Raw genomic sequence first — 259,054 nt, forward strand, 5'->3', positions numbered from 1 at the left:
ATTAGGGACATTGTCTCCACCTCCAAACTGGCAAGTCATTTCAACATTTTAAACAAGTGGTGGGTCTATGACCCACAAATTTTCATTTTGGTAAGATGGTCCTGATGGCATGATAGGAAAAGGACTGGTGATGGAGCAAACGTAGAATTCCAAATCTAGTAGACTGATAGATTTTTGTAATAAGATCAACAAATGTTAGCTTGGATTAGGATAGTGGCAATAGTGAAGGGTTGATATTTAATAGAGAATATTTAAAAGATAAAATTAAAGCAACAGAGATAACTGAAGGTTTGTATATAGGGAATGAGAGAAAAGGGTGGTGAATTATTTGCCAGGATTCTGACTTAAGAAACTGGTTAAATAAGTGATCATTTGAGATAGAGAAAAAAATCATTTGATGTTGACCAGGTTTGGGAGTAAAGGGTGAGTTCCATTTTGGCTATGTGGTACCTTGAGGCAATTTTATCCTTATAAACAATTTTATCCGTATATAACTCTAGTTAGGTAAGTAACTAGAGTAGTGGAAGAAATTTTTGAAGCTCTAGTATATTGAAGGTAAAATTTTCGGGCTCAGTGGAGGTGTATATTACACAGATATTTGGCTAAGCTCCAAAGAGGATTGAACTAAAGATTAGCATTTGGCTGGTTCAAATTTTTATGGAAAGTAAATACAAAGATGATAGAGAATGAGACTGCATAGTGAAGAACAGAGTGGGAAGGAAGTCTAGGACTGAGCCCTAGAGGGCTGGGATTTAGGATGAGACAACTACAGAAACTGATGCACAGCCAGTGGGAGAACTAGGAGAGGGCCCCTGAGAAACTATATTTAAGTATATACTTAAATCATCTTTTGGCCATGAAATTAACTTGGAATGATATATAATACAACTTAATTTCTGCTTCTATCTCCTTCTACCAACCTACTATAGTATTTTTCTAATTTAATCACCATCAATGATCACCCAAATTGGAAACATCATCTTTGAATTTTCTTATCCTCCAAGCCAGTTGCTCTCACAAAGCTCATCAAAACCTTGCCTCAAATAGTGTGGTCTTGTCTTACTACCATGTCTTGAAAGAATCTCCTGGACAGCAACTTATGTTCCCGTCGCATACAAGAGTAAAGCCCAAAACATCCATGGTGGAGTACCAGGCTTTGGACACGGAAAGCACAGTAACAGCCAGAAAAAAGGGGGAAAAAAGTTTTAAGCATATAAATGCTTCCCTACAAACTCATTTCAAATTGAGCCAAGCAGTTAACTGTCCCCCACCCCCAGGATTCCAATAATTGCTTCATAAAATTTAATTATGCAAATTGCAATTACCTATATGCCTCCCTCTAAATCTGCATTGTCCAGGATGGTTTCCCCTGGCTGTATGTAGCTATTAATAACTTTAAATATGACTAGTCCCAACTGGGATGTTAAAATGTAAAATACCCCCTGGATTTCAAAAACAAGCATGCAAGTAAGAATGTAAAATCTCTACTAAGAATACTGATTACCTAACAATTATTTTAGACATACTAAATGAATCCATACTAAATGAATCAAAATTAGTTTCCTGTTTAAAATTAGCTATAAAAATTCTTTAAATTACTAAATGAGTACAGGATGGACCATATCATTCATCGTGTATGGCCAGCTCCTAAAATACCACAGAAAAACACAGGAAGCAGTTCAATGTGTGCTTTTCATATCCACACTGCATTACAGGCCCCCAATCATTCTTTTTTCCCCCAAAAACACTCTTAATGAAACAGATTTCAGAAGGTACAGCTCACCAGGAAAATGTGAATTTGGGATGACTCCAAAGTGAAAAACCATGGTGTTATTTCCTCAGAAACTTGACTTTGTTGCTGAAGCATTAAGAGCCATCTCTCCCCAAAATAATTGTGCTCTGGGAAAACCAAACATTTACCAAAACACATTAAGCAGTCTTCCCTTGTGCTACTACATTGTGGAGATGTTTTTCAAAGGATTTTTCCAGTGAAAGCTAAAAATTATGAATTTGTTGTAATGAAAGCAAATGAAGTACAAGTTCTGTAGTCCCCTCCTTCCACCAGAACTATGCCCTAAATTTAATCAATTTAGTGACAAAGTTGTTTTCTGTTTTAGTACTTCAGGTTAGACAATTCAAAAGGGATAATGAGGAAAGGGCATACAAAGAACTTGTTATAAGGCACTTTATTAAAATAAAAGTGCTTACATCCCTTTAATGTATTAATCTATTTCCTGAATAACATAATGGAATATTTAACAAATACTGTACACCAGTTCTGTCCCTTATAATAGTAGGAAAACAGTATTATTTTACTAAGTTTTTTCACTCCTCCCAACTTCCTTTTACATTTTTGCTCACCATGGTATTGCCTATAGCATAATTCTTAAAAAAAAAAAAAACAACGGAATTTCTAGCCAGTGTCTTCCACTAGAAATTGCAAAATGCTACAGAAACCATAAGACAAATTCAAATAAGAATTCCAGGTAACTTAAATTAACACGAGTTTTGAGAAAACCATTTTTATTATCATCACCACCCAGCCTATTTGTGCTGGATTATGTACCAAATGGCCAGATCTTCTAAAGAACATCTACATAACATTTCTTTCATGTTTCAAGAGATGAAAATAACTGTACAAGGTTAAGTACAAAAGTACACAAGACAGTGGACACCAAAAATCCATGTATGAGATTTTATCCCATCTGCAGCTTTTATATATTTGAAAAGTAGAATTCATTAACTAAAAAATATTGTCCTTCTATAGTCCTGTCAAGTTTAATGGAAGCGGGTTTAACCTGATTACAACACTAACACCAGTATCACTGATCTGATATTTACAAAAAATCATATTTTTCAATAAATTAAAGTCAATGCAACACCCATGCAAGCTAGAATGCCAGCTGTTTGGTGAACAAGGACCTGACATCAGAACCAGAAGTCTATAAAAGTCCCAAGTATAAAGTGTGATTTTCTTCAAACTGTGTCCATTCCTCGCATCGATGATGTAAAACCCAATCCCATTCCTCTTTGTGTGTGGGTTTGTGATCTTGCCATTTCATACTGAGCGTCTAGATTTCTGAATACTTCTTCCTGCTGTTTCAATGTCTTGTAACTTTCTTCATCAACGGAGCTACATCCAGCTTCATCTTCACTCTAAATAACAGACACAAAATATACTATTAAAATGAATTCACTTAGGAATAAAAAGTGCTTCTCTCCCTTAAGAAGTACTACTACATCACATTTTTGCAGTACATATTTGACCTCACTTAGCTTCCATTCATTCATTCAGCACCTATGGAATTCAAGGCAATGTTCATTCTAGGTACTGGGATAGAGCAGGACATAACAAAAATCATTCAGTGGGCCCAAGAAAGAACATGTAGAACAGGCCAGGGACTTCCCTGGGGGTGCAGTGGTTAAGAATCCACGTGCCAATGCAGGGGACAAGGGTTCAAGCCCTGGTCTGGGAAGATCCCACATGCCATGGAGCAACTGAGCCCGTGCGACACGACTACTGAAGCCCACGCTCCACAACGAGAAGCCACTGCAATGAGAAGCCTGCATCCCGCTGCGAAGAGTAGCCCCCGCTCGTGGCAACTAGAGAAAGCCCGCGTGCAGCAATGAAGACCCAATGCAGCCAAAAATAAATAAAGCATCTAGGGAAAAGTGAAGGAGAAAATGGGGATGGAGTTTAAACCAAATATCCCTTCAATGAAAAACCAACTCCCTTAGTAATAACCAATATCTGAACATTTGTCGACCTTACCAGGTTGTTGTGTAAAACCTAAAACCTTCCTTGGGACTTCCCTGGTAGTCCAGTGGCTAAGACTCTGTGCTCCCAATGCAGGGGACCTGGGTTCAGCCCCCTGGTCAGGGAACTAAATCCCACATGCTGCAGCTAAGAGTTCGCATGCCGCAACTAAAAGATCCCGCTTGCTGCAACTAAGACCTGGCACAGCCAAATTAATTATTTTTTTAAAAACCCACAAAAAAACTCAAACAAAACACTTCCTTGAAAAAAATTAAGAAAGTCCAACCCCATACCAAGTATAGTTAACCTTAAATGGGCATTTTTTCTTTTTATACATCTTTATTGGAGTATAACTGCTTTACGATGTTGTGTTAGTTTCTGCTGTATAACAAAGTGAATCATCCATATGCATACATATATCCCCATATCCCCTCCTTCCTGAGCCTCCCTCCCACCCTCCCTATCCCACTCCTCTAGGGCATCACAAAGCACCAAACTTATCTACCTGTGCTTTGCAGCAGCTTCTCACTAGCCATCCATTTTACATATGGTAGTGTATGTATGTTAATGCCACTCTCTCACTACGTCCCAGCCTCCCCTACCCCCACCCACCCCATGTCCTCAAGTCCGTTTGCAACGTCTACATCTTTATTCCTGCCCTACCACTAGGTTCATCAGTACCAATTTTTAGATTTCATATATATGCGTTAGCATATGGTATTTTTCTTTTTCTGACTTACTTCACTCTGTATGACACACTCTAGTTCCATCCACCTCACTACAAATAACTGTTTCATTCCCTTTTATGGCTGAGTAATATTCCATTTAAATGGGCAATTTAATTAATTAATTTTTGGGGGGGCATGTTGGGTCACTGTTACTGCATGCAGGGTAGCAGCGAGCGGGGGCTACTCTTCTTTGTGGTGCGCAGGCTTCTCTTGTTGTGGAGCACAGTGCGTGGGCTTCAGTAGTTGTGGCACACGGGCTTAGTTGCTCTGCGGCATGTGGGATCTTCCTGGACCAGGGATTGAACCCCTGTCCCCTGCATTGGTAGGCAGATTCTTATCCATTGTGCTACCAGGGAAGCCCTAAACGGGCATTTTTAAAAGCAAATTAATTCCTTTTTACAATTTTTTTTTTTAAATTTACTAAGAAAAGCTTATGATTTTGAACAAGGTTTGCTTAAGGCATAAACACGCAGTAACAATCAACAACTGTTTTATTTCTTATGTTTTGGCCATGCTGCACAGCATGTGGGATCTTTGTTCCCCGACCAGGGATTGAACCCACATCCCCTACAATGGAAGTGTGGGGTCTTAACCACTGGAGCTTCAGGGAAGTCCCTCAACAAATGTTTTAATCAAATTTAACAATTTGGGGCTTCCCTGGTGGCGCAGTGGTTGAGAATCTGCCTAATGCAGGGGACACGGGTTCAAGCCCTGGTCCGGGAGGATCCCACATGCTGTGGAGCAACTAGGCCCGTGAGCCACAACTACTGAGCCTGCGCGTCTGGAGCCTGTGCTCCGCAATGAGAGGCCGCGACAGTGAGAGGCCCGCGCACCGCGATGAAGAGTCGCCCCCACTTGCCACAACCAGAGAAAGCCCTCGCACAGAAATGAAGACCCAACACAGCAAAAACAAATAAATAAATAAACTCCTACCCCCAACATCTCCTTAAAAAAAAAATTTTTTTTAACAATTTGTATTGTTGACTAGTGATAATTTATTGGTTAATTCTGTGAAGTTAATGTAGAGAACACAAATGAAAGAGCACTAGAAAGTACCCAGAGATGACACATCACTGAAATAATGTTTAAGTTGAGAACCAAGTTACCCTAAAAATATAAAATAACATAAACTTTATTACAAAGTGTATAACTCACCTTAATACCCATTAATTTCCTAAATTTGACATTTTGGTCCTTGTTTCCGAAATTCAATTTCTCCCATATTTCAGCAGACTGGGATTTGTCCTGTTAAAAAAACAATGAATTTTTAGCATATGTAAAATTTAAATACCTTGTATTATGATACTAGATCTTCCCATAATATAGTCTTAGTAGAAAAACAATAGCATTTATGGCATTCCACCAATGGAATTTATAATCACCTTAATAATATGAAAAAAAAATCTAAGCTAAGGAACCAACTCTTTCCCCTTAATAAATGTAGGGCAATATTGGTTTTCTCTGAAAGCCTGACTTAGATCGTGCATTTTCCCCCCCAGAATTAATAATTGCAGCAAATTAAATTATTCCAGTCAGGCTCTCAGAAGAAAGATAAACCCAAACTAATCTTTTCCAATCCAAGTTTGTTTTTCTAAGCTGAGGAATCAATGACAAAAAAGGAGAATAAGAGAACTTACTCCTTCTTTCTTGCCTTGCCAAAGCATTTTCCTTTTTTTCTCTTGTTCAGCAAATTTCATTGGATTCACAGCTGCTGGGTTGTAATAGCTAGGTACAGCTATTCCGGTCTCTGCCAAAGCTTTAGCCTGCAAGGCTGCCATCTGAGCTGCCATAGCTATCTGAGGAGTTACTTGTGTTCCTGATGCCAATAGGGCAGCAACATTGAGAACAGAACCTCCGGTAGCTGCAGCTGCTGAAGAGGAAATAAGTATGGATTTTAACCAAAACAAACCTCCTAATTTACAGTAATACATTATTTATATATAAGAGCTACTAATCTGCAAAAAAGCAGAATATTTTCACCAAATAGAAAATGACTGTGTTAAGCTTATAAAGCAATAACATTTTAGCAAATATTAATGTATTCATCACTAGACATTTCTGTATATGATCCCTTATATATACTTAAAGTTCACTTACTTCTGAGGATAAAGGGAATCCTGCAAATAGGATAAAGGTGTATGATTTCAATGGAAATGAACTAGTGACTGTCGCTAAACTTTTAATACATTGACTTTTCTTTGTATGGTTCTTTATAGCTCACAAAACAATCTCACAACATCTAATCTGAAACTCACAAGAAACATTTAAAACTATTTAACAGGTATTATACACACTTATCATACTAGGCCCAAGTCCTATAAAAGTTAAGTGCCAGGTCTGTTACTTCTACCTTCCAGATTACATTTCATACAGGATCTCTCTGATCACCTTTAAATCATCCACAGGCAGTGTGTCTGTGTTATGCCTAAAACTTGATTTTTAATAGTAAGACATAATACATACTCCAGTTCATCATCTTTAATAAACTGCATTTCCAAAATCATAACTAAAAGACATATGCAGTGATGGCTAAACTGCTACATGAACAAGAATAGTCACTATTCACTTTTCAAAATTATCTACATTGACCAAATCAGAAATACAGTGCAAAAAAAGTTTTATGAGGTACAAAAGTAACACTAAAAATAACATGTTCCCAATTCAATTAGTAATTTACAGCATACTGATCTACAGCATACTGACGGGTAGAAGGGATCACACATGATTCTCTTCCTATTACTTTTCCTGAACTTTTCAAATGTTCTATAAATACTGCCATACTTCCATAATAAAGAAAACAAAAATTACCTGCAGCTATTTCCTGTTGTTTTTGTTTTTCAACCATTTCCTTTTCTCGCTGTTCCTGTAATTTCTTTGCCCTTTCCAACCTGTCAAAGACAATTTAAATAAATAAAAATATCAATATATAAAGCCAACATTTATCTCTTTATGTATACATATGTAGGCATAAAACACTTTATATAGAATTTTAAATAAATTTAATACCTTCCCCAAATTGATATCTGCATGTGGGAAAAAAAGCAATCATTCTTAAGATGGTATCAGTCACAATTAGATAATATTTCACTACTGGTTTAAAACATTTTTAATTTCACTGAATAGCCAACAACTCTAGTAGCTTTTATATACAGTTCCCACAGTCATTAAAATGGTTATGAGATAAAAGTTATTCAATCTTCATCAGTGCTGGTTACAGGAGAAGGATAAAATTAAATCTTGCAAATTGAGACATTGAGAAAACATATTGAAAGCTGAGTAAATCTTAGGGTACATGCAATAATTTATAGAACTACCTAAATGCTTCTTAAGGGAGGCCGATACAGGATTAAGGCCAATCAAAGCATGCAAATGATTTTTATATAAACAGACTTTATTAGTCTCTAAATCAGTGAAAATTAAAAAGCCAAAAATAAAATTTAAAAAAGGGCAAGCAAACCCTGCCATTCTCTATAATCTAATAAAACGGGGGGAAAAAACCTAAATATTAGAAAATTACTATTAGGAGGTAAAGAAATTATTAGCAAAGGAACTGAAAACGTGAAACACAAATTCATCCCCAAAAACGAATTCTGATTCACACTGAATTCACCACTGAATACACACACTAAACAAAATGTGCTGTCAAGTAGGTATCTATCTGGTATATCACAAATGGTAAGTAATGTTATCTTCACAGTGAGTTCCTGAAAGAGAAAGCCCTTTTCTTCCAAAGATTTCTTGATTTACCAATCATAAGTTAAACACCACCCTCTCCCTCCTCTATAGTATAAAGGGGCAAGGATTGGGGAAAAAGTTTCTTGGGGGAGGGGAGCAGTGGGCACTACAGGTAAAATACAGTAGTAGAAAATTGACATTTGCTTTAACAATTGTCATAATTCACATAAAAGGATAACAATCTATAATTTTGTTCCCTTCTATTGAGCACACATGAAAGAAAGACAAGTAGTACAGCCTTGAATTTGTCCTAATCAGAAAGAAGTTTCTGATTAGGATTAATGTTAAAACATAGGTTCATAAATAAAAGTATTTCCAAAGCAGTTTTAAAAATTGTCATCTGAAAATCACTAAGTAGACTAAATTAAAGTTTTAGATGCTAGTTATAGATTCAACTTTAGTATAATCCAAAATTTTAAATACAATAAACTTAAGAGTAAACAAGAATAAACTTTAGGGCTTAAAAAAATTCATGATCAAAGTTAATGGACCATTCTTTATAAATTAGTTCAGATATTGTAGAAAATTATTTCCTAATTCTGTTGATTTTAGTTTCAGTAAGAAAGTAACTGACAGCTACTGGCTGTATATTTTAAGTGGCCACTGCAGGTTTGGAATCAATACCATTCACTAAGGTGAATGGAATGGAGAAGGGGTGAGCTCACACCTTTGCTGCTGCTGCTGTTCAGCTGGAGTTTCTGCCAGGCTGGGTTCACAGGGCAGCAGCCCATCAGGTTACATTGTGATAACTGTATTTTTGTAATGAAAAAAAAATACAAACTCAATTTCATAAAAAAAAAAAAATCAAAATCAAAAGATTTTAGTTTTTTAGAATATGGGAAAACCTGCAAACAAGGGCTTGGATTTTACTTTACTTCTTGCCTCTATGAGGCAGTTCTTTCAATGGTTTTGCAGATTTCGGTTAGACAGCCCTGCTGTGTGTGGTCCCACAATCACCCATCTTTGAAACATTAGAAAATTTAAAAATACAATGATCTTCCTATGCTATCACAGCAGTAAAAACTTTAAGATCAAATGAACTGGCTTATTATTCGCCACCTTCAAAATAGGAAAACTACTGACAGAATTCTACTTATTGTTTCAGAGACTTTTCTTAAGGAAGAACAAAGAAGGTAAAGACAAAGCAGTTTTAGATGCAAAATTAACAGTTATTAGATCACATTTAAGATTTTTTAAAAAGTTCCAATGGCCAACTGAAAATATTCGAGTCTAGACTTGAGAAAAATGAATTAGTTAATCATGAAGAAAAAAGAGAAACTGTTGAAGAAATACTCTTTCCAGTTGTGCAAATAAGCAAATTAAAGATGGGAATTAACAAACCACTTAATACAGTTCTGTATCACAAAACTGCCACAGTAGTTATGGCTAGATTTAATTATTTGAATTATCCTCTGAAAGCATTCATTTGGTCCACACAATTGAATATCTACCTCAAGATGAAAAGGAGAAAAAAATGTATTGAATAAAAAATATACACACCTCCTAGCTAAAGCTTCTTGTGCATCCATTGCTGTGTTTCTGCCTCGGAAAGGAGGTGGGCTAGGAGTTCGGCTTAAACTTCTGCTAAATCTTCTCGGTTTTTCAATTCTCTTCTTTCTATCTCTTTAATAAATCATATTTTACATGTCTCAGTATGGCCAAGTAATAATTATTTTATTGAATCAAAATAAATTACAGTTACATAGTTCAATAAAAATTAAACTGGTCTAGGAAATATATTTTGAACCCCTTCCATTCCACCTCTGTTGTACACCTTCCATAGGCACACCAAGTTCCTTGTATATAAGACTAGTTTCTATAAATTCACTTAACCATCCCTGTTTCAGATGGACATTTAGGTTGTTTCCAATCTTTTGCTATTACACCCAATGTTGCAAACGCTAGACTTGTACGTTAGTCATTTTACACTTGTGTAAGTCAATAGGTAGGATAAATTCCTACTAGTGGGATTGATAAGTTAAATGGTCCTAGTATTCTAATGTACAATGAATTAACTTGTAAATGTTTTCAAAAATATAAATCACGAAAACAAAATTAGAATTAAAAATAGTCATTGATTAGAATAAAAGGTATCAGTGGTTAAAACTAGAAATGCCATAAATAATGACCTGAATTGCCCAAATGGTGATTAAAAAAAAACAAAAACAGGGCTTTCCTGGTGGCGCAGCGGTTGGGAGTCCGCCTGCCGATGCAGGGGACACGGGTTCGTGCCCCGGTCCCGGAAGATCCGACATGCCGCAGAGCGGCTGGGTCCATGAGCCATGGCCGCTAAGCCTGCGCGTCCGGAGCCTGTGCTCCGCAACGGGAGAGGCCACAACACTGAGAGGCCCGCGTACCGCAAAAAAACACAAAAACCAAAAACCAAAAAACAATGGTAATTAATGGTGAAATTACCATTTACTTTAGATTGACTATATCGCCTAACTGGTAAAGTTCAATTTAGGCAACTATTACACACTAAAACCAATGATTAAAAACTGAAAAAATGATCAAACAAGTGACAAACCAAGTTATTATAAGCCAAAGTACACTTTTACCCATATTTCATTCTTTTAGACTATTTGACTTAATGAACAATAAATTAACAAAGAAGCTTTCACATTAACTTTATTACCAGTATCTGTGAATACAGATATAACACACTATTAGTAACTAATATTAGTAGAGAATAAACATATTCTCTGAATATTTATAATTAAATGCTCTTTATTGTATTTCCCGCCTAAACAAATCAAAATTTCCTTCCAATCAAGACAAGTGTGAATTTATAAGCTCATCTTTCTGAGTATCTGAGAGAGTATAACCAGTACGGTGGATTAAGCACACGTACTGACTTTGCTTTCAGATGCATTTGGAACCAGGTCCCAGCTTTACTATTTAAGAACTGTATGATGTTGGGCTTCTTGAGCAAGTTACTTAACCTTTCTAAGCCTGACTGAACAGACCCTGTGAGGGGTCTGTTTGATTTTATTCAAGATGATGAATACCTACCGACTTCTACTCCTTGTCCTACTCCTGCTTCTACTCCTATGTCTGTGTCTTGATCTTGAGCGGGAACGAGATCGGATCCGACGTTTTCTCTCCCTGCTTCTGGATCGTGATTTCTTCCTCTCTCTGCTTCTGGATCTTGACTTTTTCCGCTCCCTACTCCTGGATCTTGACTTCTTCCGCTCTCTGCTCCTACTACGATGACGCCTGAAATTCAAGTACATAAATTTGTAGTTACTTACAGGGAACACAATAAACTGGTAATGTCAAAAAAGCAATGTTTCCTACCCCAATTTAAGATTCTGTTTAATAGCCTGAAGTCTACTGCTGAACCAAACTATTTCTAAGAGTAACAATCAAGTTATTCTACTACTGAAAATTTTTGACCAAATCTGATACCACACACATATTCCCCACAGAAATCCGCAAAGTATGTTGCGGACACTGGTTTCCTAAAACACAACAAAAAAGCCACAAAAATTTGAACCATGACCCATTTCTCAAAAATCTTTTAACCCATACCTAAATAAAACCTAGACTAGAGTTCAGCAGCAAACGAATCCTGCACCAGCAATGTAAAAGGATTATGATATTGGCAAACTATATAAACATAATTCAGCAAAAATTTTTTCACTGTGACAGACAACTCAGAAAGTTAAAAATACCAATTTTCTAGCTAAGATTTTTTTGGGTGTTGCTCCATTAATGCAAACCTTTATGTAACTTAGGAATTCTTTAGAAGGCATTAACTTAGGAAAAACTACTTACCTTTCACGAGACCTAGACCTTGAATGACTTCTGCCTCTTGATGACTTTCTTTCTTTGCGTTTGTGTCTGTCCTCACCATTTTCAGATGAATTTAGCCGCTCTCTTCCTTTATCAGAAGAATGCTCTTTGTCATTATGTTCCTCAGACTTGTGTTTCTTAGAGGATTTATCTTTGGATTCATGTCTTCTTGCCTGTTTTAAGAAGAAGTTGGTTCTTTCAGGAAAATAGTGCAACAAAGAGAGTTAGTATGGGTATCAGTAGCAAAAATGTTGTGATGCAACATTAGTAACCTTAGGAGTGTGTGGCAAATTTAAAAAAAGATCTAGTTTCACATCACCCAAATGTTGCAGATGTATATTACTAATTTTACTTTTTCTTTATAAACCCCCCCAAATGCAGTTTCCACCCCCAAATACTTTCAATACCACAATCAAAACAATAACTTTCAATGTCAATAATATCGAAAAACCACTATTTCAGAAAAAGAGGAATCCCTGATGTTTCTTTTATCTAAGAGGGAAGTACACATGTATCAAAGTTTTTTCAATTTTCCAACAAACCTTTTAGAGAAACAGACACGTATATACAACAACTTCTAAATCCAGAGTACATAATATTAAGTTTTAAAAGTTAACAATAACGAAGATAAGGACACAAAGAAATGCACCAGAAAAATGCATTTCCAATTAGGTAACTAAGTAAAATTAATCTAAGTATTAATATCTTCTAGCAACTTCAAATTACTTTACACGAAGTTAAGTGTCCTTTTTATAGCTATACTGCCACATCCTTTCTTAAAGACGGCTCTTGATTTTTCTCCCAATCCTAAACTGTGAAGCAATCACTTTTCATCTTGCAATATCCCAACAGGCTTGGAGTTCTATTACACTTCATGTACCTAGGGTAGAAAATGGCAACCATATCTGTTTTAATTTTTATGAAATCAAACTAGGTGTAACACAATTAATCCCTCTACCATTATATAATACATACTTCGCCCATATTCTGAACGATTATAAAAACCAAGGCTTTTGCTTTCACAACATATGCATTCAGAGACTGAGCTAAATTAATTGTATGATCAAGTCTCCATCCTACACTCACATACTGAATTAGGAAGTGCTAAACATTTGATTTCCCCCCATTAAGATTTGTCAAATCCATCTTGTAGCTAAAGCTTAAAATCCTGGACATTTCAGAATCACAATTTTAAAGCTGGAAGGAAACTCAGATCTTCTAATTCCCCCTACTTTATATATGACTAAATTAAGATCTAAAGTCACAAAGCTACATATTAGGAGAGTTGAACCCAGACCCCATATTCTTCTGACACCCAGGGCACCGTTTTCCACCACAACAGGACTTAACTCATGCTTCCCAGAATAGACCTTAGCACATATTTCCTTCCGCTCAAGATTAACTTTTCTTAAAAACAAAAAGCTTAGTCAAACATTTTAGAACATGCATGGTGATACATCAGAAAAGGATCATAGTCTGTAATTTATTATTTTGCAGAAAAGTAAGAGACCTGGAGACACAGCTAAATTTTAGTTTCAATGCCAGTTCTCCATATGAGCTTATAAAAGACTATTTCCTTGATTTTGCCATATGGTGGCAAACTGGAAAATCTTTAAGTGGTTATTAAGCTTGCAAAAGTTTCAGTTTATTTCAAACCAGCTTTCCAAACATAACATTACTATTATTATTTTTTAAAAAAACCATTAAAACCCTTAACTGATTTAAGATATACTTAAGGGAAATAGGAGTTTGAATGACTAATAGTTACCTTATCATGAAGTAGGCTTATTATTTTGCTATCTGAGTCTGCAGCGTCTTCAGTTCAGTCTCTTCGCGCATTAGCACGCTGAGTATGATTTATTATAGAAATGTTATCATGTGAGCTAAACAAAATAGTCATTTTCACAAAAACTCTCCTAAATTAAAATTTAACAGAGCTTCCATTAGGGGAAGAGGTGAAGTCCCTGCCCACAGTGGTTTAAGGAGTCCCTTGCCCAGCCCCCATGAGACTCTTCTCCTCCCTTTTTGGCTTCTACTTCTGCTCTTCCTTTGTTGGCTCATTCCTTGTCTTCTCAGGTGGGCAAGTTAACTCCTCTGCAATACAGCTGCTGCCTTTCTTTATCCTCAAGTTTTGTGTCACCGCCATCTTTCCAGCAGTCCCTCACTGACACTTTTATTTCAAAATTCAATACTATTCTTAGGGAATCAAACTAGTTTACTAATGAAAAGGACTCTCATTATCTTCCATAAAGAAAAAGTAGCCCATAGATATCTAAAAGTATTGCTACTTAAAGATGATTGCGATTTAAAAGTCCTGAGCAGTTGTCAGGCATGAAGAGACTCGGGACCTCAGATTAATGGAAGCTCTGTGTGACAGGCCTAAAAAACCAGTTATATTCTTCATATGAAATTTTTATTGTGAATATTTTCACAACATAACATTAATAGTTTTTGAATGAACTTTTCATATAAACATCTATCTTCTTGAAAAATGATGAATCCAAATCATGCTTATTTTATAACTGAATTAAACCTTTTAAATTTCAAGTTTTGGTACTTACCTTGACAGTATCATATATTCACACAAACATTTCTACCAGATACTTTACAAGTATTCTAAAGTGCCTATTCACTACAAAGTGTTAATTACCTCTTTGCTTCTGCTCCGGCTCCTGTGTTTTCTTCCTTCATTATCTGTGAACACACAAAAATTCACCATAAATAATGGTACAGAAACACCTCAAACACAAATTCCAAAACTCATACAAAGAACATTTCTGGCCACTTGCCTAACTAATCTATTTACTAGTCAAACTCTAAAGACTATTTTTTTATGGCAGGGGTGGGATTATTCTACTACAGTAATACTTCATGTATCTGAAATAAATCAAGCAATCTGAGCAAACCAGAATATAATCAAATAAGTAAGCAAAAAAAGTTCCACAAGTCCATGTTCCATGACATATGACAAACAGAGTTTGTCTTTCAGGTGGTCACAGATTCTTTTTTTTTTGCGGTACGCGGGCCTCTCACTGTTGTGGCCTCTCCCGTTGCGGAGCACAGGCTCCAGACGCACAGGCTCCGCGGCACGAAGGATCCTCCCGGACCGGGGCATGAACCTGTGTCCCCTGCATCGGCAGGCAGACTCTCAACCACTGCGCCAACCAGGGAAGCCCCTATCACAGATTCTCTATATTTTACAAAACATTCTGTCCAGTTCATCTTGCTTCCTATTACATAGCAAACTTATAAAGGGTCTTAATAGAGGAAAACAATTAAGAACAAAAGGAGCAAAGAATGCAAGAGAAAACAAACAGGTTGAATTATATTTGGAGTCTTTTAAGTAGTCAAAAAGATGTTACAGTTTAGAAAAATTCCCATTAAAAAGTAGTTATGATACTGTACAGTTTCAAACATATACATAAAAATTACACTTGAACCATTTTGTAGATGGACTATCTGTGGGTGCAACGGATAAATAACCAGAGTCCAGGTCTTGAAACTTTTTAACTCATTTCTATTCTATCTCTCTTTTAACTACTTAAGTATTGATTCATTAGCAATACATCATGCTTTCTATGCCACATCAGTCTAGTTAAAAAAAATGCTCTAAATAAAGAGCATTTCAAAACACTAAAAACTATTGCTTTCAGAAATATTTTAACATTAAAAAGAAAACCAAGGTTAAAAATGTTCTTGTGGGCTTCCCTGGTGGCCCAGTGGTTGAGAGTCCGCCTGCCGATGCAGGGGACACGGGTTCGTGCCCTGGTTCGGGAGGATCCCACATGCTGCGGAGCAGCTGGGCCCATGAGCCATGGCCGCTAAGCCTGCGCATCTGGAGCCTATGCTCCGCAATGGGAGAGGCCACAACAGTGAGAGGCCCACGTGGTGCAAAAAAAAAAAAAAAAAAAAAAAAAAAAAAAGCTCTTGTAACTTACATCAAAGATGTTAAGTAAGTTCAGAATATACCACTGCCCAGACTACATCTTTCAAAATATTGTTTTGCCTATGTTGAAAGGATAAAATTTGAACATCTGAGGGATAACAGTTATTGTGACACAAATTTAAGCATACATTCTGTCTTTGACAAGTTATAAAATTCCTGTATTAGGACATTTGTATTCCTCATAATTGAAAAATGCTCCAGAAAATTCCCAATGCACTTTTCACTATCCATTTCTCAATGGGAAGAACACATATTAATTACATCAGTAAACTTATGTCTTACACATACCTGACTTTCGTTTTCTTTCTCTTGACCTTGATCGTGATCTTGAATAATGATGTTTTGAGGCTCTGGGAGAAACAGATACATCGGACTGCTCTTTTTTCTTATCTCTATCTGGGGATGTCTTTTCTGGGGCTAGTCCATCTCGTTCTGTATCACTAGCCTAAAAGTTTAAAGAAAAATGGTTATAAATTCTTAACTGCACTTAAAATGTTTCCAATTACTTAAAAGAGTGAGAAGGGAGGAAAGATAGTTATCCTTGAGTTTTACAAAATTAAAAAATAAAGAAAGTCAAGAAATCAGAAGAACTGATTTTCAAGTAGCTAAATATGCTTTGTACTTGCTAAGTAGGCCTGAATAAATTGAAATAACAATAAATAAACTGACTAACCCAATACCAGAGACACATGTAACTGAATGGATACATCTTTATTTTTTTTAATCATTATTTGTATAACTTTCAAAACATTGGGGGAAGGGGAAAATAGGGCTTCAAGTATCTCCATTAAGTATTCAAGCAGAGAAAATAGTCCATTTTAGATCTATGAATTCATTTAGTTGACTTTACCAATACTTGTATTTTAAATTAGCATAAAGAGGCATTTAAAAATGAGCTGTTAAAGGTTAAAAAGACCTAAGACTGTAAAATCTTAAAAAGCAAAGAGAATGCTTCTAGAATATTATTAAAAAAAAAAAAAAAACAACAGAAAATTAACTTACCTATCTGAGAACCCAATCTTAATTTCATTAACCCTCTTTAATGAAAGCCCCTTGGCACAGTGCTGCTGCAAAATATGGTCTGCCTCTCCTCACATATGCTCTGGGCTATGGAAACATTAAGTTGTTTCTGCTTTAAAGCATTTTATAAGTTATCACAATATAAATTTAAAAAAATTAAAATAGTCAAGAGTACACACTCTTTCCCAAAGACCTGATTTACCTAGGAGAGTAGGTTCCTTCATTAAATTGATTTAAATGAGTCATAGAGGGACTTACCTGGTGGTGCGGTGGTTAAGAATCTGCCTGCCAAAGCAGGGGACATGGGTTCGAGCCCTGGTCCAGGAAGATCAAACATGCAACGGAACAACTAAGCCCGTGCACCACAACTACTAAGCCTGTGCTCTACAGCCCGTGAGTCACAACTACTGAGCCCGCGTGCCTAAATCCAGTGCTCCGGAACAAGAGAACCCACCGCAATGAGAAGCCTGCGCACTGCAACGAAGAGTAGCCCCCACTCTGCGCAACTAGAGAAAGCCCTTGCGCAGCACCAAAGACCCGAAGCATCAATCAATCAATCAATGATAAGTTTATTAAAAAAAAAAAAAGAGTCATAGAAAAAAAGCTTCAAGGAGAAACTAAAACCTAAATGTTCTCCTGAGTGAAATTCTGATAAAAGGCAGGGAAAACAGTTTCCGTAATATGTGGAAGGTGGACGTTGGCAACCCATCTAACCAGAGAGGAAATACAAAAATAGTCAATACCCCCAGGGAGTTGATTACTTACCACATGAGTTAGCAAAGTATCACCCTTGAGCTAAGAATGACTTTTACATTTTTAAAAGGGTTGTTAAAACAAGCAAGCAAGGAATGTGACAGAGACTGTATGTTGCACATGGTCCACAATGCCTAAAATATCTACTAACTTGCTCTTTACAGAAAAAAGATCTGGATTGGGTAAATAGTGAATATACTATACATTTTCAGCAGGAGAAATAATCACATGATAATGAACTTCTTCCTTTAGGAAGATTAGTCCAGAAAACAAACACCAAGTAAACTAAATGGGGAGTACTTTAACAAATGAAGTGTGAGACGTCACATTATTTTAACAACTATTTTCTGATGGTCAAAAATGCACCTAACTCGATGTTAGACTTTAGGAATAAAATAATAAATTAAAAGGAAAGGATTTACAGGTTAGTTAGGATGAAAGACATATTATAGGATGAAACACCTAATTACTGGGGAGGCCCATTCCAGCACACATGCTTCTCTATGTATGGGTGATCTCTGGAATCATAAAATTTTTGTGCAGAAAGGCTCTCATCTCTTAGAATCAAGCTCAACTTTCTCATTTCACAGATGAGATCCAGCAACATTAGCTGACTCACGTAAGATGGTACTCTCTTTGCTGTCTAATATTATAATACATGACACTATATCACACAACTAAAGATGATTCTGATTTTCACAACTGACATTGGTCATTTTCTTTTACTCTTGTTCTCATCACTATTCTTTTTTCTTTTGGGGCCTCACTGTGCGGCACGTGGATCTTAGTTCCCCGACCATGGATGCAGCCCGTGCCCCCTGCAATGGAAGCGTGGAGTCTTAACCACTGGACCACCAGGGAAGTCCTCATCACTATTCTTTTTTTTTTTAATTTAATTTTTTTATACAGCAGATTATTAGTTATCCATTTTATACATCTTAGTGTATGTATGTCAATCCCCTCATCACTATTCTTAAGGATTATTTCTGACAGGTCTGTGATGTGCTGTGTTGGTAAACTTACACTTAGTAAAATGCCCTTAAGGGAAGGCACTCTGTAAAACGGGCTAATAACTCACACAGAACAGCCATTTTCATCTGTAAAACACACTACAGGACAAAAACAAAAACCATCGTATCACTAAACAGATGTGAATAATAGGGGGCCACTTAGCTCACCCGAAGCTTTTATTTCCTTGAGAATATATTATAGTAGAATAACAAAAATATCCAAATAAAATCGAGTATTAAAACTTCTCTGAAAATATCTAAGATTTCAATTTAGTACGGACCTATGTGTAAATCTTAAATGCTAACTGCAAAAAGGCCCTTCACTCTACCATTTTCTCTATTAGAAAAACACCACGGTTTCTTAAAATTCACTTCTTTAAAACCCCAATGGCACTCAAGACATAGTATAAGAATTTTTTCCAGTGCAAAGACGGCACATTGGACTTAATACTAGGCCACATCTCGAGGGGATCGTCTTTTTATTGAACAAGGCGCTGCAGAAACGAAGGTCTGAATTTTTTTTTGAATATTTGAGCCCAAGTAAAATAATACTGTTCTTTCAAGTAGATTAAGAAGCCCAAAGCACTAGTTAAACAAAAAAATGTTTAAATAGATTATGTGCCCAACTGTTTGAACAAGGATTCCAAATCGGTTATCAAAAACCCGGTTCTAAATCAAATCAATTAGGTATGGGGGCGCGGGTGGGAGGGGCAGACAATTTCTACTTCCAGATACCCCAATGATCGGATGAGTACGAGTTTTTCGTTATTCTTAACAGTCCTATTTATTTTAGTCCTATTTATCTTCGAAAACGAGAAAACACAACTTTTTAGTCAATGGAAAAGAATGCAAAATGTTTGCATTTTTCTTGTGACCGGATAAGTAAAATGAAGTAATCACACAATAATGCGATCCATCAGGATTGGGCATCTTATAACCAAAGCAGGCTTAATTTCTCAGAAAACGTAATTTAAGAACTGTAGCTTTCATTTAAAATTTAACGGGCCTATGAAGGGCTCTTAAATTTAAAGTAACAATGCCAATGTTAGGGCTTTGATTATGTTTCTCGAAACCTTCAAAATGATTACATCAGGAGCCACTTCGGAAACGGAGCCAGTCAGAATTCGTAGCTCCAAAGACTTCTCATTAAGTCGAATTTTTACTCCCTTCGAGAAACACGTTCCCTAGATGCTTACTAAGGAATAAACTAAGGTTTACACGGACGTTCACCCTAACCGAAATTATGCAGCTAGAATCATCTCACTGAGCGTAGGCAAAATAATCGCTACAAGACCGCTTGCTCTCTTCTCACGTTCTACCTCTTACAGGCACCTCCTTTTTGACCCCATACTTTTCAGAGACGACCCCTGATCCCTTTTCTCTCTTCCCCAGCCCTTTCCCACCGCGAACATAAATGCCCAAGCCCTAACGAAACTCAATATTAATCACCAACCAGGGTGAGTAAGCAAAACTGGAGTCAGTTCTGTGGGACAAAAGGAACATAAAACTGGGAAAGACACGAGGAAAGTTCTGGAAGAAAAGACACTCCCTGCGGCTCCCCACCCCCATCGACACCGCCTTCTTTCCCCCTCCCTACGGCAGCCATGATGGCGGGCGCAGAAGAAGGCCGCGGCGCCATCTTGTCCACACACTAGCCCCGACAACAGCTCTGGGAGCCGTTCATCCCTTCTTTGCAGAGCAGCAAAAAAATATGCCTGACTTTAAACTCAGATTCGGCACCTACCGCCATAGTCCAGAGTCCTGGCCGCTACGGCGGCACCTCCACTTGCCGCTCTCCACAGTACCGGCCGCCTAAACGCTTCGCAACACTGAAATCGCTCCCGCGAGAGACCCGGATGGCACAAAAGGGCTAAGACCCGGCGCGTCGCACAGCTTGCTGGGAGGAAAAGGGGTGGTGATAAGAGTTTCTGTAGCAACGCGGTTCGACGGTGATTGGTTGTTCTTTGGAAGGGGGGTTGTGAGGTCGGGGAGGGGGGCGGGGCCTAGAACACACCCTAGAATGCGCAGCCTGGATATCGGAATGGGTGGAATTTAGGGTGGGGCGACTTCGTATTTCGATTCTAAAGCAATCTTGGCCTCCGCTGGCCGCCGTAAAAGGGGTTGGGCTTGGTGTTCTCCCGCCAATTTAAATTTGTGGCATAGACCCTAAAGAGATTGGGAACGTCTGTTGGAGCTCGGAAGGTGGGGGGGACGATACTCTTGAGTGCTCCTCTTTAGTTTCTTCAATTACAGGTGAGGAGGGTGAGCCGCGCTGTTGTAGGGAGCTGGGGGTGGATTCAGGTCGAAGTAGCAGAGGCCTCAGCTCAGTTCGATGTGTTTTCCCCTCAAGACGCTGGCGGGAGAGAGGTTGGAGTCGGTTCTTGCTGGCCCCGGTGTCCAGCTGAGAGCATATACGCGTGGAGGCCTAACTGAAACTGTTTCATTTCGTTTAATTCGTTAATCTGTTCACCCGGCACCCAGAGGAATCTCAAATCGTTAATCACATCATGTCACTGGTCTGCTTAGTATCTTTCCCTCCCTAGCACTGAGGATGAAACTCAATCTTGTAATCAAGGATTCATTGGCTCCACCTGTTCGTTTAACGCCTGCACTTTTCCATTCTTGCTGTGTCCGGGCAGCAGCCCCAAACTCATTCCACCCTCTGAGCCTTTGGTACTCGGCCTGCATCTTTGTCCCCACGAGCTTTACATAGTCGGCTTCTTGATATTCGGGTCTCAGCTCAGATGTCATCTCTTTCACTTCTCAAACAGGTCTCTCTTATGCGCCCCTCCCCCCATTCATTTGAGCACTATTTGTAATTCTGCGTTTACTTAGTTTTTCGTAGGGAGGCAGTATACCAGTTAATAACTGGCATGAATTTGAGTCTTGTCTAGCTACATCATTAACTCGCTTGAGGTGACCTTGGCCGTTTACTTAGTCCCTGACTCATGTTTCTCAGCTGTAAAATGGGTTGTTGTGCAGATTAAATGAGTGATGCATTCAAACTATCTTGCCTACTCAATACCGTCTTTATTTTATTTTTCTCCTTCGTACGAGAATATAAATTTCATAATGACAAAGACCTTTTCTGTCTTCTTCACAGCTGTATTCCCAGCTCCTAGAACAGTGCCTGACACGTAGTAGGCATTCAGTAAACGTTTGTCAAATGAGTGAGTGTGACAGATCTGGGAGGCTGATGATATTTCTCTATTTTTACAGATATGGGACTCTGAGCCCCATAAAAGTATTCACTCCAACCTGTCTTAATCTCCTCCCAACTCCCACCCAAACACAGCCACTAAAATCGTGTATTCTAACATACTCTGTTTTTGTGCCCTCGCTTACACTCCTAGTAAGAACTCTTTTCCTATATTAAAAAGCTCCTATGGAAAAAAAAAAAAAAGTTTAAAAAAAAAAGCTCCTGTGACCTTAAATTTCTAACCCAAATGTTACCTGCTTCCACGAATAACAGTAGTGAATTAGATAACACTTAAATTGAGTGCTTGCCATGAATGAAGCATTGTTTTGTGAATGTTTGAAACTCATACTGACCTTTCCAGCTACGTACAACTGTATTCCTATTTTATAGACAAGAACTGAGGAACAGAAAGGTTAAGTTACTTGCTTAAGGACAGCAGCTTAGTAAATGTGAAAGAACACCAAGTCAAAAATCATTTCTTCCCTGTACTATACCTTCCAAAGATTTAAAAACATATTTCTGCGAGCACTTACCAAAACAACTGTAATTATTTGGTTATTGTTCCCCACTAGTCTTGATCCAAGGATTGTTTTTCATTTTCGTATTCTATGCCTACCCATATCCAATGAAATGAGTTATATAAGTCCTTGCTGATGAGATAGTTAAGTGACTCAAAAGGTTACAAATATACTCTTTGGTCCAGTCAGAAACCTAGTGCAATTTTTTCTTCCTCTCCTTAACATTTTCATTTATTGAATAACAATACTGGAAACATGAATGGTCATTTTTTTTTTAAGTTCATCTGGAACCTTACCATTCTAAGATATCCCAGACAGTTTGACTTCAGAGCCTTCACTATTTATTGCTATATTGGTTAAAGGTTTTTTCCAAATGAAAACTTGTTATAATTTCAGCTAGGCACAGAAAATACTAGTAGCTCTAGGACAGATTGGTAAGATTGGAATTGTTTCCTTGTGTCCCTAAACAAATATATTCTTCTCTAGTGATAACCATAGCTCTAGTTCCATGTATCTTATTGATCCAAAGTGTCTAGTGACTACAGAAATAACACAAAGAGAGAGAAGTCTTTACTTGTTGATGTGTGTGTGTGTGTGTATATGTATATTTGGGGTGGGGGATAAAGCATTTTCATTTCCCAAGGAACGGGAGTCTATGCAACAATAAAATTTGGCCTAATTTTACATATTGTCACAGGGAAGGCAGTGGTTCCTGTCTCAGGAAAACAATCTCAGAAACATGTGGAATGATATTGAGCTGCTAACAAATGATGATACAGGAAGTGGGTACCTAAGTGTTGGTTCAAGAAGAGAACATGGAACTGCTTTATATCAAGTAGATTTACTAGCGAAGATCTCCTCCGAAAAGGTAATGGTTATGACGTGGACTGTTTTCATTCACAAAATTTTTACTGAGTGTTTAGTAAGACTAGTAGCCACGTGGTAAATGTTTTATAAATGAGTATAGTCCTTTCTCAGGGAATCAAAGTTCAGTATCCGATCACTGGAAATTTCCATCTGAATTCCCCCTGCATCACCTTATGGTCAGTATTCCAAACCTGAATTTTTCATAGCTCCTCCTGACATTTTAGACATACAGATGTATATAAAATGATACAAAGAATATCCACCACCAGTTTAGGAAGTAAAACATTACCAATAGAATCGAAGCAAGGCCCTGGAGGCCGTTCCTGATCCCGGGCTCTTCTCATACTCCACCCCTGAGTTAAGCACTCTACTGAGGTTGAGATTATCCTTTCCATGAATTTCTTTCTGTATTTTGACTTTCTTCTTTTAATAACTATTCCACCATTCTCACACCAGGCTTGAAACCTTATTCTCTGCCTTTTACGGAAAATATTGCTCTTAGTTTTTGGTTTTTTTGCCGGTACGCGGGCCTCTCACTGTTGTGGCCTCTCCCGTTGCGGACCACAGGCTCCGGACGTGCAGGCTCAGCGGCCATGGCTCACGCGCCCAGCCACTCCGCGGCATGTGGGATCTTCCCGGACTGGGGCAGGAACCCGTGTCCCCTGCATCGGCAGGCGGACTCTCAACCACTGCGCCACCAGGGAAGCCCTGCCCTTAGTTTTTTATCTTTGATTTGCTTTCTTAGTAATTTGCTTTTGTTAAAATTTTGATGGTCGTGGTAAACAAAAGTTTCTTTTAGAGAAAGTGCAAATGAGCTTCTGTCACAGTATTATAGCCCAGGATTCCTCTACTTCCCATAGTTAGTTAATGTAATGTTTAATTCTCTAATTAAGAAAAAAAAGTGTAAAAGAAAGGAGAAGAGACCAGACAAGATTTGTATTTTCTAGGACTAGAAAGGCAGGGCCTCCTCTGGGGAACCTTATTCACAAATGGCCTCAAGTGTAGGCTTTTGAGTTTTCTTCAAATGAGCATTCAGAGACTAATAGGGATTTTTAAAAAAATCATTCTTTATTCAGCTTGTATCCTGTTGTCAGCCTTTATTGCTTTGTGGCATTTAAAAGCCACAGGATTTATAATTTTTATGAGTAATACAGATAAATTATGTTCTTTGGCATTAAATTGTTTATTTGTTAAGGCAAAAGTGTAAAGAATACCATAAGTTCTGTAATGAGAAAGTGGTATTTCTTTATTTTTTTAATATTACCAGCAGCCTTAAAAGATGGAAGTGGCCCAGGCCACTTGATCTCTGAGGGCTACTGTTGAAAAATAATAGTGTGTATTGAGCTTTGAATTCAGTTAACAACTAAAATTCCATTTGTTATTAGCTTGGGGCATTACTTGTAGCAAATGCTATGTTCACAACCCATGCTAGGCCCTTGGTAAGGTAACATTATCTCTTCTCTTTAGGATCTTTCCTTAAAGTTAGGCAGACAGGACACAAGCAATAAAAGGTATCTATCTAGATGTGCAAGTCAGTATATGAGAACTACCAAATGAATGGTACAGACAGTAAATGCAGTAGGAATTCAGAGGATGGAGAGCTCACTGTGGGTTGGGACAATTTAAGGAGCATTTCATAAACTAGCACCTGACTTGGGCCTTAAGAAAAAACAGGGAAAATGAAAGCACAGCTTACCAAAATATGTGGAATGCAGCAAAAGTAGTGCTTAGAGGGAAATTGAATGCATATATTAGAAAAGAAGAAAGATCTAAAATCAATAATCTAAATTTCAAGTTAGGAAACCTGAAAAAGAAGCTGGACTTCCGTGGTGGTCCAGTGGTTAAGACTCCATGCTTCCAATTCAGGGGGCACGGGTTCGATCCCTGGTCAGGGAACTAGATCCAACATGCCGCAACTAAGACCCACTGCAGCCAAATAAATAAATAAATAAAATATTTTTTAAAAGAAAGAAAGAAATAACAAGAGAGCAAAAATTAATGAAATTGGAAATAAGAAATCAGTGGAGAAAATCAATGAAACCGAAAGCTGGTTCTTTGAAAACATGAATAAAATCTATAAGCCACCAGCCAGGATAACTAAGAAAAAAGAGGGAAGACATAAATTACTAATATCAGGAATAAAAGAGGGGGCATCACCACAGATTCTGTGGACATTAAAAGGATAATCAAGGAATATTATGAACATCTCTATGCCCACAAATTTGATAGCCTAATGAACTGGACCAAGTCCTTGAAAAACACAATCTGCTAAAACTCACACAAGGAGTAAACAACCTGTTTGATCAAACAATACTGTTTGATTCCAACTCTATAACATTCTGGAAAATGAAAAGACAGTGAAAAAAAGATCAGCGGTTGCCAGGGTTTGGGGGTTGGAGTGAAGGTTGAGTAGGCAGAGCCCAGAGGATTTTCGGGTAGAGAAAATATTCTGTATGAGACCATAATGCTAGATGTGTGTACCACAGAATGTACAACACCGAGAGTGAACTGTAATGTAAACCGTGGACTTTGGGTGATTATAATGTGTCAGTGTAGGTTCATCAGTTGCAACAAATGTATTATCTGGTGAGGAACATTGACAATGTGGGAGGCTATGCATGTGTGGAACACGGAGCTATGTGGGACATCTTTATAGTTCCCCTTCAATTTTGCTATGAACGTAAAACTGCTCTTAAAAATTAAAGTCTTGGGGCTTCCCTGGTGGCGCAGTGGTTGAGAGTCCGCCTGCCAATGCGGAGGACTCGGGTTCGTGCCCCGGCCCGGGAAGATCCCACATGCTGCGGAGCGGCTGGGCCCGTGAGCCATGGCCGCTGAGCCTGAGCGTACGGAGCCTGTGCTCTGCAAGGGGTGAGGCCACAGCAGTGAGAGGCTCGCGTACCGCAAAAAAAAAAAAAAAAAAAAAAAAAAAAAATTAAAGTCTTGGGAATTCCCTGGTGGTCCAGTGGTGAGGACTCTGCACTCTCACTGCCAAGGGCCCGGGTTCAATCCTCGGCTGGGAAATTAAAATCCCACAAGCCTCCCGGCACGGCCAAAAAAAATCTTAAAGAGAAGAGGGGGAAGAGCAGTCCAGGCAGAGAAAACAGCCTGGGTAGACCCCTAGGACGTGTAGCACAGTTTCTTCTTTGTGACACTTTGGTGTAACTTTTCACTAGTTGAAGAAGCAAGTTAAGAGTATAAGTGGGATCAGGGGCTTCCCTGGTGGCGCAGTGGTTAAGAATCCCCCTGCCAATGCAGGAGATACGGGTTCAAGCCCAGATCTGGGAAGATCCCACATGCTGCAGAGCAACTAAGCTCGTGTGCCACAATTACTGAGCCTGCGCTCTAGAGCCCGCAAGCCACAACTGCTGAGCCTGCATGCCACAACTATGGAAGCCCGCACGCCTAGAGCCCGTGCTCTGCAACAAGAGAAGTCACCTCATTGAGAAGCCCGCGCACCACAACAAAGAGTAGCCCCTGCTTGCTGCAACTAGAGAAAGCCTGCATGCAGCAACGAAGACCCAATGTAGCCATAAATAAATAAATAAATGAAATTTATTAAAAAAAAAAGTATAAGAGGGATCAGAATGTAGTTTTCAAAAGTTACACCTGCAGAAGGTGACCATTGAAACAGGTATAAAATGAGTTGATTGGCTTAGTTTGTCAGAGAAGATTAAGAGTAGTTAACATTTATCCCAGCATATGCTACAGGCAAGGTTCCCTTCTAAGCCCTTTACATGAATTAATTCATTGAATCTCCATACCAGCCAGCATCGTAGGCATTATTATTATTATTCCAGCTTTACCAGAGAGTCAGTTGAGGCCTTTGCTTGAGATTATTCAGCTAGTAAGTGACAGCCTTCTCAACTACTGAGCTATCTGACGGCTTCAAGATTATGTGTGGAGGGCTCCCCTGGTGGCGCAGTGGTTAAGCACCCACTTGCCAATGCAGGGGACACGGGTTCAAGCCTTGGTCCAGGAAGATCCCACATGTGGAGCAAGTAAGCCTGTGCACCACAACTGCTGAACCTGTGCTCTGGAACCCGCGAGCTGCAACTAATGAGCCCGTGTGCCACAACTACTGAAGCCCATGTACCTAGAGCCTGTGCTTAACAAGAGAAGCCACCGCAATGAGAAGCCCTTGCACCGCAACAAAGAGCAGCCGCCACTCACCACAACTAGAGAAAGCCCGTACACGGCAACAAAGACCCAGTGCAACTAAAAATTAATTAATTAATTAATTTTTAAAAAAGATTATGTGTGGGAAGCGCTAATCAATAGAAGCTACAAACAGGAGACTCATATTTGGCTTGCATTGTGTTTTTTAAAATGTTGACTTAGTTGCCAATATTTAAAAATTAGAATATTTCACACAAAGATCCAGATTTTCTTGGTAAATTGGAAGCTGTGGCCATGCCAGGATCGCATTTCCACAGGGCATTCATCTGGCTGACTCTGTTCTCTTTAGTTTATGTGGGGCCTCGTGCCCTCCAGTTCACAGTCCCCCTCCCTGTTGTTTCCCAGACCCTGAGACTTTATGCCAGTATTGGTTCATTCATTTACGTTAATGCCTGCTGGCTTCTCCAGGCATAAGCTCGGCCCTTAGGAAACAAAGACTTGTACTTTCGAATCCTTTGCCCTGTTCTAGCAACCCTGGACTATTTCCCTGTTCTAGGCTCTGAATGGATTCAAGATATATCATACAAAGAAAAGCTTGACTCATTAGATATATGGGCTAAAGAAAGAAGGCCTATCAGGTGAAGTTTTAAACTTGGGTGATTGTGACTATGGTGATACTATTGATAGGTATTGTTAAACATGTATAAAAATGTTTTATTTTAGTTCTGCTTTTCCCTCCCACAGGCCTCATTAAATCCAAAACTACAAGCATGCAGCTTAAGTGATGGGTTTATTATTGTAGCGGACCAATCAGTGATACTGTTGGACAGTATTTGTAGATTGCTTCAATTGCATCTTATATTTGGTAAGTCTAATGTAATGCAGTAAAATAAATTGGAAGTCAACTATATCTTGCTACCAATTTCTACAGTATTGCCTTTTCTTTACTCCATTATTTATAAGACTCAAAATTACACTAATTTCAAGAAATTAATCTTGAGTGCCTTGTGCTGAGTACCAGACGGAACAGGTACTGAAGATGATCCCTTCTCTCAATAAGTCTAAGGAAAAACATACATGGAAAGCAACAATTTATTTGCGTGGTTTTTGTGTTAGAATACTGTAGAAAACAGTTGAGCCCAATTATGTTTAAGTTCCTGAATCTTGTACATAATTTCAATACCATCAACAGATAACTTGAATACTTTTAGCACTATAAAAAGTTTTTTAAAAGTACTTATGAATTAATTCTTTATTGAGTTAAAGGGCTTTAAGTGTGTATATGGAAGTGTGGACTTCAGAGTAAATTAAGGGACAGACAAGTCTGATTATGCTGGAAAATAGGAGATAGTATTATGAATTTTTTTCTGAAATTTTGAGAGAAAGATGGTTATTGAAGTGTTTGCGTAAGAACAGCTGAAAATTAATTAATTAATTATTTTTAAAAAGAACGTAGATGAAAAGGAATTAGAAGGTATGCACATAAGAACAAAATCTTGATTACAGTTTGCAGGAGAGAAACCCATATTTTGTGGAATCTTAACGCATCTACCCTGATGGGTCCCCAAGATTCACAGTTTCACCAATTAAAAGTGAGGCTGTGTTTTACATATAATACTTTTTTTTAAATAAATTTGTTTGTTTGTTTATTTTTGGCTGCGTTGGGTCTTTGTTGCTGTGCGTGGGCTTTCTCTAGTTGCAGCGAGCGGGGGCTACTCTTCGTTGCGGTGCGCAGGCTTCTCATTGCAGTGGCTTCTCTTGTTGCAGAGCATGGGCTCTAGGCACGTGGGCTTCAGTAGTTGCAGCACGTGGGCTTCTGTAGTTGTGGCTCATGCGCTGTAGAGCACAGGCTTAGTAGTTGTGGCGCATGGGCTTAGTTACTCCACGGCATGTGGGATCTTCCCAGAGCAGGGATCAAACCCGTTGTCCCCTGCATTGGCAGGCGGATTCTTAACTACTGTGCCACCAGGGAAGTCCCTACATATAATACTTTTGTATAAAGATATTGCTGCTGAATAATTTTAGTTATAAGCAATTTATATGTTACTGCTTTTATCTCTTAGTCCTTCCCTCCTGATCTCCATGTCATTCCCCCTGGCCTTCTTGCTGTGTGCAAGCAATAACTTCCTTACCTCCTTCAAGTCTTTGTTCAAATCTCACCTTATCAAAGGGGGCTCTCCTGAGCACTCCACCTGATACTGCATGGCTCTTCTGAGTTCTCTTTCGCTGCTCTACTTTTTCTTTTTTCCAGAGAATGTATCACCTTTGTGTATGTCATACAATTTGATTACTATGCTGACTGTTTATCATCTATTTCTGCCTTAGAATTTGAGCTCTATGAAGATGGGACTCTTGTTATTATTCTCAGATATATGCCAAAGACCTAGAACAGTGCTTAGCATATACTAAGTGCTCAGCAAATATTTGTTGACAAAGAGTCAGTAGCATTCGTTTTTATATTAGTCACTACTTTCATGAAATATTTAAAAGAAGCTTAAAAGAGTTGACTTTTAATAACAAAATTTGCAATATTTTGTGTTGAAAATAAACATTTTCAGAGGAAGCTTGTAACTTTGACTTGAAATTTTCAGATACTGAAGTGGATGTGGTTGGCCTATGTCAAGAAGGAAAGTTTCTTCTGGTTGGGGAGAGAAGTGGCAACTTACATCTTATTCATGTAACATCAAAGCAAACATTACTCACCAATGTAAGACCTTGTTATGTTTTTCATCTTCATTATCTAAATTCTAAATTATCTTTTAGAAAGCTAAAGCTCTAGCAAAGCATTACTTGATTTGTGGCCTAAATTAAAATAATAATGTTTCTTTACATTGAATTTAAGAATCATACCTTAGAACTGTCTGAAAAAATAGTGCACAACCTAAAAGTTGAGAATTATGTTTTATTGGGCGGACTTTCTGAGAACTTCAAGCCCAGGAGGCAGCCTCTCAGATGCTCTGAGGGACAGCTCTGAAGAGATGTGAGGGAGGAGCCAGGATACATAGGAGTTTTGCAAGGGAGACCAGGTAGTCAGAACATCAAAAGATTACTGTTAAAGAAAAGCAGGTATATCGGGTTAATAAATTTAGCGTTTTCTATGTATGGAAGATGCAAGAGTCTGGGCTCATTGAAATTATTCCTTTGATATACACCTTTGCTGTCTTAGGGCCAGTATCCTGTGCTTTTCCATCCTGAGTCCCCTCAGGATGCACAGTTGGGAGTTGCTGCAATGGCTGATGGCTTGACAGTGGGCAGCCTGTTTATCTGCATCCTGAGTTCCCTCTTGGCTTGATGGTCGCAGCATCCTTTGTTTGCTAATATGGCAGGCAACATTTTTCGTCCACAAAACATATGAAATAAATGCAAAATTGAAAAAGTATGGGTTGAAGATAGTATACTTGTCCAAAACAGTTCTGTATTGAAAATAAACATTTTTGCAGGAAGCTTGTAAATAGTTTTCCATTTGAAAACTAAAATGTTTGGAGTATAGGCAGAATTACTGCTAATGATAATTGATATCCCTAGAGTTTAAAGAATATAATCCTTGACTGTAATTTTCTGGGTTTAATCTTATCATTTGAAATTACTTTGCAATTAGGCTTTTGTTCAGAAAGCTAATGATGAAAATCAGTGTACTTACCGGAATCTTGTTATTGAGAAAGATAGTTCAAATGAAGGTAAGTGCTTTTAATTTCTTTTTTTAATGTCTTCTTATTAATACCCAGTCAAAAAATCAGATTTATAGTTAATATATTATGTAAATTAATTGGTGTTACCTACACAATGTTAAACTTTCTAGGGATGCAATTAATATTATTTTAAAAAACAAGTTTTCGATTTTAGCTCTTTTCAGAGGCTTAAATGTACTCTTCTTAAGTATAATATCCTAAACTTTTTACAGTTTTGAGAGTTCTATAGATTATCAGGGAGACATAATATTCTTTTAATATGTTCTTATGGGTTTCAGTGTATTTATCATATTTCTTTTTAACAAATGTTAACTGGTCCTTAATTTATTTTGATATATCTGAGTTTCTTTTTTTCTGGCAAATGAAATTTGGTTTATAGAAGTTTCAAAGCAGTTAACATTGTTTTTGCAAATAACTTACCAATTCTTTGTAAATAAGCTTTGTATTGTTACTGTGTTATTTTATTATTAGACTTTAAATGAGCAAATGGACATACTTTTAAGCTAGATCCAGACCCTGGTTTAAATTTTATATCATGTGCCTTTTAAAGAAGCTGGCTTGATTTTATTTTAATAGGTACCTATTATATGCTGCTTCTTACAAACAATGGATTTTTTTGTATTACAAACCTTCAGCTTGTAAAAATTCAACAAGGTAAGTAATGTATTATTTTCTTATTACTGATTTGCAGCAATATTTCTTATTAGTTTTCCAGGTAAATTTTAAAATAGACTCTTTAAGAATATTTTAGTTTAACTATATTCTGTGATATTGGGTATACTTTAAAGTATTCATAATATACTTATTCTCCACAGTTAGGGCTACAACAGAATCTGAAGACATATTTATTTATAGTCTTCAAGGACTTTACAACTTAGTTGGGGAGACAGGAGTTACGCTAGCATAGTAATAAATACTTTTTGATGGAATGAATGAACCTGGAAACTGAAATGATTTTGTAAGTGTTAACAATACAAGGCAATAATCTAGAGTGTGTGCTAAGTGAGTCGTGTGGACCATACATCCCTCTGAGCTGGCAGAGATTGAGGAATTGATTCCGGGCACGTATTCAACAAATTTTTATTTTTTTATTATTTTTTTTTTTTGCGGTACGCGGGCCTCTCGCTGTTGTGGCCTCTCCTGTTGCGGAGCACAGGCTCCAGATGCGCAGGCTCAGCGGCCATGGCTCACGGGCCCAGCCACTCCTCGGCATGTGGGATCTTCCCGGACCGGGGCACGAACCCGTGTCCCCTGCATCAGCAGGCGGACTCTCAACCACTGTGCCACCAGGGAAGCCCCAACAAATACTTTTTAAAGATCTACTCTGTGCTAAGAATGTGCCAAGTTCTGGGGATACAACGAGATTTAAGATACAAGGTTCTCTGTAGTTTAATGAAGGAGCCAGACAAGTGAAACAGCTCTTACAAAAGGGAGTGCAAAGTGATGAAGACTTTCACAGGTAAGACTTCAGAGCTTGAATAGGAGAGTTGGAGCAGGGAGAAGACCATCTTAGTAGGAAGAACCTTTTAAGGGAAGGTGTGGACAGACACTGTAGGGACCGTAAGGCAGCCTGGCTGGTGCCCTGAGTATGACATGTCATCACAGTTTATTTCATTGGTCAAGGGCAAAACTGAAAAGTCACCAGCACCTTATGAATTTCTGACCAGTGTTCCTCTTACTAGATTATATGTAATTTAACCTTGACACAAAAGGGAAGATTCATACGTATTTTATAGGTTATAGTGTAAATTTAGCCTACTTTCTCTTTTTCATGCAGCGATTGAAAAGGTAGACTTCCATACGGCAAAAAAGGTAAGAAGACAAAACCACATTGTCTTCTTGAAACTTAGATTTAATGTCAGTTTAGGAAAGTGTTTCTGCATAATTGTCTAATGGTTGATATTTTGGGAATTAGCATGATAAAACATTTTAATAACATTCCTATTTTAAAAAATACATTTATAGCTATTGATTTAAACTGATTTTTTATCAGTCTTTCCAAGGAATTTGGACTATGGAGCATAACATTCTTATTTTTTAAATCTTGCAGTTACAAGGACAAATCAAGTCCAGTTTTATTTCTACTGAAAATTGTCATACCCTTGGTTGTCTCAATCTTGTGGCTGGTGATTTAGCAAGCGAAATCCCTGTGATAATTGGGGTAATTCTCTTTTTTTAATAAAATTTTGGGCTTTTTTTCTGAAATGTTTCTTCATTAAAACATAGTTTTGGTAAAGTTACGTATTAATTTGTACTGTATAACAGAAACAGGGAAATTATAAAATGAAGGTCATAAAATTAACTCAACAAGTATAACTGAGTCTCTATGTTGGAAAAAATATTGCATCTTTATTTTCACTAATCTCTACCTGACATTTAGCATGTCTTTCAATTATGAGTGTAGGCAAAAACAACAGCAGCAAACAAAACATCTAATATTATATTCAAGGAGTAGGCAGAAATTCTATATTGAATTATATTATTATAGCATTTACAACATCTTTACTTGCCAAATTTATATAATATGTTAAGAAGCAGTCACTTTTCCCCGTTTTGTGTATCTAGTTCAGTATTTCATCAGGGTTTCAAATAATTTGAAACGAATACTTATGAATTATTTTCAAATATTAGTAGTTATTTTCATGAAAATACTTCATCAAAGGTTATCTTTAGCTTGTAATGCTGGAGGAGGTCTTGAAGCTTACCTGATGTCTCTAGAGTGAGTTGCCTGAATATGCCTCCTCCTTATTAAATGTTCATGTGATAACAGTGTACAGCAGGAGTTTGCTGTTTTTTCCATTCTGTTCTGTTGAAAACAAACTAAGAGAGGAACTAGATGATAAGAGCTAGCTGGGCTTGAATATATAAATATATTTTGAAATTAGTCACATGTACAACTTAGATGTTTCTACTTGGAGGAGAATTCAGATCTAGACCCAAGTTTGTAATTGACATACTCTTTTCACTTCTGTAGGGAACTGGTAATTGTGCATTCTCAAAATGGGAACCAGATTCTTCTAGGAAAGGGATGACCGTTAAGAGTGTTATTGATGCAGAGATTATTGAAGGTAAAATCAGTTAACGAAACTATTTTTGCTACTTGTGAGTTGTCGTTTTCATGCCAGTACACTAAGTCTGGCATATGAGCCGTTTTACCAAACCTTGGAAACAAGCCAGCTTAGTCTGATGATTGTCCGTGTATTTGGCTTCTTAACATGTTGCAATTGTTACTCTTCATTTTGGGAGGTTTTATGTTTTAGTGATCCTACAAAAAAGTAGAGAAACAGGAATAAATGGGAATGGGAACTTCTTTTTTAAGTGTAGTTCTGCCTTTCCATAAATATGTTAGTTTACTATTTTAAATATGGCTATATGTAACCCAGAAACATAGTCCTTACACACCTTGTTTTCTCTTTTGTAGGTGCAAAGAAGTTCCAGCTGATAGACAATCTACTTTTTGTTCTTGATACCAACGTATGTTTCTGATACTTCCCCTTAAGTATTTTCACTTGGTGTTATGTTTAACAACAGAAATTTTGTCGAACTTAACAAAGACAAGGACTTTAGCCAGGGTAGATTACTACCTTGTGTAATGTGCTTTATTTCAGTTACGTATCAAAAGATAGATTCCAAAATGTAAATTTTTAGTCGTTAAGAGGACGTATCAATGAAATGTCTCTTTTGCAGAACGTGCTGAGCTTATGGGATATTTACACCCTAACTCCCATATGGAACTGGCCCTCCCTTCACATAGAAGACTTTCTTCTCACCACAGAAGCAGATTCACCTTCATCAGTCACGTGGTACATTATGACGCTCAGATTGATTTCCCTTCTGTTAGAACCAGGTTTCTTGCCTGGTTCTGTTCAGATCATTTCTTATGTGTTACATTCTAGATAACACTGTGAACAGACTGACAGGGTAAAGACCATTTCATTGTTAGCCAAATTCATTGAGAACAAATAGGCAACACAAAAACCTCCATGTGAATGTGTTAGAAAGAGTGTGAGTCTGGGCCATAAACATTCAGAAGTCAAGTTCAGTCAAGTTCTGTGTGAATTAATTTTAACTTTTATACAAGGATATCACTTTGACTTAGCTTATGTCTAGCAGTTGGCTTCTTTGATTCACTTAAACCTTCTTTTCTCTTTCAGGCAAGGGATTACAAATCTCAAGTTAGTAGCTCTGACAACTACTACTAATAAGAAGGTATTGGAAAATTTATATCACATTTGTCTATATTATGTGTTAGAAATAGCATTAACATAAGAGTACTAGTTGTTAAGTAGTACTCACAGCATATTAGCTCTTAGTTCACACAGGTACTTGACAGATCAGAAATAACCCTGCAGAGCTCTTTTTTCTCATTTAAAAAAAAAGGTATAAATCTCAGCTTCACATTTTAATTGGAGCATTTCAGCAATAAAAATGTCTATAAGAAAATGTTTATTATAGTGATACTTAATGTAGTTCTGGCACTGAGGAATTATATTTGCCTTAAAAACAAATTGTAGAATGGACTCCAGGTACGTGGATTTTCATTTAACAGATTTAAAAGGTAGGATAGAACATAATTTTCTATGTAACATTTAAATAATACAGTAACAGATTTACTTATTTTTTGCACTTAACTTCGTATCAAGTGTTTTAATCTATGCCCTGGATTGTGAAGTGCTGTCTTGTGCTCATAGGTTTATATTGACCTAAGACATTAATTGCTGTCCTATTTTTCTTAGATGAGAAACCTCATGGTCTATTCATTACCTATGATGGAAATACTATATTCTTTGGAAGTATCTAGTGTTTCTTCTCTGGTCCAAACAGGAATTAGCTCAGTAAGTTGATGTGTATTTTGAACTAATATATTTTTTTATAATTGAAAAAAAAAAAAGAATAACTAAGCTAAGCATGAGTGGAGCCTAGTGGAATACCTGGATAGATCTCAGGTAAACCATATTTATTGTTAGCAGAGGTCCTCGAATATATTTACAGGAGGTCAGTCTTCATTTAAAAAGAAGGAAATTAATCAAATAAAACATCAGTCAATTGCACATTCAATTTTCTTGTCTCCACAGGAAATACAGATGATTGTTAATTTGGGGGAGGTTATTGCTTGCTTTTTTGGGTTTTTTTTGGCCGCTTTGGGTCTTCGTTGCCGCGCGGGCTTTCTCTAGTTGCTGCGAGCGGGGGCTACTCTTCGTTGCAGCGCGCGGGCTTCTCGTTGCGGTGGCTTCTCTTGTTGCAGAGCACAGGCTCTAGACACATGGGCTTCGGTAGTTGCAGCACTCAGGCTCAGTAGTTGCAGCACACAGGCCCTAGAGCGCGCAGCTTCAGTAGTTGCAGTGTGGGCTATAGGGCACACAGGCTTCAGTAGTTGTGGCTCGTGGGCTGTAGAGCACAGGCTCAATAGTTGTGGCGCACGGGCTAAGTTGCTTCGCGGCATGTAGGATCTTTCCAGACTAAGTATCGAACCCCTGTCCCCTGCATTGGCAGGCGGATTTTTTTTTTTTTAAATTTATTTTCGGCTGCGTTGGGTCTTCGTTGCTGCGCGCAGGCTTTCTCCATTTGTGGTGAGCGGGGACTACTCCTTGCTGCAATGCATGAACTTCTCCTTGCGGTGGCTTCTCTTGTTTAGAGCTCGGGCTCTAGGCACGTGGGCTTCAGTAGTTGAGGCACATGGGCTCTAGAGCGCAGGCTCAGTAGTTGTGGCACACAGGCTTAGTTACTCCGCAGCATGTGGGATCTTCCCAGACCAGGGCTTGAACCTGTGTCCCCTGCATTTGTAGGTGGATTCTCAACCACTGCGCCACCAGGGAAGCCCCTGTTTTATCTCTTTTTATATACACACATTGTATTTTTCCAAACCATTTGGAAATTACGTGCAGACATCATGACCTCTCACTCCTAATTTCAGCGGGTATCTCCTAAGAATGAGGCCTACAAAATTTAACATTAATGCAATACTATTATGAAATATGCCATCCAAATTCAAATTTTACCAATTGTGCCAATTACTTGAGAACTTTTTTTTGTTCCTGACCCAGGATTCAATCAAACATCACGAATTGAATTTTGTTGTCGTGGTCACGTGGTAGTCTACTTTAATCTCTAAAACTTCCCTAGTCTGTTTTTGTCTTTTCGGATATTGACATTTTTCGAGTCCTAGCCAGTTGTGTGGCAGACTGTCCCTGTATTTGGATCTGTGTCTCGTCATGATTAGATTCGTGCTAAGATTTTTGGCAAGCATCTTGCATAAGTGATACTGTGTCCTAACTGCATCACATTAAAGGACTTATGTCCATTTGTCCTGTTATTGATGCTGTTAAATTTGACCACTTGGTTAAAGCAGTTCTGCCATATTTCTCCATTGTAAAGGTACATTTTCCCCTGTATAATTAGTAAGTAATTTCCGTGGTGTTATTTTGAGACTATGGGAATATCCTTTTCCTCACCAGTTTTTCCCAGTAACTTTAGAATCTATTGATGGATAATTTCTGCCTAAACCAGTTGTTACTCTAGTAACTATAAAGTGAATTAATTCTGTATTTCAATTTTAAACATGTTTTTTGCTATTGTAGGATACCATATACCTTCTGGAAGGAATTTGCAAAAATGATCCAAAGTAAGTCCTGTTTTGTTTATCAGATAAGTTGTTAAATAATAGCAAAGTTAAAATTTACTTACTGATGTTAAATGACAAATGTCAATATTAAAATTTTTCTCAGACTATCTGAAGACTCAGTCTCTGTTTTAGTACTCAGATGTCTTACAGAAGCTTTGCCAGAAAACAGGTAACTACTTGTGTTTTGTTTTGTTTTGTTTTATAATTTATTTTATCTATTTTTGGCTGCACTGGGTTTTCGTTGCTGTGCACGGGCTTTCTCTAGTTGCGGAGAGCAGGGGCTACTCTTCATTGAGGTGCGTGGGCTTCTCACTGCGGTGGCTTCTCTTGTTGTTGAGCACGGGCTCTAGAGCGCAGGCTCAGTAGTTGTGGCGCACGGGCTTAGTTGCTCTGTGGCATGTGGGATCTTCCTGGACCAGGGCTCGAACCTGTGTCCCCTGCATTGACAGGCGGATTCTTGACCACTGCGCCACCAGGGAAGCCCTCTTGTGTTCTTCTAAGCCTTACTCCTTGATGAAAAGCTTGAATTCCCTGATTAATAAAAATTTTACTGAAATTTCTTTCAATTTATCAGATTGAGTCGGTTACTTCACAAACACAGATTTGCTGAAGCCGAGAGCTTTGCCATTCAGTTTGGACTAGATGTTGAGGTAATTATTCATGTATTCATTCATTCATTGAAAGCATTTCTTCATGTGCTAGAGGCTGTGGAGACAAATATGTAAGACATAATGGGAATTTAGTGTGATCAGGCCTATAATTAAGATACGACCAAAGTAAAGTAGGGATTCAAAGGAGATATTGACCCTTAAAGTAGGGTGGGAAGACTTCGTGCAGGAGGTGATTTTATGTCAGATCTTGAAAATGTTCCAGATAGTCCTGGACGAGGAAGGGAATTCTAGGTGTTAAGACACATGAAGAAAGTGAGGGAGGCTTACGGTGCTTCCAGGAGCTCCTAGTAATTAGATAGAACTAGGGTGTAGGTTATATGTACATAGAAGGGAAAGGAGGTGGTGGGAAATGAGAGGGTCAGAGCCTGGAGGGCTTTGTATGCACTGCAAAGGATTTAGATCTTATTCTGCAGGTGACGGGGAGCTACTGAGATTTTTAAGCTGGAGAATGTCTTGATTAGGTTTTCATTTTGTAAACATGGGAAATTGTTTGAAAAGGGGTAAATCTAGAGATGCAAAGACCAGTTAAAAAACTGACCCAATGCAGTGAGGTGGAGACACACAGGAGGGAAGGTCTGATGAGAGAGGTGTATAGGAGGTAGAAGTAGTGGGGCTCAGCGATCAAACATAGTGGGAGGTACAAATGTCAGGAGCAGACTAGCAGGACTCTGGCTCAGCGTACTGCAAGTAAGTCCCTTACATATAAACGAGTTCCATTCCAAGAGCACATTCATAAATCCAGTTTGTTCAGAAGTCCAACAAAGTTAGCCTAGGTACCCAACTAACACAGTCGGCTACATAATACTCTACTGTAATAGGTTTATAATACTTTTCACACAAATAATACATATAAAACAAACACGCACAAGAAATAAAACATTTTTAATCTTACAGTACCGTACCTTGAAAAATACAGCAGTACAGTACAAGAGCTGGTGCTTCTTAGCAGTTCCAGGTACATCACGGCTGCTTTTACGCTTGCTTCTGGACATCCTGGGCTTGAAATAAAGATACAGTACTACTGTACTCTATACAGCACTGTACAGTAAAGTACACAAAAGCACAGCCACTTGTACAGGATGCACGCATGTGACAATGTACACCAGACACGTGAACTAGCTTACGTGATTGGACATGTGAACGCACGTTCACGTGTTGGAAAGTTCACAACTTGAAGATTCGTATGTAGGGGACTTACTGTAGTTGGAATGTGATGGCATTACTTAAAATGAGGAATATGTGTGGAAGAACAGGTTGGGGTAAAATATGAAGGGTTCTGCTTTATAAAAATTGCATGTAAGGGATCTTATAAAATGAGGCTGTCTGATAGGAAGTTGGAGAGTGATCTGAGCTGAATCTAGACATAGGTAACACTGGAGGAATGGCTCAGACCACTCAAGGAGAATGTGTGGAGTAAGAAGAGATCTGAGGATGAGCTACAGGGGCACCAGCACACAGGGGATAGAGAAAGAAGGGCTATAAACATATCTGGGAAGAAAACCACACAAATGTATGATTAAAGAAGCCAAGAGAGACTTCCCTGGCAGTCCAGTGGTTAGGACTCCTTGCTTTCACTGCTGAGGGCATGGGTTCAATCCCTGGTTGGGGAACTAAGATCCCACAAGGCGTGAGGTGTGACCAAAAAACAAACAAACAGTTTAGTGGGGAGTGATCAGCAGTTGTAAATACTACCAATAAAATCAGGTATAAAAACTGAAAGTTGTCTGTTGGATTTGGTGATTAGGAATTCATTGATATCCCTTGAAACGTCCTGGGAAGTAATGAAGGATGAAGCCTGATGGTAGTGAAGAACTAACATTTGCTAAGTGGGTGGTGGGTACCCATGTGTTTGTTGTTTTAAGAAGGTAGCATTTTATATTATGTAACAATCTAAATGGGAAAAGAATTTGAAAGAGAATAGGTACCTGTATATGCATAACTGAATCACTTTGCTATACACCTGAAGGTAACACAACATTGTTAATCAACTATACTCCAATATAAAATAAAAAGTTTAAAGAAAGTAGCATTTTAAAACATGCAAAACAATTTTGTATATTTAGAAATGTATATGAGTAAAGCAGTATATGAATTAATGGGATAACAAGCACCAAAATCAGAATAATGGATACTTCTGGTTCAGGGAAGGAGAATGATTTATTTGGAAGAAGAGAAAGTAATATTAAAGTATAATATAAATATTATAGATTATATTAATATTAAATATATAAATTATATTATTAAATATATTATTTATTATAAATTTTTATAATATAATGTAAAATTATTTATTATAAATATTAATATAAGCTATATTATTAAAAATTTTTTAAATTTAGGTGATAAGTACGTGAGTATTTGTTATATTATTACCTTTTTGAATATCTGAAAGTTTCATAATAACTAATTTTTAAAAAGAGCAAATGAAGCAAAAAAATCAAAACCAGTGAAAGATGTTTTCAGGGAGTGGAGACACAGAACTAGAGAAACTGCTCTTTCGTATCACTTTTAGCTTTCGGAGCCAGAGAGCCCATGTTAAAGTTGGTATTTTGTTTATAAAAAAGGAACCTGAAATTTTGACTTTGTCTAACTCAAGCTGTTTCCAGCTGCTAAAGAACCTTTGATAGACTGGGAATTCCCTGGTGGCACAGTGGTTAAGAATCTGTGTGCCTCGGGGAGATCAGCTCGGTGCTTTGTGACCACCTGGTGGGGTGGGATAAGGGAGGGTGGGAGGGAGACGCAAGAGGGAGGGGATATGGGGATATATGTATATGTATGGCTGATTCACTTTGTTATAAAGCAGAAACTAACACACCATCGTGGGGCAATTATACTCCAATAAAGACGTTTAAAAAATAAATAAATAAAAATAAAATAAAATAAAATGGTATGCCTCACTAACCTGAGTTAAACTATATCAATTTAGCAAATCACTTAGCAAAGAAGTAGTGAGAACCTTGAATAAATTAATTAATTAAAATTTAGAAAAAAGAACCTTTGATAAACTTAGAAAAGTAGACGTGAAACATAATTGTGTGGTATTCTTCTAAAAACCAGCTCCATTCACTTTTTTTAATATACCAGTATTAATTTCCTGTTTCTTTAAAAAAAATTAATTTATTTTTATTTTTGGCTGCATTGGGTCTTCGTTGCTGCGCACGGGCTTTCTCTAGTTGTGGTGAGCGGGGGCTACTCTTCGATGCGGTGCGTGGGCTTCTCATTGTGGTGGCTTCTCTTGTTGTGGAGCACGAGCTCTAGGCGCACGGGCTTCAGTAGTTGTGGCACGCGGGCTCAGTAGTTGTGGCTCATGGGCTGTAGAGCGCAGGCTCAGTAGTTGTGGCGCATGGACTTTGTTGTTCTGCAGCATGTGGGATCTTCCCCGGCCAGGGATCAAATCCACGTCCCCTGCATTGGCAGGCGGATTCTTAACCACTGCGCCACCAGGGAAGCCCTCCATTCACTTTTGAACAGCAAAATTTCAGACACATTACTTACCCTCTCTTAAGCTTCAGTTTTCTTGATTGTAAAACAGGGATCTTAGTATTTACCCCATAGGGTTTTGAGGAGGTGCAAATGCTTACTTAGGTTTTTATGAGAGTTAACTGAGATAATTTACATAAAGCTCTTAGTACACTGCTGGTCACATCTAGTGAGGACTCAGTAGAAATGGTTTCCGTAACACTTTGTAATCTGGGTTACCTTTCTGTTATCTAAGTGTTACCTTCTTTAATGCTTATTCTTGAACTACATGAATATTTACATTTTTTATTTAGCATACAGTGTAAGATTTCATCCACAGGCATTATTTTGCTTCAAGTTTCTTGATGTTGCATGTTTATATTACAGCTTGTTTACAAAGTAAAATCAAATGATATATTGGAGAAACTAGCTTTGAGTTCTCTGAACACCAGTGAGCAGACTGAATGGCAAAAACTTGTAGATGAAGCTAAGGAAAATCTGCATAAAATCCAGGTATGTTTTCCCTGTTGTATACTAGAATATCCAGATCGATGGATTGATCAGTATTACGTTGCCTTACCATGTCTGGCATTTATGAAACAGGACGATGAATTTGTGGTGAATTACTGCTTGGAGGCTCAATGGATAACCTATGAAACAACCCAGGAAATGCTAAATTATGCCAAAACCAGGGTAAGTGTTTCTGACCTTTGTGCATGTTAGTTTGTCTTATGCAAAAGAAGTATTTTGCAAAAAACTGAATGATTTCTCCCATAGACCTTTTTTAAAGTGCATTTTTTTTTGCTCTTCCAAATGATGCCATTTTTGCTATAGGTTGTTCCCCTCACTCACCTGTAAATGAATACCATTGCTAGTTATATTCCTTAAAATCAAGGTGTAACAGATGGGCAAAATGTGAGCTGTTTTCATAAAATGCATTATTTTTAAGATATGTAACTTCTTTATTGTTCATTGTTCATCTCAGAGTTGAGTGCAATTTAATTTTTAAAGATGATTTTTTCCTTTAATTCACAGGAAATCCATCTTCTTTCACGAAAAACCTAGTATAGCCGATATTCTAACCGTGTTTCTTATTCACCTTAGCTTTTGAAGAAAGAAGATAAAGCTGTTCCTATCTATTCTGATGGCTTAAAAGAGGTAATTACATTGGGTTTATAGGTTAATTTGGGAGTGAATATACTGTTACAATATACTTTTGAATTCAAGATAGGTCTATATTTTTTCAAGAGCAAGTTATTTTAATACGTTTTTTCCTTATTGCAAAATGGGAATAATAATAGTACTTATGGGTTATTTTGAGGTCAAATGAAATATTTCCTATAAATCATTTTGCGTAGTGCCTGCTATTTCAAATAATTGTAAACTGATGATAGCTATGATGGTGCCAAAAATATGTGTGTGTGCACATGTACATACAGATCTTCCTCAGCTTATGATGGGGTTACATCCTGACCAACCCATTGTTAAGTTGAAAATACCGCAAGTCAAAAATTCACTCAAGGTGGGATGGTGGTGGTGGGATGAATTGGGAGACTGGGATTGACATGTATACACTAATATGTATAAACTAGATAACTAATAAGAACCTGCTCTATAAAAAATAAATTTAAAAAATAAAATTAAAAAGATAAGCTACAAGGATATATTGTACAACACAGGGAATATAGCCAATATCTTATAGTAACCATAATTGGAGTATAACCTCTAAAAATTGTGAATCACTATATTGTACATCAACTATACTTCAATAAAAAAGGTTTTTTTTAAAAAAATGCACATAATACACCTAACCTACTGAACATGATAGCTTGGCCTCACCTACTTTAAATGTGCTCAGAGCACTTATATTAGCCTAGAGTTGGGCAAAGTCATCTGACTCAAAGCCTGTTTGAGCTATTACAAATAGCTCATGTAATTTATTGAATACTGTACTGAAAGTGAAAAAACGAAATGGTTGTAAGTATATCGGTTGTTTGTGATTATGTACCTGACTGGGAGCTGCGGCTCCTTTCTGCCGCCAGCATCACAAGGGAGAATCATCCTATATATTATTGCTAATCCAGGAAAAGATCAAAATTCTAAGTATGGTTTCTACTGAATGCGTTTTGCCTTTCCACCATCATAAAGTCGAAAAATCTTAAGTTGAACCGTTGCATGTCAGGGACCATCTATATATTTTTTAACTCTTATCTCAAAGTAAATGTTTAGTATAATCCAGCTAGGTTTTACCATAAGGGCATATTTATAAATCAGTGGGAAAACTAATTGATTTCGAAAGGCACCTACAATTAATGTACAAATACCTTCCTCTTCTTTGCAGGTTTATTGCATTGAGTGTGATTGGAAATATTTCCGTTATTTCAAGTTTTTTTGTTTTGTGCTAAGTAAAGGCAGTCATATTTATGGGAATTGACTTGTCATATGGGGTAAAATGAGAATATGTACAAGACTTCTGAAACAGAAAGCCTAATTTTTGGTGTTTTTTATTTTAATGTTATTGCACACAACATTCAGACTGTCAAGTTATTTCTTTTTAGGTACTAAGGGCTCATGCAAAGTTGACTACTTTTTATGGAGCATTTGGACCAGAAAAATTCAGGTATGTGCATTCCCCATTTTGAATTCTGGATTATGAATTAGATTTAAGTTTGGAATGTTATAAAAGACATAGCATTGCTTTGAGTGAATTTGTGTTTCTGGGGGGTTCAGTGATGGACAATGTTATCTTTCCTGCTAAGCTTTAGGCACTTCCTACATCATCGGTTGGAATTGATACATTTGGAAGGCAGATTTAAATAAACATACCTTTTGCCTTAACAGTCCACTTCTGGAAATTAATCCTGTTAGATATACTAACATGTGCACCAAGAATATCGTTATTGACAAATATGAGATTTAGTTACCTTAAAGCTAAGACAAATTTATTTATCATGATAAACTAACAATGAAGGAAGCTTTATTTTTTCTCCTTATAGCTATTCAGTTATCCCAATACTATCATTAAACATTCTATCTTTTCACTGCTCATTGAAATGTTACCTTAATCACATGCTGAAATTCTCACGTGTATTTAAGTTTCTGCAGTATAATTGTATTTGCTTGATCTCATCTCTCTATTCATTCACCAGTATCATAGTTTTAATTAATGTAGCTTTAAAGTGTCCTATTAAGTGGTAGACTAGTTCTACTATACTTTTCTTATTTTTCAGAATTTGGGCAGCTACTCTTTTCTGTATGACACTTGGAGTCAGAATCAGCTTATCCAGTTTTTTAAAAATCTTACTTTTATTGGATTTTTTATTATTTATTTTTATTGGGAATGTGCTGAACCTAAAATCAGTTTGGGGAGAATCAGTATCTTTACAAGATCAAGTCTTCATATCACTATTTAAGGGCAGTATGTGTCTTCCTACTTATTCTATCCTTTTTTTTATATTCCTGAGTGGTATCTACTCAGTTGTCTTCATATAGATTTTTTACATTTTTTTGTTAATTTTGTCTTTCTTGCTACTTTTATAAGTGGGACTTTTCTCCATTGTATTTTCAAAAGGATATAGAAGCTATTGATTTTTTTTAAATTACTTTTAAACCAGCTACCTTATTGAATTCCTTTTTCACTTGTAGTAATATTTCAATTGGTCTTGTTTTTTCCAAGTATATAATTATATATGCAAATAATTATAATTTTGCTTCATTTTTTTCCTCATTATTTTTTCCTTGCCTAATTTCATTGACTGGTACTTGTAGAACGTTTTTGTTTTGTTTTTTTTTTGATGTAGACCTTTTTTTTTTTAAGTCTTTATTGAATTTGTTACAATATTGCTTCTGTTTTATGTTTTGGTTTTTTGCCCATGAGGCATGTGGGATCTTAGCTCCCGGACCAGGGATCGAACCCACACCCCATGCATTGGAAGGTGAAGTCTTAACCACTGGACCGCCAGGGAAGTCCCATGTAGAACATTATTAAATAATGGTGGTAAATAGACATCTTTCTCTTGTTCCTGATATTAGTGAAAATGCTTATTTTATCATTTAAGCATGGTACAGGCTTATAGGGTTTTGTCTTTTTATCATTTTAAGGAAGTATTCATCATCTATTTCTGAGCTTTAACTAGGACTGGGTAACCACTATAGCTTTGTTGGTTATAGCAAAAGACTGGAAGTAACCCTAATGTTCAACTGTGGGTGTCTAGTTAAATTATAGTAAAGCCATGCCATGGAATAATATGTAGTCCTTAAAAAGAATAATATCTATATGTGCTCATTGGTACAAGCTGCCAAGATAATATAAAATGAATTTTTTTAAGTACAAATAGTATACATAAAAAATTCTCATTCATTTTAAAGTTAAAAATGGTTGCTTGTATATGTAATGATTATCTCAGGAAGGACCTACAAGGGGAGCTATAACTTCTGGGGAAGATACAGGAGTTCTATAGGTCTGGGATAAGAAGGATACTTACTTTTCACTGTATAATCTTTTGATTCTTTTTTTAACTCTGAGGAAAAAAAACCTAATTAAAATGCATAATGATATCTACTTGTAACATATAACCTTAATATATATTTTTTGACTACTAACTTCTTTCCTCTCTTTGACTTTGCAGGGGTAGTTCTTGGATTGAATTTCTGAATAATGAAGATGACCTTAAGGATATTTTTTTACAGCTAAGAGAAGGAAACCTTGTTTGTGCACAGTACCTTTGGCTGAGACATCGGGTAATTTGTTTTGCATTTTTTTCTTAATGGCTTTATAGCTCCTGTGAGAGGTGATTGAATCAGTGTTGGAAACTAATAGGGTGGCAGGAGTGACTGGGCAATGGGGTGTTTTCAGACGGTTTGATAAAATATGACCTGTCCCAGAGAAAACTATCCTCTGATGATGTTAACTCAGAGGAAATATTATACATAAAATATAAACTTATGTTATCTCATCATTCAGAGTCTAGTTAGCTCCTAAACTTAGGTCAAGAGGTAACATTTTATTAAGCGGTTTATTGATGGGCTTTCTTAGGTAGGAATGGTGGAGAGGGTAGTCCTGTTGCAGCTCAGATTGTGGAAAAGGATTGCCATTATAATTGCTGCTCCGGATCTCCTTAATGTTGATATAGAATATTAGGTCCAAAGCTCAGTATCTGGGTGTGATGCTATTAAAGACACATGCTTGTTAGGGTTTGTACTGTCACCTCCAGTTAAATTTTCCTTAGAATGCCATCTCTGCCTGTTCCTCTGCCTCTAATTTATTAGCTAGTACTCACTGCCATGAGGTTTCACAGAATTTGTGGCTACCAACTTGAATCATTTGCACAGAGTAAATCACCTTTAAGGGTCGTTACATCAGTAAAATTTTTTTTTAATAAATTTATTTTATTTTTTTTTTATTTATTATTTTTGGCTATGTTGGGTCTTCGTCACTGCGCGCAGGCTTTCTCTAGTTGCGGCGAGCCGGGGCTACTCTTCGTCGTGGTGCACGGGCTTCTCTTGTTGCGGAGCACGGGCTCTGGAGCACACGGGCTTCAGTAGATGTGGTGCGTAGGCTCAGTAGTTGTGGTTCGTGGGCTCTAGAGTGCAGGCTCAGTAGTTGTGGCACACGGGCTTAGTTGCTCCAAGGCACGTGGGATCTTCCCGGACCAGGGCTCGAACCCCTGTCTCCTGCATTGGCAGGCGGATTCTTAACCACTGCACCACCAGGGAAACACAGTAAAGTATTTCTTGAAATGACTTTCTAATAGGTCTTTACCTCTTGGGAGGCTATCGGTTTAAATTTGTTGGATAAATCTTAGTTTCTCACTCTGTACGATTTAGGCAAACTTTGAAAGCAGATTTGATGTGAAAATGCTTGAGAACTTGCTCAACTCAATTTCTACACCAGTCTCTTTGCAAAAGCTTTGTCCATGGCTTAAAAATGATGTGATCCCATTTGTGAGAAGGACTGTACCTGAAGGACAGGTAAGTTGCCTTCAGTGTTTTCACTCTTGATGATTCTATTTTTTACATTATATCATTGAAGATTAAGTCGTGCTAACACCAGTTAGTTCATTTTAGTGTCTTGAAAGACTACGATGGAGGTTTTAAATTATTTCAGTGATTATTTATTCATATCAATACTTTTTATGATATATCTATTTCAGAAAGTTCTTGCAAAATGGTTGGAACAAGCAGCCAGGAACCTTGAACTAACTGATAAGGTAATACCAGTATAATTAGCACTGAAAAGGCATTTCCAGTACTCCCCATGGCATAAAACATTATTTTTAATGGTCTCTAATATTTTTTTAAAGGCAAACTGGCCAGAAAATGGGCTTCAACTGGCAGAGGTATTTTTTACAGCAGAAAAACCAGATGAGTTAGGATTGGCATCCTCTTGGCACTGGAGTTCCTTGGTATGATATGAAAAACAAATTTTTAGTAATAAAACATTTAATTTATATTGAAGGGTTTGTCTATGTGTATTTAGACACATATTCACTTCTTAAATATTCTTTTTGTATGTTCTTCTGTTGTGTACTTTTAAAATCCACAAAAAGGAAAAGTAGGTTTTTTTCTTCCTTATGTTTCTGTTACAACTTGAACCTGTCTTAATGCACAGTTTTTCTCTATTGAGCCAACCAAAAGGGAAACAATATATAAACATACTCCTAAGTAGTCTAATTGGGATTTTATGCATTAGTAACATTCTAATTGGGATTTTATGCATTAGTAACATTAGTAATTTTATGCATTAGTAAAAAGGGCAAAACTTAATAACATATTAAGATTAGTTTTCAAAGGCTGTATCAATCAGGTTTACTTCTTTTATTTAAAGTAGTAAACTACTTCTAGTTTTGATTGCATTTCTTTGGCATTCCAATAGTCATAATGGCTTAAGTACCAAAGAATTTTTTTTTTTTTTTTTTTTTTTTTGCCGTACGCGGGCCTCTCACTGTTGTGGCCCCTCCCGTCGCGGAGCACAGGCTCCGGACGTGCAGGCTCAGCGGCCATGGCTCACGGGCGCAGCCGCTCCGCGGCATGTGGGATCTTCCTGGACCGGGGCATGAACCTGTGTCCCCTGCATCGGCAGGCGGACTCTCAACCACTGCGCCACCAGGGAAGCCCCTCAAAGAATTTTTTAAAAGATCAAATTGAAAAAAATCTGGGACTTTCTGACTGACTGAATAAAATAGCAATGCTAGAAAGAGAACTAAGATCAGGAATATTGATGTTACATATGATGTTAATTTGAGATTAATGAACTGAATTTATTATTTGGCTTCTAAATTTCTTAAGTTCATTTATTTTTCCCTTCATATTGCTAAAAACCAGAAAGCATTCATTATATTGAAAAAAAATGCATTCTTATGTTTTGAAAAAGTTTGTTGGGGTACCATAATTTAGTTTATAAACTAACATGTTGAGACATCTCAGTATAACCTCAACTCTGAAGTTTAAAGTACTTAAGGACTGGAAGGTATGACCTTTTGTAACATCATACATACATTATGAAATTACATTTATTCCTTAAGTTTCTGGAGCCCAAAAATAAATAATAAATTTCCCCCTGCTTTCTGATATAGCAGATTCTTGTTATTAATTATACTTACTGATTATGTGCTGTTAAGAATAAGATGGGAATTTTTTCTGTAAGTTTCAAGCAGTATATTGATGTTATATAATCAATACATGTTATAATGTACAATGTATATTGATCATTTTATATGTTTTTCCACAGAAGAGCTTTTCCTCTTGCTATAAAACACTACTTTGTCTTTTCCCTAGTTGCCTTTTATCAATTGAAAATTCTGTTCCTTGTATATAACTTTAGGAAATGTCATCACTTTGTATCTGGTCATGATCTATATGGATGGAACACTGAGGATTATCTAAATGATGTTTGTGTACCTAAGTATATTGGGGTTCTGAAAAAATATTACACTAATATTAATAGTTTTTTCTATTTTTTTAAGAAAGAAAATTTCTTTTAGATTTCTATTGGATTCTGATCTGTTAATTTGTACTAGTTAATTTTGCTTAAACGTCTACAAAACTTAAAGGCATAAGTTGCAGTTTCCTCTTATTTGTATTTCCCTCTCACACTTTTATTCCATATCCTTAACAACTTCAACACTTTTGTTTTATAAGGATCATCAAAACATGGAGGAAGTTTGTCAGTTAAGGACTTTGGTAAATAACCTACGAGAGTTAATCACACTGCATAGGAAATACAACTGCAAATTGGCCCTTTCTGATTTTGAGAAGGTAGAAGTCTAGATTTATCAGAATTATTACTATTTTATCATAGCCAGCACAGCTAGAGTTTGCATTTATGCTGTCTTTATTTCAACATCCAGGAGGATACAACCACCATTGTATTCCGAATGTTTGATAAAGTGCTGGCCCCCGAGCTTATCCCTTCCATCTTCGAGAAGTTTATAAGAGTTTACGTGAGGGAACATGACTTACAGGAGGAGGAACTTCTCCTTCTGTACATAGAGGTAACTTCTTCTTTAGCTCTAGTCTTTTTTTCTGGATCTGTGCAGTGCATCATTGTATTAAATGTTTAACTCTTTACGGAATGTCATGCTTTACCATCAGGATTGACGCAGCATATTGTATTGGTTAAGAATGTGGGTTAACTCTGCTGCTAACTGACTGGTCGCCTTGAGCACAGTGAGATAATGTTAGGACTTTCTCCAAATGGTTGTTGTGAAATAATAGGAGCATGAACAAAGTTTTCTGTACCATGTAAATAAAACTGAAGGCCAAGGTTTTGGCAATTTTGCACTTGCTGACCATTGTTCAGCATTCATGGCTAAGTAGAAGTTTTTGGTTTTTTACGCATCCATAAAAGCTATTTATCTATGTTTATATATGTGTGGGGTGGTGTTTTAGTGAGAGTTTTAAATTAAGAAAAATGTTTATCCCATTTTAGGATTTATTGAAGAGATGTAGCTCAAAGTTCACCTCACTCTTTGATACAGCATGGGAAGCAAAAGCTATAGCAGTAATAGGATGTTTATCTGACACAGATGTAAGTAAATAGTGATCATATAGATTTTCCTTTTGAGCACTGCATCCTTTCTTAAAACTTTTCTTCTGGTCACAAAAGCAATATATATTTGTTAGGGAGAATTTGTGTAATAGGAAAAACAATAAAAAGAAAATAAAAACCACTCAATCCTTTTTTCTTATGAAAATAAAAAGTCTTCTCATTCCCACCCCCAGAAAAACCCACATGGACAGTTGGATGCATATATTTTCAGGCATTTCTATGGTCTTACAAACATAGAGACATTTTAAAATATGTTTATCATATGCCTTTATTTTGACTTCACACTGTTATTAGTCACCATTGTAAAATGTGAATAAAACCATGGAGAATATTTTTAAACACAGAGTCTATAGAAAGTTAATAGAGCTATATGATTTAACTTTCAGCAGAGAAAATACTCTTCTGAATTTTTCTAAATAATAAAATTGCCCTTTATGTGTGAATATTGGAAGACATATGCTTTTGCAGTCAGAAGATGAAATATTCTCAAGCTTCTATCCAATAGATGCAAGATCCCTGCTGTAGATCAGGCTGTGTCATTAATTTGCATGAAAAGTAAATCCGAGGGCTATTCACTGTCAGTGTGTGTGTCTTTATAGCTCATATTTGATGCTGTGCTCAAGATAATGTATGCAGCAGTGGTCCCCTGGAGTGCAGCTGTGGAGCAGCTGGTGAAACAGCACTTGGAGATGGACCATCCCAAGTAAGCTTACAGTGTACCAAACAGCTTTTTTGCTGTTGGATAGACTTCATGTTTTGAGTTGAAATTCATATATGTTTTTCTATCCTTTACTGTGTCCCTTAGTATTTCATAAAAAAAGACAGTTGATGTTAATATCAATAAATTTACTTTTAGAGTCAAGTTATTACAGGAAAGTTACAAACTAATGGAGATGAAGAAACTTTTACGAGGCTATGGAATAAGGGAGGTGAATCTCTTAAGCAAGGAAATAATGGTAAGTACAATAATTGAATCTTTTAACGCCTTTGCTCCACTTCCAGAGCAACATGGGAAATTTAACCAGATTTTATATTCTTTAAGATTAATAGAGCTAGGTTCTTCACCGCTTCCCTTTTGTTAGATAGAATGTTAAGAGAGTGTTTGATTGGTTGTTAGAGTAGTAAAGACAACAGACAGTAAATTAAGAAGCTGAAGGAATATATTATACCATCATGTTGTACGCCTTAAATATATGTAATTTTTATTTGTCAATTAAACCTCAGTAAAGCTAAGGGGAAAAAAAGAAGGGTGAAAGGACTGTCATTAAATTCAGAATACAAATCATGTTTTAATTTTTCATACAGTTTAGAGTTTGCTGCATTGTTTTAATTATATGAACAAATGATTTCTGGGCTCTCTGTGAGATTTCATAACAAAGAAATGTGTATTGTCTCTATTTCAGAGGGTGGTAAGATACATTCTCAAACAAGATGTCCCATCTTCTTTAGAAGATTCTTTAAAGGTGGCCGAAGCATATATGTTGCCTAAAGACGAAATCTACAGTCTAAGGATTATTGACCTGATTGATAGAGAAAAGGTGTGAAAGTTTTATATCGTACTTTTATATGGTTGGTTTGTTTTGAGTTTTTAAAGATTTAACTATCAAATTATCCAAACAGACAAGCACAAAATAAAGTTATACCAACATTAGACGTTAGATTGGCCTATATGTATAGTTTTGTTTTAAGTATTTTGTGAATACCTAATGAGCTTTCATAGTCTTTGGTAGTTAACAAAACTCAGACTCATGTTTTACATATGTGTAGGACCCTTTGTTTCCAGAATAGGAGGTGGGTTTTCTTTTTGTGTTTTTAAGTGTCTTTATATAATTCTAAAACTACAGGCATACCTAAGAATTACAAAATACAAAAGGTAGTATTTTAATTTACTTTTTCTGTTTGCTGTCATCCAAAACAGAATTTTCAGATTTTTAAACCATGGAACCATAATGTCTTTTTCAAAATGATGTCTTTTCATCTTTAAATAGAAAAGTAAGAGGTAAATCCAAATCATCCTTTGCAGGCAACAGCTGTTTTTTCTTCCTTTCAAACTCTGTTTACAGGGTGAAGACTGTATCCTTCTGTTGAGGTCTTTGCCTCCTGCTGAAGCTCAGAAAACTGCAGGAAGAGTAATCATATGGGCACGACTGGCATTACAGGAAGAACCAGATAATTCTAATGAGGTGAGATTTTCACTAAATAAAATGCAGATAAATCCAATTTTTATGGATATTTATCAACAGGATAGAAAAGACAGACTTACAAATATGAGTATTTGCTCTTCTCACTGCTAGAATGGCCTAATTTTTATTTATTTATTTATTTTTTCGGTACATGGGCCTCTCACCGTTGTGGCCTCTCCCGTTGCGGAGCACAGGCTCCGGACAGGCAGGCTCAGCGGCCATGGCTCACCGGCCTAGCCGCTCCGCGGCATGTGGGATCTTCCCAAACCGGGGCACGAACCCGTGTCCCCTGCATCTGCAGGCGGACTCTCAACCACTGCGCCACCAGGGAAGCCCATAGAATGGCCTAATATTAAAATTCCCATTTACTATATAGGAAATTTACCATATAGAAAAACAAACAAATACAGCTGCTTTGGAGCAGTGGCTTTGAGCCCACACTGAATAATCTAGGATCTGCAGATCAAAAGGATTAACTGAAGTATCTGTTATACATAAAGAATTTTCCGTAATGCCTTGAAGTATAAACAGTGTTTTGCATTGTATGAGACATAGTCATTACTCTTGAGTAATGTCAGCCACAGAACCAAAGTAAATCTAATCTGAGAACAGAACGTTGAAACTTAGAAACGGTTTCCAGAGAGCCAATTCACGGTAGAGAGATAAGGGACCGAAAACCTAGTTTATCCAGGGTAGTTGAGTTTTTTAAACCTTTGAAGATACTTACCTCCCAGCCTCTCTCAGTGGTGCATTTCAATCATTTTTTACCTTTAGGGAAATGATTTTTTTTTTTTTAACACCTAAAATTTATTATCCTCTTATTGTCCACTAGGCATTAGGTTAAATACTTCACATAGATTGTCCATTTCTTCCTCACAATAAAACTGTGAACAAAATTGTGAAGGAGACCCTATTGTTAGCTCATTTTGATTGAGTTTAGAAACTAAAATTTTAAAATTAGTGGCTTTCCCAAGGGTATTTGGAAAGTGGCAGAGTCTCATTTCATACTGTCTGTGTTCTCAACCACCAGCTTCAACTGCAGCCCGTAGTCAAAATGTTTGAGTACCTTGTACGGACCTGGCCCTTGCTAAGCATTTTACACATACCATGTCTTTCAATTAAAGCTTTTCTCTCTTTGGTTTTTCTTATCTTTAAAAAAAAAAAAAAAAAGGTTTTTTTTAGTCTTAAGGATGATTCTTTCTTAGACTTCTGATTTCTATACTAAACAAGTTCAGTTCTCTTTAACTTTTCCAGAGATCCTTTCCAGATTTTTTCTCAAATAATAAGTAAAAGCTGTTAAAAAAAAAAAAACAAAACCCACATGCCTGTTAATTATAGTGTATCTGAAAGGTGATTTGGGAGATTTGCATATTCTATAGTATTTCTAAATCATATATCCAAGAGTCCATATGGGTATTTTTCATGTTTAGCTTATATATTATTCAATTATGATCTATTCTTTGGCTGCCCAACTCCCTGTAACACAGACCTCTCAACTCTTAAGCCATATCTATTGTTTATTCTGATTCTGTGCTTTTTATTTATTTGTCTATATATGCACTACATATACAATGGCAAATACAAGAAAGGGACTTCATTTTGCATTTTTCTTTTTAGGACAAGGCCTGGAGACTGTCTGTAGCGAAGACATCAGTAGACATTCTTAAATTACTGTGTGACATTCAGAAAGGTAGTTTCCATCTCTGTTCGCTCCTCTTGGTTTAGTTCTAAAGCTGATCCTTTTCAGAAGAGGGCATCAGTGACATCTCCCATCCTGACCCACAGTTTTCCTGCCTCTGATTGTCTTTTTTGATCTCACACACTTTACTTCATGAAAAGGCTTTCTTGCCTTATTCTTTTGATTAGTAGTGTAAGAGCAGAAGCATATAAGATCAACTCATCATTTGTGCATATGCTTCAGTGACTGTTTAATGCTGGACTAGATTTCTTTGGTGCCTTGCACTTTTTACTCACATTGCTCACTTATCACTTGGTTATGATTGGGAAAAAACCCATTTAACCTTGAATTTAAAACAATTAACAAAGTAATTCTCTTGGGGGGAAAAAAATCTGGAATTTATTTCAAAAAAATTGCCATTTTATAACCAACAAACTTCTCTTTTCAACCTTCAGAAAGAATAATTAGATTTCTTTTTGTACTTAAATTGTCTTCTATCAGAATCTGAAAAGAACTACTGAAGGCTTGAGAAAAACAAAGCGAATTAAAATTTTAGCTTTTAAAAATTCTGATAATATCAGAATTTGGATGTATGCTATAACTTTTTTTTTTTTTTTTTTTTTTGCTATAACTTTTAAAAATTTAATTACAGACAATCTGCAGAAGAAGGATGAATGGGAAGAAACCTTGAAACAATTTAAAACTGTTGCTAGCTTACAGGTAAAGATGTTAAGCCGTGTTGAACATTATTACTTGACTCATCAGTGCATTTGACATAGATCAGTTCCTCCTTCTTAAAACCTTCTGCACTAGCCTTCAGAGGCTTCAGATATACTGGTTTTTCCTCTTTCTGTCTCTCTTTTTTAAAGCAGCTTTAATGTAATATAATTCACATACCATACATTTCATCTATTTGAAGTGTGTATAATTCAGTGGTTTTGGGTGTATTGCATTATTGATTGTTTAAGTCGTGGTAAAGTACATACAATGTAAAATTTGCCATTTTAACCATTTTTGTATTTATAATTCAGTGGTATTGACTCCATTCACAGTGCAGTACAACCATCACCATCACTAGTATCTACTTTTCATCCCTTCAGGCAGAAACTTTGCACCTGTTAAGCAATAACTCCCCATTCTTCTCTCCCCGCAGCCACTCGTAACCTCTAATCTACTTTTTATCTCTATGAATTTTCCTATTTCATAAATTTCATATAAAGTGGAATCATAAAACATTTGTCCTTTTGTGTCTAGCTTTTTTTACTTAGTATAATGTTCATCCATGTTGTAGGATGTATAGAACTTCCTTCCTGTCTCTGGCTGAATAATATTCCACTGTTTGGCTCTACCACATTTTTGTTTATTTATCTCTTGATGGACACTTGGGTTGTTTCCACTTTGGGGCTACTGTGAATAATGCTGCATTGAACATGGATGTACAAATATCTGTTAACTTCCTGCTTTCAATTCCTTTGGGTATATACCCAGGAGAAGAATTGCTGAGTCATATGGTAATTCTATGTTTAACTTTTTAAGGAACTGTTCTCTGTTTTTTAATTGTGTTCTAGTTTATGCCTTTTTAAAAAACCATTTTGGTTTACGGTATCTTTATAGATTATTTATTTAACTCTGGTGGCCCGGAATGATGGCTAACAGTAGCTGTCATTTACTCAGTACTTACCATGTACTAGACATGGGGCTTTGCATGTGTTATTTGTCACCGTAGATCCCCAGGGAGGGTACTGTTATAATTCTCCTTTACAGATGAGGAAACCGAGGCACCACAGTGTCTCAAAATATTGCAAAAGACAGCAAATTGTCTATAGAAACTGGCCCAAAAGATTACTGTCTACTTCATAATGTCTTAATTTTTTTTTTCTATATAGTTTCATTCTAGGCAGTTCACTTTTTCTTGAAAATTAATTTCTGTTAACTTTGAACTGATTAACTGTCTTCAGATTTGAAATTTGAAATTAATTATTTTATTTTGGCTCTAGGGCCTTCCTAACATGAAAAGATTTTATAAATAGAAGGGCTGTCAGGGCTAACTGATAAGTTTCATCAAATAGGATATTGGGTAGATGTGAGGATCTCTTTGTGAAAACTTGAAATTAACACACCGGCAGATTTAACTCGCAACTGTATTATCTCAAAGTGTGTAAAGAAGAAATAATTTATCACAGTTTATTGTACTGATGTTTCTCAAAGTATGGCCCATGGACTCCCAAGGGTCTCTTGAGACCCTTTCAGGGAGTCCATGAGATTAAAACTCTATTTATAGCAAAAATAAGAAATTGTTCTTTCCATCCATATTCTCGCATGAGAGTATACTGGGTTTTCAGAGGCTTCATGATGTGGTAATATCATCGCTCTAAAGGCGGATGGTATGTGCACTTTTATATGCTCTTGTATTTTAAACTTTTCTGTTTAATTTCTGATATGGTAAATATTGATAGATATCTCCTTAAAAAGTTTTTTGGGGTCCTCTATAATTTTTAAGAGTGTAAAGAGGTGCTACAACCCAAAAGTTTGTGATCTTCTGTGTTAAACAATAGATGTCTTCGTGTGAAGCACCCAGGCGTCAGCATAAGTTAACTTCTCCGTGGTCTTCTTAAATTTGAAAATTACAGGTACTTTAAAGCAATGGTTTAGATCTTAGCAAAGTCATGTTTAGTTATGGTGCTACCATTTATGGAACAATCCTTGTGCCAGGTCTAGTGGGAGAGGCCAGGGATGCTGCTAAACATCCTCCTGTGCAAAGGCAGCCCCTGCGGCACAGAATCATCTGGCAGATTGGGAAACTCTGGACTGAAGTGTGGCATCAAAGAAGAAGGTCTCACTCACTCCCACCACCTCTTGGTGTCCTTCCCTGGGCTTCAGCAGGATCCTTTTATTGGGTTGGAAAAATTAATTCTAGGTCTGGTGTTAGCAGCTAACCAGAAGTTATTACAGAAAAGAGCAAAACTGGCTTCTTCAAGCTACCAGGGTAGAATCGCACAAACCTAATACTTAATCCCTCCCTCCTTCTGTTCAGGGTTAGGGTTAGGGTTAGGGTTAGGATTAGGGCAGAATTACCACAACAGAATTACCAAACCCAAAGACGTCAGCAGTGCCAAAGTTGAGAAAGCCCTGGGTTAAGTGATATTTTCCCCTTTTCCAACCTTTATATAATAAGTTACTTTTGAAATATAGAGTCTTAAATTCTTAATTTACAAGGGAGAGAGAGAGAGGTAAAATAGAGGTTCGAGACACACCAATGGTTTTCAACCGCAGATGAACTGGACAGACGTGGAGCTTTGTCTTGCTTGCCTTGCTACAGGAGAACTCTGAGGTCTTTCTTTCATTTGAAGATTACAGCAATAGTTCCCTGGTAGCAGAGCTCCGGGAACAGCACATTAAAGCTCAGCAAGTTGCACAGGCTAAACACAAACCCTGGAGGCCAGCAGAGCCTGCGGCTGCTGAGGAGGAGAGACTGAGCGCCGAGTCCAAGCTGCACCGACAGGTGCTGGCCCTGCAGGTGTCCCGGCAAGAGCTGGAGGCCAAGATGATCTTGAGGGCCTTGAACGACGGGAATGTGGAAGGGGCGCTGAGAAAATGCAGGTGAGTTCCGGGTCCCCAAATCACGCAGCTCATCAGAAAGGAGCACTGGTTTCATTTACTTCTTTTTTTTGTAATTTTTTTTTTTTTTTTTTTGCGGTATGCGGACCTCTCCCTGTTGTGGCCTTTCCCATTGCGGAGCACAGGCTCCGGACACGCAGGCTCAGCGGCCATGGCTCACGGGCCCAGCCGCTCCACTGCATGTGGGATCTTCCCGGACCGGGACACAAACCTGTGTCCCCTGCATCGGCAGGCGGACTCTCAACCACTGTGCCACCAGGGAAGCCCTTCATTTACTTCTTTGGTGACGAGGGAAGGGATGGTGACCCTTTCACTTCCACAGACGTGATTCTTGGTTTCTCACCCTGAGAGCCTGTTTTGGATGCCTGGGTCAGAAAGTGGTGGCGTAGGGACTTGTGGTTAAGAATCTGCCTGCCAACGCAGGGGACACAGGTTCGAGCCCTGGTCCGGGAGGATCCCACATGCCATGGAGAGACTAAGCCCGTGCGCCACAACTACTGAGCCTGTGCTCTAAAGCCCACGTGCCACAACTACTGAAGCCTGCGCACCTAGAGCCCGTGCTTGACAAGAGAAGCCACTGCGATGAGAAGCCCGTGCACCGCAACAAAGAGTAGCCCCCGCTCACTGCAACTAAAGAAAGCCCACGCGCAGCAACGAAGACCCAACACAGCCAAAACTAAATAAATAAAATAAATAAATTTATTTAAAAGAAAGAAAGTGGTGGCGTAGAAGAAGTGTGACTAACCGTGTGTAGTTAGGTAACCAAACCATTGAGTTTAGGTCACCTTGCAGTGCAACAGTTAGTGGTATCCCAAGCAAGTTGAAAAATGAAGCACACTGAAAACATTTAAAGACATTGTAAATGTTGTTAGTGGTTTTATATATATATATATTTTTTTTTTTTTTTTTTTTTTTTTTTTGTGGTACGTAGGCGTCTCACTATTGTGGCCTCTCCCGTTGCGGAGCACAGGCTCCGGATGCACAGGCTCAGCGGCCATGGCTCACGGGCCCAGCTGCTCCGCGGCATGTGGGATCTTCCCGGACCAGGGCACAGATCCGTGTCCCCTGCATCGACAGGCAGACTCTCAACCACTGCGCCACCAGGGAAGCCCCAGTGGTTATATATTAATCCAAGAAAGGCAAATACATCTGCTTTCCATACGAGTGCTCTAACTTCTGACACTTCTTTCTTCCAAAGAGACTTGTTTAAGTATCACTGCAACACCAACACTGGGAAATTGCTGTTCCTGACGTGTCAGAAGCTTTGTCAGATGTTGGCTAATGGCTTTCCAATGGCAATCCCTGAGGGACTAAATCTTCCTTCTGAGATACATGATCTAGCATGCCAGGCTGCCACCATCTGCAGTCCAGGTGACAAGATTTATAATCTATGTGGTTTTATATTCTCTGCTTCATTTCGTACTTGTCTAATGCTGTCTCCTTACAGTTGGACACTGAGGTAGAGAGAGAAACAATCATTATCCCTCTTTCACAAAGGGGACACTTATAATTGAATCTCTATGAGGGTTACTATTTTAAAGTATTTCCAGAATTAACAATGTCATTTCTGACTGTTGACAATATTCACTTTCAGAAGATTGTGAAATTCCTTGCCTCCCCATATCTGATCTTACTTTCTAGTCAAGCTTAAGAAAAATGTTGACCTATATTATTTAGGGTAGTCAAAGCTATGTGGAAACCTTTCTCTCTGCTTTGTGGCCTACCTTAGAATTTTGAATGGTAATTATTCAAAGGTTGTTTATGTTGTTCTAAACACATGAAATACTAGTTTAATGATTTTTTTCTCCATTTTCTTTCAGATTTTTTGCTAGATGCCTTAGAACTCTGTAAATATACTTTAATGGCAGTAGAGCTTTCCAGACAGTGCCAAATGGATGACTGCGGAATTCTCATGAAAGTAAATTGCTTTGAATTTCTTTTCCTTAAACAAAACCCCTATCCAATCCATTACACACCACTTTTAAATCACTTGCAGTTTATAAAAATACTGAATCTACCTCTCATATTTTCTTACTCTAGACCAGAGAACTACTTAAGGGCATGAGACCACTTCTCTTTTCTAGTAATATTTATTGGCTTTAATTGCACTATCTTTTGAAACATTGGGCTTCAAACAAGGCATCTCTGGACATTGTCCAGAGTAACAGTTTGGTGTTTTTTTTTTTTTTTGGCCATGTGGCTTGCAGGATCTTCCCCTACCAGGGATCAAACCTGGCCCCCGCAGTGAAAGTGCCAAATCCTAACCAGTGGACCACCGGGGAATTCCCTGAGTAACAATTTAACTTAAAGCGGCATTATTTTAAGCCATAGACCAGAAGAAACAGACTACATGGTTGTATTTGACCATCAACATTGTGTTTGGCTCTGATAGATCTGATTCTGGATTCTGCTTGGTGAAGAAGGAATCTGTGTCCTGGAGTGTCCTTATCTGTGTCTTTTCTGTATGACTTGATATTTAGACTTCCTTTGGAACTCATAAAGATCCATATGAGGAGTGGTCTTACTGTGACTTCTTCAGTGAAGATGGGATAGTTCTCGAGTCACAGATGGTGCTCCCTGTCATCTATGAATTGATTTCATCACTTGTGCCTCTGGCTGGTAAATCTCATTTGTGTCATCTTTTTTCTGTGTACTTCTGCTTCATGCAAGTTTAAATGGTAGAGGTTTGGAAGTGAAACTTACACATAGTAACGTGGATGAATCTTGTAGGCATAATGCTGAACAAATGAAGTGAGGAACAAAAGAATATGTATTGTATGATTTCATTTATGTAAAGTACAAGGACGGGCTATAAGGAGGCCATGCTATTGGAAGTCGAGGTAGTGTTTACCCTTGGAGGGTAGACTGGAAGTGGGCAAGAGGACGGTTTCTGGATGCTAGTAGTGTTCTGCATCTTGGTCTGGATGTACACTTATCTGTACATCCAGACCTGAAAAGGTTTTGTTTTTTTTTAAGTAACAGGTTGCTTTAGAACATTATTTGATACGAGCACAATATTAAAGTATCTCTGGGACTATGTGCTCTAAAAGAGAGTTATTTTACTTATTGTTATTGAATTTATTCTCTTTTGTAGAAAGCAAGAGATATCCCTTCGATTCTACAAGTTTACCATACTGCTCCATCAGTGAAGGTATTTGACATCAGAAACGTATAACCATTGAATTACAATTTTGTAAATAGGCCAACATAGAAATTTCTTGAAATCCTGAATATGAATCTGATGTAATGTCCTTAATATAGTTTCTTAATTATTACTGTTACATTGTTACTCTTCCAAACTGTCAGGAAAATGGGTCATTTGGCTTATAGTGTTAACTTTTATGAATCTGTTCATAAATTTGGTCTTCCAAGTAGAGAAATGGTTTTCTTCAGCTAATGATTTAAGCATCTCAAAATAGGCAAGTTACAATCAAAGTACCTCAGTATCCATGTACCTAGCTATTTTCTGGTTTAGATCAAGCCTCATGTTAACTCTTTTATTTACTAACTTTGAGGATAAATTCTATGACCATTACCTGCATTGAAGAAGTAGACCATCCCTGAAAACAATTTCCAAATATGGTATTTCTTTGTTTAAAAAAACTCTAAATATTAAAATACTTGTACTCGAGTAAAATACTTTTATCATTTCACAGGAGACAGCCTTATGTTACCTATTATCAATTCCATCTCTGCCTTGCTTCAGAACCTTCAGGAATCTAGCCAATGGGAGCTGGCCCTAAAATTTGTAGTTGGTTCATTTGGTACCTGTCTTCAGCACTCTGTGTCAAACTTCATGAATGCCAGTTTGAGTGACAAGGTACAGTTTCGAGAACAACTACTTTCACTTTGCGCAAATACAGGTACAAAAGCACTGCCAGGGCTTCCCTGGTGGCACAGTGGTTGAGAGTCCGCCTGCCGATGCAGGGGACATGGGTTCATGCCCCGGTCTGGGAAGATCCCACATGCCGCGGAGCGGTTGGGCCTGTGAGCCATGGCCCCTGAGCTTGCGCGTCCGGAGCCTGTGCTCCACAACGGAAGAGGCCACAACAGTGAGAGGCCCGCGTACCGCAAAAAAAAAAAAAGCACTGCCAAACAAAGGAATTTGGAACCCACATTTTCCTATTTGGCTTTGTAGTAAGGAAATTGATAATTTCTCAGATTTAGGAAACGTCTGTTGAACATCTACAAAGTCAGGTATAGTTCAAGGTGCTTGCACACATTTTTTTTTTTTAATTATTTTTTTATTTTATTTTATTTTACTGTATTTCTTAATTTTGGCTGCGCTGGGTCTTCGTTGCTATGTGTGGGCTTTCTCTAGTTGCGGTGAGGGGGGGCTACTCTTTGTTGCGGTGCGTGGGCTTCTCATTGTGGTGGCTTCTCTTGTTGTGGAACATAGGCTCTGGGTGTGTGGTCTTCAGTAGTTGTGGCACGCGGGCTCAGTAGTTGTGGCATGCGAGCTCTAGAGCGCAGGCTCAGTAGTTGTGGCGCACGGGCTTAGTTGCTCCGTGGCATGTGGGATCTTTCCGGACCAGGGCTCGAACCCGTGTCCCCTGCATTGGCAGGCGGATTCTTAACCACTGCGCCACCAGGGAAGCCCTTGCACACGTTTTCATACCTAATCTTTACAACAAACCTGAGAGACTCCACTTTGCAAACGAAGAAACTCAGATTCAGGGAGTTAAAGTAAATAATCTGAGGCTTTTGGTTGCAGTGTTAAGTCCTCTTACTCCAAGCCCAGTGACCACATTGGTTCAATCTGCTATCGATCTGCTATTTGTTTTACTGTGGCCCAAATTATAATTATTACCCGACGGCGTCATTAAAAAGATTCTAGAAGACAAACTATCTGTTGATAACTTGCTGATGAAGCTGGTCTTGTATTCATTTCTACTACTCTCTTCATATTTACTAAATGCCAATATTTTTAAAAATCAGCTTTATTGAAGTATAGCTTTCAAAATTAAAATGCACGTATTTTAAGTATATCAACCAATGTATTCACCTTGTCACCAACACCATAATCAAGGTACAGGGTATTTTATAAGGTTCCTTTTTGCCCTTTCTCAGTCAATTCCCCTGCAAGCCCCAGCTTTCTGTCATTATAGATTAAATGACAATACTTTTTGCATATAATGCTGATTTTTCAATGTTCCTTAATATTTAAGAAAAGTTTTCAAAACTATGCATAGACGTGGACCTGAGAATTCTTTTCTTCTTTTCTAAAAGTTGTGTGGAGAGGCCACATTAGTTAAATCCAAGCATGTTGTTATGGAATTGAAAGAGAAAGCCATTATGTTTATCAGGGGAAACGCCGCAACCCTTTTGTACAAAGTGAGTATTAGTTTGTGGTAAGCTCTTCTCTCTCTCTCTCTCTCTCTCTCTCTCTCTCCCTCCCTCCCCCTCCCCTCTCTCCTGCTTCTGATTTTTCATTGAGGGTAAGAGTGAGGAGGGGGAGGGGATGTTGGGGACTTGAAAAGAAGTAATACAAAGAAGGTAAGGGTTCTGTGTCATACAGAACTTGTTAGAGTTTCTTTCCTTAAATTTATAATAGTGATAAAAGACATTAAAACTAAGCAAACAAGTTGGAACTATTTTACTATAAATAACTTTTCATGAAATGCTTGTTCTTTCGTAGGGCCTAAAACTAAATTTAATGACAAATCAGCCTTTAGAGACTGAATTCTGTTTTGACTGTGAGGAATTTGCTTCTCTGGATGCTTTCTTCCCACAGGTATTTAATTGTCGCCTGGTGGACCTCAACTTGGCATTGGGGTACTGCACTCTCTTACCACAAAAAGAAGTCTTTGAAAATATATGGAAGCTCATAGATAAAGCATGGCAGAATTACGACAAAATATTGGTATGACCTAAGGAAGCACACCTTCAGTTCTTGAAATATTGAAGATTTAGGGGAAGAAGTAAAATTGGCTTTGCCACCAGATCTTAAAGATTTAGCAAAAGAAACGTCAAGCTAACACACATGGTTTCTACCAGCTTTTCCTTAACTGACAACACACCTGGGAATGTATATGCAGGTCCTAAGCGTTGCTCAACCCAGAGGATTACATTTTTTATTTCTTAAATCTGTATTCAGCCAGAGAACCTCACTGCTTATGCTTACTCTAGTGTACCGGAAATCTTAGACCCATGAGCCAGTTCTTCTTTGTAGGACAAGTTTAACAGATGCAAAACTTGTCTTTGATATTGTTTGTTTCAAAATTTGCCCTTTGTGGGCATTTTATGTGCAGGATAGCTCAAATTTGACCTTTTCTTTTTTTTTTTTTTTTTTTTTTTTTTGTGGTACGCGGGCCTCTCACTGCTGTGGCCTCTTCCGTTGCGGAGCACAGGCTCTGGACGCGCAGGCTCAGCGGCCATGGCTCATGGGCCCAGCCGCTCCGCGGCATGTGGGATCTTCCCGGACCAGGGCACGAACCCGCGTCCCCTGCATCGGCAGGCGGACTCTCAACCACTGCGCCACCAGGGAAGCCCTGACCTTTTCTTATGAAAGAAATCCAGACTAAATTTATGGCATCACACTAAAAGCCGAATTACCTAAGTATTATATTAATACAAGTAATGACGGTATATGAAGCAACATGTAACATTCCAGCTGTTATCATAAAGGAAGATTATGGTTTTTATTGTTGGGTTTCGCATAAAAGGTATTAGAACATTTTCTATTTGCAATTCAATTTTAATTCTATTTTAATTTTTTAGGCAATATCTCTGGTGGGCTCTCAGCTGGCCAGTCTCTATCAAGAAATAGAAATGGAGCTTAAGTTCTGTGAACTCAGTACTGATTCCCGGTGGGGCATTCGTCTTAGTAAACTTGGTGTGAGTATTCTTCAAGTGCCATGAAGTTTCATCTATTTCCAGTTGGAAAATTTAAAACAAAGAACTCATTATCCTTTACTTTTGGAGAGGTTATATATAAACTGACTTGTAAGTTTTAGTTAGTTATTACACACATTGGTGCTTTCAAAGAAATAAGGACCTTTTGCCTCATTTTCTTTTTGTATATTTTTAAAGAAATTAGAAGAGGCTTGACATTTCATCTGCTTAGCTTCTCATTATAGGAATGTATCTAGTATTAATTAACATTTAAGATATTCCAGGCCTACCCTTTAGCCTCATACTTTTTTATGTGCTGTTTGTTTAAAGAGAATATTAAAATGTATATACATTGTACTAAGCTTCAGCAACTCCTACCAGGGAGAAGTAAGTGGCCCTTATTTTTCACTTTGCAAAAACAAACCAACAAAATCCTGTTTTCTTTACTATGAATGTAACATTTTATTTTATTTGCAGATAGTTGACATATCAGGAATGTAACCATTGTAGAAATGGTATATGTTTTGACGCCTCATTCCTATGCAGTAATGGGACTGTTTGTTGCTAACTACCAAACTTTACTGAAGAGCCAGGGGTTAGTGTGACTAAGAGAGATTTTGGACCTCTAGCCAAATATACCTGAAATTTCAGAGTGATGGTCGAGTTGGGTAGTATGATAAAAATAAAAGTTGAAGAAGCTATAGAAAAATGTTTCTCTAAAAAAATCGATAGTAAAAGGGCAGGTCACAACAGTGCCCTTTGTCTGATACATTTCAGTTTAGCAGGGTTTTTGTTTTGCTCTTTTTATTTCTAGATTTCTTTCCAGCCAGTTTTTAGGCAACATTTTCTCACCAAGAAAGACCTCATTAAAGCTCTTGTGGAGAATATAGCTATGGATACAAGCCTCATTCTGGAATATTGCAGGTAATTCTTTAAATTTCATTGGTATTTTTGCTGTTAGCTTAACAAACCGGTAATGCTAATGTGAGAACACAGTGATAACAGTGATTATTACATGTGGCCCATGTCTGATGTTTTCTTTTGCTCAACCTCAAACTGAATAAGTCCGAACCAGATTAAATTTTCTTCTGATATCACCTTTTTAATTCACTCTGGTGTTTCCTCAACTTGCCTCATGATAAGCATCACGTGGGGCACTTGATTAAAAATACAGATTCCTGGGTCCCTCTATTGGTTCTGACTCGGCAGGTCTGGGCTGAGGCCCAGGAAACTGGTCTTAATAGAAGCTCCAGACGATTCACATGATAAGGGAAGTTTGGGAATATTCTGAGCAAGTAAACTTCTAAATCAGGTCAAGTTAGGAGCAAGTTGATCTTAAATTAAAAATTGGTGAAAAGTATGATTTAGGGAGAATTTTTTTTTAATAACTTTAAAAAACAGACCAAATGTTATTTATAGATACAGCTTACTGTGATGAGGAGGATCAAATGATTTATAATTTATATCTCAGTTGTTTTTATCTGATAAATTTAGATATTAAATTTGCTGGCCCATTATTAGTTTCAAAGTGGTTTCCCACACATCATCACGTTTACTTTTTATTGTATATTATAACCAATTTATGTATGAGAAAACAAACCCATATTAGGTGCCCTGCTCAAGGTCAGATAATAAGTACTGCTCCTAAAATACCAAGGGTGCTGTAATCCTTATCCAGTTTGTGACAGATGGGTGGAATCTCAGTTCTCGATAATGAGGCCGCTTAGTGCATTTCCTCACCAGACAGGGATCTAGTTCTTTGTCCTTGTGGATGGTGGGGAGTCATGTCCCTGGCTGTCACCATCCTGAACCTGCAAGTCAGGGACCATAGGCTGCTCATAGCTCTAACTAGCTGTGACCTACCTGCACTCTGATATAACAAAACCATGCCATTCTTCAGTTTGGAGCGCTACAGATCCAGAATGAGGCACGCACACTCCGTCTTCTTTATTAATTTGAACTCCTGGTAGATTTTTGTCTGTTGTTTTATGGCGTGACCCCTTTTGTGAAATTGAAATAGCTATAATTATGTCAGGCTCATTTCACAATCGTTGTGCTTACATATGGCATTGCAGATTTTTACTTGTGTGATAGTGACCTTCTTGCCTCAGGCAGTCCCACTGAATAAATTTAGGTGACCTTTACAATTTCAGGGAATGACTTTAAAATTATTGTATGTAAAGCTCTTCTTGAGATTTCAGTTATTCTGTATAACAGATTAAACTATCCCTATCTTATTAATAGGGCTTAGAAGGCATTTCAGTTGTCGATTTGTCTATACTAACCTGACTCTTAATTTTTAAATGTACTACTTTTTCCAATTCAGGTGGAACATATTAAAATCAAAGTCCCACATAATTCCATCCATCAGGGATAACCACTGTTAAGAGTTTGGCCTATATTGTTCTTTTTTTTTTTCCCTTATGCATTTACTAACATGCATTTTTAAAAGTTTATGAAAAATAGAATTGTACATTATCTTATAGCATGTATCCTTCACTTAACAAAATAATGTCTTCTCAGATTAGGACATATAGCTCTTCCTCATATCTGTTGAATCCTATGGTATTCCTTTGAATAAGTTATTTAACCAGCCTCCTATTGATGAGTATTTGTTTCCAATTTTTAAATATTACAAGCAGTTGTTACAGGACATCCTATATGTGTATCTTTGCTACTTTTGTGAAGTGTATGAAAGTGGAATTTCTCTATTAAAGGACATAAATATATATTTTCAACTTTATTACAAATTTCCCTCCAAGATTGTGCCAGTTTATATGCCCACCAAGAATATCTGATTTTTTTTTTTTATCTGATATTTTTAAAAGCAAGAATTAACTTTGAAAACAAGTAGATGGTCTGGTTATGACACTTGACAATGGAAGGGTTAGATTTCAGTGGTGGGAGCTCATACCTAAGTTTTCTGTGAGAAACTGTAGAAATGCATGCATTTTGGGACATTCATGTGTAATTGAATATTTATTTCAGCACATTTCAGTTGGACTCGGATGCAGCTCTTCAGCTGTTCATTGAAACACTCCTCCACAACACTAATGCCAGCCAGAGCCAGGGAGACACAAGCACGGAATCCACAAAGGAGCAGCGTTCCAAACTCCTGGCCAAAGCCATCGAAATGGTTCCTTTACTGACAAGCACAAAAGATTTGGTCATCAGTCTTAGTGGAATACTGCATAAGGTAGATGAATGGTGAAATGAATGCATTGGGTCGTTTCAAGCATCCCTCCTACCCTTAATTAATCAGATATCTATAGTAACAAATTGAAAATGTAAGTCCTATATTTTTTGTAAACTATTAATTTTCAAAAAACTTTAAATTTCTGTATTTTTATTATACTTTAATACAGCACGTTTCCTGTCTTTTTTTCCTTCAAAATAAAAATAGCCCTTTTCCCCAGATTTTTTAAAATAGCACACATTCTTTGAAAAAGATCAAACTAGAGAGAAAGGTATAAATCAAAAAGTGAAATTTCCCTACAGCCCCACTCCCACAGATTAAAATGTTAATAATTTGGTAAATATCTTAGACTAAATATACTATCCTGTCACTCTCTTTTTTCATTTAACATATTGTCGTTACATGTCAATGCATAGATGTCTCTCTCATTTTTGACAGATACATATTTATTATTCCACTGTGTGGATGAAACATCCTGTATTTAACCAGGCCTTTTTGAAGGGACATTTAAATTTTTTGTAAATTTCATTATTATAAGTTGTTAAAATGAATATCTTCATACACACGTTTGCCCTCTTTGATTTTTTTTTTTTTTTTTTTTTTTTTTTTTGCGGTACGCGGGCCTCTCACTGTTGTGGCCTTCTCCCGTTGTGGGGCACAGGCTCCGGACGCGCAGGCTCAGCGGCCATGGCTCACAGGCCCAGCCGCTCCGCGACACGTGGGATCTTCCCAGACCGGGGCACGAACCCGTGTCCCCCGCATCGGCAGGCGGACTCTCAACCACTGCGCCACCAGGGAAGCCCTGATTATTTTTTAGGAGATCTTCTGAGAATTGGAACTTTTAGGTCAAGGGGTAGTTTGATGGGGGAGTGAAGGTGGATAGAAGGGGAAATAAAATTATAAGACTAAAATTATAATACTTCAGTTTTATGTTTCGCTTGTAATTCAGCCAAAAATTATATAGACGTGCTCAAAATTTCTAGGTACTAAAGAGATCATCTTTCCACTTTGTTCAATGTTATTATTCACGTGAATTTAGTTGGCATTTAAAATTTTTTTTTTAAAAGTAATGGTGTGTGGGCAGAAACAGAACAAAGAGAATATTTCCTTTCTTTTTATAAACATATATAGATGCCACCCAGCTATTTCTTGTATCTTAATATATGGTTATAGCTGGAATGAAATCCTTTGAAAAAGTTTTGCTTGGAGGCCCACACTTTTAGTTATGTCATTTCCAAGAAAAGGTCAAATTTCTCCTGTTCTAATTTTCCCATCATAAATGGAAGAAAGAATTTTAATTTAAAAACCTTATAAAATTATTCGGACTTCCCTGGTGGCGCAGTGGTTAAGAATCTGCCTGCCAATGCTGGTGACATGGGTTCGAGCCCTGGTCTGGGAAGATCCCACATGCCGCAGAGCAACTAAGCCCGTGCACCACAACTACTGAGTCTGTGCTCTAGAGCCCACGAGCCACAACTTCTGAGCCCACGTGCCACAACTACTGAAGCCTGCGCGCCTAGAGCCCATGCTCTGCAACAAGCGAAACCACCACGATGAGAAGCCCCCGCACCGCAAGGAAGAGTAGCCCCTGCTCGCCACAACTAGAGAAAGCCCGTGCATAGCAACGAAGACCCAACACAGCCAAAATTAAATTTTAAAGTCTTATAAAATTTTAATATGTTTATCTTTCTAGGTTTTTAGTACCTTAAGAACATTTCTCTGTATTGAAATGACATTGCCTCATACAGGTTTCTTAAAAAACAGCTTTTGAGACATTCTAAAGATGTATGTTTATTCTAATAGTTAATTATAGAGATGAGAAAAATGTTAGTTCATTTTTTTTTTTTTTGTTAGTTCATTTTTTAAAGAATAATCTAACTTAATATTATAGTGCACTGAGCTGTTATATTTGTAATCTCTGCTGATGAACATAACTGCATAAAACCATCAACCAGCCTGGCAACGTCTTCTCCAGTTTTGACATATCTTTGTTTTTATACAGTTGGATCCCTATGACTATGAGATGATTGAAGTCGTCCTGAAAGTCATAGAAAGAGCTGATGAAAAGATAACTAACATTAATATTAATCAGGTATAACAAATATATTATAGATTTTAAAATTATGTTTTTATTTGGACCATTTAAAAAAATTACTGTTATCTAGTGTCTTTCTGGACTGTCCTCTGAGCTCCCTTTAAACTGTAGTTTTTACTCTATTTCCTTTTCTTTAAAAGGGATACAGAAGTAGAAAGAGTTTTTGTGCTCTCCATGTTTTATCTTAATCCAGTTTTTGCTCTACTGAGGCAATTTAAATCTGGCCAAGAGTACAAAGTCACGAAAAGACTGATTTAGAAGAATTAAGGCAAAAATATTTGTCATCTGGCAAAAAAAAAAAAAAAAAATCAAAGCATGTAAGACCCGGAGTCAAATTTAGCTTTCTATATTAGTAGGTAGGTCCTGGACTAAATTCTATTTTAGTACTCAGTAACTTCCTAGTGTTTTACAAATATGGTCATAGGGGCTTACATATATTTTTTAATTAGATTTTAAAAATTAAAAGAAAATGGGTTGATTCAAAAAGTTATATAAGCCCTAGGGACTTCCCTGGCGGTCCAGTGGTTAGGATGTGTCTCTTTCATTGCCGAGGGCCTGGGTTCAATCCCTGATCAGGGAATTAAGATTGCCCACATGCAAGTCGTGTGGCACGGCCAAAAAAAAAAAAAAAGTTGTACAGGCCCCCAGAATATAAGATGTAAACTTAAGAGAGAACATAGAGGATTAATTTTAGATCTACTGCCTATGTGTTTAAAGTGAAATCAAGTATTTTTGAGGTATATCTAAAACTATTTGAAGAGAGTAGAGAACTTCCAAACTCTGGTTTATAAAACATCCCACCAACAACAGGGTTTCTCCTAGTATAATTTCTTTAATGATCACAAAAGTTATGGTTTAGAAGAATAGCATAATAGTTTTGAAGGTAAAACTACGAAAGGTTTTGATCATCTTTATGAATATGAGACTGTCCCAGGAATGGAACCCTATGATAGTATAGAATTAGATGATTTTAAAACGCTTAATGATGGGTTTAACCTCACAGGAAAATACTTTTTTAATTTAATGTAGGCATTGAGTCTTCTGAAACATTTGAAGTCATACAGAAGAATTTCTCCTCCAGTGGACCTAGAATATCAGTATATGTTGGAGCACGTAATAACTTTGCCATCAGCTGCCCAAACTAGACTGCCTTTTCACCTAATATTCTTCGGCACAGCACAGAGCTTCTGGAAAATTCTCTGTATGTTCATTAACTTCTTATGAATTGTACCGAATAGCCAAAACCCTTTTCTTAGGTAAATCATACTATCTTTGTTTCCTTTCTAGCTACGGAACTCAGTGAAGAATCCTTCCCAACATTGCTCTTAATTTCTAAGTTAATGAAGGTAATGGGTTAAAACTCATAAAAGTCGTATCTTTATTCTGTAATTCATTCAGACCCTGTGTAGAAAGATTTTATGCTGTTTTCAGCATTTAAAGGTGAGCACGTAAGTCAGCGTTAATTTTTCCTGTCTTTGAAGTTCTCTTTGGACACTCTGTACGTGTCTACAGCCAAACACGTTTTTGAAAAAAAACTGAAGCCTAAGCTCCTGCAGTTAACACAAGCTAAATCCTCGACACTGATTAACAAGGAGATAACTAAGATCACTCAAACCATCGAATCCTACTTGTTATCTATCGTTAACCCGGAGTGGGCTGTAGCCATTGCCATCAGTCTAGCCCAGGATGTCCCAGAAGGTATGGATTCTTCCTTTAATTGGGCTTAAAATGGTCAGCTGTGTTGTTTTTGGAACTTGTAAAAAAATGTACTCCTTTCTCATCTTTAAGGAGAAACAGTATGATAGCTTAGAAATGTATGTGCCCCCTCTCCTCACTTGCGGCACTGCTGTACATTAAAGAGGAACCAAGCAAGACACCATGCTGCTTGCCCAGGGCGCAGAGACATAGGCATTGCTCAGCTTGAATATAGATTAATACTTCCTCATATCCAATCATACATACTTTCAGTAATGAATCCTTAGACATTGTTGCATGATCAAAAAAATACACAAACACAGGCACTTATTGCCATGTTTTTGGTTGTAACAAAAGTTGAAAATAACTGGGCTTCCCTGGTGGCACAGTGGTTGAGAGTCCGCCTGCCGATGCAGGGGACGTGGGTTCGTGCCCCGGTCCGGGAAGATCCCACATGCCGCGGAGCTGCTGCGCCCGAGAGCCATGGCCGCTGAGCCTGCGCATCCGGAGCCTGTGCTCCGCAACGGCAGAGGCCACAACAGTGAGAGGCCTGCGTACCGCAAAAAAAAAAGAAAATAACTGATTTTTTTTAATGCTCATTTGTCAGGAACTGGTTCAAAAAATAGTGTATTCATAGAATGGAATTCTATGTAGTTGATTTGGAAATATATGCAAGATATATATTAAGTGAGAACAGCAAACTGTACTACATGTATGATCTTATCCCATTTTAATGTGCTTGAGCACATGTGCGTGCATACACAAACACACATACACAGAAAACTTCTGGAGGAATGTAAGGATCTAGGGGATAGGAATAGAAACTGAAGGCCTCTGTGGACTTGCACTTCCTACTTTGTATCCTCTGGCCTGTTTAAATTGTTTTTTACTATGAGTATGCTTCCTGTCATTGTTTTTAAAAACTGGCTAATTTGACTGAAATACGTTGTCTTGAAAGGACTACGATTTGCTTATAAATCTTTTATCTCTCTAGGTTCCTTCAAGATGTCCAGTTTGAAATTCTGCCTGTATTTAGCTGAGAGGTGGCTTCAGAATATCCCATCTCAGGTGTGTCTGAACTGTAAGATTGAAGGCTCCTCTTTTTTTTTTTTTTAATGAAAGGGTAGCTGATTTACAATATTATATTAGTTCCAGGTGTACAACATAGTGATTCAAAATTTTTATAGATTATACTTCATTTATAGTTATTATAAAATATTGGCTATACTCCGTGTGCTGTAAAATATATCCTTGCAGCTTGTTTATTTTATACATAGTAGTTTGTACTTATTCCCCTACCCCTATATTGCCCCTCTCTCCTTCCCTCTCCCCACTGGTAACCACTAGTTTCTTCTCTATCTGTGAGTCTGTTTTGTTATATGCATCCGTTTGTTTTATTTTTTAGATTCCACATGTAAGTGGTAACACACAGTGTTTGTCTTTCTCTGTCTGACTTATTTCACTAAGCATAATACATACCCTACAGGTCTATCCATGTTGTTGCAAATGGCAAAATTTCATTCTTTCTCATAACTGAGTAATATTCCTTTATGTATATGTATATACCGTATCATTCATCTGTCGATGGACACTTAAGTTGCTTGCATATCTTGGCTACTGTAAGTAGTGCAGCTATGAACATTGGGGTACAGGCTCTGCTTTCTTTTTTTTTTTTTTTTTTTTTTTTTTTTTTTGCAGTACGCGGGCCTCTCACTATTGTGGCCTCTCCCGTTGCGGAGCGCAGGCTCAGTGGCCATGGCTCATGGGCCCAGCTGCTCCGTGGCATGTGGGATCTTCCCGGACCAGGGCACGAACCCACGTCCCCTGCATAGGCAGGCGAACTCTGAACCACTGTGCCGCCAGGGAAGCCCTCTTTTTAATTTAAATTGTGCTCCCCTAGCATCCCTTCTCATCCTGCCCCGGTGATAGGTGTTTTCAAGGGTTGGATGCCTAAACTGGAAAAAGAAGATGAGGCTTGGTGTAGACACTTAAAGGTGTAACTAAGGCAGAGAGGGACCTTGACTGATAAAGCTGGATTCTTAGGCTCACTTGCGATTTAGAAAACAAGAGTTTCTTTTTGCTTGGAATTTTTTTAAAAGGATGAAACACGTGAAAAAGCTGAAGCTCTGTTGAAGAAGCTTCATATTCAGTACCGGCGATCAGGCACGGAAGCTGTGCTCATAGCCCACAAGCTGAACACTGCAGAGTATTTAAGAATGATCGGAAAACCAGCACATCTCATTGTCAGTCTGTACGAACATCCCAGCATAAATCAAAGAATTCAGAATTCATCTGGCAAAGATTATCCTGGTGAGGGCAAAACCCTTTTTATCTTTGTGTCCAAGGAGACCTATCCTTTTGATTCCCAGGTATCTTGCATTGAAAACCTGAGGTTTTCTTTCTTTAATTCTTTGCCTTTAATATCTTAGATATTCACGCGGCTGCCAAAGAAATAGCTGAAGTCAATGAAATTAATTTGGAGAAAGTCTGGGACATGTTGTTGGAAAAATGGCTGTGCCCGTCTGCGAAACCTGGTGAAGTAAGTGCTTGTTCTGAGCATGTCTGTTGTTGAGTATGAGCTGATGGCTTCTTCTCAAAGGCTAATTATTTGTCTTGCAATGATACGACTTCTAATTAGCACGGAATGTTAGAAGGAGCATTTGAGCATTTTAATGCCTTCTGTTGTACGATGAGTTTCAGTGGGGTTGTTTACATTTTCTTTTCCTTTAAATGTTGTTTTGCTGCTATTCTACCTTTTTTTTTTTTAACTTGGCAATGTTTTTTTTATTGAAGTATAGTTGATACATTCTACCTTTTAATTGATGAATTAAATTAATTTCAGATGAATTCTTGTATAAAAGAAGTGGCCTATTCTTAGACTCAGATTCATGTGATTATTTTATTTTTTTATTTTGAAATAATTTTAAAGGTACAGAAAAGTTGCAAGAATAGTATAAAAGAATTCCCTGTATACCCTTCGCCCAGATCTATCAGTTTTTAACATTTTGCCACATCTGCTTCATCACTCTCCCTATAATATATTTACACATAACATTTTTCTGAACCATTTGAGGGTAAATTACATGTGTCATGCCCCTTTACCCCTTAAGAATTAAGTTTGTAGTTCGAAGAAAAGGATTTTCTCTTAACCACAGTATAATTATCAAAATCAGATAATTTAGTTTTGATACAATATTGGTAAAATACATATATATATTATGTATACCTGAATTTATGGTCCATGTTACAGTTTAACCAGTTGTGCCAATAATGTTCCTTACAGCAGTTTTCTCCTCTGGGACCAGAATCTAATCCAGGATTATGTGTTGCATTTATTTGTCATGTCTCTAATCTCTTTTACTCTAGAACAGCTCCATAACTTTTCTGTCTTTCATGACACTGACATTTTTGAACAGTTTAGGCCCGTTATTTTGCCCCTCAACTTGGGCTTGTCTGTGTCCTCATGATAAGATTGGAGTTACGCATTTTGGATAGATTATTACCTGAGTGATTGTGTGTCTTGCCCAGGGTCTGACATCTGGGGGCACACGATGTCTCTTTGCCCTAATAGGGATGTTAATTTAGCTAATTTGGTTATGCTGTTGTCCATTTCTGTACCACATAATTACTACGTTTCCTTTTATAATTATTAGGGGAGATGTTCTGAGACAGTGAAATATTCTGTTCTTCAGATTCCCCCCTGCACCACACATGTGCCTTGATTTAGACTCTACTGATGATTCTTACCTGAATCTGTTTTATCTGTGACGGGACCTGGACATTTTTGAAGAGTGCAGGCCATTTGGTTTATAAAATGTCTCGTTCTGGGTTTACTGATGTTTCTCATGATTAGATTCAGGTTATGGATTCTTAGCAGCCGTACTCTACAGGGGATGTGTTCTCTTCAGATATGAGAACACATAGCATCAGTTTTTTAGAAATAATATTAACATCTAAATTTATGATGGGATTCGGTGATCCAAATGCAGAATCTTCGGAATTGTTTCTTCTGAGTTTTCAGGCAGAATTTAATGAGGGAGATTCTATAATTCCTCTATCCACCTAGGCAGATATCCTTGGGGAAAAAAATCCATTTTTAAACAAATAGTATAACTAACATGACATTAGATTTTCAACTAGTGGTTTTTATATTACTTGGCGTTCACTTTAACAAATATTTTTTGAGTATTTACCAAGAGCAAGGACTGTGTATCAGTGGAAACAGAGGACTTAGAAGCATATCCAGGCCACGTAGAATCTGTGTTTGACTCAAACCCACATGTTTTAACTTATGCATAAACCTGGAGCACTAAACTGAAAGCCCCTTGAGACCAGGAACTGTGTTTATACATATAGCACCTAATACATTTCTTTGTAAGTCCCCATAAATATATACTGGATTAAGGCATAAAATTCATGGAGTCCTTTCTTTTTAAAAATTACCCAATGAGGGGCTTCCCTGGTGGCGCGGTGGTTGGGAGTCCGCCTGCCAATGCAGTGGACAGGGGTTCGTGCCCCGGTCCGGGAAGATCCCACATGCCGCGGAGCGGCTGGGCCGCTGAGCCTGCGCGTCCGGAGCCTGTGCTCCGCAGCGGGAGAGGCCACAACAGTGAGAGGCCCACGTACCTCAAAAAAAAAAAAAAAAAAAAAAAATTACCCAATGAATGTAAGCTCCAGGAGGACAGGAATATTTGTTTTATTCACTCAGGCAAATGCCTGGTGCATGTTAAGTGCTCAGTACATATTTGTTGACTGAATGAATGTGAGTAATCCCATTTTTTAAGGCAAGAATCTTCTCATAAAGTAATGAATTACACTGTAATTCCCTGTCTGTAAATAAAAATTTTTTTATAAATTTTTTTTTTTTTTTGCTGTCATCAAACATGGAGGTGCTGGGAGTTGAATCCAGGGCCTCATGTATGCTCAGCGTACACTCTACCACTGAGCTACACCTCCTCCTCTAAATATAATTTTGTATATTGGGTTTTTTTCATCTAATAGACTTTCATAAGCTTATACAGTCAACCAACTTTCTTCAATTTTTAACTTTTTTTCTTTCACTTTTTCAAAGACACCATCAGAATTATTTGAACTTCAGGAAGATGAAGCACTACGAAGGTATTCTTCCTGTACTTATGTTTGTCTACATCCTGTCGCCTAGTAGGAATCTTACCAATGAATGTGTTAGACATTGGACTTTCTTGGTACAACTTGGATCAGAACCTCTGAGAAGAATCAGTTCATTGATATATGGCTGTGAGTGTGTTAAGTATCTCCAGTGGAATAAATAAAAAACAACCAAGATCCAGAGTTTCTGAACCCTCAGTGAGTTCCTACTAGAACACCTTTAGCAGAGAATGTACATTGAGCAAAGGAAAACTCTTCTGTAGCTAGGACTCTGCCCCAGACCCCTGTGTATTCTCTCTCCCTGGGGAGCTAGGCTGGTTCAGATATAGGCCACCAGGATTTCTTTTTCCCTTCTAACCTAAGACTGAGACTTAGAAAGGCACATTGGTATTGCGTACTGTGCTAAGTCTGACTAGTCATGGCTTGCTCTCTTGAGAAGACTATATCTGTGCTCAAATCAGAAAATGTGGTAATCTATTAATGATGCTTGGCATAGGCATGGGAAAGGGAGTGGTAGCATGTATCCCAGCTTTTTGCCATTCTGGTCTGGACCCAAGTAGCTCAGCTCACTCATGAAGCCCTACACCCTACATTGGCCCTGGAGATCTGATGGTGAGAGAGGATGTGGAAAGATAAACACTGGAAAAGAATTTTTCCTGGTTTTGGGAGAACTGGCCTAGTATCCTCTTCATGCCCTTCTTTCCTCTGGTCACCCCTTTGTCCTTGCTTAGTCCTTTAAGGGCAGAGACACCTTTGTCTAAGCAAGAGGTAGCTCCTGGAGCATCTGACTGAACCAGCCACCTGGACAGGCTTAGAGGGAAACAGTTCAGAGAGAGAGAGAGAGGGAGAGAGAGAGAGAGAGAGATAGAGAGAGAGAGAGAACCCCAAGAAGGAGATCCCAAAGGGTACTTCATGCCAATTTCATAACTTCCTGCCTTTTCCCACTGGAATCTCCACCCCGCTCCCCTTCCAGTACACCTGATTGTCTTGCCCTTCTCTGGAGGGGGCCAGTCAGCCCTGAGTCCAGAGGTTAAAACGTGCCACTAACAAGGTCCTGTGAACTAAACCTGAAGTTTCCATGTGTAGTGTTCAATGTACTTTGCAGCTATGGTTAGTATGATTTGTATTAATTCCTTAACTAGAAAGAATATACGTTTTGGGAGGTTGACTAGCCATTTCATAGAGAGGACTGACGCTTGACATTTATTGTCTTTATTATCTTCTTTAGCTGTGAAGGAACTCAAGAAAAAATTAAGCACCCTTTAAAGGAGATAGCCCTTCAGGGCTGTATTTGGGATGTCTAATGACTTTTTCTATGGAGAGTAAAACAGGTCTCTTGTTTTGCTAATCTCTCACTAAGTTAAAGTCTAAATGTAATTAACAATTTTTTTTCAGAGTCCTGTATCTCCTTCTGTCTCGTCCGGTTGATTATAGTTCAAGAATGCTGTTCATTTTTGCAACATCAGCTACAACTGTAAGCTCTACGAACTTAGTCAAAGCTCATCTTTACATCTAAGCTTAACATTTTTTCCTGCATATTTACCATTTACAAGTGATTAAGATAATGCTCACTTCTGTACTTACTCAAAGTACGTCTTACTCTACAGATGAGGATTGTAGTATCTGCTGAGCTCCGTTTAGTGCTGGCTTCTGAAACATCCTGCTTGGCAAACTGAGTGGTGCAGCTGTTGACAATTCCCATGGGTTATCCACAGTCACTGTTTTAATGCCCTGGTCCAGCTACATCCCTAATACCAGAGGCCCCAACGAGCCAGCCTGAGAGAAGTCTTCACCCTGGTCTCCAGTCCCTGCCTGAGCTGTCACACCCCTTCCCCACTAAACTCTAGGGATAACTTTCCCTTATCCCTAAAGGCAACTCGATCTCTAGCCTTCAGGCTTTTACATATAGAAATGTTCTCTGAGGCAGTTGGAGCAGAGGGAGAGTAAAGGTGTAGATAGAAGGAAGAATGGGGAAAAGGCTGAGATGCTGATTGTATGTCTTTGACCGCAAGGGGGGAAAAATCCCTTCTTGCATATTAGTTTATCTGATAGTCATTCTTTCAAGTAAAAATGGTGTTGCATGAAAAGTGCCTGGTTCAGCTCACAGCTCAGTCATACAAGGGCTTTTCCCTGAAAAAACCCATTGCCTCGCGGTGTGCTTTACGAGTACTTCCTGTTTAGTCATGTAGAACATTAATGAATATGTTTTGATTAATTAATAGTAACACATATTCAAGTGTGAACTCATAGTACTATATTCAGGAGTTGAGGTTTAATAAAATTAATCCTTATTGCTTCAAGAACCTTCTTAAGTGGACGTGTCTTGTTTGCAATACTGCAAACGTGAAGAATGTGGTGGCTGCCACAGCAGTTGGGTGTTCCTACCGTTCGCCCACCAGTGCTTTTGCACCATCAGTGCAAATATTAACACAGTGTAAAAGGCAGGTATACCATTATAGTATTATTACAAAAGTGGTTCTAACTATTTTCCTTCTCAAAGAGTGTAAGAAACCCTCCAACCCCCATGCAGGGGTCCATGGAACACACTTTAAGAACCACTGACTCCCTAAGGGCAGACATAGACTTTAATGTTTTAAAAACTGATGTGGCTCATGTTACCTAGATGGAAACTCAGTTATCCAACTACAACACACGGCACAGCTCTACAAACCTCTTTTGGTCTTACAGACGTTAGGTGTGCACCAGCTCACTTTCGCCCACAGAACGCGAGCCCTGCAGTGTCTCCTCTATTTGGCTGACAAGGAAACTGTAGAATCTCTCTTCAAAAAACCCATTGAAGAAGTGAAGTAAGTGGAAGTTTAAAAATCGTATTAATAGAAAACAGATTCTTTGGAAGCATAACTTTTAAGCCCCATAGTTCAGAAGAGCGCGTTAGAGGGGCCATGTCAACGTGGTTCTGTTGCCTCGGGTGTCCTTGACGTTCTGGCAAAGGGGAAACAGGCCTTTAAGAACATCTTGTTTCCCTCGAGTCTTTGAGACATTTAGAAACTGAGTGTTTTCTTCATCTTGCTCAGATTGATTTCTTTTTATATATATATAAATTAATTTTATTTATTTATTTTTGGCTGCATTGGGTCTTTGTTGCTGTGCACGGGCTTTCTCTAGTTGCAGCGAGCGAAGGCTACTCTTCGTTGCAGTGTGCAGGCTTCTCATTGCAGTGGCTTCTCTTATTGTGGAGCATGGGCTCTAGGTGCGTGGACTTCAGTAGTTATGGCTCACAGGCTCAGTAGTTGTGGCACATAGGCTTTGTTGCTCCGCGGCATGTGGAATCTTCCCAGATCAGGGCTCAAACCTGTGTGCCCTGGATTGGCAGGCAGATTCTTAACCACTGCGCCACCAGGGAAGCCCCTCAAATTGATTTCTTTCTAATATTCCATGACTATATTTAGAAGCTTAAAATAGACATTTAACAACAAACTGTCCGATATTTCCAAGGGAAATTATTTTAAATGTAAATATGGTCAGTGAGGATGATTCCCATACATGCCTCTGTTTTCCAGATCTTATTTGAAATGTATAACTTTTCTGGCATCATTTGAGGCTCTGAATATCCCCATCACCTATGAATTATTTTGCAACAGTCCTAAAGAAGGAATGATTAAAGGTCTATGGAAAAACCACAGCCACGAATCCATGGTATGTACACAGAGTCATCCGGCAGTGGGGCCTCCATCTTCTCAGATGCTCTTTTGTTCACGCAGCTGCCTGCCACCACTCAGAGTTCTGAAAGACAGAACCAGAGAACTCTTGGTTCCTGAACAGGTCTACTGCTCTGAGGGCTTCCTGACTTTCCTATCCTGGCAGGTGACAAGGCAACTTGGAAGTCCCCTTACCTCTCTCCCTGAAAGCCTAAGGCCTGAAGCCATCCCACCTACCCGAGGGAACACTTTTATAATCCCTCCCCAAGTCCTGCCTGTCCTCATCTAGACAGACTTCCCTGTGTAAGGAGTATTGTTTCTCTTCCTTCTAGTTACTGGTGGGAATGTAGTCTCTGAGGCAGTTGGAGCCCAGGGCGGGAAGGGTATGAGGCCAACAGGCAAACTGTTCTAGGACAGATGAAACAAAGCGGGGAGGAAGGGGAGTCTGAGATGCTGTGAGTCCATAACAGCAAGAAAGAAAAAGAATATTTTTTTTTTCTTTCCCTAGAGAGATGAGGGCCTTCACTGAAATTAGGCAATAGACACACTTAGACTATAAGCATGTTTTGTCTTTAGCTGCCCTACCTTTTCCAAAGGTGGTTTGATTTACTGGTGTCTTGAAACAGTATGAATTTTTTTTTTTTGTCTGCTTCAGGCTGTAAGGTTGGTGACTGAGCTTTGTTTAGAATATAAAATCTATGACCTGCAGCTTTGGAATGGACTCTTGCAAAAGCTTCTTGGCTTCAGAATGGTAAGTAAGACTCAGTGCCCTAGACTGCAGTATATTTTAAAGATTTTGCACAGCATCTCCTAAACATTTTGCACTGATACTTGTTATTGAACAGATGGATGCTGAAAACATTCACTCTCACTGGCTTCATGCCCAACTTAAAGAACTTGGCGTTAGGCCAGAGAAAGTGCAAACTCAAAACTGACATAAATTTCATTGGAAACAAATGGAAGTTTCCCTGGCCTCTTTTGATGTTTGTGAATTTGTAAGTGACCTTCTCTGGTGGTCCTCATGGAAGATAAATTTTACTGATATTCTTGTGAAAGTTTAATTTTCACATTGGAATTTTCTGTTTGGGTGGTCTTCAGAACTTTTGTGTTTTATTTTTTCAGATTCCTTATCTAAGGAAGGTTTTAACAGCCATTTCTAGCATCTATTCTTTATGGCAGGTATGTAGTTTTCTAAAGTAAATTTTACAGAATTTAATCTTTATACTCACCGGCTAGTGCTGGATACACTGGATTAAGTAGTCAGCTCCTCAGTGAAGCTGTTCCATTAAAGTGGTGCCTGGACCCAGAAAACCCAGCTTGGACATTGTCTCATCCACGACATCACTTCTCGCAGTTCTTCAGGCCTCAGGAATCACATCTTCATTTATGCCTTCAAAACACTTTGGCTCAACTATAACACTGGTCACGGTATAATTTATTTAAATCACACATTCGACTGCCCCTCTTGGACTTTGAGGACCCTTAAAGTCAAAGACCATGTCTTATTCATCTTTTCTAAATTTCATGTGTTGTTCACACACATTTTATATATATATATATATATATATATATATAATAGAAATATATAATTTATTCTTAGTTTAATAAATTAGACCATATGCTGAGTAAAACATGAAAATTTTTCTTTACCATTTCCCTTCATAATTATCTCCCCCAAAGTGACTACTGTTGACAATTTCCTATGTTTTCTTCTAGAGCTTTCCTATTATATACAAGCAGGGGTGTGGGCGCATATATGTGTGGGTGTGGGTGTTGTGTGTGTATGTATTCATTTTGGTACATATAAATGCAATCACATTCTAGACAAAGTGTTTTTTTCCACATAACAATGTATCTTGGAGATTGTTTCACAACAGCACGTATAGATCTTTTTTTTTTTTTGATATAATTCACACATAAAATTTACCCTTTTAAAGTGTACAGTTAGGTGGCTTTTAGTATATTCACAAAGTGTGTTACCAACACCACTATCTAATTCTAGAACATTTTCTTCACCCTGAAAATATACCCCATATCCATCACGGATCATTAATTCCTTCTTCCCCCCTCCCTCTAGCCGCTGGTAACCACTAGTCTACTTACTGTCTCTGTGGATTTATCTCTTCTGGGCATTTCATATCAATGGAGTCATACAATATGTGGCCTTTGTGCTTCTTTCACTTACCATAATGTTTTCAAGGTTCAGCTATTATCGCATGTATCATACCTTTTTTTTTTTTTTTAAATAAATTTATTTATTTTTGGCTTCATTGGGTCTTTGTTGCTTCACACGGGCTTTCTCTAGTTGCAACGAGCTGGGGCTACTCTTTGTTGTGGTGCGTGGGCTTCTCATTGCAGTGGCTTCTCTTGCTGCGGAGTACAGGCTCTAGGCACGCGAGCTTCAGTAGTTGTGGCACACTGGCTCAGTAGTTGTGGCTCGCGGGCTCTAGAGCATGGGCTCAGTAATTGTGGTGCACAGGCTTAGGTGCTCCGCGGCATGTGGGATCTTCCCAGACCAGGGCTCCAACCCATGTCCCCTGAATTGGCAGGCAGATTCTCAACCACTGAGCCACCAAGGAAGTCCCATATCTTTCCTTTTTATTGCTGAATAATGTTTCATCGTATGGATAGACCACATTTTATTTATCCATTCATCAGTTGATGGATATTTGGGTTGGTTCCACTTTTTGATTATTATGAATAATGCTGCTCTGTGAACATTGGTGTATAAAAAACATATGTTTTCGTTTCTTTTGAGTGTGTACCTAGGAGTGGAATTATTGGGTCTTACAATAACTATGTTTAATCTTTTGAGGTATTTCTTTTTTTTTTTTTTTTTTTTTTTTGGCACGCGGGCCTCTCACTGCTGTGGCCTCTCCCGTTGTGGAGCACAGGCTCCGGATGCGTAGGCTCAGCGGCCATGGCTCACGGGGCCCAGCTGCTCCACAGCATGTGGGATCTTCCCGGCCCGGGGCATGAACCTGTGTCCCCTGCATCGGCAGGCGGACTCCCAACCACTGCGCCACCAGGGAAGCCCTATTTCATGATTTTTAACTCTTAATTGTTCTCCAAAATGTGGAATAAAATGTATCATAAGTTATTTAACCACTCCTCCTGTTGATGGAAATTTATGTGTTGCCTTATTCATTTTTTGAAATTCCTTCTCTCCTTCCGCCTTTCCTATGGTCCTAGCACAATGTCTGGCACATACATAGACTTAGTATAAATTTTGTTTTCTGAATTGAGTTCTGACACTTTTTTCCCAAATGCAACAATAGTGAATCGTGGAAGGATACATGGACCCCAATGTTCATAGCAACACTATATATTTACAGTAGCAAAGATACAGAAGCAATCTAAATGCCCATCAACAGATGAGTGGATAAAGAAGCTGTGGTGTAGATAGATAGATACAATGGAATACTACCCAGCCATAAAAAAAAGAATACAATTTTGCTATTTGCAGTAACATGCTTAATGAAGTAAATCAGATAGAGAAAGACAAATACTGTAAGATATCACTTATATGCGGAATCTAAACAAATAATACAAATGAGTGTGTATGTAAAACAGAAACAGACTCAGAGAAAACAAACAAGTGGTTACCAGAGGGAAGCGGGGAGTGGCAAATTAGGGATATGGGATGAAGAGATACAAACTGCTACATATGAAACAGATAAGCAACAAGGATATAGTATATAGCACAAGGAATTATAGCCATTATCTTATAATAACTTTTAGTGGAGTATAATCTGTAAAAATACTGAATCACTTGCATATAATATTGTAAATCAACTATACTTCCATTTTTTCAAATATAAATGAATAAGATATTTTGCAGAGCAAAATTAATAATAATGAATCAGCCAGGATTATATGTTAATATCCTGAAATATACAGTTATGAAGGAAAATTCTCCTAAAATCTTAATGATCTAGAACTGGGAGATATCAACTTATAATTTTGGTCTTAACATCAAGAATATAAGCTCTAAGTGTATATAGTTCTGTGACTGCAAAATAAAGAGAGGTTCATAAGATCCCAGACATGAATTCTTTAATAAAGTTGTTTCCGCAGGTTCCCTACTTCAGCAGAGCCTGGCAGCGCGTGGTTCAGATACCGCTACTTTCAGGTATCTTTCTCTCCCCTCTCCCCGACACACTGACAGTAGCCTTTTATAGTTATGCATATAGACACATTATTGTTGCTTTTAATTTTCAGCCTCTTGTCCTTTAAGCCCCAGTCAGCTGTCAGATTGTTGTGAGAGTCTCATCGCTGTCCTAGAGTAAGTAAAATATTTGTTTTCCTACCCCCCAAAATCAGATTTGTTGCTTATAAAATTCCTTTCTAATCAACGTTCCTATGAGTAATTCCTTTTTGGGGGGAAGTTAAGCATACCACTTGATTTGAAAATAAAATATCTCTATTATCTTTACAATGTCTACTTTCCACATGCAGGGCAACTAGTGAACTTATATTCAACCTGCATTCCCTAAACTTTGTACCCAGTTTTAATGTGAGTATAGAGCACCTTTTATGACTACCGTAATCATACAGTGTTGTCTCATGGATTTTGAGTCTTCTAAGTATTCGTCTTTAGCCATGTATAGACTTTCAGCCACAATTATAGCTGCAGTCAGGAGTCTGTGTTCCTGTAGATCAAGTCTTTTATTTCACGAAGGATGTCATAAAAGGCTCAAACTACTCATTACTAGGCATACGTTATGCACCAGCATTTTAATGTTTAAAATTACTGAAACCGTAAACAGGTAACCACTGTGGAAAACTAGGAAGGCCAGTATAATCTAGTGAATATGACAGGTTATTAACTAATTACCGTGCTCTCTTGAAGATGTCCAGTTTCAGATGATCTTGACCTGATCAGAGTGGCCAGGCAGTATGTCCAGTTAGAGCTTCCGGCTTTTGCATTAGCCTGTCTAATGCTCATGCCCCACTCGGAAAAAAGGCACCAGGAAATAAAGGTATTTTGCAAATTGTTCCTCCGGGGCTGTCAAGGGTGTGGAAGGTCTCATGCTGCATGTCCCCTGCAAAAGGTTCCACTTTCTTTTCACCAAACCTGTAAAGCATGAGTGGGGGTGGAAGGTTTGTGTGGGGGTCTGGTGGGAGGCAAGACTGAGAGACAGATGAAGGTTTGTCTGAGGGATGCCCGAAGAGGAGTTTGCACCTTATTCTTTATCAGTGGGGAACAGTGAATTTTCCTGCCAGAATAAAGTGAAATGATCAGGCAGTATTTTTGAGGGAATAATCCACCTGGGCCTGATCAGAGGAGAGAGGGGGCAAGAAGTGAAACTCTTGGGAATCATTGCATTTGAATAGGAATTATCCAACAATCTTGTGGCTAGGCAGGGGAAGCCTGAGGGGATAAGTACCCAAAGCAGGGTGGTGGCAACGAAAATGAGCTAGGTGGGAAAGATGCAGCTTTACTTGGTGATTAGATGTGGGAGATAAAAGAGTAGAGTCAGGTTGTGTGTGGGTGTCTTAACAAAGGCACCACGAGCATTCTGAGGATAGAACTTTTAAAAATAACTCCCATCCCCTTTATACTATAGAATAAATAGAACAAAGCATTTGGAAATGTTTTACAATTATTTCCCCACGGGTAGAGAAGGCAGTACATAGAGATCTATATAAATGAGCACACATAATTTTTATTTCTCACTTGCTCTGTTCGTTGCATTTTTTCAGAGCCATCTGTGCCCGTCTTTGACTTTGTTCCTTTTTGACTTCTTAAACTCATCCATTGATGCTTTTCAGAGTTTTAGTATTTAAATAGATTCCTTTTGGCACTTAGAATGACAAAATGCTTATTAAGCAACTCTTTGCTGTTGGAATAGTTATTTGTAAAATGCTTTTTTCCCTTATTTCAATAATTTTGTTGTTGTTGATAGAGGTGGTTTTTTTCCTGTAGTAGATATGCTTTGTGATATTTCAAATTTAAAAATGAAAACCTTCCAGGTTTGACAGAAATTAGTAGTAATTATACTTTTCCATTAATTATGTGTTGATTTTTTTTCTCTAGAATTTCCTGGGCTCCTGTGACCCTCAGATCATTTTACAGCAGTTAGAGGAACATATGAATACTGGCCAGCTGGCAGGGTTTTCACATCAAGTAAGAGGCAATTTCCTCTCCCTTTTGTTATGAAAAACTTGATATTAGAAGGTAATAAATTTTCCCCAAACCAAGATTAAGCTGAAAACCTACCATCTCGATCTGTTTGTTAATATATACAATTATTTGGCTTTCATTAAAGCCTCATTAAATTTTTAAAAGGCAGGGACCCTGGCTGTCTTGTTTATTTAGTGCTCTACTCAGTGGAAAATCTGTAGCCTTCAATACTTGTCATTGTGAACAGTTTTCCTTGCAAAAAGTCCCAAAGTGCTTAACAACAACTTTTTATTTATTCACTGTATACTGAAATGGACTAAAGCAGTCCCCCCTGCCCACCCCCTCAAAGAGGAGGCTTAGTCAGGATGCGATGATAATTTAACTCCTAATTGTCAGAAATGTTTTGGTATTGAATAAGATGACATGGCATCTAACACATTTTGCGTGCGATGATACCTGTCATTCTACAGGTTAGAAGTCTGGTCCTGAATAATATCATAGATAAGAAGGAGTTTGGGATTTTGGCAAAGACAAAATACTTCCCAGTGTTGAAATCACACATGATGAATACCAACAACGTCGCTGAACTAGTAAACTATTTGGCAAATGAGTTAAGGTAAGTTAATAAAATTTTTTAAAAAACAACTTAACGTAAAATTTCCTTAAAATTTATCTTTATTTTGGAGGAAAATATCAAATAATCATAAAACTATTTGATTGTAATTAAAGGCTCCAAATAATTAAGCTGTAGCATCACTACGTTACACATACCTTGCTACTAACACATACTAAGAGGTTAGTTGTCTTGTAATCCAATCTCTTGGAACATGAACTTGGAATCAGACAATTAATCAAGCTGCCTAACCTCCCAAAATAGTCCTGCTCTAAAACCCTACATGACAACTTTACTCCTTAGACACTTGACCAAAGAATCAATAGCTATATGTAACATAATTTTTGCTAAGCTTGGTTATCTAATTTTCCAGCACCCACAAGTTTAGAAATAGTAAGCTTCGGGCTTCCCTGGTGGCGCAGTGGTTGAGAGTCCGCCTGCCAATGCAGGGGACGTGGGTTCGTGCCCCGGTCCGGGAAGATCCCACATGCCGCAGAGCGGCTGGGCCCATGAACCATGGCCGCTGAGCCTGCGCGTCCGGAGCCTGTGCTCTGCAACGGGAGAGGCCACAACAGCGAGAGGCCCGCATACCACAAAAAAAAAAAAGAAATAGTAAGCTTCTTGGCATAGGGTTCGGAGGGGATTTGGAAAGTAAAAAGAAGGGAGAAATGGGCTGGCACAGAAGAAAGGGAAAGCTTAGTCAGGATTGAAATGTTTCTGGGTCCATCCCTACATTTGGTCTAACTGTGCTGATCCCTGGAGGTGTCACTTTCTCAGTGCCATGCCATGGATTTCTTTCGCTTGTTTACCACTTGTGATCCAACCATAATTACAGGTTGTCATTTATGAACAAGTAGTATTTTTTGAGGTAAAATTGATATATATAATCAACTCACATACTTCAAGTATGCCACTTGATAAATTTTGATATGTGTATACACCTGTGAAGCCATCACCACAGTGGACAGGGCAAACGTATTTATCACTCCCACATTTTCCTCATGCCCCTCTTCTTGTTGATTCCATAGTTTAGATGAAGCTTCCATCTTTATAACTGAATATTACAAGCATTGTGGGAAACCTGTGCCACCAGGAGCCACTCCCTGTGAAACTCTGAAGGTAAATCTGGCCCAGAGTTACTGGGTTCTAACCTGACACGATTTTTATTTCTAGGGTCTTAAAATTGAGCCAACCTGTTCTGGAGATAAATGTATTTTTATGCGTGACTGCATGTATTTTTATATTTCACTTTTTGTATGAGAGAGTCCCAGACCAGGAATCAAGAGGCCTAGGTTACACTCTCGGGTTTATTTATTTAATTTTTTGGCCGCACCGTGCGGCTTGAGGGATCTTAGTTCCCCAACCAGGGATTGAACCCTGGCCCACGGCAGTGAAAGGGCAGAGTCCTAACCACTGGACCGCCAGGGAACTCCCCGACAAACTAAATTTTACAGGGCATTGATTAATGTTGTGCTGGAGTATTCATTGCTTTTATTACTACTTCTTTAATTAGCTAAGACATATACGTTCACTATAGAAAAACAAAAGGAAATCTGGAAGAGCGGAACTTCCCTGGTGGTCCAGCGGTTGAGAATCTGCCTTCCAATGCAGGGGATGCCAGTTGGATCCCTGGTTGGGGAACTAAGATCCCACATACCACAGGGCAACTAAGGCCACACCACAGCTATGGAGCCTGTGCACTCTGCAGCTTGCGTGCCACTACAGGGAAGCCTGTGCGCCATGACGAAAGATCCTGCATGCCACAACTAAGGCCCAATGCAGCCAAATAAATAAATAGTTAGATAGATAGATAGATAGTTTTTTTTAAAAAAAGAAATCTGGAAGAGCAAAAATAATAATAACAAGAAAACTGATAACTTGAAATCTCAGAAACCAGAGATAGGATCATTGTTAACAATTTGGTGTATGTTCTTCCAAATGTTTTTGTGTATAAAATATGCACGTAAATCACTTTTATTCCTGTTCTGAACTTAAATATAAGGTAAAAATTTTAATTTTGATCACGTTTTGGTAATTTCATTGGATGTAATTAAGTTATTAGCGGTTTTTTTCTTCCCCTGGTCCAGATCAGTCACATTAAAATAAGCCTGCATTTTGTTAACATCCATCAATAACTTCCCTTCTCCACTTCCAGTCTGTTGTGCTCAATGGCATAAGATTACTTTTTTCAAAAAGGGAGAATATTGATTCAGGAGACAGATTTGTGGCCCTTAAAATGTATCTGTTTTTCTCCAATCATATCTGTCTAAAATGCAAAATAATCTCATACGTAGATTTTTAGCAATATAGTTAAGGGCTTAAGTTCTATAGTTTATCAAACCATTTTCTATTTAAAAAACTAAGTGACACTCATAAAAATGCTTCTGTGTTTCTTCCCATTTAGGTGTTTCTTAATGGATCATAGTAAATCATCAAAACTTTTTTCAAGAAGAATAAGAGGAAGTTTGGAATCTGTTATCAAATGACCCTATTTATTACTACAGTTTTTAAATTGTGCATTCTGTGTACAGTAGCTATTGTCAGATGTTCCTCGAGAAGTAATAACTAAGATGCTTAATAATAGCATAACTGTCTCATAAAGAACTCATGTTACAAATTAATAAATATTTTCTTTGCCAGTTACGTGTATAACTTGTAAAGACTATTAGTTTTTTGCACTCTGTATGAAGGAAAGTTTTTTGCTCCCCCCATAAGAAAAGCAACTACTTATATCCTGTTTCTTCCATCTATATAAATAAGAATGTCAGTCTTTTTAACGTCATTCTAGTAAATATGCATATAATCTTTGCTGCAGAGCGTATCCGTCAGTGGCCAGCCAGAAATACAGAAACCACTCTAGCTAGTTGAAGCAGAGAAGGACTGAGTGTCAGGAATTGGTTACAAAGCTGTCAAGAGGACTGAAAGGCAAAAGGGAGATGAAGAGGGGGCGCTGGAGAAACTAAAGGGAAGGGGCTGTTCGCCTAACATCAGAAGCTGCTTTGAGACTTCCCTGGTGGTCCAGTGGTAAAGAATCCACCTTCCAATGCAGAGGACGCAGGTTCGATCCCTGGTCAGGGGACTAAGATCCCACATGCCGCAGGGCAACTAAGCCTGCGTGCCGCAACTACAGAGCCTGAGTGCCACAACTACAGAGCCCATGTGCTCTGGATCCTGTGTGCCAAAACTAGAGAAGAGAAAACCCGCACGCCACAATTAGAAGCCCGCGAGCTGCAGCAAAGAGCCAGCACACTGCAACAAAAAGATCCCGCACGCCTCAACGAAGATCCTGTGTGCCGCAACTAAGACCTGACGCGGCCAAAAATAAAAATTAAATTAAATAAACAATTAATTAATTTGAAAAAGAGAAAAGGAAGCTGCTTTGCCTTGGAGCTCGGGCGCTGCTGTTCCGGAGGCTGAGCCTCCTCCCGCCGGCACTGCTGCCCACGCAGCGCTTGGTCACCCTTGGCTATAGTGCTGCCGCCTCCAGAAGGGAAAAGAGGCAGCGTGTTGCTTTCTCCAGCCTCCTGATTCTCGTGCCAGTGCCAAGAAATAGCAGGAATGAACAGAAGCCATCTGGCAAGGGGTCCGGGAGACACAGTCTGCAGGCTGTAAGCCTCCGGCAGGACAGGGCAGGATGGAAGCTGGCCTGCAAGGGCGGCGTGGAGTTGAGAGCCTGCAGCCGGGACCCAGCACACAGAAACGTCACTCACACCTCTATCCTGCCTGTGTAGTCTTTTGCTCTACGTGTGAATAAACTGAATTTGATAATACTAGAATTTGTTTGCCTTTGCCTGTTGAGAAAAATATTATTTCTGTACAGGAAACAATGTAATATGACTAAAAACATGGGTTTTGGATGAAAAGCAAGTCTGGGTTTGACCTCTGGCTCTATCACCTACTAGCTGTGTGATCCTGGACAAGTTATATAACGTCTCAAAGCCTTAATCCCCTCGTTTGTAAACCTGCTACTTGCAGTAGGTTTAGATGTTCATCCACTTGCTCTCTTCTGGAAATTTACATCAATATTTTCCACAAACCTTTTTCCTTATTTGGAGTTATTTCCTTAAGATACATTCCCAGGAGCAGATTCACCAGATCAAAGGGAATAAAGGTTTTTTGTTTTTTTTTTTTGACCATGCCAAGTGGCTTGCGGGCTCTTAGTTCCCTAACCTGTGATTGAACCCGTGCCCCCTGCAGTGGAAGCTCAGAGCCCTAACCACTGGACTGCCAGGGAACTCTCAGAAGGACATTTTAAAGACTGGATGCAAATTGCCAAACTGCATGCATTTCAAAAGGTCTTCTTCACAAAAGCCTATTCCTACCAGAAACATGAATGTCTGCTTTACTGTATCCTCCCCAACATTGGGTGATCATACTCTTTTTTTTTTTTTTTTTTTTCATTTATTTACTTTTGGCTGCGTTGGGTCTTCGTTGCTGCGCGCAGGCTTTCTCTAGTTGCGGCGAGCAGGGGCTACTCTTCGTTGGAGTGCATGGGCTTCTCATTGTGGTGATTTCTCTTCTTGCAGAGCACAGGCATGGGCTTCAGCAGTTGTGGCGCACGGGCTTAGTTGCTCTGCGGCATGTGGGATCTTCCCGGACCAGGGATCGAACCCGTGTCCCCTGCATTGGCAGGTGGATTCTTCTTAACCACTGCATCACCAGGGAAGTCCTGGCAATCATACTTTTTAAAACTTTTTGCTAATTTGATAGGTGAAAATAGTGTCTCAGTATTTACATTTGTATTTCTTTAATATCTATGTGATTGAACCTTAAGAAAACTGTAATTATAAGCCTGAGATCACGAGTAGAGCCTGTGATGGTATTCTTGGGCATAAATGTGCAAGGAATGAAAGGGTCAAGTGGTGGCACTAGAACGTAACAAATGGAAATGAACGTTCCGGCTTCATGGACTCAAGCTGCGCTAAAAAAGGAGTTCTTTCCCAGTCTTAACTGGTTTCATTGTTCAGAATAAAGCTCTGGATGTTAACTAGATTTATTGTGGTGACCATTTCATTGTATATACAAATACTGACTCATTATGTTGTACACCTGAAACTAATGTTATATGTCAATTATCCCTCAAAATAAAATAATTCTACATTAGGAAAATTTATCAAATAAATTGGTGGAAGATTAACAGACATGCACAGTTCTGATAGGTAACGGGCTAGCTTTTGATATGCCAAAGAAGTAGCTTTATGGAATATAAATATATTTGAATTTAAGTTCAGATACATAATTAGCCAGGATACTTTTTGTTGTTATATTTATTATATTTTTATTAGCCATGATCGTTTTTATCTTTCCACTCTTTTTTTTTTTGTGGTACGTGGGCCTCTCACTGCTGTGGCCTCTCCCATTGTGGAGCACAGGCTCCGGACGCGCCGGCTCAGCGGCCATGGCTCATGGGCCCAGCCGCTCCACGGCATGTGGGATCCTCCCCGAGCGGGAAACGAACCCGTGTCCCCTGCATTGGCAGGCAGACTCCCAACCACTGCGCCACCAGGGGAGCCCTATCTTTCCACTCTTGTCTCCATACTCCGTCCCCTTCCCTAAGTATATTCTTTTTTTTTTTTTCCTAAGTATATTCTTAAAACATAAGCCCGATCTCATCTTGTCCTGCGTCACACTTTTTACTGGCTCACCTTTGTCACTTAACATAAAATCCAAGTCACCAACTGAGGCACACTGGCACCTTTGCTCAAATTAGAAACAAAGATCTTGATGAAATAAAAGTTCACATTATAGGACTTCCCTGGCAGTCCAGTGCTTAAGACTCCACGCTTCCACTGCATGGGGCGCAGGTTCGATTCCTGGTCGGGGAACTAAGATCCCACGTGCAGCGCGGCATGGCCAAAAAAAAGAAAATTTTGCATTTTAAGACAAGAAAAACTTAAAACTTTTTCTCTGCTTGTTTTGGCCTCTTTAGTGTGCATTGTGCGTCTGCATTATGCACAACCAGACCTCCCCTGTGGCAGAAATACCTGTACAACCATAAAGCTCAATTTCTTTTCTTCTAGCACCAGCCATGTAACTCCTTAGAACAGGGGTCCCCAAGCCCTGGGCCGTGGACCGATAGCGGCCCACAGCCTGTTAGGAACAGGGCTGCACGGCAGGAGGTGAGTGGCAGACGAGCGAGTGAAGCTTCATCTGCCTCTCCCCATCGCTCACATTACCTCCTGAACCATCCCCCCCCATCCGTAGAAAAATTGTCTTCCACAAAACCAGCCCTTGGTGTCACAAAGGTTGGGGACCACTGCCTTAGAAGATGCCATTCCTTTCGCAATTCTATAACGGGTCACAATGAGCTACCACTCGCCTTACCAATATATTGGTTCCCTTATAAAGATTGGTGCAGGGACTTCCCTGGTGGTCCAGTTAACAATCTGCCTTCCGATGCAGGGGACGCAGGTTCGATCCCTGGTAGGGGAACTAAAATACCACATGCCTCAGGGCTTGTGTGCTGCACCTAGAGATCCCTTGTGCTGCAACTAAGACCCGATGCAGCCAAATAAATAAATATTTTTTAAAAAGAAAAAAGAAGGTTGGTGCAGAACACACTGGTCAGACAACCTGGGGAGATACTGGGCTGCACGTAATGGAAGCTCTTAGCTAAAATACTTATGATTACTAGTGTTACTAGCTATATTTCTTTCTCTTTTTTTCCCTTAATCTTTTATTTACTACTTATTTATTTATTTATTTATTGGTTGTGCTGGGTCTTCATTGCTGCGCACGGGCTTTCTCTAGTTGTGGCGAGCAGGGGCTACTCTTCATTGCGATGCGTGGGCTTTTCACTGCGGTGGCTTCTCTTGTTGTGGAGCACGGGCTCTAGGCGCACGGGCTTCAGTAGTTGCGGCACGTGGGCGCAGTAGTTGCAGCATGTGGGCTCGATAGTTGTGGCTCACGGACTCTAGAGCGCAGGCTCAGTAGTTGTGGCGCACGGGCTTAGTTGCTCCGTGGCATGTGGGATCTTCCCGGACCAGGGCTCGAACCCGTGTCCCCTGCATTGGCAGGCGGGTTCTTAACCACTGCACCACCAAGGAAGCCCTAGCTATATTTCTTGTATTCTGCCTATTTCACAAGATTATTGTTTCTTGCAATACCGAATGTGTGACTGGACCTCAGATAAAATTAATGATTACCGGGCTTCCCTGGTGGCACAGTGGCTGACAGTCCACCTGCCGATGCAGGGGACACGGGTTCGTGCCCCGGTCTGGGAGGATCCCACATGCCGCAGAGCGGCTGAGCCTGTGAGCCATGGCCGCTGAGCCTGCGCATCCGGAGCCTGTGCTCCTCAACGGGAGAGGCCACGGCAATGAGTGGCCCACGTACTGCAAAAAAAAAAAAAAAAATGAGTACCAGGGCCTCCCTTGTGGCACAGTGGTTGAGAATCTGCCTTCCAATGCAGGGGACATGGGTTCGATCCCTGGTCCGGGAAGACCCCACATGCCAGGGAGCAACTGAGCCCGTGTGCCACAACTACTGAGCTTGTGCTCTAGAGCCCAAGAGCCACAAATACTGAAACCCACGTGCCGCAACTACTGAAGCTCACACGCCTAGAGCCCGTGTTCTGCAACAAGAGAAGCCACCACAATGAGAAGCCCACACACTGCAACGAAGAGCAGCCCCCGTTTGCTGCAACTAGAGAAAGCCTACACGCAGCAACGAAGACCCAATGTGCCAAAAATAAATAAAAAATAAAATAAATAATTTTTTTTTAATTGATGACTAGATGACTTGAAATGATCAAAAATATAGTTCTATAAGATCAATAATTGTAATAGTGTAACTCTAGATATGGGAAGAAGCAACAAGAAGGAACCATTTCCTGGACTATAACAGACCAGTAAGACAGGTGGTCCAGAGGCCTTCGGTTAACAGTTAACAGAGCCTAGGCCAGTAATAGCACACTGAGTGGCCCATCAACAAAATCCCCACCTGACCTGGGAATGCACATTCCTAGTGCCATGGGACAAATTGGTCACGAAATGCCTCCCAAACCTTGGTTGCAATTAAGACTGAAAGGAAGGGGTTGTAAAATAAAGAATGTTGCCCACCATCCGGTTCTACGGGAATCTAGTCATTAGTTGCTGTAGTCACTGACCTACAACACCTCCTGAAGGGATGGGGATGAGTCACTTTGTGCTCTGGGAAAACTGGCAGAACTGGTCCCCAAATATTTTCAGGAGAGGATTTTGTGAACCCAGTTTCTTGCCTCTTCCCATACTTAGAAAAGCACTAAAACCACTAAGATGTCTCTCCCTGGTGAGTAGCAGCAACCTTCTATCAAGATGTGTGCTGATTGCACGCACCCTTCACCAAAATCACACCTATACTAACCTCCCCCCTTGCCTCTTGGGAGCAGTCCTCAGAGCTCTCTGAGACACTCTCCCGACTTATAATCCTCAGATTGACTCAAGTAAAATTTTTCATTTCTTTTTTAGATTGACTATTGATTAATTTTTTTTGTCAACACTCTCTAGGAAGATTTTCTATAAAAGTGTTCTCCTCTCGGTACATCTAGCCAAAAAAGGCAACCCCTGTGGAGGGTCACATTTTTTTTTTTTTTTTCGATACGTGGGCTTCTCACTGTTGTAGCCTCTCCTGTTGCGGAACACAGGCTCCGGGCATGCAGGCTCAGCGGCCATGGCTCACGGGCCCAGCCTCTCCGCGGCATGTGGCATCTTCCCGGACCAGGGCACGAACCCGTGTCCCCTGCATCGGCATGCAGACTCAACCACTGCGCCACCAGGGAAGCCCAAGGGTCACATTTTTTAAAGCACAGGATTTAAAAGGTGGATCTGTTATAGCTCAGTGCTACCTGCCCATCCATACCATGGCTTAAAATTGGATCCAGCCCACCTACCTTTCTGGCTTCAGTTCCTACCACTCTCCCCTTTTCTCTGGCCAGTGTCTCCCCATCCCAGTCACTTGCTAGGGCATGAACGTATGTACTTCCTTCACAAAACTGTTCAAAATTATCTTTGTCACCTTCTTTATTGATTGTCTCACCATTCATTATTTTGTCCCCATACCTTAGAGCCATGCCTCATGTAGTAGGCTCTTAATATATATGTATGAGATAAATGAATTTTGGCTACCCATTTTTCAGGGTAAATTTCCTTCCTCGAATGTTTCATGGTCACATGAACTAATGAAGGAACCTCATTACACATAACCAAAAAAAAAGGGAGGAATTTAGCAACAATTAAATAAGTAAAGATATTACATTTAATTTTCATGACTCATGCACAGTCTTTCATCATCTCTGACTTTCCATGAGGTGGCTCAATGGCCATTCCTTTGACTACTTGGAGTAGAGAATTTAATTAGTGAGGCGCTGCTTGCCCTTCCCGAGGATGGAAAAGGTGGTCTGACAACATGTAGGATATTCAGTCTTCTTTCTTCTGTTTCTTCTGGGGCCCAGAAATTTGGAATCTACTTGCTGTGCTTATGTAAACACATTGGATCCCTCCCTTGGGTAGTTTTTGACAAGTTTTCTTTAAGTAAGAGAATAAGACAAAATAGTTTTGGTGATCACATCCATCCAGGGGGGAGTAGCTAAGCAAGCATACATAGGTGCTTAAGATAACCAACGTGTTCCTTTTTTGTTGAATGTTGGTGCCCTAGGTATAATAGACTACTGCTCCCCCACCAAAGTTTTTTATTGCATGTCCTTCAGTAAAAAATTCTGAATATATACTCCCAATGTGTATTCTTTTAGTAGAGATTTTGAAAAGAAGAAATAGGAACTATATTCAATATCTTGTAATAACCTACAATGGAAAAGAAGCTGTACACCTGAAATTAACACAGTATTATAAATCAAATATAGTTAAGTTTTTAAAAAGAGGAAATAAAAAATAGAGATGCTAATACTTTCTTCCTATATCCATTGGATTGTCCTGTGCACACCATTTTGGAAACTACTAGGATAGACGACTTTACTTTGCAATACTATTTTTGATTGATTGATTGATTGATTGATTGATTTTGGTTGTGCGGGGTCCCAGTTGCAGCACGCAGGATCCTAGTTGTGGTATTTGGGATAAAGTTCTCTGACCAGGGATCGAACCTGGGCCGTCTGCATTGGGAGCGCAGAGTCTCACCCACTGGACCACCCGGGAAGTCCCTACTTTGCAATACTCTTAATACTGAGGTATAATTTACATCCAATAAAAGCACATAAATCTTAAGTTCAGGGGCTTCTCTGGTGGTGCAGTGGTTAAGAACCTGCCTGCCAATGCAGGGCACACGGGTTCGAGCCCTGGTCCGGGAAGATCCCACATGCCGCAGAGCAACTAAGCCCGCGTGCCACAACTACTGAAGCCCGCATGCCTAGAGCCTGTGCTCCGCAACAAGAGAAGCCACCACAATGAGAAGCCCGTGCAACGCAACCAAGAGTAGCCCCCTCTCACCACAACTAGAGAAAGCCTGCATGCAGCAATGAAGACCCAATGCAGCCAAAAATAAATAAATAAATTTATTTAAAAAAAAAAAAAATATATATATATATATATTGCCAAACAATCTTGCCACAGTGGTTGTACCGTCTACACTCCCACCAGCGAGAGAGAGATTGTTCCACATCCTTGACAACACTTGGAATCATCAGTCATTTTAATTTAATTTTATTATTTTTTAAATTTATTTTTATTTTTTAAAATGTTTATTGGAGTACAGTTGATTTACAGTGTTGTGTTAGTTTCAGGTGTACAGCAAAGTGATTCAATTATACATATACATATATTGATTCTTTTTCAGATTCTTTTCTCATATAGGTTATCACAGAATATTGAGTATAATTCCCTGAGCTATACAGGAGGTCCTTATTGGTTATCTATCATATATAATAGTGTACGTATGTTAATCTCAAGCTCCTGATTTATCCCTCCCATCCATGTTTCCCCTTTGGTAATCATAAGTTTTCTTTTGATATCTGTAAGTCTGTTTCTGTTTTATAAATAAGCTCATTTGTATCATTGTTTAAAAAATTAGATTAGGGGCTTCCCTGGTGACGCAGTGCTTGAGGGTCCGCCTGCCAATGCAGTGGACACGGGTTCGTGCCCTGGTCCGGGAAGATCCCACATGCCGCGGAGCGGCTGGGCCTGTGAGCCATGGCCACTGAGCCTGTGCGTCCAGAGCCTGCGCTCTGCAACGGGAGAGGCCACAACAGTGAAAGGCCCACGTACCACAAAAAAAAAAAAAAAAAAAAGATTCCACATATGAGTGATACCATATATTTGTCTTTGTCTGACACTTCATTTAGTATGATAATCACTAGGTCCATCCATGTTGCTGCAAATGGCATTATTTCATTCTTTTTTTATGGCTGAGTAATATTCCATGGTATATATGTACCACATCTTCTTTATCCATTCCTCTGTAGATGGACATTTAGGTTGCTTCCATGTGTTGGCTGTTGTAAATAGTGCTGCAATGAACACTGGGGTGCATGTATATCAGCCCTTTTAATTTTAGCCATCCTAGTGGGAGACCTTACAATACTCTTGATGAAGGGGAAAAAATGCCAGGACAAACATCTTGTCTTCCATTCTGGCTTATCTCCCCTCCCTTTTCCACTTGAGATTTGTGGATGAGTTAAATCCACAGTGTATCTGCATATCTCAGAGTCGAGTGGCCGTCACACTATATGATCTTAACCAAGATGCACAACAAGATTCTAAATCTTAACTCACAACAGCTAAGTCTTACCATAAACTTTACAAATGATTAGAGAGCTACAAAGTGGGGTTTTTTATCTTTCTGGCACTCTTTTTTTTTTTTTTTTTTTCTGGCACTCTTTACATATTCAAAAGCAATCAGAAAACAAGAACTTGTGCTTCTAGAACAACCAAGGCTGAATGTTTTCTAAAGGAAATAAAGAAATTTCTAGAGCAATTTCTCTTTTTGAACTCTCCTTCCAACATCCATAAGACCAAAGAATACAACCTCTAAACTGACTTTCCCTTGGTAAGTAATCCTACAGCTTAAACAAAAAAAGGTTTTATTGAGATATAGTTCACACACCATAAAATTCACATATTTAAAGTATACTATTCAATAATTTTGAGAATATTCACAAATATAAATTTATTTATTTATTTAATTTTGGCTGCCTCGGGTCTTTGTTGCTGCACGTGGGCTTTCTCTAGTTATGGCGAGTGGGGTTTACTCTTTGTTGTGGTGCGTGGGCTTCTCATTGCAGTGGCTTCTCTTGTTGCAGAGCAGGGGCTCTAGCGCGCAGGCTTCAGTAGTTGTGGCACGTGGGCTCTAGAGTGCAGGCTCAGTAGTTGTGGCGCACGGGCTTAGTTGCTCTGCAGCATGTGGGATCTTCCTAGACCAGGGCTCGAGCCCGTGTCCCCTGCATTGGCAGGTGGATTCTTAACCACTGCACCACCAGGGAAGTCCCCACAGTCAATTTTAGAACATTTCCATCACCTCTAAAAGAAACCCCATACCTTTCAGCTATCATCCCCCTATTCCCCCTCCCAAACCCCACCCGCCCACAAGCAACCACTAATATACTCTCTGTCTCTATGGAATTGCCTATTCTGGACATTTCCTGTAAATGGAATTATACAGTATGTGGTCTTTAGTGACCATGAGGTTCATCCATGTTGTGGCATGTATCAGTACTTCATTCCTTTTCATGGTGGAATAATATTCCATGGCATAGATAGACCACATTTTGCTTATCCATTGATGGAAATTTGTGCTGTTTCCACCTTTTGGCTATTATAATTAATATTGTTATGCCCTATAGCTTTTTTGTGTGTGGTACGCAGGCCTCTCACTGCTGTGGCCTCTCCCGTTGCAGAGCACAGGCTCCAGACGGGCAGGCTCAGCGGCCATGGCTCACGGGCCCAGCTGCTCAGTGGCATGTGGGATCTTCCTGGACCGGGGCACGAACCCATGTACCCTACATCGGCAGGCGGACTCTCAACGCACTGCGCCACCAGGGAAGCCCTGTCGTATAGCTTTTTAACCACCTTGATACTTTGAGGGGTTTTTATTATTTTCTATATGTATACATATTGGCTTACTCATTCTTAAGATATCAGTTAAGACTCTATGATCAGATTTTTTCCACTCCCTGTCTTGTCTCTGGGAGCAATTCTCTGCACACACCATATGCTGTTTCAAGTCTTTGCTCCCATTCTCTCTTTGCCTAGTTAACTCCCACTCATTCTTTATTACATGACATTTACTCAGTATCCAAGTTCCTTGAATTACTTAAGAGAATATCTTATTTATATGACTATGCATGTACATATGAAGTGTTAAGATAGTCCTTGCATTCAAAGAAATAATATAATGAATCAGGAGAAATGGCATGATCTCAAAACCAGGATTCTTGTCAACTTATTTTTTCCAGTGTTCTTTATATAGACTAGATTTTTTAAGTCTGAAAGGATGTTACTCATAACCCATACTATATTTCATACCTCAAAAGAAGAAGTGGTAATTTACAAACTTTCTTCCTCTTCTTCCCACCCCATAATATCACATGCCCTGTAGTTGATGATGTTTTTGATCACGTGGAGCCAGAATATCTAGGAAAACTTTTGTCATCAAATGATATGAATGCATATGCTGGTGTTTCAATCTCTTTCTTTCTAAGATGACTCTTAACCAACCACAGTATACAACACTGATTGTAATAGTTGAATCATTCATAAGTTTGCCATGTTAAAATAAGAATTCTGGGGCTTCCCTGGTGGTGCAGTGGTTGAGAATCCACCTGCCAAAGCAGGGCACACGGGTTCGAGCCCTGGTCTGGGAAGATCCCACATGCCATGGAGCAACTGGGCCCGTGAGCCACAACCACTGAGCCTGCGCATCTGGAGCCTGTGCTTCGCAACGAGAGAGGCCACGACAGTGAGAGGCCTGCGCACCGTGATGAAGAGTGGCCCCCGCTTGCCACAACTAGAGAAAGCCCTTGCACAGAAATGAAGACTCAACACAGCCATAAATTAATTAATTAATTAATTATTAAAAATGTTAATGTAGACATAAATGAAACAGTTGATAAATTGCACTTCACCAAAATTAAAAAATAACAATAAGAAGAAGAATTCTGAGGAATTCCCTGGCGGTCCAGTGGTTAAGACTCCACACTCTCACTGACAAGGGCCTGGGTTCAATCCCTGGTCAGGGAACTAAAATCCCACAAGCCGTGCAGCGTGGCCAAAAAGAAAAAAGAAAAAAAGAATTCTGCATTCTGCATGCTGATATATTAGTGGGTGACCTTTTCTCAGAAAGTTCCATGCTTTTGGTTCAAACAAGTTTACTGGTGGGATTTTTTCTATATTTTCATTTTACTTCTGGGCTTAGCGAGAGTGAAAAGAAAATGTAAGTGGTGAGGGTTGTATGGAAGAGTGAAAGAGGAGATCTTAAGAGGGAAAGGAAGAAAGAACCAGAAGGATGAAAGCCAGTGACGAAGTTATGCTATCACATCATCTTCATCCAACCTCCTTGGGTAGGTCTCTTGAAAGGCAGTGGGAGAAAACTCAAGTTTCTCTTCTATTTGCCCCAAATATCTCTGTATTCATTTTCTAGGGCTGCCATAACAAATGACCACTAACTGGGTGTTTTAAAACATCGGAAACTTATTCTCCCACGGTTCTGGAGGCCAGAAGTCCAAAATTAAGGTGTCAGCAGGACCACATTCCCTCCAAAGTCTCTAATGGAAAATCCTTCCTTACCTCTTCCAGCTTTTGGTGGTGCCAGGTGTTCCTTGGCTTGTGACAGCATCACTCCAGTCTCTATCTCCATCAACACATGGCCCGCTCCGTGTGTCTCTCTGTCCTTTTCTTTTATTTATTTATTTATTTATGTATTTATAGCAACTCTGTGCGGCTTGTGGGATCTTACTTCTCCAACTGGGCCTGGCAGTGAAAGCGAGTCCTAACCACTAACCAGGGAATTCCCCTTTTCTGTCTCTTATAAGGACACTTGTCATTGGATTTAGGGCCCACCCTAATCCTGTAGGATCTCATTTTAATCCTTACCTTAATTACATCTGCAAAGACAGTATTTCCCAGTAACGTCACATTCTGAGGTTCCAGGTGGACGTGAATATTGTGGTTGGGGAGTAAGGGGGACACTTCAAACCACTCCAGCCTCCTGAAATTCTACTGCTTCTGCCTTTGGATAAAGTGTGTACTCCTTTAAGTGAGAGTGAGCTCTCTACTTTGCCACTGATAAGAAACAATCATTTTATACTTTTTTTTTTTTGCCGCGCCTCACAGCTTGTGGGATCCTAGTTCCCTGACCAGGGATCGAACCCGGGCCCTCAACAGTGACAGCATAGAGTCCTGACCAACTGGACCGCCAGAGAAGTCCCACAATCATCCTACAAATTTTTTTTTTTAATTTTTTTGGCTGCACTGGGTCTTCATTGCTGCTTCTCTAGTTGTGGCAAGCGGGGCTACTCTTCGTTGCGGTGCGTGAGCTTCTTACCGCGGTGGCTTCTCTTGCTGTGGAGCATGGGCTCTAGGCGTGCCGGCTTCAGTAGTTGTGGCACGTGGGCTCAGTAGTTGTGGCACGTGGGCTCTAGAGCGCAGGCTCAGTAGTTGTGGAGCACGGGCTTAATTGCTCTGTGGCACGTGGGATCTTCCTGGACCAGGGCTAGAACCCGTGTCCCCTGCATTGGCAGGCGGATTCTTAATCACTGCACCACGAGGGAAGCCCTCATCTTATAAATTTAACTGAGGTAAACTAAGGTACAGAAAAGTACGGAAATCGTCATGGATTTTCACAAAGACAACGTGTCTATGTAATAAACACCCAAATCAAGACACAAAACATTCCCAGTATAGATTAGGAACTATGTTCTTTCTTCTTTTTCCATTAAAGAAAAAATCTTATTCGTGGTAAAATACACATAAAATTTACCATCTTACCCATTTTAAAGTGTGCAGTTCAGTGGCATTAAATACTTTCACACTGTTTGGCAACCATCCCCACCATCCTGCTCCAGAATTTTCTATCTTGCAAAACTAAAACTCTGTCCCCGTTAAGCAATAACTCCCCATTTCCCCAGCCCCTGGTAACCACAATTCTACTCGTGTCTCTATGAATTTAACTACTCTAGGGAACTCCTGTTAAATGGACTCATACAGTATTTGTCCTTTTGTGACTGGCTTAGTTCACTCAGCGTAATGCCTCTGGCTGCATCCATGTTGTAACACATGTTAGAATTTCCTTCCTTTTTAGGGCTGAATAATATAGGAACCATATTCTTTTGAAAGGTGATGACAACCTCCTTCTGATTTTTATGACTAAGTGTTTACTTATTTTCATCCCTGATTCTAATTAGTAAACAATGTATGTTTCACTAATGTTTTCCTCCTTGGTGATTACAGAGTTCAGTTTTTCAGGTTTTTAAACCAGAACCTAGCCCTCCGCTCTGGATCCTGTGGTTTTGGCCGTGTTACCCAATCTCATGTGCATTTTAACTATCCCATTTTGTGTGTGTGTGTGTGTGTGTGTGTGTGTGTGTGTGTATGTGTGTGATAAAAGTCACATGATATAAAACATACTATTTTAACCATATTTAACTGTACAGTTCAGTGGCACTAAGTACATTCACAGTGGTGTGCCACTCTCACCGTCATCCGTCTCCTGTAACTATCCCATTAAATCTACAGAAAAGCTAAAGAATCAACAGCTTTCAAAAGTGGATACAAGTAACCAGCAGGGCAAGTCTCAAAAGCCAATTTTTTATTCCTCTTTCCTTTCCCTTTCTTTGCAGCTGGCTCATAAGCAGAGCCCCAAAGGACCTTGGCAGTAGTTTAGATTTAACTCAATGTCCACACTCTGAAAGTCGGCAGGATTCTGTTTTGTTTCCTTTTATTTAAGCACACTTACTCATTGTTTTGGAAATACCTCACATTCCAGGCGATTCAAGACTTCTTGAATAAACAGCTCACGTCTTTAGAGAGAAGACCCATTGAATATATGAAATCCCAGCTGAGTCAATAAAAAACAACCAAGATGTGAAGACAGAGAGGAAGGTAACTCCATGTCCCTATTAGAGATTCTCAGAGGAATACATCCTAATTAATTTCCATCATGGCTAAGGCCCTGCAACATTTATAGACAAATATAGCACCTGAATCAGCATGGGTGAAGGACCTGGTTCCCTTAATCCATCAGCTGTGAAACAGGTTTTTACCGTAGGCGACTTAAGTCATTTATTTTAATAGTTTACACATTACACAATGACTTAGGACTAAGTGCCAAGACATATAGTAAGAGAAAGATCAAATCCAACCACACTTCAATTATTAATCCCTAATATTAGCCCTTAAACGCCCTTATAAAAGCCCATCCAGCTGCATTATCCTTTTTCTGAAAGCTTTCTGTCTGTGGAGTAGAGCAGGAAACGGACAAGGCTGTGTATGATCAGGCCACTGACCACGGCTGTTCTCTTTCTCTCTGTCCATCCCCTGCCCGACCAGTGCCTGCTTCACCTACACCCTACGCACAGGACTGACCTTCCTAAGTACTTGTCCCAGGCCCCAGCTAGTGGAAAGAGGAATAAAGGGGCGGTGAGGGGCGTGTCCCTTGGCTAGTTTCCCTGGCAACTAATGAGCCCACGTGAGGTCAATTCTCCTATAACTGGTAACCTCCCCTGCCCCCCAGGAGCGAAGACCGCCACCATGTCCTGCCCACCGACCGCTGCACAGGTGGGGTGTCGCTCTAGGACTTTGCTTCAGATGTGTAAGCTCCCCCATCCATTGAACCATTGATATATCTGTAGCTGACTCCAGGCTGTTGAAGCTGGGGAAGCACAGGGCTTGTTGGCCTGTGGGGTGCAGCCCAACAGGTGCCAGAACTTTCCAGAACCACAGAAAATTGAGGGAAAGGGGGTGGAGAGGGATCCACTTCTATCTTCCTCTGCTTTCTCCCAGTCACAGCCTAGTGATTCAGAAAAGTCAACCTGACTTTGAAAAGGGAAGTGCTCACTTTCACCGCATAGAATTGACATTTCACACAGAGAAAGCATGAGTTTTTCACAACGTTTGGTCACATTTCAGTGCTCTGCTAAGCTCTCAAAGCCCGAGAGAAGCCACACAAACTCAGTGGTGTGGCTAGCGATTGCATCTTGCCTGCAGTACGCAGAGCTGACAATCCTATAATTATTTACATATAGCACCTAAAGCTAGTCCTTCCCTGTTTTTGAAATACTAAGATTGGCTTGAGACAGCATGAGACCTGGGTTCATCTTGGGGAATCTCACACACACACACACACACACACACACACACGCACATACACATACTCCTTACCTAACCCTGAGATTTAACTGCACTTGAGAATTCTTTATCATTAGCTGTCTACCTACAAGCTGAAAAGGTTTGTTTCTTTCACTTTAGCTGTAGCAACTCATTATGCTATCTTTTCTCTCCAGGGAGAGACGCACGAACATGGCTACTGTTAGTCGTGTGATTCTTGCTCCCATTTGGATAAAATCAGTACCTTTGCCTTGATTTTTCAGAACCTTCTTTGGAGTCTTTTGGCTGCCAGTAATAAAAAACCTAACTAGAGCTGGCTTTAAGTAAAGAGGGCATTTACTATCTTGCATAATCAGAAGTTCAGATATTGAGTTCCCAGAACTTGCCAATGATGTAATTGAGCCCAGGTTCTTTCCATCTTTCCACTCAGCCATCCTTTAATGTACTGGTTTGGCCTTAGCTTGTTTCCTCACAAAAGGACTCAGCTGGGACTTCCATGCTTCCACTGCAGGGGGAGACCCCGCATGCCGTGGTGCGACCAAAAAAAATTTTTTTAAAGGGGGTGGGGGGGGGCGGTGCTTCCCTGGTGGCGCAGTGGTTGAGAGTCAGCCTGCCGATGCAGGGGACACGGGTTCGTGCCCCGGTCTGGGAAGATCCCACACACCACGGAGTGGCTGGGCCTGTGAGCCATGGCCGCTGAACCTGTGCGTCCGGAGCCTGTGCTCCGCAGCGGGAGAGGCCACAGCAGTGAGAGGCCCGCGTACCGCAAAAAAAAAAAAAAAAAAAAAAAAAAAAAAAAGGGGGGGGTGGGGGTGGCGGGCCTCAGCTCCTCCAAACATTACATCCTTAGGCAAGAATTTCCAAAGGTCTTTTTTTTGCATTTGAGGTGAAATTCACGCGACATAAAATTAACCATTTTATAAGTAAACGATTCAGTGGCATTTAGTACCTTCACAGTGTTTGCAGCCACCATCTCTATTGAGTTCCAAAACATTTGCATTACCCTGCAGAGGAGAGCTCATACCCACTAAACAGCCATTCCTCTCTCCCTCCCCTCCGATTCCTGAGAAACCCCTAATCTTTCTGTCTCTAAGGATTTGCCTATTCTGGACATTGGAATCATACAATACGGGGCCTTTTTTCCTTTTGGCCAGGCTGCGCATCACGTGGATCTTAGTTCCCCAGCCAGAGGTCGAACCTGTGTCCCACTGCAGTGGAAGAAGCGCGGAGTCCTAACCACTGGACCGCCAGGGAAGTCCCAGTACGTGGCCTTTTCTGTGGCTTTTTTCACTTCATCTAATGTGTTCGAGGTCCATCCACATTGTAGCATGCATCAGTACTTCGTTCCTTTTTCTGAGAGTCCATTGCGTGGGTATGCCGCATTGAGTTTATCCATTCAGCTGCTGATGGATGTTTCGGCTCTTTCTATCTAACAGTGCTGCTATGAACGTGCCTGTACATGTACTGATTTAAGTAACTGATCTTCAGTTCTCCGGGACATATACCTAGGAATGGAATTACTAGAAAATTTTCTGAAACACATCCCTAGACTTCCCCTCACATCCTATAGGTCAGAATTGTGTCACATCTCTGAGCCTACAGCAATGTCTTGGCAAGGAGAGTGAAACCACCACGACTGGCTAAAACTAATCAAGATTCACACCCTGAAGCTGGGTGAGAACCCAATCACCTCTGAAGGGCATGGTCACTTGGAAGAGGGCCATTTTCAGGAGATGGTGACCTTGAGTGTGAATGTCATGACACAGGTAGCCAAGTTCTCTGTCAACCACCCCTCCCCGTATTGTGAGATCAATTTGTATTCTGTTCAAGGGTGTGAACCATACTGTTCTACCTGCCAAGCAAGCTTTCCTTTGGGGATTGTTTGTTCTGCAAACATCTGTCTTAAGGAGGAAGTGTGGGAAGTAAGGTCATGACAAACAGCATGTCAGACGATGAAGCCTGTGTGAAATGGAAGCTCTTAAAATATACTAAAGGAAGGACCCTGGTGGATCCAGGGTGTGCTTTCCTTATGGCACCTTTGAAACACTGGGAATGTGTTTCAAGGAACTCCCATTTATTTAAAGTTGTCTAGATTCTGGTTTGTGTACCCAGATTTGCCTTTGCCTCCACCACCAAGCCGTATGGAATTCATTTCTTTGTCTATTCCACAAATATTCCTTGTGTGTCTACTTTCCTTGTGTGTCTACTATGTGTCAGGCACTGGGCAAGGCAGTCGGGAGATGACGGTAAGACAGAGAGCCTTAGCTCCTGTCCTCATGGAGCTAACAGTGTGGTGGAGGAGATTGAGGTTAAACAAATAATTCTGCAGCTCATTTTATTCATTTATTTTTATCTATCAATAATTACTTTTTTCTTTTTTTAAATTGAAGTATAGTTGCTATAAGTTACAAGTGTACAATGTAGTGATTCACAATTTTTAAAGGTTATACTCCATTTATAGTTACTATAAAATACTGGCAATATTCCCTGTGATGTACAATATATCCCTGTAGCTTATTTTATACCTAATATTTTGTATCTTTTACTCCCCTACCCCTGTATTTCCCCTCCCCCCCTTCCCGCTCCCCTCTGGTAACCACTAGTTTGTGCTCTGTGAGTTTGCATCTTTTTTTGTTATGGCAAGATTTTTTCCTTTTTATGACTGAGTAGTATTCTACTGTGTGTGTGTGTATATATGTAATATCTTCTCCATCTATTCGTCTGTTGATGGTCACTTATGAACACTGGGGTTATGCAGATCATTTTAAAATTAATATTGTGATAAATGTGATGAAGAAAAAAAAAGCACAGGGTACAATGAAAGTGTGGAAGAGAGGAAGTGTTCTGATTGGATCCTCCATGACAATAGACACAAGGAAAGACTGCAGCAGTTCCCTGCAATGAGTGGTTAAGGGAAAGCAGTGACATCAGCCAGTGTCGCTGAAGTCCCTCAATTAGCCAGCAAGGCCAAGTGCAGGCTCCAGGGACACCACCTAGAGCATTATGGGGATTAATTTGTTTTCAACTGAATGTTTATGAGAAAGATAATACTAGGTTTGAAAACAAAGGATTGTTTTAGACCCATAAAGGCTAGAGTGGGGAAGTTTTTAAAAATCGAATTGCAGTCCTCGTGTCACTCTGTGCTGTGCTGAGAGAGAAGCCCATGGCTTGAGCACCGTGTCATGTCACCGTTTGAGCTTCAATTGACTAGACCAGCCCAGGGGAGCCATCCACTGGTTGATTGACAGCTGTCAGCTGGCCTGGTACATACACTTTGCTCAAAAAGGCACTCCATACTGCCTATTAGTTTCCTGGGGCTGCTATAACAAATTACCACACGCTTGGTGCTTCACTTTTTATTTATTTTTAATATTTATTTATTTGTTTGACTGCTCCACGTCTTTGTTGCAGCACCCGGGATCTTTTAGTTGAGGCAGCATGTGGGATCTAGTTCCCTGACCAGGGATCAAAGTGGGGCCCCCTACATTGGGAGCACGGAGTCTTAGCCACTGGATCACCAGGGAAGACCCTACACTTGGTGCTTTAAAACAACAGAAATTGGGGCTTCCCTGGTGGCGCAGTGGTTGAGAGTCCGCCTGCCGATGCAGGGGACATGGGTTCGTGCCCCGGTCCGGGAAGATCCCACATGCCGCGGAGCGGCTGGGCCCGTGAACCATGGCCGCTGGGCCTGCGCGTCTGGAGCCTGTGCTCCGCAACGGGAGAGGCCACAACAGTGAGAGGCCCACATACTGCAAAAAAAATACAAACAAACAAAAAAAAACAACAGGAATTTATTCTCTGACAGTTCTGGAGGCCAAAAGTCTGAAATTGAGATGTTGGCAGGGCCACACTCCCTCTGAAGGCTCTAGGGGAGGACCCTTCCTTGCCTCTTGTAGCTCTGGTGCCCCTAGCTGTTTCTTGACTTGTGGCTGCATCACTCCGGTCTCTTCCTCTGTCTTCACATGGCCTTCTCCTCTCTGTGTCTCTTTTAAGGATGCTTGTCATTGGATTTAAGGCTTATCCAGATAATCCAGGATGATCTTATCTTGGGATCCTAAATTTAATCGTATTTGCAAAGACCCTTTTTCCAAATAAGGGAACATTCACAAGTTAAGGTTCTGGGATTAATCCATGAACGTATCTTGTTTTTTTGTTTTTTTGTTTTTGCGGTATGTGGGCCTCTCACTGTTGTGGCCTCTCCCATTGCAGAGCACAGGCTCCGACGAGCAGGCTCAGTGACCATGGCTCACGGGCCTAGCCGCTCCGCGGCATGTGGGATCTTCCCGGACCGGGGCACGAACCCGTGTCCCCTGCATTGGCAGGCCGACTCTCAACCACTGCGCCACCAGGGAAGCCCGTGAACATATCTTTTTGAGGATCACCATTCAACCCACTCCCATTGGATAATGACTATTAGATCCAGTCATGTCAGGGAAGATGCTGGACAGTGACAACGATCCAGTCGGGTCCTCTCTTTATGGAAGTCTGGACCCAAGCAAGATATGCAAGAAATAAACACCTCCGTTGGAGTTGGGCAGAAGCCAAGAGACCCCCAAAGAAGACAGAAGTCAGAGCAACGACCAACTGAGGCCACATCATGAGAATGGGGACAATTCTAGAGCTTCTCTTTCCTGGCATACCATTTTCATCGATGTAAGCAAAAATGCATCTTTTGAACCCTGCTCAATATTGTGTAACAACCTAAATGGGAAAAGAATTTGAAAAAGAATAGACACAGGTATATGTATAACTGAACCACTTTGCTGTACACCTGAAACTAACACAACATTGTTTTTTAATTTTATTTATTTATTTATTTTTGGCTGCATCGGGTCTTCGCTGCTGCACGCGGGCTTTCTCCAGTTGCGGTGAGCGGGGGCTCCTCTTCATTGCGGTGCATGGGCTTCTCGTTGCGGTGGCTTCTCACTGCAGAGCACGGGATCTAGGTGCGTGGGCTCTAGTAGTTGTCACTCGTGGACTCAGTAGTTGTGGCTCACAGGCTCTAGAGCGCAAGTTCGGTAGTTGTGGCGCATGGGTTTAGTTGCTCCGCGGCATGTGGGATCTTCCCGGACCAGGTCTCAAACCCGTGTCCCCTGCATTGGCAGGCAGATTCTTAACCCCTGTGCCACCAGGGAAGTCCCTAACACAACACTGTTAATCAACTATACTCCAATATAAAATAAAGTCGAAAAAATTAAATTAAATGTATCCTTTGTTTTTCATGACGTTTAACGTCTTGGACTGTGTCTAACAATAGCTGGTGTCTTAATTCTTGCTGCTGTGGGGGCAGCAATCCTGGAGTGACGATTTTGCCTGCAGGAAGGTGAGCGCCAAAAGCACAGGGGTCCAAAGCGCCAGGATGGGTGTCGATGGCTCCGGGAAACAGTGGAGCACTTTTTTCACTCCTAAGAACACAGGAGTTGGAGAAGAGATGAGGCAAGAAGAGGATCAGACATGTATAGCAACATTGCCATTGGAGGAGTCAAAAGGAGGCTCCCCTGCATGATTCCTGAGCCGGCACAAGAACCCAATGCCAACGGCTTTTCAGTCTTTTAAGAAATGCAACATCGGGCTCTCCAGGTGGCGCAGTGGTTAAGAATCCGCCTGCCAATGCAGGAGACGCGGATTCGAGCTCTGGCCCGGGAAGATCCCACATGCCGCAGAGCAACTAAGCCCATACGCCACAACTACTGAGCCTGCTCTCTAGAGCCCACGAGCCACAACTACTGAGCCCACGTGCCACAACTACTGAAGCCCAGGTGCCTAGAGCCCGTGCAGAGAAGCTACCGCAATGAGAAGCCCTCACACCACAAGGAAGAGTAGTCCCTGCTCGCCGCAACTAGAGAAAGCCTGCGCGCAGCAGCAAAGACCCAACGCAGCCAAAAATAAAAATAAATACATTTTTTTAATAATAAATACATTTTTTTAAAAAAGAGAGAAATGCAGTATCACCATCATTCTCAAGGCACAGAGGACGATGGTGAGTGAAAAACACAGACCTCAGTGTGACTGCTTCGAAAAGTTATGAGAAGAGTCAGATTCTAAGCAGGAAGACATTGTAGGAACACCTTAGTCAACTTATTTCCGTTGTCCTTTTAATATATGCACAAGAGTGACAAGTATCCATTGAAATTTTAAAGTGATAAGAAGTTTGCCATAGTGGGTGCACATTCTTTTCCTGTCTTCGTGGCGTATAAAGTAACGATGCAGCTTCTATCAGATGGTATTTGGACTTGGCTTAAGACAGTATGGTCCAGGCCAGCACAAGGCTTGACAGTTTCCTGAGCAAACTTACTTCGGTTGCTTACATAACGTGCGTTACCCCAGGTAACCCAGAAGGTCCCAAGTGACACAGAGTCAGACAAAAGTTGGACAAGAAACAGTGATTAAGCTCAAATCCTTGCGGGCTGTGAAAGAACACACCCCAAATCCTGGGTTAGAAACAGAAAAGGAGGGTGATTTGCCTCAAGGGCCTACAAGATCCCTCACTGTTTTTTTTTTACATCTTTATTGGAGTATAATTGCTTTACAGTGGTGTGTTGGTTTCTGCTTTATAACAAAGTGAATCAGTTATATATACATATACATATGTTCCCATATCTCTTCCCTCTTGCGTCTCCCTCCCTCCCACACTCCCTATCCCACCCTTCCAGGCGGTCACAAAGCACCGAGCTGATCTTCCTGTGCTGTGCGGCTGCTTCCCACTAGCTATCTACCTTGCGTTTGGTAGTGTATACATGTCCATGCCTCTCTCTCACTTTGTCACAGTTTACCCTTCCCCCTCCCCGTATCCTCAAGTCCATTCTCTAGTAGGTCTGTGTCTTTATTCCTGTCTTACTGTTTTATTTATTTATTTGGCCACACTGCGCGGCTTGTGGGATCTTAGTTGCCCCACCAGGGATTGAACCGGGCCATGGCAGTGAAAGCCCCAAGTCCTGACCACCGAACCGCCAGGGAATTCCCCGTCACTGTTTAAAAAAAAAAAAAAAGGTGAATTATTTAGGTATTTGCTTTAAGGCTGACGATCTTTGATATACTGAAGCACAGACTAGTCTTTATCCCAGAGTGTTTCTCAACCCCTTTTCCTTTATTGCCCCTCCCCCAGTTACCTTTTCAGACTCTTTTTTTCTAATTGTCCCGCTCCATGAATCTTTTCTTATTGTGATAAAATATACATAACATAAAATTCACCATTTTAACTATTTTAAAGTGGCATTAACTATTGATACATTCACAGTGCTGTGCAACAAATACCACCGTCTGGTTCCAGAACTTTTTCATCACCCCAAACAAAAACCCCAAACCCCTTATTATGCAGTCACATCCCATTCTCCCATCCCCCCAGGTCCCGGAGACCATTAATCTGCTTCCTGTCTCTATGGATTTGCCTCTTTTGGACATTTCCTATAAACGGAATCATAAAATACGTGGCCTTTTAGTTCTGGCTTCTTTCACTCAGCATAATGTTTTCGGGGTTCATCCATGTTGTATATGTATCAGTACTTCATTCCTTTCTATGGCTGAATAATATTCCATTGTATGTATGGATGCATGGACCACATTTGTTTAACCATTCATTTAGTAGATAAACATTTGGGTTGTTTCCACCTTTTGGCTATCGTGAATAGTGTTGCTATGACCATTTGTGTTCAAGTGTTTGTTTGAACATCTTTTTCAGTTCTTTTGGATATATTCATAGGAGTGGAATTGCTGGGATCCTATGGTAACTCTATGTTTACCTTATCAAAGCCCCACCAAACTGTTCTCCACAGTGGCAGCACCATTTTGCATTCCCGCCAGCAATATATGAGGGTTCCAATTTCTCCACATCATCACCCACACCTCCCCCCGCCCCCCCATGAAAGGTTAATAGCACACATATACCACGTACGTTTGTGTACTGTAGCCCTTTTGACGGCAGACTTTGTGTCTAATGGAAATATTTGCAGGGGATCATAGACTCAGAAGCCTGCAGGAATTTATAAAAACACTGCTGGCTCACCAAAAACACATCTGCCAGCCCTTAGGGCCAGCAGGCCGCCAGGCTGCAGACACGGATTGATTTTATTTTATTAAAATATGTATAGGGTGGATGGAGCATCATTTATTCCATCGTTCCCCTTTTCCTTTTGATGGGCATTCATTTTGTGGCCAGCTTCCTACCACACATACAAAAAAACAATGTTCCCGTCCTTAAGTATTGGTACTTTTATTTTTCTGGGACGGATTCCCAGGAGTTGGATAAATGGGTCAAAGGGTTTTGTTTCCATTTTAACAGATGTTGCCAGATTGCTTCCCCAAATGGCTGCAGAACTTCACATGTACCAGAGTGGCCTTTTCTCCATATTCCTGCCAGCACTTGAGAGCACTGCTCGTTTTAGTTATGTCAGTCAGTCTAGTGGATGCAATGTCTTATTGCTTCTTTAATTAGCATTTTTCTGACCACTGTTGAATTTGAAGATCTTTACATTCTTTTGTTGGCCATTTGGTTTTGCTCCTCTGTAAATAAGCTGTTCATAATCTAAGTCCATTTCTGTCTTAGTTGTTTGTCTTGTTCAGGTCAATTTGTAAAAGCTCTTTAGATAGCATCCATCTGAACTTTGGCTTAACTGCAGAGAAGTGATTAAGAGCATCGTCTTCTGGGGCGGGCTGCCAAGGGTCGCCTCAGAACTTAGCCCCTGACTGGCTATGTGACCTCGGCAAGTCATTCAACTTTGCCCCAGTTTACTCCTCTGGGAAGTAGCAGTCATGATCAACATCATAATTCCTACCTCATACTGTTGTTCTAGACACCAGTGAGTTAATACAAGTCAATAGGATGGTGCATGGCACACAGTAAGTTAGTCAACCACAGTTGGTGACTATTATTTGTATTACAAATAGTTTTCCAGCTCCATCATTTGCACTGGCTTTATTTTTGGTATCCCTTGTCACATAAAACATTTTAATGTTGACATAGTCAAATACCCATCTTTTCTTTCATAGCTTCTGAGTTCCCAGGCTTGGTTAAGAAGATCTCTCCATTTCCTTCATGATGAATTTCCTTGTCTTTTGGGTAAGTTTAAAATTTTTTATTTTATATACAAAGAGTTAGTATTGTTTCTGAGGAAGGTAGATATGCTGGATGACCCATTCAAGAAGTTCACACTTAGTCCAGCTTCATGAAGCCGATGTCCTTCCCATACTGGCAGAGACACTGGCGGCACATATTGAGGCTGTATTTCTGGATCAGGTTGTGCCGGTTTGGGCCGGTTTGAGCAGGCGCGGCAAGAGCTAGAACCCTGGCCAATTTTTTTTGGATGACTCCAGTAGAGCTGCTGGTGACCCATGTTGCTTTCTTGGCTGCAACTAGGCAAAAGCAAATTTCCTTGTCCTGATCATTGGAGGCCTATAACTCACCATGTCCCACACTGAAGTGCACTGTCCTCCCAGCTCCTAGATCTGTTTCCTCCCCTTCTCCCTCATCCCTCCGAGATGAGACCTTTAGAACACTTTCACTTCCTCCCTCTCCTCCTTTCCTTTCCCGTCTTCCCCAATGAGACATATGAGACCCTTTACCTCCCCACCCCCACTCACCAGTCTCTGAGGTTTGGCTGAAATAATTTAGTATTTGTTAGAACTCCCTTAGAGGAGGTCCATTTGGTTTCAAGAGTCCTTCTCTGTTACACAAATCCCTCTCTGGATCTGTAAGATGTCATATGCCTGTGTTCTTAACACTGTTTTCTCTTTTGTTTTCTTCTTCTTTCAGTTTGCTTTTCAGGTTTAGTTGTAGTTTGGTAAGTCTTTTCTCAAGTCATTTCCTCAGATGAAGACCCAGGAGTTATATTCTCTGAATCCTTGGGGTATCCTTGACTCTTCTCCTTTTGCCTCAATAGATGGAAAGTATTTTGAAAATTGGATAGAGGATTCTTGGGTTGGAGTCCTTTCTCTCTTCTGTAGATACTGGTCCACTGTCATCTTTCCATAGCGTAGATGAAAATCTAATGCCAGTCTGACTTTTTTTTCCTTTGTGAATATCTTCTGCTTTCTGCTTGACACTTGTAAGATGGTTATCTTTCAGGTTTGGTGATTTTACCAGAATATGCCCACATATGACTCTTATCGGACCAGTCTGGAACTCAGTGAGCCCTGTCAATCTGCAGTCTCTGCTCTTTAGTAATTTCAGGAACATTTTCTCCTATTATTTGTTGATCTGTTGCTTAGTCTTGTTTTGGAACTCCTATTGTGTGTTCATTCATTCTTCAGGAGCTATCCTCCAACTCTCTTATCTTTCCCCACAGATTTTTATTTCCTTATCATTTTGCTCTATATTTGGAGACATTTCTTGCACTTGGTCTCCCAGACTGTTCATTTAGCTCTCAGTAGAGATTCTACTCACCTTCTGTTACCAAACTTGGGTTTGGCTGCTCGCCACTCAAAAGCCAATACTCAAGAGACAAGCGTTGGTTGGAAGGGAAAACTTGCTTTCTTCAGGAGGCTGGCAACCTGGGGAGAAGGTGGACTTGTGTCCAAAAGCCACCTCCAAATGTTCTGCTTGACCAGGAAAGTTTTTAAAGGGAAATCATTTGGGGATGGGGTCAGAGTCTTCATCACCTCCCACTGTGTGCAGACTTTGTTCTGATTGGTTGGTGGTGAGGTAACAGGACAGTGTCCCAGGAATCTTGTGCTTGGCCTGAAGTTACCATCCTCCACCTGGGTGGGGGTCTTAGTTCCTACAGAAGAACTCAAAGATATTGTTCTGTGTATCCTTTGAGGAGGAACCAGGACCCTGCCCCAAGGCTGCACTATTGTTTCTTCACTGCTCCTCCTTTGTTTCTGCATCCCCTCCCTTCCCTGATAAGCAACTGTTCAAATCTGCCCTTTCCGAACTCGGAAGGTCGAGGAGGCTGAATAAAGCCTATTTCCTACAAACAAGAAACAGGGGACATAGAAAGGATTTGAACCCAGGAGGTCCCCACAGGGTCCTACTCTGTTTCATTAGCATCAGATCCCACAGGTGAAGGGCTCAGTCCCACGAGACTGTTGGACTCAACTTCAGAAGAACAAACAGTCAAAAACCAGGTGGGGAAGAAAGCCTGTTTAAGGCCCCCTGCCCAAATCACCCTACCTCAATTTTTCCAACATTGTAATGGCATTTCCTCATTTAAAAAATACATCATGGGAACTCGCTGGCGGTCCAGTGGTTAGGACTCTGCGATTTCACTGCTGAGGGCCCGGGTTCAATCCCCAGTCAGGGAACTAAGATCCCTCAAGCTGAGTGGTGCATGGCCACAAAATAATAATAATAACAACAACAAATAATAATAATGAGATAGAGAGAGAAAGTAGATTGGTATTTGCCAGGAGCTGGGGCAGCTCTATGGGGCATGACTGACAATGGGCATGGGGGGTTTTGGGGGGGCGGGATGATGAAAAAGTTGTGGAATTAGACAGTGGTGATGTTTGCACAAGTTTGTGAATATACAATAATAAAAATGGCCGAACTGTACTTTAAAAGGATGAATTTATCATTTCTCAGCCTTTTGTCTAAGATCAAGCGCCAGTATCTGTCTTTAGTTCGCGTTTTTAGTCAGTGAACTGCAGTTGAGGGCTGGAGGACAGCATCCTCAGGGAGTTGCGTGGCGTCTTGGTTGCGTGGATTGGGCGGCTGGGAATCCAGTCTGTGTCTGGAGCCAGGCTATGACCCAGGACATCCTGGTCACCTCTGCCAGCATGCAGCCATACCCAGGGACCTGCTGTGGCTTCCAGAATCAGCTGGACCATCTCTCTTGGGAGTTTCTCCGGCTTCCCTCTGTCAACTGGTTGGTTCTCGCAGATTCCATTTTATTTCACTCTGTCAGTTATAAAGGATGGATCACTGGGCTGTTGAGATAGAGGGGAAGTGCTGGCTTAGTCCTCAATGGGAAAGACATAGGAAGGGCCCGGGCAGGAGTTTGAATTTTGTGCCCTGGCTGTCCTGCTGTTCTCAGGCTTTTTAGGCATGTATCTGAAAGAAAGTCTCTTGAATTAAGACCATAAGAAAGTATACAAGATATTCAATAAAGTAAATGACCTAAAAAAAAGATGAATTTTATAGCATGTGAATTATATTTCAGTATAAAATATCTGTAGCTGTAAGGATCCTAAGGCCAGGACCTCTGTCATCCTCTCTGCATCCCTAGCACCTGGCCAATGAGTGGGAAAGCTGGAATTTCAACCCAGAAACATCTAATTCCAAAAGCCATTCTCTTTCACCTCCACCCCGCGTTGATACCAGGTAGCCTGGCAGCAAAGACCGTGCTGAGTTGGAACTCTATTCTTTTGATAATTGAAGGTTTTTGAGGTTAGGAAAAGAGGCATGGTTCAATTTTTGTTTTAGAAGGATAATTTTTAGGAGCTTTATGTGAATATTCTTTGTTAGAAATGATAACAGTAGATAAGACGATTCAGCAGTTTTTTTCTGGATGGGCTATAATAATTTTAGTTGTCCCGTTTAAAAAAAAATTTTTTTTTGAAATCATGACTGAAACGTCAGCTTCTATGGGAACCTCAGAGAGCAGTGTGATTTTTTTTTCTGTCATTCAGTTTTTTAAAAGTATGCATTTTAATGAATTTTGAGATTGGTTTCCATCATTAAACAAAAGATAGCTGGAGAGAGAGAAGAGGCAGTTGGGCAATGTTTGCCTGTGAAAAGTCAACCTGTCTTTAATGCTATTCTTCTACTTTTTTTAAGTTGAATTTCTCTGCTGTGTAGCACAGGAGGCCTTATGTGAAATTCTATTCCAATTTATAGGTGATAAGTGGTTTTAAATAAACACATATGACATTCCAGCTGAGCTCTGAAACCACTGGCTGACAGCGGCATAGGACAAAGACGATCAGACGCTGTGCGAGTGTGCTCGGGACACCTTATCAAAGTTTTACAGTCTGGGTGGCTTAAACAACAGAAATTTTATTTTCTCACCGTTCTGAAGGCCAGAAGTCCAAGATCAAGGAGTGGGTAGAGTTACTTGTTCTGAGACCTCTCCCCTCGCTTTGTAGACAGCCGTCTTCCCCCTGTCCTCACATGGTCTTCCCTCTGTGCACATCTGTGTCCTAATCTCTGTGTCCTCTTTTTTTTTTTTTTTTTTTTGCGGTACGCGGGCCTCTCACTGTTGTGGCCTCTCCCGTTGCGGAGCACAGGCTCCGGACGCGCAGGCTCAGCGGCCATGGCTCACGGGCCCAGCCGCTCAGCGGCATGTGGGATCTTCCCGGACCGGGGCACGAAGCCGTGTTCCCTGCATCGGCAGGCGGACTCTCAACCACTGCGCCACCAGGGAAGCCCTGTGTCCTCTTTTTATAAAGGCACCAGTCCTATTGAATTTGGGCCCCACCCCTAATGACCTCATTTTCATTTAATTACCTCTTTAACACCCCTTGTTCAAATACAGTCACATTAAGAGGTACTGGAGGGACTTCCCTGGTGGTACAGTGGTTAAGACTCTGTGCTTCCAATGCAGGGGGCCCGGGTTTGATCCCTTGTCTGGGAAATAGATCCCACATGCATGCCGCAACTAAGAGTTCACATGCCACAACTAAGGAGCCGGCAAGCGTCAACTAAGGAGCCCACCTGCCGCAACTAAGACCTGACCCAACCAAATAAATAAATATTAAAAAAGAAAAAAAAGAGGTACTGGAGGTTAGGGATTCCACATAGGAATTTGGGTGGAGGGGGACACAAATCAGCTCATAACAGACACCCTGGTTTATGTCTTGCTCTAAGGAGTTGTATTCAGTGAAAGTGAGGAAAATGTTTATACGAGAACTACCCAGGCTAGAGACGACCAGAAATCACAACAGACACTGGCTCATACCGAGTATTCCACCCTAACTCCATCCTCAGACCACTGCGTCTGGGGCAGGGATCTTGCCTGACCCAGGAGAGGACTGGGGACAGAGGGTGGGGGATGGGAGAGAGGATGAGCTAGAGAAGAGGGGCAGTTATTCTATAGATTAGTAACAGGTTTTTTTTTTTAATCGCGTGAAATTAACATAACATAAAACGAACCATTTAATTTTATTTATGTATTTATTTTAATTTATTTTATTTATTTATTTTTGGCTGCGTTGGGTCTTCATTGCTGTGCGTGGGCTTTCTCTAGTTGTGGTGAGCAGGGACTACTATTTGTTGCGGTGCACGGACTTCTCATTGTGGTGGCTTCTCTTGTGGAGCACGGGCTCTAGGCGTGCGGGCTTCAGTAGTTGTGGCGCATGGGCTCAGTAGCTGTGGTTTGTGGGCTCTAGAGCGCAGGCTCAGTAGTTGTGGCGCAAGGACTTAGTTGCTCCGCAGCATGTGAGATCTTTCCGGACCAGGGCTCGAACCCGTGTCCCCTACGTTGGCAGGCGGATTCTTAACCACGGCGCCACCAGGGAAGCCCAAAATGAGCCATTTTAAAGTGAACAGTTTAGTGGCATTTAGTACATTCTCAGTGTTGTACAGCCATCACCTCTATCTAGTTCCAAAACATTTTCATCACCCAAAAAAGAAACCCTCTGCCCTTTAGCAGTCACACCCCATCTCCCCTCCCCCAGCCCCTGGCAACCACAGTCTGCCTTCTGTCTCTATGGATTTGCTTCTTCTGGACATTTCATACAAATGGGATTATACAATATGTGGCCCTTTGTATCTGACTTTCACATCATGTTTTCCAGGTTCATTTTTAAAAAATATTTATTTGTCTATTTATTTATTATTTATTTAGGCTGCGCCGAGTCTTTTTCTTTGTTTTTTTAAATTTATTTATTTTTGACTGCATTGGGTCTTCGTTGCTGCACGCAGGCTTTCTCTATTTGTGGCGAGCGGGGGCTACTCTTCGTTGTGGTGCGCGGGCTTCTCGTCGTGGTGGCTTCTCTTGTTGCGGAGCACGGGCTCTAGGAGCGTGGGCTTCAGTAGTTGTGGCACGCAGGCTCGGTAGTTGTGGCTCGCAGGCCCTAGAGCGCAGGCTCAGTAGTTGTGGTGCACGGGTTTAGTTGCTCCGCAGCATGTGGGATCTTCCCGGACCAGGGCTCGAACTTGTGTCCCCTACATTGGCAGGTGGATTCTTAACCACTGTGCCACCAGGGAAGCCCTGAGCCGAGTCTTAGTTGCTGCATGTGGACTCTTAGTTGCGACATGCATGCGGGATCTAGTTCCCCTGACCAGGGATCAAACCTGGGCCCCCTGCATTTGGAGTGTGGAATCTCACCCACTGGACCACCAGGGAAGTCCCTTATTTCATTTTGTAAGAGTTTTTAACCTTATGGTTTCATAAACAAGCTAATTTTGGGCTACCCTTTATGAGTTTCCCAAGTTGCCAGCCATAAAATCTTTAAAACATAAAGGACATTTGTGGGTATTTTGAGGGATGCAAAAGAAGGTGGAGGAAAAACTGAACATGGAGAGAGAGGGCCTGAATTGTAGCATCTGCCCCATAGTCCCGTCAGGTAACCTGATCGTGTGTGTATACAACCTCCTACTCACAAAGATCAAAAACCAATAACACAATTTGTGTTCCTACCACCCAGACTTAACAATCCTTCTTCTTCTTGTATGTCTTTGTTTTAATTCTATGACATTTTACTACATATGGAGATTTGTATAACCACCACCACATTTAAGATACAGATGGGGGCTTCCCTGGTGGCACAGTGGTTAAGAGTCCGCCTGCCGAAGCAGGGGACACGGGTTCGTGCCCCGGTCCGGGAGGATCCCACATGCCGCAGAGCGGCTGGGCCCGTGAGCCATGGCCGTTGAGCCTGCACGTCCGGAGCCTGTGCTCCGCAATGGGAGAGGCCACAACAGTGAGAGGCCCATGTACCGCAAAAAAAAAAAAAAAAAAAAAAGATACAGATGGTTCTGCCACCATGAGGGAACACCCTTATACTGTACAATTCCCACTCCCTCCTCTTTAACCCTTAGCAACCACTGATCTATTCATCTTCTTAATTTTTATTTTATTTTATTTTGGCTGCACCGCTCAGCTTGCGGGATCTTAGTTCCCCGACCAGGGATTGAACCTGGGCCCTCGGCAGTGAGAGCATAAAGTCCTAACCACTGGACTGCCAGGGAATTCCCTATTTGTCTTCTTTATAAGTTTGTCATTTCAAGAATGTTACATAAATGGGATCGTACAGTATGAAGCTCTTTAAGATTGGTCTTTTTTTTTTCCACTTAGCATAATGCCATTAAAATCCACCCAAATTGTTACATGTATCAAATAGTCTATTTCTTTTCATTGCTAAGTAGTATTCCATGGCACGCACGTGTCACAGGCTGTTTAACCATTCCCCCTTTGAAGGACATTTGCAGATCCTTCTTCTAAAATAAAGTAAAAGCGTTACAGAGACAGTTGAGGCCTCCCCTCAATCAAGTGCTCCTCCTTCCTCCACAGGGGTCATCTGTATCTTGCAGCTGCTATGCCTCCCTCTCTTCCATGATTTTTGTTTTGTTACATATGGATGCTTCCAAAATCCATTTATTTCGTTTAGCATATTTTAAACATTTTTTAAAATGTTATCATATTACATGTATCTTTTGGCAACTTGCTCTTTGCTCTAGATGTTATGCTCAAGGTTCCGTTCCATTGATACAGGTAACTCTGGTTCATTTTTTTCTTCCCTGCTATGTATTGATAGTATTCCACTGGGTGCCTGTATTGCTGTTTATCTATTCCCCTTCTAATGGACACTTAGGTTGTTTCCTGGTTTTCACTATTACAAACACTGTTGCACTGAACATCGTTTACCTGCCTCCTTGTGAGATGGTAGCTTTATTAGAAAGACGAGAAGAATATTCAACAAGGAAGAAAGAGCTCAGTCACCAGTGAGCTTTGGAAGAAGGGAAGCTAACATTTATTGATCCACTCAGTGCCAAGCATGGTGCCTGGCAGCTTAAGTACATGAGCTCTCAGCCTGGACCTGGGAGATCCCTAATGGTCGGGCAGCCTGAAAAGTTCTGGATTTATTGACCCCTAATGGGTCAAGGCACTCACCCTACTTTTTTCAGTTCATGTTGCTCATCTCTCACTTTGCGTTGTTTCGGAACTTTAAAGGCAAAGACTCTGGAGTCAGACTGCTTATATTTGTTCCCTTGGTTCATCACTTACAGGTCATATGACCTTTGGCAAATTATTCAAACTCTCTGGACCTCAGTTCCCGTATCTGTGAAATGGAATAGCACTTACCCTATGAAGTTATTGAAAGGATGAAATGAGATCACCTATGGAAAACACTAGGCATAGTGTCTGGCCGACGGCGTGGAGAAAATCTTACACACAATAATTGATAGCGATCAAATGATGATAAATGAAGCATCTCTCTAATTATGAGCCAATCTTTGCCTCATGTTGTTTTACTGAAATAAAAAACGAATCAATACCATTTTCCTACTGAAGCATTGTATTCCAAAGGAGGGATATTTTGTAAGCACAATGAAAAGAAACCCACTGTCTTTCAACCTGATGACATCAGTAGGCAGTTTTCTCTTCTTTTCAGTTGCATTGGAAATGTCATGTACTGTTCCCAATACCTATTGATGCCCGTAAATCTCTCTCTATACTGGCCAGTGCCCAGTATATCAGTATTTGTTAAGAGCCTAGAAGTGCTTGCCTTTCATAAGACAGGGCCATGCGACTGTGATCAGGCCTGATGTTTGTAATGCCACATGGAAACCCCTTCTCCCTGAAGAGACAGAGGGTTAAACTTGAGCCCCAAGAAAACCCAGCACCGGGCTGTAAAAATAGCCATGTTTCCTGTGTCATAGCAGATGCAGAACTCAGTGAACAGAATGTCATGGCTAGGTACTCACCACAGCTAAGCCTGCCAAAGAGTATGTCTTGGACTCGAGTCTATTAAGTAATATATAAAATTGCAAAGATTTTAATTCTCTAGGAAGGCCTTCGGAAGGACTCTAGCAGTCAACATCTGGAGGTCCACACCTGTTTGGGTTTGGGGCGATGTGAACTGCATTTCTTCCTCAAGGTTGGCTGATTACCTGTCTGTTCTCCAGAGTTTTGTAACGTGGCAGAAATTCTGGAAGCAAAAGAATTGAGATCAAGTCTGCTGAAAGCGCAAACGTGGTTTTTAAGCGAGTGATGTGGGCGGTGGTCTGAAATGTTATCTGAGGAACGCCTGGCAGTCAGCATGAGTTCACATAAACAGTAGTTTAAAAATACCCTTTAGGGACTTCCCTGGTGGTACAGTGGTTAAGAATCCGCCTGCCGATGCAGGGGACACGGGTTCGAGCCCTCGTCCGGGAAGATCCCACATGCCGCGGAGCAACTAAGTCCATGCGCCACAGCTACTGAGCCTGTGCTCTAGAGCCCTCGAGCCACAACTACTGAGTTCACGTGCCACAGCTACTGAGGCCCGCGCGCCTGGAGCCCATGCACCGCAACAAGAGAAACCACCGCAATGAGAAGCCGGCGCGCCTCAACCAGAGAAAAGCCCGCGCGCGGCAATGAAGACCCAATGCAGCCAAAAATAAATAAACTAATTAATTAATATTTAAAAATTAAAATACCCTTTAGTAGTTACTAGAGGAAGGCGGTGGGGGAGGGGGAATTGGATGAAGATAGTCAAAGGTACAAACTACCAGTTATAAGATAAATAATTCTTAGGGATGTGATGTATAACACGACAGATATAATTAACTCTGCTGTATGTTATAGATGAAAGTTGTTAAGAAAGTAAATCCTAAGGGTTCTCATCACAGGAAAATTTTTTTCTGTTTCTTTAATTTTGTATCTGTATGTGATGATAGATATTTACTAAACTTATCATGATCATTATTTCATGTTGTATGTAAGTCAAATCATTATGCTTACGCCTTAAACTTCTGCAGTGCTGTATGTCAATTATATCTCCGGAAAACTGGAAAAAAAAAAAAAACCCTTTACACAGCAGCCATGTGATTGTTGTCCTAATGACCCTTTTATAAAATGTGGTTTGGGACCAATCAGATTATTTCTTATGAGAATCTGACCTGAGAGACACAGGTATTAAGGGTTGAATCATGTTCATGGTTAAGAGGCGGGTGAAGAGCTGTGCGCTGGTGTCCTGGGTCTGCCCACGCCTGGTTGAATTCTCTCTTAGTTTCTGTGAGAAACACCGCTATATTTCTTCTCTCTTTAATTTTTTTGCTTAAGTTAATTTAAGTGTGTTTCAGTTACTTCATCCATAAGCACTTGGAGTTAAACAGTTATAGTAAGGCATCTTCTCCCTACCATGAGAAAGGAAAAAAATGAGGAATTTCCAGTAACACAAACGACCCAGCCTCAACTATTGAAGAATTTCATCAAAATTTCCTTTCAAATTTGAAGAAGTCACCAATTTGATCCAAAGGATGAGGGAGCAGGCGATGATCCATATTTCCGTTGGTTGGTAATTGGTCAATTTCCAGTACCTAGTGGCTTCATCAAGGCACTGTGGTTAACCGAATCCCTCAGCTAAATTCTGATTGTAGAAGCAAAGTGGGGGAAGAGAGAGGCCAGCTGGGCTTGATGGACCGTCTGTGAATCCAACTGCTTGTTGTAAGCAGGAAGGTCAGCGGATTGACAGACCATAATCAGGAAGTATTTTGACTATTAAACCAAAAGGCATGTTAAGGACCAGGATACTAGGTGCAGTTTAAATCCCCTCCCGTCAGGCAAGGTGCCCTGGGGCAGATAGGCTAATAAACTTGGAAAGGTAAGAGAGTTCATAAAATCAGAAACAAAGACAATTTTGTACCCCTGATTTTATGGTTCTGGACTTAGGGGTAATCCCCCCCTTTTTTTTTTTTTTTAACCTACATCATGCGGGATCTTAGTTCCCCGACCAGGGACTGAACCCGCAGCCCCTGCAGTAGAAGCGAGGAGTCTTAACCACTGGACCACCAGGGAGGTCCCAGGGCATTTCTTTGGGGGCAGCTAAAAGGAAGTCCTACTTTTTTACATTGCAGAGAGTAAACTCATGGAACTCATGACCCCAAGAACTGGTACCCTCCAAAATATAAAAGAAGTAATGAAAAAGAGATGTGTAAATGATGATAACTGCCCCTTCCAATATGTATATAGACACACAGACATGCATACATATAGTTACACACACACACACACACTCACATGTTGTACCACACACAGTTTGAGACTGAGTAGAATATGCCATTGGTTTAGCCCAGAATGTCATTGCTTGCTCCCTATTAAAATTAATGTTGGCGGGCTTCTCTGGTGGTGCAGTGGTTAAGAATCCGCCTGCCAGTGCAGGGGACACGGGTTCAAGCCCTGGCCCGGGAAGATCCCACATGCCACGGAGCAACTAAGCCCGTGCGCTGCAACTACTGAGGCTGCGCTCTAGAACCCGCGATCCACAACTACTGAAGCCTGTGTACCTAGAGCCCATGCTCTGCAACAAGAGAAGCCACCACAATGAGAAGCCCTTGCATTGCAACGAAGAGTAAACCCCGCTCACCGCAACTAGAGAAAGCCCGCATGCAGCAACAGAGACCCAACGCAGCCAAAAATAAAATAAATAAATTTATTAAAATTAATGTTGGCATTCTCCTGGACAGGGAAACAGAAGTATTTAGGAGACTGCTCTCTCTCTCTCTTTTTTTAAATTGAAGTAGTTGATTACAATGTTGTGTTCATTTCGGATATACAGCAAAGTGATTCAGTTCTACATATTCTTTTCCATTATGGTTTATTATAGGATATTGAATACACTTCCCTGTGCTATACAGTAGGACCTTGTTTATCTATTTTATATATAGTTTGTATCTGCTAAACCCAAACTCCTAATTTATCCCTCCCCCACCCCCTCTCCCCTTTGGTAACTATATGTTTTTTTTTGATGTCCGTATCTGTTCCCGTTTCATAAATAAGTTCATTTGTATCATATTTTAGATTCCACATATAAATGATATCATACAGTATTTGTCTTTGTCTGACATACTTCATTTAATATGATAACCTCTAGGTCCATCCATGTTGTTGCAAATGGCATTATTTCATTCTTTTCTTTTTAAATTTTTTACTTATTTATTTATTTTTGGATGCGTTGGGTCTTCGTTGCTGTGTGTGGGCTTTCTCTAGTGGCGATGAGCGGGGGCTACTCTTCGTTGCAGAGCACAGGCTCTAGGCGCACGGGCTTCAGTAGTTGTGGCATGCGGGCTCAGTAGTTGTGGCTCATGGGCTCTAGAGAGCAGGCTCAGTAGTTGTGGCGCACAGGCTTAGCTGCTCCGCGGCGTGTGGGATCTTCCCAGACCAGGGCTCGAACCCGTGTCCCCTGAATTGGCAGGCAGATTCTTAACCACTGCGCTGCCAGGGAAGCCCTAAATTTTTGCTTTTTTAAGCCACCAAATTTGTGGGAGACTAATACAGTCACACACCTCAGGGCCTTTGCACTTACCATCCCCTCTGCCTAGAATGCCCTTCCTCCAGATTTTTGCACTGTTTGCTCTGTCTTGTTATTCATTGCTCAGCTCCAGGTCACTTCCCAGTCATCCCAGTCCCACCCCCTTTTTAGCCTGTCACCCTGCTTTGTTGGCTTCAGAGTCCTCATAGACATCCCAAGCTCCCTTTCCATTTATTTGTCTACTTCTTTTCTGTCTGCCTCCCCACCTTGAATGTGAGTTGTATGAGAAGAGGGTCCTGGGGACCTTGTTCCTTGCTCTATTTCCATCAACCACTCAGAACACAACAGCACACAGCTGGTGCTTAATGCATAAAAGCTGATGGGATGAATGAACGAAAGGACGGATGTGGGTTGTTAGTTCTAAACACGTTGGAGTTTCACAACTGGGTTCCCTGCTGACTCATGCATCTGGGGCTGGGGGAATCTGCTTTCCTCTGAGCTCAGCTCTGCTCATCTGTTCCTCTTTAAGAAGGTGATCTCTGCTTTTAACTTTCTGTCTCTAGGAGTTAATTGAAAAAACAGACAAGCACACTGATCAAAAAACACTTCAGAACCTCAAGAACGTTCATCTTTCTTCCTTTACTGCCATTCAGCCATGGCTGGGAGGCTGAGTATCTGCATTTCTTATTGGCATCCGAGTCACAATGCCAAAGCAAGCCTCATCTTGCTAAAGAACTGAGTGGAAGTGAAAGCGTAACAGAAACCTGGACCGATCACAGACTCAAACCAGTACGTCTCCTTTCCATCCCAGAGTTGGGAACTGAAACCATTCCACAGGAAGTTCTCTCCTCCCCCAGTCTGGCTAGATTCCTTTTTTAATACACAAATACTCATAGCAACATTCACCAAGCCCTAAATAAAGCAAAGTGGTCTTGCAATCCTGTCTGTACTACCCTTCTGAATCAAATTGCTTTTACTTCTCCCAGCTCTCTCCCATCTTTGTTCGAATGCATATGTAAGTTTTACTTAACTATCTCATGTTACAGGTTAGAGTCACGTCCTTTTCTTACTTTACAGTATGTGGTATTTTTCTACCAGGGCAACCTGGTTGAAAATTTTATGGGTTAACAACACATAAAATTCTCCACATAAGTAAGAAGTCCATGTCTGTGAACCGTCACCCAGACACATGCAACACCAGACTGTGTGTCTCATAGCTAAGTTTATTGAAATGGTAGATTTCTTATAGAAACACAAGCAAATGAACCAGGAGGAAGCTTTCCCCCTCTAACCATTGGGCAGCATTTCCCTTTTAGTGATAAAAGCAAACAGAGGTGGCAAGCAGCTCTCTCCCTGAAGTCTTTTTAACAGTTCAACTTTCAAATTTGTGTAAACAAGAGAGGAATGGATTCCTTGCAGGTTGTAACATAAATGCCATTTCCCTTCCCTTAGTAACACTGTTTTGCTCAGTCCCTGCTGGGGCAAATCCCCTCCTTACCAGCACTGGAAACTCAGATATTAACCAGAGCTTATGAGTTTCTGTCTGGTCATTTCTGCTAAAGCGTAGCTGAAAGATGGATTGGTGCCACGGAACCCAGGTGACCTCCTGGCTTGTTTCATGATGCCTGGGCTCCCTCCAGGAGCAATAATTCCCCTCCAATCACTTAGCTTTCCTTATCCCAGTGGGAGCCCACAAACAGGCTAGGCATTGCCCCAGGAGCTGAGAACCATCGAAGTCTCAGGCAGGTGAAGGAAAGAGGCTGGTGAGTCACAGGTGCCAGTGGGCGTCTCTGTGGCTCCAACTCTCCAGCAGTAGAAATGTGGACAGTTTTGCCATCTTCAGTTCTGCGGGTGTCCAAGATTGAACAGACGTTTCAGACGCCTAGAAGCTTCTTCCTCCATCCCCCCGAGATCCTGGTGGAGACACGCTGCAACCAAGCAGCCTGTGCTGCCAGACCAGTTCTCTAAATCTGATTCTCTGGATCTGGAAGTTCTGGGAAACCACAGGCCAAGGCTCGTGATGTTACTCTGTGTACCAGCCCAACTGCTTCTCCAGAGATCTTGGTCCTTGATGATCCTCTCCCTTCTTGGCTTGGTTATTTTAAGGAGAGGCCAGAGTCAGATAAGAGGGGCTCTGAGGCTCACTGGGATTGGCCATTAAAGTGTCGGGAACATTCTTGGTAGTACTCAGATCCCCCGTGAGCTCGACACTTGTGCTGCGGTTATTCTCGGACTCATCCGGCACCTTCCTCCGCAGACAGCGGTTGACCAAGGTGGAGAAGAAGTTGGGGAAAGATGGGCTGGAGAAGTAATACACCAAAGGGTCCAGCATGCTGTTCATGTAGGTGAAGCTGAGGGTGATGTAAAACGCCAGGTCAACCGAGCGATAGGTGTCACAGTTCCCCGTACCAGCGGTGCGCAGGAGCCAGAAAATACGTATGCGCGCGGCCACACTGGGCAGGAAGCAGATGGTGAAGACGACGGCCACCACCATGATGAAGTTGATGGCCCTCTTGATCTTGGCGTGCTTGTTCATTTGTCGCTGCCGCAGGCTCCAGATGATCCTGGCCGAGCAGAACAGGATGATGCCCAGGGGCAGGAAGAACTCCAGGAGGAACATGGCATCGTGCCAGCGGAAAGTATCGCAGATGTTGAAGCTACTGCACAAGTTCGAATTGTGATTCCTGATCAGCATCTTTCTGTACAGGAGGTGGATCGTCAGGCCGATAGTGATGCCCCACAAGAGGCAGGAGATGAGCGCCGCCGTCCGATTGGAGATCTTGTTCAGAGCGTGATGGGGATGGACCACTCGGAAATACCTGTCCACGGCCACCACCGTGAGGAAGATGATGCTGCCCTGGCGGTTCATGGCCAACATGAAGAGCATCAGCCGGCAGGGGATTTCCCCAAACCTCCAGTCCCACTTCCTCACATAGTTGTCCGTCAGGAAAGGCAGGCAGATGATCAGGAGGAAGTCAGCCACAGCCAAGTTGAACAGAAACACCTGGCTGGCTTTCCAGGACTTGAGGTGGAAGCAGAAAATCCACAGGGCAAGGCCATTGCCCAGGAGCCCAAACGCAAACTCCAGCCCCACCACCGGCGGCAGCACCTTGGCAATGAAATCATCCCGGAACACGCAGCAGTTCTTCTTGCCTATTTCCAGAAAATGATTCTGCGGGTGGGACGGGTTCATGAGTGAATCGCGTTGGTCTTAGGGAGCGCCTCACCTAGCGAACGCTCAGGGAACAAGGTGTGGGTCTGAGTGGCGAACCTGTGGTTCAGCACTCGCCTTTATGTCATGTCAGGGTGTTGAAATAGGTGACTGAATGGTTACCAGGAAACTACGAAATCGCTTAAAAGAAAAAAAAAAAAAAAAAGCCCGCGAGGCTCTTATGCAACCTGCTGTTTGCATAAACAAATAACAAAAAAAATCCCCGGGCATATAAGAACCCACAGAATTTTCTAAATGTAAAGAATACGTTTGGGCAAGCAGACTGTCATTGTGAATTATGACATGACATAATTCAAGCAGACTGAAATGTGGAAGGCTGTGTTCCTGTATATTGAATACTTAACATGGGAGAATTAATTCACTGTCATGTGGTTGCCTTGCATAATAAACAAAACAACAACAGCAATAATAGTTTACCGTGCTCAACAGAAACATGAGGAACTGCATGGAATATTAACAGGCTTATGTTTTAGGAAGCAGTAGCATGTGTATGGTTTTTTTTTTTTTTTTTGGAAAGGCCGAGAGGACAGTAATTGTCTAGTATTTTATGAGGACAGATGTGTTGCATTTGATGTTTCCATGCCATCTTCTTTGTAAAACATGGGTTGCTTTTCTACACCAGAACCCTGCAATTAATCCCCAGCTAAGGGGAAAAAGAAGCTATCTGAGAGCAGCATGCCATTTCATAAGATGCTTGAAAACTTGAACCCAGCTGGATTGCCAGTGGTATGTTACAATAAGTTAGTTTTTTTCTTTGTTTGTGTTAGATTTTGAGATGGCTTCTTGCTCAAGTAAGTAATTTATTGTTGAGCACGTGACTTACTAAAATTAATAAGCTTTATTTTTTAGAGCAGTTTTAGGTTCCCAGCAAAACTGAGTGGAAAGTACAGAGCGTATATATACCAGCGGTATGCCAGCTGTCCCCACACGCACACAACCTCCCCCATGATGCACGTAATATTTTAAAAGCCCCCATTTTTGGAAAATTAAACTTAGAGAATGTAAAAAGACTTTGACCTCTGCCTTGCAGCAGGTCATCGTTGCACACATCATTTCTTTGCTTTTCAGTATAATTGGGTGTAACACTACAGAACATTTCCACCCTGTAGTATTTTGGTCTGATGAATTCTTGCCATGCAAGAGGTTCTGAGTTGTGTTGCTTCTACTTTGAGTGAGAAGTAGGACATCTGCGTCTTTAGTTTCACACCCAGGTTCCACGATAGGGATTTGTAGACTCCTCCCAGGAAACGCCAGTCAGGATGATCTAATGTTAGACTCACACAGGAAGCAGTGGTACTTGATGATGAAGACGATGATGAAGATGGTGTTGGCACCCCCGGTAGGGGGAGCTTCCTTTGTGCCAGACGCCACACTCCGTGCTTTATTTTTATTTCTTTATTTATTTGGTCAGCATGCTGCTCGGCATGCAGGATCTTAGTTCCCCCACCAGGGATTGAACCTGTGCCCCCCGCAGTGGAAGCGCGGAGTCTTAACCACTGGCCTGCCAGGGAAGTCCCATCATTATCTGAAATACATTATCCTGTTTTCCCCTGACTGCGGTCCATGAGGTAGGGACTGTTACTGATTCCAATTTCAAAGTGAGGAAGCTCAGAGAGGTTGGTCATCTATCCAAGGCTGCACAGCTAATAAGATTTGAATCTGGCCCTGGCTTCAAGGCCTGTGTCCCTAACCATTATACTACACTGCCTCTTATTATATTATTGCCCCTTCTAGAAGGCTGTACTGGGTTGAGGTCACATTATGTGGCTGTAGTTAGACTCTAGTGAAATGACTAGTATTTGCTTCCCATCCTTGCTGCCTGTGAATATCCTGCTCCCTTCTTGGATGCATGTGGACTTGTCAATGACATTCATAAAGTAACCCTAAGTAACCCTAAAGTAAACCCTAAGTGCCTTTATTAACTAAGAGTCAGAAAACCTGACTATTCACGATAGTTATTTTGGGGAACTGGAATTTGCAAGGGATCCTCTGTTTCTAAGTTTTACAATGTCATAATATTTCCTTTTTTTCTTTTTTTTTTGACTGCCTTGGGTCTTCGTTGCTGGGCGTGGGCTTTCTCTAGTTGTGGTGAGCAGGGCTACTCTTCGTTGCAGTGTGTGGACTTATTGCGGTGGCGCCTCTTGTTCCGGAGCACAGGCTCTAGGCGCATGGGCTTCGATAGTTGTGGCTCGCAGGCTCAGTAGTTGTGACCCACGGGTTTCGTTGCTCTGCGACATGTGTGATCTTTCCGGACCAGGGCTTGAACCCGTGTCCCCTGCATTGGCAGGCGGATTCTTAACCACTGCACCACAAGAGAAGCCCAATATTTGCTTTTTAAAAAGAAAAAAAAAGTCATAGGGGACTTCCCTGGCAGTCCAGTGGTTAAGATTTCGCCTTCCAATGCAGGGGGTGCAGGTTCCATCCCTGGTCGGGGAGCTAAGGTTCCACGTGCCTCACGGCCAAAAAACCAAAACATAAAACAGAAGCAATATTATAACAAATTCAATAGAGACTTTAAAAATGGTCCACGTCAAAAAAATCTTAAAAAGTGAAAACAAAAAACAAACCCAATACCATGGATAAAATTAGGAAAGAACAACAATAGATACTGTTACGTTTGAAAAAAGGAGAGAAATTGGAGACCCTGGATGCCTTTTTTTCACTCCATCATTAGCCGTGAAACCTCTTAACCCCTGAGCTTCCACATGTATAAAGTGGGGGATGAGACCATCTTCCAGCTTCTTTCCAGTTCTCACACCCTAGGATTCTAAATCCAGGTCCACAACTACTCAGACAGAATGTCAATCCCAGCCTCCCTGGATTCTGGCCCTGCTATGGAATTTCCTGTCTTCCGATTGTGCTGTGGGCATGTTTTGTCTTGCTCCTGTCCTTCTTTTATGTATTTATTTTTTTTCTTACTAGTGCATGAGTTGTACAGAAACTTGTTCCAGTGAATCATTTCAACAGCTCAGGCAGTGATTCTACCGAGTTTGGGGGAAATTCCGCTTAACATTTGTGACTTTCACAATTAACTCGAATCTCCATGCCTAGTTCTCTTATTACAACTGGAATGTGCCCCTGAACGGGACAGAACTACTTTTTAAAATTAAAAATAACAATAGCAGGGCTTCCCTGGTGGCACAGTGGTTGAGAGTCCGCCTGTCAGTGCAGGGATATGGGTTCAGTCCCTGGTCCGGGAGGATCCCACATGCCACGGAGCGGCTAAGCCCGTGCGCCACAACTATGGAGCCTGCACTCTAGAGTCCATGAGCCACAACTACTGAGCCTGTGTGCCGCAACTACTGAAGCCCGCGTGCCTAGAGCCCGGGCTCCACAACAAGAGAGGCTACCGCAATGAGAAGCCCAGGCACCGCAACGAAGAGTAGCCCACGCTCACCGCAACTAGAGAAAGCCCGCGCGCAGCAACAAAGACCCAACTCAGCCAAAAATAAATAAATAAAATAAATTTATTTTAAAAAATACTAATAACAATAGCTGTCCTTTATCAAATGCTTGCTTTGTGCCAGGCATGAGGCTAAGAGATGTGCCTACGTGATCTCATTTAATCCTCTCAAAAACCCTGTGGGATGTCCTATTATGATCACCATCTCCATTTTACAGATCAGGAACCCCAGAGACATTAATTCACTGTTTGCCTTTTTTTTTTTTTAATTGAAGTATAGTTGATTTACAATGTTGTGTTTAGTTTCTGCTGTATAGCAAAATGACTCAATTATACACATATATATATTCTTTTTCACGTTCTTTTCCATTATGGTTTATCACAGGATATTGAATATAGTTCCCTGTGCTATACAGTAGGACCTTGTTTATCCATCCATCCCTGGTGGTCTAGTGGTTAGAATTTGGCACTCTCACTGTTTGTCTTTGAACGTAGCTGGGGTCTCTGTTTTAGTTATCTAGTGCTGTGTCACAAACCACCACAAGATTTAGTGGCTTAAAACAATCACCATTGCATTATCTCTCATGGTTCTGTGGGTTGACTGGTCCTTGTTTGGGGTCTCTTAGATGGCAGGTAGGCTCACGCAGGCCATGTGGGATGCCTGGGCTTCTCTCCCTCTTCATATGGTCTGTGTCTCTCTATATGCCATCAGCACACAGCCTCTTCACGTATTCTTTCCACTGAGCGCGCTGGACTTCTTAAAAGGCTACTCAACACTTCCGAAAGCACACAGGCAGACCTTCTGAACGCCTAGGCTTGGAAATCCCAGAACATCACCTCCACCACATTCTACTGGCTAAGGCCAGTCACCACGCCAGCCCATCTTCCACGGGGAGGGCCACATAAGAGTGTGGGTTCGGGAGGCACAGTTCATTGGTGGTATCTGGGGAGACTTGCCTCTGCAAGTAGTAAATGACATTGAGTTGGGACATTTGGGAAATGAGAGACCTTTGGACCACTAGTGAAGAAGAAGAAGTAGGAGAAATTGGGAAGTAAGGGGGCAGAGGAAGGTGGTGATACTGACTAACAGAGACATTAAAAGAAAGGAGAAGGGTATTTCAGGGTTTTGAAACGTGGTGTTAAATTTATTGCAAAAAACCTAAGGGCAAAACCAGAATAACCAAATAATCTGTAAAAAGAAGAACAAAGTTGGAGAATTCACATTTCGCAATTTAAAAACTTACTGCAAAACTACAGTAATCAAGGGGCTTCCCTGGTGGCGCAGTGGTGAAGAACCGGCCTGCCAATGCAGGGGATATGGCTTCGAGCCCTGGTCCGGGAAGATCCCACATGCCGTGGAGCAGCTAAGCCCGTGCGCCACAACTACTTAGCCTGCGCTCCAGAGACCATGTGACACAACTACTGAGCCCGTGCACCACAACTACTGAGCCCATGTGCTACAACTACTGAAGCCCGGGCTCCTAGAACCCGTGCTCCACAACAAGAGAAGCCACCGCCATGAGAAGCCCACGCACCGCAACGAAGAGTAGCCCCCGCTAGTCGCAACTAGAGAAAGCCCCCGCACAGCAACAAAGACCCAATGCAACCAAAAATAAATAAATAATAATTTAATTAAAAAAAAAAAAAACTACAGTAATCAAGACAGTGTGGTTCTGGCATAAGGATAGATATATAGATCAATAGAGCAGGATTGAGAGTCCAGAAATAAACTCTTGCATTTATGGTCAGCTGATTTTATAACAAGGGTGCTAAAACAAATCCATGGGAGAAAGAATCATCTTTTTAATAAATGCTGCTAGATGACCGAATAGGCATAAGAATGAAGTTGGATCCTTTCCTTGAACCGTACACAAAAATGAACTCAGAATGGATTACAGACCTAAATGTAAGACATAAAACTCTTAGAAGAAAACCTAAGAGTAAGTCGTCATGACCTTGGCTTAGGCAAAGCCTTCCTAGGTACAACACCAAACACACAAACAAGCAAAAAAACCGATAAATTGGACTTCACCACTTTAAAGGAGTAAAGATTTTTGTTTTTGTTTCGTTTTTGAAAAAGAAGGAGAGAAATGCTTATTAAACAAAGCAACCGAACAAGGGCCTGCTGGCAAGGGCACGGAAGGAGTATTTCTCATACACTGTCGGTGGGAGTCTAAGTTGGTTCAGCCTTTTTGTTGGGTGATTTGGTGGTATCTATCAAGGTTATAATAAAAGCTAATATAATAAGAACTAATACAAGATAATAATAAGGGTTAATAGAAATAGAGCTACTCCATTTGGGCACTAGTGTAGGTGCTTTATAAGCTAAACTTGTTTAGTGCTTAGAACATCCTTAAGGGATAGGTATTATTCTTTTACAGACAAGAAAAACAAAGCAGTGAGAGGTTAAGTAACTTGCGCAAGGTCACACAGCTAGCAAGGAAAGGAGATAGGATTTGAACCCACACAGTGTGGCTCCAGGGGCTATTCTCTCAGCCACTGTGCACACTACCTCACTCAATATGCCTGTCCTTTGACTCAACAATTCCATGTCTAAGAACCTATCTTCTGAAACCTCTGGCACATTTACCCAAAGATATATCATTCAGAATAGGATGTTCACCATAGGATGGCAGCAATAGAGGAAAATTGGAAATAACTTTAAATGTCTGTTAAAAGGCCGTTGGTTAAATAAACTACATGTGGTCCATTTATACAATGAAATATAATTAAAAACGAGGAGCTTAATCTCTGTTCTGATATAGGAAGATATTCCTGATAAGAGTACCTTGCAAAATTATCTATCTATCTATCTATCTTGCTTTAGCAAAACTAAAGATTCATTAGTTTTGTGCAAGAGTGTATATAGCCCAAATGTTAAAAGTTATCACCTCGGGACTTCCCTGGTGGTCCAGTGGTTAAGACTCCGCACTTCCACTGCAGGGGGCAGGGGTTCAATCCCTGGTCTGGGAACAAAGATCCCTGCGTGCCACATGGGCATGGCCAAAAAAAAAAAAGTCATCACCTCTAGAAAATGAGATGGAGGAATGAAAGGAAGACTTGCTGCTTACTTTACATACTTGTGTGTTCCTTGAGTTTTGAACAAAAACATGTATGCCTCTGTGATTAAATAAATGTAATTCCTGTTTAAAAAGAAAGGGGTCTGCAAGGCTATTCACAAATCTTCTATCGAGAAAGATTGTGAGCAGACCCTTCTCACCTGGGTGGATCTCAGGGCTTCACCTCTTACCAGGTTGTTGTAGCCCAGCCTGGACTGTTCGTTCCTGTCCCATTGATCTTCCTGCAGTTCCCAAACAATCTGTGTTCTCATCTCTCTCCTCTCTAACTGGAACACCTTTCCCCACTGAGTCATCTTGATGCCAAAATCTTGACTCTCTGTGCACCGATGCCGAACAGAAATAGAGACAGAGTTATGCAGGAGAAAGAAAGAGTGGCTTTATTTCTTTGCCAGGCAAAGAGGGAACACAGTAGGCTAGCGCCTCAAGAACTGTGCCCCCCTCCCTGGGGAATAGGGAGGGGTCTTATAGTCGGGGCTTATGGTCAGGGGTATGTGATAAGGATCAAGACAGTAACAGTCTTGCATTCTTCTTTATTCTGCAAAGTTTCAAAAGGGTGGGGTTGCTGACAAGATTAGGGTGTGTGCAGGATGTCAGGTGGTCTCCTAATCTTTTTATTTATTTTTATTTATTTTTATTTTTATTTTTGGCTGTCTTGGGTCTTTGTTGCTGCGCACAGGCTTTTCTCTAGTTGCGGCAAGCGGGGACTACTCTTAGTTGCGGTTTGCTGGCTTCTCATTGGGTGGCTTCTCGTTGCAGAGCACAGGCTCTAGGTGTGCGGGCTTCAGTAGTTGTGGCGCTCAGGCTCAACAGTTGTGGCTTGCAGGCTCTAAAGCACAGGCTCAGTAGTGGTGGTGCACGGGCTTAGCTGCTCTGTGGCATGTGGGATCTTCCCAGACCAGGACTCTAACCCGTGTCCACTGCACTGGTAGCAGGATTCTTAACCACTGCGCCACCAGGGAAGCCCTTGGTCTCCTAATCTTGATGAGCTTTTCTAGTCCTTTTAATCTTGCCTCAAGTGGTTTCCTGGCAGCTCCCCGCTTGATTAGCAAGTGTTCTAATCTGCCCTTTGGAACTCAGGGAAGGTCATGGAGGCTGGAGTCTTGCCTACAAGAAATGGGGGACAAAAGGGCCTCCACACCTGGGAGCCCTATAGGGTCCCGTTAGGTTTCAATCTGGTTGCCTCTTCTCCATCCTTCAGGGCTAAGTTCACAAGTCACTTCCTCTGAGAAGCCTTCCCTCACCCCCGAAGCCAGGATTAAGGGCCCCGGGTTCTCCTGTAAACCCTAAGTTTACCACTTTCACTGCAGTTGCCCTGAATGGTAAGTTTCCTTTTTCCTTGGTTTCTGAAATGGAACCCATGGGGTGAGGGGCTATGTTTTTTGTGTTTTTACTGTGCCTGGTACAGAGCTGGTGCCTACTAAATGTTCCTTGAAAGAGGGAATGAATGAATGAATGAATCTTTACAAGGAATAAGATATTGACCCGCTTCTCACTGCAGCTGTATCATCACCGGGAACTGAGTGTAGATTAAGCCACACGTGAGCCCATCCATTCATTCTGCTCTATCTCAGCCCACACGTGAGCCCATCTATTCATTCTGCTCTATCATCTCAGCCTCTCTACACATAAAATGTATGGATGAGTTCAAAGGGTCCTGTGTTTAGTTTAACGCCCTGCTGTCGCCATCTTGAAATTCTCAATTCTTTCCGAATGAGGGACCTTGCATTTTCACTTTGAACTGGGCCCTGCAAATTATCAATATTAGCTGATCCTGAAGCCATTTATGCACTCACTGGGATGACGGAGTCTTGAGTAATATTGGAAACCTCTGTGGATTCAAAGGCCCAGAAGGCAGCAGGCTGAGACTGTGCATTGCAGTGTGGCCGCTTCCCCACCTTGCTAGGGAATAAATGGCTCAACCCCTTGTGCCCAGAGTTCCAATCCCATCCAAGCAGCCCCTGCACACTGGTGACCTCAGACACCATCTTAACCATGTCGGTTGTCAGAAAGGGTAAGGAAGCCCATTCTGAGAATAGACCAGAGCCTAAATGTTTATGTTGTCAGCACCAATAAAAGGTACCTCTTATTTTTTCCATACAGTTCCTGAACAATAATGGTCTACTATCCCTTCTCGCTTTTATGTGACTTTCCTGAAAGACCCTATAAGTCAGAGGACACAATATTTCTTTTAAATCGATGACATTTTCCTATTCCAGGTAGTTTAAACAAAGCTTTGTCAACAAAGCTATATGACTGTTCCTTACAATTCCGAACACTTCTTGGTAACATTTGTTTCATCACATTCTATGCATTTTAAAAAAGAGAAGCAAAACCAGAGTCAAGACTGTGGTTGTGAAACGGTGCACCTCAGATTGGGACATGAACCCCTGTGCCAGGATCCAAACCTGGCCAAAACCCACTGTCTTTCAACTGAGATCACACACCTGGTTTCAGGACTTAATGAAGTTCAGGTTCTTGATCGTGTCTCATCGCAGAAAGAATTCAGTGAGAGACAAAGTGATGGGTAGGAAGTGGATTTATTTAGAGAGAAACACACTCCACAGAAGAGTGTGGGCCATCTCAGAAGGTGAGAAAGTCAACGGGGTATGGGGTTGTCAGTTTTTATAGGGGTGGGTAATTTCATAGGCTAATGAGTGGGAGGAGTATTCCAGCTATTTTGGGAAGGGGGAGGGATTTCCAGGAATTGGGCCACCGCCCGCTTTTTGATTTTTCTGGTCGGTCTTGGAACTGTCGTGGCACCTGTTGGTGTGTCATTTAGCTTGCTGATGTGTTACAGTGAGCGTGTACTGAGGCTCAAGGTCTAGCGGAAGTTGACTTGCCCGCCATCTTGGACCCATTTGGTTCTAATCAGTTTATGTCATCTCCTTGGGCTACGTCATCCTTTCAAAGGTTGTGCCCTGCCCCCTTCCCTCTTGTTTCAGTTGGGGATTTGATTTTTGTTTTCGTTTATTTTTGCTGTTTTTTAGTGAGAACCTCAGCCTACCGTGTGCTTCTGGATTTTTTTGGGATTTCTTTCCTTGGAGGGTAAAGTCTCATGAATCTTTTTTTTTTTTTAACATCTTTATCGGAGTATAATTGGTTTACAATGGTGTGTTAGTTTCTGCTTTATAACAGAGTAAATCAGCTATACATTTACATATATCCCCATATCTCCTCCCTCTTGCGTCTCCCTCCCACCCTCCCTATCCCACCCCTCTGGGTGGTCACAAAGCACCGAGCTGATCCCTTTGTGCTATGTGGCTGCTTCCCACTAGCTATCGATTTTACATTTGGTAGTGTACGTAAGTCCGTGCCACTCCCTCACTTTGTCCCAGCTTACCCTTCCCCCTTCCCACGTCCTCAAGTCCATTCTCTACATCTGCGTCTTTAACCCCTCATGAATCTTTTAACACAGGATCACACACAGGACGCGGACTTTCTTTTGGAATCTGTTTTTATTAAGATGAAGCAACAAGGGGGCAGCCCAGGAAAGAATGAACTAAGAATAGAATTTAAAGCAGAAGTGTGGGGTTTTCACAGATTTCTATCAAGAGGATATATGGTTCTTTGATGCTGATAAGAATCCTTGCTTTCACTTCTCCCCTGGAAGCTAGGGAGCCAGGGAACTCAAGTAATCACAACAGAGCAGCTACTTACTGGGCTTTGAACCCCGGGGGAAATTGCTTCTGTGCCTCAGTTTCTTTATATGTAGAGTGTGTTAACATAATACATCATAATATTATGCACTTACTGCCAGACACTGCGCTTAACGTTTTACATGCACTTATTCATTCATTCAAATATTTACTGAGCGCCTACTATGTGCAGGCATGCCTCTAGGCTCTGGGTATATAATAGTAAACAAAGTCCCTGTGCTTCAGGATCCTACATTCAATGAATGACCTTCTGATGTCAACATTATTGTTACCCCTATTTGACAGATAAGGAAATTGAAACTAAACGTGGTTAGGTAAAATCTTCCCCCAGGGAATTCCCTAGTGGTCCCGTGGTTAGGTCTCCGAGCTTCCACTGCAGGGGGCACGGGTTTGATCTCTGGTCAGAGAACTAAGATTCCGCATGCGGCCCGAGATCACACATTGTAAGCAGTTGAGCTGTGATTTAAGCTTTGTACAGCTCATCCCTGGGCTGTGCAGTGCCCCTGAAAAAGGAATTAATAGGAACAGCCTAGTGGGATGTTTCAAAGTTAAAGAATGAAAAACTGGTAAGGGCCTTAACTGCAGAGAGTCCCCTGGGAATTTGAGAAAGTGTAAATAAAGGAGCCGGGAACACTTTCACCACTTTGTGGCTTGAGGACGGAGCTAAGTTTGGCTTGGAATCTTTCCCCCTAATCTAGGGCAGGGGCGGCATGTCACTCATACAGCCATCTACTTTTGAGGGTCCCATGGACATATTTGGGAAATTCATGTGTATAAGGGATACTACCCTTTCCTCCCTTTCATGTTTGTATGGAATCCTACAATAAGAGGAAAACACTGGTGTTTGCAGAGAACAGGTCTAGAAAATATAATCATTGAAAGGGTGAACTTCATTAACTTCTGTCTGCTTGCTACACACACGCCTCCCCCCCCGCCACACACAAGTTGACTAAGGACCGTCCAGGTAAAAGGGACATTAACACAGTACCTGGCACAGAATATTAATTCAGGAAATACGTGGAAAATGAGTGATTGAAAAATTCAAACTCATAGTCACATAACAAGCAGCCAAAGCAATTACGCCAGACTCAGCACTTCCCAAAGGCTAACGGGATTTTTTCAAGCACTCAGCTCCCACTGGAAAATTCAGGGCAGGTAAACATATCCTTCAGTACTTTCTTTGAAATGCAAAGACTTGCAGATAAACGTGGAGCTCCAAGAAGTGGGAGCAGGTTGTTTGGCTGTCATTTTTCTTGGGTTCCTGAGAAGTCAGAAAAGTACAGAGGAGCCCCAGGAAGATGAAAATCACTGGGGTCGAGACTTCCCAGTCTAAAGGGCCTCACTCTGCCTGAAATAAAAATATTGACTTACACTAGTTTCTATTTTCCAAGACAAGTAAGAATTTAAGGTCAGAAGATAGGCTATTAAATTCACTAACTCCCCCAGAGAGAGAACATGATGGGTTTAAACATTAGTACCTATTAACTCAGCCATTTAAAAATACACAGGAGCCAAACTCTTCCCAACCCACCACCCAACACACACACACACACACACACACACACACACACGCCCCTGTCACTGGAATCAAATCATATAAATGCAACCGACTCACTTCTCAACTGGAACCTTCCAAAAAGACATAGTGATCTGAATTTCGTATCTAACAGAGTGAGGAAGATACAGCTAAGAAAGAATGGCATTTTCAAAGCTCTCCACCTCTCAGCATGAATTATTTCTAAGTCGCCCATGGGTCTTCCTTGATTTTGTCCATCTGTCTGTTCTGGTGCCATCCATCACATTTGGAGATCTCACTGCACGTCGGATTGGCTTTGGAAGCTATTTGCCACACGGATGCAACTCTTGCGACAAAGGTTTGAAATAGACATCTCTTCTGGCCTCTTGGAGTGTCCTGGACGCTTAGGTCTCAAACTGTGGATTTTGAGCTTGGAGTAGAATTTGGGGAACGAGGGACTTGAAAAATAGTACACCAGGGGGTCCAGCATGCTGTTCACGTAGGTGAAGCTGAGGGTGACGTGGAGGGCTACGTGGACAGAGGGATCGCAGGCGCTGGTAGGCACTGTCCAGAGGAAATACAGTCTGGCTGACACGCTGGGCAGGTAGCAGGTGATGAACACAACCGCCACCACCATGATGAACCAGGTAGCCTTCTTCATCCGAGTCTGCCTGGCCAGGTGCTGCCTCCGCTTCAGACTCCAAATGATCTTGAAGGAACAGAACAAGATGATGCTGAGGGGCAGGAAGAATTCCAGCTGGAACATGACGTCATGCCAGCCGTTGGCCGACTCCATGATGAAGCTTTCACAAGTTATGGTCTCCTCTTGCACACACAGATGGTTCTCCGTCAAAAGATACAGAGTCCCCAGGATGACCATGGTCCAAAGGGCACAGATGATGCCAACTGCAGTCCGGTTGGAGATGGCATTCACCATATGGTGGGGGTGGACCACTTTAAAATACCTGTCCACAGCCACCACCGTGAGGAAGACGATGCTCCCAGCCCTGTTCGTGGCCAGCATGAAGAGTGCCACCCGACAAGGGATGTCCTCAAAGACCCATTGCCTGTGTCTGCGGTAGTAGTCTGTCCGAAAGGGCAGGCAGATCATGAGAAGGAAGTCGGCCACAGCCAAGTTGAAAAGGTAAATAGTACTCGGCTTCCAGGTCTTCATGTGAAAGCAGAAACCACACAGGGCGATGCCGTTGCCCAGGGCGCCCAGCACAAAGGCCAGGATCAGCAGCGGCGGCATCACCTGGGAGATGGGGTCCCCCTGGATGAGGCAGCACGACCTGTTTTCCATGGTGGACAGAGGACCAGTGTTCTGTGTGTTGGGCTGTGGAGTTCCCCCCAAAACGCAGATGCTTACCTGAATGCTCCAGCTGCTGCGTTTCCAACTTCTTCACCCTGGGACACAGGTACCACATGTGTGCATGGATGCAGCCACTCCACGGAGAACAGAAACTTCGGCCAGGAAATGGGAGACTCGAGGTGGGGGTTCCTTTCTCTGGAGCCTGGGTCACAAGCTGCCTGTCTCCCTGAGAGCCGAAGCATGTAGCACCCCAGGGCTTTGAAACGCGGGTAACTTCACGCAGTTGTCATTTCTGGGAAGCAGCTGGCAGGTCCGAGGAGATTCGTGCTGGAGAGGAGTAGTTGAGTCCTGTCCCAGAATGATTTTTATTTTCAGCCTCTCTCTTAGCTGGAGAATAAGCAAAGCTGCCCAGGAGGAGTGAAAAAAACAGCTTATTTGTCCTCCCTCCCGGTGGAGAAACGCAAACATTTCCTGGAGCCGTCCTGGGTCTCTGCCTGCGCTTTCCTCCCTAACCTTTGCCTGACTGCTGTCCTCTCCCTCGTCCTGTGGGGCGCTCCCGGGCCGTGCCAGGGAGGGGAGGTTTAGCTCTGCATCTCCTCAGGGCCACTTCCTATGCCAGACTTCAAAATCAGAAGGATCTGAGGAGGAAAAAAATCCTTAATATAGCACTTGCTGGCTGTTAGAAAAATTCTCTGAAGTGAGTCGCCATTCCTCTCCCCCACTTGCACCTCCTACCCTTTGCATTCTTCCTTGGAGCCAAGTGACCAGTTGTACCACCACCAAGACCATGAAATGGGTCTGAAGCCACCTCTCACGTCCATGTTCACGAAACAGCCTCTTTGGGAGCCAGGTCCTCCCTCTGCTGTCAGCAAAAGAGGATTTGGCTCTGAGGTTCCCAAATTCCGCCGCTCAAAAGAGCAGAGTGCCATGATCTGTATGGTTTTTTTGTTTGTTTTCTTTTTTGGCTGCACGGCATGTGGGATCTCAGCTCCCCAGCCAGGGATCAAACCCGTGCCCCCTGCGTTGGAAGCGCTGAGAATTAACCACTGGACGGCCAGGGAAGTCCCTATAAGTTTTAAATTTTAATTACGCGCTGAGCCCCTTGGTGGGGGAGAATGAGAGTTGGGGCAGTTGGTCAAGGAGCTTATCTCAAAAACGATCATTAGTAAAATTAGTCTGCTCCCAAGACCAGAGTCTTTGCTAAACTTCCCTGTCCTTTGGCTTTAGAGATGATCTGTCTGTCCTTTCAGCTTTCAGTTTAGGAAAGGGTGAGGGGAGGGCGTGCACTGAGAGGAGGAATATGCCTTCTTCCAGAACGCTGGTGAAAGCTAAATTCTTCCCCCTGAATCCTGGACTCCAAATCATCCCAACAAACTTCCCCTCTGTCCCCACCCTAGCACGGATCATTGTCACCTCCCTCCTGTTGAAACAGTTGAGTCTCCTTGCTTCTAGTCTATTTTCTGTAATTCCTCTCCCACTCTACAGTGTGATTTTTTTCTAAAGCACAGATATGATCATATCTTTTTTTTTTCCCCTTAAAACCCTTCAGTCTGCCAAGGTGATAGCTGTGTGGCCTGTGAGCCGTATCTGGTTTGAGAACCAGTTTGACTTGACCCATATGTTTTAAAAACCTAGGACTGTCATATAAAAACCTGGATTTCCAGGGACTTCCCTGGCGGTTCAGGGGTTAAGACTCCACGGTTCCGCTGCAAGGCGCCTGGGTTCGATCCCTGGTCGGGTAACTAAGATCTCATGTGCCACACAGCATGGCTGAAAAATTAAAAAATATATTTTTTAATTAAACAAAACAAAACAAAAACACACCGGGATTTCCAGCCTCTCTTGGAAACTGGAAGATCTGGTCACACTGGGCCAACCATTCCTGCCTGGTAACAGTTTGCTGAAGCTGAGAGTAGCTGCACCCTTGAGACAAGGCGAGAATCCCCATTTTGCCACAGTCCTCACCCCTCCCTGTTACCTGGTCAGCTTCACTCATCGACACGCCTAGTCTCTGTGGGATTTTAAGTTTGTCACCTCTGCTCCAGGTTAAAGGTCAAGTTCCTTGGGTTAGTCTACAAGACCCTTCACAGATGGTTCCCAAACTAATTTTCCAGTGTCATTCTCCTGTCACTTTCCTCCTCACACCCTACCTGTGAGTCTCTGAACTTCTTACAAATAAATGTGTCCACCAAACAGCTACATTTAGCTCCCTCACCAATCCAAGAGGTCCTTGGAGACAAAGTCCATGTTCTTGACAGTAAGGGCCTAGAAGAAGGATCTGATGATTAACTCCTACTTTTACTGAGAGCACATATCCTCCACTTTCACTCTGTGGACCTTTGTGATTCTATAAGAAGATGCTAAAAAAAAAAAAAAAGAAGATGCTAACTGATGGAGGGGAAACTACCGTAGGCTGGAATGTCCCAAAATGAGGCTGGGTGGGTGACCCTGAGTACTACCTCAATATGGTCAGGCTGGATTTTCCAACAAATGGAAAAGATTCTTCCTTCTGGGTCAGCAGATACCATCGAGATTCTTGTAAACACTAACACAAGTGTTTCCCTTTTCCCGAATGACTAACACTTGCCTTTTTTTTCCATATCCTTTCTGTTTTGTCGAATCACCTTCCACTCCCTCTCTCTTCCTCCCTCTAGAGTTAGCAGGGGATTAAGGAAGAAAAGATAGGTTTCTCTTTCTCTGAAAGTCTACTGCTGATAATAGGGGAGGCTGTGAATGTGGAGGGTTTGTGGGAAATCTCTGTGTCTTCCCCTCAATTTAGCTGTGAACTTAAAACTGCTCTAAAAAAAAAGTCTTGGGCTTCCCTGGTGGCGCAGTGGTTGAGAGTCTGACTGCCGATGCAGGGGACACGGGTTCGTGCCCCGGTCCGGGAAGATCCCGCATGCCACGGAGCGGCTGGGCCCGTGAGCCATGGCCGCTGAGCCTGCGCGTCCGGAGCCTGTGCTCTGCAACGGGAGAGGCCACAACAGCGAGAGGCCCGCGTACCGCCAAAAAAAAAAAAAAAAAAAAAAGTCTTAAATTTTCTTTAAGCCAAATTTCATTACTGTTCTTATTTTTACTTCTAGCTACCAATTACAATGCCTGATATAAAATAGAGGCTTGGGACTTCCCTGGCGGTCCAGCGGTAAAGACTCCACGCTTCCACTGCAGGGGGCGTGGGTTCGATCCCTGGTTGGGGAACTAATATCCCACATGCCATGCAGCACGGCCATAAATAAATAAATTAATTAAAAATAGAGGCTTTATTGATTAAAAAAATGCTTACTCAATGAACCTCTGAGGTACTTTATCTAGATGCTTCAGGATCCCCAAAATGAGGAAGATGTCATCTGCTGTCTGGGGCTGAGTGTTTACTAGGAGAAATAAGACAAGTGCATAAATAACAAGAAAGGAAAAGCAAACTGAATAAGCCGTTTAAGGCAATATTTTCCACAATGTGGTAGACACGCCACAGATGATACGTGAGATGATTTTAGATGATGGAGAGTAATATCCATATGGACTTTGACTTTATAGCTATGATTTTATTTTAATATGTGTTCGAAAAAAATACAGCTGGTTTATTGGAGTTTTGTGAGTGGGGGGGGATGAGGGAGAGTTGTTAAAATTTCTAGGGGCAGAAATAGAAGGAACAGACATTCCGGAAAATGAGCAGCACGGAAAAAGTAAGGTGGAGGGGGCATCTGAGGAACATTCGAGGCGTCTGGAATTTGGAGTCTATGTTGCAGAATCATAAGGAATAAAACGGGTCACGTTGAGTGGGGCTGTTTTGCAGAGGACTTTGAATTCAGTGGCAGGGGGAACCTTATTTTTTTTCTTCTTTTTATAGAGCAGGTTCTTATGGAGGAACCTTTTTTTTTAAACTTATTTAATTAATTTATTTATTTTTGGCTGCGTTGGCTCTTTGTTGTTGCGTGTGGGCTTTTCTCTAGTTGCGGCGAGCGGGGGCTGCTCTTCCTTGTGGTGCGCGGGCTTCTCATTGCGGTGGCTTCTCTTGTTGCAGAGCACAGGCTCTAGGCACGTGAGCTTCGGTAGTTGTGTCACGCAGGCTCAGTAGTTGTGGCGCACGGGCTTAGTTGCTCCGTGGCATGTGGGATCTTCCCGGACCAGGGCTCAAACCCGTGTCCCCTGCATTAGCAGGCGGATTCTTAACCACTGCGCCACCAGGGATGCCCTGGAGGAACCATTTTTGAGTGAGTGATGTTGTAGAGGATCGGAGGCAGGAGATGGAAAAGGAACAGGCTTTTAATATGTGTCCCCCTCCGCTTCTTCTGCCTACCCTGGAGCCCCAGTACTGCCCACTGCTGTCACCTGGGAATTCTGCAGCGTCAGAGCCCATGACTTCTCTTTCTAGTGTGTTCCATGGTGAGCCATAGGGGCAGTGTTATCAAGGAGTGTGGTGTCCCAGATAACTGAAGCCCTTGAGTACCAACACTTTTAAAATAAAGCTCACATCAGACACAGGGAACTGTTAGCACCATCCATCAAGGAGCTCAAGCCATAGCTTGGTTCCCTCTTCCTTGCTGGCCACATCCCCACCTACAGATCATACGCCCGAAATCTCTCTCCACACACACTACTACCACTTTTTCAAATATTTATTTATTTATTTGGCTGTTGCAGCATGTGGACTCTTAGTTGCGGCATGCATGCGGGATCTCGTTCCCCGACCAGGGATCGAACCCCGGGCCCGCTGCATTGGGAGCCCAGAGGCTTAGCCACTGGACCACTGGGCAAGTCCCCACACTGCTACCACTTTGGCTGGTCCAAGTTTCTAGAGGAAACAACCACCTCCTGATTGGTCCTCCTGCCTCTTGTCGTGTTCCTCCTCCAACCCATCTCCCAGAACTCAAACCTGATGAAGTCACCTGCCACCCACCAACCCAGCTGAATGCTCCCACGCTTCCCTGTTGTCCTTAGCAGGGAATTCAAGACACCATAGGAACTGGCCTCAATGTCCAACAGGAGGCGTAGCAGTGTTTAGTGTCCGAAGGCTGTCTTACAGGGGCCGCTGGGGACACATTTCCCTTCCTTCCTAGTGCTAGATACCTCCTCTTTTGTCGGCTTCAGCAACTTCCACTAGAATTTTCTAAATATAATGATGGAAATGTTCTGTAATATACACGTAGCTCTTGAGCACTTGAAATTGGGGCTAATGGGCACTGAATTTTCAATATTATTTAATTTTAATTAGTTTGAATTATAAAAGCCACGTGTGGTTTGTGGCTACCATACAGGGAGCCCAGGGGATACCTCTTCCTCCAGCCCCCAAGCCTCCTGTGCTTCTCCCTCTCTAGTCTGGGTTAAACCTTTTCTCTGCCCCTATCTGCCACTCACACGCTGACCACGCAGGATTGTGACAGTTTACCTGTGTGTCTCCCCCCAGCCCCTTGTCTCCACGAAGCCTAGTGCTGGGTCTGATTCAGCTCTGCAAGCCCAGACTGTAGCCTGGCACCAAAGGGACGCACAAGAAGTATGTCTTGAGTAAACGAATGAACTAGTGGACGAATGACTCCCAACAGACCTCTGTAGTTTACTTGTTTTCCTGGCTCTGAGGAAACACAGGAAGGGCAGGTTGAAAGGACCTGCGACCACACCTGCCAGGCTGATCTGGTACGAGCTTGGAGCTCTTGGACCCCGCCGGGCCACCTCCCCCGATGCTTTGTGAGATAACATGACACCGTACGTGACAGGGGCAGGCAGTGGACATTCCCTGCGGGACCGCCCGGCAGGTGGCAAGAGCGGGGAGTGTCTGTGTGACGGCGTGTTAGGAACGCAGGCTCCTCCCGGTGTGTCTCTTTCACTCCTGCACCTCGGCCACACTCATAACACTTCCGATGTCAGGTGTGTGGGATTTATTTTTTCCCCACACCACATGATTCTCTGTGACACCAACTGGGTGTCCTACAGTTTGATTCAATTCTGACACTAACCAGAGTTAGCCCAGACCTCACAGGTTAAAGGTTCGGTCCCATGAGACTGCCCCCCACTTTGGATGCTAATTGCAAGTTGTGGGTCCCCTAGATACCTACAACTTATGTCCGACATGGCTGCAATTTGAGGTTCCCATGACACCCCTCCTCAGATTCGAGCATATGCTAGAACAGCTCACAGAACTCAGGGAAACAGTTATGTTTACCAGTTTATTATATAATGAAGGATGTGATAAAGAGACAGAAGAACAGCCAGGTGAAAGGTATGTAGGGCGAGGTCTGGAAGGGTTTTGAGTGCAGGAGCTTCTGTCCCCATGGGGCTGGGGACCTCCTGGTTCATGAATGTGTTCACCAACCCAGAAGCTCCCCAAACCTCATAGAACTGGGATTTTTGTGGAGGCTTCGTCATGTAAGCACGGTCGCTCATTAACTCCATTTCCAGCCCCTCTCCTTTCTCTGGAGAATGGGGGCTAGGGCTAAAATTCCAAGCCTCTAATCATGGCTCGGTCTTCCTGGTAACCAGCCCCCACCCAACAGTCCATTAAGAGTCACCTCATTGGGCTTCCCTGGTGGCGCAGTGGTTGGGAGTCCGCCTGCCGATGCAGGGGACATGGGTTCGTGTCCCGGTCCGGGAAGATCCCACATGCCGCGGCAGCGGCTGGGCCCGTGAGCCATGGCCGCTGAGCCTGCGCGTCCGGAGCCTGTGCTCCACAACGGGAGAGGCCACAGCAGTGAGAGGCCCGCGTATCGCAAAAAAAAAAAAAAAAAAAAAAAAAAAAAAAAAAAAGAGTCACCTCATTAGGTGGGACTTCCCTGATGGTCCAGTGGTTAGGACTCTGAGCTTCCACCGCAGGGGGCTTGGGTTCGATCCCTGGTCGGGGAACTAGATGCCACATGCTTTGAGGCGTGGCAAAAAAAAAAAAAGTCACCTCATTAGAACACGAGACAATCCTATCACCCCGGAAGTTCCAAGGGATTTAGGAGTTCTGTGTCGGGAACCAGGGGCAGAGACCAACATATATATTTCTTATTATGTCATAGGTAGAAATCCAGGGCCTCTGCTTCTCCAAAACGCCTTTCCCAATCAGAGACCTAGTATGTGACTGTGTTATCTTCCCGAGGCTGCTAGAACAAATTAGCACAAGCTTCGTGGCTTAAAACAACAGAAGTGTATTCTCTCACAGTTCTGGAAAGTAGAACTCTGAAATGAAGGTGTCAGTAGCGCTGTGCTCCCTCCAGAAGCTCTAGGGAAGAGTTTGTTCCTTGCCTCTTCCAGCTTCTGGGGACTGTTGGTGGTCCTCGGCTTGTGGCTACATCACTCCAATCTCTGTTTCCATGGTCACATAGCCTTCTCCTCTGTGTACCTCTTCTATGGACACTTGTCATTGGATTTAGGGCCCAGATAATCCAGAATGATCTCAGGATCACTAACTTAAATACTGCAAAGACTCTTTTTCCAAATAAGGTCATATTCACAGTTTTGGGGGGTTAGGGTGTGGACATATCTTTTTTTTTGAGGGGTAACCACTCCATGCATTACAGTGACCTTCTCTTTTTCTTTTTTTTTTTTGAAAGAGTCCTTTATTTATTTATTTATTTACTTACTTACTTACTTACTTACTTACACTGAGCAGCCTGTGGGATCTTAGTTCCCCAACCAGGGATTGAACCCAGGCCCTCGGCAGTGGAAGCACGGAGTCCTAACCACTGGACCACCAGGAAGTCCCTACAGTGACCTCTTCAACGTCACTGTTTGAGTCTCAGAGTTCCTTTCTCTATCAAACTGTTTCAAAATGCCCTCACTGGAAGGGAGGAGGAACTACTGACTGAATTTATGGTGTAAATGATTTATCACATTTTTCGTTTTGTTTCCTGCTACAGCCCAGGAGAAAGCTAGGGGCCTGAACGTTAAGGAGAGAGCTGGGGATTGCTTCACAGGGTGATCAGGAGAGAAGTTACCCTGACCTGACACAAGCTGACAAGGAAGTTCCTCACCATTTCAAAATGAGTCTTAAAAATTGCAAACAATGTATTTTTTCCCCCCTAGGTATAAAGTGTAAGAAAAATTGAAAAAAGAGGGGGGAACTATAGATTCAAAGAGATTTAAGAGATATAGGGAGTTCCCTAGTGGTCCAGTGGTTAGAATTCTGTGCTTTCACTGCTGTGGCCCCGGGTTCGATCCCTGGTCAGGGAACTAAGACCCAGCATGCCGTGCAGCATGGCCAAAAAAAAAAAAAACTAGATATATTAACCAATTGTTTGTACTCTCAACTCCAACTGTTAAAAAGTATGAGACATTAGGGGAAATCTGAACAAGGACTGGCTAATTAAGGATAGATAGTAAGGGATTCTTGCTAATTATCGTAGGTGTAATAATAACGGGGTATTTTGGTTATGTTTAAAGAAAGAGTTCTTATCTTTTGGAAATAAATACTGAAATATGTGTAGATGAAATTACATGGTATTTGGGATGTGATTCAAAGGAGTCCAACAGGGGCTTCCCTGGTGGCACTGAAGGGCTATGTTCTACTTTGGTAGAAATAGGACTGAATTGATGCCCTGCCATTAGGCCGTAGCGCTGCTAGGATTGCATCGATCTTCCTGTTTGTACTGTTTGTAACTATGGCCCCATCTTAAGTATTCCTAATTGAAAAACAAAGCCTCAGGAAACCGAAACTTAACCAGCCGCTCTCGCTTCTGTAACTATGCTTGCTGAACCCCCTTTTGCAACCATCCAACCAATCAGACGGTGACTAGTGTCTTTGTTTAAAAGTTAACCAATCAGTGACTAGTGTCTTTGTTTAAAAGTTAGCCAATCAGTACCCCCCACCCCTGAAGGTCGCGAGTTTGTTTGTACCTGTGTATAAAAGAGCTGTACTAAACTCCATCGGGACCTCTTAGCGTCACCGGCAACGAGTGCGCGGAGGTCCAGGTTCGAACCTGCAATAAATGACCCTTGCCGTTTGGCTTTGACTCTTGTCTCTGGTGGTCTTGTGGAGGGGTCTCATGACCGTGGGCATTTCAGCACAGTGGTTGGGAGTCCGCCTGCCGATGCAGGGAACATGGGTTCATGCCCCGGTCTGGGAAGATCCCACATGCCGCGGAGCGGCTGGGCCCATGAGCCATGGCCGCTGAGCCTGTGCGTCCGGAGCCTGTGCTCCGCACCGGGAGAGGCCACAACAGTGAGAAGCCCGCGTACCGCAAAAAAAAAAAAAAAAAAAAAAAAAAAAAAAGGAGTCCAACAGGAGAGGGGAAGAGACATAGAAAAACAGAAGTTATGAGTTTTTGATTGTTGTGGCTGGATTATGGGAACAGGGATATTCATTGTCCTATTCTCCCTGTGTTTGTATATATTTTCCATTATAAAAAGTTAAATAAAGTTGAAAGCAACTTAAATCTTTATCGGTGGGGAATGAGATAAATTATGGTGTCTCCATTCAATAAAATTCTGTGTACTTATTAAAAAGAATAGTAGCATTCACTTGTACAACACTACCTTTGGATCAGGCCCCCACCAAAACACAAAAAATGCACTGGAGTTTGTGTTGAATAATCCCATTTTTGGAAGCTAAAAAAATAATGTATGCACTGTTGTGCATTGCTAGGTGGAAATGTAAAATGGCTCAGCCGCTGTGGGAAACAGTTTGGCAGCTCCTCAAAAAGCTAAACATGGAATTGCCATATGAACCAGCAATTCCACTCCCAGGTATAGACCCAAAAGAATTGAAAATAGGACTCAAGCAAATACTTGTACACAAATGCTCAGAGCAGCACTAGTCACCATAGCTAAAAGGTGGTGTGATTGTTTTTTATGTGTCATCACGGCTGGGCCACGGTGCCCAGATATATGTGGTCAAACATTATGCTGGATGTTTTTCTGAAGGTGTCTATTGGAAGAGATTAACATTTTTTAAACATCTTTATTGGAGTATAATTGCTTTACAATGGTGTGTTAGTTTTCTGCTTTATAACAAAGTGAATCAGCTATACATATACATATATCCCCATATCTCCTTCCTCTTGCGTCTCCCTCCCACCCCTCCAGGTGGTCACAAAGCACTGAGCTGATCTCCCTGTGCTGTGCGGCTGCTTCCCACTAGCTAGCTATTTTACATTGAGATTAACATTTAAATTGGTGGACTTTTAGTAAAGCAGAGTGCCCTCTATAATGTGGGTGGGCCTCTTCCTGTAAGCTGAAAGCTTTACTAGAACAAAGACTGACCTCCCCCAAGCAAGAAGGAATTCTGCCTGCAGGTGACCTTTGGACTTGACCTCAACATTGGCTCTTCCCTGGGTCTCCAGCCTGCCCGTCTACCCTGCCGACTTACCAGTCTTCATGGTTGCATAAGCCAATTCCTTAAAATTAATCTCTCTCTGTATATATATACACCCTATTGGCTCTGTTTCTCTGAAGAACCCTGAATAATACAGGTAGAAACAATTCAAGTGTTCATCAACACATGAACAGATAAACAAATTGTGGTATCAACACACAGTGAAGTATTATTATTCCATCATAAAAAGGAATGAAGTTCTGATTCATGTTACAGAGTCCATGAACCTCAAAAACATTCTAAATGAAAGAAGCCAGACATAAGAGGTAATGTATTATTCCATTTATAGGAAACATTCAGAATATATAAATCATAGAGACAGAAAGTGGATTAGTATTTTCCAAAGACTGGAGATAGGGGAGAATAGGCAATGACTGCTTAATGGGTACAGGGTTTGTTTTGGGGGTGAAAAAATGTTGGAACTAGATAGAAGTGGTGTTTGAACAACAATGTATTATGCCACTGAATTGTACTTTTTTTTTTTTTTTGGCCACGCTGTGTGGCATGGGGGATCTTAGTACCCTGACCAGGGATCGAACCCGTGCCCCTTGCAGTGGAAGTGTGGAGTCTTCACCACTGGACCGCCATGGAATCCCTGAATTGTACGCTTTAAATGGTTACTTTATGTGAACTGCAACTCAGTAAAAAACATGTATATGCATTTTAGAAATCTGGAAGATAAGAATATGTGCCGTGGAGTTAGGCTGCCTGGGTTTAAAGTTAATTCTTTCACTTATTGGCTGCAACATCTTTAGGCAAGCTACTTTCCTCTTTAAGTTTCAATTTCCTCACGTGTCAAATGGAAATGATATTACCCATGTTATTCTAATATGAAGGCAAAATTGTAATAGGGAAGGACTTCTGCATTCTATCACAAGTTAATCACTAAAGGGATTTTGCCTATAAATTTAAATTATGCATAATGGCTCATCTCTGGGAAGCCTGCCTCCTATGTAATGAGTGTTAAGCTAAAACACATTGGTTTAAGATGTAGAGAACAAACGTATGGATGCCAAGGGGGGAAATTGGCGGGGTGGTGGTGGGATGAACTGGGAGATTGGGATTGACATATATCCGTTAATATGTATAAAATGGTTAACTAATAAGAAAAAAATAAAATAAAATAAAATACATTGGTTTAGCTCACAGGAAACCTCCTGACCAGGCTCACCTATGAATGGCTGCAGGAAGAAAGAAATTAACACATCCCCTCCCAAGTCTGACCGGAACCAGGACTTTACTCCCTCCGCTTTTAGTATAACAGAAGCATGAATTCTAACTCAGGGAAGCTGGTTCCTTGGGACTTTAGTCCACCATCTTCTCGATCTGCTGGCTTTCCAAATAAAGTCGCTACTCTCTGCCCCAACAATTCATCTCTCAATTTATTGGCCTGTTGTGCAGTGAGCAGTACGAGCTTGAACTGAGTAACAAAAATGAGTTAATCTATGTAAAGTGTTTAGAGCAGTATACAACAGAGTAAATGCTATATATGTTTTAGTTAATATTCCTATTAATATCATTATATGTACCAAACTGTTAATAGCACTCTGGAGATAGGGAAAATTTGGTTTTTTACTGTACACACTATGAATGTTTTGTAATATTTTTGTGATAAAAGAGAGGTACACTTAAATGTATTGTAATATAACTCTCAGAATTTCAGGGGGCTGGGACTTCCCTGGTGGTACAATGGTTAAGACTCCAAGTTCCCGGGAAGACATATGGGAACATATGTATATGTATAGCTGATTCACTTTGTTATAGAGCAGAAACTAACACACCATTGTAAAGCAATTATACCCCAATAAAGATGTTTAAAAAAAAAAAAAAAAAGACTCCAAGTTCCCAATGCAGGGGGCCCGGGTTCGATCCCTGGTCAGGGAACTAGATCCTACATGCATGCCGCAACTAAGGAGCCTGCCTGCTGCAAATAAAACCCGGTGCAACCAAATAAATAAATATTGAAAAAAAAAAGAATGTCAGGGGGCTTTGCGCCCCTTATACGAGGGCTAAACAAAGACGGGTTTCACTGTAAACCTGATCAAGTTCCCGCCCCATCATGATCAAGTTGTATCATCTTTGTAAATTAATCCTCCTCTATATTGAATATTTATGGGCCTATTGTGGCAGAACTTGTGTCCCTTGTTAGTCCTCTGTAGCAGGAAGGGCAGGAAGGGCAAATGACCTTATGAAACATGAAATTTTTGGAGAAGCATAACAGGTTGCTTTTCATTAACCTCTGTCATGTCTGCTCCTTCCCTATCATCTCAGTCCCCCCATCCTTCTTCCTTTGAGCAGGGCTTCTGGGATCAAGAGCTTGGATGATGGGGTAGTTCTATGCTGTTTGGGTCTTCCCAGCATCTACGTGCCCTCCTTTTGGCATTGGCACCCGGATTTCCTTTGCTGACTGATCCATCCCCGAGGTTTGACCATCTCTGAGGTTTGGGAGGATCTGGCTCTAGGAATGGACATCTGGCAGATCAGATCGTTTCATCCCTGTGGCCACTGTGACTGGGTCAGGTGGGCACAGGACTCAAGGGACTGATGACTCCATTTGGGTTGCTCTAACAAAATACCATGGACTGGGTGGCTTATAAACAACAGGTTATTTCTGTGATTATTTCTCACAGTTCTGGAGGCTGGGACATCCAAGATCAAGGTGCCAGCAGAATCACTAGTGAATGGCCACTTCCTGTTGTCTGCTCTCTGCGTCCTCACATGGCGGAAGGGAAGGGAGCTCTCCAGAGTCTCTTTTGTTTTATTTTATCTGAGGCATCAGTGGTTTAATGGATGGGGGAGCTTACATGTCTGAAGCAAGTTCCTGGAGCGATGCCCCACTACGTGCAGCGCATGGCAGGCAGGACTTGGTGGCAGTCTTCACTCTCAAGGGGAAGGGGAGATGACAAATTATAGGGGAATTGACGTCAGGTGGGCTCATTTGCTACCAGGGAAACCAGTGGAGGGGTACGCCCTTCACTGGCCCTTTGATAAGCTGTCACTATCTGGGACCTGGGGCAAGTACCTAGGAAGGTCAGTCATGTGAGTAGGGTGTAGGTAAAGCAGGCCCTTGTCGGGGTCTCTTTTATAAGGACACTAATCCCATCATGAAGGCACCACCTTCATGACCTAATCAGCTTCCAAGGGCCCCACCTCTTAATACTATCATACTGGGAATTAGGATTTCAACGTACAGTTTTGGGGGGACACAAACATTTGATCTATGGCAGATGCCAACCTGAGTTGTTTGCTAGAACCACTGGAAAAGATCATCTTCCTTCTGGGATTGCTAAACTAGTAGTAAATTTGGGAAGTATTTGGAGAGTATGACAAAAGCGTAGGGAAGAAGATAAAACATGAAAAGAGATAGTTTCTTTTTTAAAGACTTTTTTTTTTTTTTTTTTAATTTTTGGCCCCACTGCACAGCATGTGGGGTCATAGTTTCCCGACCAGGGTTCGAACCTGTGCCCCCTGAATTGGAAGTGCAGGGTCCTAATCGCTGGACTGCCAGGGAAGTCCCCTAAAAAACTTTTAAATCTGAAATAATTTCAAACTTACAGAAAAGCTACAAGAATAGTACAAAGTAACTCCCCTACGTGTACCCAGAATTATCAAGCATAAGTACTTTTCACTTTTGCTTTATAATTTTCTGAGAGAAGTAGATTTAAAAAAAAATTATATTGAAGTATAGTTGATTTACAATGTCATGTTAATTTCTGCTGTACAACAAAGTGACTCAGTTATACATACATATATTATTTTTCATATTATTTTCCATTCTGGTTTATCACAGGATATTGAGTATTGTTCCCTGTGCTATAGAGTAGGACCTTGTTGTTTATCCATCCTATATATGCTAGTTTGCATCTGCTAATCCCAGGCTCCCAATCATTTGAGAGAGGTAGATTCTTTTTTTTTTTTAAATAAATTTACTTATTTATTTATTTATGGCTGTGTTGGGTGTTTGTTGCTGCATGCAGGCTTTTCTCTAGTTGCAGCGAGCGGGGGCTACTCTTTGTTGCGGTGCGCGGGCTTCTTATTGCGGTGGCTTCTCTTGTTGCAGAGCACGGGCTCTAGGCACGCAGGCTTCAGTAGTTGTGGCACGCGGTCTCAGTAGTTGTGGCTTGCGGGCTCTAGGGCGCAGGCTCAGTAGTTGTGGTGCATGGGCTTAGCTGCTCTGCGGCATGTGGGATCTTCTCGGGCCAGGACTCGAACCCGTGTCCCCTGCATTGGCAGGCGCATTCTTAACCACTGCGCCACCAGGGAAGTCCCTGAGAGACGTAGATTCTTGAGTATGTTATTTTTATCTCTAGAATCCAGCTATTCCTGAAACTGCAATCCAATCCTGGATTCTTAAAATTTTTTCATTAAAAAAATTTTTTTTTTCTGTATATCTCTGTCTGTCTGCACTGAGAGCAGCTCTCCTGCCACAGCTCTTCATCCCCTGAAAATGTACATTTGCACGTTTGTCTCCACCTCCTTCTAGGTCAGGAGAACCTCTAAGCTACTGAGCCCATCGCTGTCCGCAGTGGTGCTGAAATGAACAGAGACGCTGACAGATGAGAGCCTCAGCAGCTTGGCATCCCCATGTCCCCTGACTTCGCTTACTCTTAGCAGCAGCTTCCAAAACAGTGCCCCCCAGCTTTCTTTTTTAACTTTTTATTTTATGTTGGAGCATAGCTGATTAACAATGTTGTGTTAGTTTCAGGTGTATGGCAAAGTGATTCCGTTATTCTTTTTTTTTTTTTTTTGCAAAGATGGTACAAGAATCCCCATTTACTCTTTTATTTATTTTGATTTTTGGCTGCACGGCACGGCACGTGGGATCTCAGTTCCCTGACCAGGGATTGAACCCGTGACCCCTACAGTGGAAGCATAGAGTCTTAACCACTGGACCGCCAGGGAAGTCCCCGATTCAGTTATACATATACATTGCAGTGCCATTTCAAGGGACATCAACACAGCAGCCAAGTTCGTTGGACCTGAGGCTGTCACAGTAGGTGGCTGGCTCTGGGGCTGGAATCAGGACTGTGTTTGGGAGCCTCATCATTGGTTATGCCAGGAACTCTTCTTTGAAGCAACAGCTCTTCTACACCATTCTGGCCTTTGCCCTCTCAGAGGCGATGGGGACCTTTTGCCTGATGGTGGCCTTTCTCATCCTTTTTACCTTGTGAAGGAGCTGTCTCCACCTCTTATAGTGCTTTCTCCTGTGTTTCTCTGCCCTGTATGTTCCTTTTCCTATACATCCCCAGGCAGCCTAGGGAAACTGGTTGGCTCAGGGTTTGACAAACAAATAGAGAACACAGAGAAAAGACAAATACTGTATTAATTTAAAAATATGTTTTTTTTCTAAACCAGTTTAAACATCAAAGATCCAAGCAAAAGGTACCATCTTGCTCTTGAGAAAATAATTCTCAAAGGCTATCCATCCTTCAAGAGAGAAGGGTGACAAATACAAACTCTCTTTTCAGAAAAGAATAAATGTTTTCAATTTAGACCAGAGCTAACAGATGAAAAATGTATTAGTTTTGAAGATAGTTCATGTAGCTTGGGAATAAACTGAGCCCAGTTCACTGGTCAGTTCTCATCCATGTGTGACTCGATCCACTGGTGTGTTGAAATCAGTTTCTATTTCTTATTTATTTACTTTTTTTGGCCACACCACACAACTTGTGGGATCTTAGTTCCCCGACCAGGGATTGAACCCGTGCCCCCTGCAGTGAAAGTGAGGAGTCCTAACCATTGGACCACCAGGGAATTCCCTGAATCCAGTTTCATGTATGGCATGTGTCTGGTAATTTATTGCTAGTATGGAAATATTAGAGTTTAAAGTTTTATTTACATAAGCAGATGAGACAGATTGAAGGTTAGCCCTGTGTTTCCCTTTGGACTGGGCCTTGTTCTAAGAGCTCCAAAATGCCTTCTTGAGGGGGAAAGAAAGGAATCAAACAACAACCCATTTAATCTACCATAGTCCATGGCCACCTACCTTATGTGTGTATTGTAATTAGTTGCGGAAATCACAAATTATTATAATGATTTACATCCTTGCAGTCATTTGGAGATGTCATCAAAATGTAGATTTGTTTATGAGATTGTGCTCTGCAAGGGCATAAAATCCATTGGGCATATCACAGTGGGGGGAAAATGTTAGGAAACATTGGGTAGAATAGGTCTTAACAAACCCCTGTAAGGGCTGCACTAGCCCTAACCCTATGTGTCCATCAGAACTAATGTGAAAATGACATTCCAGTTCAAACCGGCCTGAGCAAAAATGGGAATGTGTTGACTTTTATCCAGAAAAGTTGAGGGTTAAGGCTGACCTCAGATGTGGCTGGAATCAGGGGTCAAACATTCTCTATCTCTCAAATCTACTCTCCATGTTGACTTTATTCGCAAACCACAGCGGCGTGGGACTTCCCTGGTGGTCCAGTGGTTATGACGCTGTGCTCCCAACGCAGGGGGCCTGGGTTCGATCCATGACCAGAGAACTAAGACCCGATGCAGCCAAATAAATAAATAAGTAAACAAACAAACAAAAAACTCCATATGGTGGCAAGATCGCTGCCAGCAGCTCTAGTGTGAATCCTCTGAGACTCAAGTCCAGTGGGAAAGAGAGAACCTCTTTTCTAGAAGTTCCTTCAAAAGTGTGCTGGGATTCACTCTGATCTACCCTTGAATCAATTAATCGCTGTTACCAGCAGGCCACCATGTGCTGATTGCCTTAGACCTGGGTCACAGGCTCCACCTCTGAATGGGGGGGTTGTGACGGTTCGATCGACCACATGGGTCGAGTGTGGGGAGGAGATGAATACTTCCAAGCCAAGATGGACCTTTTACAGAGAGGAGATGCTGGAAAGACAGTCAACAAATACCCACTCTGCCCCAAGTGACCATCTTGAAAATGCCCAGAAAGAACCAGATGAAAGAAAATGTCCGGCTAAGGTCCAAGCCAGCCCCAAGAGTGAAAAAATAAAACCCATGATTTCCTGAGAAAATAGATGATGTTATGACAAAGCATCAGGTGTGGTAAGAAGTCACTTCGCATTCAGGGAGCCCAGGGCAAACGCTTTCATTCTCTTTGACAGAAGTCTTCTTGAGGCAGGAGATAGATGGGCCCCAGGTTAGACATTTACAACTGGCCTCTTCCCCCTTACTTTTTTCATGAGGCAGAAAAAAGTGGGCTTCAGGCCGGATACTTACAACTAGACTTCTGTTTGCATTTCCTGAGACAATTTAGCCAGGGGGGACAACACAAGATGATTGGCGAGAAGGAAGACAAAAGACCCGTAAAACTGCCCCTTTATAAAGGATTTAAACTTCCCCAAAGCGCGTCTCTGAGTTCGCCTGTGCGTCTGTCTTTCCGTGTGTGTACTTTGCTTTTCCAATAAACTTCTGACTTTTCTCTTTCCCTTCTGCCTCCTTGCCTGAATTCATTCTTGACAAGGCAGGCGAGAACTAGGGGTCCAGGTCCTAGCTGCTGGCCCCTGTGGTCTAGTGGTTAGGACCCCCGGCCCGGGAACTAAGATCTTGATTCCAGCTACTGCTCGCTGTTGCTTGACGCAAGCTGCTACTTACTGCTGTGTGCGCCCAAAATCATTCTCAGAAAGTGAGTGACAAAATGCTCCTTCCTCTATGCTTCATCTGAATGACAGGTCTCACATCACTTCCCCATTGTCTCTTAGCCAGGTCTCAACCTTTATCTCCTTCCTTCACACATGCTTTGCTTGACTATGGGTTCCCCTCTTGTGTTAAAGGAAATGATACCAACCAGGGTTCTTGGCCTTCCCCAATCAATAGAAATTGATCAGAGGCCACACAAGAAATTCAGCCAAGTCTTTACTGGGGCTCCTGCAGCAGGGGGAAGCGGGAACAATTAAGTTTCCCTTGTTTTCTCACTCCCGGAGTGGAAGATGAGCTTGTTTCTTATATGGGGTGAGAGTAGGGGTGTGTCCAGGGGTCTGGCTGGAGGGGTGGCTGAGGTTTTTTGCCCACCCCTGAGGTGGTGCTGAGGGCAGGGGGCATGTGCAGTGCCCTGCTTTTGCTCCCAGACACCCTGTTTCTGCTCCCAGATCTTCAGAAGTGGCAGTTGGGACTTTTTTTGGTCTTTTTGTATCTTTTGTCCAGAATTTGCCCCAACTGTGCATACATCCAGTTATTTTTTAGTCCCTTATAGTTTCTTCTTCTTTTTTTTAATGAGCACATTTTTTTAGAGAGCTTGTTTTATTTATTTATTTTAAAATGTTTATTTATTTATTTGGCTGCATTGGGTCTAAGTTGCTGTGTGCATACTTTCTCTAGTTGTGGCGAGCGGGGGCTACTCTTTGTTGCGGTGCGTGGGCTTCTCATTGCGGTGGCTTCTCTTGTCGTGGAGCACGGGCTCTAGTTGCTCCACGGCATGTGGGATCTTCCCAGACCAGGGCTCGAGCCCATGTCCCCTGCATTGGCAGGCAGATTCTTAACCACTGCGCCACCAAGGAAGTCCCTCCCTTATAGTTTCTTCCGTATTTTGTTGCTGGAGGAGAGGTTTGTCCAGGTGCAAGCATTGCAGCACTGCAGCAAAGAGTCCCAGGTCCCAGGCCTGTCTCCGAAATACCTGGCTTCCTGATAGTATCATTTAGGAATGCATTGTGTAGTATTGATATAATAGAAAACCCTAGTGTATTAGTTTAAACAGTCTGGGGGTGGGGAGGGCAGGGGTAGGGATGGGGAGTGTTTGTCTTTCACAGTAGGAAGCTCTGGAAGGAGGACAGTCAAGAGCTGATATGGTCAGTCAACAATGCTCTCCAGAACACAGGCTATTTATGTTTCTAGTCCAAGGTTCTTAGCATATGCACCTGCATTCTCACCTTGCAAGATGGTTGTAATCCATCCTCATGGGTGCAAGATGGCTTATGTTCATGTTTCAGTTGGAAAGAAGACAGAAAAGTCAAGGGTTTTTTTGTTTTGTTTTCTTTTGTTTTAAAATGAGGCCTTGCCTTTTTATTTGAGAAGAGTTAAGTGATTTTTTTTTTTTTTTTTTAAATAGGGAATTCCCTGGCAGTCCAGCGGTCAGGACTTGCACTTTCATTGGGGGCCTGGGTACAATCCCTGGTTGGGGAGCTAAGATCCTGTAAGCTGCGTGGCGTGGAAAAAAAAAAAAAGCATGACTCTAATCCAATTATAAATAAACGTGTCAAATGCTTTATTTCACTTCTTAATTAATAAGGGAATTAGTAGATGTGAAAACCAATTCAAAGGAGAATTTTAAAAAACATACACACAGGGGCTTCCCTGGTGGCGCGGTGGTTGAGAGTCTACCTGCCGATGCAGGTGGACATGGGTTCGTGCCCCGGTCCGGGAAGATCCCACATGCCGTGGAGCGTCTGGGCCCGTGAGCCATGGCTGCTGAGCCTGCGCGTCTGGAGCCTGTGCTCCGCAACGGGAGAGGCCACAACAGTGAGACGTCCGCGTACCGCAAAAAAAGAAAAAACAAACCCCCCCCACACACACATAGGCAGTCATATATACATACATAAGCAATCAGAAATGTTGAAATGGGGACTTCCCTGGTGGTGCAGTGGTTAAGAATCCACCTGCCAATGCAGGGGACATGGGTTCATAGTCCTGGTCCGGGAGGATCCCACATGCAGTGGAGTAACTAAGACCATGCACCACAACTACTGAGCCTGCGCTCTAGAGGCCGCGAGCCTAGAGCCCATGCTCTGCAGCAAGAGGAGCCACCACAATGAGAAGAAGCCTGCGCATCGCAACGAAGACCCAACGCAGCCATAAATAAATAAATATATTTTTAAAAGAGAAATGCTGAAATGAATTTACAAGTAGATGGAAAACTAGTCAACAGAGAAATAATCAGTTACAGCTCCACCAGACACAAGTCATTTGCATCTCTATGGACAAGAGCAAACTGCATTACTATCGGTTTTCTACAACTTACAAAATTGTAAAATAGCTCAAAGACAATGAAAGATAACACTAAACAGAATGATAAATAGGACACCCAGTATTCTTTTTTGTCCATTTAAAAATCTTTCACAGTGTTTCTCTAGAGAAGGGATGCCCTATCTCAGCATCCACCTACATCTCATTGACCAGAACTGCATCACATAGCCTCCTTCACTGCATGCGAGGTTGGGAAATCAAGTATCTTTAGCTGGACACACTGCTATCTCAAGCAAAACAGGATTCTGTTAGTAAGGAAGTCTGCCTCACCTATACACCCACTTGATGTGTTAAGGGCTCTAGTTTTTTTTTGGCTGCGTTGGGTTTTTCTTGCTGTGCGCAAGCTTTCTCTAGTTACGGCGAGCGGGGGCTACTCTTTGTTGCAGTGCGCGGGCTTCTCATTGCCGTGGCTTCTCTTGTCACAGAGCACAGGCTCTAAGTGTGCGGGCTTCAGTAGTTGTGGCGCGTGGGCTCTAGAGCACAGGCTCATTAGTTGTGGCACACTGGCTTAGTTGCTCTGCAGCATGTGAGAACTTCCCGGACCAGGGCTCGAACCTGTGTCCCCTGCATTGGCAGGCGGATTCTTAACCACTGCATCACCAGGGAAGTCCCTAGGGCAGTAGATTTTAAAATAATTTTTAGCACATGGATGAGGATGGCTGGAGTAAACATCTGTTGGTTTTGATACTTCAGCATCATTCCCTCTTCTGGTTATAGTGCCTCAAATTTCCTTTGGGATGTACCCCATCTCCACTCTCCAAACCCAGCTCCAAAAATGGACACAACTCAGGGCTTGTCTAGTTATGGTGATTGATTTAGGAATGGACACGATTGGAAACAAGCCAATCAGATTCAACTTTTGGACTTTCATTGGAACAAAACTGTAACTTACTCTAGAAAAATAGTAATACTTAAGCCTGAAAGGTCTTTAGTCAATTTCCTGACAGTCCTAGGTCCTCAACTGGATTCCTGTATTCTTTGCAATAATTCCACTGCCTCTCTGCGTCTGTGGCTTCCTGATGAGAAACCACTGTTATGTTTATTTAATGGGTCGTTCCTCCTTTTAGTACCTGGTTGCTGACAGGTTGGGACGTGTGCGCTAGCGTGACCTGGAAGTGTAGCTCTGGGTTTGAATGCCAGCAATGTCAGGCAGAGTCCACCGAGAAAACAGAACCCCATCTAAGTATTTAAAGCAGAGGAGAATTTCATTCAGGGGATTGGTAACACAGGGAATGGAACTGTTGAAAAGCTAAACAGAGGTGGTGAGGCAACTCGGAGATTAGCAGTAGCAAGAAGCCATCAGTCACCACTGGTAGGCTGGAGACTAGATCCAGGGAGGGCACTATGTTACAGGAGCCCAGGGGCTGGGATCCCTAAACAATGCAGGGGGACAACCAGCAAGCTACTGCCAGAGAGGCTGGTCAAAGGGGTGGGGGTGGTCTCACTGCTGTTTCCCATTGGCTTAACCTAGATGGAAGCTCAGGAACAGGAAAGCCTGGGCATTCACTCACAGGGATCACCACCCCCTTCCGTACAAAGCGGGGCAGGAAAAGGGTGAGGAAAAGAAGTGAGGGCACTGGGTCTACTCCACAGGGCTGGCCACTCATCCATATTTCATCACATCTAAGATGCCGTTGGTTGTAAGATGCAGCATTATTCTATGCATCACTAAGAGAGAAAAATGCTGCCAAATTAAACTGTGCCCGATGCTAAGACTCCATCCATTGCAAAGCATCTTGATATTGTGACAGGGAAGAGCCAAATCTGACTACGTGTTGGACCTGTTTCTTTTACTTTAACCTTTGCTTTCCGCTGCTTTTGTTCACTAAAAGGATACTGTCTATACACAATGGGCTGCCTCAGGGAACCCTGCCCCTTTGCATGAATGTTAAACCAAAGAGCCTTTGTTCAGGGAAATAGCCGGCCCGGTCCACCTGTGGATGGCTGCAAAGAAAGAAGAAATGAACACATTCCCTCCTCAGGCTGGCCATTCCGGGGGACATTTGCAAATCTTATGGCCTTTTCACTTTACTTCCTCATCTCCTCCACCCTCTCTGTTCTATAAAATAAACTGGCATCCAAACCCCGATAAGACAGTTATTTTGAGACAGTAGTCTGCTGTCTTCTCGGGTCTGCCGGCTTTCGGAATAAAGTCGTATTCCCTGCCTCAACACCTCGTCTCCGATTTATTGGCTTTTCGTGTGGCGAGCGGAGCGCGCTTGGACTCAGTGACAATATGAGAGATGTGAAAATGTGAAAAATGTGTGTCTTAAGATCAATAACATGCTATTAGCTGTGCGATCTTAAGAACAGGTGAACTTAATTCATCCCATCTTTGAGCCTCCATTTTTTTTTTTTTTTTTTTTTTTTTTTTTTTTTTTTGCGGTACGCGGGCCTCTCACCGCCGTGGCCTCTCCCGCCGCGGAGCACAGGCTCCAGACGCACAGGCTCAGCGGCCTTGGCTCACAGGCTGAGCCACTCCGCGGCATGCGGGATCTTCCCGGACCGGGGCACGAACCCGCGTCCCCTGCATCGGCAGGCGGACTCCCAACCACTGCGCCACCAGGGAAGCCCTGAGCCTCCATTTTACCATCCACCTGGGAATTACAGACAATCCTTACTTCATAGGGATTTTGTAACTAAGACCGGTAAGTTCAGTGAGATTGGGGGTTTTGTCTCTTGTTCGCTGTATTCCCCAGTGCCTAGCACAGTGCGTGGCACATAGTAAGAACCCAAGAAAGTTTTGTGAAATGAATCCACCTGGACTCTATCCCCAAATGAGCAGGTTCTTGACACATAGTGGGAGGTGAGTATCAATAAATGGAAGATATTATTACTGGAATCAGATAGGCTCTGGAAGATCTTCTTTCACGAATGTCATTTAGAATTGACTCTCTTTTGTGAGAGGGGGGAAATCCCCTCTTTTACTTAAGAAAGATGTTGACTTAAAAAAATGCACGACGTTAGAGTTGCGAATTAAGTTTTATTTGGGGCAAAATGAGGACTTTAGTCCGGGAGACAGCGTTTCAGAGAGCTCTGAGAAACTGCTCGAGAAGGTAAGGGGGGGAGCCAGGTTATACAGAAGTTTTGCAACAAAGGGCAGGTAGTCTGAACATCAAAAGATTATTGTTAATTAAAGAAAACCAGATGTGTCAAGTTTAGGAATTTAGTGCTTTTCTCTGTATGGGAAGATGCAAGAGTCTGGGCTCACTGAAATCATTCCTTTGATATGCACCTCAGCTATCTGGGGCCAGTATCCTGTGTTTTCACATCCTGAGTTTCCTCAGGGCGCACCTAGGGAGTGGCTGCAGTCTGATGGCCGCTAGACAGCAGGTAGGCAGGTGTTCTTTTGCTTCCTGAGTTCCCTCTGGGTTCACCAGCTCCCCGTCTGGTGGTGGCTGCAATCGCTGATGACTGTGACAGCCTTTCTTTACTGATGTGACAGGCAATATTCCATTTATCATCAGGTTTTCACCCATGGTGTGTCTTAGTTTTGCTTCCATTTAGTTGTTTCATTTTGGGAAAAACCCTTCATATCCATCCTCAGCCTGAGTCCCATTTGTGAAATGGGAATAACACTACAACACTTGTAGAGCTATGAGAGTTAGGGAAACGGTGACCAAAAAGAGCTTTGTAGGTGGTGGAGTTTGTTCTTTTCTATTTTGCTTTATCCTCCACTCATATCTGCCTCATTCCCCTCCTTCCTTTGCAAACTTCTCTGCCACCACCACTACCACCCTTAAATTTCCTGCTCAAAACTGCACACGAAGCCATCCGGCATAATCTGCGCCGGAGACTGTGGCCTCTTCTCTTTAGTCTTTGATAAACAGAATATTTAAACAAAGGCTGTCACAGTCATCAGCGATTGCAGCCACCACCAGACGGGGAGCTGGTGAACCCAGAGGGAACTCAGGAAGCAAAAGAACACCTGCCTACCTGCTGTCTAGCGGCCATCAGACTGCAGCCACTCCCTAGGTGCGCCCTGAGGAAACTCAGGATGTGAAAACACAGGATACTGGCCCCAGATAGCTGAGGTGCATATCAAAGGAATGATTTCAGTGAGCCCAGACTCTTGCATCTTCCCATACAGAGAAAAGCACTAAATTCCTAAACTTGACACATCTGGTTTTCTTTAATTAACAATAACCTTCTGATGTTCAGACTACCTGCCCTTGGTTGTAAAACTCCTATATATGCTGGCTTGCCCCCTTTCCTCCTTGCAGCAGTTCTCTCAGGGTTACTTGAGATGATGCCTCCCGGGCTTGAAGTCCTAAAAATTCCTGCCGAATAAAACATAAATCTCAACTTTTAGGTTGTGCGTAGTTTTTTAGTCAACACTCACATGGAGAGATTAATTCCAATTTACAACACATGTAAAGATCTATAAACACTAGGAAGCTGTGAAAACAGTTGTTAGGGTGGTGAGGCTGTGGGGCGATGAGGAAAATGTAAATTGCGTTGATATTGTCTTTTTAAAAAGAATTCCGCCAATGTAGGGTACTGTGTTGAAATGAAACCAAACGCCTTTTCCAGCTGCAATCTCCCCGTGAAGGAAAGACTTATCCAATAGGCTGGAGGTTAGTCAAGTCTCCAGGATGCACCCCAGACCCCGGGGGCCACGTTCTCCGAGTCAAAATAATGAGTCACCGCTGATTTAGATGCATGTCTCCGCTCTCTAAACAGCGTCCCCTTCCGGGCGCCGACCACGGACCACCCATTCTCTCCCGTAGGTAACTAGCACCGCCTACTGGCTGTCAGCCTCTAGGCTGCTTGGCTCCGCCCCTGAGCGGAACGCGCATGCTCCCCAATTCTTCTCCGCCCCCGCCTTGCTTCTCGCGACAGCCGCTCCGCGGAGACTGAATCTCGCGATAAAGGTTTATTATCTCGCGGGACCGCGGCTGGCAGACGGGCTCTTGGGCGGCTCTGGCCGGGAAGAGGAGTCGCATGTGTCGTTTCAGCTGGCGGTAGTGGCGGGCGCGGAGGCGGCGGAGGCTGTGCGACCGCCTGGGTAATGACCCCTCGTGCCTCTCACGCTTCCGGGAAGCTCGTAGAGAGCGTGGGGGAAGCTGAGGTGCTCCCCGGCGGAAGGGGGCCGGGCCGGGCGTCTCCACACCCCCGCCCACATGGGCCGCTCTGGTGTCCCCTGGGTTGCCCCTTCGCCTCAGGTCGCGCCCTCACACCTGGTCGCCCTAGTCGTCGCCTCAGTGCTCTTACATTCTGCCCCTTCCTGGTTCTTTTGCCTGCATTTTCTCTCCTCAGACTCTGGTCTCCCCGCCTCCTCCCACTCCCCTTCCCTTCCGTGACTCTAACGCGTCCCTCCCTTGGACTCTAGCCCACCCCACACCCTGCCCTCCGGGCACCTCCGGCGACCCACCCCTTCTTCGTAGGCGTTTCCAGTCTCTTCATCTGCTTTGTGGCCTTTCCCTGTTGCTGCAGTTTGTTGCATCCTTTACAGATCATCCCCCAGACCTTTTGCCCTGTCCCTACCGAGTTCACCCTCCCCATCTTTTTCCCCATGGCTTCCTCTTCCACTAGTGCCCTCCTCCCCCTAGTCGTCATGGCCCATTTGCTGTGAGTCTCACTGTTGTCACTTGCTTCCCTGTAGGCCTGGAAAATGGTGTGCCCAGAATTACTCATATTTTATAAATCCTACTGCAGCTTGTATCTCTCATTCAGCAAAGAATTGAAACAGATTCGGGGTGGGGGGATTTCTAGTAGGAGGTGTGGGGCCTTTAGGGACTTTCCACCCCCTCACTTGTTCCCGTAAACCAATTCTTCTCCCTATCGTGCGCCACTCCTTCTCCCTATCGAAACCAATTCTTGGAGTTTTTCAGTTGACGGGGACTTGCCAGACAGCGGGTAATTTTCCAGTTGCCCGTAACAGGTATACGCCCTAACCGCCACAATGAACAGACAACTATAACGGCCAGAAGGTGGGACAAAAGTTCCTAAGCCAATGAATTCAAAAGTCACCACATTTACCCAATCATTGTGAGAATATACCCGCCCTATGAGTAAATAAACCTATAAAAAGTATGTGATTCCGCTTTTAGGGGTTCCCCATCGGCCTCCTGCGTGAGGTTCAGGGAACCCCGGTGCATCGGCTCCTAATAAACCTCTTGCGTGTTGCAGCGGCTCTCGACTCTTGGCGGTTCTTGGGCGAGTTGGAATCCCTCGTAGACCGTTTGGGTCTAACAGAGGAGGCTGGACTACACCTGAACACGGCTTCTCTGGGTGTCTCGGTCCAAAATAGTGAAGATGTGTTATTTTCCTTGCTTACAGGTTTTGAAATGGCTGCTGACATTTCTGAATCCGGTGGGCATGATTGCAGAGGAGACCCGAGGAGCAATACCAAGTTAGATGCAGATTACCCACTTCGAGTCCTTTACTGTGGAGGCAAGTGTTGGGAGGCAGAAAATGGCTTTTACTCACTGTATTTTTATGCATTGTGATAAACGGTTTCACATTTGGTCCTGGTAGTTTTTTCATCTTTGTCATTTGGTGAATCTTTAATTGGGAGCTGGGGAAGAGGAGGCATGGATTAACAGACCTTTCCCAACCTGTGTGACTTGCATCTTGTTACTTGGCCTGGAGAAGTTTACAGTCCCGTTGGAATAGAGATGTGTAAATAGATTATTCCAGCCTAATGTTACTTGCTAGTCTGGCTGTTAAAGGTGGGCTTCTTGGAAGATATTGAATCTTAAGGGATGAGAAGGATTGGTTGAGGGAGTGGGGAAAGGCATCCCAGATGAAGTGAACAGCTGTGCAAGGAAAAGCTTTGTGGAGAAATAAACACCTTTTTATTAGTATAGTGTGTAGTATAGGAATGGTGTCAATAACGAGTGGAAAATTATGAGGTTGGAGTGATGGGTAGTAGGACAGTCTTGGGAAAGTGTTCTTGGTTTGATTAATAAAATGTAAATCAAGATTATTTTCCCTTTGAGTGTTTTTCCTCATTTTCAATCCAGAAATATTTGTGAACTGGAAATACTCTAATTTTACTAGCATCTTGGAAAGGTTTAGAAAAATCTGAAGACATAAGACAGTAAAGTAAAAGGGCAAGTAAACATTATTTTTTTTAGTAAATATTTTTGGCCACTTACTATGTGCCTAGCAGAGTTTTAGATGCTGGGGACTGAATAATGAATAAGTCAGGAAAGGTCTTTGTGCCCAGGGACCTTACGTTCTGTGAGTGTGGTAGGGATTTCTTCTGGAATTTAAGTACTTACAGTACTTACAGGAGAGGTGATGTCACTGAGTTAAAAAATTGTATCAACTCATCATTTATTGACTACCTTTGATGATAAAATGAGTGTAAAATATCCCAGAGAGTAGGCAGGGGAGCTTTTTGTAGGGTTGATTGAGATGTGTTATTCGTCTCATTTGGTTATATTGTTTGCCTTTGGAGTCATGGGCCAGGGTTTGCATCCTTACCTTGGGCATTACCAGCTGCTCCTGCTTAATTTTAGCTGTGTGACCTTGGGCAAGTTAACCTGATTTCACTAAGGGTTAGAGGTCTGCTTCTTAAGGTCTGAACGAAAATGATGAGTACATCTGAAGTCAGATGATTCCTATAAAGCTGGTTCAGCAACTAACATAAGAACATAATACAATAAGTGCTATTACTACTATTATTAGGGAAGTATGCTAGTTTACTTTATTCCTCCTTGTTTGTCGGATACAGTTAGGAGCTATTGTTCTTTGTACCCTAATTCACCGAATCTAAGACTCCATATGTTATAAGATGCACCATTATTTTAGGTTCCACTAAGAAAGAAAAAATTGTTAGGTTGACATGCCATAATTATGGAATGCATCCCTATAAAAATGAAAAAAGATTAATGAAATACAGTATATGAAAGCCATCCTGTTCAAGTGCTTATGTCGCTCCTAAGATGGCTTTGAACAACTGCACTAAGTATGCAGTCCACCCCAGTGATACTTTGTGTTGATCAGAGGTACCTAACCTTTTCGAGAAAAGTTTATTTTTATTTCCCTCCCTAGTTTGTATTGATATTCCAGGCACTAGGTTGGAGACAGGATTACCTTTTCCTCAAAGAGTTTAAGGTCTAGTTGTAGGAGAAGCACTTAGGGAGTATTAAATGCTAAATTCAGTGGTACTGACCATAGCTATGAATTAGGGTTTCAGGAAAGGGAGGGATCTTTGTTCAGAGGGAAGGTGGGAAAGCAAAGTGAGGAAGTGAGAAGCCTTAGGTAATGGGCAGAATTTGCAAGGAAAGGTGGATGAATTTATAAGAAAAATATGGGGGCATGGTTTAATATGGTATCTTCATATTAAAGATCGAGGAAAAAGTTAGGGGGTAGAGGGAAAAGAAGGGGCTGATTGGAGCAGAATGCTGGTTGAAGTATAGTGAGAAACAAGGGTAGGTAGGATGGGGTCCTTTCCGGGGAGATATATGTCTGCAGGACTGAAACTTCAGAATATGAATTCAGTCAGAGTTTGAATCCTGGTTTAGCCATTTACTCACTGGTGACCTTGGTCAGTTTCCTCATCCATAAAATGGATAACAGCCTACTTCAGAGGGCTGTTGAGAAGAATAAATGAAATGTTACTCCCAAAGGCTCCATCTCCTAATATCATAACATTGGGCGTTAGGATTTCAACATGTGAATTTTGAGGGGACACAAACATTCAGACCATAGCAGAAGGTCTCATGGATGATGTGGCTTTGTTCATCATATCTCATCATGTCAGCAGATACATAATGTCAGGTTGTTCCGCTGTTAGTGATGTGAAGCTGGTGACTGCTCAGTCTTTTCCTTGAAAAATGACAGTTTACCAATAGTAAATCATTTGTGGAGGGAAATAGACTGTAAAAACAAATAATGTGGAATTTGGAATATTTGTCCAACTTTTTTCATCGTATTAGAATTTTGCTGAACCAAATATTACTTGAAATGGTGTACTAAGTGTTATGGTTTTAGTATTTGCTGTAATGGTATTTAACCTATAATTATATCCTGAAAGTGTGGCTGAATATCTGTACCTACTAGTATTTGAACTTGAACTGTGAGGATTAGAGAGCTTCTGTTTAACCAGGAGAGCTTTAGTAGAAAGAACTCTAAACTGAAATAGAGATGGTAGATTCTAGTTTTCTGCCCTATGCCACCTTTGGCCTTGGATAAGCTATTTAACCTTTTTCGGCTTCATCTGTAAAAGAGCGATGATGGGCTGGCACACAGCTGCACTGCTTTTATATGTTGTGAGGTCTAATTTAGCGGTTAAGAGCATGACCTTCAGAAACAGACCAGGGTTCAAATCCTGTTCTAACCAGATACAAATGAGTTACTTGTTCTAAGTCTCATTTCTCTCATTCATAATACACGTATGGTAGTTCTTACCTTATAAGGTTGTGACGATTGAACATAATAATATAAAGCATAGCAAAGTGCCTAGCATGTGCCCAATATATGGTAAGTGCTGTTATTATTAACGGTGTACCACCCCTCCTCTCCCTCACAAATCTCAAGGTGTTGTCACACTGAACTATTCCATTCCTCACCTTAAAAATAAAAATAAAATAAGCAGTTGACCCAGTAATAGAGTTTTAGTTAAAATTGGGAAACCCTTTGAGTTTTTCTAGTCCTTTAGCCTTTGCAGGCTATACAGTGACAGGATTGAACCAACCTTCCTTCTAAGGAAGGAAATTCACAGTGTCATGGTCTTATGTAGCATAATACGAAAAAAGAAAAGGAAAAATATATTGCAAAGAAATAGTAGCAAAAGTGCTACTGAAGTCTGTAAGTGTGTTGGTATGAATAAAAAGAGCGGCTGTTTTGGTGAAGTTACCAAAGAAATAACCAGCTCCATTCAGCCTTTGTTGTATGGGGAATTGTTCCCATCCTAGCTTAGTTTCAGACCCATTGAGGTTGTTGTGGTAAAACCTTAAGACATGCCAGATAGTATAGTTTGATGTTCTACCAACTGAAGGAGACATTGTTCTTTACATCCAAAAAAAAATTAAGATAATATTTCTATTAATCATGTGCCACTTACCTCAAAAAAAAAAAAAAAAGTGCCTGACGGGGTAGTATTTGAAAAGTGGTACAGGAAAGTTACAGGAAAAAACAAATGAAGCATTTTGTCAGATTAAAAATAAAAGTTGTTATGAGCCGTGTGTGTACGTGTGTATTTATTTATTTATTAACATTTTCAAATCTTTTTTTCTCTCCATCCCAGTCTGTTCATTACCAACAGAGGTAAGTCCTTCTAAAATTCTTTTTTTCTTTTTTAACTTCTGCATTTGAGGTCATTGATTTTAGAGCTAGCTTGGGAACTTCTTACTTTTCATTTTCTATTATTTGATGGCAGAGTTTCAACCTTTTTTTTTTTTTTTTTTTGAGTTTCAACCTTTTATAGAGAACTTTGGTTTAGAATACTTTTATGGTCCTACAAATTTTTCTTTAGACTTTGAGTTATATGTGTGCGTCTTTTGCACTTGGCTAGACATAGTTTGGATTTTTGCATGGAACTCATGAATAGTCAGCTAATAAAACAAGAGTAACCTTAAAGCCAAAATTTAACATCCACACAGAGAAGAGAAAGCATAAATTATGTGTAAGACTTTCTGTTGATAAGCTTCTAAGTCAGGTTCTGCGGGCAGGTCATGAAAATGAGACACCTATGTGTCCAAAGCAAGAAAAACACCTGCTCGTTTTTGTCTGTTTCCTCCTTTTTCTAATGGCCTTTCTGTTTGTTGGAGAGGAAATAAATTGCTACAGTGAGGAGGTGTCTTTTAATTTTTAATTTCTTATGGGACATTTCCTGGTTGAATACAGATTTCCTGTGGATAAGATGTCAGGTGGGAGTAGTTGGTTTTATGATTCTATATATAGAAAGCACAGGGAATGATTTTTAATTAAAATGATTAAAAATGTACTGTTGTGACTCAGTTTCTTCTTTTTCCCCCTCCAGTACTGTGAATATATGCCTGATGTTGCTAAATGTAGACAATGGTTAGAGAAGAATTTTCCAAATGAGTTTGCAAAACTTACTGTAGGTATGAACATTTTTTTTCCTCTTTCATCAAAGCCTGTATACCTTTGGCTTTGCAACGTACAAATGCAACGTGCATTTGTTTAGTAGGATATTACAGAATTATATCTATCTATTTTATTAACTTTAAAACTGTTTTAAGTTCTTGGGTTAAAATTCCTTACATAACATCACGGACTGTGGGACTTCTCTGGTGGTGCAGTGGTAAGAATTCACCTCCCAGTGCAGGAGACTCGGGTTTGATCCCTGGTCAGGGAACTAGATCTTACATGCATGCTGCAACTAAGAGTTTGCATGCCACAACCAAGGAGCCTGTTGGCCACAACTAAGGAGCCCACCGGCCCCAACTAAGACCCAGCACAACCAAAAATAAATAAATAAAATTAAAAAAAAAATCACAGACTGCTTGTGTCTTATCTCTGAGACAGGATAGGTCAAAGTATTAACTTTCTTACATAAAGAAGAGTAAATGATTTAGGGGCATATATTTTCTTTCATTCATTTAACAAATTCTTGTTTTTTATTATTTTTGGCTGCGTTGGGTCTTTGTTGCTGCACACAGGCTTTCTCTAGTTGTAGTGAGCAGGGCTATTCTTCGTTGTGGCTCATGGGCTTCTCATTGCAGGGGCTTCTCATTGCGGAGCACGGGCTCTAGGCGCGCGGGCTTCAGTAGTTGTGGCACACGGGCTCTAGAGCGCAGGCTCGGTAGTTGTGGCACACAGGCTTAACTGCTCTGCAGCATGTGGGATCTTCCTGGACCAGGGCTCGAAGCCGTGTCCCCTGCATAAGCAGGCGGATTCTTAACCACTGCCACCAGGGAAGTCCAACAAATTACTTCTTGTAAGCATACTATATGCTATACACTCTTATTGGATGCTGAGATAAAGCAGTAAACAAAAGACCTACTCTTTGGAAATTATATTCTAGAGGGAGAGACAAAATAAGTAAAACAAGACAAATGAAATAAGTACATTAAATTAGGATAAGCAGGGAATGGAGAGATAAGAATTGTTGGGGAGGGAATTTGAAATTTTAGGTAGTAGCCCTGAAAGATTTTGCTGAAAAGATGGCATTTGAACAAAGACCTAAAATAAGTGAGGGAGAGCGTCCTTTGGATATCTGGGAGAACAACATTCCAAGCAGATGGTGCAGCCAGTGCAAAGGCCCTGAGGCAAACACTTACCGCTTACAGCATATTTAAAAAACAGGAAGGAGGTCTTTGTTTCTGGAAGGGGAGAAGGGTGGGAGATGAAGTCTGAGAAGTAGTGAAGGACCATGGCTTAAACGCCAGGTCTCAGCTTTCACTCTGAGTGAGATGAGCTATTGGAGCAGTTTGAGCAGAAGGGTGATATGGTCTGACTTCTGTTTCAGCAGTGTCTCTGTCTGCTATGTTAAGAATAGACTGGGGCTTCCCTGGTGGCGCAGTGGTTGAGAGTCCGCCTGCCGATGCAGGGGACGCGGGTTCGTGCCCCGGTCCGGGAAGATCCCACATGCCGCGAAGCGGCTAGGCCCGTGAGCCATGGCCGCTGAGCCTGCGCGTCCGGAGCCTGTGCTCCGCAACGGGAGAGGCCACAGCAGTGAGAGGCCCGCGTACCTCAAAAAAAAAGAGGCCCGCGTACCGCAAAAAAAAAAAAAAAAAAAAAAAAAAAAAAAGAATAGACTGAAGAGAGGCTTAGGCAGCAAAGCAGGGAGACCAAATAGGTGGCTCCTGCACTCATCTGGTCAGGATGATGACGACTAGAATGGTAGCGGTGGAGACGTGAAAAGTGGTCAGATTCTAGATACGTTTTGAAGGTAGAGCTGACAGGGTCTCCTGATGTGTTGAATGTGGGATGTGAGAAAAAGGGGCAGCTAAATTTTTGACCGAAGCAACTAGAAGAATGGAGTTGCTGTTGCCAGAGGTAAGGAAACTGCAGAGGAACCGATTTCCTCAATTAGCTAAGATTGACGGCCTCTTAGAAGATTGTTATAAATGAAGGCAGTAGCAGGGAGAAGGGAAATCCTGGGCTGGAAAGTCCTGTCACGTATACCCAGTGTTATCCCACTACTTGCTGCTTTGATTTTCAGATAGTTTCCATGAGACACAGCCCCTGAGACAACTTAGTCGCTGTCCGTCATTGGATAAGAACCCTCAAATCTGATGTAACAGTCTACATGGTCGGCCCTGAACATGACTTGCCTAGGACATATCTTCATATTAAGGATCAGACTTCCTGTTAACAGAACTAGTACGCTTAGATGCTAAATATTCCTGTGGAGTCTTGAGTGTTCTGTGCTCCTTTAATGTGGCTTAAAAAATTGTGATCTTCACATATCAAAGACTTTGTTTTGTCTTCTATCACCATATACTTACGTAATGACTTCAGAATTAGGCTTGATAGGCATCTAGCAGTATAATCACTTGCTTTATAAATGTTACACTCATTTGTTGGTAAAATACCTTATATGTGTTTGAGGTTCCTCAAGGGTAATTTTTTAACGTAATGAAGTGATGTTAATGCTTTTGGATTTTGTTTTTACATCTAGAAAATTCACCCAAACAAGAAGCTGGAATTAGTGAGGGTCAAGGAACAGCAGGGGAAGAGGAAGAGAAGAAAAAACAAAAGAGAGGTGAGACCTGAATCCATGATTTGATTTACACAAACATACCCTCCCTCTGCTTGAAGAAATAAGAAATGAAAGCATTCCCAAAGTGAATAACATCTACCTGTTACTGTAATTCTGTGTGAATACCACACAGAGGGATACAGGATCATGTTCTCAGGATGACTGGATTTCGTATGAATCGGGCTTTATCAGTAAATTGGATCTAAGAAAATATGCTTTATTTGCCATATATATACATAAAAAGCATCCAGCCAGCTTGTTTATGACTTAAAAACTTTGTTACCTTATTAAAATACCTGTGTATTCTATTTAATTAGAGTGAGGACACTTAAAATTAAGATTTTGTTCTCTCATTACTTCTGTCAGCTCAGTTGAGTTTTTCTTTTTACAGCTGTTAGGCATACCTGTTTACCTCTCCTCCTTCTAAAATGAATTCCTTGTGCCCTGGATCGTGTCCCCACCTGTTTCTTCTTCTTGAATTAATTCTCCCTTGTGACTAAAATTAGCTTATACATATATTTTAAGACTTTGCATTAAAAAAAAAAAAATTCCCCCAAGAGCTCATATCTTTCTTTGCCCTATTCTCCTCCCCCTTCCCTTCTTAGCCAGACTTCCTTAATAAGACTAGACTTACTATCCCCCTTTCAGTTCGGTCATTGAGTCTTTGCTCCTCAGTCCATCCTAACCTGACTTTCATGCCACTGAAACTCCTCTAACAAGGGTCACGAACAGCTGGGTGATTGCTAAGTGGTAAGAGCATCTCATCTGAGCCCTCCCTTCTTGAAGTGTCGTGCTTCCTCCCTCATTCTCCTTTCACTGCTCCTCAGCCTTCTGTGCAGACTTCTCTTCTCCCTTGTGTCCCTTAAAAATTGGTGTTTCCCAGGATTCTGTCCTGGGCCCACTTACCTTCTCATTCTGCATGTCCTCCCTGGATGATTCCTCCACATCCTTCTGCTACCACTCTACACTTACAGTACCCAAATTTATATCTCTAGTCCTGGCCCATGTCTCTAGACTAGAAATGCACATGTGGTCTCACAGGTACTTCAAACACAGCACTTCCAAAGTAAACTTACTAAGTCCCAAATCTGCATCTTTTGTTTTCTTCATTTTGGTTATTAACAGCACAGTTTATCCAGTCATCTGAGCCAGAAACCTGAGACCCATCTTAGGTTCATTCTTTTTGACCCTCTTAATCAGTTCTAAATTCTGTCATTTCTTCTCCTTCCTCTGTTTATCCTGTGCCTAGTGGCCATTACTGTTGCCCCTGCTTTGTTGAGATGTTGATTAAGTTCTGCCTGAACTAATGTAGGAGCCTCATCAGTGGCCTCTACCATTGCTCTTCACAGACCCACCCTCCACACTGCATGGTGACCTTGACAAAACATAAATCAGTAATTTCACTCCCGCATAGTCAGTTGTTCACTGGCTTCTCTTTGCAATATAAAATGACAGAGCTTGTGCTGTTCCTTAAACTACTGGTATATTATCTTTGCTTTTCTGGCTTCCTTTCTTACATATCCATACGCTTCCTTCATCAACACAAGTGTATTTGCAGCCAATTAAGCCGACTGTGCTCTTTTCCCCGTTGGGGCCAGGTATGCAGTGGTTGCAACCAGTAGCCTCCTTGGTAGTGTATGCAGCCTGTTGGCTGTATGGGTTGCCCTAAGGGATCTTGGAGACGGCCCTTTCCAGTGGACATTCACATCTGGCATGCTGTCCCCAATCTAGGCTCCAGGTAGATACGCGTGGTGCCTTTGGAAAGCCCCAGGGCACAGTGGCCAGGGTCCACTTTGGCCACATTGGCCAAGTGATGTCCATCCGCACCAAGTTGCAGAACAAGGAGTATGTGATTGAGGCCTTATGCAGGGCCAAGTTCAAGTTCACGGGCTGCCAGAAGATCCACGTCTCCAAGAATTGGGAATTTACTAAGTTTAATGTGGGTGAATTTGAAAACATGGTGGCAGAAAACCGGCCCATCCCAGATGGCTGCGGGGTCAAATAGATCCCTAATCGTGGCCCCTGGACAGATGGCGGGCCCTGCGTTCCTGAGCGCCATTGTCCCCTCCTTACGCCAACCAGTAAATCCTACTTTCCTGTCGCATACACACACAAAGACAAGTGTAGTTCTCAAATATAATGCCCTTTCTTGTCTCTGTACTTGTTTCCCTTCCCTGGAATATCCTTTTTATATCTCCCCAGCCCTTCTCCCTTCAAATGGACCATTTCTTATTCTGCAAGCACTTAGATGCCTCTTCCTCTAGGAAACTTGTCCTGTTCTCTGGAAGCAGAGTTAGCCACTCTCTGCAAAGCTTATGGTAGTGCCATATTCATGGATCCTATTACAGTATATATCAGGTTGCTGTACTTACTTAACTTTTTGTTTCCCTGCACTAGACTGAGAGTCCCTGGAGGGCAGCGACTATGTTGTTCTTCTGTTCATCTTTGTGTCCTCAGCCCTTAGTGCAGTGCATGGCACATACTACTTAATAACTATGGATTGAATGAATACTCATGCATGTGTTTATTAATTTTGTATTAGAAAAAGAAACTTTAGAAATTAGTATTTCATACCTTTTGAAAATTAATAAATTTAGAGACAGTATTCTTTATTTATGATAAGAACAGAACAACTAATCCTGAGCTCTTTCTTAATAAATAAAGGTGGAAGGGGTCAAATAAAACAAAAAAAGAAGACTGTACCACAGAAGGTTACGATAGCCAAAATTCCCAGAGCAAAGAAGAAATACGTAACAAGAGTGTGTGGCCTTGCGACTTTCGGTGAGTCCAAGCTTAAGTGTGTTTAGAATGTGTGAACTACGTTCCTTCATTTCATTCTCTCTCTTTTTAATCTAGTATCATGAAAATTTTACAGTTCTGTTTTTTGCTAAGAAGATACAAAATGAGATTTTGCATTTCTAACTATAGGTTCAAAATCAAATTTTGAAGCAACTTAAAAATCTTTTGCACAGGGGACTGGTTTAACTTTTTCCTTTCCAGAATTTCTGTTTGGGCACGTTTTATGTAGAATGAGGAGGGCTGGATAGGTTTCCCTGTGAAGTCTACCAGCACTGCTCCTTGTTCCCTGCAGTCTCGGTAGCCAAATGGTTGCAAAATGACCTATCCCTTCTGGGATGACAGTAGAGGGTGAGGGAAGGTGGTTAGTGGCAGGATGTCCTGCTTCAGAGCCCCTTCAGTTCCTGGAAGACTTGAATGAATAGTGAAACCACGGTGATTAGGTTCCTTCATTTGACAACATGGAATGAAAAGCAGTCGCTAGACCACATCATAAATATTAGGCTTGTTTCTCTGCTGTAAATTTTTCTTCTATAAAAAGGGATAACCAAAAGAACTTCATATACTTGGAAGTGTAGATGTAATGTTGGAATTAATGTGTTTCTGGATTTATTTTGGTCTTACTATATGAGTTAGGAATAGTGTGGATGATCTTATTTTTATGTACTGAGGCTTTATTTGACCTTAAAAATATAAGTTGAATTGTTAAGATGACTGCCTATGGGTAGTTTGTAATTATTGTTCTGAAAGGAACATGAAATCCATTAACAAAATCTGTGTTATGAATTTAAAATGCAGATTAAATTTCAAGATGGAAAAATATCTTTGACATATGATTCCAATTATAGTCTCGCTATTTCTTTTTTTAAAATAACAGAAATCGATCTTAAAGAAGCACAAAGGTTTTTTGCTCAGAAATTCTCCTGTGGTGCCTCAGTAACAGGGGAGGATGAAATCATCATTCAGGGAGACTTTACAGATGACATAATTGATGTCATTCAGGAAAAATGGCCAGAAGTGAGTATTTGGAACATGTGCATCTATAGAAATAAGTTATTAAAGCAAGTTCCTTCCGTGTTAGTTGATAACCACAACTCATGAAATGTAATTATTTTTATTTTACAGGTGGATGATGATAGCATTGAAGATCTTGGAGAAGTGAAGAAGTGATTTTGAAAATTTGTCTGTATTTAAAGATCTGAACTGATTGTTGACATGGCCAAAGGGAGAGAGACCTTTTAAAATATATATATATATATATATATATATATATATATATATATATATCCTACAGTAAAACTGTAGCCTACCCTCACCCTTGGCATTTTCACTGTTCTGTACAGGGCTGCTTGTTTTTTTGTTGTTGTTGCCAAAGTCTGATAAACAGGAGAGACTGTCATGCTTATGCATGAAATAGAATTTAGTCAAATAAAAAATTTTGGTCATTTGGTACTGACTTTTCTCTTTCTTTTTAAGTTTTTATTTTTGGAAAAATTAGACTTTCTGTGGAAAGCTTTTCTGTTGATTATTTTAAAATAATCATGATTTTATCAAATCATGATTTTTTTTTTTTTTTGGTTGTTAAGCTGAGTGATACTTTGAAGAATTTGAATTTGGCTTCATCACCAGTAATAACTCTCCTTGCTTCTTTGGTGTGATAGTTTTGAGACGCTTGAGCATCTCATGGATCTGTGGTTGAATTTGCTTCATTGTCACCAACCAAGTTCACTTTGTGGGCCTATTAACGTATTGTTGGTAATAGTTGATCAAGCTGTTGTGGAGATTATTTGGTAAAGTATATTAAAAGCCTTAAAACCATCTGCACTGTTGGACCCACTTCTTGACAATCTCCTAAAGATACAATGTCTTGCTTAAAACTGTGGATGAGGGCTTCCCTGGTGGGGCAGTGGTTGAGAGTCCGCCTGCCAATGCGGGGGACGCGGGTTCGTGCCCCGGTCTGGGAGGATCCCACATGCCGCGGAGCGGCTGGGCCCGTGAGCCGTGGCCGCTGAGCCTGCGCGTCCGGAGCCTGTGCTCCGCAACAGGAGAGGCCACAACAGTGAGAGGCCCGCATACCGCAAAAAAAAAAAAAAAAAAAAAAACTGTGGATGAAGGTGTTCATCAAAGTGCTACTCATAATATAAAAAAATTGCAAATGATAAAGATGAACAATTGGGAAATGGTTAAAGAAATGATGGTTTGTCATATGGTAGAATATTTGCAGATATTTTAAGATATTTTCTAAGAATACTTGGAAAGGTGTTTGATAATGTTAAGTAGGAGGTCAGACCCCCAAATCCATTTTATACATTATTTTCATCATTGTTTTGAGTGGATAGGCATCCAGAGAGGCTGAGTTCTTTTTCTGGCTATAAATTTATGTAAAAATTTTCTAACCATTTGAAAATAATATACACCATTGCTCAATATAGTCTGGAAAATAGCAGTTAAAATGTTTTTCTTACAAAAGAAACAGTGACAGTGAATCTTAATGAGTACATTAAATGAATTTAAAATCTGTTTTTATAAAGGTCTTATGTCAGGTGCTACAAACTAAAGACTCATGGTATTTTTTTTTTTTTTTAGACTCATGGTATTTTAAATTGCTATAGACACCTTTAAGAAAGTTAGAACCCATTGTTTATTGCCATGCAAATTGCAATCAAATGAATTAGTGGGTTTTTAAATAATTGAAATCTTAGACTGTATAATAAAGATGTAAATTAAGAAAATGAAATTCTGCATTAACTGTGAATTTAGCTAAATAAAATTACCTGATGAAGCAAATTTATCCATCAAAACCATTTGGTATGTGGTTATGTGTGTATTCTCTTGGTGCTGGAAGATGTCTTTGTGCTTGTATCAACACGTGTGACTTCATGTAAAGATTCTTAATGTTCACAGTTCTTGGCAAATGCAGTTTCAGTCCATATATAGCCAGCAGTGGATGGTACTGCAGGAAAATGCAGGATTAAAATCGTCCTTGTGTATAATATGTGTGAATCTTCTTCTTTGACCTGAAATTTAAAATGCAAGAGTCTAATCTCTGATTAAAATGTGTTCAGGGGGTGTTCCCTGGTGGTCCAGTAGTTAGGGCTTGGCGCTTCCATTGCCGTGGCCCGGGTTCAATCCTTTGTCGGGGAAATAAGATCCCACAAGCTGCATGATGTGGCCAAAAAATATATATACATATATATATTCAAGGATTGAGTTTAATTCATACATTCTGTGTATGTTTGTATTATGTAAATGCTTTTATAATCTTGTGTTTTTAGCAAAAGAATACCTTTAAACAGCCTTATAATATGTAAGAGATTTGCAAAGATTAAGCTGGCAACTTCAAATACAAATAAAGTTTTTTAATTTTAACAATAGATTTTATTTAACACAGTATACCCCAAATATTATTAATTCAACATGACAACGTTTTGATATGTAGTATTTTATTCATTTAAAAAAATAGATGCTGGCAACATGTGATTTTAAATTCCTTTTTAGTTATTAAATAGAAGCTCCAGTAAATCAGCTGTCACTTAAGGTGTAATCCATGGTAGCTTTCTCGCTCTTAAAGGTTGATAAGTTACAATTCTTAAAAAATGAATTCTACCTTTTAGTTTTTTGGTGTTTTTTAAAATATTTTATTTTTGGCTGCGTTGCGTCTTCGTCTTCGTCGCTGTGCCCCGGCTTTCTCTAGTTGCGGCGAGCGTGGGCTACTCTTCGCTGCAGCTTCTCATTGCGGTGGCTTCTCTTGTTGCAGAGCACGGGCTCTAGGCACACGGGCTTCAGTAGTTGTGGCTCGTGGGCTCTAGAGCGCAGACTCAGTTGTGGCGCACGCGCTTAGTTGCTCCACGGCGTGTGGGATTATCCCAGACCAGGGCTCGAACCCATGTCCCCTGCGCTGGCAGGTGGATTATTAACCACTGCGCCACCAGGGAAGTTCCAGCTTTTTTGATTTTTAAATTCTAAGGTATTGTCTTGTTGGTTCTCCTGAACATGAGCCTATCCTAAGGAGGTGTCACCCAAATCAGTAAAGCTTCAAGGTAAGAAATTTTAAATTTATTTTTCCATGTTCAGATTGTCTTTTATGAACGCAAGGGCGCGTTTTGCTAATTCACAGTCAACCAAAACGGAAAGTTGAAATACTATTAAGACTTTAGTAATTTGTCTTGCCAGAAATGCCATCTTATGGGTTAAGCAGTAGCGGGTGAGTGACCAGGGGTTAAATATGATAAGCATTATTTTTTTCATAGTCCCTCTATAACGAAGAGTAAAAGGGGGAAGAAGGAGTGACTATGAAACAACACAAGAAAAAAGCTTCAACTCAGTGTGGTAAATATTGTCACGATAAAGTGTCAAGGTTCTTGCCCCACAGGGTGCATGTCCACCCCCCAAGGGGACAGCATCCTCCTTGGCTGTACACCAGGGGGTGCATTGCGTCCCAAGGGGTACGTCATCATCATTTGATGTACACCGGGGGGTGCACGGTCCCCCAAGGGGCGCCTGAGCACCACCCCCCACGTGGGACAGCACTCCCATTGAGTCAATCTGCCTTCGTAAATATGGTGACCCTAATTAAATCAATCATCCTTCTTAATGGATGCCCTGAGACGTAAGAAGGCAGATTGATTTAATGGGGGCCAGGAAATCTAAGGCGTTTGATTGGTTTAATGAACGCCAAGAGATTTAAGAAGGACGATTGATTTAGTGGGGGTCACGATATTTAAGGGAGCCGGTTTAATCAACGAGAACCACGTGACTCATGGAGACTGATTAGTGGGAGTCACGTGATTCGCGGGCTGGTTTAACGTGGGCGTCACGTGATAAACGGTGCTGCTTGACTCAATGGGAGTCACCTGATGTATAGGGCTGATTTAACAATAGGAATCACGCGAGCCAAGGGGCTGATTAAATCAGCTCGGGCACACCCCCAAGGGGACAGCACCCTCCCCGGCTGTACGCCAGGTGGTGCACGTCCATCTTAAGTGGGGCACGTCCACCCCAAAAGGTACATCATCGTCATTTGATGTACCCCAATGGGTGCACGTCCACCCCAAGGGGTACATCATCATCATTTAACAAAAGAGCTACATCGAGTCAAAAAAACCCTTTTTAAATTTTTTTCTCTCTCTTTTCAACTGTGATTCTCAGTTTAGAGCTGTCTGCTGGGATGGCCAGCAACTATTAACTACCAGGGGTGGCGTCTGCCTCCATCTGTTTGTTGTTTGAATGCCAGGAAGTGTTCTCCTTGCCCGGAGTACACAGCAGCCAGAGCAACCGCGCTCACAGTTTAGGAGGGAAAGAGGGAAATAAGTAAGCGAGCACATGGTCACACACCAGGGCGACAGCGCAGAAACAGCCCTTCATTGATTGCTCCATCATTCTCAGGGTCGTGGTGAAGAACGGTTCTTTGCGGGCCGGGATAATGGCTTTTACAGCTCCAGGTAAATCATTCGAGAGCCCCCAGGCCCGGATTTGGAAGAACAAAACGCCAGGAGGGGGTCGGGGGTCGCGCCCGACGAGGCCGAGTGGGAACCGGCCTCCTGCGGGGTCTTGCGGCCGCCGAGGTGTCGCGAGAGCCGGGGCTGCCGCTCGGCTACGCAGTAGGCCGAGTGGGCCGGGCGCGTTCCGCGGGGTCGGCGGTTTGGGCGAGGTTGCTTGGGCCAGCGAGGGTGCGGGGCTCCGGGGCTCGGGGCTCGCCCCCGCCGCTCCGGGTAGGCGCGCCGATGGCGTTTCTAGGGTGACGCTGCGCACACCGACTCTCTCCGGGGGCGGAGGAAACACCTATGAACCCTTCGGCCTCCTTCCTGGCCGGGCGCCAGGTGAGCGGCTGATGCTCTGCGCTTCCCGTTTCCGCCGTCGCGTCCCGGGGAGAGAGGAGAGCAGACCGCGGGGACGGCGTGCATTGGGGTTATTCAGGAATCGTTTTTGCTTAAAAAATTTAAAACAATACCCAGGACGCAGAAGGAAAACGGAGCGTCACATCAGTTTCCTTACCTTAATGAAAATGGGTTGTTCAGCCCAGGCGCAGAGTCGAGTCGCGAGTACTGGGTGTACATGGGCCTCTGGTGAACTTGAAACTACTGTCTTTAAGGTAGAATTCTTAAAGTAACACTTTTAGTTTTTTTTAATTGAAGTATAGTTGGTTTACAATATTGCGTGAGTTATGGGTATACAGCATAGTGATTTGGTTTTGGGGTTTTGTTTTTTAGTTCTTTATTTCATAGATGGGGACAGTACCATACTTTGGAATGTGACTTACAATATTAATACTAAAATATTGATAATACTAGCTAATGTTTGTTGGTCGTTTATGATAGAACAAAATTCTTTTAGGGCAGGACCAAAAAAGTTAACGAAGTTTTTCTCTGTCGCCTGAGCCACTGCTGCCTCCCCTTTGGTGTGTATTGTGTATCTGCATTGTACATTAACTAGATCCTTTTATTTTATTTTATTTTATTTTATTTATATATATATATTTTAACATCTTTATTGGGGAACTAGATCCTTTTAGAAGACGTAGGAATGCCTGCTTGCCAAAAAAGAAAAAAAAAGCTATTTTCTCCCGATGCCAGCAAGGAACTCCTTAGGAGATAACATTCCTTTCTCAATCCTGTAAGGGGTCACTATGACCCACTCCTTGCCTTGTATGCGCAGATCTGCATTGTGTAAAGGTCAATATATTATTTTGATGTATAGCCCTTTGTCTTGAAAGTGTTTGTAACTGTGTTTTGACCTCTTACAGGCAGAACAGTTCTCAGAGCTTTCTGAAAGACTGTCTCCCAGGTTATAATCTTCAGCTTGGCTCAAATAAAGTTTTCCACTTCTTTCTTAGCTTGACTATTGATTAATTTTTAATGACACTTACAATGGTGCCAAGTACTGTGGAGTGCTTTACAGAGATTATCTTGCTTAATCCACACAACTCTAAGAAGTTAAAATGCTGCTATTACCATTTTACAGACAAGGAAATTAAGGCTTAAGGACATTAAGTAACTTACCCAAGGTCTTAGAGCCACTAAGTGGCTAATTCTGGATTCCAACTTAGGTCAGACCAACTTCACTGCACTAGACTTTAAAATGATGTATGCTTAAAAGGAGTTATCGTAGATAATTTTGTTAGGCATGAAAATGGCATCATGGTTATATAAAAACGTTCATTTTTAGAGATGCATACTAAAGTATCTAAGTAAAAAGTATTTTTTATCAACAACAAAAAGAAAAAGGAAAATTGAAAGAGATGTCGCCAAATCTTGATAGTGGTAAGAAAGACCTAGGTACTGAGCAAATGGGAGTCTACTGTACTATTCTCTTGTCTTCTGTGTATATTTGAAATTTTGCCTTTACAAAATTTGTTTTCAAGTAGGTATGTTGAGTTTGGATCAGTTACATTTAAACAGTAATTACTTCCTGTTCCCCTTTACTTGACTGCCATAGAACTTCTGGGGCAAGCTGAGGGATAATATTGTTGACTGATACAAGGAGAGGGTTGACAGCAAAGAAAACAAAATGCAGAAATGGGTTTATTTGTGATTAACCAATGGAGGTTTTACAAATGATCCCACTCTTTAAGAGTGGTGTAAATGGTGCGACAGAAAGTGATAGAGGCAGAGTGCAGTAGGTGTGAACTTGCTTTAAATATACATAATTTTGACGTCATGTTATAATCAGCGAATAAAACATAATTTAACTACCTTGAATTGGCAGCAAAAGAAGATGTAATTGTTTGGAAAATATGCTTTGGCCGATTTATGTTGATTAGTTTTATCCTGACGTGAAGCCACTTTCTATGTTTAGAACATTGGGTCGGAAGTTGAGATTTCCACTATCGAGAAACAACGGAGAGAGCTACAGCTGCTCATTGGAGAATTAAAAGATCGAGATAGAGAGCTCAATGATATGGTTGCAGTACATCAAAGACAACTTCTTTCATGGGAAGAGGATCGGCAGAAAGTGTTGACTTTGGAAGAACGTTGCAGCAAATTAGAAGGTCAGACATATATGCAGCAGCATCTGTCATGCCAACACGTTAAAAGGGCTCAAGGGTAAGATAGGAACATCTCAACACAATCCCTGCTGCACTGGAGTTTATTTTATTTTATTTTTATTTATTTATTTTTGGCTGAGTTGGGTCTTTGTTGCTGTGTGCAGGCTTTCTCTAGTTGCGGCGAGCGGGGGCTACTCTTGGTTGCCGTGTGCCGTCTTCTCATTGAGGTGGCTTCTCTTGTTGCGGAGCACGGGCCCTAGGCACGTGGGCTTCAGGAGTTGTGGCTCACGGGCTCTAGAGCACAGGCTCGGTAGTTGTGGCGCACGGGCTTAGTTGATCCTCGGCATGTTGGATCTTCCAGGACCAGGGCTCGAACCCGTGTCCCCTGCATTGGCAGGCGGATTCTTAACCACTGCGCCACCAGGGAAGTCCCTGGAGTTTATTTTAATTGAAGATAGGACGACATCGTGAACACTCACAACAGAACAAACACAATGTGAATTAAAGTAGGGCAAGCGAAGTACTTAGCTGTAGAAAGAGGGCTGGGCAGCTTCAGTCAACATTGAGTGTCAAGAGTGAACCTGAAGGAAATTAGTTTTGAGCTAAAGCATGAATGAAGATGCCACAGAACTGGCCATTTCTCTTGAACTGACTCAAAGATTTTAAACTTGGTATTGAACTTGATCTCAAATACCTAAAATAGTCATCTTTTAAAATTAGAGCAATCTCAAAAATGGCTTACAAAAATTTCCTTTTGTACCATATTTTAACTATCGTCCCTTTCGTGCTGCCCTAAAGTCTGAATGTTCTGTTGACACAGCATTAATACTAGAATGTGCTAGAGGGGAAAATACTAGATCTGTTTAATAGAAAGACAATGTATCACCTTCTTCTTTACTTATATTACACAAAGGATTCTGTAAATGCGACAATCTAAATATGAGTAATTTTTCCATTTCGTTGATGACCATCTGATTTTATTCTGACCACACCCACCCACATGTAGATACACATAAATGCAGTATTTAATATGATTGTACGTTAGATGCAATATGTCTTATATAATTAATATCTTTTATATAAACATTAAAGCAAAAGATAACATTATATACAAGCATACCTCGTTTTATTGCACTTTGCAGATATTATGATTTTTAGAAATGGAAGGTTTGTGGCAACCCTGTACTGAGCAAGTCTATCAGCACCATTTTTCCAACACCATTTGCTCACTTTGTGTCCCTGTGTCATATTTTGGTAATTCTCGTAATATTTCAGACTTTTTCATTATAATTATATTTGTTATGGTCATGTTTGATCAGTAATCTTTGATGTTACTACTACGACTTGCTGAAGGCTCAGATGATGGTTAGCATTTCTTAGCAATAAGTTATTTTTTATTTATTTATTTATTTTGCGATACGCAGGCCTGTCACCGTTGTGGCCTCTCCCATTGCGGAGCACAGGCTCCGGACGCGCAGGCTCAGCGGCCATGGCTCATGGCCCCAGCCGCTCCGCGGCATGTGGGATCTTCCCGGACCGGGGCACGAACCCGTGTCCCCTGCATCGGCAGGCGGACTCTCAACCACTGCGCCACCAGGAAAGCCCAATATCTGGTTTTAAAATGAGCAAGACACCTGAATAGGCATTTCACGGAACACTGAATGGCCAATAAATGTACAAAAAGTTCTCATTCTCATTAGTAATTAGGGAAATGCAAATTAAGACCATAATGAGACCTTTTTATACTTACCAGACTAGCAAAAAATATCAGGTATTGGTAAAAGTGGGGAGCAAGGGAAGGCTCATTCACTGCTGGTGGGCGTGTTAGCTGGTACAGCTACTTTGGAAAATCATTTGACAGTTCTGGTAAAGTTGAGGATATACATAGCTGTGGCCCAGCATTTCCACTTCTAGGAAATCTACTCACCCTTCAATATGCACATGAATTACCTAAGGATCTTGTTAATATGTAGATTGTGATACAATAGGTCTGTGTATCTAACAAGGTCCCCGGTGATGTCCCTGTTGCTGGTCCAAGGGCCACATTTTGAGTAGCGAGGCTCTAGAGGAACTCCTGCAAAAGCACCAAGATACTTGTAGGAGAATATTTAGAGCAGCATTGTACATCATAGCTGCTAAGTGGAAACAGTCCAAATGACCAGCAGTAGTAGAATGTATAAATACACTGTGGCATGATCATATAATGATATTATACAGCAATGACAGCGCACAAACAGGAGTTACCTGCAGCCACATGGATACATCTCAGGATCATCATCTTTTTTTTTTCGTCTGTGCCAGGCAGCTTGTGGGATCTTAGTTCCCCACCCAGGGATCGAGCCAGGCCCTTGGCAGTGAGACCGTGGAGTCCTAACCACTGGGCCACCAGGGAACTCCCAGGATCATAATCTTGAGCAAAAAAAGCAAACAGAAGAATTCATAGAGTATAATGCCATTTACATATGGTTCAAATTAAACTGTTCTTCGGGATGTGGTCATAGATAGTAAAACTATAATAAAAAACAAGGAAATGAGTAAGATCAGGACGGTGGTTAGGAAGGTGGGAAATTGGAGAGATTGTGCTCAGGAAGTGACGTACAGGGCCTTCTGGGTTGCTGCTGGTGTTCTGTTTCTTGACTAAGGTACAATATCGTGCATTTCATAATAAAAGCATTTAAAAGAAGTATGAACCTTTAACCATGTGTTTTGAAAATAATGCATTTTCAGCTTCACATCTGACCACAAGTAAGTTATTGATGAAATCTCCCTCAGGTGAACTACATAAAAGAACTGAAATAATCAGGTCACTCATAAAGAAAGTAAAAACCCTCGAATCGAATCAGATTGCATGCCAGAGTACTCTTCAAAAGACTCAACTACAGCTTCAAGAAATGGCCCAAAAGGCAACCCATTCCACTCTCCTCTCTGAAGACCTTGAGGTTGGTTTTGTTTGGGTTTTTTTTTTGTTTTTTTTCTTTTGCGGTACGCGGGCCTCTCACTGCTGTGGCTTCTCCCATTGCGGAGCACAGGCTCCGGACACGCAGGCTCAGCGGCCATGGCTCACGGGCCCAGCCGCTCTGCGGCATGTGGGATCTTCCCGGGCCAGGGCACGAACCCGTGTCCCCCGCATCAGCAGGCGGACTCTCAACCACTGTGCCACCAGGGAAGCCCTTGAGGTTGGTTTTGAGATAAGCTTCCCTAGCCCAAATTCTGTTTGTGTTTCAGTTATTGAAAAATTAGGTTTAAATATTTCCATTAAAAATGCATGTGCGTGTGTATGAAAGTATATCCATCCATCCATCATCATAGTTTTGTGTTCATTGTGGGGCTTTGGTTAGCTGCCAGTGCTATCTTGTCTTGGAGATGAAGCTTCATTACAGCCCTTTTCTAACTGTTAAGCCATCTGTTTGGTAGCATCTATCATTTTATCAACAATGGGTCCTTTCTCAGATTCTGAGATCCGTATCATCAAGTAGCTGCACATTATGCTTTCTGAATAACTGTGTGTAAGCTGATGAAACAAATATCTGTATCACGTTAGTGGCGTATTGGGAATAAAATCTGTAAGAGTGATTTTTCAGTTTTCATTTCTAGCTGGTGAGTCATCATATCTTTTGAGCTCCTGCTTTTTGAGAGACGCAGTGAGAAAGCCTTTTTTGTTGTTCTTATAGCCTTCATATTCTTGTTTCATAATGGTATCAGTATAGATCTTGGTAATATAGTGAGTCTTAATAACTCATAATAATTGTATAGATTTTATGTCTAAAATTTTTTTCAGATTACTCTTCTAGACAGTTTCTAGCTATAAAATAAGTGAAAACTATTCTGGAATCACTTGATATGTTGAATTAAAAAATGGGAGCGTGTTGGTCAGCTTGGGCTGCCATCACAAAGTACCATAGACTGCGCAGAAATTTCTTTCCTCACAGTTCTGTAGGTCAGAAGTCCAAGATCAAGGTGCCGGCCTGGTCAGTTTCTGGTGAGGGCTCTCTTCTTGGCTTGTAAATGGTCACCTTCTTACTGTGTCCTCATGTGGCAGGGAGAGAGACAGTACATGAGCAAGCTCTCTGGTGTCTCGTCTTATGAGGACACGGATGCCATCATGAGGGCCCCACTCTCATGACCTCATCTAAACCTAATTACTTCTCAAAGGCTCCACCCCCAAACACCATCACATTACAGGTTAGGGCTTCATAGGGCTTCAACATGTGCATTTGGGCGGGGGGGGGGGGTTGCAATTCAGTCCATAGCAGGAAGATTTTTTTTTTTAATGAATAAACTTTAATTTTTAGAGCAGTTTTAGGTGCATAGCAAAATTGGGTGGAATGTACAGGGATTTCTCATAGACCCTGCCCTCTCCCCCAGCCAGCCTCCTCCACTGTGGACATTCTGCATCATAGTAGTACATTTGTTGCAATCAGTGAATCTACACTGACACATCATTGTCGCCCAAAGTCCATAGTTTACATTAGGGTTCACTCTTGGTGTTGTGTGTTCTGTGGGTTTTGACAAATAATGACCTGCATCCACCATTGTAATGTCATACAGAAGTAGTTTCAGTGCCCTAAAAACCCTCTCTGCTCTGGTCCCTCCTTCTCTGCCATAACCCCTGGCAACCATTGATCTCTTTACTGTCTCCAGAGTTTTGCCTTTTCCAGAATGTCATAGAGTTGGAATCATACAATATGTAGCCTTTTCAGATTGGCTTCTTTCACTTAGTAACATGCATTTAAGTTTCCTCCATGAAGATCTCTTTTAAAAAGCCTGATTATTCTTTTTTTCCCAACCAATAAACACATTATGTACACAATAATTATATCAAATCTAGATCTCTGGGTAAAAAAAAACCCAAAAAACCCTGAAAAGTGGGAATACCCCAATGTGAGGTTATTTCAACATAGAGTAAAGATGCACCAAAGTTCATTAATGCTACTTTGTTTCAGCAAAGGAAGTCTCTTGCTAATCCAGTTTTCATTCTTGCCAACCTGGAAGTATTCATTAAAGACCATTAGGAAGTAGACATGTTTATAAACGTAACTGATAGAATTCAGTAGGGCAAAACTCAAGTACTCAGAAGATGCTGGGGATAATGGGGAAATAGATATTTGTGTTCCTTTTTGATGACTGCTTAACTTAGCCCACTTTGTTACTAAAAAAGCTAAACAGAGAAAAAAACGAAACAGAAGAATGAGCACAGATTGTGGCTGGTGAGAGTAATGAAAGCTTTTAAATGACTCAATTAGTATTTTGTGTTGTCCCTCGTAGGCTAGAAACGAAAATCTCAGCAACACATTAGTGGAACTTTCTGCTCAAGTGGGACAATTACAAGCTCGAGAACAGGCTCTCACCACCATGATAAAGCTGAAGGTAATGCAAAATCACGATACTTCCACTTGCCAGGCACTTTGTAGCTGATAGAGTACAGCAATGTACATTAAGTTCCTGAAGTCCCACAGCGACTCAGATAGGTTGAGCTATCAATGTTGCTCTCTTTTTTTAAATTCTGGTTTTAGAAATGAGGGAAACAAGTCTAAAATGATGCCCCCAAGGCCCTGAGAGGAGGCAGGACTGCACTGTGGGTCTCTGTCTCCAAGGCCCATTCCATGGTCCAGCATGCCTGCACTCAGCTGGTTTCTTCTGAGGTATCCATTACTGGGTCTCATGAAGTCATTAGCTATCAAATTGCTTGTTAATATGTTTTTTTTAAATTAATTTATTTTTGGCTGCGTTGGGTCTCCGTTGCTGCGCACGGGCTTTCTCTAGTTGGGGCAGGCGGGGGCTACTCTTCGTTGTGGTGCACAGGCTTCTCATTGCAGTGGCTTCTCTTGTTGCAGAGCATGGGCTCTAGGTGCACAGGCTTCAGTAGTTGCAGCATGCGGGCTCAGTAGTTGTGGCTCGCAGGCTCCAGAGTGCGGGCTCAGTAGTTGTGGTGCACAGGCTTAGTTGCTCTGCAGCATGTGGGATCTTCCCGGACCAGGACTCGAACCTCTGTCCCCTGCATTGGCAGGTGGATTCTTAACCACTGTGCCACCAGGGAAGCCCGTTAATATGTTTCTAATTGAGGAGAAAACTTAGCAGTCAAGTAGTTGATGTAGTCACGAACATGCCATAAACAGTGATTGATAAAGTCTCTTCTATATGGTAACACATGTGTTGGACAGCAGGTGACTAGAGGAGTGATTCTGGTATAATGGGACACTCATGCTAATTCATATGTGATTTTTCCCAGCACATAAATGTTTTTGAGTGATCAGGGACAAACTTTCATAAAATTAAAAAGAAAATATTAAAATCTACAGAATTGTCTTTAATCAAGTAGTGACCAGTTTCCTGGCTTCAGCAACCTCTACAGTGTCCATCATAGCAAACTCCTGGTGAAGCTGAGAAGGATTGCCTGACTGATGTGTCTGCAGTGGTGTTTGCTAAACTGTGTTCTTGTACTTAACAGGACTACTGTTTCTTTTTTTTTCTTTCTTTTTTTTTTTTTGTGGTACGTGGGCCTCTCACTGTTGTGGCCTCTTCCGTTGTGGAGCACAGGTTCCGGACACGCAGGCTCAGCAGCTATGGCTCACGGGCCCAGCCGCTCTGCGGCATGTGGGATCTTCCCGGACCGGGGCATGAACCCATGTCCCCTGCATCGGCAGGCAGACTCCCAACCACTGCGCCACCAGGGAAGCCCAGGACTACTGTTTCTTTGCTACTGGTCTGATCGCAGAGTTCCATCGGTTTTTGAATGGTCTGCCCAAATCCTATTTTTCCCATAAGTCCTAACGTGAGATGGGCAGACTGCGAAGTATTTTAGGAACGCATATAGGATGCTATCGCAGAAACCTTTGTCCTTAAGCAAAGGTAAAACCTGCTAGTAATAGTTATTCCACATGAGTGGTGGGGGAGTACTTTTGCTTATTATTTTTATACTTTCAGGTGTTATTTGAATTGCTTTTCAACAAGCACATAGACACCTTTTATGTAATTAAAATAACCACCTCAACAATAAGAGGTTCTGAATTGGGTAGGTTTGGGATAAGGTCTTGGTGTCTGTCATTTTAACAAGCTGAAAAGAAGGGGAGGAAGAGAGAGCCTATGGGATTTATCTGTAATGCAGAGAAGAAGCCCCCTCAAGGGCCACCAGCCTTCCTATTGCTATTACAATTTCATACGTAATCAAATGTTTGCTTCTAAACTTTCTGAGACAGTAAACTATGGTGGTGGTGTGTGCATGGTTTCAGGGGCAGCCGGCTAAGTTCAAATCGGAACTCCATCACTAACCAGTTGTATAACTGTGGCCACTTTACTGTCGAGTCCTCTGTCACGTGGGGAGTAACAATAGTCCCTGCCTCAGAGAGTTACCGTGAGGATTAAATGGGGTAACACATGCAAAGTGCTTGGAATGAAACCGGGTACACGAGATCTTTCTTTTTTTTTTTTTTAATTCTTTTTGGGGTATAGTTGACTTACAATGTGGTGTTAGTTTCAGGTGGACAGCAAAGTGAATCAGTTATACATATACATATATCCACTCTTTGTTTTTCAATTCTTTTCCCATATAGGTCATTACAGAGTATTGAGTAGAGTTCCCTGTGCTATAAGCAGGCTCTTACTCATTCTCTATTTTATATATAGTAGTTTGTATATGTCAATCCCAATTTATCCCTCTCCCACAATGAGATCTTAGTAAGTGTAGTGTTTCCTTATTGTTTAGTTGGAATTTTAAAATCTTATGTAACAGTTTTCAAATTTGGTTTGTAGGACAAAGATATTATCGAGGCAGTCAATCACATTGCTGACTGCTCGGGTAAATTTAAATTGTTAGAGCATGCCTTACGCGATGCTAAGATGGTGGAGACCTGTATTGTGAAAGAAAAGCAAGATTATAAGCAGAAATTGAAGGCACTTAAGATTGAAGTCAATAAGCTGAAAGGTAAGGAAGAGGCATAAATTTAAGCCTTTTATCTTGGGAATATATTTCTTCATTTGGGTTCACTTAATCTCATAGCTGAGAGTAGGTCTGTTGTTAGCTTTAGGTCCTACCCTGAGATGTTCATTTCATTTGTATAGAATTATGCTGCGATTTTTTTGTGTTACAAGATAAATAACAGAGTTGGGGTAAACTGCCTCATGCGTTCTATTTTAAAAATAATCCTGCCTTTGCTGTACCGGTTATCTATTGCTACTATACGCTTTGTAGCAACCAATGACAGTATCTCAGTGGCACACAACCACGAGCATCTGAGAAGCTCATGTATCTGGAAGCCACACGGGAATTGGCTGATCTCCGTTGGGCCCAGCTGAGCGGCTCCCCTGGGGCATCTTCTCCTCCCCGGTCGGCTAGCCTGGGCATTTCTTCCCACAGTGAAGGCAGAAGCTTAAGAGAAGCAGAAAGATGGGAGGACCCACATATACCATCACTTCCCCCTCATTCTGTGGCCAAAGCGAGTCACGTGGCTGAACCCCGAGTCAGGCAGTCCCCTGTGGGAGGATTTACAAGAAATCGAGGGAGGAACGCAGGGAGGGGTGAGGAGTTACCACGAACAACACAAACTCCCACAGTGGCTTTTCGGTGCGTGTTTTATTTTGGGGGGAATTCCTTTTGTGTCCTCCTGTTCTATTTGCATTCTCACAGTAACCCCACAGTTTACTTTTCTACTACTTGAAGTTTTCTAATGAAACGAAGGCTGGGTATGCCAGATAGGTTAGTGCTATGTACTGGAATATGGGTCTAGGTGATGGAGTAAAAATTTATATTTGTCTGCAGAGGATGTGGCCTTTCCCCACTGTGGGCGGGGGAAGCTGTTGGATGGAGGCGCTATCCAGGTCTTAAATCTGCACCCAGACTGTCCCATTTATAAGTGGTCATCACGTTAGACACGAAGACTGACTCCTGCCGTGGAACGAGCAAACTTAGAATGACAGAGCCATGCGGTGGTGTAATTGCTCCACCTCTGTCCCTGGTGGAATCCCTCACGAGGCAGGGAATTGCTGTTCAAATTGTGAAAGGCTATTGGGGCAGGCTTAATTTAAAAAACTCCACCTCCTAAAATCTTGTTCTTATGATGCCCTGACTTGTGGTCAGTCGTAATTTTGTCTCCATTTGTAGCTTCAGCTAAAATCATAATCATACTATAAGCCCCTTGACAGCAGGGACGGACTCTGTCTTCTCTTTTTTTGGATCCACAGTTAATAGCACAGCTCCTGGGGTACATTGTAGGCATTCGATAAGTATTTATTGAATGCTGTGTTTACCTAGGTAAGATTTAAAGTAAAAAGAAGTCTGTTTTTATCAACTTTTATGTCTTATTTTATAAATTCAATATTTATTACAAAAATAAACGCAGCATCATGGATAGTGGACTAGAGAGTGAGGGAAAGAGACTCATTTGGTTTGGGTGCACTGGGAAGGCGTCTTTGAAGAGAACATTAGAGCTGAAACTTGGATGATGGGAAGAACCAGTCGTGCAAAGATCTGGGCCAGGACCTTCCAGGCAGAAGAAAGAGCAAATGCAAAAGCCCTGGTGCGGGTTTTGAGGTTGGGGCCAGTGTAAGGAACAGATTGAAAGGGCAGGGCCAGGCTGTGCAGGCCTTAAGGTAATGAGTTTGGATTTCCTCCTAAGTGTAGCACAAGGGCTTTTAACAGAGAAGTGACGCCAGCAGATGGCCCTGATTGCTCCGTGGACAGTAGGCTGCAAAGGGAGAGGCAGGGTTCGAGCAGGGAGACGGTGGAAGCCTTGGCCAGGGTCACTGCTGGGGGTGCAGTGAGATGTTAGATGAGGGACATATTTTGGCTGTAGATCCAACAGGACTTCATATTATTTGGAAGTGGGTGCTGAGGACATGAGAGGTATTCACAGTGTATATTCTTCTAGGAACTAGTATTTATTTGAGGACTTTTTTTTCCCTTCTATTTGTGAAGAGGATCTAAATGAAAAGACAACAGAAAATAATGGACAACGAGAAGAGATCATTCGCCTCAAGCAAGAGAAAAGTTGCCTGCATGATGAATTGGTTTTTACTGGTAAAAATAGACAATTAGTTTAAGTAACCTGAACGTTCTACGATACTACCATGATGGGCTAAATGAATTGTACCTCTCTCAAAATACTTCATGTATTTAATTAATTTATTTTAACAGCCTTTGAGAAATGAGGAGGGACCAGGCAGGGAATTTTAAAGCTGTTATCGTGCCTCCCAGTTCACTCTGTTTCCTCTTCTGTAAAATGAGGAGCTGCTCTCCCTTCTAGCTTGAGTGCATGACTATGCTAGCTCACTAGACATAGTACTTGTGCTTAAAAATTCAATAAGAAAGAATCTTATGAGCCAAGTATTTGCAAATACTAGATAAAAATTAGGAATTCGACATTTTTTCAATTTTGCAAATAGATCACGTGTAGTTATTACAGTTGGAAAATACTCATGTGTTTTGTTACATCAGTACGACCGCAAAATAATAATGTTGGGGATGAATTTTTCATGACTTAAAAGCAAGTTTGTCAATAAGGTGTAACTTAGGCCCCCTTCTGATAAACATAAAAGTGGCACTCCCCACTCTCCCTCACCGCCATGTTCTCCTACGCTCTAACCCCAGCCCACCCCAGTGTGTCAGAGTTTCTAGCCTCTCCTTTCTCTGCTCCCAACTGAGAATCACTGATATTTAGAGCTTATCTATATATGGCCCTGACAGCCAAGAAGATTTTGTTAGACTTTAATTTTGGTGGTTTGTATGAAGAAAATCATAGGTTTGGAGGTAAAGTTCCAAACAGAAATTAAATGAACTGGGACTTCCCTGGAGATCCAGTGGTTAGGACTCCGCGCTTCCACTGCAGGGGGCGGCAGGTTCGATCCCTGGTCAGGGAACTAAGATCCCGTGTGCCATGTGGTATGGTCAAAAGAAAAAAGAACTTAATTAACTAAGTGAACATGTTTGCGTCTACTCGTACCTACCCTCAATGTCCTTCCTGCTAGGAAGAGACTACATTTCTATAAGTTAAAGGGCAGAATACAGTATTATATTACATTTTTTTCAAATAAAATGAAATTCTTAATTTTAATCTCATGGGATTAAAGATTGGGGAAATGCAGTTTCCCACCACTAGAGGTCACTATTTCCATTATTTCTAGGATTCCTGTGTCTCAAAGTAATTATGTCTTACATTGTTACAGATACTTACATAAAGATATACATATATTTGTACATCTACACAAAGATATACATATGTTTGTAGCTTTATAGTTGAATTCCCGCAATCTTTGGATCAGCATCTGTGTGCCAGTCACTCTGCTAGTGACTAAGAAGCTCATAGGCCCAAAGAGAGTTTAGTGCTCTACAGATGCCGTGAATAAAATGTGCGAGGTCAGAGGAAGGAAAAACATTTACAGAACATTTTAATAATCTCCTTTTTTTTGGTTCATCTGTTTTTACTCATATGTTCTATTATGTATTACTAGGTAAAGTATATGTAACTTGTTAGATAATACTCTAATAAATCCATTTTATGAAATATTTTTTTATCCTTTTCTAAGCTGATTTCTTAAATATCTTTTCAATTCGTACCACTGTCTCAGAACAATTTTTATATGTTTAAATTATAAAAGTGAATTAAGGCCTGAAAAGAATTTTTAAAGGCTTAACATGATAATATGCTCTCAGGTGTCATGGCTAAAAATTAACACATTTTATTCAAGGTTGGAAGATGTCTTAAAAATGTACCTTTAAGTTCAAAACTTCTTTTTCCTCTTGTTGAAGATGAAGTTCTTCACATAGGCTTAGAGACATGTTTCATTTGTACATATTGCTTATAAGAAGTCTGCAAATAAAACAATGATACTAGTTTACATTTCTGTGGCCCCGCGAGTCCCATAAACAGGGCCCTGTGAGATTGAGTGAAGGTCTCCCAGGCAGTGAAAGGCACAGAAGCTTGATCAGAATTTGGCAGGTCCAGACGTCAGCACCCTTTCCTTTGTGCTGTCTTCCTTAGGCTGCCCGCTCAGGCAGGTGTCAGCAGAGCTCCATACCTGTGTGTCTTCAGTGACCAACTTGTGAAATAGGCGGACTCGCTCCACTTTGACCCCAGATAACCCAGCCACGTAGGAAAGTATCAGATCTAAGGAAACAATTCTATTTCGTGCAACAGTAGATTATTCTGAAGTCAGATTAAGGCAGTATTGAAATATATTTAAAATTATCCTTGAATGCCAAATAAAGTAGCTGGCTTTTGTTTAGGGGCCCTGCTGTGTCCAAAACAAGTATCTCTGAGTGCTGGGAATGCACCCAGCGTGTGATCATGCTGTTAATGGAAGAGATGGGTAGAGCTGAGAGCAGCCGGAGTCCCAGATGCCCTGAGGGCATCACTTCCATCCGGAAAGAGCTACTGTTTTACTGTTTTCTTTGTGCATAGAGTTGAATTCACATAAACTAAATGCGACTCTACATAAACATTGCAAGTGCACTACTTTTATAGGCTTTTGTTATGGTGTTGACTCACCTAATGCAAAGAAATAAATTCAGAATTGAAGAGACGTAAGTTTTAAACCCGACGCCGTGGCTTTCACTGTGCCACGAGGCACGGTTCTCAATTCTGTGCATGAGGATTACCTTTAAAAGTAAAATGAGGGCTTCCCTGGTGGCGCAGTGGTTGAGAGTCCGCCTGCCGATGCAGGGGACGCGGGTTCATGCCCCAGTCCGGGAAGATCCCACATGCCGCGGAGCTGCTGGGCCCGTGAGCCATGGCCGCTGAGCCTGCGCGTCCGGAGCCTGTGCTCCGCAACGGGAGAGGCCACAACAGTGAGAGGCCCGCGTACCGCAAAAAAAAAAAAAAAAAAAAAAGTAAGATGATGCGGGACTTCCCCGGCGGTCCAGTGGTTAGGACTTTGCCTTCCAGTGCAGGGGGTGAGGGTTCGATCCTTGGTCGGGGAGCTAGGATCCCACATACCTCGTGGCCAAAAGGCCAAGTCATAGAACAGAAGCAATATTGTGGCAAATTCAATAAAGACTTTAAAAATGGTCCACATCGGACTTCCCTGGTGGCACAGTGGTTAAGAATTCCCCTGCCAATGCAAGGGACACGGGTTTGATCCCTGGTCTGGAAAGACGCCACATGCCACGGAGCAACTAAGCCCGTGCGCCACAACTACTTAGCCTGCACTCTAGGCCTGTGAGCCACAGCTACTGAGCCCATGTGCCACAACTACTGAAGCCTGCGTGCCTAGAGCCCGTGCTCCACAAGAGAAGCCACCACACTGAGAAGCCCGCACACCGCAACGAAGAGTAGCCCCCTCTCACCACAACCAGAGAAAAACGCATGTGCAGCACTGAAGACCCAATGCAGCCCCAAATAAATAAATACATAAAAATTTTAATGGTCCATATCAAAAAAAATCTTAAAAAAAAAAAGATGATGCTGCAGACCCGTATCAGAAGGGCTGAGCATTAAGCGCGTTTGGCTAGGAGGTGGTGGCTTTCATAGATCCCTCCTCACGCTGTATTCCGCCTGGTCCCCGGTGACCGCCAGCAGACACTTTGCAGAAAAGCTGTCCAGGTAGAGTTGCTGTCTCCAGCAAAGCTCATGCCTTTGTCCTTAAATGGTTTCTGTGACGCTCCAAATGTAAAGCGATAATAATATTTGTATTCTTTTTCATCCATGAGAAAAATGACGTGGAAAAGGTGCTTTGTTAATAAACCGTAGAAGTTGTACATTTTGATTTAGGCTGCACCTGATTTACTCAAAACCGATTCATGTATTAATAATTAGAGGGTCATTTTATGCATTGAGCTTGACCTTCTTATAAAGGTAGTGGGTTTTTTTAGGTGAGACATTTGTTGTTGATCTGTCGCTTCTATGTGAATGAAATTATTTCCCCTTAAGCATACATAATATTAATATTTTTTTCCCATACAAGTCTTCGTATAGCACTTTAGATCTTTCCTTTCTGGGGGTTCTCATCTGCCAAGTTCTGAAACTTTTCAAAATACTGATTTCTCATACCCCAACTCTAGTAGCAGCAAAGTGTCTGTGTTTCAGCAGAATGTTTATGGTCTTTGTAAAAGAATGAAGATTAAAAAAAACAAACAAACAAACTCTGTTCTTTTTGTGCTAGAAAATTGAGTGTAATACTATGTATATTAAAGAAAATTCTGAATCTTAATTACCCATCAGGTAAAGAGTTTTCAAGAAAAAGAAAGTCTGTAAAGGAGTGCTGGACTTTCATGAAAATGGAAAGACAAGTTTGTCTACCTATGGGGTCACCTCATAGGTCCGGATATCTTCAGTTTTTGCTCAGTGAGAATACATACAAGTGGCCCGATTGTGAGATTATATCAGATTGACTTACATACTGGTGAAAATAGTGATTTTTTTTTTTCTTTTTTTGCCCCTTGTAATGTTAGGTTTTTTTCTGTTGGTAAAGGTAATATGCTGTTTGGATTTTTACAAGGAAAATGCATTTGTAAGTTACCTGTGTAATGTGAATAAGTAAGTAAAGAGTAAAGTAATATGTATTAAATTTAGAGATTTAGAAACCACCCCCTCAAAAAAAAAAAGGAAAATAATTGTCATTAATCCTTCCATCTAAGAAATAACTTGATACTTCCTTCAGCATGCTTGCTCTCAGCCTTTTTCTATGCACATCTACACACAGACACACACATGTAATTTAAGCAGGCAGTTGATACAGTTTTGAATACCTTTTTGACTTAACATTAATTATATCGTGAAAGTTTTCAAATTTGGTGAAGGATCTAGTCAGAATCACTGATGAAAGCTCTTTCCAGCCATCCATTTTGCAGTTTTAAAATTCAGGAAGCGGGGGGGCAAAAGTTAGCTGCGCATAAAATTGTTGGAAATGAAGAGGTTTGTGTTGATATGGGCTGGTGAAAAACGTTTTAATACTATTTGTTCTTAAATAGTAGAGAGAGACAAAAGGAAAGACGAGTTACTGGATATCGCAAAGTCAAAGCAAGAACGCGTGAGCGCAGAGCTGCATAATCTGAGACAGGTAGGCTCCCACTTACCTTCTCTGTTAGGTGGGAAACGCTTATAAACAAGCATCAAACTAGGAAAAGCGTGTGCCCAGTGATTCTGTTTATGATGCGTTTGGAATCCCGACTACATGAAAGGTGTATCACATTAACCTAGCAGATAGGGTCTTGCTTATGGTAATTCAAGGTTAGGAGACCAGTTACATTAACAAATCTCAGTGCTAACATAGGAAAAATAAAAGCACACGTATTCAGCCTAGTTCTTTAGTCACTGTCTGATCTGTTTTGGCATTTCAAAGTGCCAGTTGTTGGCTCAGTTTAGCTTTCTTGTTACGCTTTATTTTGATTTATCAATATCTATGGCAGATGTACATAAAACAACAGCGTGACCTGCAGTTTCTTAATTTCAATGTGGAAAGTTCTCAGGAATTAATACAGATATATGACTCAAAGGTGGAGGAATCAAAGGCCCTGGAATCCAGGTAATCTTAGTATGATGCTATTAATATGATCTTATATGTTATTCCATCGTTCAGTCAGTATTCGTTAAGTACCTGCTGTGGGCCAGTACTTAACTGCTGTTTGGTAGGTAGTAGGGAATAAATGTATGTGACCTAATCCTGGGTTGTAGTGAGAATTTTAGGCATGATCTTAATTTAACCATTTGATTAAATGCATTAAACACATTATTTGTGTGTTTGTTGTGTAGAAGGCTTGGAGCTAAAGTAGAAATTACAGAGATGAATCATTCATTCAGCATTCAGTATTTTAGGCACGGGCTAGGAATAGGGAAAAGGAAGATATATTGGGCATAGTACTTGCTTAAAATAATGTCAAAGAATGGTATAAATAACTGCAGTAGAAGTTCAGCTGAGGGTGATCTCTGCTCTCAGCCTGATTTTCCCGTTTTCCTTGTTAATAGGGGGAGACGTCTACTCCTACCTGTAAAAGGCAGTGTGTGAATTAAATTGGTTTCTGTAAAATTAAGATATAAATATATGAGGTCTGGTTTAATTTAACAAGCATACAACTGCCCCACAGTTAAATTGAGTCCACTTTTACAAGCAGAAATGGTACAGGGAGTCATGGAAAGGAACAGGAATTCAGGGAGTTCCCCGTCACCGCACACAGGAGCAGAAGCTGGGCTGGATGACGCAGCTCCTTTCCCCGGAGGGTGGAGTTCAGGATGGGGGTGGTCAGAGTTGCAGGGAGGGATGTAAGGAGCAGCTGTTGCTACAGACAGTAGAACTGGGGACTCACCCACACTTTGCTGCATTTGCTGTACTCTTCTTCGAGGTCTTGCTGGGGGTTGTTGCACCATTGCTCTGTATCCCAGCTGTGGCTGCTACTCGTAAACACCAGACCAACCCAGCGACCTCTTGCAGGCAGAAGCCCCTAACCTATTGGCTCTTTCTCCTTTTTGCACTGCATTTCTCCTGGAAGGTACCTGGGCTGGATGATTGAGGTTATTCTTTAAGAACATAAAGTGGCTTATCCCAGTCTAGAAGGAGGGATCAGAATCATACAGATTAGAACACCTGAACAGGTGTGACATGAAAAACTTGGACAATTTATTAGAAGGCTTATCACAATGATTTTTATTTTATGCACATGTGGTGTCACTTTTACCTTAGACCAGTTTTCAGTATATAGCTACATAGGCATCCAGCAGATAAATGGGAGGGTCATGAATGCAGTCTGGTGAACACATTCGGCACTTGCCAGTTTATCGTTGTACCTTGACTCTCCATTGCCTTTCAATCCTGACTTTATGTCTATTTAACTGCGAATTAGGAAGAGAAATAACAGATCAATCAACGAGTATTTACAGAACACTTAGTGTATGTTAAAGGCCGTCTTAGGTTCCAGGAGGATTAAAAATGCTTCTACATGTGAACAAAAACCTTAAGAATCTTTTTTTTTTTTGCGGTACGCGGGCTTCTCACTGCTGTGGCCTCTCCCGTTGCGGAGCGCAGGCTCAGCGGCCATGACTCATGGGCCCAGCCGCTCCGCGGCATGTGGGATCTTCCCAGACCGGGGCACGAACCCGTGTCCCCTGTATCGGCAGGCGGACTCTCAACCACTGCGCCACCAGGGAAGCCCCTTAAGAATCTTTTGACAAAACTTTTATATGTATGAAACAGTGAATGATATAGTTATAATAGGAAATTCGCTATCTGATTAATTAGATATATATTAATATATACAGTAAGATAATGATTTGCAGTATGGAGAGTCAGTGCAGTGGACATTAAGGATGGGAAGAGGGGAGTGGGTGTGGTGGTCGGCAAGACTTCCTGGAAGAGGTTGGGCTAAAATTGGGCTCCGAAGAATATAAAAATTCTACCTCATATTTTCAACTCAGACAAATGGGTCTTGCTAGGGTTTAGCTCAGCTGATGAGGTTTGAGTGAAATATTTAGAACGACAGTATCAAGTGTATCTTATAACTTCCGTTTTTTGTAATGCCACCATAGCAGAGAAATGTGTTTATCAGACCTTGAAAATAACCACCTAAAAGTCGATTTTAAGAGGGAGAAAAATCAGAAGTCACTGATTAAGGACCAAAAATTTGAGACCACGTTGGTTCAGCAAAATAAGTCAGACGAGAACTCTTATGATGTATGCAAAGAGAAGAAACTACAGGTTAATACTTCATTTGGGGGAAAAAGTGTAATTGCTATCTCATCTCTACTTGCAAAAGACTTAGTGGAGAAACGAAAGTCTTGGTCTCTGGGAGGAAAAATCCAGACTGAACCCGAAAACAAAAGTACATTTTGCAAGATCCACGCAAAATCACCAAAAGGTAATGGAGTTGGGATTCAGAATGAAGAGAAACAACTCTTGGAAACATCAACATCTGTAGCCGATGAAAAGTGGCATGACGTCAGCCTTTACCTGGGCCTGGCCAACTGTTCTGGTTCAAAACAACCAGAAAAGCTAGATGTCAAATGTCAAGATCACCTGGAAAGGTCTGGAGTCTCATGTTGCCATAAAAGCGAAGCCTGTCTGGATGAAAGCGACATGTGGGGATCCAAGTGCTGCCACCCGAGTGACTTCATGATCGAAGCTCCAGGCCACATGTCTGACGTGGAATGGATGAGCATCTTCAAGCCTTCCAAAGTGCAGAGAACCGTGCGCCACAAATCGGTGTGCACTTGTTCGGAAAGTGCCAGTGGAACCAAATACAACTCCTCCACAAGGTGAGTCTTGTTTCATGTTTGTGAACACCCAGGGAACCTACTTACTGTTCTGAGAAATATAAAAGGGCTGCAGTAGCCACTTCATGCCAACTGTGAAACGGAAAGCAGTGTTTACAAACCGTTTCCTCTTTTCATCACAGGGTAGGCTGTTGAGGTTTTGATTGCACAGAGGCTGTATTGGATTCCAGTGAGAAGTTTGTGCCTAGGACAGCTTCTGAGGCAAAAGTTTTGCTTAAAAACAAAGCCAGTTGTCATGAGCTGAGCAAACATGTTTTATTTTAAAACAAACGGGGAGGTCACTTTACAGGGTAGAATGCGGCTGTGGAGCATTCCTCAGCCAGGATCCTTTTGAATCGATAAGCCGTTTCTTTCATGTCCAGATTACATTCCCTAGACCCCAGATAAGACATTCTTTTTGCCCCCATTGGCTTATTTACACATCCAACTGCTTTGGCCTTTGTGTTCACTTTACATTTCCCAAACTTTGTTACGTTTAAAAATCATGCAGGGGAAAGAATATTTGTATTTAATAAGCTGGTAACAGTTACTGGTTTCTTTTTTTCCAGTTTTATTGAGATATAACTGGCACGCAGCACGGTATACATTTAAGGTGTTCGGCATAATGATTGCACTGCATCAGGAAATGATGACCACAGTAGGTTTAGTGAACATCCATCATCTCATAGAGACACAAAGTAAAAGAAAAAGAAAAAAATATATTTTTTCCTTGTGATGAGAACTCTTAGGATTTACTTTCTCAACAACTTTTTTTTTTTTTTTTTTTTTTTTGTGGTACGTGGGCCTCTCACTGACGAGGCCTCTCCCGTTGCGGAGCACAGGTTCCGGACGCCCAGGCTCAGCGGCCATGGCTTACGGGCCCAGCCGCTCCGCGGCATGTGAGATCTTCCCGGACCGGGGCACGAATCCGTGTCCCCCTGCATCGGCAGGCGGACTCTCAACCACTGCGCCACCAGGGAAGCCCTCAACAACTTTTATATATAACCTACAGCAGTGTTAATTACATTAATCCTACTGTACGTGAAATCCCTAGTGCTTATGTATCTCATAACTGCAAGTTTGTGCCTTTTGACCACCCTTATCCAACTGGTTTTTTTAAGAGAAAAAAAATGGATTAGTTTCTGGCATAGGCTGCATTTTTCAGGCTCATCTTACTGTTCAAATTGCTGAATCTTGTAATGAGTTGAGGGGTGCTACACTAACGTCTGCTATTGTTAAAGCAAACCTAGCTCTTTGATCTTAAATTACAGAAAGGATGAAGCCTCTGTTTTGAGAGCCTTATTTTAATCAGCACATTGACTTTCATAGGACTCTATGATTAAACTTCCCTCCTGGTATTTTCATTGTTTAGATTATCGTTTGGCCCTTTTAGAAGCCTGAGTCGCTTAAAAATCATACAGTTATTCTGTCAACAAAAACTGGTTTTTACACTAAATATTATCTATTCATATTTGGTTTTTAAAGATCATCTTAGATAATTGCAAGTACCAGGAGGGCACAACTTCCTATTTTTCACTATTGAACAAGAACACGCATATATTAAGGGAAAAGCTTGTGTTAAGTCGTTTTAAGAGCAGAGCGGACACATATTAAACTTAGTGTATGAAAGAAAATCAAAGACAATTTCAGAGTTTTCTTTCAAGGCCCTTTTGACCTCCGTGGCTTGAAATGATTCAAGTGACTTCTCGTCCTGCCAGCAGAGGCCAAGGCATCGCATGACAAACGCGTGATTAAGTGGAAAAGATAATGATGTTTTCCTGTTTTTCCTTAGATTATACGAGCTTGTGTACCTACTTCATCACCTGACTAAAATGGTCACATTTATACCACCGTTCCATTTGCCGCGCAGGGGTTTACGTGTGGAGGGGGCAGCCGCCGCGGCCTGCTCTGCCTGCCTCACGGGGCCTGTGGGAGGAAGAGGTTTCCAGGGCCTCTTGCTCTCAGCTCTGCTTTGAGCCCGGTGTTAACAACGCACCAGAAACTTAGCTGCACGTGTCTGCTCTCTAACTACTGAGACCCTATGGAAGAATCAGGGACCCACAACAGTGCCATTCTGCTTTCACAGAAGGACTCGCAAAAGACCATTAACAAAAATCAGTCTCACAAACCAAAAACCTAGAACCTTCCAATGTTTAACCTTACGCTGTATTCATTTTTTTCCTCTTTTGGATGATCTCGTCTCTCACACCTTCTTTTCTTTGCTTTTTTTTTTGTGGGTGTGGGGAGGAGGGCAATTCTCTCTTCTGTAGTTACCCTTTAATGAGGAATTTGGTCTCTAATGTTCTATTCAGACTTGAGCTTCATCATCAGAAAAGAAAACATTTTTTTTTTTTGTCCTGTTGAGATACTTTCAAGTATAACAGTACTGGTGACATGTGTCTGCTCTTGTTTCAAGATGCCTGTTTTTGTTTTGGTTTTATTATTCACAGTGAGCTGATTGCCAGCCAGCAGTCCCACTGTTTGGGTTCTTCAAAATCTGCCTTAAGAGAGGATGAGAAGTTGATAGAGACGGAGTCCTCTTCTGATAAAAAGAACTCATCTAAGATTTTGTTAGTCAACGAAGATGCAGCATTGCCCAGTGAAAAGGTTTGTATTTCGCTTAGAAATACCCAGCTTATTCAAGCAAGACTTCTCCCCAGCATACTTTTTTTTTTTTGCTGTACGCGGGCCTCTCACTGTTTTGGCCTCTCCCATTGCGGAGCACAGGCCCCGGACACGCAGGCCCAGCGGCCATGGCCCACGGGCCCAGCCGCTCCGCGGCATGTGAGCTCCTCCCGGACCGGGGCACGAACCCGTGTCCCCTGCATCTGCAGGCGGACTCCCAACCACTGCGCCACCAGGGAAGCCCTCCCAGCACACTTTTAATTCCCCTAGAGCACTACTGTTAGTGTGCTTAATTTTGGCTATTCTTCAGGTTTTTTTTTTTAATTATAGAACTTTAATTTATATTACTTAACTGAAGTCATAATTATTTACCTTCTCTTTTTCTTTAAATATCCTATAGATAACTTCAGGTAGGATGTCCCTCAGGCCCTCCAGGTGACTGATCTATCTATTTTTAATAAATATTTTAAACATATAGAAAATGAAAAATACAAGTAACTATGTACTTACGTTCGGATTTAACACGTTGACATTTTGCCATGTTTGCTTTATTTTTCAACTTGTGAAATAAATAAAATGTTACAGATAAAGGGTAAGTTCATGTGCCATTCTGCCTGTGCCTACCCTCCACCCCCACCAGTTAACCACTACCCTGAAGTTGCATCCATGCTTGCTTTATGCTTTTATGTTTTACAGAAAAGTGTATACTTAAGGGCAGGAATAGAGACGCAGACGTAGAGAACAGATGTGTGTACACAGCGCGGGGGGAGAGGGGGATGAATTGGGAGATTGGGATTGACATATATACACTACCACGTGTAAAACAGATAGCTAGTGGGCACCTGCCATATAGCACAGGGAAGCTCAGCTCAGTGCTCTGTGGTGACCTAGATGCGGGGGGGAGGGGAGGGGTGGGGGGGAGGGAGGGAGGCCCAGGAGGGAGGGAGGTCCAAGAGGGAGGGGACATATGTATACACATAGCTGATTCACTTCGTTGTACAGCAGAAACTGACACAACGTTGTAAAGCAACTCTACCCCAATTTTTTTTTAAATTGCATACTATTGCTTTGTTTAAACTGTACGTGAATGGTAAACTGCCGTCTGTATCCTTTCTGATGTGATTTTCCAGCTTTGTCAGTGTTTTGTGACCTTCATCTGTGCTGACACCGTGGACCTATAGCCTCTTCATTTTGGTTGTTGCTTGATGTGTGAGCCAGTGATTGAATAAACCGTAGTCTGTCCACGGCCCTACAGACAGGCAGTGAGGTTGTGTCTACAGTGTCATTATTGTGGATGAGCCAGTGTTTCCAACATGAATGGGGTCCCCCTTGCAGGTGGTTCGTAAAGAAAAGAAGTTCAAGTAAACTTAGTTATTTTTGGTGTGATTTTGGGAAGATATCCGGGAAGATGAGTTGGGTTCAAATCCCGGTTTTGCTTTGTCTTAGCTCAGTGACGTTAGTCCAGTTATTTAATTTCTTTGAGCCTCAGTTTCTTCGCCTGCAAATGTGCAGTTATAACATCACAGTTGCTTGGTTTAAAGGGGATATTGGAGGGCCTGGTCCCTAAAGGGTATTTGATGACTATTAGTTCTCTTTGTTCAAAACTGACTGCACCAAGTGTTGACTAGGATCCGGTGCACCTGGGACTTTTGTTCACTGATGGTGGGAATGTAAATGGTAGAGCCACTCTAGAAAACACTTGGGTACTTTCTATTAAAAAACTACTTAAAAAAAAATTAAATATACACCTACCATATGACCCAGCTGTTCTACTCCTAGAGAAATGGAAACATACGTCCACAGAAATATTAAAGCAGCTTTATTTGCACTCGCTAAAAAAACTGGAAACAACCCAAATATACTGCAGTAGGTGAATAGATAAAACTGTGGTATATCCATACAATGGAGTACTTCTCAGCAATAAAAAGGAATGAACTATTTATACACATACAGCATAGGTAAATCTCAAGATAATTACGCTGAGTGAAAGAAGCCAGACAGACAAAAGTATGTAATACGTCTATATAAAACTCTAGAAGATGCAAACTAATCTCTGGTGACTGGAAGCAGATCAGTAGTTGTCTGGGAATGGCAAGGAGGCACTCACAGAGGCAGGAATTCCAAAGGGCCAAAGGCGTGATAAATGCGACCCGTATTCATTGTGGGGATGGCTTCATGGGTGTGTACTCATGTACACATGTATGTAGGAAGTCATCAGATTGTACACTTAATTAGTTATTTTTGGGTGCGTTGGGTCTGTTGCTGCGCGCGGGTTTTCTAGTTGTGTCGAGCAGGGGCTACTCTTCGTTGTGGTGTGCGGGCTTCTCATGGCAGTGGCTTCTCTTGTTGTGGAGCACAGGCTCTAGGCGTGCGGGCTTCAGTAGTTGTGGCATGTGGGCTCAGTAGTTGTGGCTCGCCGGCTCTAGAGCTCAGGCTCAGTAGTTGTGGCGCACGGGCTTAGCTGCTCCGTGGCATGTGGGATCTTCCCAGACCAGGGATCAAACCCATGTCCCCTGCATTGGCAAGTGGATTCTTAACCACTGTGCCACCAGAGAAGCCCCTGTACACTTAATTGTACAGTTAATTGTTATGTCCACTGTGGAAAACTCACAGATTGTCCACTGTGGAAAACTTTTTACACAAAGTTGAAAATTAAATAAGAATAAACAAACTAAGGCATATTTCCACTTATTTTTAAAAGCTAACAAGACTTTAGTGTTAAAGTTGCATTTTTTAAGTATTTTGACCTGGTAATTACAGCCTTGGCAAGTTGATTTAAGAGAGGTAAACAATGCCTAGGATTCTTTTATCACATGGATGTTACTTAATTAGTTGTAGTAAGTTCTGTTTAAGTCAAATTATTTAGCAAAGTAGGTTCTAAGAAATAAATGGAATTTGGTTCTTCTAGTGTTTAATGCCCTGCTTTGATATGTAATACCTAAAGTCAAACATTGGGCTTCCCTGGTGGCGCAGTGGTTGAGAGTCCGCCTGCCAATGCAGGGGACACAGGTTCGTGCCCCAGTCCGGGAGGATCCCACATGCCGCGGAGCGGCTGGGCCCGTGAGCCATGGCCGCTGAGCCTGCGCGTCCGGAGCCTGTGCTCTGCAACGGAGAGACCACGGCAGTGAGATGCCCGGGTACCGCAAAAACAAAGCAAAACAAAACGAAAAATAAAGTCAAACATTAATGAACAGTTAACATTTGTGTTTGTTACATTGTACTTGTAAACATAAACAATGAAAAGTGCTTCTTGATTTCATGAATGCTGGAATTGTGTTGCTTTCCCAGGATGATTTTTCTCCCACAAGCAAGCTTCAGCGTTTGCTGGCAGAATCCCGTCAGATGGTTACAGATCTGGAGCTGAGCACTCTGCTCCCCATCAGCTCCGAGAATCTCAGCAGCAGCGCCAAAAATGTACGTGGTTCCTTTTCTTTTGACCCCATCTGTAGTATGCAAACACTCCAGTCGTTGTGCACACACGTCCCTTTCTGTTAGAATGAAAGGGGAGGAGGTAGCAGGCTGGGTTTAAGGAGAAAGAGAAAGTCATACTCAGATGTCGCCACACTCAGACTTCCTCTTTCCAGTTACCTGGGCACATGCACGTACATTCTGGGGGATTTTTAAAAAATATTTTATTGTAGAAGATTTCAAATACAGATGTAGAAAGAATACTTCCAATCACAGAGCTTCAGTAACCATCAGCTTTCTGCTGTTTTGTTTCATCTTCCCCCATCCATACCTGTTTTCTCCTGAAACTTTTTTTTTTTTTTTTTTTTTTTTTGCGGTCCGTGGGCCTCTCACTGCTCTGGCCTCTCCCGTTGCAGAGCACAGGCTCCGGACGCGCAGGCTCAGCGGCCATGGCTCACGGGCCCAGCCGCTCCGTGGCATGTGGGATCTTCCCGGACCGGGGCACGAACCCGTGTCCCCTGCATCGGCAGGCGGACTTTCAACCACTGCGCCACCAGGGAAGCCCCCAGCCTTGATTTTGTCGGTCCATTTGATTTTAGCCATTCTAGTAGATCTGAAATGGCATCTCGTTGCCATTGAATAATTTGCATTTTCCTGATAACCTAATGATGTGCATCTTCACGTGCTCTTTGGCCCTTCATATGTCTTCTTCTGTGCAGTGTCTTTAAGTCCTTTGCCCATTTTTAATTTGCTTGTTTCCTTTTATATTAATTGAGTTGTAAGAGTTTTTCATATAGTCTAGACACAAGTTCTTTATCTTTTGTCAAATATATTATTAATATTTTCTCCTAGTTTGTGGCTTGCCTTTTCATTCTCTTAAGAATAAAAGAGCAGAAATTTGAAATTTTGATGAAGTCCAATTTATCCTTTTTTTTTTTTTTTTTAATGGTGTGTTTTTTGTTCCAAGAAGTATACCTCAAGGTTGTGAATATTTTCTCCTCCTAGAAGTTTTTTGGTTCTGTTTAGGTCTATGGTTTATCTCTTATTTAAATTTTGTGGATGGTGTGAAGTAAAGATCAGGTTCATTTTTCTCCATACAGATTTTAGCTCCATCATCGTCATTGTTTGTTGAAAAGACTGTCCTTTCCCCATTGAATTACTTTCAGCATCTTTATTGAAAATCTGTTGACTGTATATTCAAGGGTCTATTTCTGGAGTCTCCAATCCGTTCCATTGGTATGGTTGTTCTCCTTACACCAATACCACACCAAATGGATTACATAACTCTATAGGAAATCTTGAAATCAGTATACATCCTTGACTTTGTTTGCAAAATTGTTTTGCCTATTCTAGGCCCTTTGCCGTGTCCATAGCAATTTTAGAGTCAATGTGTCAGTTTTTTAAAAGTGCCCTCTGGTATTGTGATTTCATTGAATCTACGGATCACTTTGGGAAGGATTGACATCTGTGAACAGAGTATATCTCCAGTTGCTTAGGTCTTCCTTCTTTTCTCTTAAACCATATTTTGTAGTTTTCATTGTAGGGGTCTTACACATTTCTTTTTAATTTATTTTATTAATGTATTAATTTTTGGCTGCGTTGGGTCTTCGTTGCTGTGCATGGGCTTTCTCTAGTTGTGTCGACGGGCTTCTCATTGCGGTGGCTTCTCTTGTTGCAGAGCACAGGCTCTAGGTGCACAGGCTCAGTAGCTGTGGCACGTGGGCTCAGTAGTTGTGGCTTGTGGGCTCTAGAGCACAGGCTCAGTAGTTGTGGCGCACGGGCTTAGTTGCTTCGCGGCATGTGGGATCTTCCCGGACCAGGGCTCTAACCCGTGTCCCCTGCATTGGCAGGCGGATTCTTAACCACTGCGCCACCAGGGAAGCCCCATTACACATCTTTTAAAAAATTTATTCCTAACATTTTGTTTATTGATGCCATCATATGTGGTATTTTAAATTTCATTCTCAAATTGTTTGTTGATGATATGAAGAACGATAATTGCCTTTTATAAATTGCATCTTTGCTACCTGGGCTCTTTGGTGGGGCTGATGGCAGACTGTGGGAGGGCTCACGCCAAGGAGTACTTCCCAGAACTTCTGCTGCCAGTGTCCTGGTCCCCATGGTGAGCCACAGCCACCGCCCACCTCTGCAGGAGACCCTCCAACACTAGCAGGAAACTTGCACAAGCCTCTTAGATAGCCTCATCCACCAGAGGGCAGACAGCAGAAGCAAGAAGAACTACAGTCCTGCAGCCTGTGGAACAAAAACCACATTCACAGAAAGATAGACCAGATGAAAAGGCAGAGGGCTATGTACCAGATGAAGGAACAAGATAAAAACCCAGAAAAACAACTAAATGAAGTGGAGATAAGCAACCTTCCAGAAAAAGAATTCAGAATAATGATAGTGAAGATGATCCAGGACCTCAGAAAAAGAATGGAGGCAAAGATCCAGAAGATGCAAGAAATGTTTAACAAAGACCTAGAAGAATTAAAGAGCAAACAAACAGAGATGAATGAACAACACTATAACTGAAATGAAAACTACACTAGAAGGAATCAATAGCAGAATAACTGAGGCAGAAGAATGGATAAGTGACCTGGAAAACAGAATGGTGGAATCCACTGCTGCAGCACAGAATAAAGAAAAAAGAATGAAAAGAAGACAGCCTAAGAGACCTCTGGGACAACATTAAACGCCACAACATTCGCATTATAGGGGTCCCAGAAGGAGAAGAGAGAGAGAAAGGACCAGAGAAAATATTTGAAGAGATTATAGTTGAAAACTTCCCTAACATGGGAAAGGAAATAGCCACCCAAGTCCAGGAAGTGCAGCGAGTCCCGTACAGGATAAACCCAAGGAGGAACAGGCTGAGACACATAGTAATCAAATTGGCAAAAATTAAAGACAAAGAAAAAGTACTGAAAGCAGCAAGGGAAAAACAACAGATAACATACAAGGGAACTCCCATAAGGTTAACAGCTGATTTCTCAGCAGAAACTCTACAAGCCAGAAGGGAGTGGCATGATATACTTAAAGTGATGAAAGGGAAGAACCTACAACCAAGATTACTCTACCCAGCAAGGATCTCATTCAGATTCGATGGAGAACTCAAAAGCTTTACAGACAAGCAAAAGCTAAGAGCACCACCAAACCAGCCCTACAACAAATGCTAAAGGGACTTCTCTAAGTGGGAAACACAAGAGAAGGAAAAGACCTACAATAAGAAACCCAAAACAATTAAGAAAATGGTCATAGGAACATACATATCGATAATTACCTTAAACATGAATGGATTAAATGTTCCAACCAAAAGACACAGGCTTGCTGAATGGATACAAAAACAAGACCCGGGCTTCCCTGGTGGCGCAGTGGTTGAGAATCTGCCTGCCAATGCAGGGGACACGGGTTCGAGCCCTGGTCTGGGAAGATCCCACATGCCGCAGAGCAACTGGACCTGTGAGCCACAATTACTGAGCCTGCGCGTCTGGAGCCTGTGCTCCGCAGCAAGAGAGGCCGCGACAGTGAGAGGCCCGCGCACCGCGATGAAGAGTGGCCCCCGCTTGCCACAACTAGAGAAAGCCCTCACACAGAAACGAAGACCCAACACAGCCATAAATAAATAAATAAAAATATTAAAAAAAAAAAAAAAAAACAAGACCCATATATATGTTGTCTACAAGAGACCCACTTCAGACCTAGGGACACATACAGACTGAAAGTGAGGGGATGGAAAAAGATATTCCATGCAAATGGAAATCAAAAGAAAGCTGGAGTAGCAATACTCATATCAGACAAAATAGACTTTAAAATAAAGAATGTTACAAGAGACAAGGAAGGACACTATATAATGATCAAGGGATCAATCCAAGAAGAAGATATAACAATTATAAATATATATGCACACAACACAGGAGCACCTCAATACATAAGGCATTGCTAACAGCTATAAAAGAGGAAATTGACAGTAACACAATAATAGTGGGGGACTTTAACACCTCACTTACACCAATGGACAGATCATCCAAAATGAAAATAAATAAGGAAACAGAAGCTTTAAATGACACAATAGACCAAATAGATTTAATTGATATTTATAGGACATTCCATCCAAAAACAGCAGATTACACTTTCTTCTCAAGTGCGCACGGAACACTCTCCAGGATGGATCACACCTTGGGTCACAAATCAAGCCTCAGTAAATTTAAGAAAATTGAAATCATATCAAGCATCTTTTCTGACCACAATGCTATGAGATTAGAAATCAATTACAGGGAAAAAAACGTAAAAAACACAAACACATGGAGGCTAAACAATACGTTACTAAATAACCAAGAGATCAATGAAGAAATCAAAAAGGAAATCAAAAACTACCTAGAGACAAATGACAATGAAAACACGACCATCCGAAACCTATGGGATGCAGCAAAAGCAGCTCTAAGAGGCAAGTTTATAGCTATACAAGTCTACCTCAAGAAACAAGAAAAATCTCAAATAAACAATCTGACCTTACACCTAAAGGAACTAGAGAAAGAAGAACAAACAAAACCCAAAGTTAGCAGAAGGAAAGAAATCATAAAGATCAGAGCTGAAATAAATGAAATAGAAACAAAGAAAACAATAACAAAGATCAATAAAACTAAAAGCTGATTCTTTGAGAAGATAAATAAAATTGATAAACCATTAGCCAGACTCGTCAAGAAAACGAGGGAGAGTACTCAAATCAATAAAATTAGAAATGAAAAAGGAGAAGTTACAACAGACACTGCAGAAATACAAAGCATCCTAAGGGACTACTACAAGCAACTCTATGCCAATAAAATGGACAAATTCTTAGAAAGAGACAACCTTCCAAGACTGAACCAGGAAGAAACAGAAAATATGAACAGACCAATCACAAGTAATGAAATTGAAACTGTGATTAAATGTCTTCCAACAAACAAAAGTCCAGGACCAGATGGCTTCACAGGTGAATTCTATCAGACATTTAGAGAAGAGCTAACACCCATCCTTCTCAAACTCTTCCAAAAAATTGCAGAGGAAGGAACACTCCCAAACTCATTCTATGAGGCCACCATCACCCTGGTACCAAAACCAGACAAAGATACTACAAAAAAAGAAAATTACAGACCAATATCACTGATGAATATAGATGCAAAAATCCTCAACAAAATACTAGCAAACAGAACCCAACAACACATTAAAAGGATCATACACCATGATCAAGTGGGATTTATCCCAGGGATGCAAGGATTCTTCAATATACGCAAATCAATCCATGTGATATACCATATTAACAAATTGAAGGAGAAAAACCATATGATTATCTCAATAGATGCAGAAAAAGCTTTTGACAAAATTCAACATCCATTTATGATAAAAACTCTCCAGAAAGTGGGCATAGAGGGAACCTACCTCAACATAATAAAGGCCAGATACGACAAACCCACAGCAAACATCATTCTCAGTGTTGAAAAACTGAAAGCATTTCCTCTAAGATCAGGAACAAGACAAGGATGTCCACTCTCACCACTATTATTCAACATAGTTTTGGAAGTCCTAGCTACGGCAGTCAGAGAAGAAAAAGAAATAAAAAGAATACAAATTGGAAAAGAAGAAGTAAAAGTGTCACTGTTTGCAGACGACATGATACTATACATAGAGAATTCTAAAAACGCCACCAGAAAACTACTAGAGCTAATCAATGAATTTGGTAAAGCTGCAGGATACAAAATTAATGCACATTAATCTCTTGCATTCCTATACACTAATGATGAAAAATCTGAAAGAGAAATTAAGGAAACATTCCCATTTACCATTTCAACAAAAAGAATAAAGTACCTAGGAATAAACCTACCTAGGGAGACAAAAGACCTGTATGCAGAAAACGATAAGACACTGATGAAAGAAATTAAAGATGATACCAACAAATGGAGAGATATACCATGTTCTTGGATTGGAAGAATCAATACTGTGAAAATGACTATACTACTCAAAGCAACCTACAGATTCAATGCAATCCCTATCAAATTACCAATGGCATTTTTTACGGAACTAGAACAAAAAGTCTTAAAATTTGTATGGAGACACAAAGGACCCCGAATAGCCAAAGCAGTCTTGAGGGAAAAAAAAGGAGCTGGAGGAATCAGGCTCCCTGACTTCGGACTATACTAAAAAGCTACAATAATTAAGACAATATGATACTGGCACAAAAACAGAAACATAGATCAATGGAATAAGATAGAAAGCCCAGAGATAAACCCACACACTTATGGTCAACTAATCTATGACAAAGGAGGCAAGGATATACAATGGAGAAAAGACAGTCTCTTGCATAAGTGGTGCTGGGAAAACTGGACAGCTACGTGTAAAAGAATGAAATTAGAATACTCCCTAACACCATACACAAAAATAAACTCAAAATGGATTCGAGACCTAAATGTAAGACCGGACACTATAAAACTCTTAGAGGAAAACATAGGAAGAACACTCTTTAACATAAAAAACAGCAAGATCTTTTTTGATCCACCTCCTAGAGTAATGGAAATAAAAACAAAAATAAACAAATGGGACCTAATGAAACTTAAAAGCTTTTGCACAGCAAAGGAAACCATAGAGACAAAAGGACAACCCTCAGAATGGGAGAAAATATTTGCAAACAAAGGATTAGGACAAAGGATTAATCTGCAAAATATATAAACAGCTCATGCAGCTCAATATTAAAAAAACAAACAACCCAATCCAAAAATGGGCAGAAGACCTAAATAGACATTTCTCCAAAGAAGACATACAGGTGGCCAAGAAGCACATGAAAAGCTGCTCAACATCACTAACTATTAGAGAAATGCAAATCAAAACTACAATGAGGTATCACCTCACACCAGTTAGAATGGGCATCATCAGAAAATCTACAAACAGCAAATGCTGGAGAGGGTGTGGAGAAAAGGGAACCCTCTTGCACTGTTGGTGAGAATGTAAATTGATACAGCCACTGTGGAGAACAGTATGGAGGTTCCTTAAAAAACTAAAATAGAATTACCATATGATCCAGCAATCCCACTACTGGGCATATACCCAGAGAAAACCATAATTCAAAAAGACACGTGCACCCCAGTGTTCATTGCAGCACTATTTACAATAGCCAGGTCATGGAAGCAACCTAAATGCCCATTGACAGATGAATGGATAAAGAAGTTGTGGTACATATATACAATGGAATAATACTCAGCCATAAAAAGGAACGAAACTGGGTCGTTTGTTGAGACGTGGATGGATCTAGAGACTGTCATACAGGGTGAAGTAAATCAGAAAGAGAGAAACAAATATCGTATATTAACGCAAGTATATGGAACCTAGAAAAATGGTACAGATGATCCAGTTTGCGGGGCAGAAGTTGAGACACAGATGTAGAGAAGAAACGTATGGACACCAAGGGGGGAAAGCCGCAGGGTGGTGGGGATGGTGGTGTGCTGAATTGGGAGATTGGGATTGACATGTATACACTGATGTGTATAAAATTGATGACTAATAAAAAAAAAATGCATCTTTGCTAAATCCACCTATTCTAGTAGATTTTCTGTAGCTTCTTAGGATTTTCTACATACACAGTCATGTCATTTGTGAATAAAGAATTTCTTTTTCTAATTTTTATGCCTTATTTCTTTTTCTTTACCTTATTGCTCTGGCTAAGACTTCCAGATCGATACTGAATGGAAATAGTGAGAGTGAACATCCTCGCCTTGTTCCATGAAATACTCTCTCTGGTGGCATTTCTTGCTTAGCTCTTCTTCACATTGGAATTTTGTTAGACTCAGAGTTCTATGGGGCAGTTTCTGTGCGACAGATGATCTGAAACTAGGACATTAACCATTTTAGAATCAACATGCTCACTGCCACTAGCTTCAACAGGTCATTGCAAAGATTACCTTAAAGAATAATGGGCTCCCTGAATCGTGATTTTTAAAAGTATTTGTGCCATGTGTGCCGTATAAGCTTTTCAGAGTAGAAACCATGATGGACTTTGTGGTGTTTCTAGGAAGATTTTTTTCTTGACAAAATCTTTGAAGCATTAGTGAAGGAGTTTATTTACATTGGGGCAGAACATATTTTTAAGTATTGGTGATGGTTTTTAAATTTTTTAACAGCTTTGTTAAAGGATAACGTGCATACCATAAAGTTCTCCCATGTAAAAGTGTACAATTCAGTGGTTTTAGTATATTTACAAAGTTGTGCAACCATCACCATAGTCTGACTGTAGAACATTTTCATCAGAACCTTGTACCCACAGGCAGTTTCTCCCCACTCCGCCTCCCCCAGCCTTGGGCTGACACTCAGCCACTTCCCGTCTTTATGGATTTGTTGGGCAGAGATTTTTCATCAGAGTTTTTTGAATAGAATTCAGGGGATCCATAAACTTTGACGGGGGTAAAAATTACACTAAGGTTATTTTTATTAACCTCTAATTAAAATGTAGCACTTCCTTCAATTATGAATATAGGAAACAAGCCATCATAGTACATACTACCTGTGACTCTGTCATTAGTAGAGATCACAGAGAGTTTCCTACCATATTACTGTTATTATTCTACCATATTACTGTATTACTGTTATTACGGATATCTTGACATATCATTTACACTTAGTACTACCTCAGCATTACAGACCATTAGGCCTGCTGCTAGATCTTATTATTTAATGCACTAATAAAAAGGATATGTAGTATTATATCACAGTCCTGTTTAGTGTTTTGATAACCACAGTTATATCTGCCGTAATGCGACATATGGGTTCCTAAATATCACCACACAATGCAAACCTGCAGAATAAAAACCACACAGTTTATGGGGAAAATGGGGTTTTGAGCATAACACTCAAAAGCTTTATCAGTGACCCATTTTTTAAAAGGACAGGAATGTAATTAAAATGGTAGTACAGTTTTATACATGTTAAGTAGTTAAGAAATACACAAATATTACCATAAATGTGGCACTTCACCTTGAAAAAGACTCGAAGTCTGCAGGTAGAACTGGGCGTCGGAGAGGAGGTTGCAGCTTGTGACTTACTGGAAAGTGGTAGAAGGAGGGTTAGTGGATGGAAAGTCGTAGCAGCAGATGTGGATGGATGTGGCTCGTGACACGCCGCGGGTGGTGGTGGAGGGGCGTGGGGGGTGTATTCCTACACGGTCCGGCCCAGTTCACCTAGTGTTTCTCGTGGACAAAGTCGCACATTAACAAACACAAACTTCACATCACGCTCAAGTTGTTCCCTAATATATCCGATGCGTTGGAACAAATGTGTGTTTTCAAAACAAGTGTCATAGCAGAACCAACTGTATTTCAGAATAACCTCTCCTTTAGGGTTGTATGTTAAATTCCTACCTAAGATGTAATCAGGAGCTCCCTCACTTTTGTCCTCGTAGCACAGCTGGGAGTGTGTTTGTGTAAGCATCTCCATTAGAGTGCGTGTCACAGTACATGACAGCTGATTACATCCATGGGTCTCTGCTCCTCCGTGCGTGCGTTAAGGAGCCCCTCTCACTCATCCTGGCTTCCCCAGTGTAGCACATGCCATACCTGCTACAGAGGGTGCTCCTTGAATGGAACTGATAGGAAGAGTTCAGGAGAAAGGCAGAACAGTGACCCTCAGGTATAGACTGAAAAAATGCTAAAGCTATTTGAGGTTGGTGAAAAGTTGGTTTAAGAGAATATTTGAGCTAGAAAGATCCTAAAGAGAGATCCAATCTCAACCATTCATTTTACAGGGGAGGGCAGGTGAGTAAATCTCTTGCTTAACATCCCACATGATTCTAATCAGATAATCATTTAGTTGGAAAAAAATACTGTCTTCAGATGCCATATATTTTCCCATGGATTGTTAACTGATTCTAAAAGATGCTGGGAAACCAGAATTTTAACTAACAGAAGTCTACTTGGCAATGCACTTTGCAAACACCTCCCCTCTGGTCCTTTGAACAGAGTATAACTGGTTACAGAAAAAGTAAATACTGTTGTAAAAAATTCTTAATTTTTGCAGTAAGGAAGCAGGGTAAGTTCTGAGCAGCCTGTCTGCTTCACCAGGGTTTTGCCATCTGTCGCTAAAGACAAGGGTCTTAATTCAAAGCCTTTCTCTGAAATAGGCACTCACACATTGCTGGGGGAGCACAAAGCGATTCAGTCCTTCTGGCAAGGAATCTGTCAGTGTTTTCTAAAAACTGCAGAAGAGCTGACCCTTTGCAGTGGCAGTGTCACTTTGGGACTCTCTCGTTCAGGTACAGCCGCATGTGTATAAAATAGTATATGTACAAGTTTTTCATGGCAGCATTGCTTTATAACAGCAAGAGTTAGGAAACGATCCAAGTGTCTGGCAAGAAGGAACTGAGTGAATAGCCGTGGCACATGGAATATTACCATGAGACAGAATAGGAAGGTCTTGGATGCAGAAATATTTCCAGGATATACTATTAAGTGAAAAGAAGCAGGACGCTGAAAGATTCATGTGGTATTCTACATATGGGATGGGAATAAGAATATATATATATATATTTTTTAATATATATATATATTTAAGAATATATATATTTTTGAAACCATGCTCAGGTATTAACTATTTAAAAACCCCCAATAAGTTAAAAATAGAGAAAAAAGGAAAGAGTAAAACAGCACAGCTGCCACATCTCATTCACCCATGGCAGGCTTCCTGTGGTGTTGGGGTCAGGGGGACACAGCCTGAAACCGAATTTGGACTTTTGACCAGAACATGGGACATCCTCATCACTAGTTTGCAACTGTCGGGATGACCTGTCAGGGTTCTTAACCTTTTCTTTTTTCTTTTTTTATAAATTTATTTATTTTTGGCCATGTTGGGTCTTCATTGCTGTGCACGGGCTTTCTCTAGTTGCGGCGAGCAGGGGCTGCTCTTCGTTGTGGTGCACGGGCTTCTCATTGCAGTGGCTTCTCTTGTTGCGGAGCTTGGGCTCTAGGCATGCGGGCTTCAGTAGTTGTGGCACATGGGCTCAGTAGTTGTGGCTTGTGGGCCGTAGGGCACAGGCTCAGTAGTTGTGGCGCACGGGCTTAGTTGCTCCACGGCATGTGGGATCTTCCCGGACCAGGGCTCGAACCCATGTCCCCTACATTGACAGGCGGATTCTCAACCACTGAGCCACCAGGAAGTCCCTAGAATGATGTTTTTAAATAAATAAAATAAAATACATCAGGGTGTAAAATACCTAGGAAGCCTCTTCCAGTAGAGAGGAAGCAGCATGATTAAGAGCACAGAGGTCTGGAAGCACCGAGAATAATCCCAACATGGTTCAAACGTAGGCCCCGTGGGAGGAGGCAGAGGCTGAGCAAGGCCAGGTTCTCCACTGGAGTGTACCAGTGTCTTTCCAAGCTTCCTTCTCCTCTTCTTTCCTTCTTTTTCTTATTTTTCTTTTTTAATATTTCCCCCAGACCTAACAATGCTACACCCTCAGTAGGCACTGTAATGAATCAAAGTGTCGCTACGACTTGTTGATTCTTCTTGATGACCACTGTCTTCACTAAAGGCTCACCACAGAGTCTATATAAAGGCTGACAAAGAGCCAGTTATATTTGGGCATCAGCCAATTGCCATGGTTTAGCCATACACGTATGGTAAAGCAAACAGAACATTCCAGCTACGGTTTAGAGACAGGGACCCCACACATGAGCGGGAAATCAATACATCTTTTGGGTGGTTGACAGTGGTTATATGGAATTACTTCATTGTATTTCATTAATTCCCTAAGGTCTTTTAAAGGCATTTCCGCTATATTTGTGTATCGTCCTCTTAAGTATTTTCTAGTTGTTCTATCCTGGGTATTAATTTGGAAGTTGTTTTGTAGAATGTGGAAGTCTCAGAAGAGTCAGCTGAAAAAAATACCCTTCTCAGTAATTGAAGAAAACAAATTCATGTATTCATGGTGATCATGGGTAAGTCACCTTTCCTTATCTCACCTTATATCTATATTTAATAAGTAACTTGGGAGCACTGATAATGTGGAGTCACAGCAGTGCGTTTGTGTGACCTGTAATCCTTGCTCTTTTGTTTGACCTATTTATACACACCTTCTAAATTTAATCAGAGTAAAATGTCAGTTACTTATAAGAGAAATGCAGATCAGAAAGTTCTTGTTCTCAGTACCCAGAACTTTAAACCAAAGAAGTGAATTCATATAGCTTTCAAAATCGGAATGTAAACTCACATGTCAGCATTTCATCTGAACGTCTGTCTGGAAAGAAATCTTTCTGTGGGGTTTCAAGTCTTATAAAAAGGCTTATTGACCCAGTAAGCACTTTCTGGATTTGTGTTTCCTTCTATCAAACCTTCATTTCATAGGCAAAGCTTCTTTAGAATCCGTTTTGGTCAGTTAAAAGGTAAAATCATTTCTGTTGTTTTCCACTTAAGCATAAGAGCATTTTTAAGACCCTGAAAGCAGTAAGTAAGTAGCCCTCTCCCTGTCTCCCTGTCTTCTTTCTCTTTGCTGAGAAGTTTTCATATTTATAATATTTTGCGTGACCTTATGTTGGTGAGAATCAAGACATACAGTTAACTTTTTAGAGACTGGGAGTTTACAGCACACCATCCAGTGCTCATTGATTTTTATTTAACTCCATTTCCTTCGCACAGAAGCCGATTTCTCATCCATGTGGAAGGCAGGAAGCAGACATCAATACCTAATACTTAACCTTGAAAACAAAAAGAGGATTGTAATCCTTCGTAAGCAACATTTAATACCAAAGGGGAGCAGAGACTGAAAGTTAATTTTTAAACATCTATATTTTGTTTGTCTTCAGGTTAACCATTTTCATGTGTAAGAAATATCTTTCATGTGTAAGAAATTAGACCTAATTGCATATTATATATAATATACAAACTTGGAATTATGCTAAGAGAGAAAAAGCCTTCTCTGTAAAGATGCACGCTACAGTTAAATACTCGAGAAGCTCTTTCAAAGTGTGAACATCAAATAGAGAATACATACATATAAAATGCTGTTTTAACTATCTGATTTTTTAAAAAACCTGCGCATACATTTAAATTATAACCAGTAGCTTATCAGAGTCAGCTCCAAATCTATGAGAAATATGTTCTCTTGTGGTTTTCAGCCCTGAACTTTGCTGTGTAAAGACATAAAATGATATGATATAAAATATTTTAAACCAGAAACTATCTCCTGGGTTACTGACAGTCGAGGTCCTTCTGTTCCAAAAGCTAAGCAGAGCCCCCTCTTGTCTGGGTCAGTTGTAGTCCTATCAACTTATACAGACAAAAGCTTGCTGGAAGATCAAGTTTTATATGCATTTTTTTTATCATTAAAGACTAAAACATTTCTGTTTTAACTTGTAATTTTTTAAAGAATATACTGATCAGCTCCAGTCAATAAAAAATATTTTTACTAATAAAAATAATTTTCTGGGATTTCTTTTTATGACACAGGGGTGAAATAAGGAAAGTTAGTCTCTTGAAACCAAACCTGGCAAGTTAATTTCCTCAGGAACGGGAATGTATTTTTTTTTAAGCATTGCAGATATCAAAGTTCTATTGTGCTGTATAAATGCCCCTTTGTTAAAAGGTTTCAGTGCTACTTCAGAGGTGATTTTCATGAGAGTGGAGGAGCCACCCCATTTAGCCTTTTTAATTAGGGTGCTGAAAAGAGAAATCGGGTGAGGTTTGGCTATGTTCTTTATAAATGCTTGCTTTCTGCCCAGGATAGGCTGGTTTGTACAGAGCAAGACTGAGAAAGGTAGTGTGTAGTCGATTCTGAACTATTGCCTCCAAGGTAGAAACCTGAAATGTCCCTGGAGAGGCTGACTTTCTGAGAAACAAAATATTAAATTTTCTCCTTCTCTTTATCATAGTTTTATGGCTGCATGTCAACTTGCCTAGTGAAAAGAGAGCACTGGTTAGGTGCTAAAAAGAACAATTTCAGGGAACTAAAGGATTTGAAAGAAGTGAAAAGTTATTTTGTAACTAAATGTATTTTAGCTCATAGGATTATAGTATCTACAACACCTATTCTTACCCTTCCACATTCTTGTGAATTACAGCACATGCAGTTCAAAAATGGAAACCTTAAATTATCAATTTATCTCTCTCAACCTAAGTTATTTAAATATGTGAGCAATTTCTGTTAAAGAGAGGCAGCCTCAAGTATGTTGAAATAGTTGCAAGATGAAACTAGATTTTAGCCTTAATGTTTTGTCATCAACATTCTTTCATCTTAAGAGGAGGTGGGAATTCCCTGATGGTCCAGTGGTTAGGACTCTATACTTTCACTGCTGAGGGCACCGGTTCGATCCCTAGTCAGGGAACTAGGATCCCGCAGGCCCCGGGGCCAAAAATAGAAAAAAAAAAAAAAAAAAAAAGAGGAGGCAACTAAATTGTACTGTAATTTGCCTGGCAGAAATTATCTCAGCCATAAAAGGAGACTGATGTGAGTATATTTTTAGAGTTTGTGAACAGCTCTATTAAACAGAAATAGAAACACCCCCAAAGAAAGAAATCAAGATAATACATAAACACTTAACAACAGTTTTAACTAAAAAGTGCTAATAGGATGTAGGAGCTTGAGAGCCTTTAAGGGGTAAGGTTGGTTCATTTCAGGAACGTGGCTGAGTTTTAGAACCTTGTGTATACCATGGCTAATTGATCCTGCAGTTTTTCTTGGGGCCTTGACCTGAGACTTTCCTTCTCTGGTTAGATGCCTGTAGCTAGGTGACTGTTTCAAAGTCACGCACCTTTGTTTCTCTTGAGCCATGTGATGACAATTTTGTTGGGGTCCATTTCAGAAAGGTTCATGATTCTGCACCTTAAACAATCATCTTGGCAACCACTTCATACGTGATAGAGAATAGTGAATAAGATCAGATTAAGAAACCAGACACATTAATCAGAACGACAGCTGACACGGTAGGTTAAAAACCAGAATGGCCTTTGCGAGAACTTCATCAAACGAGGGCACATTAATCAGTCCTGTAAATGATGATTTCTGGGTTCTCAGCCAAATGCATGCTTAAGAGAGCTAACAAAAGAAGACAAAATAATTCGAGCGCACATCAAGTATTGCTTTGCTGGCCACTGGAGACACAACAATGAGCGAAGCAGACTCAATCTTTGTTTACAGTCTAGTGGAAGAGACAGATCTTAATCAAATAATGACAAATAGGTCATGAAAAACTGGTAAGTGCTATGAAATAAAGCTTTGAGCTACTGTGTCAGCATATAACAGGGGCATAGGTCAAGGGTGGAGGGCTCAGGGAAGGCTTCCCTGAGGAAGTGACATCTGAACTAAGCTGAAATATGAGTAGATGCTAACTGGCAAACAGGAAGAGAAAGAGCATTCCAGACAATGGTAACAGCATGTGCAAAGGCCCTGAGGTGGAAAGGAGCGTGACACATTTTCGGACCTGATGGACTAGGATGGGGCAAGCTGGAAAGACGCTGGGACCAGGTCAGACACACGTGTCAATGAGGCAGGCAGTGTGGGGACCGTAGCACCATCATTTAGTAAGCCCAGTGATGTAAACTCTATTGTTTGTCTTGGATTTTCCTTGAAATCAGGTCTAATTTGTAACCTAAATGCTTTGCCTTTGTAATGGCCCAGGGGAAGCATTAAACAGCCCTGGAGATACATCACAACAAGGAGAATCTCAGCCAAACAGTGACAGAGTCAGTTCTAGAACCAGGTCTCCTGCCTGAAGGTGTTCCGAGAGGTGAACCTGACAAATTGAGAGTGGGGAAGCTTGTGTCCTTTTGTTCCCAGGAATGCTCTTTCATAAAACTAAGCCGTATGTTGAAGTGCCAAATTGTAGGGGGCTGTTCACTCACTTTTTCAACTCCTTCTTTTCACACACATTTTTTACTGGACATTGCTAATGCACCAGACACCCTGCTAGGCACTGAAGGTATAAAACTGAGTAAGACAGGGAATTCCCTGGTGGTCCAGTGGTTAGGACTCCGCAAGGGCCTGGGTTCAGTCCTTTGTTGGGGAACTAAAATCCCACAAGCTGTGCAGTGCGGGCAAAACAAACAAACAAAACTGAGTAAGACAGGGTGGTCCTTGCCCTCCAGCTGCTCAAAAACCTTTCTTACAAACAGATAAATTACATTCAATAGAGATGTTTTAGCAAGTACTCTGGGATCCCAACAGTATTGAGCCCAGCACCTGGCACAGTAATCAACTCTTTATTATTGAAAGAGTGGTAGTTGGTTGCTGATGAAGTCCCTGTGGCAGACATTCTAAACCCAGAGGGGTGTTGCCTGCTTTAAAAGAAGATGCTGTGTTAAGTGTGAAGATCACAGGAAAAGCGCTTTCGTTGGATGTGGAAAAATGAGTCCGAGAAACAGCTGGTCTGGAGCCTGCAAATCCCTTTACTGCAGGCCTTATTCCACCACAGCTATTGACTAGAGTGCTGAGAGTTAAAAATGAAATAATACAGGGCTTCCCTGGTGGCGCAGTGGTTGAGAGTCTGCCTGCCGATGCAGGGGACACGGGTTCGTGCCTGGGTCCGGGAAGATCCCACATGCCGTGGAGCGGCTGGGCCCGTGAGCCACGGCCGCTGAGCCTGCGCGTCCAGAGCCTGTGCTCCGCAGCGGGAGAGGCCACAACAGTGAGAGGCCCGCATATCGCAAAAAAAAAAAAAATGAAATAATACAAGTAAAGGGTTTTGTCCAGTGCCTAGCAAGTAATAAACATTCAGTAAATATTAGCTATTGTTATTCTGGTAAAGAAGCTTTTCGGTGATTGGAATTAGATAAAGCGTGGTTATTTTCTGTCTTTAGGGGAGTGAGAGGAAAGCCTTGTTAAATACATCTTTCAAGTTCCCAGTGTCAGCTCTGGGACAGGCAGTAAGGAACCAGTGAGGTTACAGAAAGGGTCAGGGAGACAATGTTCAGGGTTATGTAGGCATCACCTTCCCTCTTCAAAGGGGGTGTACCTTCCCTAGTACCTGTATTGGGTGATTTCACACCTATATTCTGAGAGGAAAGCTGAGGATAGCAGAAACAAAATAACCATTTGAGAGATTAAAAAAAAAAGAAAAACTTCAGTTCTGTGACCGGTAATTTTAAAAGCAAACGAGTAATAACAGTGTTTTTAAAAATCTCACACCACCTCCTGTGGCAACTGTTCCATGCACTTTGATGGCCCAGCTCTGCGTTTGGTCCAGAGCTGTCTGCAGGCTGTCCCAGCCCTGCCTCTCCTGGTCCCCTTACCGTTTCTCAACTCTTGCAAGGTGTCCTCGTGCAGAGCCCGCAGTCTCTGAAAAGTCATCGCACAGTCCCGCGTTGATAACAGCTGCAGTTGCATTAGAGATGCACACAGAGTGGACAGCTCAATGGTATGCCTTTGACACATAAAGTAATACAGGACTTTTATAAAGGAAAGAAAAAAATGTCCAGTTGTGATTCCATTGGTCAGATTTCATCGAGGCCAAGTTTTCTCCAATTAACCAGATCCTGGCCTGGTGTGGACAGGACTTGGTGAGTCCGGGCGGAGGGTGTGTGCGAGGACGGAGGAGGGACTGGTGTTTCCGCTCGCACACGAGAGGCGTCGAGGGCCTGGGGGCCCCGGACCGTGCCCCTACCCTGGCCAGGGGCGCGGCCGGGCGGGGCGGGGCGCATGGGCGGGGCGGCGGCGGCGGCGGCGGCTCCTCCCCCGGCGGGCGGCGCCGTACGGCGGGCGGCCTCGCGGTGCCTAGGTGCGGGCGGCCGGCCTGGATCGCTCAGTCGCGTGGAGCCGGGCCCAGGAACGCAGGCGGCGGTAGGATGAACAGCATCAAGAACGTGCCGGCGCGGGTGCTGAGCCGAAGGCCTGGCCACAGCCTGGAGGCCGAGCGCGAGCAGTTCGACAAGACCCAGGCGAGCGGCGGGGCGGCGGGCGGGCGGCGCCGTCCCCCCTTCCCCTCACACGCGTCCCTCGGGGCCCGGCCTGCGCCCGCCTCCAGAGCGCCGGGAGCTCGGGCCGCTCCCCGGACCCCTTGCTCCCCGGCCACCTGGGGGCCCCCGGCCGCATCTCGGCCGCGGCCACCCAGCTCCCCGGCCTTCGCCGCCCGAGCCGACCCGCGCGCAGGTGAACCGGAAGCGCGAGCCGGCGCCCGGGGTGGCAGGGGACTGGGATGAAGCCGGGGATTGAGATGCGACCGGGGGATCAGGTGTCCAGGGACTGAGAGGCGGCCGGGGACCGAGGTGGCTAGGAGCCGAGGGTTGGGAGGGGCCAGGTGGAGGGAGCCGAGACGCGGCTGGGGGCCAGGTGGGGTCAAGGTGCGTCCCGGGCCCGGGTGCGCCCGGCCGGGGCGGCCCGACTGGATTTCTCCGCCCAGGCCGCGCCGCCTCTCCCGGGTTCCGTCTACTTTTCCCACGGCTTAAAAGAATGCCCCCTCCTCGGAGATGCAATGCATTTCCTTAAAGGAAACTCCCTGCTTCCTTTTCTCCTGAGCTGTTTTTCAGGGCCGCACAATATCTTATTATCTGCTGGGCGAAAAGTTTCACGTCTGTAGCCAGACTTGTTTGCCCGAGCGCTGGCCCACGTATAAACAGGTTCACACCCCCTTATTAAATGACGGCGCCTGACAGACAGAAACTTCCTAGGGCTCCCTTCCTGCACTTCCCACGCGCCCGCATCTCTTCCAGAGGGTGGCCTATCCTGGGAGGGTTATTTTAAAAATGAAACAATGACGGGGGTGTGTATTTGTCCATGTGTTCCTGCTGAGACCACACTGACGAGGGCGTTGCTGTTTCTGGTTTTCTGTTCCTTTTTATTTGACAAACACTGAGGTATTCTTATGCCTGGGGGAGGGGGGGAGCATACTGGGTTTTTTGCCAAAGTAAGTCAACCAGGACTGAAACAGCAGAAAATTTTTACTTTAGAAATAAACCATGGACTTCCCTGGCGGTCCAGTGGTTAAGACCCCACGCCCCCAGTGCAGGGGGCACGGGTTCAATCCCTGGTCTGGGAACTAAGATCCCGCACGACGCGGCCAAAAAACCCCCCAGAAAACAAAACCCAAAAGCCAGAAGGAACCCACTCACTCCTGTCTAAAGTAGGATGATGACATTTGTGTCTGCCGTTAGCAAGGTCCTTCCCACCTCTCCCTGCCAGGAGCGGTGACTTGCGTGGTGTCTTTCAAATCAAGTTGGCACATGCAGCCTACAATAACTTTTGTTTTGAAGCAAGAAAAAAATGCAGGGGAAACATCTAACCTTTGTGCTTGAGATTAACAAGGAAAATGATAAGACCTTGGCTCCATAAAAGACTAGTGCTGAACCAGCTGAGCCGCAAATTACTAATTTAGCCTTTGTGGTCATCGTCATCGTCTGGCCCCTGGTGTATTTTCAGCCCGGATAGCCCGTCATAAAAACACATGTGGCATTTAATTTCAAATCATTAATACATAATTAATTGTGCCAGAAACTTGCGGAAGGAAGGGGAGAAAATGTTAATTGGCAGAGGGAGAATCTGGATGTTGTCAGAAGATTTATTCATTCACTGAGTTTTTTGTTTTTTTCTGTGGTTTTGAGGAGCTATAAAGAGGTCAGATTGCTACATAGAGGAGATGGAATTTTTTTTTTTTTTTTTTTTTTTTTTTTTTTTTTTTTTTGCGGTATGCGGGCCTCTCACCGCTGTGGCCTCTCCCGTTGCGGAGCACAGGCTCCGGACGCGCAGGCTCAGGGGCCATGGCTCACGGGCCCAGCCGCTCCGCGGCATGTGGGATCCTCCCGGACCGGGGCACGAACCCGCGTCCCCTGCGTCGGCAGGCGGACTCTCAACCACTGCGCCACCAGGGAAGCCCGAGGAGATGGAATTTAAAGGGCCAAGTTCATTGACCTTACTCTTAAATTGTTATAAATCAAGGGCAAGCTTTCTGAAGGTCAAAGAGAAAGCATCTCTGATACAGGACAACTTATTCTGGTGGTTGGTTTGGTAAACAAGAGGGTGTTTTGTTTTTGCTGGTTGGGTTTTTCTCATGAATAATTCTTTCTAGTAGGTGAATCTCATAGGATTTACCCATTCCAGGGCTATTTTCTGGAAACATGGAATTCAGGTTCAGTGTCTAGATTTGATTATCTTCAGAGTGACTTATTGAGGGATGTAGGAATCAGGTTTTGTGCATGGTTAATATTTAATTAGATCGCTCCCAGAAATATCTAGTGAGCTGCCAGCCAGACCTCGTTGGTGGAAAGGACGAGGAGAGCTGAGGTTGCCGCTTACAGGTCTCCTTCTGGACAGAAAATAGTATATCCGACCCACTGACACACCTTCCCTTTGATCTGCACTGCCTGTGGCTTCACGTTGACCACAGCGTCCTGTGTAGCAGAGGCGCACTTTGGTTTCCTTAGAACTTAAGTCCCCTACCATCCCGCCAGCCTCGCTTTTCCTCCTGGGTTTCTGGGTCAAGAGGAGGAAAAATGCTTCCATATTTGCTTTCTTGACTGGCCACACCCTGTTTTGCAAAAAGGTTCCTTCCCCGCCGCAGTTGGGAGTGTGAAGGAAGGGGGCAGTCATGCGTCCTTCGCGTGGCAGGTACTTGTGTTTGCTGTATGATGTGGGCATGTGAGTGCGTGTGTGTAGTCCCAGGGGCACTGTCCAGAAAGCTGGTCTATTCTTCCCCAAGACTTTAGTCCCTTTGGTGATAAAACCCCTTTTCAAAATGGAAGTGACAAAATTGTATTGGCTTTTTGTTGTTGTAGTATCCTGAATGCAGAACAGTGTGGCATACAGTATACCTGTATGTTCTGAACCTGAAAATTGATTGTCTCGTTAAAAAGATGGTGTGGTATCATGGAGAGCGGTAACCAACACCCGAGTGCTAGCCTGTGCTTAACTCCTGTTTCCTGGTCTATAAAAATAGAGACAACTCCATCTACTTCCTAGGGCTGTTTTAAGGGATAGAAATGGTGGGGTGGGCTAAAGAGGGACCCCTCAAAGATGTCCACGTCCTAATTCCTGGAACCTGTAAATATGTTACAGCCCTGGGTAAGAAAATGCTCATCAGCTGACCTTCAAAATAGGGGGCGTAGCCTGGGTTATCCAGGTGGGCCCAGTGTAATCACGGGGCCTTTAAATGTGGAAGAGGGAGGCCAGGGAGGGGAGGTCAGGGTGGTGTGAGGTGAGGACAACGCCACCGGACAGCGCTGGCTTTGAAGCTGGAGGAATGTGGGCGTCCTCTAGAAGCTGGAAGAGGCAAAGCAGTGGACTCTTCCACGGAACCTCTAGGAAGAAACGCAGCCCTGCTGGCACCTTGATTTTAGCCCCGGAAGACCCGTTTTGGACTTCTGACCTCCAGAACTGTAAGATGATAAACTTGTGTCGTTTTAAACCACTGAGCCAACAGTGGCCGTTTGTTGCAGCAGCAGTGGGCCACGAATACCTACAGGATGCAAAACACGTAGTACAGTGCTCTGCAAACGGTCAGCTAGCCATCTTTCTCCCTTCCCCACCCCCAAAAAGCTTTATGCGAGAACTGTTTCATACCTTCCATGAGGGAGGAGATCCGTCTTTGAGGTATAGCATGGGTGAGGACTCAGCAGATTGGAGTCCTGGAAATGCTAAACTCCAACCTTGCTTCTTCCTTGTCTAAGTGCGCCTTTGCCATCTGGGCCTCGGTTTCCCCTGCAGGAAATGGAAACAGAGCCCAAAAGCTTCCTGTAAGGTTAGGATGAGAGAGGGGCCACGCTGCTCAGTACACCAGGGGAAGAAGGGCATTAGATACAGGCATTCGGGGTAAAGCTCCGCAGGTGTTAGGGGTTTTCTGGTGGGGTGGGAGCTGTGGAGGGGGGAGCAGCAGGTGGAAAACTGTTCGTAGGTCCAATTTTCCAGGTCAGTGGCGTGTCCCTTCTGCAGCCTCTGTGGAACTGCAATCTTGTAAAAATTAACATTTATTGACACTCAGGGCTTCTCAGGCCAGCTCACGTTAGAAAAACGCTGTCCAGTAGAAACAGAATAGGAGCCACGTGTATCGTCTTTAGGTTACTTAACCACACTAAGACGCAAACAGAAACAGGTGAAATTCACTTTAATCATATATTTTATTTAGCCCAGTGTATCCAAAATATAGCCGCTCCAACACGTAATCACTATAAAAATTATGAATTATACATTCTTTTCCTCCTACCAAGTCTTCAAACTCTGTTTTGTGTTTGTTATAGCACATCTCAATTTGGGCTCCCATTTCAGGCCTTCATTAGCCACACGTGGCCAGCAGCTACTGGATTGGACGTCAGGGTGTTAGAATCACCTGGGGCGCTTTTAAACTCTTCTGTGTCTAAATGCTGGAGATTTGGAGTGATTTGGCTTGGATTTTTTTTGGCGGTACGCGGGCCTCTCACAGTTGTGGCCTTTCCCGTTGCGGAGCACAGGCTCTAGATGCACAGGCTCAGCGGCCATGGCTCACGGGCCCAGCTGCTCCACGGCATGTAGGGATCTTCCCAGACTGGGGCATGAACCCATGTCCCCTGCATCGGCAGGCGGACTCTCAACCACTGCGCCACCAGGGAAGCCCGGTCTGTTTTCTTAAAGTTCCCTAGCCAGGAATTCTTTAGAATCTCATTACTGAAGGCAAGCCACAGGACACAGGTGTTTGGGAACTTGAGTTTCTGGTTTGAAGGCTGTTCCCAAATTGGCAATAGTCTTTTGGACTCCCATCCTTTGCACATTGTTTCCTCTGCCCTGACTTCCCTTCCCACAAATGCCAACACCCCCTCTGCCAGGCAGGCAGACTTATGCACACTGCCTTTTTTAAACAAAATTTTATTGAAGTATATTTGATTTACAATGTTGTGTTTAATCTCTGTCGTACAGCACAGTGACTCCGTTATATGTGTATATTCTTTTCTATTGTGGTTCATCACAGGATAGTGACTATAGTTCCCTGTGCTCTACGGTAGGACCTTGTTGTTTATCCATCCCATATGTAATGGTTTACATCTGCTGACCCCAAACTCCGTCCTTCCCTCCCTCACCCCCTCCCCCTTGGCAACCACAAGTCTGTTCTCTAGTCTGTAAGTCTGTTTTTGTTTTGTATTTGGGTTCATTTGTGTCGTATTTTAGATTCCACATGTAAGTGATGTCGTATGGTATTTATCTTTCTCTTTCTGACTCGCTTCACTTAGTATGATAATCTCTAGGTTCATCCATTTTGCTACAAATGGCATTATTTCATTCTTTTTAATGGCTGAATAATATTCCATTGTGTGTGTGGATATATATATATATGTATATATATACATACCACATTTTTATCCATCTATCTGTCGATGGACATTTAGGCTGTTTCCGTGTCTTGGCTATTGTGAATAGTTACACACGCTCCCTTAATGTCTTCATGTGGCATTACCACACTGTTAGCTACCAACCCCTTTCTGGGCCTCATTTAAATGTTTATTTTAAAAAAGTTCCCCCACCCCCAAGCTTGGGAGGAAATCTAAACCACATGGTGAAAGCCAGAACCACCCCCCGAGCTCCGCCCACGTCGGTCAGCTCCCTGAGGGCAGGGGCAAGGGGCCTGGCACCCACTGCAGGCTGGTGGAATGGCCAGAGAACAGAGGTGAGCGAGGCTTTCTGAAAAGGAGGAGGGAAAGAACGAGGCTCACGCCCCCCAGGATGCTGCCTGCAGAGCCTCGAGTGAGCTGCCCCAGCGGCACTTGCCTTCCTCCCCGGCCCCCGGAGGTGGGCCAGCTGCGGCGGGCGGTGAGCCATGCCCTTCCTTCCAGCTGCGCTGCTGTCGCGCGCCCCTCGGGCACCCTCCACCTGCTGCCGCCGCATCAGCCAGCTTGGTGATGCTCGGGGCAGCTGCTGACTTCCTGGTTCCTGGGGTTTCCTGCCGCAGGCCCCCTGGGCTCCCCGGGTATCCGGTGACCTGTTGGTTCAGGCTGGGGTGGGGTTGTGGCTGCTCGTCCTTCCCCTCCCCCTCCCCATCTCTGTACGTTTGTCCCACGACGCGTTCACGAGGGACCACTTACTGTGTACGTGTGGGCTTGCTTCTGGTGCTCTGGGATGTGCTACGGGAAGATGAAGCTCATTCTCATCCCCTCCAAGGGTTTTCATCTTGACGAAGGAGGTGGGAGATGAACAGGTGTGCTGTGGCAGAGCTGTTAAGAGCGAGACTCTCTGCCTCAGTCTCCTCGTCTGCAATATGGATATAATCGTAGTGCCCGAGTCATGGAGGATTTGCAGGATGACAAAGCTCCTGGGGCGGAGTGAATGCTGCACTGAACGGCTGTTGGCTGTTACGTTGTGTATGGGAAGGTGGGCTGGACTGAAGAAATGGAAATGATGCCCCCTTGGTTCTGTCCCTGAGCCTCTAGTTGAGCGTCTGTGAATGGGGAGCTGGGGCTGTTGGGGAGGGCAGTAGATCCGCCACGGGGGTTGGGCGGACTTGGGAAGGTGGGGAGCAGCCCGTTCCTGGAAGAGCGATCCTGCGGTGCCCCGTTCTCCAGGACGGCAGGGCCTGCTCCCAGGTGACACCGTCCTCTGGAAGATACTCCAGTGGGGAGCCCCAGGGAGGAGCCCCGGGGAGGTGCCCCAGGGAGGAGCCCCAGGGAGGTCGGGGGAAGCCGGCCCTCCTGACCTTGCCCCCAGGCCAGCGTCCCATTTGTGAATAAAACCTGCCTGGGCACTGAGTCCAGCAGCGCGAAGTGGAAACTCTGGAGTCAAGTCTAGGCCTGCTTGGCGGGGGGACAGGGAAACGCAGCCGGCTAACCTGAGCTGGGGCCTGAAGAGCCTTTGCCAGCCGGCCGCGCTGTCAGTGATACCCTTCCCCCCAGCCCGCTCCCCCCAGCTCCACCTGACTCCAGGGTGGACTCAAATATCACCTTGTTTGCGAAGCCGTCAACCGCTTTCCTCCTGCCCGAGCCTTACTAGGCTGCCCTAGTTCTCACGATATTATTCCCACTATTCCCGTCTCCCCAAACCCTGCAGCTGAACCGGCAGGAGTGGACGGCCGTGAGGTCGGGCGTGCGTTTAGATCCAGGGTCACGGAGAAGGGATTGCATTGCCTCCCCCTCCAAGCCCCTAAGCACTACCCTCTGAACCCCAAGATCCTCAGGCACGGACAATGTTGGCTCCTTGTGTGCTAGCACCCAGGACTGCCCGGCTCGGGGGACCCGCTCGGCGTGCGTGCGCTGAATAAATGGGTGCCACGGGGGCCCGTGGGTCTCCCTTTTTTGATGCTGCCACTCAGTGAGGCCTAAAAAGCCATGGCTCCCACTGCAGGGAAAGACTGAGTTCTTGGAGAAAAGTTTAGTAGAGGTGGAGTTGTTTTTCCTCTTGCTGAAATAAACACAACCTTCAAGTGCATTAGGTTCTCCCGCCAGGGAGTGGCTCAGCCCCCTGGCTTGTGGGACAGACAGGTCTATGGAGTGGTGTCACCAGGGCCCAGGCAAGGAGCTGCCCAGGCTGGCTCCCTGTCCCTCCTGGAGGCGGGACTCGGGCCACGTCCTCCTCTCCTATCTCTTCCTCCTCATGTGTCACCTGCAGAGCCCGGGGGAGAGGTGGCAGTGTCCCCCAGTGAGCCGCATGCTGGTGGATGGGAGGATCCTGCCGGGGGCTCCTGCAGAGGAGGTGCGGCCGCAGCGTGGCCCTCCCTGCAGTTCCATAAATGGTCGAATGATTGAGAGGCCCGGACAGAGCAGGCACTGGGGGACGTGAATAAAGGGAAGAGACGGTTGAATCGCAGGGTGGTGTTGCCGCACTGACTTCCCTCTGCTGAAATGACTGAGCTGCAGACCTCTGGCCCAGAGCCCCCCACCGCTTTGCCTGAGACCGCATTCAGCCGCCTCCTCGGCTACAGAAATCCTGTGTTTGGTTTCATCAATGGCCTTTGAGGTGGCAAAGCATTTGAATGAGATCTTTCTGTCCTTCAAACAACTCTTTGGGAACACTAAAGCAGGATAACCCACCTCTCTGCCAGTCCCTGTGACCCGGCTCTTTGAAGGATGTTTTTCTGTCCCTGCCAAATGCCACCGTGAAGCGCGTCATGATAACAGAACGAGGAGGATTGAGTCTGATTCATTTCAGGGTTGATTTTAAAAATAGAAAATGTTTTATAGTTGCCTTTACTATATAACTCTAGTGGATAAATTATTAGCTAGAGAAAGAGACACACACACTGCCTTGAATTTAACCAGTACTTATATTTGAAAGAGCTTTCGTTCATTCAAGTGTTCACTCTTTCATTCATCCAGTAAAGATTTATTGACCTCCAGGCACGGGTTTCGGGACTGGAGGTACAGCAGGTAGCAAGACCAACAGGATTTGTTGTACCAAGTACGTCTGTTCAGGGGTCAGAGGTAGAAACAGAATACATGGTAAACAAGATAGTTTCAGGGGGGTTCCCTGGTGGCGCAGTGGTTGAGAGTCCGCCTGCCGATGCAGGGGACGCGGGTTCGTGCCCCGGTCCAGGAAGATCCCACATGCCGCGGAGCGGCTGGGCCCGTGAGCCATGGCCGCTGAGCCTGCGCGTCCGGAGCCTGTGCTCCGCAACGGGAGAGGCCACAGCAGTGAGAGGCCAGCGTACCGCAAAAAAAAAAAAAAAAAGATAGTTTCAGGGAATAAATGTCCTGGGTGAAAGTAACCAGGAAGAAGCTATCTGTGTGGAGGGAGGGCTGCTTTAGCTAGGATGGTTGGGGGAGACCCCCCCAGGAGGGGCGTTTTAACTCAGAGCAGGGTGACCCCAGAAGCACAGCCGGGCTTGGGGGTGGGACCGGGCTTGTCCTGTTTGAGGAACAGAAGGAAGACGGTGTGGCTAGAACAAAGCTAGATGTTCCAGACATACTTTGTGTATGTTTGCATTCTCAAAGAGTTCAAGGGTTTTTTGCTCCTGCTTCCCAGACGGGGAAGGGGAAGCTTCTAAAGTGAAGGCGCCCCTGTGGGTCGGAGTGGACGGGACCGGGGCCTGTGCGCTGGGGTGCCATGGCTGGCAATGGTGGAACTGGGTGAGCAGACCTGTATTTGGCCCCGTTCACATGGGCTCCTGGGGAAGGGGTCTCCCCGAGTCCACATTCCTCTGCTGTGCAGAGCTCCCCACGGCCTGGAGGACGTCGGATCTCGCAGAGAACGTCCAGGGCTGCAGCCTCTCCGGTCACTTGGTTCTGACCCCCTGCAGGGGCTGTGGGTTTCTAGGATGGTGTGGCCAGCGTTGGGGCGCACCGGGCTGTGGCCTCATGCACCGCTCTCCTGCTCTATCCTCAGTGACCGTCCTCTCCCCGTGGCTCTTCCTGGGCCCCCTTTGTCTGGCATGCAGCCCCACAGGCGACGGGGCAGGGAAGGGCTTGCTGTGTGCAATTGCTGACCAGAGCGTCCCAGCTTGGTTGCCCGGCTTCGCTGACGGTGTCCACACCCCAAGGCTTCTGTCTCAAGTCCACAGCAGGTGCCAAGGCTCTTGGGAATATCACCTGCTGGGGCGCCTGCCCCGGCCCCGCTGCCTCAGCCGGGTCGCGCCTCTCCTGAACCAGCAGCTAGATGCTTTCTCGTGTGTCCCTGGGAGTCTCCTGTCCAGGAACAAGTGCCGTTGGTGGCTCTGTCTGGCCTGGTCTGGGGATTGCCTCCTCAGGCTTGACTCCCAGGGCCTCTGCTGGCACCAGATGGGGTTTTTATGTGACGAACAAGAACGAGATTGTTCCTGGAAGCAGGGGCAGGTGTGTCCTGAGGCTCTGGCTCCCATGGACCCAGTGGGGCCCTTGTAAGAGGCCTTCCCAGACGTCCCCGCCCTGGCTGCAGGACAGAAGCCGCCCTGGGAGGGAGCCGAGCTGAAGGCCCAGAGGGGGCCCCAGGGTCCAAAGGCCTCGCCTACGGGAATGGGGGAGCCGTGGGGGAGCCCCCTGAGCTGCTCGGTGCCACACAGTTGCTGTTCTTACCTGCGGTTTGAACGAATCCTGGATCCAGAACCTGCATTTTGACTTGGAGTTGGGCCAGGTCCTCCCTGAGTGACACCAGGCCCTCGGGAGCTGGGTCCCTGCAGGGGGACAAAGGGGGGCACCAGAGGACGTGCGTGCTGGCGCACGGCTCCCTTAGCCCGGCCCCTCCCCCAGTGAGAGAGGACCCGGTGGTGGCTGAGGGGACAGTCTACAGAGCCAGCAGCCTGCTCGACCCGGCTTAACGGGGGAGGGTTGTCTCTGTGGGGACAGTGCCTAGAATAGTGCCTGTGTTCGTCATTGTGACCTTGAGCTTTGATTCCCTCATCCACATGCTTCAAGGGTTACTTAGGAGATTAAACGAGATGATAATGTGAGGTGCTCGGCCCGGTGCCTGGCACATGGCTGAACTCGATAGAAATCATTTTATTATTCATTTACTGAGGCCAGTTTGTTGGCCTCTGGCATGAGATATGCCTCCTGCCAGCTTCCTGGTGCCAGCAATTCTGGCTGTGTCTCCAGAGGCTGCTAGAGCCTTTCCACCCCTCGGCCTTGTCCCCCGCCGCCCTCCGGAGGGTCAGGCCCCTCGCTGGGAGGTGGCTCCCTGGGCCTGGGCTCGGATTTTTCCAGCACTGAAGGAGCAGCGGTAGTCTGAATGGCCGTGACACTGTTTAGTCACCCACCCTCAGGGCTCTGAGAAGCGCTTCTGCCCGCCCTCCAGCTCCCTCCCCCAGAGCCCCCCTGGGCATATCTGGGGGTGTCAGACCCACCGTTACCGCTCTTGTCCTGCTTGGCTGCTCCCTGCCCCCGATCCATGGCCACTCAGAGGTCGAGTGGGAAGTCAGATAAACAGATCCCCAAGACGGTCGCCACCTGCCCCCCCCGCCCCCCCCCCCAGGACCCTCTCTCTCCAGCTCTGGCTCGTCCATCTCGGCACCCAGGCCCCCTAATCAATCCATTCCACTCGAAGCTTCTGTCTCCCAGAAGGCTCTCTCCATGGCAATTGATCCTGCCTGTCGTGAGGGGTTATACATGCTGTTGTCAGAACTGCCCCTGTACCAGGGCGGAAGGAAGCCTTCTGCAGGCTGGCAAGCTAGAGAGAGCCCACACGATGGTCCCCGGTGCCCCTCTGACCGCCCCTCCTCCTTCAGGCTTCCTACAGTCGCTCGTTGGGCTGGTGTGAGGATGCCATGCTTGTGTAGATGGAACCAGATGTTGCGGTCAGAGCTGCACCTGGACTGTAAACCCAGGAGCTAAGCCACGTCAGAGTCGCCCAGCACAGATTCCAGGGCTGAGGAGAGGAGCCCCAGTGCTCTCCCCGCCTCTGCAGCCCGCTCAGGACGGGCAGGGGAGGGACGGGCATCCCTGGGGCCTGCCGCCCCCTCCTGGGACGGGGCTTGGCTGCCCCGCCTGGCGGAAAAGCAGGCTTGTGCAGTGTCTACAGACCCGCCTCTGTGTGAGCACTGTGCCTCCTTGTGAGGCCTCCCGGTCCACACATCTGCCGCCTGCACACAGCAGGGCCGTGTTCCCGCCGGGAGGGACCCTGTTCCTACAGCCGGCGCGGGGAGCGGGCGGCACCGCTTGGGCGGAGGGGGCCAGACAGACTCCCGTGTGCCTGAGTCACCACTTTTCTCTGGGGCCCGGGAGCCTCCCTCACTGCCTCTGAAGACCTTCCATGTGCCAGGCACCGTTTAGGGGCTGGGGCCACAGCAGCCCCAGAGAGGCGGAACCACTCCCCTCCTCCCCTCCCCCCTTCCCCTCCCCCACATGGCGTAGACGTGGGCTGGGAGTGGGAGGAGGACAAGAGACAAATAAGGAAGACACTGTTGGGTGCTGACCACACAGAGAAGCATAAATCGGCAGATTTAAGTAGAGTGGCGTCAGGGAGGGGACAGGCGAGCAGATTCCCCAGAGGGGAGGGGCAGGCACTCTTTCCGGGGGTCCAGGGCCCAGCCGTGAGGGCGCTCCGTATACATTTGGACCGACGGTGAAGTAAAAGCCTGTGCCCAGCAGCCTCTGGGGAAGGCTGCGCGGTGGGAATGCTTACCCTGGGCCGCCGGCCCCACCAGCCCATCTCTTCAGGGCGTCTCTGCTTCTGCTCTCCAGCTGCAGGCCCTGGGGGGGAGGGGGGTCAGCACGCCCCTCGTGGGCATCTGCGGAGGACAGAGCACTTGCTGGGACTGCAGGTGGCATCTTTGCATCCCCGGCCTCCTGGGTAGCTTGCTCTGCCTGTGTGACTTTGGCTCTGCTCTGTTCTTGCCTGGGATCTTCTGAACAGGTGGCAGTCATCAGAGCCAGCTCAAGTGTCAGGGCAGCTGGGGGATGGGGTTACACACCCTCCCCGAGACAGGCACTCCCGGCTTATGGGCTGGTGTCTCTTCCCAGCTCTGTACCTGTACTGGAGGGAGGTGCCTGGGAGCTGGATAGCAGATGTTCAGGACACAGCCAGACCTGCCTTTGCCCTTATCAGCTGTACGGACGAGATACCCCAACTCCCTGAGCCTCAGTTTCCTCATCAGGAAAGTGGGGCCACGCCCACTCGCTAGGGTTGCTGCTGGGAGCGTGTTGCCTGTGCCTGGCGCAGGGGAGCAAGTGCCCGGGAATTGCTGGTTGTCGATTGTTGTCCTCATCGCTGCTGCTGTGGGCAGAGTTCTGCCTGGCGGGGCGTGATGTTCACGGGGCCGGGAACGGTACACTCGGGGTCCGGCCTCTCTCACGGTGATGCCTGTGGAGGGAAGGCAGGCGCTGGGGCCTCGGGGAGGCCGAGTTGGCAAACACAGAACAGATGGTGAGGGAGCCCTCGTGTCTGGCTCGCTGAGGCTTGGAGTGTAAGAGGTGCCAGAGCCTGTCTGCGTTCCTCTCAGGACCCCGGTACTGCGAGGCCAGAGCCACTCCCCCAGCCCAGCCTTGATGCTGGGAGAGTCGTCCGTGTCCCAGGGGCCTGGTGTGCTGCGTGCTGCAGACCCGCTCTCCCCGAGCCCCGGGGAATGGCCACAATGGGCGCTGTGTGTGAAAGGAGGTCAGCCAGCCTTGCTGGGGTGGGTGCGAGGGGCTAGCCCAGCCCCCAGCAGCTCCTAGGTCCGTGAGTCTGAGCAGAAAGCGCGGCCATGGCTCTCAGGGGGTTGCTTTTCTTACAGAGGGAATCTCACTGCTTTGCAAAGCAGGACCACAGTAGGGTCACAGCAGACTGTAGATGAGAGAAGTCGCCTCCTTGCCCAGCAGGGGCAGTTAATATTGTTCCCAAGCCAGAGGTGGAGAGCACAGTGGCCTCTGGTTTAAAAAGAAAGAAAGCTCTTGCTGCCCCTCGGGGCTGCCTCTCCGCCCTGTCCCGCTCCCGCCACTGCTGGGCCTGCTGTGGACAAGTCCACGCAGGGCCGGGCTGCAGGGTGAGCGCACAGCTTGCCCTGCTCAGCGAGCCCCCTGGATGGCCTGGGGCAGTGTGGGCCCTGGTGGAGGACCTGTGGGAGACGTGGGAGAATCGGCTGACCTAGAGAGGAGTCTGCACTGGTCAGGGACCTCATCCTGTCCCTCCCACCAATGGCACCGGCAGCTCTTCTCATTCGGTCCACAAGCACAGATGCCCCCAGCTCGGGGCTGGGTGGGTGGACAGAGGCTTACAAGACCTGCCGCCAGGTACAGAATTAAAACATATCCATAAGTAAACCCAGGGCCGGCGGCGGTTCCTGGGTGAGTGGGATGGGGGTGACAGTAAGTGCCCTGAGCCTGTGTGCGGGAGCAGTCACATCCAGGAAGACTTCTCGGAAGAGGTGGTATTGAACTAAGGGGGACGAGACAAGACTCCAGCAGCTGGAGGTGGGAGGGGACCTGCATCGAGGATGAGTTTGCCGCTTGCTCAGGGCCTGAGTGGTAGCAGCATGTGTGCTAAGCGGGTCCCCCTTCCTGCCACCCCTGGCAGGGCTGCGGCCGCTGTTTGTGTCGGTGGGGGTGGGAGCTGAGTCAGGATTCGTCCAGGATGCATGTGGACAGGCGATGGGACCTGGTTTATCCTGGTTTTCCACAAAGTAGCTGTGAGGCCTCATGTCTCCAGGCCGTGCCCCGTGGTAAAGTAGGGGTGACGTGCATGCTTTGGTGGAGTGCAAGAGGGCTCAGGCCACAGCAGCCTCTCCCAGAGGAGAGACCCGATGGAGGATGTCCTGCGGGGACTGGCGGCTCCCCTGGGGCCCAGGGGCTACGCCTTCTGGGGAAAAGGAATCACACGCAGCTTTCAGATCAGAGTTGCTCTCCTGCAGCACAAGCCGGCTTTCGTCCTTACCTCCCAGGCCTCTGGAAGCTCTGTGTGGTTGTGGCATCGGGTCTTAGCTGTAGTTTGAGCTGCACACGTCACGTGAAGAAGGGCCTTGAGTGGTCTGGTTTGCTTAGGTTAGAGAATTTCTATTTTTCCCTTATCTCTACTCTCGCCTTTAACCGCCTGGAAGAATCGGTCCTGTCTGTGTGTCGCCCCTTCCCCCTTTGGGTGGTCTCTCCCAGGAAGCCTGCCGGGTGGGTTTCTGACCTCTGCCTCCTCTGTTCCCTCCCAGGCCATCAGCATCAGCAAAGCCATCAACACCCAGGAGGCCCCCGTGAAGGAGAAGCATGCCCGGCGTATCCTCCCTGCTGCCAGCGGCCTCCGTCCCTCTGGGCCCCAGGGGAGGCGGGGAGGGTGAAGAGGACGTGGGGGAAGTGAATTAGGGGAGCAGTGGGCGCACCAGATGGCCTGATGAGGGGTGTCCCCCTGTGGCCTTGGGCCAGCCTCGCTCAGCTCCTTCTAGACTCTGAGTCCCATCTCAGGAAGGCCACCTATTGTCTTAGGCCACTGGGCCCAGCTAAATTCGTGGGGCATGACCTTGCCCTTTCTCTTGCTTGGCTGAGAGCCGTAGCTCTTGGTGAGCTGTGGCCGAGGCGGAGGGAGGGGTGTGGGGAGGGGAGGGCAGCCTTCCACCCGCCTCTCTGCGCTCAGTTCAGCTGCACCTGCTGAGCACCCGACCTCCCCCACGCTTGAGTCCCTGCTGCCTGCACTTGGCCTTGACCCTGGTAGGCATCATCCTGGGCACTCACCACGAGAAGGGGGCCTTCACCTTCTGGTCCTATGCCATCGGGCTGCCGCTTCCCAGCAGCTCCATCCTCAGCTGGAAGTTCTGCCACGTCCTCCACAAGGTCCTTCGAGATGGGCACCCCAACGTGAGTAGCCGCTGTTCCAGGGGCCCGGGCCCTCCGTCTGCCGCCTCTTGAACACCCCAGGGAGGCCCAGAGCTGCATCCTTTGAAATGAGGGCTGTCCCGGCGTCTGTGTCCCTCAGCTCCGGGCTGGCCCACCCTGCCTGCTGCCTGCACCCTGTACATGGGAGCAAGTGTCGGGACCGCCCCCCCCCGCCCCGCCGACGAAGGCTCTGGCTCCTTCATCCTCCCTCCTCGTCTCCCCCTCTGGGCAGGTGCTGCATGACTGCCAGCGGTACCGGAGCAACATCCGGGAGATCGGAGACTTGTGGGTAGGTGCGGGGAGCAGGCATGGTGGCCTTAGCGCCTCGCCAGCAACACCACCCGGAAAGTCCACCGCCATCCTGCTTGGCACACAGGCCCGAGGGGGGAACAGAGCACCTGCAGTGGTGCCCCCCGCCTCCTCCTCCCAGCACAGTTAGAGCCGTGTTCAGTGGGGCCATGGCGGCGGGCGATGAGCATCAGTAGATGAAATTGAGCCTTGCTTTTAAGGCCTGGCGCAGAAGTCCCAAACACATCCCTAACGGGCCCTCCGGCTCCAGAAATCAGCAGCCCTTCAGTCCCTGTGAGTTCACTACCCCACCCTGAGTCTGGGTAAGTGGTGCAGACTCTGAGCCCCCAAGACCGGCAGCTTTTGAATCTTGGAAGTCTGCATTTTCAGCAGGCTCTCCAGAAGTGTCTCGTCCACAGTGAAGTCTCAGAGCCCCAGGAGCTTGTATTCTAGATCCACTCCATGACCCTCAGGAATTAGGGGCGTCCCCTGAGTGGAGAGAGGGCTTCTGGCCTTATCTGCCCTCTGGGAGCACTGCTGGGGCCCCAGCAGCTGGGGCCCCAGCAGCTGGGGCGGGGGCCAGGTGGCCTCTGGGAACTGACCGGCTTGCAGAGGGGACACCCCTTGAAGTAAGGAAGGTGGCGTCCCTGGTGCCATCTGCAGATGTGGGCCCAGCAGGCGTGGCCGCAGGGGACGTGGTGTCTGGAGGCGGCTGCAGGGAGGATGTGTTCACGCGCCCGTCGGAACGTACCTCCCCAGCCCCCCACCAGCATTTCAATAGAGCGTCCCACCTCAGAATGGCCTCTTGCCCTGGACGAGGAGCTCTCTTGTCCCGAGAGTCTCTCTGGCAAGAGTGAGAAGAAGGGAGCGATAGGCAGAGAGGGGGCTGGCAGAGGCCCTTGGAAAAGGTTGGCCACCTCTGGTGAGTTGAGCAATGGTTGTTGAATGAATAAGTGACAGTGTGGGAGGCTGAAGGATTGACACCCTGCTCATCATCTTGCATCTTCCAGCCTCGCCTTCCTCGTTTGGCATGCGGGGTTCCTGGGCAAGCTCATGGGCAGTGTGTCCTTACCCAGGGCCCTTTCTCCACAGGGCCATTTGCATGACCGATATGGGCAGCTGGTGAATATTTACACCAAACTCTTGCTGACCAAGATATCCTTTCACCTCAAGGTAGTTTCCTCGGGGGAATCGTGGGGCTGGTGGGACCCTGGGCTCTTCCCTCCAAGATGTCTCAGAGGGTGGGATCTGTCCTGTCCCCACCTGACCCAAGGGGGAGCTTGGGACAGACGGCAGGGAAGTCAGAAGGCCCGGAGGCGTTTCCCAGCGCGGGAGGTGGTCTTAGCCCTGCCCTCAGCTCCAGGTGGACGTCCCATCCTCTATGTCTTGGTCTCTGTAGTCACCGCCCGGGGCAGATGGTGGCTCCACAGGCTAGGGGGCTTTTCCAGCCCCTTTCCCTCCCTTAAAAGCTAGAAGCGGTGCTGGGCCAGAGCTGAGAGGGGTTGCGGTTGAGTGGGGGTGTCTTCTCCGCAGCACCCCGAGTTCCCTGCGGGCCTGGAGGTGACAGACGAGGTGTTGGAGAAGGCCGCTGGGACCGACGTCAACAACGTGTGAGTCCCCCGGTTTCCCGTCTGTTCCTGCGGCGTTCCTCACCCAGGTTCCCACCGGGGGCCGTGCTCTCTCTGGGGCTGGAGGTCGTCACGTGCCCAGGAGCTGTGGCTAAAGCTAAAGGGATGGGGCTTACTTGGAGCTGGGCATTTTGGCTGAAGGACTGCCGTCTGTGCATCCGTGCAAGGGCGTGTGCGTGGACTGTGCTCCCCCTCCCGCCTGGGGGTTCTCGCAGGGCCATGCCCCGCACCCCTCCCTCTCATCTCTCCCTCCTCCTTCCCCCGTAGCTTCCAGCTCACTGTGGAGATGTTCGATTACATGGACTGTGCGTTGAAGCTCTCTGAATCAGGTGAGCCAGCCGAGGGGCTGACCCGGGGCCTGCTGCCTCTGGGGGCCAGTCATTCTTGAACACACCTGCCCCCTGGGACCACACTCCCACCAGGAGCAGGTCATAGGGCCTCCAGGTGCCCCCAGAGCATGGGACGGAGAGGCCTTTACCGCCCCTGCAGGACACCAGGCAGGCGGTACGTCCAGGGAACAGTCCCGGCCGAAGGATACCCACTCTGGCACCAAGGTGCGGGGTGGGGGGTTGCCGGGGGGTGCCAGGAGCCACCTCTTCAGGTTCCCGATCCACCTCCTAGCTGAGCCTGCCCCGAGGCAGTTCGTTTCGACCTTCTTGCCCGTTCTCTGCTGTCAAAGGCCTCTGAGTCAGGTCAGATTTCCCAGCCCAGGAACGCGGTAGCTGTTGAACAGGAAATCTCAGGGGGCTCACCCTCTTGGGGTTGCGGAGGTGATTGTTTTCAGTGGCAGCTTCAGAAACAACTTGTGGGTGACTCGATGCTCTCTCGCTCTCCACGGGAGAGTGAGAGGCAAATGCCTTTTTAATGGAAAACCAGGAATGAGGAAGAGGTGCCTGGGCATCCTCCTGGCGCCGGGGGGCTGGACCCTGAGGCTGGGTGAGTCTGGGGGCAGCTGTGCTGCAGAGATGGGCCTCTCTCCAGTCGCCACGATGGGAGGCGGAGAAAGCCCACAGCCAGTGCCCACACCCCCTGTGCCAGCGTCTCCCTGAGAGTGTGAGGGGAGTGGGCGTTCCCCGCCCCAGGTTTGTAACAGCCGCAAGTGGGAAATGTCCTGAATGCCCTTCAGCTGAGAAATGGCTGCATTGTGTTTTTAAAATGCAAAATAGTATTCTGTATTTTAATTGTTTACAAGGAAAATGTACTGACGTGACATGTAATTAAGTTTTAAGCGGGTGAGGGACAGCACTTGGCGCCTTCCTCCGCATCCCTTCCCTCCCAGGCGTCCTTGTGTCACTGCGGAGGTTTGCAGATCGCCACCACCCCAGGCAAGGTGAGAGTAGGCCCGGGTTGGGGGCCACCCATCTGGAACCGTGTCCCACGTGGGCACGCCCTGGGTGTCACGTGCTCATCTCTCATCCTTGCTCCAGAGAGCAAGCCCGTTGGGGGTGGCAGTATGTCTGTCTCTTTCCCTCCTACTTGGGTCCGTCGGATGAAAGGCTGATTCTCGAGGTCAGGGGAGATTGACCCCGAATGCAAGTGAGGTTTTGGGGTCCACTGGGGTTTGCAGAACCGTGTCCTGAGCCCGCTGCTGTGAGACTGACCAAGCCCGGGCCTGTGTCCACATCTGCAGAACGAGGCCTTGGGGCTGCACAGCCTTAGGCCTCCATCCTTCCCTAGGATTCAGAGTGAGCTGGAAGCCCATGGGTACAGGGCTGTTGAAGTCACCCTGTCTCTCCAGCTCTGCATCCTGGGCCCACTGCCTGGAAGCTCTCCAGAGACGCTGGCCGAGCTGAGCTGCATTTCATTTGCCCCCCCACCTTGCTGTCACCCCAGTTTGTGGGAGCGCTGGGCCTTGGTCCTTGGCAGCTTCAGTGCACAGGGTCCTTCCTTGCCTTGAGGAGCATGTTGGTGTCCGATGGGCCTGGGGGTAGGGTCCCACCGCCTGGCTGGGACTGGTAAAGCCAGTTACCCAGGCCATTGCCCCGTCTTCAAACCCAGCTGTCTAGGTTGCTGTGACAGTGCCGTGAGATGACGGTCAGGGCCAGCGCTCAGCCGCTGTCCTCACTATGGTCGTCACTATGCCTGTAAGCAGAGTGGGGTCTGCGCCTGCGCCTCCCGCTCCCCCTTTTATTTTTATTTTTTTACAGTTTTCCGGCAGCTCAACACGGCCATTGCCGTGTCCCAGATGTCCTCGGGCCAGTGCCGCCTGGCCCCCCTCATCCAGGTCATCCAGGACTGCAGCCCCCTCTACCACTACACGGTCAAGCTCATGTTCAAGCTGCACTCCTGTGAGTCCCGCTGCCCCCAGCCCTGCCGGCCTCGGCCCCGAGGGTCAGCCGAAGCCCCAGAGGGCTGTGCTGATAGACTGTATCAGGGATGGGAATCAAGCAGTCTTTAAGATATTAATTATTAATTAAACATAACAGGAATAAACTCATTACCCACTAACATAAATAACATACTTGTTATAAAAAAAATCACTATTTTCCAAAACAAAGATTTAGTGGGAAGAGCCACGTAGTTTTACATGTTTGCAGTTCTCTTAACCGCCTGGCCTCGGAGGTGGTAGCGGGGTGCTCACTGGGCTGGCGGGGAGGACTGGGGGAGGCACGTGGTGGCTCCTTAGTGCTCAGAAAGGGTCTGGGCTGCTGGCTGGGGTCTGTGAGCTGCTCCAGTGTCAACCTTGGGCAAACTCGAGGGAGGGCGACCTGACGGACCAGCAAACAGGTGCGGTGCGCTGTGGTCAGGGTTCTGCCCGTCCCACTCACCGGTTCCTTCCCTCACTCAGTCAAGAGCTGAACTCCTCATAGGGGGTTCTTTGGGCCCTCCTGATGGTGGGTGGGACGCAGCCAGGTGGCAGGTAATCTGTCTCATCTGTGATGGTTTCTAGAACGTGGAGGAGCAGGGAGGGGGAAGGGAGGGAGCGGATCTGAAGTCTCGGGCACAGAGCAGTGAGCAAGGAGGGAGTCCCCTTACACCTCCCTGCCCCCAGGCCTCCCGGCAGACACCCTGCAAGGCCACCGGGACCGGTTCCATGAGCAGTTTCACAGGTACCAGCCCTGGGCGGGGTGGAGGGTGGCGGCGTGTGCTGGGGCTACCGGGCTGGGGCCTGGCTCCTCTGACCTCATGCCTCCGTCCCCGTCCCCGTCCCCGTAGCCTCAGAAACTTCTTCCGCAGAGCCTCTGACATGCTCTACTTCAAGCGGCTCATCCAGATCCCCCGGCTGCCCGAGGTACCTGCGCCCTCCAGAGGCCGCCGCCAGCCTGGGCACCATGTGGGGCCTCGTGTGGGCTGTGGGAACGGCAGAGGGAGGGCCTTCTGCTGGGGGGAGCGCTGGGTCGCTTTCACCCGCTGCCCCCTCAGGGACCCCCCAACTTCCTGCGGGCCTCGGCGCTGGCCGAGCACATCAAGCCGGTGGTGGTGATTCCTGAGGAGGCCCCTGAGGACGAGGAGCCCGAGAACCTCATCGAGATCGGCTCGGGGCCCCCTGCCGCGGAACCAGCGGTGAGCCGCCCCCTCCTCGCTGGGGGCACTGGGGGTGGCTGGGCCTCCCTCCTGGCCTGGGGGAGTGGGGGCGGGGGTCACCGTGCTTTGCCGTGGCAGGTGGTGGCTGACCTCTTTGAGCAGACATTTGGACCCCCGAATGGCTCCATGAAGGACGACAGGTGAGGGCCGGGGGAGCCCACCATCGTGGGAAACAGCCTTCTGGGAACTGTGATCCCGAAAGATCTTGGCTGGGGACACAGACCTGAGATGTTCAAACCCCGAGGGGGTGCTGATGAGAGGACCAGTGGCCGTGCCCGGGTCCCCTGATCGTCCCGGTTGAGTGAACTGGAACGCCGGGACCACGCGGGCTGGGGAAGACCACGCGGGCTGGGGAAGACCCCGCCTGACCTCTGTCCCCAGGGACCTCCAGATAGAGACCTTGAAGAGGGAGGTGGAGACGCTCCGCACGGAGCTGGACAAGATCCAGCTGGAGGTGAGGGGCACGGGCAGCAGCGCAGGGGCGGGCGGCTGCCCCACGCCGGGGACCTACACCCCACCCTTCTGCCGCCCAGGCGCAGCGGTACATGGCGCAGCTGAAGGGCCAGGTGAACGCCCTGGAGGCCGAGCTGGAGGAGCAGCGCAAGCAGAAGCAGAAGGCCCTGGTGGACAACGAGCAGCTGCGCCACGAGGTGGCCCGGCTGCGCGCCGCCCAGCTGGAGGGCGAGCGCCACCAGGGGCTGCGAGAGGAGGCGGAAAGTGCGTGGGTGGGGCGGGGTGGGGCGGGGGGTACGCCGCCGGGCTGGGGGTCACGGATGTAGCCTCCGCCTCCCCCGCAGAGAAGGCCAGCGCCACCGAGGTGCGCTACAACAAGCTGAAGGAAAAGCACAGCGAGCTCATCACCACACACGCCGAGCTGCTCCGGAAGGTAGGCCCGGGGGGCGCGGACGGGGGCCGGTGGGAGGAGGGGGCCCTGAGCGCAGCCCAGCCGAGCCTGTCCCTGGTCCCCGCCGGTGCAGAACGCAGACACGGCCAAGCAGCTGACGGTGACACAGCAGAGCCAGGAGGAGGTGGCGCGGGTGAAGGAGCAGCTGGCCTTCCAGGTGGAGCAGGTGAAACGGGAGTCAGAGATGAAGGTACGTCCCATGACCACAGGCCCTGCCCCGTAGACTCCCGTGACCCCCAGCTCCATTGCCCCCGTGATGTTCTGTCCCCTCCCGTCGTAGCTGGAGGAGCAGAGTGACCAGCTAGAGAAGCTCAAGAGGGAGCTGGAGGCCAAGGCGGGAGAGCTGGTGCGGGCGCAGGCGGCCCTGAGCCACGCGGAGCAGGTGTGGGCCCTCCCAGGCTGGGCTGCCACAGAGCGGGGCGTGGTCCAGAGCGCCTTGCCCTGGTCTTGGGGTGTGGCTCTGACCCAGCCCCAGGGGGTACACAGGGCACAGGACCCGCTCCTGGGCCCTCAGCCAGCCTTCAGTCTCCTGGGGCCCCAGGGAGGGTCTGTAGATTTGGGTGGGGATGGGGGCAGGCGGGGCCTCTGGAAGCCCTGCTCAACGGCCCGATGTTCCCAGAGTGGGTTGGAGCTGAGCTCGAGGCTGGATGCGCTGAGTGCGGAGAAGGACACACTGAGCAGCGTCGTGGGGCAGCGGCAGGCTGAGCTGGTGGCGGCCCAGAGCCTGGTGCGGGAGAAGGAGGCGGCGCTGGACCAGGAGCAGCAGCGCAGCTCCAGAGAGAGGGATGAGCTGCAGGGGCGGCTGGCAGACAAGGTGCGGGCCACCCTGCCCCCCCGCCGCGCACTCTTACCCTGCTAACAGCTGAATCGGGGCAGAATTCCCTTTTATCATGAGCTGCGCACCCCGCTCCTGAGGGAGCAGCCCAGGCACAGGGGGTGCAGCAGGGCCTCTCGCTAAAGCCCCCTCCCTAGCAAGGGTCTCCGCTGGGGCCTGGCTGGCTCGCCGCCGCCTCACCTTCTCCCACCAGGAGTCTCAGGAGCAGGGGCTGCAGCGCAGGCTGCTGGATGAGCAGTTTGCCATGCTGCGGGGCACCGCTGCCGAGGCCGAGCGCATCCTGCAGGACGCCGTGGGCAAGCTAGACGACCCCCTGCACCTGCGCTGCACCAGCTCTCCAGGTAGGGCCACGGCGGCAGGCGCTCGGGCGTTACTCTTCCCTACTTCTCACCCACCCACCCACCCTGAGGGAGGTGGGCAGGAGGGTGCCGGGGCCTCAGGCCAGGCTCTGCCCCTCACCGGTTCTCCCTGTGCTGGCAGACTACCTGGTGAGCAGGGCCCAGGCTGCCCTGGATGCCGTGAGCGCCCTGGAGAAGGGCCACGCCCAGTACCTGATCTCCAGGGCAGGTGAGTGCAGCTGGGGCCGGCCTGGGCAGGGCAGAGGCCACCAGCGGTGGTGACCCGGGCCCACGGGCCATTGCCGCCTCCTGCTTTCGGGGCGGTTTCCCACCACAGGTGCCTCTCTAGGAAGCCCCAGCCCGGGTCCAGAGATCAGCCTTTCGGGCCAGGGGTCACAGAGACCTGGGGGTGGTTCCTGCGATGCCGCTTTCCAGCTGCGTGGCCTTGGCCCGGCCCCCTCCCACTGAGAGCTGGGGTACTGGAGCCCGTGTGGGCTTGCCAGGCAGGAGAGGCACCACCGGGGCCTGTTCCAGAGCAGCAGCGTTAAGGGTTGTCGTTCTTCCCGCACAGACGCCTCTGCCCTTGTGGCAGCCCTGACCCGGTTCTCCCACCTGGCCGCGGACACCATCGTCCACGGCAGTGCCACCTCCCACCTGGCGCCCACTGACCCTGCTGACCGTAAGTGCGCCCTGGGCTTGTCACACGAGCTCCTTACTGTGGACCCGGGAAAGGGGGTCCTGGCGTCAGACCCGGCTAGGGTCTCCCGGGGTTCTCGGCGCCGGCTCCCCTCAGCCCTCTCCCCCCAGGCCTGATCGACACCTGCAGGGAGTGTGGAGTGCAGGCTCTGGAGCTCGTGAGGCAGCTGCAGGATCAGCAGGCTCTGCTGCAGGCCCGGCCCAGCCTGGTGCAGACCCCCCTGCAGGGCATCCTTCAGCTGGGCCAGGTGAGGTGTGCAGCCGGGATGCCCAGTGTGGGGCAGGGTCTGGAGGGGGGCGGTGGTGCTGGGCTGGGGTCCCTAGCTTCTCTGCACCTCCTTCCAGTTTGGGCTGAATAGGTGCTCACGTGTAGAACCTGTAGCTGTGGGACACGGGGTGGGTGGGTACAGAGCACTACCCTCTAGGGCCCCGCGGCCCCAGTCTTGCTCCTAGGCTCTGTGGGGTGGTGGGAGGTGGAATCCACCTCCTCTGACTCCTGGATTCCCTCATCCCCCAGGAGCTGAAGCCCAAGATCCTGGACGTGCATCAGGAGGAACTCGGGGCTGTGGTGGACAAGGAGATGGCGGCCACGTCTGCGGCCATCGAAGATGCGGTGCGGAGGATCGAGGTGAGGACCAGGGTGCAGGAGCCCCGGGGGCGCTGGGCTGAGTGCGGGCTGCACCCCCCTCCGCACTCAGCCTCCGTGCAACGGCCAGACGGCCTCTGCAGGTCAGAGGTGGGAGGGTGGGCGGGGGCCCTGGTGTTCGGGCCCTGGGCCTCACCTCCCTGGCTCTGTGGCTGATCCCGGGGCTGGTCCAGTGCGGGTGTCCCCTTTCCTCGCACGCTGCCCTCCTCCCCACCCACTCAAAGCTCTGCCATCGGGTGTAGGACGTGATGAACCAGGCCCGCCATGCCAGCTCTGGGGTGAAGCTAGAGGTAAATGAGAGGTGAGACCTACTTCTGCCCACCAGTCGCCCCAGGGCGGGTTCCCCAGTTTTTCCAGATGGGGGGGAGGGGCTCCTGCCCTCCTGACTGCTTAGCTCTCCAGAAAGAAGGCCTGGGAACCGCAGAGCACGCCCGACCCTGTGGGCCCACCTGCCAAGCACCTGGACGCCCCCGTGGCTTCTGGGGCCGCACTGCAGCTCCTTTTCTCTCTTTTCCTCACCCTTCTGCTCCTCAGGATCCTCACCTCCTGCACAGACCTGATGAAGGTGAGTGGCTGGCTGGGACCCAGGGCAGGCCCTGTGCCGGGCCGGGCCCCCAAGAATGACACACGTCTTGGTCTTGGCAGGCCATCCGGCTCCTGGTGACAACGTCCACGAGCCTGCAGAAGGAGATCGTGGAGAGCGGCAGGGTGAGCTGGGCTGCTGGTCTCATGGGGCCAGGTGGGACCCCCTCCCTAGCGGGCAGGCCGCACAGCTAGGCCATGGAGGGACAGGTTCCTGACTCCAGAGCCCTCTCCGTCGCGGATCACCCGGCCTGTGGCTTGAGCCCACCTCGGGACTACTCTTGGGCATGAGACGCCTGAGTGTGCAGAGTGCTGACGGGCCCTCCCAGTGCATGCAGCGTACTGGGAATCCCAGACCAATCCTCCACGGCCCAGGGATGCGCCCTAGTGGCCGGGGTGAGGGGAGGGGGGCCCACCGGCGGGGATCTGTTGCCACCCGGGATGTCCTTGACTGGTCCGCCCCGCCCTCCTGTCGCCACTAGGGGGCAGCCACGCAGCAGGAATTTTACGCCAAGAATTCTAGGTGGACGGAAGGCCTCATCTCCGCCTCCAAGGCCGTGGGCTGGGGAGCCACGCAGCTGGTGTATGTCGCCTCAGGTCGGGGGGCAGCAGGGTGTGTGGTGCTCAGGATCTGGGGAGGGGTGTTGAGGTGGCCTGCCGTCCAGGGGGTCGGAGACCCAGGCCCTGCCCGGCTCTGCCCCCAGGGAGTCAGCAGACAGGGTGGTGCTTCACACGGGCAAGTACGAGGAGCTCATCGTCTGCTCCCACGAGATCGCGGCCAGCACAGCCCAGCTGGTGGCGGCCTCCAAGGTGAGCCTCCCCTCGGGCTCCTGGGCTCCTGACCACGGCGGCGGCACCACGTGTGGCGGGGAGACCGTGGGCGTGAGGGTGGTGCAGCCAGCAGGCCGTCCTGCCCCCGCCCCCCCCCAGGTGAAGGCCGACAAGCACAGCCCACACCTGAGTCGCCTGCAGGAATGCTCACGCGCCGTCAATGAGATGGCCGCCAGCGTGGTGGCCTCCACCAGGTCGGGCCAGGAGCAGATAGAGGACAGAGGTGAGTGCTGGGGCCCCGGTGCAGCGGCCGGGCTGGGGGCGGGTGCCCAGACGCTTACCCACTCCCCTCTGGCCGCAGACACCATGGACTTCTCCGGCCTCTCCCTCATCAAGCTGAAGAAGCAGGAGATGGAGACCCAGGTGGGCGCCCTCGGCTGTCCCTCTCCAGTCCCCCCTCCTACCCCCGTCCCTCGCCCACGGCTGAGCTCCGGGAAGGCGGGAGGGCCCCTGGGGCGAGGCCGTGGGCCTGCTGAGCGGCTGCACACCGGGCTGCAGGTGCGGGTCCTGGAGCTGGAGAAGACGCTGGAGGTGGAGCGCGTGCGGCTGGGCGAGCTGCGGAAGCAGCACTACATGCTGGCCGGGGCCGTGGGGACGCCCGGTGCGGATGAGCCCGGCCGGCCCAGCGCTGCCCCCCGCGGCGGGACCTCCAAGAAGCCGCCCCTGGCCCAGAAGCCCAGTGTGGCCCCCAGGCAGGACCAGCAGGTACGGGGAGTCAGTGCGGGTGGGGGGGTGGTGACAGCAGAGGGGCCCCAGGAGTGCTGTCCCAGCCTCTGCTCACTGGCCTGTGGGGCAGCGGGCCTTGGGGACGGTCAGAAGCCCCTGACCAGTGGGGGCAGACACGCGGCCCCAGCAACGCAGGGAGCACGGCAGGTGCCAAGGCCTCGTGCCAGGGAAGGGGCAGGGGCCAAGGAGCGGCGGGGTGCCTGGGGCCCGGCACAAGGTATGTCAGGCACTCCTGGCCGTGGCCACCGAGCCCCTCACCTTTGACTTCCTGCAGCTTGACAAAAAGGATGGCAGCTACGCGGCTCCACTCGTCAACTACTAGCCACCACCCCCCCGCCCGAGGGGTCCAGCGGGGAGGCTGACGGCCAGGCCTGGGCCTCGTGGCTGAGGAGCCTCTGAGAAGGCCCAGCCCTCGCTGAGCGCCCAAGGGCTCAAGGCTGACCGGGGCTGACCGGAGCAGTTCTTCCCGGACGAGAGCCTAGTTACCTGCAACAGGAACTTCTCAGAGCAGCCAGGACCCAGCAGGCCTGAGCCACAGCTCTTCAGGAAATACACGGAGCATTTCTAATATTCTGAGTTAGATCTTTTGTGAGTTTGTGTGCAACACACCAGAAAGCAGGGCCATTGGAGGGGGTGTGCGGTCTGAGGTTAGAGGTGACTAGAACACAGTCTGTGCTGGCTGTTGGGGACACGGGGAAGACATCACCTGTTCGTGGCCTTCTTGGGACCTGGTGTGGCCTCGGGCAAAGCAGGATGCTCTTAGATGGGCTGGGGGTAGCACCCCTTTCTCCTTGGGCCTCGCTCTAGGGCGTCAGTGACGGTGAGCGCTGAGGACGAGACCCTTGCCTGGGAAGGGGGGCAGGCCGGGTGCTGCCATCCTCCTGGAGTCTGTTCCTGCTGGAACCTGCGGTGACCCTCCTGCTTTTCTTTCCCCTGGTCTGGCTGCCCCTCCCCATGCCCAGCCACCTCATTCCTCCCTTTGCCTCCCCACCCCTGGGAGGTTTCCAGCCCTCCCGCAGGCCCCTCCAGCTCCGTCAGAAAAAGCCCAGAAACTAGGAGCCGCCTGCGCCCTCTTCGGATCAGATCAAAGGCACCTGGTGCTCCTGGGGCAGGGGGCTGCCCTCCGGGAGGGCTGGACGGGCTCTCCTCGAGCCCCCCGCCTCCTCCCGGGAAGAGGGAGGCCTGGCTGGAAGGAAGAAAGGCGGCAGCTCGGTTCGCTTTGCGTGTCGTGTTTCCTCGTGTTGAAGTGTCAGATCGGCAATAAACCGCACTTCGACTGTTGTCACCCCACAGTGAGGGGCTGCGCCTGCTGCTTCATTTCTCCAGGGCCAGTACGCTGGGGAGGGGAGGGACCCCCTTAGTTTCTGCAGGAAACAGTGGAACATGGGAGCCACAGAAAACCTTGCCGCTTCCAGTTCTGCCAAGAAGTGTCCGGCTCGTTTCCCTGGGAGGTTTGTGACTCTGGGACGCTTCTTTGGGGAGTCTAAGGGCTTTTCTCTGAGAGGCCTCTGTTCCCGGCCAGAGGCCCCCTCGGGTCTTGATCCCCCTCCCCCAGCGCTGTTGGAAGCTCCGCCTCTTTCACGAAGGGAGGGGTGAGGCCAATTCCTCAGTTACAAATCTTACCTGAAGGATTTCACCTGAATTTCAAGTCTGAGCTTGGTGGTGACCCTGACCCCGGGCTGGACTTGACTGCAGTGGCCAAACCAGCCTTTACACTGGAGAACTTACCAGGCGTCTAGGTTCCTGAGAGCGCAGCTGGCTGTGCCCACACCCACGTTCCCTGGAAGCACCCCATGGCCGGCTGCCCTCAGCAACCGCACCCCTCCCCCAAGGTCACCAGCATTTGTGGATCCAAAGGATGGCGCAGGTCAGGGGAGGAAAAGGGCACCTCGTGTGGCTCCTGCCGTGTGGCAAGCACGCCACTCCCCCGCCTCCGTTTCCCGGAGGATGAAGTGGGGCTGTGAGGGGGCGGGTGTGGTCAGGTGAGAAAGGGCTTTGAAAACCAGCCTCCGTGAACTGGAAGGGCAGTGAGAGGGAGCAGTGTCTGGTCCTTATTTGCAAGGAAAACAGCTTCGGCAGACTAAAGCAGATGGTTCTCTCACCAAATCCAAACCAGTGCAGGCTGGTGTGAGCTGACTGCACCTCGGTCCTCAGTGCGCGGCACCTACCAGTCCGGCCTTAGGTCAGGCACTGGTCCTCCCTGGATGTCCCGCGAGCAAAGCAGCCCCGACGAGGGAGGAGAGAATCACACGTGGCTCTGTCCAGCCCAGCGCCCCCGGGGGGGTGGACTGCAGATTTGGCTGTAAGCTTCCCAGCAGCCACTGGGAAAAGACAAAACTGTCAGTCACATTCTCATGAACAAAAGCAAGACGATTTCTCAGGAAACGCTTCCCTCTTACAGGAAAGCCATAGCCGTGTCTCCTAGACACCCTCCCGGCACTGTGACACGAAGGCAATGGCATCTGTTTAGAGCACACAGCGATAGGGAAGCCTTCACGGGGCTGCTTCGTGCTCGTGTTCCACAAAGGCCCCAGCGGGCAGTGAGGTCCCTCCTCCCAGCCGCCAGCAGCGCGTGACTCGGCCACGGGTCCCCTTTAAACACCTGTGGGCGAGTCTCAGAGCAGA

At 43.5% G+C, this 259,054-nt stretch overlaps 7 protein-coding genes, 1 long non-coding RNA gene, 1 other non-coding gene and 2 pseudogenes across 28 annotated transcripts; 6 read left to right on the plus strand and 5 right to left on the minus strand.

Moving 5' to 3' along the window:
* Positions 1-2,171: 2,171 nt before the first annotated feature.
* Positions 2,172-20,632, minus strand: RSRC2 (arginine and serine rich coiled-coil 2). Of its 13 annotated transcripts, XR_004353105.1 has the most exons (13): positions 20,489-20,627; positions 18,758-18,843; positions 16,964-17,068; positions 16,250-16,406; positions 14,666-14,709; positions 13,784-13,861; positions 11,998-12,188; positions 11,233-11,436; positions 9,721-9,843; positions 7,294-7,373; positions 6,123-6,355; positions 5,641-5,730; positions 2,172-3,156 (listed from the first exon to the last, which is right to left on the minus strand). XR_004353105.1 is itself a non-coding variant. In XM_032654024.1 (12 exons), the coding sequence occupies exons 5-12, from the start codon at positions 13,789-13,791 to the stop codon at positions 2,977-2,979; spliced, it is 1,131 nt and encodes a 376-aa protein (XP_032509915.1). In that variant the 5' UTR covers positions 13,792-13,861; positions 14,666-14,709; positions 16,250-16,406; positions 16,964-17,068; positions 20,489-20,622; the 3' UTR covers positions 2,172-2,976. The 13 variants fall into 13 exon arrangements, 7 of the variants coding, with proteins under 7 accessions (XP_032509915.1, XP_032509918.1, XP_032509914.1 ...); XR_004353107.1 differs by lacking the exons at positions 16,964-17,068; positions 18,758-18,843 and adding an exon at positions 8,888-8,969 and having other exon boundaries at positions 11,998-12,210; positions 20,489-20,625; XM_032654024.1 differs by lacking the exon at positions 18,758-18,843 and having other exon boundaries at positions 11,998-12,210; positions 20,489-20,622.
* A 233-nt stretch (positions 20,633-20,865) lies between these two features.
* Positions 20,866-128,273, plus strand: KNTC1 (kinetochore associated 1). 3 transcript variants are annotated; one of them, XM_032654017.1, is made up of 65 exons: positions 20,866-20,997; positions 23,159-23,329; positions 28,189-28,309; positions 30,036-30,151; positions 31,043-31,121; positions 31,710-31,787; positions 32,911-32,945; positions 33,184-33,294; positions 34,108-34,201; positions 34,555-34,607; positions 34,821-34,936; positions 35,288-35,342; positions 35,870-35,968; positions 37,712-37,755; positions 37,859-37,924; positions 38,330-38,405; positions 42,273-42,398; positions 42,489-42,578; positions 42,990-43,043; positions 44,444-44,505; positions 46,514-46,625; positions 47,712-47,855; positions 48,038-48,094; positions 48,188-48,289; positions 50,025-50,141; positions 50,234-50,377; positions 50,815-50,913; positions 51,534-51,637; positions 51,791-51,890; positions 52,338-52,472; positions 52,998-53,117; positions 54,735-54,807; positions 55,448-55,515; positions 58,115-58,395; positions 59,612-59,784; positions 60,234-60,331; positions 60,894-61,032; positions 61,508-61,564; positions 62,070-62,233; positions 63,643-63,747; positions 64,148-64,276; positions 65,134-65,250; positions 66,062-66,171; positions 68,236-68,443; positions 70,446-70,535; positions 71,568-71,739; positions 71,826-71,884; positions 72,020-72,236; positions 73,228-73,301; positions 74,333-74,543; positions 74,663-74,772; positions 77,305-77,351; positions 78,756-78,834; positions 80,049-80,167; positions 80,882-81,017; positions 81,675-81,770; positions 82,142-82,198; positions 85,097-85,151; positions 85,241-85,304; positions 85,872-86,001; positions 87,060-87,149; positions 87,617-87,762; positions 88,788-88,878; positions 114,993-115,062; positions 127,901-128,273. In XM_032654017.1, exons 2-65 carry the CDS (start codon positions 23,201-23,203, stop codon positions 127,909-127,911), a joined length of 6,684 nt encoding a protein of 2,227 aa, XP_032509908.1. In that variant the 5' UTR covers positions 20,866-20,997; positions 23,159-23,200; the 3' UTR covers positions 127,912-128,273. The 3 variants fall into 3 exon arrangements, with proteins under 3 accessions (XP_032509908.1, XP_032509909.1, XP_032509910.1); XM_032654018.1 differs by lacking the exons at positions 114,993-115,062; positions 127,901-128,273 and adding an exon at positions 90,164-92,245; XM_032654019.1 differs by lacking the exons at positions 63,643-63,747; positions 64,148-64,276; positions 114,993-115,062; positions 127,901-128,273 and adding an exon at positions 90,164-92,245.
* LOC116764969 lies at positions 115,156-115,345 on the minus strand (annotated as a pseudogene).
* A 241-nt stretch (positions 128,274-128,514) lies between the features above and the next one.
* Positions 128,515-130,635, minus strand: LOC116764968 (hydroxycarboxylic acid receptor 2-like). The gene has a single exon (XM_032654028.1). It carries the CDS (start codon positions 130,528-130,530, stop codon positions 129,439-129,441), a length of 1,092 nt encoding a protein of 363 aa, XP_032509919.1. The 5' UTR covers positions 130,531-130,635; the 3' UTR covers positions 128,515-129,438.
* Positions 130,636-142,282: 11,647 nt separating this feature from the next.
* Positions 142,283-144,123, minus strand: HCAR1 (hydroxycarboxylic acid receptor 1). The gene has a single exon (XM_032602945.1). It carries the CDS (start codon positions 143,525-143,527, stop codon positions 142,520-142,522), a length of 1,008 nt encoding a protein of 335 aa, XP_032458836.1. The 5' UTR covers positions 143,528-144,123; the 3' UTR covers positions 142,283-142,519.
* A 14,115-nt stretch (positions 144,124-158,238) lies between these two features.
* LOC116739091 lies at positions 158,239-158,992 on the plus strand (annotated as a pseudogene).
* Positions 158,993-168,629: 9,637 nt separating this feature from the next.
* On the plus strand, positions 168,630-181,797 carry DENR (density regulated re-initiation and release factor). Its single transcript, XM_032603293.1, has 8 exons — positions 168,630-168,768; positions 170,043-170,156; positions 173,962-173,981; positions 174,697-174,781; positions 177,304-177,387; positions 180,049-180,165; positions 181,058-181,197; positions 181,306-181,797. The coding sequence occupies exons 2-8, from the start codon at positions 170,051-170,053 to the stop codon at positions 181,348-181,350; spliced, it is 597 nt and encodes a 198-aa protein (XP_032459184.1). The 5' UTR covers positions 168,630-168,768; positions 170,043-170,050; the 3' UTR covers positions 181,351-181,797.
* LOC116739409 lies at positions 178,937-179,071 on the plus strand. The gene has a single exon (XR_004345581.1). It is a non-coding gene; the product is annotated as a small nucleolar RNA SNORA70 (small nucleolar RNA).
* A 4,044-nt stretch (positions 181,798-185,841) lies between the features above and the next one.
* CCDC62 (coiled-coil domain containing 62) lies at positions 185,842-225,756 on the plus strand. Its single transcript, XM_032603391.1, has 13 exons — positions 185,842-185,999; positions 187,975-188,167; positions 190,937-191,103; positions 193,430-193,531; positions 195,914-196,085; positions 198,075-198,176; positions 203,064-203,152; positions 203,502-203,617; positions 205,612-206,337; positions 208,785-208,941; positions 212,248-212,373; positions 224,217-224,315; positions 225,013-225,756. The coding sequence occupies exons 1-12, from the start codon at positions 185,964-185,966 to the stop codon at positions 224,307-224,309; spliced, it is 2,079 nt and encodes a 692-aa protein (XP_032459282.1). The 5' UTR covers positions 185,842-185,963; the 3' UTR covers positions 224,310-224,315; positions 225,013-225,756.
* A 4,288-nt stretch (positions 225,757-230,044) lies between these two features.
* HIP1R (huntingtin interacting protein 1 related) lies at positions 230,045-257,719 on the plus strand. 6 transcript variants are annotated; one of them, XM_032654014.1, is made up of 33 exons: positions 230,160-230,244; positions 244,773-244,836; positions 245,270-245,412; positions 245,663-245,719; positions 245,940-246,012; positions 246,811-246,891; positions 247,252-247,328; positions 247,614-247,675; positions 249,494-249,634; positions 250,339-250,396; positions 250,503-250,578; positions 250,710-250,850; positions 250,950-251,011; positions 251,253-251,325; positions 251,405-251,588; positions 251,669-251,757; positions 251,849-251,965; positions 252,056-252,157; positions 252,395-252,589; positions 252,804-252,951; positions 253,091-253,177; positions 253,520-253,627; positions 253,756-253,892; positions 254,162-254,272; positions 254,533-254,591; positions 254,825-254,855; positions 254,936-254,998; positions 255,355-255,455; positions 255,577-255,682; positions 255,803-255,926; positions 256,005-256,066; positions 256,202-256,408; positions 256,704-257,719. In XM_032654014.1, exons 2-33 carry the CDS (start codon positions 244,828-244,830, stop codon positions 256,749-256,751), a joined length of 3,132 nt encoding a protein of 1,043 aa, XP_032509905.1. In that variant the 5' UTR covers positions 230,160-230,244; positions 244,773-244,827; the 3' UTR covers positions 256,752-257,719. The 6 variants fall into 6 exon arrangements, 2 of the variants coding, with proteins under 2 accessions (XP_032509904.1, XP_032509905.1); XM_032654013.1 differs by lacking the exon at positions 245,940-246,012 and having other exon boundaries at positions 230,045-230,244; XR_004353099.1 differs by lacking the exons at positions 245,940-246,012; positions 256,202-256,408; positions 256,704-257,719 and having other exon boundaries at positions 230,071-230,244; positions 255,355-255,469; positions 256,005-256,022.
* On the minus strand, positions 248,494-250,394 carry LOC116764965. The gene is made up of 2 exons (XR_004353103.1): positions 250,115-250,394; positions 248,494-249,428 (listed from the first exon to the last, which is right to left on the minus strand). It is a non-coding gene; the product is annotated as an uncharacterized LOC116764965 (long non-coding RNA).
* Positions 257,720-259,054: the final 1,335 nt, after the last annotated feature.

This window comes from Phocoena sinus, chromosome 14 (genome assembly GCF_008692025.1).
Source record: "Phocoena sinus isolate mPhoSin1 chromosome 14, mPhoSin1.pri, whole genome shotgun sequence".
Classification (NCBI taxonomy): domain Eukaryota; kingdom Metazoa; phylum Chordata; class Mammalia; order Artiodactyla; family Phocoenidae; genus Phocoena; species Phocoena sinus.

Excerpts from the sequence above, each read along its gene's own strand:
- RSRC2 (XM_032654020.1), bottom strand. Across the intron at positions 11,437-11,997 it reads AGGTCTAGGTCTCGTGAAAG|GCGTCATCGTAGTAGGAGCA; the intron begins GTAAGTAGTTTT and ends CTTGAATTTCAG. Across the intron at positions 6,356-7,293 it reads ACAACAGGAAATAGCTGCAG|CAGCTGCAGCTACCGGAGGT; the intron begins GTAATTTTTGTT and ends TTTCCTCTTCAG.
- HCAR1 (XM_032602945.1), bottom strand. The coding sequence starts at position 143,527 with ATGGAAAACAGGTCGTGCTGCCTCATCCAGGGGGACCCCATCTCCCAG.
- DENR (XM_032603293.1), top strand. The coding sequence starts at position 170,051 with ATGGCTGCTGACATTTCTGAATCCGGTGGGCATGATTGCAGAGGAGAC. Across the intron at positions 177,388-180,048 it reads GAAGAAAAAACAAAAGAGAG|GTGGAAGGGGTCAAATAAAA; the intron begins GTGAGACCTGAA and ends TAATAAATAAAG. Across the intron at positions 180,166-181,057 it reads GTGTGGCCTTGCGACTTTCG|AAATCGATCTTAAAGAAGCA; the intron begins GTGAGTCCAAGC and ends TTAAAATAACAG.
- KNTC1 (XM_032654017.1), top strand. The coding sequence starts at position 23,201 with ATGTGGAATGATATTGAGCTGCTAACAAATGATGATACAGGAAGTGGG. Across the intron at positions 64,277-65,133 it reads AGAATTACGACAAAATATTG|GCAATATCTCTGGTGGGCTC; the intron begins GTATGACCTAAG and ends TTAATTTTTTAG. Across the intron at positions 68,444-70,445 it reads TTAGTGGAATACTGCATAAG|TTGGATCCCTATGACTATGA; the intron begins GTAGATGAATGG and ends GTTTTTATACAG.
- HIP1R (XM_032654013.1), top strand. The coding sequence starts at position 230,152 with ATGAACAGCATCAAGAACGTGCCGGCGCGGGTGCTGAGCCGAAGGCCT. Across the intron at positions 250,851-250,949 it reads CCCCTGCCGCGGAACCAGCG|GTGGTGGCTGACCTCTTTGA; the intron begins GTGAGCCGCCCC and ends TTGCCGTGGCAG. Across the intron at positions 251,758-251,848 it reads ACGCCGAGCTGCTCCGGAAG|AACGCAGACACGGCCAAGCA; the intron begins GTAGGCCCGGGG and ends CCGCCGGTGCAG.
- CCDC62 (XM_032603391.1), top strand. The coding sequence starts at position 185,964 with ATGAACCCTTCGGCCTCCTTCCTGGCCGGGCGCCAG. Across the intron at positions 186,000-187,974 it reads CCTTCCTGGCCGGGCGCCAG|AACATTGGGTCGGAAGTTGA; the intron begins GTGAGCGGCTGA and ends TTCTATGTTTAG. Across the intron at positions 196,086-198,074 it reads TGAAGTCAATAAGCTGAAAG|AGGATCTAAATGAAAAGACA; the intron begins GTAAGGAAGAGG and ends CTATTTGTGAAG.
- LOC116764968 (XM_032654028.1), bottom strand. The coding sequence starts at position 130,530 with ATGAACCCGTCCCACCCGCAGAATCATTTTCTGGAAATAGGCAAGAAG.